Source organism: Pleurodeles waltl, chromosome 4_1 (genome assembly GCF_031143425.1).
Source record: "Pleurodeles waltl isolate 20211129_DDA chromosome 4_1, aPleWal1.hap1.20221129, whole genome shotgun sequence".
Taxonomy (NCBI): domain Eukaryota; kingdom Metazoa; phylum Chordata; class Amphibia; order Caudata; family Salamandridae; genus Pleurodeles; species Pleurodeles waltl.
The window spans coordinates 91,755,048-92,043,405 of record NC_090442.1 but is presented as its reverse complement, the minus strand read 5'-3'; the positions used below and the strand labels follow the sequence as shown (position 1 = coordinate 92,043,405).

The following is a 288,358-nucleotide window of genomic DNA, read 5'->3' as shown; positions in this document are numbered from 1 at the left end:
ATGTGTGTGAGGGTGTCCCTGCACTAGCAGAGGTGCCCCATGAACTACAGTACCATTTTCAAGGACTTTGTGAGTGCTGGGACACCATTTTATATGTGTACTGGACATAGGTCCCTACCTATGTCCAGCTACATAATGGTAACTCCGAACCTAGCCATGTTTGGTATCAAACATATCGGAATCATACCCCATTACTGTTGCCAGTATTGAAAGTTTGATTCCATGCACTCCTTAGAGGACCTCCAGCATTGCTCCTACCAGTCTTCTAGGGTTTTCTGGGCAGCCCAAGCTGCTTCCACCCCTTAGATAGGTTTCTGTCCTCCTGCTGCTTGAACAGTTCAAGCCCAGGAAGGCAGAAAAAATGATTTCCTATGGGAGATGGGGGTAACACCCTCTCCCTTTGGAAATAGGTGTTACATGGCTTGGGAGGGGTAGCCTTCCAAGCCACTGGTATGCTTTGAAGGGTACATTTGGTGCCCTCCATGCATAAAAAAGTCTACACCCATTCAGGGACCTCCAGTCTCTGCTCTGGCATGAAATTGGACAATGGAAGGGGGGTTACCACTCTCCTATCCATCACCACCCCAGGGGTGGCGCCCAGTGCTCCTCCAGAGGATCCCTGGGTTTTGCCATCTTGATTTCAAGGTTGGCAGGGACCTCTGGGAGCATCTGAGTGACCAGGTCAGGCAGATGATGTCAGAGCCCCTTCCTGATAGATGGTCACCTGGATAGGTGACCAATCCCCCTTTCAGGGCCATTTACGGTCTCTCTCTTGGGTGGGTCCTCAGATTCGGCTTGCAAGATTCCAGCGGGACTCCTCCGCAACCTCTATTTCAACTTCTAGCCACTGGAACCGCAACTGGACCCTCCAGGAACTGACAATCTGCCACCACCACGAAGACTCTGCTTGCAACATTGTTTCCACGGCTCCTTTTAGCTTCTGCAACATTTTCCTGGCTGTGCATCCTCTGAGGACAGCAAGTTTTCAGTCTGCATGAGAAGGAATAAGGAATTTGCCTTGTAGTGAAGGAGTCTGGACTGGCTGCATCAATCTCCTCTCATCCTGAGTTGCATAGATCCTGCATCACGGGTGGTAGTCCAGAGTAGTCCTCTCAGTCGTCTCCCAGCTGTCCAACTTTGGTGTAGGTAAGCCCTTGCCTTCCCACGCAGGACAGCAGCCCGTGCACCTCATCTCTTGCAGCTGCTAAGGCTTGTTTGCATTTCCTCCAAAGGATCCCCAGGCTCTGGGTAGCCCCAGCACTCCTTTCTGCAACATACAGCCCTCTGCGTGCTTCTCCTGAGGCGTGGGGCCCTTCTCCAGTAGTGCTGTTAGGGCTCCTATGTGACTCCTGGTTCCTTGTCTAGTGGGTCTCCTGTGGGGACTGCCAATTCTTCTGTGGGCTCTCTGCCTTGCAGAGGGTCCCCCTTGGACTCCCCCCCCTTGGGTTGAGTCCTCCTGGACATTGCTGGTCCCCGGCAGCTCCACTTTTGCTTCACCGCCAACTTCTGCCTTCGACTGCAACCAACCATTCATCTGGCGTGGGACGTCGACTACATCCTCCAGGAACTCTTCACCTGCTCCAAGGCTGCATTCCTGACCATTTTCGTCCTATCGTCGACCAAGTCCTGCAACCACAGCTGGGTGGGTAATAGCTCCTTCTTCCCTGGACTCTTCTGTGACTTCTGGACTTGGTCCCCTTCTTCCACAGGTCTTCCTCTTCAGGAATCCACTGTTGGTTCCTTGCAGTCTTGTGTGGGTGTTGCATTTTCTTCCTTTTGGGTGGTTTGGGGAAAATCTAGTAATTTACTCCTGTGGTACTTACCTTTGGGGTTTCCTAGTACCCCCAGCTCCCCTCTACAAATTCCACTTACCTAGGTGGGGGGTCCTGTGTTCACATTTCATTTTTTTAGTATATGGTTTGGGCTTCCACTAGGGTCACCATTGTCTATCTGCATTTGCACTGTTTTCGATCACTTTTTATGCCTGTTTCTGATAACTAGTGATAACTAGTGTGTATATCTAGTATGTTACTTACCTCCTATTGGAGAGTTGCCTCTCTCGTACTTTTTGCTATTGTGTCACTAAAATAAAGTACCTTATTTTTGTAACACCGAGCGGCATATTTATACTCTGCCCCGAATGTGCGTCAAAACTTTTGACGCACATTCGGTGCAAACCGAGCACCATATTTAAACTTTGACGCCCGAGCCCGTGAATGCCAAAATTACGTTGTGTGCGTCATTTTCTGGATGCGTGAAACCGCCTTGCGATAATGCCATGCAAGGTAGGCGTTCCCATCAAAAAAATGATTTACCACACCCATGTTCCCTGTCTCACCCCACCCTTCTTCAGAGGTCCCTGGAAAGGGAATATGTGTACCCAGATAGTCCCTCCTTTACACAATGTGAATCCAGTGTGCTTCCCTCTTTTGTATGGCATGTCATAGTCATTGTACTTCTGCCAGCATGGACTTCTGGTTAAATAATGCACTGCCTTTTAGTCTGTAGGACCTGTAATCACCTGTACATTGCTTCCCATGTGACAGGTACTGTTGGCCCTTTGAAATTGATTCTCACCTACAAGACTTGTGAGAGACTGAAGCTTCACACACCTGTGAGCACCTCCATGCAGACCTGCCATTTGAACATGCACTGCCCTTGCAGCTTCCTGTAACAGCATAGAAGCTACCATTTTATCTATAACATTGTTATGCATTGCCGTATAAATCAGCTGTGTAACACAGCCCTTGGGTTATTGTGTTACGTTCCAACACACAGGAGAAACACAGTTTTCATTTTCCACTGTGTTGTTCCACCTTTGACTAGTCTCAGTCTGCTCACTGTGTATTTGCCTTGTTAAATTTTGGGATCCTGATTGACCCTGCATCCTGTTAGCCTGACTGGTTCCTGTCTTTGCGTTACCATAAAGGTTCCCTGTGGCTACATTTGTATCATAGTTGCTTTCCAAGCCCTCACTTTCCTCCTGAAGTATTGTGTCCGGTGGGTCTACAATGCATTCTCAAATACATTGTTTAGCAAAATCAGTTTACTTATCGCACCCTGGGGTGAGACTTTTCTCCAAATAGCCTCTTCATGGCCCATCCCTTGTCTGGGTTTCATGTATGCATGAGTGACCAATAGTGACAGTGTACCATGGCTGTATGCATGGATTGGGTATGGTTCCTCCAGCACAACAAACAACGTCAGATAATGTGCATGAAATGTCAACACATGGTAGGACCCTGACAGTCCAGACTCTGATTCACATTGCCCCCCCACATATTGATGGGGCTTGCATGGTGAATAGCTGTGAGATTAATCAGCACAGAGGCACTGAGGTTCCCGGATGCTTGGGAATTTTAGAGGCCAACCTGTGTACAAATGTTGTGAGGAAACCTGCTCCATTAACTTTGCCAGCACACCAAGGTTGTCCTGTTGTTAGTCTCATAACACGTCTGCAGTGTCATAGCTCGACTATCCCCATGTGTGTTCTCAATTCCTCATTGGCTTTCCTTCAATTCAGCTGTGAAGGATACTTTGTAGATGCGGGAAATGGCTCCACAGACTCATGACTAGACCTGCACGTAACTGTGACAACATGGACCCCAATAATGATAGAGGCTAAACATTGGCCCACACACTTGAACCGGACACCTTTGTGCATTTTACCACTGGAAATATGTGAACACGTGCTGCTAGGTCTGCTGGTCCTCCACTGCCACAGGAGAAACATGGCTCTTTTATATGACTCCAACTGTGGCGTGACATGACATTTGTGGATTGTATTTGGGACTCGGTGTCACTAACACGGTACCCACATAGCATAATCCCATGCCTGACTCATGGGGAGTAAACGAACAAATGCCTAGGAAGTAGTATCCAACATTCCAGGACATGTGATGGCTTAGTTTTGGAACATTGCCATGATCTACAGTGTGCTACTGTAGTGTGGTCAGTTTTATGTATCCTTTGCGCGTTAGATTCAGGCGTTAGGCCTTTGTGCACTTTGCCCTGGATGTATTTTATTCCTTTGTACGCAGCTTAGAGCCTCTGGGCACTTTGCTCTAAATGCTTTTTATTCAGCTTCGTACTGTTATTTTTCAAATAGCTAGTTCTACGGTCTTGTTTTATTTTTTATATCACAATGTTTAGCCCACTTCAGCACTGGAGTTCTCAATAACACATTCTTGTTCACTCTGTGCTTCAGTCAAGGATACAGTCTGGTACATTGCCGATAGACGTGGTAGGAGTTTAGTCTTTGGCATTCTTGCGTAGGGACATTTTGTGGTCACACTGACATGTTAGTTATAAAAACACTTCCTTGTCCTAATACACGCAGGAGGGAGATTCCGACCAGGGAACCACAACTAGACGCTGACTGCCTCGTTGCAGATGCTGAACCAGATCACAGGCCTTTGCTCAGGTATGAGGGTTGATGGCTTCACAGGGAATCTGAAAGGCAAGTTAGAAGCTTAACATGCTGTGCTCAAAATAGAACTAAATGAGAGAGAGTAGAATTTATTAACACCATGATAGCGTTATTCTTATGTTTCACTCTCCTCGTAACTATTTCAATCCTACTGTGTTGTATGGTTCTGGTTATTGCGGCTCACGCCTTAATATCTAAAATGCAGTTGTTTTATTAAAACAATCTATAAATCTCAAACTGCCTTTGTCATTTGTATATGAGATCATACTGTAAATGAGAGAGCTGGTTTGGATCTGAGTGACCACGACTTCCCTGAGAAGTTCCAAAAGATGTCATGCGCTCAGCTGCCCAATCATCTCTTCCCCTTGGGAGAGATGAGGCACTGCTAGTTAGGCGGGGCAACACCGGATTTGGGGTGACAGTGGTCCTTCCAAGTGGGTAAGACTTAGTCCCCCACACCAGGAACAATCCTGCTACCTAGAAATCCAGTAGTCTCATTTAGGATAATGAGAGCCCACGCGACATGGCGCCGCCAACGATTGGTCTGGCTCTAATTTTCGCGTCCGGCTGACTCTCTCGGTCTCTTATATATATTGACTCCTCGGTTCCGTTAACGGAGACGTCCGTGGCGCTGAGGATTTCCGCCACCACAATATAGGTACATCCTATTGCTTTGTGGTCGGTTGTTCAAGCTTGAACTTTGAAAGGAAAACCCCAATATTGGTGTGCCTTCTCTGACCTAGTGCTGTTTTTAAAAACAAATGGCGAATCCTAATGTAGTGAATATAGCGCTTAATATGCGCTAACCGCTCACAGGACATCTGATAGCACATGGTCTAATGAACCAGGGGGGTCCGGTCACGTTTGTGGTGGACGCCCATGCAGCTTATAGAACAGAGCTTTTTTATTCTTGGGTCGTATTTCCAGCAGTTGATGGGGGTACACACACTTTTCATGATTACACTATTGCGAATGTTCCTGGACAATACAGGGCATATGCATACTTAGAGATACCTTTATCTTATCAAGAACACCATAATTGGCTTGATGGCACCCTCCCGCACACTGTAGCACAAGTTAGGTTAGGTCCACTGAGTAATGATGGTCCTACCTGGCCTTTATTGGCTAAATACACACCATATCCTGCGGTTGCTAACTTGGCGGTGGCTGAAGTTCGTCGTTTATATCTAGACTTAGCTACTACATATAGAAGACTGGTTCAGTTTGTAATGCAGACTTTAAATACTAACGCAGCGCGTGCTGCTCCAGCGCAACCACATGCGGTGGTTCCGGGTATCAATCCGGCCACTGTACACTCAGTTATGGGCAAAGTACCGGCTAAACGAGAGGAAACTCCATTTTGTCTGGCGCAAACAATTAATATGCTGGAAGCAGTATTTCCCCATACGGGACCTCAGGATAAACATAGAATATTGACGATGTGTTTGCCGTATGGAATGGTTCCTACTGTGGATCATTGTAATACCTGGGGCACGGTGTTTGCCGCGCTCTACACTACAGCACACGGTACACCAACATTGGCTAATCTACCGGAAGTGCTAAAACAAATTCAGGATGAATATGGGGCTGCCCTAGCCTTAGATTTAGGGATGCAGCTGATGGGCAATTTTGCCGCAGTTTCTTCTATTATTTTGAGTAATCTCAAAGGAGAGGCAGTAGCACTAGCGGTGCGTATGCGTCTTCGAGACGTCCCGCAACTTAATCAAGAGCGGGAGCTGCCGAGAATAATAGCAGAAACATATTCGAGTATCGGTCGTGATAGCCTAGGGGCTAGACCGCAAAAACCACAGTTACAGGGTAAGAGTAGTAAGGATACTAATAAACAACAGCAACCTGAGGGTACTAAAAAGTGCTGGGAGAAAAAACAACAAACACCTAAAAAAGACAGGGGACAATCTCCGCAGCCGGAGACCCCACAGATTTGAAGACGCCTGATAGATATCAATATACTGATACACGCCAATCTCGTTCCTTTCAGGACTCATCGGAAAAGAGAAATGAGAGAGGTGGGCGGTCAGAGCGGAGAACAGAGTACGTGAAACCGAGACAGGAATCACAACGCTCAGCGGAGGTTTCTGTCAAGAAAGAAGAGAAACCGATCCAACAAAAGCAGCAATTTAAAAATAAGAAAGTGGCGGCAGTCTCAGTTAGACATGCCACACAAAAAGAGAGTTCTCTTGAAGAACAAGACATGGGCGTTAGCACTGTTAGACAGCGGGGCAGAGGTCACAATAGTTCGCCGGAATCTTCTAGAGCATCTGGAGGTGAAAGCAACTGATGAATTCATACAAGTCGAAACAGCAGATATGCGTGTCTCTGATCCCGATAGAGTTTATACAGTAACTTTACAATTAGAAGGGGACATTGAGCGCACTATAAACGCCATCTTTTGGGATCGTGTGGTCAAATTGTATAACATTCTGCTGGCCGAACAGGATTGGCCCCCAGACTTTGTTTGCGATTGTCCAGTTGGGGAGGAGGTTATTACACCTGCATTCTCACCACTTGTTCCAGGAGAACTCACAGAGTCCTATAGTAATACATGGGCTCTGGCACAAGCACCCGCCTTATATAGAAATCATGTGGGGTGGGATAGGGATTCACCTTATCATGTAATTCCGATAAAGGGCGAACCTCAGCCGCAACCACAACATCCTATAAAATTTGAAGCGAGGGCATCGGTGAGGAAAATACTTACACAATTGGAGTACCAGGGCGTTATTGCACCCTGTGTCTCGCCGATGAATAATCCCTTATTTCCTGTATCTAAACCGGACTATTCTTATAGGATAGTGGTGGATTACAGACATTTAAATGGACATACTCGCACATATGCAATACAAAATTCACACAGCGCAGCGCTCATGAATAATATTGTGCATAAGAAATATAAAACAACTTTAGATATCTCGAATGGATTCTTCTGTCAGAATATAGCGCCAGAAAGTAGGGACTATACGAGCTTTAGTGCGTTTGGCTCTCAGAAAAAGTTTTGTCGTTTGCCTCAGGGGTATAAGAATAGTCCAGGACCATTTTCGGCTCGTGTAACTGAAATTCTGCACGAGTTGGACCCTGAAGCTTTGTCATATGTTGATGATATATATCTGACAGACGATGAGTTACTGCAACATTTAAGGCGGGTAGCGCACATTGTTGTGGGATTTGCTGAAATTGGCTACAAATTTAATTTTAAAAAGTCAAAGATTGCCTTCCTCAGCGTCATTTTCCTGGTATATGAGTTGTCGAATGAGGGCAAGAGCTTAGCGCCACACTTTTTGGAAAAAATGTGCACAGTTGCAACCTCCTAATATGTTTCGGAAACTCCAGTCGTTATTAGGGTTTCTAAATTTTGGCAGAACTTACATTCCTGATTATGCTACACGTATAAAACCATTATATGAGTTGATTCGCCCGAATTTTTCGAGTAGATTTTGGACGAATGAGCATACACATATTCTTCACGATTTGCAAACTGATCTCTTAGCAGTAAAGCATTTACACACTCGGGACAATAAAATGCATCTGGTCATCAGGGTTATACCTGGGGCCGTTGGGTTTACGTATGTCACCTTTAATGAGGGTGAGACAGTCCCGATAGCATACAAGTCCCACTTGTATTCTGCTGCAGAACAACGTTTTGCACAGACTGAGAAAATTCTCACTGCTGTACAGATGGCTGTGATTAAAGAACGACCTCTTTCCCAGGGCCAACGCGTCATTGTCATTTCCCCGATTCCAGCCTTAGAGGCTGTTACAAAAGCGAGTGTTCCTAATTCGAAAGCTTTACACCCGCGATGGATACAATGGGCAACGTCTTTGACAGCCACTGATGTAGATTAAATATTTGACCCTAAACTGCAGACTCAAGAATTTCTTCAATATGAAATGGAGTACCCAGTTCCCGCTGGCACATTGCCTATTGATCAATATCAGGTGGTCATATACACCGATGGCTCTGCGCAACCAGCGGTTGGGACTAAACAACAGTATTCTGCTGCATGTGCGGTGGTGAGCGGCTATATGGAGGGGGAAGAGTTCTGCCCCCAACATACTTATACACAGACCTTGGGAGACTGTACGGCACAGTTGGCTGAGCTGAAAGCTCTGTTGTTAGCATTGGAACATGCGGATCCAGCAATTTATACATTACTGGTTTGTGATTCCTATTACTGTGTTCAGTCTTCCAATTAAAATTTACATTACTGGAGGTTGAATGGGTTCAGAGATTCCAAAAGTAACACCATTAAACACAAATTGCTGTGGGGGAAGGTTGCAGATCTGAAGGAAACGCTTCCTAAAGTCCATGTTGTGCATACACTTGGACACCAGCTCGTTGGAATACACGTTGCTGGTAATACTTTGGCTGATGAAGCCACTGTGGCCGCAGTAACTCGTTCGAGTTCCAAGCCAGACACAGAGATTTTGGCTGCCATAAAAGCTACGGCTGATGGCACGCCATTTCCTAAAGGATTCCCTTCTAAATATAGGTACTGTATGGGTGGTATGCTGAACGCTGTAGTTAAAATCCCAGGCGTTGGTGTACGTGAAATGCCCAATAAAATTGAACGACCTCGATTAAATACTGCAGCACATGAGGGGGCGGCTGCCACCATTTCACTCTTACAGGCTCGTTATTGGTGGCCTGGTCTCTATAAGGAGACAAAGCAGTATGTCCTTTGTTGTGATATCTGCCAACAAATTAAAGTTTCCACTGCTAGACGCCCGCAGCAGACGCCCCTTCTCATATCAAATAAACCTTTACAGTGTGTGTACTTGGATCATTGTGGTCCGCTGACGCCAGATAGTGCATACAAATATATATTGGTTGCTGTAGATTCGTGCTCCAGATTTGTGTGGGTCTGGCCACAGCGCTCGGCTGACGCTCGAACTGTTATTAAAGATTTGCGCATCTTTGTCGATACACATGCAGTTGCGGCTTTTCATTCGGACCAGGGCCCTGCTTTTGCCTCTAAGGCATTCAGGGACACCATGGCTTCGTTGGGGGTCCAGCTCCAGTTCTCGTCTCCATTTCATCCCGAGGGAAATTCTGTCGTGGAGCATTTAAATCGCGATTTAAAGCAATCCTTAACGGCCAGAGTTATAGGTACGGGTCGTAGTTGGCTAGCCCACCTGTATGGAGTACAGAGAGCACTTAATAACTTGCCTATCAGGTCCCTGGGGGGTCGTACTTCATATGAGTGCCTGTTTGGAACACAAATGTATGTTCCTGATCTAGATGGTCCTGGTGTGGAGATGGCAGATACGCCCTTTGACATAAATGATCGTGCCACTGTTTTACAGGATTTACAACAATTCCGTGAAGATAACTCTTCTGCCAGTGCTGCCTCCACAGGAATTAAGGATGAACCAGTAACGCCTACTGGTTGGATTCCCAGAATTGGGGATCTTGTGCGTGAAAAAGTCGCGGTGAAAAAAGAATTTGGCCCTTCCTATCGAGTGCCAGTCCCTGTGCTAGGGATCCACGGCACAAGAACTGTGATTTTGCCACCGCTGCAAGGGGCCAAAGGAAATCGCTTTGTTTCCATTGACAATGTCAAGTTACAACATGTGGCTGATTCTGCACAGCAGACCAAGAGGGACGCCCAGTAGTTCCGGAATCCCTCTCACTGCTGGGGAAGAAGTTCTGCTGCAGGTAATTTGCACCGACGCCATTTCCTCTCCGGGCTTGGGGAGGGTGGAAGCTGATCTTGCGATTGTTCCACTGATGGCGAATAATTTGGAATCTTTTGATCAAGTTGCTGTAAGTTCTTCTGATATTGCTGAACATGTGGTCTACAGCGTGCCAAGGCGAGAGCCACCATCTGCTTCTTTGTTTACGGTTGCACCTTTTGAGAGAACTACCCCCGGCTGCTTTAACACCACTGATGATACCGTGTCGGACTCTTCGTCCTCTTCAACACCAGCCCTGGGTCCACGTAAGCTGCTGTGTTGGCTCAAACATACATATTTTGTTGTTCCTTGGAACTATCTGTGGCTTTTTATGACTGTGATGACTCTTTTCCTATGGCTGGGGTTTGTAGTTACCTTTTTTCTGGTAATACATGGTCATTTTCTTCCTGAACGATCTGAGATTGAGCACGTGGAGAAGGTGTTGAAACCGCATTTTTCATCACATATGGTTCGAAGAGACTTGTCCTTTGTGAACATTTCTGCTGTGCCGATTCCGGATGGGATTGTGTGGGATAGAGTAATGTTTGATATATATGGTCCCACTGAGATAATTCAAATACCGTATGTTCTCAAATTGTCAATGAATGATATCTTTATACCAGGCATTGTTTCTGATGATTGGGATGTAAAGACGGTAGATTCTATGTTGACGGAATTGCAATATTATACTGCCTATGAAAATGAAGATGCTTACCAATTTAGAGATAATTATGGTGACATGTTTTTCTACAATTATTATGGACACCACTTTATTCATAAAGCTAGTAGCCCTAAATCGATATTTGAGTATATGCAATGGGAACATTGCCCGACTCCTCCACAGGGGAGTTCTAAAACCTATTCTGATAAATTTGCATATTTTTCTGGGCATAATCAACAGAGTGCTAAGTCTTACTATTATAAGGTTACTCCGCATACTAATAAGCAAATGTTATTGACTGATACTAAATTGCTGTATTCAAATTTGTTTGTGTCCAAACTTTCAGTTGAGGGGTATGAATACTGGTCTAAAACTGTTGATTTGAAAAGTGTCTGGGGAACGAAGAATTGGCAGATGCGGGTTAGGGACACTTTGTTTAGGGCGTGTATTATTCCTGTCCAAATGATTTTCTTAAATGACCCTGTACAACAGACTAGCTGTTTGGGCTTAGCAACAATTAGAGTCTTGAATTTGCCTATCATACCTGTCCCTTCCAAATTGAAAAATTGGCAGCAATATATTAATGCCACGTTTACTGAGCTTACAGACTGGGTCCAGAATGGTACACCTAACACTTCATTGACGCGTCCGGGCGGGTGGTTATTGTGGCCCATAGACACTAATGGGTGTCATCAACGTTTTGTCACCTCTTTGGGGGGGTTCAGGACTAGTAGGGCAGACCCTCACTACATATCACCAGAACATGCTGATATCATTACTACATATAGCGTGGGGAAACTTTGTGAACAATGGTTAAAGTCATCCTCGCTAGATGCAGTTAAGTCACATCTCACGTTACTGTCTAATGATACTGACTTGCAAGATTTTTTGTCGGGGCCAAGAGTACCCCGGAAGAAAAGTTTTTTGTATGAAGTATATAATGAGATTTGGAAACTTTCACAACAAGAGGCAGCGGCCCGGTTAAGGCAAATTGATCAGGAAAATTTAAAACAAGCATTGTCTGTTGTGGATAATGGGATGCATACCCTATCCGACCGTGTATATACGATTGACAACATTGTTTCCTCTGCTATAGACATTATTAAATCTGATATGTCTTCTTTATATCATGGGCAGAGTCAAACGCGGTCCATCATGCAGACATTAAAGGCAGGTCGCGTCCCGTGGCAGCACATCCGAGCCAGGGAGATATTTATTTCCTTTAATTTGACACGTCAACAACAGCTCATGGCTAAAAAGGAAGCGACATATGTTATGTTAAATATTGAAAAGTTGGAGAAGTTGCCTTTTACTGTGACTGAGATTCCGTCAGCTGAGTGGTTGATTCACTGGGTTATTAATTTGCCTATCTCCACTCTGCAATTCACTTCTTGTTTAAAGCATATTCCGGTGGGCAGATATGAAAAGTTGGGAAACAGTTACATACGTGAGGTGTGGGAGCTTCCCTTTCTATACAGATGTCTTAATGGTATGAGGGAGGTTTTTCTCAGCGGTAGCGAATGCGAAACTTCTGTCAGCCATTCGATTCTCTGTAAGCAGCTGTCTTTGCATGGGGCGTGTAATGCCTCGATTGCAAACTTAGCTTGCTATCTTAAGGGAGTTCCAGTCCCAGTAATTAAAAACACTTTCCAGGTGCTTTCAAACGGCAGCTACGTCCTTCTTAACAGTGAAGCCTGTTGTGGCATGCGTGCCGGAATAGTTTACGAAGTCATTGTCACCAAGGCCGTTACGTGCTGCGGGAATGTGTTGTTTCCCCCCACTCAATTTAGGGAGGTAGCGGACATCTGGCCTCACATTGCTACTTCCAAGGTGAATTTCGACAAGTTGAGTCGACTGAAGGCTCTATTGTTTCAAAAGCATGTGGCCCTTACATCTGCACGCGAGACCTACGCACTTCAGGTGGCGAGGTCATCAGCGGAAATACAGTCCCTATTAAATACTAACTTTCCGAGCCACTTTGGTGAACTCGTGGGACGTATATTTAATGCGTCCAGCACTGCTGGAATTGCAAATTTTTTCAAAGCCGTTGGTGTTGGGTTTGCTCATACCTTCTCTTCCATATTCGGTTTGATACCTTCGGCTATTCATTCTATTTTCGGAAGCATTTTTGGGGGATTTCGGATTACTTTGGCTTTGTTGGCTGGTCTTTTGCTGTTGCTGTTGTTCTTCCGCAATGGCTGTCCCACCGCAACGAGATCCCATATTGGCGCTCCCGTCAGCGCAGCTGTGTCGTGAATGGATGGTGCAGCATTTTGGAGCAACACTCCTAGGACAGTTGGAGTGTGACTGGTCTCTGTCATTCCGACCGGTTTTGGATTGTGTGCAACCCGTGTTTCGGTGCCTTTGGTGCTCGTTTGAACATGCACTGGCTCTCTGTCTCTCACTACAGCACCCCCCGGTGGTTGATACTAATCTGTTGATGTTCCCGATTAGGGCTCATTCCCAGACTTGTGCACTGCGGTTGCGTTTGCTTCGTGAGGCAGTTTATGAGATTCCCTTCCTGGAGGAAGATGGTAATGTCTCATTCATAGGCCCTGCACGGGGTGCCGCCCTGGATGGTTCTGGGGCTTTGGAACACACCTGCTCCATGATAGTTTTTGGCATGGATTTTCCAGTGTTGACATCTGTCGAAGTGGAGGATCTCCTGCTTTCCGTGGCTTCCGTCTAAGAATTGGATTTTTTTACCAATTTAAATTAGTTTTCTGCTTTGATGTCCTCTGGACTTGTCGAAATATATTTGGTATATTTTTTGTATCTGGGGCATATTTCTATATTATTAGAACCACTTGCTACCGACAAGGGGAGGGTGTAGTGTGGTCAGTTTTATGTTTCCTTTGCGCGTTAGCTTCAGGCGTTAGGCCTTTGTGCACTTTGCCCTGGATGTATTTTATTCCTTTGTATGCAGCTTAGAGCCTCTGTGCACTTTGCTCTAAATGCTTTTTATTCAGCTTCGTACTGTTATTTTTCAAATAGCCAGTTCTACGGTCTTGTTTTATTTTTTATATCACACTGTTTAGCCTACTTCAGCACTGGAGTTCTCAATAACACATTCTTGTTCACTCTATGCTTCAGTCAAGGATACAGTCTGGTACATTGCCGATAGACGTGGTAGGAGTTTAGTCTTTGGCATTCTTGCATAGGGACATTTTGTGATCACACTGACATGTTAGTTATAAAAACACTTCCTTGTCCTAATACACGCAGGAGGGAGATTCCGACCAGGGAACCACAACTAGACGCTGACTGCCTCGTTGCAGATGCTGAACCAGATCACAGGCCTTTGCTCAGGTATGAGGGTTGATGGCTTCACAGGGAATCTGAAAGGCAAGTTAGAAGCTTAACATGCTGTGCTCGAAATAGAACTAAATGAGAGAGAGTAGATAGCGTTATTCTTATGTTTCACTCTCCTCGTGACTATTTCAATCCTACTGTGTTGTATGGTTCTGGTTATTGCGGCTCACGCCTTAATATCTAAAATGCAGTTGTTTTATTAAAACAATCTATAAAACTCAAACTGCCTTTGTCATTTGTATATGAGATCATACTGTAAATGAGAGAGCTGGTTTGGATCTGAGTGACCACGACTTCCCTGAGAAGTTCCAAAAGATGTCATGCGCTCGGCTGCCCAATCATCTCTTCCCCTTGGGAGAGATGAGGCACTGCTAGTTAGCCGGAGCAACACCGGATTTGGGGTGACAGTGGTCCTTCCAAGTGGATAAGACTTAGTCCCCCACACCAGGAACAACCCTGCTACCTAGAAATCCAGTAGTCTCATTTAGGATAATGAGAGCCCACGCAACACTGCCTATCCTGTGCATGCTTTGTCATTGGTGGTGCTTATGTTCCAAAAAACCTAGGAAGTGCACACAGCAGTTGTTGCTACGTGTACGACAAACACGTCCTCTCTCATTTCCACACTGAATAGCATCTGAGGGTTGGACACATTGACTCTACATCCATACAAGCAGATTTGAAAAAATGCGTCTTGTGATGTTCACACAGTGTGACAACTACAATAGTAAGATCCAAATCACACACATTGACCCATAGGCATTGAGTTACTGTATTGAGTTGCGTCGCCTTGCTATCCTCTCTTGACGCAAAACATGCCCAAACTGGGTAATACCTAATTGTATTCCACACGTTTGGCCATCTATTGCATCAGTGAAGTGTGCAAATCCGGTACATCTAGTAGAGGATCATGGTCCGCAGTAGTATGATCAGTCACATGTGCCCATACACCGGAATGCACAATGTTGGTGCAATCAGCCTATCTCTGTATTGTCACACCTGTAATGTACTATTACAAATGAGAAATGACACAGCATACGCGTCAAAAAATGATGCATATGCATCGAAATATGACGCACATTGCAATGAAACATCCATTGGCCCTGAGCGGTAATTCCCACACTGTACCCCCTGAAATTGGTTAAGTATGAGACATATTTCAAATATGGATGCAGGGTTATTTCTAAGCATGTGCCTAAAAAAAAAAATGATGCACATACTATATTTGCATTTCCCTGTCCTACTTTCCCTCTATTCTCCTCTGTACCCCTTTATTCTCTTTTTTTGGTGCAAGCATGTTGGGTAAGCCTCATCTTGGCAGGATGGGAGAGGAGGAGCTGGGTGGCTTTATTTGGCTAGTGTGCCACTCCCTGCCATTAATGATTGAAACAGGTGGTCGTGTGATACAGGGCTATCACACAGAGGCAAGGAAGCTCCGGTGGACAAAGGTCCTATACCATCTACAGCGAATCTACAACACACCGCGCAAGGGCAACCAGCTGAAACACCGTTGGGCTGACCTGGTTGCCCGGGAGCAAGACCTGCTGGACCACCTGGGGATTGTGATTGGTGGCCCTGTTGGTGAGTACAAATCAGAGTAATGTGCACTGTAGTGGCAGTAGCTAATTTTTTCATATGCTGCAGGCAATGTTTTTGAACATGTGGAATGCAAGTTGCACATACAGGCCCATATTTCTACTTTATTAGCACTGCATTTGTGTCATTTTTTTAAGCAAAAACGGTGCAAATGTACAAAATACTATTGTATTTTGTAAGTTAGCACCACTTTTGTGTCAAAAAGCAGCATAAATGCGGTGCTAAAAATGTATAAATATGAGCCACAGTTGCTTGTGAGATATACAATAATTCCTACACATTACCGTAATTTGTTGACGCAACAGCTATACTAACTTACGAAACACAACAGGAGCCTGTAAATTAGTGCTGCCTTCACGTCAATTGATGATGCTAATGTGGCTCTAACATATGTTTCATGCATGGTCTGTGAGTGTATCAGGAAATACATGTTTTAAATCCAGATTTTTACAGGAAATATAGGTGGTCATTACAACCCTGGCGGTCGGTGTTAAAGCGGCGGTAAGACCGCCAACAGCCCGGCGGTAAAAAAAATTGCAGTTACGACCGTGGCGGAAACCGCCAACAAAGACAGCCACTTTAACACTCCGACCGCCACGGCGGTACAAACAAACAGCGCGGCGGTCACCGCCAACAGACAGGCGGGAGACAATGTACCGCCCACACTATTATGACAGGCCAATCCGCCACCTTTTCCGGGGCGGATTCACTGTGGATAAAAACACGGTGGAAACAGGAATCACGAAGGAAAAACGCTCACCTCTACACACCCCACGAGGAACGAGGACGCCATGGATCCGGAACTCCAAATTCTCCCTGCAATAGTCTTCCTGCTCCTCTACCAGGAGCACGAACGCCGGCGGTGAAGACCACGGTGAGTACTGCACCTACGACACAGGGGAGGGGGGAGGGAAAAAACAGGGACATACACACGTAACACCCCCACCCTCACCCACTACAACACACACACTATTGCAAATCAATTCATCACAGTTACACCGCCAAATCCCCTGGAAGAATGCAAAGACAATAGTAATAGTAATATACTAAAAGCAAGTAGGCAGAAATATATATATACACCATGTACAAAATATATACCAAGCATAGTAGTCCAGGTAGTGCTCTAAGAAAGTCAGTGGAACACTGGGACCACACGGTATGGGCGAGGCCCACACAAGATCCCCGACCATGACAGAGAGAACACTGCATGGGCATCAGAGAGCAACTAAACAGGCACCTCAGGGGGAGGGAAAGGTGGGGGCACCTTAGCCGCTTGAGTGCACAACGCCAAATCCACGAGGGGGCCACATGCCCACTGTTCCATCCTGGGGAGTGCAAAGCCACAGTCTCTCAAGTCTCTACAGTGGGTGATTTGCCCACTGCCATATCCTGGGGAGTGGAAAGCCACAGTCTCACAAGTCTCTACAGTGGGTGGTTTGCCCACTGCCATATCCTTGGGAGTGCAAAGCCACAGTCTCTAAAGTGGATAATAGTCTCCACTGGTTCTGGAGGGGGCATGGTGCCCAGAGTGCTTCATCCTGCTAAGGACAGAGGTAGTGGATGGATCTCTCCACTGGTTCTGGAGGGGGCATGGTGCCCAGAGTGCTTCATCCTGCTAAGGACAGAGATTGTGGATGACAGTCTCCACTGGTTCTGGAGGGGGCATAGTGCCCAGAGTGCTTCATCCTGCTAAGGACAGAGGTAGTGGATGACTTTCTCCACTGGTTCTGGAGGGGGCTTTGTGCCCAGAGTGCATCATTCACCCCGTGACGGACTCAGTTGCGTCAGTGCCCTTGTTGCTCATGGGCCAGCGGTGCTTGAGACAGCGGTGCCCTGTTCAGCGGTGTTTGAGGTGGCGGTGCCCTGTTCAGCGGAGCTTGAGATGGCGGTGCCCTGTGCAGCGGTGCTTGAGATGGCGGTGCCCTGTGCAGCGGTGCTTGAGATGGCGGTGCCCTGTTCAGCGGTGCTTGAGATGGCGGTGCCCTGTGCAGCGGTGCTTGAGATGGCGGTGCCCTGTTCAGCGGTGCTTGAGATGGCGGTGCGCTGTTCAGTGGTGCGTGAGATGGCGGTGCCCTGTGCAGCGGTGTTTGAGATGCCGGTGCCCTGTTCAGCGGTGCTTGAGGCGGCGGTCTCCATTGCAGGGACTCAGCTACTGGCGGTCCTTCATGGCCCAGCGGGGCTTGTGCTGGCGGTGGCCTCCTGGGCAGGTGGGCTGGTGCTGGCGGGCCCCTCCTGGGTAGGTGGGCTTGTGCTGGCGGCCCTGTCCTCGGCAGCTGGGCTTATGCTGGCGGTCCTGTCCTGGGCAGCTGGGCTTGTGCTGGCGGTCCTGTCCTGGGCAGCTGGGCTTGTGCTGGCGGTCCTGTCCTCGGCAGCTGGGCTTGTGCTGGCGGGCCTGTCCTGGGCAGCTGGGCTTGTGCTGGCGGTCCTGTCCTGGGCAGCTGGTCTTGTGTTGGCGGTCCTGTCCTGGGCAGCTGGCTTTGTGCTGGCGGTCCTGTCCTCGGCAGCTGGGCTTGTGCTGGTGGGCCTGTCCTGGGCAGCTGGGCTTGTGCTGGCGGTCCTGTCCTCGCAGCTGGGCTTGTGCTGGCGGGCCTGTCCTGGGCAGCTGGGCTTGTGCTGGAGGTGGCCTCTTGGCCAGCGGGGATGATGGGGGTCTTCTCCGCTGTGCTGCTCTTTCCAGACTTGCCGGGTTTCTTGAGGCCCTTCCCCACCTTGGAAGGTGTCAAAGCTGACTCCACACTCCCACGGGGACCCCTGGGAACGGCTTTGGTGGCTGGAGTCTTCCCCCTCTCCCGCCGGGCACTGGCCAACTTCTGATGCTTCACAGGTGGGGGACTGTCTGTGCTGTGGCTCCGTGCCACACTGGCTGCCCTAGTGGCCGGTGCACTCCAGATTCCGGTGACTACAGGCACCACTGGTCCCGGAGATGTTGTGGCTGAGGTGCTAGTTCGGGACCTAAGAGACGGACGGGGTGGGGGAGGTGTGGGAAAGAGGTCAAGGTTGGACAGTAAAAGTTTTTTGGACACACTGGGACGGGTAGCTGGAGGGGGTTTGGGAGTGGAGGAAGAGATGGTGGTTGCAGGAGGTGTACGTTTGCTGACTTTGGGTGAAGGTGCATGCGCTGGAGGCTGTCGTGAGGTGGATGGCTGTTGGGTGAGTGTGTGCCTGCGTTTGTGTATCTTGGGAGGGGGCATCACAGACACACTGGGAGAGAACACAGGGGACGTGTGAATGGTAGTGGGGGTGGTGACTGCCCGTGAGCGGGGTGTGCTGGTGGGTGTGCTGGAGAGGGACGTAGTGGCTGTAGAGGTAGTGCATGCAGGTGTGACTGTAGACGAGACTGGGAGGGAGGAGTGAGACGAGGAGGAGGGGGACACAGTGGAGGCAGTGGATGTTGGTGTGTCTGCATGTGTGTGAGGCTTACATGAGTGCCTGTGGGATGTGCGGTGCTTATGTTTGCCTGAGCTTCCCTTGTGTGTTGAGGTGTGTGCATGCTGGTCTGTAGGTGTGCTTAGGATAAGCTGAGGTACAGGGTATGGGGTGGGGTGGAGGAAGTTGCAGGGGGAGGCTAGACACAGGGACAATGGCTGCCATCAGTGCTGAGGCCAGAGTCTGAAAAGCTCGCTGAAGGGCCACCTGATCAGAATGAATGCCCTCCAGGAATGCATTTGTTTGTTGCAACTGCCTCTCTACACCATGGATGGCATTCAAAATGGTAGACTGCCCAACAGTGAGGGACCTGAGGAGGTCAATGGCCTCCTCACTGAGGGCAGCAGGGGTGACTGGGGCAGGGCCTGAGGTGCCTGTGGCGAAGGTGATGCCCACCCTCCCGGGTGAGCGGGCACGGGGTGAAGGCTGAGGGGCTGCTGGGAGGGCGGCGCTGGAAGGGGGTGTGGCGGCTGTACCTGTAGATGGGGGTGGCACAGATGTTGCCGCCACCACAAGGGAGCTCCCATCAGAGGACGAGTCTGTGTCACTGGTGTCAGCTCCTGTCCCCGCCGTGGATCTCTCCTCGCCCTCCGTCCCACTGGTGATGTCCGATTCCGTAGTGTGGCCCTCCATGGCCATGTGGGACGCAGCCCCCTGGTGCTCCTCCGCCTGATGATGCTAATGCACACAAAAACAGGGAGACCACAAAAAGGGGGGGGTGGGGTAACGACAGAAGAAAGACATGTTGAGTGCATGCATTACCACTACCTTTGGCAGACACAACAGACACAGAAGCCCCCTGCACTACGCCGCGCTCTTGGGCTCCAACTCCTGGGAAATGGCCTACAAGGCTATGGACGACATCTGCACACATAGATGACACAGGGGCATGACTAGGTGTAGTTGTCACTCTACAGAGGTGGGGTGCCACATGGCCTGCCTTACGGAGGGGCCTTGCCTACGGAACTCGCCCTGGCCTAGGGAAACCCACAGCCCACCTCCCCCACCCAGACACCTCCACTGCGTGCAAAGTCAGCAGAATGAGAGTGTACTCACCCCTTGTGGCTGCTGTGATGCCCTCAAGCGGCCATCCTACTCCGGGTAGGCCACCGCCAGGATCCTGAACATCAGGGGGGTCATGGTACGACGGGCACCCCTCCCACGTTGGGAGGCCATCCCCAGCTGAGCCTCTGCCGTCTTATTGCTCCAGCGGCAAATGTCCTCCCATCTTTTCCGGCAGTGGGTGCTCCGTCTGTGGTAGACCCCCAGGGTCCGGACGTCCTTGGCGATGGCACGCCAAATATCTTTTTTCTGGTGGGCGCTGACCTACATGAAATGTACAGGGGAAAAAGAGAAGTTATTACCAACTGCACCGTCAATCTGATTGGCCCCCATCCCTAACCTTGCATTCACCATCCTTCATGCACGCAGCACTCTCCCCCCCTTCCTTCTTACATTCAACCCTCTCCACCCAGGCATAGCCCATACAACATGCTCCCTGTACTTACCTGTTTGTCTGGAGGACCGTAGAGTAGCGTGTACTGGGGGAGGACCCCATCCACGAGTTTCTCCAACTCCTCCGATGTGAAGGCAGGGGCCCTTTCCCCAGACACTCGAGCCATTGTCTCTTCCAGACCGAGGTCACAGCAGCACTTGCAGTGTAGGTCCTCTCCTGTCGAAGATCAGGTATCGAGTGATTGAACAGATAGAAAATGGCGGTCACGTCCGCGGCGGTGCGTATCGTCACCGCCAGCGTACATCGTAATTGGCTCCTGGGACCCATAGGGTCCAATGTTAACCAATGCAGCATTGCGCTGCGGTCTTCGACCGCCTACCGCAACGGTGTACAACGCCAGCGCAGTTACCTCACATCCCATTGGCCAACTTTAGAGTCAGGCAGCCGCCATTTCAGGGGCCCACATGGCTTCTTTTTCAACTGCCTCACACATACCTAGGCCTAGACTCAACACACATGCAGGCCACCTTTTGTGTATGAATGGTGTTCTGTGTAAACTGTGGGTACGTACCTCTGAGTTGTTTGACTCTGTGCTCGCTGTTGTCCTTCATAGGCACCATCCGCTGGGACATGTGAGGAGATGGCGGCATCCTCCGGTGTACCAACTGTTGGTAGACCTGTCGACAATGGAGGAGCGACATGTGACTATCACATACAGGCTTGACCGTGCCACAATCCAGGAACTGTGTACCCAGTTGGAGCCAGACCTGATGTCAGCAATCCGCCATCCCACAGGAAACCCCCCCTCAAGTGCAGGTGCTGTCAGTGCTCCATTTCCTTGCAAGTGGGACAACAGTGGCCATAGCATCAGGGATGTCCCAGCCTATGTTTTCCAACGTATTGTCTAGAGTGTTGTCTGCCCTTCTGAAACACATGCAGAGCTACATCGTTTTTCCTCAGGAGGAGGATTTGCCTACAGTGAAAGGTGATTTCTATGCCCTGGGACACATCCCCAACATCATAAGTGCCACTGATGGGACCCATGTGGCTTTGGTACCCCCCCCCCCACAGGAGTGAACAGGTGTACAGAAACCGGAAGAGTTATCATTCGATGAATGTACAGATGGTATGTATGGCAGACTAGTACATCTCCCATGTGAATGCCATGTTCCCTGGCTCAGTGCATGACGCCTACATCCTGCAGAATAGCAGCATCCCTTATGTGACGGGTCAACTCCAGAGGCACTGTGTGTGGCTATTAGGTGAGCACCTGGAAGCAAGACAGTGGGAATGGTTGTCTGGGTCTGGGGATATCCCTCCAGGTTAGTGCGTGTCTAACAGTTGTCCCTCGCCATTTGCAGGGGACTCTGGTTACCCCAACCTACAATGAGGCCCATGGGCGAACTAGGAGGGTGATCGAGCGGACCTTCGGCCTCCTGAAGGCCAGGTTCCAGTGCCTCCATATGACAGGTGGATCCCTATTCTACTCACCAAAGAAGGTGTGCCAGATCATCGTGGCCTGCTGTATGCTTCACAACTTGGCTTTCCGACGACAGGTGCCTTTTCTGCAGGAGGATGGTCCAGATGGCGGTGTTGTGGCAGCTGTGGAGCCTGTGGACAGTGACGATGAGGAAGCAGAGGAAGAAGACATGAACAACAGGGACTCAGTGATCCAGAAATATTTCCAGTGAGACACAGGTAAGAGTACAGACCTGCCTACTACATGTACTTTAACACTACTACCTCTCTACTGTCTGTCGTTTTCACCCAGTGTATGGTCACTGAGTTGTCACTTTCCCTTACGATTTCACAGATGTGGGTCCCACTGTGTGACGTCTCCTTAGATTCCTCATGGACTAGAGCTGTGTGACAACGGTATGTTGACATTACAATTGAAATAGCATTTTGTCACTGTAATTGCTAATACACTATTTTGAAAGCACATACAGACTCCAGATTGTTTTGTGCTTTAAGTGTGTTTATTTAAGTGCTCAATATTGGAGGGGGTAGTAAAATGGTGAGGGGTGATGGCGGAGGAATGTCCATGGCAGAGTCCACTCTATTAGTCTCACAGGTGCATTGCCCATATGGGCATAGGAAGTGGAGCTGGGGCAGTTTAAGTATGGACAGGGTGACAAAGTGGGACAGTAGGATGACAATCAGGGTGGTCTCATTTCTTGGTGGGGGTCTTGGCATCGTGCTCTGTCTTGTTCCTGGATCTCAGGGACCGTTTGCGGGGTGGTTCTCCCTCTGCAGGGGGTGGGGTGCTGGTGTGGTGGTCCTGTGGCGGGGCGTCCTGTCCACTAGCAACGGCAGAGGTGGTGGGCAGTTCATCGTCCATGCTAGTGTCAGGGGCCCCTTGTAGTGGCCACAGTGTCCCTCCTGGTGTTGACGAGTTCCTTCAGCACCCCTATGATGATGCCCAGGGTGGAGCTGATGGTTCTGAGTTCCTCCCTGAAGCCCATATACTGTTCCTCCTGCAGGCGCTGGGTCTCCTGAAACTTGGCCAGTACCGTTGCCATCGTCTCCTGGGAGTGGTGGTAGGCTCCCATGATGGAGGAGAGGGCCTCGTGGAGAGTGTGTTCCCTTGGCCTGTCCACCCCCTGTTGCACAGCAGCCCTCCCAATTCCCCTGTGTTCCTGGGCCTCCGTCCCCAGGACCGTGTGCCCACTACCACTGCCCCCAGGTCCCTGTTGTTGTTGGGGTGGTAGGTTATCCTGGGTTCCCTGTAGTGGTGGACACACAGCTGATTGACGTGCCCTGGGGAAGGAGGTATTAGCCAGCTGGGTGGGTGCTGTGCTGGTGTTTCCAGAGGGGGGAAGGTCTGTGGTGGCCTGTGACTGGGTGAGGGGAACCGACTGTCCTGAGGTCCCCGATGGTCCTGGCTGGTCATCTAGATCCAGTTGGACAGAGCTGCTGTCATCACTGTGGGCCTCTTCTGTTGGTGGTGTGGACATGTGTGGACCCTCCTGTCCGGTGACGTTGGGTAGGGGTCATGAAGGGGTATAAAAGGATGGTTATTACATCTGTGTGTGTCATGGTGTGCAATGGGTCGGTGACCGTGTACCCCAGTGCTTGCATTCCTGTGTGGGACCTTGTGTGATGATGGTTTGGGGGTTGTATGGGTATGTGCAGTGGGCATGCTTTAGTGATGGGTGTCCATGCTTTGTTGTTGCATGCAGGGCTGGGTGTTGGGATGGGTGGTTTGTGATGTTGGGACATATGTGAGGAGTTTGAGTGCTGGGGTGAGGGTGGGGGTATGTGATGGCATGCAGGTAGGGTGGGGGATGAAATAGTTAAGATTTGTCTTACCAGAGTCCATTCCTCCACCTACTCCTGCGAGGCCCTCAGGATGCAGAATCGCCAAGACCTGCTCCTCCCATGTTGTTAGTTGTGGGGGAGGAGGTGGGGGTCCGCCGCCAGTCCGCTGAACCGCCAGGTGGTGTCTTGAGACCACGGAACACACCTTCCCCCATAGGTCGTTCCACCTCTTCCTGATGTCCTCACGATTTCTTGGGTGCTGTCCCACTGTGTTGACCCTGTCCACTATTTGCCATAGCTCCATCTTCCTTGCAATTGAGGTGTGCTGCACCTGTGCTCCGAATAGCTGTGGCTCTACTCGGACGATTTCCTCCACCATGACCCTGAGCTCCTCCTCCGAGAACCTGAGGTGTCTTTGCCGTGCCATGGGGTGGTGTCGGTGATGTGTGGAGTGGAGTGTGTGGTGATACGTGTGCTGATATGTAGTGGTGTGTTGTGTGAGGTGCGTGGAAGTTCTGTGGGTGATGCCGTTGTGTGCCTGTGGATTCTGTTGTTCTTGCTGGTGCTGTCTCTCTCTGGCCTTCTTTCGGAATTTTTGGTAGTAGGGGTTTGTGGGTGATGTGGGTGTGTGTTTTATATTGTAATGTGTGTGTGGGAGTGGTGTGTGTATGTGTATCAGGTGTGTATTTCGAATTGTCCAATGTGGCTGAAGTGTATGTATTTTGAGTAAGGCGGTGCGTACCGCCAATAGAATACCGCGGTTGAAAGACCGCTGCATGGATTTGTGTGTCGTGATATTGTGGGCGTATTTCTGTTGGCGTGACGGTGGAGGTTTTGTTTTCGCCAGTTTATCACTGACCTTTGGTGTGGCGGACTTGTGTGGGTGTCTGAATTTTGGTGGATTCCAAAATGTGGGTCATAATAGCTGTGGCTGAATTCCGTGGCCGCGGCGGTGTGTTGGTGGTCTTCTGCACGACGGTAAGCGGCTTCTACCGCCAATGTTGTAATGACCCCCATAGTGTTCCTCAATGTTTTGTGATACATGTCTGAACTGGATTCTGACACATACGTAACAAGTTATAGCTGACCTCAGGTAACATCTTAGACTGATATTTGGACTTTGTAGTGCCACATTTAAATTAGAGATGGATGCCAAAAGGTATGCATACAAGTTTATATCTCTATGGTTGGTGCAACTTACCATAGCTGTGGCACATCAAATGAAGAAAATGATACAAATTGAGGGCTAACAACTGTCCCTGGCCCTCTTTACATTGTACCTGAGTGTTTTAAATTGGTCTTAGTCATAATAGCTGGGTGACTGGTATTGCAGTCCTCCCGGAAAGTGGCTTGGCATGTCTCTCATGGATACACATGATGAGAGGAATAAACTCCATTAATTAATCTGCTAACTAATGAAGGAGCATGTTTGCCACCACATGATAGTTAGGGTCACTGCATGTGTGCAGATATATGTGTATCACTCACTGGAGTCCCCTGGTCTGTACATGTTTGCAGTGGTATGTAGGATGCAGTATCATCATGTCTGAGAGGCTTGACTTTCTGAGTTGATATTACACATAGTATTTGTATTTGGAAGTGTTGTACAGTGCACAGACATTGAGCACATTTCTCCCTTCCATGCCTTATAGGTAGACCTGCCCCCTACACTATCGGAGAGGTGGCTCAATTTGCGGACCCAGAAATCTCCAGTAAGTGTTGATATTTCTGTTCTGTGTTGTGTTTGCTGATGATGTGTGATTGACTCCTGTGTGTTGGACACATAGCAAGGTGTGATGCGCTGGTCAATGACCGGATATGTTCCTTGAGTGGAGTATCATTTTTTCCCCATCTTTGAGTTGGCCAATCGTTAGCGTATTGTCATAATTTGGGATTTTGGACAATGGTCTGCATTCCCAAACATAAGTGTGGATGGGATTGTCCAAGGTTTGGGTGTATCCTAGTTGGACTTCCGCCTTACCTGTGGTGGGCTGCCCAAACCCATGTACAGCTGTCCAAAGCTTCCTGGGTGACCTTGTTGTTTGAAACTATTTGTTGCTTGTCCACCCCCCCCCCTTCAGACACAGGCATAGGGTTGTGAATAGTGTACCTAAGACTGATGATCCAAGTTTAGTACACAGACATGTAAATCTGTAAGTCACTTGTCCAAACCTAGGATACCCACTCATGATTAGCAACTGCTTTCTATGCAGGCAAGTCCATTTACAACTCGCAGATCTTGTGGCCATTGATTGCCATCAAGAACATAGTAATTAGTTGGCCTGTCAGTGGTGGAGGACTTGCAGCATTATTTTGACCTGACAAATGGCTGACCAATGATGCCAAAGTCATTCAAGTTGTTACCGATCTTTTAGAGTTTTGCTGTGCTGTTTGATGATAGGACATGTGTAGGCTGCCTTGACATGTACTTCCTCAGGGGCAATCAGTGATCTGTATGATGATATGGCCTGTTTCTGGTACATGATATGTATTGTCTGATTTAATTCTGGAGCCATATCACACTATGAAGTACCTAATGTTTGGTTTTGTATTTGTTTTAACAGCTGCCAATATGAATCCCATCCAGATTCTGGAGTTTCAGCACAGGGCGATGCATTACCGCCACATTTTGGATGTGGAGTCAGGGTTCTGCAACATGGCAAGGTGTTATCGCCATGAAAGAGCCACCACAGCCACCACCACCCAGGTGGCACCAACATTAGCAGGCACCTTTGCTGGACCGTCAACATCCACAGCTCCAGGACCAGTCACAGCACAACCTGCACCTCCTCCTACAGACATGGCACTGACAAGGGCACATACTTCCTCCACTGGCACCCAGACCGCCCCTGCTGCCGTCATAGACCCAGCAGCTTTTCTACAGATGCAAAGGAACATGGACCGTATGTTGCGGAAAATGACCAGGCTGCAGCAGGAGGTGGCACAAGTAAATCGGAGGGTGCATGCCATCAAAAAGACCCTTCGGAGGGCCAACTTGTTGACATTATACTCAGCCATGATTCCCTCCCCTCCCTCCTTTTTCCTGGTTCTTTTAATTAGTGGGTTTAGGGGGCTTAGTGTTAGGTTAGTATAGGCTGTTAGTTTAGTTAGTAGTAGTGGGTGGAGGGGTGGGGATATGATCCTTTTTATATCTGTTTTTTAATATGTGTGTGGGTGGGTGGGGGACAATGTTGGGGTTTTGGTGTTTTTCAAAAAAATAAACATAAAAAAAACAAATATATATATATTTTTTAAAATACAAAAAAATATATATTTGTTTAGTATAAGATAGTATGTGTTTAGGTTAGTATATGTTGTCCTCCATGTGTTCCGTCTTATAAGGGGACAGGGGGTTGATGTTTAGATCGTTTCGTTAAATGTGATAAGCAAGTTTAGCTTAGGTTAGTTAGGGCCTGTTGTGGGTAATGTGTAGTTAGAATAGGTAAGGTTAGGTAAGGTGTTTCGCCTGATTTTAGATTCTGTTTTTACTGTTTAATAATTATTTAGGTAACCCTTTACAGTATGTGTCAAATGCTTGTAGATCAGGGCCTTGGCATGAGTGAACAGTATCTCTTTTGTGTCCCATGCTGCAACCAAATCCCAACTGAGCTGTTACATTGGCAGGTGTAGCTAAAGGCTATTTAGCTAAGATTCTGCCATCCATTGCACCCACCACTCACGGTTACTATGGTTCCCAAAGTGTGGTTAATTTGTGATATATGTTTTCAATGTCACATACTTTGCTACCTGATTTGGTATTGAGGACACTGTGTTAAGTCTGCCTGCAGCATGATGTCCAAGAAAATCCTTATAAGGTGAGTGGTAGTATGCTCTCATGTAGTATGGTATACATAACTCACACCTATCATTTGTTACAATGTTCAGCCCAGTGACTTGTTTGTATGGAAACTCATACACATCTATTCATGCTGTACGGTGTGTGTTAGGTAAAAATTGGGGCAACTGCCACATACGTAAGTTTTGGCTTGAAGAAAAAATTGAAGGCCCTATTTTCTGGCTTAGACATCCCTTGAGCAAACGTTATTCTGTCCAACACAGTATTATGGTGTATAGTTTCTATTTTCCTCAGAAATAACCCTCAGGAAGGGCAGATGATAGTACAATCCAGACCACTGTGCATAGTTATCAGCCAACATTCGTTCAGGTCAGGTGTATTGACAATCAATAATCATTGACCTGAGGTAAACATCACTGATGGCCATCACGGTTGATGTGTCACATTACACAGAGACAAAGTTGTTGTGTAAGTGCTATTTATTTGAAAGTGCTGTAGTGCTATATGTACATTGTCCATGATTGTGAGTCATTCCATTGTGATCCTACACAAGTGCAAAAGGACATGTCATTGGACATGCTGGGGTGAAGTGCCAGACAGTGCAGAGGGACAGGATTTGCCAATGAGGCAGTGAGAGACAATCACAGGGCAGGGTGACGAGATAAACAGTGGGCTGAAGAACAGTGCTTGAGTACAGTTGTTGCAAGACAGGCATGTTACAAAGCACAGGACCTTGGTAATAGGTGGCCATGTGGCAGGAACTAGTGCTACCGGGTACTCTTATGGGTGAAGGTGATCTGTTCCACGTCTTCAACTTCTGATGTGTGTGTTGTCTCCTCTGCTCTTGGTGGTGGTAGTTGTGAAGGGGCAACACACACCTCAGTGTTTAAAGACATGGAGTCAGACATCCCGGTAGCTGCCAACTGTGGGGCTATTAAGGGCAGTACTGCAGCAAGGAGGAGCTGCTGGTTCTTAAGAATAGCAGCCACATCAATGTGGTAGGCAGCTAGGTCGGCGCTGAGGGGTTCAATATTGCATTCGTGCACACGTTGACAGGATTGTTGTTGTAGGTGTTGTGTCAACTCTGTTACAGCTGTGCTGATTTCCTTAAACCTTTTTTCAAGTTCCTGCAAGACTGTTGTTCGCCCTTGCATGGCTGCTGCCTGTTCTTCATTTGACATCATGCACGAATGCACCCCCTCAAGGCTGGCTGCCATAGTTTGCATCCCCACCTGCACCTCCTTGGCCAGCTCCCGCTGTACTCCAACTACAGTTCGCTCAAAGCTGGTGCCAGGGTCGTCCAAGTCCTCAGCTGTGTTGGAGCTGGCAGGTCATACAATTGGGGTGGTGGGTGGTTCCTCTGTGATGGCTGCTAGTTCTGTGCTCCTCCTTGTGACTGAAGGTGGGGTCTGGAGGGTTCCAAGGACATAATGGAGGGTATGCTGGCTGATGTTTGTCAGCTTGTCATCCATGTCATCAAGGTAGTCCTGGACAGGCATATCTGCAGGAGAGCCATCGTCCTCTGCAATGAGATATGGTACAATTAGTGTGTCTGTGTTGTGGCATTTGTAATGTGACATATCTGCCTTCCAATTATTTTCACATTGTGATCTTGGTTCCTGTTTATTGTTTCTGTCTTTCATATTAGCATTCTCCCAGGCCTATGCCCCACCTGCATGTCACATGTATTGTGGTCAGTTTGTGGACTTGTCAGCATCACATCCTCTAGGTGTTGGTTCTGGCCAAAGTGTGAATTGCCACCTTCTTGTCCTATTCAACCCTCCGTCTACTTCCATTCTCATGGTGAGGCCTTTCACTGGCTGTGGGTGTTCTGATGGCACTAGCACCACACTTAACATTATGGAACTGTCCCAGTCTCTTATCTTTCACATCCACCTATATGTTGCTGAGATCTAGCATATACTATTTATAGCATTGGTATGGCACAATACGGATGTCAGCATTGGTAATGTGTACTGCTGATGTTGGGGAATGTGTGCTACATTGGATTGCACCGATTGTCCTAGCAGTGTTCCATTTCCTCCTCTGACTGTGCGGGTGTATTTCTGTAACCAGTTACATATGTCCTCCCCCTCAATGAGCAGTATGACATTTGGGATGTCGCATTGTGACCCAGGCACAAGGTGGACCCTGACATATGCAGCATGGGTATGACATTAGTGCTGTTTACCTGCTAATGTTTATGACAATAGCTGATGTTTGTAGCAACTATGGACAATCGCATTTGACAGGATTGGGACATTTGTATTGATTTCAGGGGATTGATAACGTTGTCATCCTGAACCCTCTAATTTGGGTGTATTTGATCCATGGGCACGTTACTGACATTAGCTACTTGACCTGCACACACAGCAGAGATGGTAATGGCAACTATTGTCAATGTTATATTCCACTTGCAGATATGGCCAGAGGTTGTTAATTGGGCCCTAGTTCATGTAGGGAGAATACTGGCTGGTGTGTGACGGGCTGCCAGTTTAACGTTGTACCCTACCCTCCTGGCCTGGCTTTACCTTTCCAACATCCTTGGCATGGCAGCATACCCCCATGCAAAGGTTGTTGGTGTAGTGTTGTACTGTGCCCCGGGTTTCCTCTGTACAGCCAATGCCGCTGTGCCGTGCCCCTTTACCCATACTACTCCCTGAATATCATAACTTACTTGCATTGTGTAGTAGGTATGTCCACCCCGCTTACAGTTAACAATTAGGCATTTTAGTTCCCCATGCCACTTACCCTGCATCTGTGTTGTCTCCTGGTAGTCTGCGCTGTCCTGTCCTTGAATCCCTGTGATGATCTCCTCAGGTATGACGGCTGCCACTATCTCCTCCATGTGGTCCAGGGCCTCCTGCAGTGCTGGACTCCCACCTCCAGTCTGCAGTGCTGCCTTCCTGTTCCTGGCCATCTTTTCCATGGTCCTGCGCTTGCAGTCATGCCAGCATTTCTTGCACTCAATGACTGTTCTCTGTACTTCTGCCACACTGTTGATCTTGTCAACAATTTGTTGCCATATTGCCTCTCTCCAACTAATTGGCAACTTTGAGGTGGCAAACAGTTGGTGCTGGTGTTCCGTCACCTCTTTCACCAGAATTTCCTGCTCCTCTGCACTGAATCGACACTTTCTTTTCTTCTCCCTGTCCCGGGCTTTGTGTGGGTCCTTCTGGCTGGTTCCTAGTCTGTTGTCATCTTCCTGGAGTCTGTGCAAGCATCTGTGATCCATTTTGGCTCTCCTTAGCACATTTTGCTGTGTTTGCGCCGCTTTTTGATGCAATTGTGTCAAAAAAAGGTGCGTATCCGGTTTGTCATGTCGTAAACCGGCTCACAGTCATTTTAGCCGCGTTAACGTAGTTTTTCTTTATGACATGACGCATTGGTTTGAGTGAAAAAAAATGACTCACACCAGTAGTTTGCGCCGCCGTGCATCAAAGTATAAATTTGATGCCCGCATAGCAGAAATAAATGGCGTTAGCCGGCAGTAAAAATTTTTACGTAAAACTGTGTTGGCGCAGTTTTGTGTCAAAAAGTATAAATATGGGCCTGAGTGTTTTCTTTTATATGTCTGAGTGCTGTGTGACGACAGAGGTATTGCATGAGCTTTGCATGTCTCCTAGATAAGCCTTGGCTGCTCATCCACTACATTAATAGGGGATACCTGGATCTGGTATAAGATGTACCTTAGGTACCCACCACACACCAGGTCAACTTCCTTCAAATTAGCACTCCCAGCAACCCCTATAGGGTGCTTCATGTGAATCGCCTTAAACCCTATTATGACAGACCTGATATGACTGTGCTCATGGCAACTGATGAGGGACAGAAAGAAGAGAGTGACCCTCTCCCTGACCTCTTCTCCCACAGTGCAGTTGATAGCTCAGCTGATGAGGTAGAGCTTGCAGACTGCCTCTCAGTCACAAAAAGAAGACTGCAAAAACCTCCTAGGACAGTTCTCTAAACTAGTCTCCCTAACACCTGGTCAGTCCACATGGTGTGAACACACCATTGACACAGGGGACAGCTTGCCTGTTAAGAGCAAAATGTATAGGCAACCTGACCATGTCAGGGAATGCATCAAGTCTGAAGTTCAGAAGATGCTAGACCTAGTAGTCATCGAGCCCTCAGATAGCCCTTGGGCTAGTACTGTAGTGCTGGTACCAAAACCCCACTCCCAGGATGGAAAAAGGGAAATTAGGTTTTGTGTAGAGTACAGAGGTCTCAACACAGATGCTCATTCTATCCCTAGAGCAGATAAGCTTATAGATACACTGGCATCTACCAAGTATCTGAGCACCTTTGATCTGAATGCTGGCTATTGGCAGATCAAGTTTTCAGAGGATGCTAAACCAAAAACAGCATTTTCCACTCTTGGTAGGCACTATCACTTCGCCGTGATGCCCTTTGGGTTAAAAAAAAAATGCAGCTTTCTGCGAGAAAGTAGCCTCTTTGTAGCATGGTTACCCCCATTTTTGACCTGTTTTTCAGTGTGTTTGACTATGTCACTGGGATCCTGCTAACCAGGACCCCAGTGCTTATGCTCTCTCCTCTTTAATTGTGGTTGTTGGATACTGTTAACACCGTATTCCACTCATAATTGGCATACTGGTACCTCCTTATAAGTCCCTAGTATATGGTACTTAGGTACCCAGGGCTTTGGAGTTCCACAGGATCCCGATGGGCTGCAGCATTACTTTTGCCACCCATAGGGAGCCCATGCAAAGGCTTCTACGGGACTGCCATTGCAGCCTGTGTGAAAAGGTGTATACACCATTTCACAGCCGTTTACACTGCTCCAGGTCACTTATAAGTCACCCATAGACCAGGTCTTCCTACCCTGAAGGCTGGGTGCAAAGTACCTGTGTATGAGGGCACCCCTGCACTAGCAGAGGAGCCTCCACGTCATCCAGGACCATTTCCCCAGACTTTGTGAGTGCGGGAATGCCATTTTACACATGCACTGGACATAGGTAATAACCTATGTCCAGCTTCACAATGGTAACTCCGAATATGGCCATGTGAGGTGTCTAACATCTTGGAATTATACCCCAAAGTGGATTCTAACATTGGTTATATAATTTCATGCACTCTTGGGGCTCCACAGTAGACCCCAGTACTGCCATACCAGCCTTCTGAGGTTTTCCAGGCAGCCCCAGTTGCTGCCACCTCACAGACAGGTTTCTGCCCTCCTGTTGCTCAAGCAGCTCGAGCCCAGGAAGGCAGAACAAACATTTCTTTTGTGAGAGGGGTGTTACACCCTCTCCCTTTGGAAATAGATGTTACAGGCATGGTAGCCTCCCAGAGCCTCTGGAAATGCTTTGAAGGGCACAGATGGGGCCCTCCTTGCATAATCCAGTCTACACCAGTTCAGGGACCACCAGTCCCTGCTCTGGCGCGAAACGGGACAAAGGAAAGGTGAGTGATCACTCTCCGGTCCATCACCACCCCAGGGGTGGTGCCCAGAGCTCCTCCCAAGTGTCCCCGTGTTTTGCCATTTTGGGTTCCAAGATGGTGGGGAACTCTTGGAGCATCTGAGTGGGCAGTGCCAGCAGGTGACGTCAGAGCCCTCCCCTGATAGGTGTTTACCTGTGTAGCTGACCAATCCCCCTTTCAGGGCTATTTAGGTTCTCTCCACTGGGTGTTTCCTCAGATTTGGATTGCAAAACTCTAGCAGGAATCCTCTGCATCTTTTACCTCACCTTCTACTGACGAAACTGCATCTGGACCCTCCAGGAACTCTACAAACTGCAACAAAGAAGCAAATATGACTTCTGCAACCTTGTATCTTCAGCTCCTGCCAGCAACTGCAACTGTTGCCAGGTCGTGCATCCTCCGACGACTGCCTTTCTTCAGCCTGCACCAGAAGAACAAAGGAATCTCCCTTGAAGTGAAGGAGTCACTTCCCTGCTTCAGCAGACTCCCGTCTGCAGCGATGGTCGGTGGCGTGGGTCCCCTCTCCTGACGAAGTGCGTGGATCCAGCAACACGGGTGGTGGACTGAAGTGATCCAGATGGTGCTAAGGTCCAGCTGTCTCCGGTGGCCTGGATTCCCTTTGTGTAGTACTGCGTGAGTCTCCATTTGCACCTTCTTTGCCCCCGTGCTGTGGGACTCCTGTGCGTGCTGCCTGGTCTTCTGAGGGCTCTCTGAGTTGCTGAGAGCCCCCTATGTCTTCCTCTACTAGGTAGAGGCCACTAGGTCCCTCCTGGTCCCGGGCAGCGCCATTTTCCGCTAAAAGTGTTTTTTGTGTATGCCAAGGCTTGTTGGCAGAATCCAGCAGCGCAAACCAGACTACAATCATCCATCCAGTGTGGGACATCATCTGTACCAACCAGGAACCCACATCCGTCTTCTTGGGTGCAGTACTGACTGTTCTTCTTCACCAGTGGTTCTTCTTTTGCACCTTCATCCGGGTTAGCAGGGGCTCCTGTTCTCTCTGGACTCTTTAGTGCTTCTTGGACTTGGTCCCCTTCTTCCACAGGTCTTCAGGTCCAGGAATCCATTGTTGATGTCTTGCAGTCTCTTCTGGTTCTTGCGTAATCTTCTATCACATGTTCTTGTGTGTTTGCATGTCTCCTAGATAAGCCTTGGCTGCTGAGCTACAGCTACCCCTAGACAGCCTGGCTTCTAGACACTGACTACATTTCACTAATAAGGGATACCTGGACCTGGTATAATGTGATAACACCATAGGTGCTCACCAAACACTAGGCCAGCCTCCTACAGACTGTACCATGGAGACATCTTGTGGAGGTCTAGCGGCAGATAATGCTCACACTATACCGGCGTCAGGAGTCATCCCTTCTTCTGAAAACACATGCCCAAAGAATTAAAGTTTTGTTTCAGCATTAAATGTGAAACCTGGATCTGTAAGTAATTTACACACTTGTCTGAGAGCTTTATCATTTTCTTTTTTGTGTTGCGCCAAATACCAATATCTCATCACTGTAATTGAAGCTATGCGTAACCGGATGAATAATTCTATGTAACACATTTTGAAATATTTCTGCAGCAGATGCCACTCCAAAGCTCTATCTTTTGTATTTGAACAAGCCAGCATGAGTCCAAAACATGGTAATGTAACTGCAGTTTTCTTCCAGTTCAAGTTGATGGTTCCCTTTGTTCAAGTCAAGACGAGAGAACACTTAGGCTCCATTCAGTTGCATGATCATATCTGCAAAGTGCAAACCAGGGTGCCTTTCTCTCTCAATTGCCTTGTTTGACTGGTGGATATCCATGCAGATGTGCACTGCATCTCCAGTGTCGTTTTTGGGCACTATCACTATGGGCAGCACTCATGGTGTGTTTCAGCAGGGCTTCTAGTTCCTTCTCAACTGCTTCTTCTAGATAAAATGCTAACCTGCGGTGTCGTGGAGCAATAGGCTGGATGTCTTCAATGATATGGAGCTGCACCTTCATCGTCTTGAGCCTTCTTAGGCCATGGAACAGGGATGGGAACTGGTGAACTATGTCAGATTGCATAGTTAGGTTGTAATTGATAGATATCAGTCCCATGTCAGCAGCAGTTGTAAAACTAAGGCCCATATTTATACTTTTTTTGCGCCGCATTTGCAGCATATTTTTACGCAAAAGCGATGCAAACTTACAAAATATAATTGTATTTTTGTTTGCACCATTTTTGCATCAACAATTGATGCAAATGCGGTGCAAAAAAAATATAAATATAGGCCTTAGTAAGCATGCACTAGATGGTGTACCTTGAAGAATGTGGACTGAGACCTGCACAGACTTCTTCTGCTGCAAGGTCACTGTGAATGATCCTTAGCTTCATAAGCTTTGGATGCAGCCCATGTAAACACCTTCATATTTGAAGCTTTGGGATGTGGTACAGGTGTAAAACTGTGAAATTGTTCTACTGCATTATGTTGATCAATGCACCGCTATCAATTACAAAAGGTATGGTTGTTAACTCACTCATGTTTTGTATATGTTTGTCTTATTTGCAAGCAGCAAGGCCCACATGTGCACGTCACTCTTTTTTATTTATGATCATTGCACATTCACCCTCTTCACTGTTGATCAATGGTGACCTCGAGGAACTTGTGTAGGGTGACTGTGATGAAGATCGACTTTGTTTGGTTTCCATCTGTCACAGTTGAGGTTGTTTTTTATCTTTGTGGGTGTGGCAAGAATACTTTCTGGTGCCCGTTTTCTTGTTTTGCCGTGACACACTTATTTTCTCCTTTGCTCTGCAAACTGTTATGAAATGATTCTCCTTTCCACACCCTTTGCACGTTTGTCCGATTGCTGGACATTTATCCTCATCTGTAAATGAAAATCCATATCACAAACACAGTCTTTCTTTCTTTGGAGACGTCAGCTTATGAGTGTCTGCTTGGTGCTCAGGTCTACTCTTCATACCAAATTGTTGTTCCCGCATCCTTGCTGGCAGCTTGTTGATCTGGTTGTTCCACATGATCTGGCAGCTGTCAGTACTTCCTCTAAGCTGAGTCTCTCTCACAACATGTGTCTTCAGATTGACTCTGACAAACAATCCTCAATGACTCTGAGGCCCATGTCTTCCTCATCATTAAATTCACTAAATTTACAGTGTTTGACAAGCACATCCAATTTCTCAACAAACTCATCCATCATCTCACCAACTCGTCTCACTTGACTGAAAATGTACCTTTCATAGTCGACATATGATATTGGATGGAACTTGGGCCCATATTTATACTTTTTAGCACTGCATTTGAGCCGCTTTTTGACGCAAAAGTGGTGCAAACATACAAAATACAGGTGTATTTTGTAAGTTTGCACCACTTTTGCGTCAAAAAGCGGCACAAATGCGGCACTAAAAAAGTATAAATATGGGCCTTAGTTCCTGAAGTTTCTTTGATTTGATGGTATGACATTGTCTTTGTTGCAAAATGGCCCTCTCTGAAATGTCACCCCAAACTTTTTGGCTTCCTCCTCCTCTTTTTCTGACCTCATTTATGTTGGCTTTAGGACCCCGGACACTTTACCACTGCCAACCAGTGCTAAAATGCATGTGCTGTCTCCCTAAAACATGGTAACATACCCAATTGGCATATTTAATTTACTGGTAAGTCCCTAGTAAAGTGTACTACAGGTACCCAGGGCCTGTAAATTAAATGCTACTAGTGGGCCTGCAGCTTTAGTTGTTCCACCCACATAAGTAGCCTCTTAACCACATCTCAGGCCTGACACTGCAAGGCCTGTGTGTGCAGTTTGACAGACACTTCGACTTGGCATTTAAAACGACTTGCCAAGCCTTAAACTCCCCTTTTTCTGCATATAAGTCACTCCTAAGGTAGGCCCTAGGTAGAACATATGGCAGGGTGCTATGTGAGCAAAAGGCACTACATGTACTTATGTGTTTTACATGTTTTGGTAGTGAAACAGTCACAAACTCGTTTTCCACCACTGTGAGGCCTGCTCCTCTTGTAGACCAGCATTAGAACTGCCCTCATATACTTGTAAGTGGTAGATTCTGATCAGGAAGGAGTAGCCCTGTCACGTTTAGTATGGCCAGAATGGTAATAGAAAATTCTGCTTACTGGTTAAGTTGGATTTAATATTAATATTTTGGAATTGCAACTTTTAGAAAGGGAGCATGTCTCTGCATTTACCGCCATCTGTGCCTTACAGTCTGTCTCCAATCCAGTTCTGGTCTGTGCTGGGTGACACCTCTCTTTGTGCAATCCACCCAGACAGCCATAAACACAGGACACTCAGGCACATCTGCATCTATCTGCATACTGAATGGGTCTCCCTGGGCAGGAAGTGTGGAGAGGCTCTCTCTTACATTTCAAAGACCAGTGGCCTGCCCTCACACAAATGACTGATAACCCCCCAACAGGGATCCTAGCAGACATGACTGGGCTGAAAGGGGAACTTGTGCACTTCAAAACCACTCTTTCAAGTCTCCCTCACTTCAAAGGCATTTTTGGGTATACATACTGGGTCCCTGACCCCAGCAAAGCAGACACTTCTGGATCTACACCTGATCTCTGTCAGAAGACCTGCCGGGCTGCCCAAAGGACCCATCCGGACTGCTTTGCTGAGAAGGACTGCTGCCCTGCTGCCATGCTGCCCTGCTGTTGCCCTGCTGCCTGCTGGCCTCTGACTTGTTGGAAGGACTCTGCCTTCCCCAAAAGTGCTCTCCAATGGTTTGGATTGAGCTTGCCTTCTGTTCTGAAGTTTCAGGGGCAGCAAAGACTTAAACTACTGGCTTTTAACTAGTTTTCCTACTTCAGCGGCACCTTGAACGATGCCAGCACCGATACCATAGCCTGCTCCCACTCCGTGGACATCGCTGCTGCAATAACCGCGGCCTGCAACACAAGTTCAATACTGCCGATGTCACACTGGGCCATCGCAACGCTGCAAAGTCGACACATCACGTCTTGACTGACTGGAACCATCGACCTCGCCAGGTCACAAGGAACCAATGCCTCGTCTTCTCCTGTCTTGCAGTGAGGGACTGACGCCTCACCACCCTCGACGCCGTAAGGCACTGACGCCGCACCAGCCCCAGTGACACATCATCTCCCCGACTTCGTACAACATCTTTGCTTCTTCGTTTTCAAAAGGTACTGTACCTGGGGGTCTGTGTGACTCTGTGAACGGCACCGGTGGCGGCGGATTATTGGGAACAACTCTGTCTTCAACACCGTGATAGCCTCAGTTAGAGCTATTGTGTTTCTAAGTGATTTAGTGGGATTTAATCTTTAAAAAATTAAAAATTCTTTAAAAAATCATAACTTTTTTTATTGTTTCAACAGTATTTTATTCAGATAAATATCTTCTATTTTTCTAAACCTGTGTGGTTTATTTTTGTGGTGGTTTCACTGTGCTACTGTATAAGTTCTGCACACATACTTTACATATTGCCTTTTAAGTTAAGCCAGACTGCTCAGTGCGAAGCTACTGAGGGTGGGCACAGGATAATTTGGATTGTGTGGTGACTTACCCTGACTAGGGGTGTGGTCCCTATTTGAACAAGAGTGCATACCCCTGCCAACTAGAGATCCCATTTCTCACAGCCTCATTTTGTGAGTTTCTCTTTAGCACTTCTTTAACTCCATCACCAGTGGAATTATTTAAGTATTTAATAATTTTCTCATCCTTTATTGCTTCTAGAGCATCTGTGAAATCATTGAAGGTCTCAATCCATGTGGTCCATCTGGCTCCAATATTTAGATTTTTGGCAATATTGAATGGCAGCTGAGGTTTTAGATATGTGACTGCTATGTACATTACCTCTCTTTCTGAGGTTGCAGTATGTGCTGTTCGGGCACTGCTTGTTGAGCCCCTGGATCCACACCTTCTAAAAGTACTGGCTTTGTGTCTGAACCAGGGTTGTGGGACTGGCTCAAGGGTTTTGTGGCACCTTCTTCATTTTTGATGGTAAGTACGTTTTCTGTTTCTTGCATGTTCTGGTCTCTTCTTTTGTCTTTCTGTTTTGTTTGAGTAATTTGTTTGTGCTATTTCAGCAGCTTTTACTACTTTTGGCCCAATTTGTGACTTTGATAACGGTGTGCCTTGTGTTTGAGCCACCTTGCTTGAGGCGAGATTTGGAATGTAGCGGACACCACTTGCTACTTTGGACAAATCCTCCTCTCCAGCAGGTCTTAGCCATTATGTCTGGCTGCAGCTGTGACCGGTTGCCTCATTGGGTAGTACCTGTTTATTTCTTGTACCAGGTTGTCGCTGCCTTCTAGCATTATATTTGGTTATCGCTGCCTGTGTAGTACCTGGTTGTCATTGTTTAACAGTGTCTTTGTATGACTGGTGGTTCAGTGTTGTAGCGTAGCACCTTCTTTTTTTTCTCAGCCTGGCCGGCAAGTCGTGGTGGGCTTTTCTAATGGCACTTCTCTGATAGGTTCTTCAGCTTCTCCACGAAGCCTCATATGGGCTGAAGTGGAGCTTACACTCCACACGTCAATTGCAGACTTCTTTACTTCATCTTGGGTGCTTGTGGCACGCACAAGCAGTTTGCTATTTCTTGCAAACTCTCAGGGAGAGCAGTTCTGTATCTTCGGCGCACATATCCCCTACTCCTTGCCAGTTGTTGCGCCCTAACCATCCTGCGAGCATGCACAAGAATTCGGCATACCCGGAGCTTGTATCGAACATCTTTATTCCTCAGCATACAACATTCAACTAACTTCTCAATATCCTCTAACTGTTAAAGACCATACCCTAATAATTCCCAGATTGATTTTGTAATTCCTTTCACTGAGTCCCTCCATAGCCAAGGGGTCTTAATGCTCACAGTCCAAAGTCACTACAAGTATGACACCCGGAAACGCTATTATTGCTCTTCATGACCTCAAAGGCCTAGTGACAGTGGTTACTTTCCTAATGGATATGTTCATTAACGGAAGTCCCAGACTTCACCTCCTTGTTCCTTATGTATGTGACTTCTTACCTCCAGACAGATAACCCAATATTTCAAAGAGGGTTGTTTTCCTTTCTACACAGTGGATATCCTTTCCTACAGTTCTGCACCAACGCACCACATCTCCACTCATGAGAGAGCCCCAATCCCAAACTTAACCTATTCATTCCAAGCTTACCCAAACAACAATCCTGGCTTAGATGCCAGAAGAGGCCGCCGGAAGGAAGCGTGGGCTTGAGTTAGGACTGAGATTGTTGTGTAGCCATTTTAGTTATAGCTTCATACATGTTACTTTAGCAAACTAGGCCTGCCGCTGTGCACTTTAACCTAGATATGTTTTATTCAGCTTTGTTTATTATTTTAACAAAAGCCACATTTGCAGTCTTGTTTTATTTATTTCTATCTAGCTGTTCTTTGCCTAGGTCAGAACTGCGTTCTTAAAAAATACATTTCTTTTACTCTGTGCTTTTCTCAAGACCTCAGTAAGATAGGTTGCCCGTAAACTTGGTAAAGCTTTGTTTCTAGTGTTCATAGAAACATACACATCCTTACGCAGGGACATCTTCTCAGAACATCAGCTGTTTCAATATAAAAACACTTCTCTGTCCTATGCACTCAGGAGGGAGATTCCAGCTAGAGGACCACGACTGTATGCTGATTGCTTCGCTACAGCTTCTTATGTAGACTACGGGCCTCTTGCTCAGGTATGAGGGATGATGTCTTCCCAGGGGAACCTGAAGGGCAGAAATAGAGCTTAACATGCTGTGCTCTAACATAGCCTAGGTAGGAATTATTTAGTGACAATATTTATGCTTTACTCTCCTCTTCACTATTTCAGTCCTGTCATGCTTCATCTTCCTAGTTATTGCAGTATATGCTTTATTATCTAGGATGCAGTTGCTTCATTAAAACCTTATTGAAATATATACTGCCTCTGATTGTCCTCGTATATGTGAGACTAATGTAACTGAGAGAAACAGATGCGATATGAGTGACCACAATTTCCCTGATAAGTCATTTGTTTGATGCGCTCAGCTGCCCAATCATTCCTTGGGTAGAGATGAGGCACTGCCAGTTAGCCGGAGCAAAACCTAGATTGGGGCGACAGGTGTCACCTGTAGTGGGTTCAGACTCAGCCTTCCATGGTGCAAGTGGTTCTCCCGCCCAAATCCAGCAGTCTCACTAGAATAATGAGAGCCTATGCGACAAGACGAGGTTTCCCGAGCCAGCATCCTAACTACAGGTACCCCAAATGACAGGATACAGGAAAGCTGAGATAATGTGCAACAGGAAGCAGAGCAGAACAAAGCACAAGCAAACAGTTTCAACAAGCACTGACACAAGATAAAGAACAACCAGTTAAAAAACAGAAGCCAAGTCCAAATGACAATCTTGAAAATCCTATGTAAAGCCAGCCAAAGAAGGGTGAAGAGCCAAAGCATGAAAATCCCAAAATTCATTACAGACATGGAGCCTGTCATGAACCCCACCTCAAAAAGGAAGCAAGATGAATGTCCTAAGAATAGCAGACAAGGAGTGTAAGAGAAATCCCTATTACAAAGAACTAAGAAGGCAAAATACAGTCAGGCGACAAAGCCATTCCAGTCCAACATGGGAGGACAGGAGAATCCACAAATAGGCTAGAGGCTGGACCTGGAAGACATTGGATGAAATACCGGTTGTACAAACAGGCCTCGGACAAGACATCAGAATCTAGAAAGACAGAAAATGGCACCCTGCAGGCTAGCAAAAACAAAACAAAAAATGCCCAAAAAGAGGCTGCCAACAGAAACGTACATGGGCAGGTCAAGAGAAGAGAGGAACACAGAGGTAGATGTAAAGCATGATACACCAGAGATTGGAAAAGAAAAGGTTACTGATCGTAGCCTGGGTTTCCATCTCCTGATGGTGACAGGAAGAACAGTATAGCTTTAGGGATGGGGCTGTGTTTTGGGAGTGAGAACAGGCATCAGTATAGGAAGGGAAGGGAAGATGTAAAGCTGTTCTTTATCAGTATTTATGAGTACATGCAAGTACTTGCCTCATTCATAAGAGGTGTGTTTACCACTGGTGTCCCAGAGGCACAAACCAGTTGCACTTCCATTGGATAGCCAAGTTACTTCCTTTACGCATTTGACTTTCTTAGAGCAGAGATTAAAAGCAATCAAGGTTTACTCCAAGGGGCTAGAAACTCAGACTCAGCAGGACACATTAAAAAAGCAGTAATATCAATATTTTATTAGTGATTTACTTTAGAAAGGGACTAAATTCATATATAAGGTTAAAACACCATTTAAAATAAAGATACACACAACAAACAGAAATTGCTAGCACATTTCAGGGCCCAAGATACAATCCACAACCTTAATATAACTCACTAACACTACATTTCGGTTAAAATATTCCTCAGGGCCGGTGTTATCCTATGGGCCAGATGGACTAGTGAGCCAGTGCTCGCTATATTGGCACTAAGATATTTTTTCGTTTTTTAGAATCTGACAAGCATCATCAATTTTTTCTGGTGATGGGGTTTCCACAGGAATCACTGGTCCTACTAGAACCAACCTTGACCTGGTCTTTTGGAGCTGAGTACCAATGCTTGACTAATGTGGTTAGCTTTTGTCCTGTGGTACTTTGACATTTTCTGTCAATGCTAAGTTCCTGCAGGGGCTTGGTATTTTGCTGCACCTAAATAAGAATTCACATGATTGCTTGTTTCACAATGGCTCACAATCTTGTGTGGTGTTTTCAAACCTGTAATCCTCCAAACAAACATGGGCCAAGGCACATGGGCAACTGTTGAGGGACATCTGTCAAAAAATTGAAATTCCTTTCTAAAGTCTCAAAAGACAATGACTGCGACAAAGATTGACAAAATGGTAATGCTCTGATTACTTACTGGTAACATTCAAATGAGTCATACTCTTGCGTATCACAGCCCTGCCTGCTATGCCGTATGTCTTAAACCATAGATTGTAGTGCTTGGCTATCACAAACAGAACTTCCAGGCAAGATGTTAGGTAACTATGCAGAAGGAGCTAACATTTTTAAGGGCAAGCACTTTTGTTTGTACCGTGAAGATGATTCACACTCATAATGTAAATACTGTAACCAGAAAGTATAGGATTATCTGCAATTAGAATTATCCTCAAGCAATCAATAAATTTCTTCAGTCCTTGAATGGCTACTTATATAGGGGACAACTGTGAATTGGCAGGGTATTAACTGGTGCCTGCTGTAAACTCACCTGATAAATTGGGTAGCCCACTTGGTGGCGGCTAGTGACATTTGAAAGTGGTGGACGTAAAAGTCTGGGTACGACAATTATTTAGCGAGTGAAGCGAGCAAGCTCAGTGGACAAACGTGGGGTCCAGGGATGGTCCTCCTCCCAAGAAAAAAATTAAGAAAGATTGACAAATGATGCTTTTGAAAGGAAATACATTTAGTGAGAAAGCAAGGTTTATAAAGCAGTGGGAATGTATAGTCTTGAGATATTAAACACATTAAAAACTGCCCCATATCTTACTGCATTAATATGTTCACCTTTTACTTTAATGTGTGAATTGTACACTACATCAACTTCAGGCCCTTTAAAGTGTGTGCCTACCCAGTGTCTTGCACTGCATGCGGCATGAACTTTGGAAGAAAATGCTCTAACCCGGCATCAGGAAGAAACCACAGCTGCTGGCTGCAATCAGTCGTACAAAAATATGTGCAGACAGGTCTTTAAATGGGATGGAAAAAGTGGGGGCGCTCTAAAAGGGAACATGGAAAATATGTTTCTGTGATTTCTATAGTACTCTACCTGGCTTGTATTTTGGTTTCTCTCTGAGACGTTATTGCATCCAGAAATAGAACACAACAACTGACATACACCTAAAACCCGTCAGTACTGATGGCTTTGTCAATGGTTGTTAGCTGGTTAAGATAAATGAGTAGCAACAATGATTAGTTATAAATATTTAACATTGGAAATGTTTCCTTTCTGAAATTGTAAGACTGTGAATTAAATAATATCGAGGCCTAGGGAAGGAGTAGCGCCTTTAGAGATGTCTGTTTTATTGTAGATATGTTGGCCCTTTTTCTCTTCACATCTCATCAATCTCCACATTTTTAACCTCCTCTCTCCTCTTCAGCACCCTCTTTTCACTCTCACCTGAATGCACTCCCTTGCATTTCCCACATTTTACCACCCCAAACATACACTGCACTCATTCACATTTAAGCACCTTATTTCCTTTTGCTTTGGCCCTCTAAGTATTATGACCCGGTGCACCCTCTTCACACACACTTAAGCTGAATATCAATTGTAAATGGAAAACTGGACCATTGTTCTGTGTGCTCTGCAGAGGCACCAACACACTGACAGGCACTTTGCTTTACCTTCATCCTCATCACTCCCAGTCAAAGCCCCTCATAAACACCTGGCACAAGTCAAAGTGTGCACTATGAAAGAGTAATACAATGTATAAAACAAATACAGAAATAGAGCATGATGGAACAGCTCTCTTGGAGAATACAACATTAAGTAAAACGTGAAATAAGAGAGGAACTAAGGGCCTGATTACAACTTTGGAGGACGGTGGTAATCCGTCCCAAATGTGACGGATCTACCACCTACGGTATTACGAGTTCATTATATCCTATGGAACTCGTAATACGGTAGGTGGTATATCCGTCACATTTGGGACGGATTAACACCGTCCTCCAAAGTTGTAATCAGGCCCTAAATCTCTTTTTAACATTCATTGTTTGCATATCAATCCCTGTTTTTGGCATTAATGCTAAGGGTATTTAATCCCACACAGCAGGTAAGTGCCTTTACTTTAAGCACATATTTCTCCCTTTGCGCTTGAGTCTGATACTTGGATCAGTTTCACAAGGGAACAAGAAACCCGATCTCTTTTGGGTTAATTTAATGAAGGAACAAATACAGCAGCTCCACTTCTAAAGGAGCCAGCGATCTGCAGCCAGGGCCTGCGGTGTCACAGTGGTGGAGGTTAGCATGACAAGGGGTCTCAGGATAATAAAAATAACCGAAGCCAAGGCACTAAATCACACATGCTTACATCTACTCCCATTTCATGATGAGTGGGATCTATGCCTGTGAATGACAGATGGCTGCCCTCACGCAGACTCCGATGCCTGAAACCATGACGCAAAAAGCACCCAATGGCCTATAGTGTAGCCTGCTACAGACCACAATGGAAATGGAAGGCTTTGGAGCAGTCAGCCCTGCGTCGTCCGTCACAGTGTAGAAAGTTGATTTACTGCCTGGCTTCCATCTCCTGCTTCGAGGCGAGGAGGGCCAGGCCGCCTGGGACAGACAGCTCAGGCTTAAATGCATCGATTTGTTTAGCGTTATGATCATTACGATCGCATCTCTGAACAAATCCATCTATTATTTTTTGCTATGAATGTGTTGGAAGTTCAGAAGGGCACAGCTCCTCAGCCCTAAAAGAGAAATCGCCCCTGCTTGGTGGTCTCCTTGTAGAAAATGTTTTTGTGTGTTTTCCTTCATTGGCGAAACATGAAAAATTGCGTAGCTCCAGTGAGTAGGGCCTGCTGTGCATAGTCTAATGTTGCGGAGCAGATTTGCCATGCCCTGTGCCATTCCTTGTTCTCATTATCTACAGAGTTTTTTTTTTTTTTAAACAGAGGTGAGCTACGAACAGCAAAATACAGTTCTCAAACTGCCATCAGGTTAAGACTACTGCAATCATAGCTACTACTGCAAAAATAAATTATTTATTAAAGCCTCAGTATTCACAATTAAATGACATGATCTTTGTAACATATAACTATATTTACAAAAAAAACTCCTCACCATGCTCTGCTTATTTCCTCACAGACTGCATCACCATGACATGTTTAAGAACTTCATTTATGACGTTACTGATACCATCTCAAATGACATCATTGATGAAAACACTGGGGGTGGGGAAGACTCTAGTTCTGGTTTGCGCAGTAAACTATAACTGTTGTATTTGTGTTTTTTTTTTTTTTTAATGTTACATTTCACAGTTTTATAAAATGTAAAATGAGATATTATTACCATACTTTACTATAACGTCACTTTAAACTTTCTTAAGTGAATTTCTAGTTTATTATTTTTAACATAATGTCATTTTTTTGTACCACACCCGGTCCAACAAGGGTGACCGACCCACTGCCATGCACAGCCTTTGGCTGTGCGCTGTATGGAGTTGGGCACCGGACATGGCCTTTGGCTGGACCCCGCACAAATCCCCCTCTGCGTACAGCCTTCTGCTGTGCACACAACTGTCCCACAGGGAGTCAACATCCCGTGGACACCCACACACCTTTTTGTTTGTAATTCATTTTCCTGGACCGTCTGGAGTCCTCCAGAACTCCCATAGGATCGCAGTGACACACAATTATCTTTAAAAACTAATTCTGGACCTTTGTAACCTTTCAGGACTTTCCCTAACACACCAAAAGGGCCATGGGCATTATACAGTTCCTACGAATTAGGAGGTCTGTGTATCAGGTCAATATAAACTTCATAATATAGAGACTTAGGGCCATAACTATGAACATGTTTTCCCATACACACAGAATGGGTAAATCCCTTTGATACATCTAGCTGTTAGTACATCCATATGATCAGGAAATGTTGACACAATTCATAGCTAGCTCTCAGTGCCCAATCTGAACCCCATAACTTATCAGAGTAACGGATGGTATTGGCAACCGCGAACATGACTACTCAGATTCCCAAGGAAATCGTGGAAACAGATCTACCCTTTTGTTGTTACTTTGCATGCCAAAGGTAAGACACAAAATGTCTTTTCAAACATTTATAGAAACAGTTGTATTCTTGTATGAAATGCATGAGCTGTGATTATCAGGCAGATGAAACATTATAAGAATGGTAAAAAAGATAAACAATTCAACAATGATAATTTTAGTGACTTGGTACACCTATCTGTTACTACCTACGCTATCGAGAGCATAGTGTAAGTACCCTCTGCCAGATCAATTGGCATAGCCCAATTCCCCCATACCTGAAAAAGACAAACTGGGAAGCCAGATTGCTGTAGAGTAGTCTATCGTCCTTTCCAGGATGGAGGTCAGAGTCAGCAGGCTGCATCTCAGTCACAGTGCACTGTGTTCCAGGATAATCCCAATAGAAGTGCTCCTCTGCCCAATGTAACAGAGGAAGTCTATATAATGAAAGCAATGTTCATATTGCACTGTGTCAGAGGTGCAGAGCTGCTGTTATGAATTGTCTCAAACTTCGGAGCTGTTTCCAGAAGACAACCATGGTACAAGGACATATTGGTTTATGTGCCTAGCCTTGGACGGAGAGTACAGACTGCATGGCAGCAATACATACAAGGAATAGGCTGCATGTACAGTGTCTTCTCAGTGCATTATCGCATGAGTGTATATCCATGTAAAAAAAAGTCACCATCAGAAATAGATGCCAATCTAAAACGTGCAATTTAAATGGAGACCTAGTGTGGGCCCTGTAGGAAACTATCCCCATTTTCGGCCTGTTTTCAGTGTGTTTGACTGTTTTCACTGGATCCCGCGAAACAGGACCCCAGTGATTATGCTCTCTCCCTTCAAACTTGGTTACTTGAATCACATACACCCCACATTTGGCATACTGGTGCCCACATGTAAGTCCCTGGTATATGGTAGCCAGGTACCCAAGGCAGTGGAGTACCAGGGGATCTCCATGGGCTGCAGCATGTATTATGCCACCCAAGGGGAGACCATGTAAAATTTTACTGCAGGCCTGCCATTGCAGCCTGCATGAAAAGGTGCATGCACCTTTTCACTACAGGTCTCTGCATCAGGTCACTTTAAGTCACCCCTATGGTAGGCTCTCCTAACCCAGAGGGCAGGGTGCAAGTACCTGTGTGTGAGGGCACCCCTGCGCTAGCAGAGTTGCCCCCACAGACTCCAGTTCCATTTTCCTGGACTTCATGAGTATGAGGATGCCATTTCGGTTCCCCTTAGAGGTAAGATAGTGGCAAAAAGAGATAATTCTAATGCCATTTTATGCATGTACTGGACATAGGTCACTACCTATGTCCAGCTACATCATGGTAACTCCGAACCTGGGCATGTTTAGTATTAAACATGTCAGAATCATACCCCAATACTGTTGCCAGTATTGGACGTATGATTCCATGCACTCTGGGGGCTACTTAGAAGACCCCCAGCATTGCTCCTACCAGCCTTCTAGGGTTTTCCGGGCAGCCCAAGCTGCTGCCACCCCTCAGACAGTTTGTGCCCTCCTGCTGCTTGATCTAATAAAGCCCAGGAAGGCAGAACAAAGGATTTCCTTTGGGAGAGGGGAGTAACACCCTCTCCCTTTAGAAATAGGTGTTACAAGGCTTGGGAGGGGTAGCCTCCCAAAGCCACTGGTATGCTTTGAAGGGCACATTTGGTGCCCTCTGTGCATAAACCAGTCTACACCGGTTCAGGGACCCTCAGTCCCTGCTCTGGTGCGAAACTGGACAATGGACAGGGGAGAGACCACTCCCTTGTCCATCACCACCCCAGGGGCGGTGCCCAGAGCTCCTCCAGAGGGTCCCTGGATTCTGCCATCTGGGAGCATCTGAGTGGCCAGGTCAGGCAGGTGATGTCAGAGCCTCCTCCTGATAGGTGCTCACCTGGTTAGGTGACCAATCTCCCTTTCAGGGCTATTTAGCGTATCTCTCTTGGGTGGGTCCTCAGATTTGGCTTGCAAGATTCCAGCAGGACTCCTCTGCAACCTCTACTACGACTTCTAGCTACTGGAACTGCGACTGGACCCTCCAGGAACAGACAATTTGCATCCACGATGAAGACTCTGCTTGCAACATTGTTTCCACAGCTCCTTCCAGCTTCTGCAACATTTCTCCAGCTGTGCATCCTCTGAGGGCGGCAAGTCTTCAGTCTGCATGAGAAGGAAGAAAGAATCTCCCTTTGAGTGAAGGAGTCACTCCCCTGCATCCGCAGTCTCCAACTGCAACAACGACCGGCTGCGTGGATCTTCTCTCATCCTTAGCTGCGTGGATCCTGCATCACGCTTGGTGGTCTGGGGTAGTCCTGTTGGTCCTCTCTGCCAGCTGACCAACTTTGGTGGAGGTAAGCCGTTACCTTTCCATGCAGGCAATACCCCCTTGCACCACGTCTATTGCAGCTACCAAGGCCGGTTGGTATCTCCTCCAAGGGTACTTCAGGCTTTTTGTAGCCCCACCCCCCCCAGCACTCTTTCCTGTGGCGCACAGGCCTCTGCGTACTTGTCCTGCAGCGTGGGACCCTTCTCCAGTTGTACTGCATGGGCTGCTCTGCCACTCCTGGTTCCTCTTCCAGTGGGTCTCCTGTGGGGGGCAGCCTTTTCTTCTGTGGACTCTCTGCCTCGCTGTCGGTCCCCCCAGGACTCTCCCTGTGGGTTGAGTCCTCCTGGACCTTGCTGGTCCCCGGAAGCTCCACTTGTGCTTCACCGCCACTTCTGCCTTTGCCAAGGTTTGTTGGTGGCCTTTCCATGCCACTGACTGACTGCAATCTTCCATCCGGTATGGGATGTCGACTACATCCTCCAGGAACTCTTCTCCAGCTCTAGGGCTGCATTGCTGACCGTTCTCGTCCTACTTTCGACTAAATCCTGCAACCACAGACAGGTGGGTAGTGGCTCCTACCACCACCGGACACTTATGTGACTTCTAGACTTGGTCCCCTTCTTCCGCACATCTTCCTCTTCAGGAATCCACTGCTGGTTTCTTGCAGTCCTGTCTGGGTTTTGCATTTTCTTCCTTTTAGTCCTTTTGGGTGGTTTGAGGAAAATCCAGTTACTTATTCCTTTCTTCAGGGGCATTGTGGTACTTACCTTTCGGGTTCCCTAGTTCCCCCAGCTCCCCTCTACACATTCCACTTACCTAGGTGGGGGTCCTGCATTCGCATTCCATTTTTTTTGTATAAGGTTTGGGCTCCCCCTAGGGTCACTATTGTCTATTGTTTTTTGCACTGTTTTCTATTGCTATTTATGCCTATTGCTGGTAACTAGTGTACACATCTAGTGTGTAACTTATCTCCTATTAGAGGGTTGCCTCTTTAGTACTTTTTGGTAATTGCGTCACTAAAATAAAGTAACTTTATTTTTGTAACACAGTGTTTTCTTTCGTGTCTGTGAGTGCTGTGTATACACTCTTGTCCAAGTAGGGACCACAATCCTAGTCAGGGTAAGTCACAACACAATCCAAATTATCCTGTGCCCACCAACTGGTAGCTTGGCACTGAGCAGTCAGGCTTAACTTAGAAGGCAATTTGTAAAGTATTGGTGCATTAAGTTGCAATAACACAGCGAAGAACACCACAAAAACACACCACATGGGTTTAGAAAAATAGATAATATTTATCTGAATAAAATAAGGTCAAAACAACAAAGAGCCAATAAGCACAAGATGAAATATCACTTTTAAAAGGTTTAAAAGAGACCGCAGAGGTGGAGATGCGTGCAAAAATAGGGTGTTGCGTCAGATTTTCTGGTGCGGCACAGACAATGCGTCATTTCTTTCCATGCTACAAGGGGTTGCTTTGTTTTTCAGGCACGCATTCTTGGTTCCTCACTGCGATGCCGGGATATTTTGACACCCAGGGACGATGCCTTGAAAATCCCTTGATGCGCTGGTAGAAGAAGCAGGTGCTGCATCAATCCGGTAGGGGATGCGTTGAATTTTCAGTCACAAGGCAGGCTGTTAATCAAATTCTCCATCGAGAAGTTGGTGCTGCGTCGTTCCGGTCAATTTCCCAGCAGCGATGCAGGATTTGTGTCAATTTCTGCAGGCGTTACATACATGTTTGACGCATAAGGAGTTTCTTTGAAGAGGTGAAGTCTTTGTTGGCCCTGAGACTTCAGAAACAGGAAGAAAGCTTAATCCCAGACCTTGGAGAGAACTTTAGGAGGAAGGCAGAGTCCTTCCAGCAGAGTCAGAAGCCAGCAAGGCAGCAGGTCAGCAGGTCAGCAGGGTAACAAGCAGGGTAGCAGCCCTTCTCAGCAAAGCAGTCCAGATGAGTCATTTGAGCAGCCAGTCTGTCCTTCTGACAGAGTGCAGGTGTAGGTCCAGCAGTGTCTGATCAGGTGGGGTCAGAGACCCAGTTTATATACCCAAAAATGCTTTTGAAGTGGGGGAAACTTCAAAGAGTGGTTCTGAAGTGCACAAGGTGCCATTTCAGCCCAGTCCTGTCTACCATGATCCCTGTGGGCGGTTATGAGTCCTTTGTGTGAGGGTAGGCCACTGGCCTTTGAAATGTAAGTGTGAGCCCCTCCCCAATTCCTGCCCAGGAAGACCCATTCAGTATGCAGATGAATGCAGATGTGACTGAGGCCATGATTTATACTTTTTGAGGCAAACTTGCGCTAACGCAGGTTTGCATCAAAAAGTATAGCGCTGGCTTGCTCCATTCTAGGACGCCAGCCAGGCGCCATATTTTTTGGAATTGCGCAATCCCGCGCAAAGGGTGGGCTAGGGGTAAAAAAAATTACGTTAGCCGGGTGGGGGTGGCGGTATGGGAGATGGGTGTTTAGCACCAAAAATGATGCTAGGCTGGTTAAAATAAAAAAGAATGACTCTAACCTGATTAGTGTAATTTTATGGCGCTAAACTTACCATGCCACATGACTCCTGCCTTAGTAAAGGCAGGAGTCATGCCCACCACCCCAATGGCCAGCACAGGGGACAAAGGATCAACTGGGCATGTCCATTACACCCTATGGCATTTTCCAAAAGAAAGGTAAATACTTACATTACTTACCTGTACTTACCTGGGATGGCATCCTCCGGTGTCCCTCTGGTGTGGGTGGGGGTGTCACTGGGGCCTGGGGAGGGCACCTGTGGACTCATTCCATGGTGTACCACCATGGAAATGAGCCCACAGATCCCCTAACACCTGCCCTGACCCAGGCGTTAAATAATGACGCTAAGCAAGCTTAGTGGTATTATTTAGGCCCGCCTCCCTTCTGTGCACAAGGATAAATAAGGTACACGGGCCTTAGAGTAATTTTTTGCCCGAGAACGCCTTGTAGTTTAGCCATTTTTACTATAGCTTCATGCACGTTAGTTTAACATATTAGGCCGCTGTGCACTTTGCCCTAGATATATTTTATTCAGCTTCGCACCGTTATTTTACAATAACCAGTTTTACAGTCTTGTTTTAATTTCTTCTATCACACTGTTTAGCTTAGTTCAGCACTGTGTTCTCAAATAATGCATTCTTGATCGCCCTGTGCTTCAGTCAAGGCTACAGTCTGGTACATTGCCGGTAAACGTGGTAGAAGTTTAGTCTCCAGTATTCGTAGAAAATACACATCCTTATGTAGGGACATTTCTTAGAACATCAGCGTGTTAGTTATAAAAAACACTTCCTAGTCCTAGTATAGGTCAAGAGGGAGATTCCAGCCCGGGACCGACAACTAGATGCTGAATGCCCCGTTGCAGATGCTGATGCAGATTACAGGCCTTTGCTCAGGTATGAGGGTTGATGTCCTCCCGGGGGAACCTGAAAGGCAGGCTTAGAGCTTCACATGCTGTGCTCCAAATATAACTTAGAAAGAAAATAATCTAGCAGCACTATGATAGCCTTATTCTTGTGCTGCACTCTCATCGTTACTATTTTCATTTTACTGTATTGTATAGTTCTGGTTATTGCAGCTCACGCTTTTCTATCTAGAATGCATTTGTTTTATTAAACCAATGTTTAAAACTTAAACTGCCTTTGTCATGTATATATGAGACAATACTGTGTATGAGAGAACCGGTTGTGACCTGAATGACCACGACTTCCCTGAGAAGTACTAAGATGTCATGTGCTCGGCAGGCCAATTGTCTCTACCATTCAGGAGAGATGAGGCACTGCTAGTTAGCCGGAGCAAAACCCAGACTGAGAGTGACAAGTGTCATCCACCGTGGGTCAGACTTAGTTCCCCACACTGTGAACGATCTTGCCACTCAAAATCCAGTAGTCTCATTAGGATAGTGAGAGCCTACACAACAGCCTACCTTGCATCTCATTGACGCAAGGTAGTTTTCCGCAGGCAAAAAATTACTTTAATTCCAATATTTTGATGCTAGGTGGGTCTAGCATCAAAATATAAATATGGGGTTAAGTTTGCGCTGAAATAGCTTTAAAAAATGACACCATTTCAGCGCAAACAGGGTATAAATTTGCCCCGAGTGTCCTGTGTTTATGGTTATTAGTAATATTAAATCCAACTTCACCAGTAAGCAGGATTTTCTACTACCAGCCTAGCAATACCAACACTTCCATGTCAGAAGCTACCACTTAAGAGTATATGAGGGCAATTCTAATGCTATTCTATGAGAGGAGCAGGCCTCACAGTAGTGGAAAATGAATTTATGTTTTTTTCACTACCAGGACATGTAAAACACCTAAGCACATGTCCTGCCTTTTACCTACATAGCACCCTGCCCTAAGGTTTACCTAGGGCCTACCTTAGGGGTGGCGTATATGTAGAAAAAGGGGAGTTTACGGGTTGGCAAGTAGTTTTAAATGCCAAGTCGAAGTGGCAGTGAAAATGCACACACAGGCCTTACTTACTTTACTTGTGGACATGCAAAGTTCACCCGCATGGATTTTGCTATCTTGAAAATACCTTTTCAATTTATGCAAGAAAAAACAGATAGATGTCGTATTAAAAGCTGCTGTCTATCTATGGAACACTGCAATTAACTAATCAACATGCTTTCTGAGACAAAGGACTTATTATACACAACGTCACAAGTCATAACCTTAGTGCCACAGCTCTGCTTAAAAGGTAAGTTCATGTGATCAGCTACAAAGCAAAAAAACAGAACAGCTTGCCAGACTTGGAGGAGGTGATCATTTTCTATTGAGTGTGCATGCATGCATGCCGATTGCAAATGTGAATATTAAAGGCAGTGTAAGAGGAGTCATAAGAGTGCCTAGGACTTGAAAATTGCAGTCAATAGGGCATATTTACAAGCCCTTTGCGCCGCCCTAGCGTAATTTGTTTTTTTTTTTATACTAAGGAGGCGTTAAGGAGCCCCCACTTTGCCCATATTTACCAAGTGGCACAATGCTTCCATTCCGCCACTTTGTAACCCCTGCGCCACATTATACCTGTGCCAGGTATAATGTATGCCAGCGGAGCATTCCCAAGCAGGAAGGCCCACAAAAATGGAACTGTGAAATTTACAAGATTTCACTGCGCCATTTTTCCATCATTTTTAATGCCAGCTTAGGGCAGGTGTTAAACTGACCCTCCCTAACTAACCTATGGGCCTCCCTGTGCTTTGCTGGACTAGCGGCATCATTTATGGTGCTAATTCAGCTAAGCGCCGCAATAGCGTAATAAATTATGATATTGTGCGCCGTGGGGCGCTTTATAGTAAATAAAGCACTACTATGGTCATGTTAGGGGGACGCAGAGCGACGCAAGAAAAGTGGTGCCTCAGAACTTATGTGCCACTTTCTTGTAAATATGCCCTATATTTCCTAATCCGCATAAAGCAAAGCTGCCATATCACTTTTGTGCATGACACCAGAAACAGAGGTCTAGGTTTATAGGCTTTTGGCGCAGTGCAGCAAATCATCTGGCTGCGCTGCCCTGCTTCAAAATGAAAGGGCAGGAATGCGATGTATCTATGGAATACAGTGCATTCCAGTCCTTTCCAACTGTGCTGGTGCTGTTTTGGCTGCCTATCACCAATACAGGCACCCTTGTACCCAGTGAATGCATTTTACGCAGGATTGGTTTTGTGTAGGAAGGGGCACCTTCCTGACGTAAGCAGTCTTCAGCTTTGGGTTCACTTTTTAAGTATTGCTTTCTGCAACACTACTGTTCAAACTCTACATTTCTTCAGGCTTACTACTAGCAACTATTGCGCCTAATCATGTTGTGATTTTCAAAAATTCTTTATTATTTGAATCTCATGAACAAGCAGCAATTAATATGGTATTCTACCAGAATATCATATTTTAACTATTGTGAAGAAAAGTATATAGAGGTAAGAAACAATTTATTATATTTAACCTTGACTTATATGCCCCCATGTAGAACTGCTCAATGGAATTACATCAAATTTGGCAGGAAGCTAGATTTTGGTTGTGCTTTTTGTGATTTGGTGGAAATCTATTCTGTAGTTTTTGAGAAATTAAGGTCCACAAATAATTGTGTATCTGGATGGTTGGGTCTATGAGAGGTTTGCAAGAGCCTCCGAGAATAGCTAATTTAAGAAGAGTGTTCTGACTGGCTCAGGGAGATTGTTTTCCCTGGGCAATTTCACTCCCGGGGGAACTAGACTTCTGCATGAGCAAACCCTCTGACTGGCTGCCAGCATGAAAAATATTGCTGGCATCTATTACAGGACTTGGGGGAATACTTACTAGAACTGACACATTGTTGGGGTAAGGCAGCGATGCATCAGAAAGGCTTGCGATGTAGTACAACAGTTCTAAGTGCCTTTGAGGATGCATCGTATATATGGTAGACACACCATTGCCTAAGGTCCCATGGTGTATCAAAAAAAATCACGCATCATGGAATGGCTGCTGCAGAGAAAACTGACTCGTGCAGCAAGTCACTCTAGGCTGCTTTGCGGCATGTAAAGCAAGGCAAATCAGCCATGTGTCACATTTGAACGCATCATGTCAAAAATTCAGCAAAAAGTGACTCATTTAAAAAGTGTGAGAGATGGAACAGGCATCAGGCAGCAGCAGCCAGGATGACAACCCCAACAACCCCAGTACCAGCCACGATGCCCAGACAGACCCCCAGAGGAAGAGGAAGAGAAAGTGTAATTTTAGTGAGGAGGAGAATCAAATCCTGATAACACAGGGGTGACAAAAGATGAACATCAACTCTTTGTCACCTCAAAATTGCCATTAGGGAAGAAAGAGGCCATTTGGCAGTCCACAGGGGACAATATCAACAGAATAGGGCAAGTTAAAAGGACTGTGCCAGTGTGCAAGAAGAGCTGGTATGATTACACATGTAGGACCAAGGAGAAACTGGCCAGCAACGGTAGTGAATCCTAGTTTGTTTTAATGGGAAACATGAGTTAGCTTAGCCTTTGGTTTGCAGACTCGTGCCCCCCGTCACTTAGTGACTTTTACCCTACTTAGCTTGCTCTGTTTTAGCAAATTTATTTAATTATATCTTTTAAGGTGGCTGCCTTATTTCTAGTTAGGTCGATGTTTTAGTTTCACATTATCAGTGCCACTGCGCTAAGGCGTCAATATCAAGCGAAAAAGATAAACAAACTGTAGGTGTTCTCATTAGGTACTTTCCTTCTTTATGCCTTCGAGGGAATTGTTTACATAAATTGCTGTCCCAAGCATGTCTTGTTATCTATTGTTAGGGAACAGACCTATGTCAGGGGTAAGAGCAGATCTGTATAAATGCACCTCACTTAGACAGATAGTCAGAGGGATTCTGACCAAATGCCATCGCTATCGATGCTGCACGTCGCCTTGACGCTGACCCAGTCATCGTGTCCCTAGGGAGTCTGAGCTAGAGACCTTATTCTAAGGTAAAGAGGGTTGAGGGGCTCTTCTCATTAAGTTTAACACACCTAGCTTTCTTTAGGTTAGAGATTAGGTTCACATTATCAGGGTATTAGGTCATATTTCACATCTCATGTCATTTTATATCATTGCAAGATGGTGGGGGTCTTTGTATTGATGACTCTTGTTTTTACCATTTTGCTCCTTGCATTATTCATTACCCTAATCATTGCAGCCCATGCAATTTATCGTAGATTGCAGTTTTGTTACATAACACCTATTGAAACCTTACTGCATGTTATTCCTTGCTTGTGTTTTATTGAAACATGTTATTATGAGAAAGGGGTACTCTCCGTTTAAACACTACACTCCTTGAGATGTCACACTCTTTGAGTCCATGTGTAAAAGCTGCCACAAATCACAGTTTACTGTTTGGGTTTTTGGTGAGGTGCTGCTTGTGAGCCGGGAGGGTTGGGGCGATAGTTGCGAATTGTCGTAGGACTGGCATGGTCATACTGCCATCCTCAAATCAGCAGTCTTGCTTAGAGCAAGAATCAAACTACGACACAACCTGAAGGCAGCCGTTCAGACTGGAGGAGGAGGACCTGAGGACCCAGAGGAGCTGATGTCCTTGGAGGAGTAAGTGGCATCAGCCATCACAGGAGAGTTGGTGGAAGGAGTGGAAGGACCTAACAGTGCAGCCTATGAAGACTAACAAGACCTATAGGTTAAGTGGCAACAAGGGACAGCATTACCAAATATGTCATGTTCTGTAGTGCAGCATGCTAAGTTCCTGCTCTGCACTGTGCTGAGTTTAAGGGAAAGGAATGAATTTGTCCACATGTCCAGTCATACATCTTAGAAATGTAATTCAAACTGACCAGTCACATGTTGCACAGCCCAGTCAATCTCCGTTAAATTTGTCCAGTCCATGTGTAATGTGTAGCACCAGTCCTGCTTCACCTTTGTATATTGGGACGCAAACTGACAACATCATCTACTATGAACCTCCACGGGAAGTGGATCCATCCACGAGCAATGCACTGGCTCCTGTGTTTTCACAGACTGCTTCTGGCTACTTCATCAACCTTGATGACTTTTCTTCAACTTCATCTACATCTGAAACTCTTTCAAAGACATGAAAGCTGTACATATGGTTTAAGAATAACTATTTGGTCTATCCATGGTATCATCTTTCGATATTGCTGACATTGGACAAATGTATGTCAGGCACGTTTTGCATCAAGATTAGCCGGCCAGACCCTCACCATATCTCGGGTCAGTACTCTGGTATAGTTCCTACATACAGTGTGGGAAAACTGTGCCAACAATGGTTACGCACTGAAACCTTAGCAGCAGTTAAAGGACATCTTAGTCTTCCATCAAAGAAAGTAGACTTGCAGGATTTCTTGTTAGGTCCAAGAAAACCCCGCTCTAAACAATTTCTGTATGCCATAAACAATGAGATCTGGAAGCTTTCTCAAATGGAAGCGGCTGCATGTGTAAGGCAAGTAGATAAGGAAAATATGGAAAAAGATTTATCTGTTGTCGATAATGGCATGAACACTGTCAGCATAATATATACCCTTAATAATGTTGTGACAACTGCAATTGACATAATTCAGAATGACATGTCGCTTTTACAACATGGACAAAGTCAGCTGCATTCCATCATGCAGTTAGGTTGGACATTGAAGATTCTGACAGATAATGGCTAAAAAGGAAGCAGGTTACACTATGCTTAAGACTGAAAAGTTAGAAAAGCTGCCTTTTACTGTAGCAGAGACACCATCAAGAGTATGGTTAGTACATGGGGTTATAAATCTGCCAATTCACACTTTCGTTTCACAAAATGTTTGAAACATTTTGCTGTCGGCAGATAGGAGCGGCTAGGAAATAGCTATGTTAAGGAAGAGTAGGAGCTGCCGTTCAAGTGTATGAACGGCGAAACAGAGGTCTTTTTGAGCGGAAGCAAATGTGAGACCACTTGTAGTAACATGCTAATGACCATGGAATGGAATGTGGAAGAAAGGTACATTCTTGGATGGACTCATTGGAAGGTTGGGGATCAGAAGTGGACTGGGAAGACTGAGGTGAATGAGCAAGCTGGGAGTTATCTATGCTATACTTAGCTACAATTGCTGGAATAAAGGATCTTAAACCTTCAGCGATTCCGTGTAATTACTATACTACTGCTAGTCATTCAATGATTTGCAAGCAGGTGTACCTTGGCAGGGAATTTCCTACGCAATTTCAGTTTCTCAAATGATAATTTGTTGTGGCCATGTTTTATTCCCCCCTACACAAAAGAGAAGGGTAGCAGACGTGGCCTAACATTGCTACAGCTAATGTAAATTTTGAGAAGCTGAGAAGACTAAAGGTGCTTTTGTTTAAAAAAAAAAAACAAGTGGCGTTGATATTGGCCAAGGAGACGTACAATCTCCAGATAGTGAGATCATCAGCCGAGATACAATCCTTATTATATACCAATTTCCCCAAGCATTTTGGAGAACTGGTCTGCAGGATTTTTAATGCCTCAAACACTGCAGAGATTGTAAAATGTTTTAAGGCAGTCGGTTTTGGATTTGTTTCTACCTTCCAGACTGTCTTCAGAGTCTTTCTTTCAGCTATCCATTCACTCTTTTCGAGTGTGTTTGGAAGATTTCCTATAACTTTGGCACTGACTGGCGGAATACTGCTTCTCTGCAGTGATTATGCTTTCTCAGCAAAGCAGAATGATGGAGCTACCACCAGCCCAGCTGTGTCGTGATCGCATGATGCAGTACTTTGGATCTCCATTGCTGGAAGAACTGGAGCACGATTGGTCATTTTCATTCTGGCCAGTCCTAGGGTGCGTGCAACCTGTCTTTCATTGCATCTGGTGAATGCATGCCAATAGTGTATCGTGATGTACAGCCAGTTCCTCCTGTGGACAAGGAACTGTTAATGTTCCCGATGAGAGTTAATTCACGGTCGTGCCCCATGAGATTGTGGTTGATTCACGAGAACACTTATGAGCCAGATCTTGTGAACTACTTGGCTCCTTCGACGTATGGTACAATGTAAAGTGCCGCCTACAAGGGTGATCCTGCGTCTGAGGCTTCTGTGTACTTTTGCTCCGTGGATCATTCTGCAAATCCTGTGATCGAGTTGACATCTACTATGTGGAGTCCTTCCTGGACGCATTCCTGTTTGATGACTTCAGAGATTTTCTACAGGACCACACATATTGTTAAATTCAACCACTGGCTTGTTTCCAAAATATGAAATTATGATACCAACTTGCCTTATCAATTCTCTTTTGTATGTTTTTAGTTTAGATTTTAACTGGATTTTAGGCTTTTAGTTCAGACCAATTCTAAATTGGACTCATGCACCCATGCTAGTAGATTAGCATCCTTGTACTGGCAACGGGGAGGGTGTGATGAATCAATTTTAGTTCCCCATGGGGCACAGAAGTCAGCTTAGCCATTGGCTTGCACACCTGTTGCCCTTTTGACCTAGTAAACATTTACCCACTTAGCATGCTCTGATTTATCCTATTTATGTCATTATTTCTGTTATCATTTCTGCAGTAGCTTATATTTTTTAAGAAATGTTTTGCATTTTTTTATCAGTGCCATTCTGAGAAGGAGTCATTATCGGTGATGTGGGTAGGTATTGTCATCATGTCCCTTTCACTCTTACGTTTGTCAGGAACATTGTGCGCACTTGTTTATATAATTGCTGTCACAAGTCTGATACATTATCAGTTGTTAGTTACTGTGTCAGAGATCCTACATGAGCTGTATAAATACACCTCACAAGGACAAGGTTATTAGAGGGTTTCTTCCCAGATGCCATCTATGCTGCACGTCAACATGCAGCAGAACTCAGCCTTTGTGTTTTCTGACCTAAAGACCTCATTCCAAGATAATGAGGGATGGGGGCACTTTTCATGGACATGATACCTGCAGATTAGGGTGTATCACACCTAGCTCTTGTTAGGGTAGAGATTAGGCTTTCTTTGTTAGGAATAATGGGGGTCATTCTAACCCTGGCGGTCGGTGATAAAGCGGCGGCCAACCCGCCAACAGGCTGGCGGTCCAAAAAATGGAATTCTGACCCTGGCGGGAACCGCCAACACAGCCCGCCACATTAACACTCCGACCGCCATGGCGGTACAGACAAACAGCGCGGCGGTCACCGCCAACAGGCAGGCAGCAGACAATGTACCGCCCACACTATCACAACTCACCAATCCGCCACCTTTTCCGGGGCGGGAGCCCCGCCGATAAAAACACGGCGGAAACAGACTACGGACGGGAAAACGCTCACCAAAACACACTCCACGAGTACGGAGGACAGCATGGAACCCGAATTAAACATCCTACCTGCACTCGTCTACCTGCTCATCTACCACGAGTACGAACTCCGGCGCAGACGACAACGGTGAGTACTGCACCTACGACACACGGAAGGGGGGAGGAGGAAAGGTTACGGGCACACACATATGCAACCCCCACCCCCCCCCAAACTATGTACACACCAATGCAGAGCAACAATGCACAGTGACACCACCCAAACCCCCCTGAAAAAGGCAAAGACATAATTAAATTGTGAACCAAATTTTTATATAAAAAATAGACTCTGAGACGTATCGGCAACTATGCAAAATATCCATAACAAAATAATACTATACACACTGCCATGGCGAACCGAGGCAATTAGTCCGCTACATCCAAGTCAAATGGAACAGTCCGTGGGCTACAGTGTAGCGACACAAGGGCAAAGCCCACACAGGAGACCTGAGTCCTTTGGAGAGAACACTGCAGGGGCATCTGATGAAAATACTACAGGCACCTCAGGGGGAAGGGAAAGGGGGGGCACCACAGCCACATGAGTCCACGACGCAAGATCCACGAAGGGGCCACCATGCCCACTGTGCCATCCTGGGGAGTGCAAAGCCACAGTCTCTCAAGTCTCTACAGTGGGTGGGTTGCCCACTCTGCCATCCTGGGGAGTGCAAAGCCACAGTCTCTCAAGTCTCTACAGTGGGTGGCTTGCCCACTGGACCATCCTGGGGAGTGCAAAGCCACAGTCTCTCAAGTCTCTACAGTGGGTGGCTTGCCCACTGTACCATCCTGGGGAGTGCAAAGCCACAGTCTCTCAAGTCTCTACAGTGGGTGGGTTGCCCACTCTGCCATCCTGGGGAGTGCAAAGCCACAGTCTCTCAAGTCTCTACAGTGGGTGGGTTGCCCACTCTGCCATCCTGGGGAGTGCAAAGCCACAGTCTCTCAAGTCTCTACAGTGGGTGGGTTGCCCACTCTGCCATCCTGGGGAGTGCAAAGCCACAGTCTCTCAAGTGGATAACAGTCTCCACTGGTCAAGGAGGAGGCATGGTGGGCACAGTGAACCATAAACAGTGCTTGAGATGAAGGGGCCCAGCGGAGCGGTGCTTGAGACGGCGGGGCCCGGCGGGGCCCAGCGGAGCGGTGCTGGAGACGGCGGGGCCCGGCGGGGCCCAGCGGAGCGGTGCTGGAGACGGCGGGGCCCAGCGGAGCGGTGCTGGAGACGGCGGGGCCCAGCGGAGCGGTGCTGGAGACGGCGGGGCCCAGCGGAGCGGTGCTTGAGACGGCGGGGCCCAGCGGAGCGGTGCTGGAGACGGCGGGGCCCAGCGGAGCGGTGCTGGAGACGGCGGGGCCCAGCGGAGCGGTGCTGGAGACGGCGGGGCCCAGCGGAGCGGTGCTTGAGACGAAGGGGCCCAGCGGAGCGGTGCTTGAGACGAAGGGGCCCAGCGGAGCGGTGCTTGAGATGAAGGGGCCCAGCGGAGCGGTGCTGGAGACGGCGGGGCCCAGCGGAGCGGTGCTGGAGACGGCGGGGCCCAGCGGAGCGGTGCTTGACAGGAAGGGCCAAGCGGAGCGGTGCTTGACAGGAAGGGCCCAGCGGAGCGGTGCTCTTCTGCACGGCGGGCCCTGTTCAGCGGTGCCTATCTTCACGGCGGGCCCTGTTCAGCGGTGCTCTTCTGCACGGCGGGCCCTGCTCAGCGGTGCTCTTCTGCACGGCGGGCCCTGCTCAGCGGTGCCTATCTTCACGGCGGGCCCTGTTCAGCGGTGCTCTTCTGCACGGCGGGCCCTGTTCAGCGGTGCTCTTCTGCACGGCGGGCCCTGTTCAGCGGTGCTCTTCTGCACGGCGGGCCCTGTTCAGCGGTGCTCTTCTGCACGGCGGGCCCTGTTCAGCGGTGCTCTTCTGCACGGCGGGCCCTGTTCAGCGGTGCCTATCTTCACGGCGGGCCCTGTTCAGCGGTGCTCTTCTGCACGGCGGGCCCTGTTCAGCGGTGTCTATCTGCACGGCGGGCCCTGTTCAGCGGTGCTCTTCTGCACGGCGGGCCCTGTTCAGCGGTGCACATCCAGTAGGTTCAAGGGAGCCAGACCTGGCCTGGACTCCGTGCTCAGACGCCCTCTGGCCGTGATGTTCCTGGGCCCTTCGGTGACGGAGTCCTGGGCCCTTTGGTGTCCTCCTTTACAACTGGGATGTGGGATGTGGCATGTGGGGCCCACCTGCTCCGCGCTCCTGCTGGCTGACGTCTCCGCCCTGCTGCCCTTACGCTCCTTAGATGGGGCTCTCTGGCCCTTGCCTCCCCTAGACATTGTGGCTGGTGAAGTGGGCGAACTCTGCTCCTTGGGGGCAGCCGTGTCAGTCTTCGCACGGCGGCCCTTGTGTTTCATGGTCCTCTTTCCGGGGGGGGGCTGGATGTGTCCTTGCTGCTGATGGAGTGGCACTGCTGGCAAAGGGTGGGCTCCAGAACCCATGCACAACAGTGACACCCGAAGTTGGGCTGGTGGTGGCTGTGGTGCTCTTGGGACTCTTTGCAGATGGAGGGGGTAGGTCATTGGAGGAGAAGAGGTCAAGATTAGCCAGGAAAAGTTTTTTAGGGCCAAGGTAAAAGGTAGGAGAAGTGGAGATGGAAGTGGAGGAAGAGGATGTGGTTGTAGGAGAGTCAGGTGTGCTGTCATTGGGTGAAGGTGCAGGTGCTGTAGGCTGTTGTGAGGTGGATGTCTGTTGGGTGGGTGTCTGCATGCGTTTGTGTGTCTTGGAAGGGGTGGTGACAGACACAGTGGGAGAGGACACAGGGGACGTGTAAATGGCAGTGGGGGTGGTGACTGCACGCGTGCGGACTGTACAGGAGGGTGTGGTGGTGATGGAAGCACTGGCTGATGTTGGTGTGCATGCAGGTGTGAGTGGAGACGTCACAGGGAGGGAGGAGGGAGACGAGGAGGAGGGGGACACAGGGGTGGTAGTGACTGTTGGGATGTCTGCATCTGTGTGTTGCTTGGGTGAGTGTTTGTGGGATCTGTGGTGCTTGTGTCTGGATGAGCTGCCCGTGGGTGTTGAGGTGTGTGCAGGCTTGTCAGATGGTGTGGATGGGATAGGCTGAGGAACAGGAGACAGAGAAAGGGTGGAGGCAGTCAGAAGAGGGAGGCTGGAAACAGGGACAATGGCTGCCGTCAGTGCTGAGGCCAGAGCATTGAACGATCGTTGATGGGCAGCCTGACCCGAATGAATGCCCTCCAGGTAGGCATTGCTCCGATGCACCTCCCTTTCTACCCCCTGGATGGCATTCAAAAGGGTAGTCTGTCCAACAATGAGTGTCCTGAGGAGATCAATGACCTCCTCACTGAGGGCAGCAGGGGTAACAGGGGCAGGGGCAGGGGCTGAGGTGCCTGGGGCGAAGGAGACGCCCGCCTTCCTGGGTGAGCGGGCACGGAGCGTAGGCTGAGGGGCTGCTGGGAGGGCGGGGCTGGTGCGCTGGGTGGCGGCTGTACCTGTAGAGGCGGGGGGCCCGGATGTTGCCGCCACCGCTAGGGAGCTCCCATCCGAGGACGTGTCGCTGTCGCTGCTCTCACCAGCGGTCCCCGTCGTGGTGCTCCCCTCGCCCTCCGGCTCACTTGGGCCCTCGGTGTCTGTTCCTGTGCCCACCGGGGCCTTGTGGCTTGCAGCTCCCTCGTGCTCCGATGCCAAATCTCCTCCGCCTGATGATGCTAATGCACACATGCACAAGAAGATGAAGAAGAAGGGTGGGGGGAGAAAGAGATAACCTGGTTGAGTGCATGCAATGTCAACACCGTTGGCGGAGAGGACAGACACAGGAGCCGCATGCACTAAGCCGCCCATTCGGGGCACACTACTCAGTACTTCTGACTCGGACAACAGGTCAGGAGACGACAAGCGCGCACATGTGTGAGGCTGGACCATCAATAGCTGGACTTGTCACCCTACGGAGGTGGGGGCCGGGAGCACAGGGCCATGCCTAAGGGAGAGGACTACACTACAGAAAGCGCCCTGGCCTAATGTCACCCCCAACCCTCCTCCCCCACCCAGACGCCTCCACTGCGCAGAAAGATAGCTGAATGTGCTGATACTCACCCCCTTGTGTCTGCTGTGATGCTCTCAAGCGCCCATCCAACTCCGGGTAGGCCACCGCCAGGATCCGGGACATCAGGGGGGTCAGGGTACGACTGGCACCCCTCCTAGGTTGGGAGGCCATCCCCAGCAGTGACTCGGCGGTCTTCCTGGTTCCGCGGCGGATGTCCTCCCACCTCTTGCGGCAGTGGGTGCCCCGTCTAACGTGGACCCCCAGGGCCCGGACTTCCTTGGCGATGGCACGCCAAATCCCGACTTTCTGATGGGCGCTGACCTATGTGACATGTACAGGGTGGGAAGGAAACAATCATCAACTTACTGCATGTTAGATGTGATTGGCCCCCCCTCCCCAACCTTGCAATATAGCACATGCTCTCATCTGTCGTGCGTTGCACTCCTCATTCGCCCCCCACCCCACCAACTTACATCCACCCCACTCCACACAGGCATCGCCCATTCCATGTGCACCCGGTGTACTCACCTGTTGGTCTGGAGGACCGTAGAGTAACGCATACTGGGGGAGGACCCCATCCACGAGCTTCTCCAACTCTTCAGACGTGAAGGCAGGGGCCCTTTCCCCAGTCGCAGCAGCCATTGTCACTTCCAGACCGAGTTCACAGCAGCACTTGCAGTATAGGTCCTCTCCTGTGGATGATCAGGTCTCGAGTGATTAAGCAGATAGAAAATGGCGGTCACGCCCGCGGCGGTGCGTCCCGCGGCGGTGCGTACCGCGACCGCCGGCGCACATCGTCATTGGCTCCTGAAACCCATAGGCTTCAATGTTATCCAATGCGGCTCCGTATAGCGGTCTTCGACCGCCTACCGCCACGGTGTGCTCCGCCAGCGCAGTGACCTCACATCCCATTGTCCCACTTCACAGGTCAGACAGCCGCCATTTCAAGGGCCCACATGGCATAATCTCTACTGCGACACACAGGCCTAGGCCTGGCATTGCCACACATACACGCCTTTCAATACCTAGATAACCGTGTGCCATGCAAGCAGTGGTGAACGTACCAGTGATTATCTTGACTCTGTGCTCCATGTTGTCCTTCCTAGGCACCGTCCGCTGGGATTTGCAAGGAGAAGGATGAATCCTCGCGTGTACCGACCGCTGGTGGACCTGTCGACAATGGAAGAACGCCACATCATACTACGATACCGACTTGACCGTGCCACCATCCATGAACTGTGTGCCCAGCTGGAGCCAGCCCTGATGTCCCCCATCCGCCAACCCACAGGAATTCCCCCTCTGGTGCAGGTGCTGTCAGTCCTCCATTTTCTTGCAAGTGGCTCATTCCAGACAACAGTGGCCATGTCATCTGGAATGTCTCAGCCAATGTTTTCTAAGGTGTTGTCTAGAGTGTTGTCTGCCCTGACGAAACACATGCGGAGTTACATTATATTCCCAGAGCGTAGGTTGATTTGCCCACTGTGAAGGGTGATTTTTATGCCCTTGGACATATTCCCAACATAATTGGTGCCATTGATGGGACCCATGTAGCCTTAGTCCCCCCAAAAGACGATGAGCAGGTGTACAGAAACAGGAAGAGTTACCATTCTATGAACGTCCAGGTGGTCTGTTTGGCTGACCAGTACATCTCCCATGTGAATGCCAAGTTCCCTGGGTCAGTGCATGACGCGTATGTGATGCGTAATAGCAGCATCCCTTTTGTGATGGAACAGCTACAGAGACAACGTGTGTGGCTAATAGGTGACTCTGGTTACCCCAACCTGCCTTGGCTATTGACCCCAGTGAGGAATCCCCGGACCAGGGCTGAGGAACGGTACAATGAGGCCCATGGGTGAACTAGGAGGGTCATTGAAAGAACCTTTGGCCTCCTGAAGGCCAGGTTTAGGTGTCTGCATATGACAGGGGGATCCCTGATGTACTCACCAAAGAAGGTGTGCCAGATCATCGTGGCCTGCTGTATGCTTCACAATCTGGCATTGCGACGTCAGGTGCCTTTCCTGCAGGAGGATGGTCCAGATGGTGGTGTTGAAGCAGCTGTAGAGCCTGTGGAGAGTGAAGAGGAGGAAGACTCAGAGGACGACCCAGACAACAGGGACAGAGTTATCCAACAGTATTTTCAGTAGCACACAGGTAAGAATCACACACGCCATTTTAATTTTCCTGACTGCCTTGTTTTTCTCAACTTTGTCTATGACCCCCCAGTTATTTGAAACTGATGTTTGATTCTCCCTTCCCTTTTCAGTGCTGTATGACCCACTGCGTGACTTCTGCTTGGTTAGCCCATGGACTAATGCTTATTGATCTCGGTATGTGTTCAGCACAAAGTTTACAGAACATAATTGATCGGTAATGTGTTTTACATTTGTAAATAATACAGCCTGACTCCAGCATGATTTCAGTGCATTGAGTGATTTATTTTTTGTGCTAGATAATGGTACATGATATAAACACGGTGATGGGTGGGGGTGGAGTAATGGCCATGGCAGAGTCCAGTTCTCAGTCTCACAGGTGCATTGTCCATATGCCTGTGGAAGGATGGAGCAGGGGCAGTTCAAGGTTGGACAGGGTGGCAATGTGGGACAGTGGGATGACTTCAGGGGGTATCTCATGCTGGCGGGGGTCTTGACATCCTACTCTGTCGATTTTTTTGATCTCAGGCTCCTCTTGCGGGGTGGTTGTTCTTCAGCAGGAGGTGGGGTTCTGGTGGCCTGTCGTTGTGGTGGGGCCTCCTGTCCACTAGCGCCGGCGGAGGTGGTAGGCTGTTCCTGGTCCGGGCTAGTGACAGGGGCCCTGTGTGGTGCCACATGGTCCCGCAACGGGTCTTCTATCCGGTGGAGGGCCTGGACTAGGCTCCCCATGGCGGTAGAGATGTTGGTGAGATGATTGTTGAACCCCATGTAGCGTTCCTCCTGCTGTGCCTGGATCTCCTGGAATCTGGCCAGTACCGTCGCCATCGTCTCTTGTGAGCGGTGGTAGGCTGCCATGATGGTGGTGAGGGCCTCTTGGAGAGTCGGTTCCCTGGGCCTCTCCTCCCCCCCCGTCGCACAGCAGCCCTCCGAGTTGCCCTGTTTCCCCCGGACTCTGTCCCCTGGACGGTGTGCCCACTACCACTGCCCCCAGGTCCCTGTTGTTGTTGGGGTGGTGGGTTAGCCTGGGGGCCCTGTAGTGGCAGACACACCGCTGATTGACCTGTCCTAGAGACAGAGCCATGGGCCCGCTGGGTGGGAGCTGTGCTGTTGTTCCCAGAGGGGGTTGGGTCTGCTGTGGCCTGTGTGTGGGGAACCGACTGTCCAGAGGTCCCCGATGGTCTGGGCTGGTCGTCAGGTTCCAGGTCGACAGAGCTGCTGTCATCACTGGGGGCCTCTTCCGGGGGGGGATGGACATTTCTGGACCCTCCTGGCCGGTGTGTTGGCGTTCGGGTCCTGCATGGGGTAAGAGAGTATGGTTATTGTTTCTGTGTGTGCTATTGTGTGCGATTTATGGGTGCCCTTGTCCCCCAGTGCTGTCATTCCCTTGGGGGAGGTGTTGTGGGGGTGTTGGGGGGGGGGGGGTATGTGCAGTGGTCATGCTTAGGTGATGGGTGTCCATAGTTTGTGGAGGCATGCAGGGGTTGGTGTTGGGTGGGTTGTGCTGGGGAGACATTCTCAGGATGTGTGATGGGGGGTTGGGGGTGAGGGTGGTGGTGGGGGTTGGCATGCTGGGGGGGGGGTGAAGTAGTTGAGATTGTACTTACCAGAGTCCATTCCTCCGTGTACTCCAGCGAGGCCATCAGGATGCAGGATGTTTAGTACCTATTGCTCCCATGCTGTGAATTCGGGTGGTGTGGGTGGGGGTCCCCCGCCAGTCTTCTGCACTGCGATGTTGTGTCGCGAGACCATCGAGCGCACCTTTCCCCGTAAGTCGTTCCAACGTTTGCGGATGTCCTCTCGATTTCTGGGATGCTGTCCCACCGCGTTTACCCTGTCCACGATCCGCTGCCATAGCTCCGCCTTCCTGGCTATAGTGGTGTGCTGCACCTGTGAGCCGAAGAGCTGGGGTTCGACTCTTATGATCTCCTCCACCATGACCCGGAGTTCTTGGTCCGAAAAGCGTGGGTGCCTTTGGGGTGCCATGGGGTGGTGTGGATGAGGTGTGGGGTGGTGTATATGGTGAAGAGTGTGTTGGTGTGTGGTGCTTTGTGCTTCTATGTGGTGTGTGTGATGGTGTAGTGTGCCTCTGTGTGATGTAGCTCTCTATTCTGTGATGTGTCTCTCTCTCCTTCGTCTATGATCTTCGGTCGTAGGGGTTTGTGGGTGATGTGGGTGTGTGTTTTATAGTTGGTTGGATGTGTGGGAGTGTTGTTTGTATGTGTGTCAGGTGTGTGTATTTCAAATTGTCCAATGTGGCTGTGTTTTGGAGCTGTGTGTGTATTTTGACCGCGGCGGTGTGTACCGCCAATGGAATACCGCGGTTGAAAGACCGCCGCGTGGATTCGTGGGTCAGAATGGCATGGGCGTGTTTGTGTTGGCGTGACGGTGGAGGTTTGGTCATCTCCAGTTTTCCGCGGCCCGCTGATGTGGCAGCCTTCCTTGGATGTCGGGATTTTGGCGGTTCCGCCGTTGTGGGTCAGAATGACCGTGGCGGTTTACCGCGGCCGCGGCGGTAGAATGGCGGACTTCTGACCGGCGGTAAGGGCCTTTTACCGCCGAGGTCAGAATGACCCCCAATATATCTTATGCTTATTACAATATAATGGGGCTTTTCATATTCACAACTCATCTTCATAATTTTGCTATTGCTTATTATCTTAATCATTGTGAATTTTACTGTAGATTGCAGTCTTTTCAATAAATACATTGGAAACTCTCCTGCATCTCCTTCATTGCCTATGTGTGTATGAGATTTATTGCTTACGAGAGAAAAGGGTAACTTCCGTTCCACGACGACTATCCCAAGAAGGTGCATCTAGAGTCCATGCGTGAGGCTGCCAAAAATCACCTTTACTGTCTATGTTTGTTGAGGTACTGCTTGTGAGCCGGGAGGTTTGGGCCGACAGTTGTGACTTGTTCTAGGAGTGACCCAGTTGCTTACAAACAGAAGTGCTGTCACCCCTAAACCAGCAGTCTCGCTAAGGAGCGAGAGTTCAACTACAAGAGGTGTGACAGAGCACATTGAACTGCCACTGTGTCTGAATGAGGCCACATTGTATAGCAAGAAGGTGGGAATTGACGTGTGTACTGCAAGGTAGCCTGAGCAATACACATGCACTGCTGTGTCTGATAGTGTCACACTTGTGTTTCAGCTGGGAAGGGATGACATAGAAGAGTGCATAGGTGTACTACATCCTACATATGATGTGGACCTGGGTGAAGATGTAGCACATGTCAAGAGGGAGCCAGAAGGAGAAATGTCTTACCAAGCTACTTATGTCAAAGCAGGAGGATGTCAAACAGGAAATTGTGAAGTGACAGGATGAGCTAGGTTCCCACAACTGGATTCAAGGATGTTTGGAGGGTGTGAAGTATGGGCCTAGTTGTGTGGCAAACTAGGGTAGGTACTGATTATTACAACTACTAGCATGTGAGGTACAGCTTGACACACATCCCTCATGTACAGGCAGCCATGTTGGGCATTTGGAAGTGGTGACATATTGTAGGACTTTGTACACTGACTCTCATGTGATGCCATTTGGATTCCATCAGTGTTTTACAGTAAGTAGAGTCCTTGACCCTGAGGATTGACCTTGACCTTGAATGAGGATTGCCAGAGGAGTCATGTGCATGTACAAGTGAGCAGGGCTGAGTCAAACGATGTGTGATAGTCTGCAGATATCCAACATTGGCAATGATGAAATGGGGTGAGTGTCAATGTTGGCAATCTACCTAGTTTGACTGGGACTATGCCCTCAGAGTTATCCCACACTGGCCACTGTTTCGAGCTATGGAACCAACTGTGTATGTAATGAAATCCCATGAGTACACAAAGCTAGCACAACCATGGTAAGTACATCTCCCTATATATTACCGCAGTGTAGAAAGCTTGCTAGCTGTGTAGAGTAGTGTTGATGCATGACCAATATGAGCCATTGGTGCAGTGTGCTCAGTAATGCTGTCAATAACAGAAAACACATTGTGTATAGCCATTATGAAAGAAAAAAAAAAGCTAATCTTCAAGGCAGATGTGGATCTTACTTTAACTTACCCGCACTTGCAGGTCAGCAAGCTGTGTAACTGTGTTTGAATATGAGGTATGATGCAATCTCCTTTGTCACACAGTGATGTATGAACAATGCACAGAGACTGACATCTGAAAAGCAGCTACAGTGCCACATGGCCTCAATACCTACAAGTCACATAGGTACTAAAGATCAATGTTGAACTGAAAGTGAATGAGGATAAATACTGAGGCCCATATTTATACTTTTTTAGCGCTGCATTTGCGTCGTTTTTTTACGCTAAATCGGCGCAAACTTACAAAATACCTTTGTATTTTGAAAGTTTGCGCTGATTTTGAATAAAAAAACAACGCAAATTCAGCGCTAAAAAAGTATAAATATGGGCCTGAATGTCAGCCAAATTAGTCATGTTAACATCTTGCATAGATCACGATTGACATACCTCCATTTTCTTGCAGAGGGAGCAACTACTCCTACTGACCAGCTGCCAGTCCTCAATGACCAACCTGCTGGCAATGACATCCTGCCCCCCATGGACGAAAACACTTTTCAGGAAACCCAGGACTACTTTGTATCGCCTTCTCTGGCTGTGGGAGGGGCTGACAGTGTTGATGGGTCTCCAGATAAAACTCCTACAATGTGACTTGCCCCATCTGTCAGCCCTGGACTCTGAGGACCCCCTAAGGTGTCTTCCAACAAAAGGAGATGGGATTCCAGCATCAGCTGGTAGGTGAGCCTCAGACAGGGATGGAGACAGTCACGGGCAACCTAGAGGGAGATCATCTGTGCCTCAGTCCCAACAGGCCCTGGCTGACATCACTGGTGTCATGATGCAGAAGCAAGAACAGCCCTGCCGGTGTGACACCAGTAAGGCTGCCATCCAGGTGGGGGCTATACGCCCCACCCTTGAATCTGTGGACTGTAAGCAAGACTCATATACTGCAACAATGGGTGCCTTTCTGTAGGAGACTGGTCTAGTGCGTGGTGCACTCCTATGGTGTTACACCTTATACTGTGTCCAGGCAACCCTTATTAGATAGTGTTACAGTGTCTAGGTAGCCAGGGCTCTCTAATGCTAGCTGTGGTGAGCAACCAAGACTTATCTAGGAGGTGTGTGAAGCACTTGCAATACCACAGTAGTCAAACAGTAAATTATCACTCATGAATGGAACCACACAATGTTGCAAAAATAAAGGTACTTTATTACAGGAATACTAAACTAGATTACTATAGGCAAACCCCCCTTCTGGAGGTAACTACACACAAAACATATACAGGTAAGTATTATGAAATAGCACAAAATAGCACAGGCCCTATGGGGGGGGACGAAACATATACTAAAAAGGTGGAATACGAGAATGGGTCCTCCACCAGAGGATATGGAGTAGTTGGCCAAGGCCTGGGAGAGAGTGGATCCCCAAGAGATGAGTATCTCGAAGAACCCCAGTGACCAGGAGAGCAGAGGTAAGTTACGTGGTTGTCCCATAGGCTAAGATGGGGATTCATAAATGGAATATTGCAAAAGCAGGACCAGGCTAGTGGAACCCAACAGTGGATTCTGGAAAAAGAGGACCTGCAAAAGAAGGGGACAGAGTGCACAGAAGTGTCCAGGTGGGGCAGGAGGCAATGCCCACCCTTCTGTGGGTAAAGATCTTGATCGACAGTGGTGGATGAAGTCCAGCTGCATAGCCCAGGAGCTGCAGAGGAGTCCCTGAAGTCACCAAGGAGCTGTCCCTTGCCAGTCAATGGATTGCAGATGGGTCAGTAGTCAGGAGGACCACCAACAAGCACAAGCAAATAAAACTTGAGCTGTTGGAGATTAGCAGAGCTGAAGAGGACCAGCAAGGTCCTGGGGACTCGACCCTTGGAGAGGAGTCCGGAATCCTCAGAAGACAGGAGAGCCAGCAGAAGCAGTCACGGCCCCAAGAGCAACCCACTGGCAGCAGGCACAGTTAGTTGCAGAGAGGCCCAGGCAGCATACCTGAAGAGGAGTCCAAGGTTGCTAGAGCAGCACAGAGGAGACTGTCCTTACAGCAGCAGCGTGCTGGGGGATGGGGCTACTTGGAGCATGAAGATCCCTCAAAGCAGGAGTCATCAAGCCTTGGTTGCTGCAACAGTCACGGTCCACTGGGGTTCTGTCTTAGAGGAAGAGGCAAAGACTCACCATTTCCCAAGTTGGAGAGAAGGCAGAGGGGACCCCTCAGAACTATCACCTGTGTTGCAGGATCATCACAGGTCCAGAAGACAGCAGATACCAGTAGTCAGACATCATTGCCTGCAGATGCAGGGGAGTGACTCCAGCACTCCAAGGGTGATTCCTTCTTGCTTCTTTGGTGCAGCTGAAGTCTTGCCAACCACAGAGGTTGCACATCCATGGAAATGTTGCAGGTTGCTGACAGGAGCCACGGAAACAATGTTGTAAAGAGAGGGCATCTCGGTGTTGCAGTCTTATTCAATTCCTGTGAAGTCCAACAGCGGTTTTAGTGGCCAGGAGCAGAAGAAGTCTTTGCAGAGGAGTCCTGGTAGAGTCTTGCATGCCGAATCTGGGGACCCACCCGTGAGGGAGTCCCCAAGTAGCCCAAAAAGGGGCCTGGCCACTTTGCAAGGTGACCACCTATCAGAGGGGGTCACTGATGTCATCTGCCTAACCTGACCAGTCAGATGCTCCCAGGGGTCTCTGCCCGTCTTGCCTTCAAGATAGCAGAATCAAGTGGCCGGCTGAAGGAACTCTAGGCACCACTCCTATGATGGTGATGGACAGGGGAGTGGTCACTCCCCTTTCCTTAGTGCAATTACATGCCAGAGCAGGGACCGGGGGTCCTGGACTGGTGCAAACCGGATTATACAAGAGGGGCACCAAAAGTGACCTTCAAAGCAAACCTATGGTGTGGGGAGGCTATCCCTCCCCAGCCCTGTAACACCTATTTCTAAGAGAGAAGAGGTTGTACCCCTCTCCCGCATGAAATCCTTTGTTTCGCCTTCCCCTGCTTGAGCTGGTCAAGCAGCAGGAGGGCAAAATCCTGTCTGAGGGGCTGCAGCAGCATAGGTTGCCTGGAGACCCTGGAAGACTGGTAGGAACAATACTGGGAGGGGGTCCTCTAAGGAGCCCCCAGAGTGCATGGAATCATGCCACCAGTACTGGCATCAGTACTGGGGTATGAGCTCGACATGTTTGATACCAAACATGCCCAGTTTTGGAGTTACCATTACGTTGCTGGACCATAGGTAGTGGCCTATTGCCAGTACATTGCTAAAATGGTTTCCCCACACTCACGAAGTCCAGGGAATTGGAACTGGAGTTTGTAGGGGCACCTCTGCTCTTGCAGGGATGGCCACAAACACAAGGACTCTCACCCTGCACTTAGGGGTTGAAGGGTCTACCATAGGGGTGACTTACATGCCTGGCATGGTGACCAGCAGCGAAAGGGTGCAAGTACCTTTTTATCCAGGCTGCAAATGGCAGACCTGCAGACAGTTTGCATGGGCTCCCATGGGTGGCATAACACATTCTGCAGCCCATGAGCGACCCTTGGTGTACCAATGACTTGGGTACTTAAGTACCATATACTAGGGACTTACAGGGTTACACCAGTATGTCAATTGTGGGGTGCAAAAGGTACCAAGACAACCAAATTTAGAGGCGGGAGCACAATCACTGGGGTACTGGTTAGCAGGATCCAAGTGAAAACAGTCTAAGCACACTGACAACAGGCAAAAAAAAAAAGTGGGGGCACCATGCCAGAAAAAGGGACCTTCTTACGCTTTCACTGCAACATTGTTGCTGTGCTGACAAGCCAGGAGTCCATTCTCAGTGCTGTGCTGCCTTCCTTATTGGCACAGGCAAATGCTGCTGGGGACATGGGAGCCACATCTTCAGCCCCTGATGTGTGTGTGCCTCAGATGTCTCCTGCACAAATACCACCCCTCTCAGGGGAGGCACAACACACATCAGAGGAGCAACATGTGGAGAACTAGCCAATAAAATTTGTCTATGGCTCTTGGACAGTTTCCTATTGGACCTGTGTTGATTATCATGCCATTTCTTCTTGTAATCCGATATGGTCTCCTTTTTGTATGCCCACCTTTTATCTGATCCATTTGTGGACTCTCAATGAGATCTACAGTCCCTCTTGGCAATTTGGGCCTCCTCCTCACTGGAATACTCTTCCACATGTCACATGACATATATCCCCGTGGACTCTGTGTGGACATCCTTTGGCTCTCAATGTTGGAGTTATTGCTACTGTAAATCAGTCCATGAACACACCTGTAAATAAATGCACTAACTTGAACCTGCATGTTGTATGTATGTTGTAGATAGGAATAACTAGACCACAGTGGATGCGCAGACATAAAAGGCAGTTCATAACATCTAAAGGGAATTAGTCCATATCACCTTCTCTTGTTGGATAAGGTCAAGTATCATGGACCTCCCCTGACATGACATTATGGAGCAAATCTCGCAGAACTATTGAATATCATGGTGTGACAATAACCATTGTGTGACAATAACCAATCAATCAAACAAATTTCTTAAGCGCACTACTCACCCGGTAGGGTCTCAAGGCGCTGGGGAGGTGGGGGGGGGGTTACTGCTCAAAAGGCCATGTTTTGAGGTGCTTTCTGAAGGTTAGGAGGTCTTGGGTCTTGCGTAGGTTGGTGGGAAGGGAGTTCCAGGTTTTGGTGGCAAGGTGGGAGAAGGATCTGCCGCCGTAGGTGGTGCGTTGGATGCGGGGGACTGTAGCGAGGGTGAGGTCGGCGGAGCGGAGCTGTCGAGTTGGTTTGTGGAAGTTGATTCGTTTGTTGAGGTAGGCCGGTCTGGTGTCGTGGAGGGCATTGTGAGCGTGGACAAGGATTTTGAAAATGATCCTTTTGTTGATGGGCAGCCAGTGTAGGGATCTGAGGTGGGCGGAGATGTGTTTGTGGCGAGGGAGGTTGAGGATGAGACGTGCAGCTGCGCTGGAGTTTTCTCTGAAGCTTGACTGTGGTCCTTGCATAGAGGGCATTGCCTTAGTTCAGTCTGCTCCTTATGAGGATGTGGGTGACCGTTCTTCTTGTTTCTAAAGGAATCCATTTGAAAGTCTTGCATAGCATGCGAAGGGTGTTGAAGCAGGAGGATGATATGGTGTTGATTTGCTGAGTCATGGAGAGAAATGAGTCCAGTATGATGCCAAGATTGCGTGCGTGGTGGGTGTTGGGGGGTGGTCCAAGGGTGGTGGGCCACCAAGAGTCATTCCATGTTGTCTTGCTGGGACTGAAGATGATGATCTCGTTTTTTTCTGAGTTCAATTTGAGGTGGCTTGCTGTCATCCAGTTAGCGACGGCGAGAAGTCCGGCGTTTAGGTTATTCTTGGTGGTGGATGGGTTCCTTGTGAGGGAGGTGATGAACTGGGTGTCGGCAGCGTATGAAATGATTGTGAGGCCGTGGGGGCGGATGATGTTGGCGAGTGGAGCCATGTAGATATTGAAAAGGTTGGGGCTGAGGCAGGATTGGTACCTTGAGTGCCACACAGTGAATCAGGCCAACTAAGCACAACTGCACAAATTGGGGCCTGTGACACAGGTGGGCCACTAACACACTCACACATCCACAGATATTTAGCTCAGTTATCATGACAATGCCATCATGCATGTATGTCAGCCTCAATGCTTACATAGAAGATATCCTACTACAATAATGCATGCACTGACAATATGCTGATAATAATGGCAGACCCATTCAGTATACCATCATATCTTTGCCACTCAAGGATGTAGAAGCTCTATGCTACACCTTGGATGTAATGAAGCATGAACTGCAACTACTAGGTATTTGTGGTCCTGTGTCAAATAAAAAATTGTGTACCAAGGCGGAGTGGGATACATGGGGGCAATGTGTGCCTTTGCCAATGAGTGCCCTCACATTTACTGAGTGTGAGTGTAACCACACATTACATCAATTGTACTAATAATATTCACATATGACAATATAGAGGAGCCAGACCACAGACCTTGGAAACATACTACACATCCCTAGGCTAAGAGGAAATGCCAGATAATTGTGTATTCAAACTAAGCAAGTAGTTACACTAATTCCCCTGCAGGAAGTGCCACACTTAGCAAGTACTCAATGCCAAGGATGAGTGATGTTTCCAGTTAGATGGGGGACACGTTTATGGTTACAAACCAGCAAACCACAATGAAGTACTAGTACAATGCCTCAAGGGTGAGTTCGTAAGTGCCAGGCACCAGTGTATGTACCAACAGAGGCATTATTTGTACCATGGAGTGACCGCTCAATCCCTCCAGGACATGGAGTTTAAGTTACACACAGTGCTACAGTAGGTGACTATCTGTGTTGGGCTGTGTGTCCAGTCACACAAAGAGGACCATTTTCAATACCCAAAGAATGTTAAAGATTCCCCTTTCAACGTTTACTGACTCTTGTCCATAGTCCTCTCACAGTATGCCAAAAGTATCTCAGAGGATTTACTCCCTTAGGAGGTAAGTAAAATACACAAAATCTACACACAAACCAAAATCAGGTAGGTAAACAGTTAGAAAAGTAGTGCAAACACTGTAGAACACAATAGAATGCAACAGGAGACAACAGGCCTAAGAGCAACACAAACCATATACTCCAAAAGTGGAATGCGAACCACGAATGTAGTGTGTAGAGGGTCGTTGGGAGTGTAAGAAAACACTAAGGGTGTCCAAGATACCCCACCCCAAGACCCTGAAAAGTAGGAGTAAAGTTACCCTACTACCCCAGAAAAACAGTAAAGTCGAGATAGGGGATTCTGCAAAGACAACAACTGACTGTAAAGCACTGAAGACGGATTCCTGGACCTGAGGACCTACAAAGGAAAGGGACCAAGTCCAAGAGTCACGCAAGTGTCCAGGGGGGCAGGAGCCCACTAAACCCCAGATGAAGGTGCAAAAGGGCTGCCTCCAGGTGGAAGAAGTCGAAGATCCTGCAAAAACAGAAGGTGTCAGGAACTTCTCCTTTGGTCAGAAGATGTCCCACGGCGTGCTGGAGGATGCAGAGTTGTTTCCACGCAGAAAGACCGCAAACAAGCCTTGCTAGCTGCAAGAGTTGCGGTTGAAGGTTTTGGGAGCTGCCAGGGCCCAGGAAGGACCAGGAGGTTGCCCTTGGAGGAGGAGACAGAGGGGACACTCAGCAACACAGAGAGCCCACGCAGAAGCAGGTAGCACCCGCAGAAGCACCTGAACAGGCATTCAGAAGATCTGAGCACGGCGGTCATCTCAGCACAACAAATGGGAGTCCCATGAAGTTGGAGTCCAACTCTGCGAGTTGGGCAATACAGGACGGAGTGCTGGGGAGCTGGGCTAGGGTGTGCACAAAGATAGTCTTGCAAAAGTGAACAGAAGCCCTAGCAGCTGCAGTTCACGCAGTACACAGGATTACTATCTGGCGTAGGGAGGCAAGGACTTACCTCCACCAAATTTGGACAGAAGAGCCACTGGACTGTCGGGGACACTTGGATTCAGCTCCTGTGTTGGACCACGCTCGTCAAGATGAGAGGGGACCAAGAGGACCGGTGATGCAGATGTTTGGTGCCTGAGTTAGCAGGGGGAAGATTCCGTCGACCCCCGGGAGATTTCTTCTTGGCCTCCAGTGCAAAGTGAAGGCAGACAGCCCTCAGAGCATGCACCACCAGGAAACAGTTGAGAAAGCCGGCAGGATGAGGTGCTACAATGTTGCTGGTAGTCTTCTTGCTACTTTGTTGCAGTTTTGCAGGCGTCCTGGAGCGGTCAGCGGTCGATCCTTGGCAGAAGTCAAAGAGAGAAGTGCAGAGGAACTCTGGTGAGCTCTTGCATTAGTTATCTGACGAGAAACCCTCAGGAGAGACCCTAAATTGCCTTCAGAGGAGGATTGGCTACAGAGAAAGGGAAGCACCTATCAGGAGGGGTCTCTGACGTCACCTGTTGGCACTGGCCACTCAGAGGTATCCATTGTGCCCTCACACCTCTGCATCCAAGATGGCAGGGGTCTGGGACACACTCGAGGAGCTCTAGGCACCTCCCCTTGGGAGGTGCTGGTCAGGGGAGTGGTCACTCCCCTTTCCTTTATCCAGTTTCGCACGAGAGCAGGGCTGGGGGGATCCCTGAACCAGTGCAGACTGGCTTATGCAAGGAGGGTACCATCTGTGCCCTTCAAAGCATTTTCAGAGGCCAGGAGAGGCTACTCCTCCCAGGCCCTTAACACCTATTTCCAAAGGGAGAGGGTGTAACACCCTCTCTCAGAGGAAATCCTTTGTTCTGCCTTCCTGGGACTGGGCTGTCCAGGCCCCAGGGGGGCAGAAACCTGTCTGAGGGTTGGCAGCAGTGGTAGCTGCAGAGAAAACCCCAGAGAGTTAGTTTGGCAGTACCCGGGCTCTATGTTGGAGCCCCGGGGATGCATGGGATTGTCCCCCCAATACCACAATGGTATTGGGGTGACAAATCCATGATCCTAGAAATGTTACATGGCCATGTTCGGAGTTACCATTGTGACACTACATATAAGTATTGACCTATATGTAGTGCACGCATGTAATGGTGTCCCAGCACTCACAAAGTCCGGGGAATTTGCCCTGAACAATGTGGGGGTACCTTGGCTAGTGCCAGGGTGCCCTCACACTAAGTAACTTTGCACCTAACCTTCACTAAGTGAGGGTTAGACATATAGATGACTTATAAGTTAGTTAAGTGCAGTGTAAAATGGCTGTGAAATAACGTGGACGTTATTTCACTTAGGCTGCAGTGGCAGTCCTGGGTAAGAATTGTCTGAGCTCCCTATGGGTGGCAAAAGAAATGCTGCAGCCCATAGGGATCTCCTGGAACCCCAATACCCTGGGTACCTAGGTACCATATACTAGGGAATCATATGTGTGTTCCAGTGTGCCAACAGAATTGGTAAAATTAGTCACTAGCCTGCAGTGACAATTTTAAAAGCAGAGAGAGCATAAACACTGAGGTTCTGGTTAGCAGCGCCTCAGTGATACAGTTAGGCACCACACAGGGAACACATACAGGGCATACTTTATGAGCACTGGGGTCCTGGCTAGCAGGCTCCCAGTGGCACAGGCAAAAACAAACATACATACAAGTAAAAATGGGGGTAACATGCCAGGCAAGATGGTACTTTCCTACAATGAGCAGTTAGGCTCAACTTAGGAGACAGATGTGTAAAGCATTTAATAACCACAAAACAGTAAATAAACACCAAACACAATAAAAATTCAACACCAATGTATTAATAAAGATTATATTTTTATCTTCAAAATTACACTGAAATGACAAAAATCCAATACAGGGAACGGGAGATCTGACTTTTTAAATACATGTTTTCTAGTGCATAGAAAACAAAAGCGCCAATCTGGACATTTGGTCGCACTCAACCAGGGCAAAGTAAAAACTTGAGGTCAACCATGATGGAGCCCTGCTCGGCTACAGTGAGCGGGAGGCCTCGTTAAAATTTTACCTTTGAACTTAGGTGGTCATTATGACATTGGCCGTCATTTCGAAGACCGCCATGGTGATGGCCGCCAACAGACCCCCGGAGAAGCAGTAATCCACCTGCCAGATTATGACACACAAACAGAAAACCGACAGACCCAAGCCATAACCCCAAGTCTGCCAGACCCAACGAAGTCGAAAAACTGTCGGACCCACTAACCTCACCACTAGGCCAGCAATACACCGCCCTCCAAAATATGAACCACGGATCACCACAGGGGACATTCGACGGCGGTCAGGCATTGGCGGCGCACACCAGCGCAGCAGAAGTGGGCACCAAATACAGCTTCAAGCCAACATTCGCTAGAACAAAAAACACACACCTGACACATATACACACACTACAAACCCACCAACAACACTATAAAGCACCCCCCACATAACCCACAATCCTTTGCAAGCACAAAAAGACTGCTACACCTTGCCAGGCCAATCCCTTAGCGAACTGCTCACACACACACTACATCTACCCATATATCCGTCATGCATCACACACCACACACCCTACCACAACACTGAGCACCCTCTGCACAACACACACAACACACAATAGGCATGTCCCCACAAAAGCACCCCCGTTTCACTGATGAGGAGTTGCGGGTGGTGGTGGAGGAAATCATCAGGGTAGAGCCAAAGCTGTTTGGTGCACAGGTCCAGCAGATCTCCATTTCCAGGAAGATGGAGCTATGGCGGAGGATCATGGACAGGGTGAACTCCGTGGGACAATATCCACGCACAAGGGACGACATCCGAAAGAGGTGGAACGACCTACGGGGGAAGTGCGTTCCATTGCATCAAGGCACCAGGACTCCATCATGACGACTGGCGGTGGACTCCCACCTCCTTCCCCACAGTTGACAGCATGGGAGGAACAAGTCTTGGCAATCCTGCATGCTGAGGCCCTAAGTGGAGTCACTAGAATGCTGGACACTGGCAAGTCACCATGTCAACCCCTCTCCCGGACTCCCTATAACCCACTCCATCCCACACAGTGCACCACCCCAATGTGTACCCATGCATGCCCTACCCACTGCAAGCACATCCCTCCCAGCTCTGCATGTACGCCCACCAGCAATGCATGGACAGCATGTAGAACTACCAATCTCACAATCGATCACCATACACTATCAAAGGGGGGTGACAACACCAAACCCATAGGGGGAGGTAGAAATGCGGAATATGTGATAGAAAATGACCCTAACAAATCACTTACATCCCCACAGGTGCCCCAGCCAATGTCAACAGCGAGCAGGTGCCATGGCAACCCAGTCCTCCACCAGAAAATTCCCTCAGTGATGACAGCAACTCTGGATGCCTCGAGCTGGATGAACTCCCTGGCCCATCTTGGACCAGAGGTCAGTCGGCTCCCGCATCCCACAGTCACTCCACCACAGGGCCCCTCGGCTCCAACACCACAGCAGTCACTCAATGCCCCCAGACCCTGTCCTCTGGGCACGTTGATCAATAGTGTGCCCAACTGTATAGGGACACAAGTCCACACCACACAGGCAAGACGGTGAAAGTCCTGGTTAAGTTAGAGTGGGCGCACCGTTCAGGGGACACAGGCACGGGGACCAGGGACAGTGGGAGGTCAGCTGTGTGCCAGGGGGAGGCCAAGCCCAGGGAACCGACTGCCTAGGAGGCACTTACACATGTCCTGGGGGCATACCAAATATCCCAGGACAGGATGGGCCAGGTGATCACCATCATGCAGGAAAACCAGCAGCTGTAGGGGGTACACCACCAGAAGGTCATGCAGCAGTTGCAGGCCCTAATTGCCAACATGTCCTCCATTGTAGGGGTGATGAATGACATGGCCAACACCATGCAGGAGAACAGAGCACACCAGCAGCCCGCTTCCACTAGCCAGTCCACTCACCAGCCATAAACACCTGCTGCAGCTAGTGGACAGGAGGACCTGCCACATGACCCACAGGCCACCAACACCCCTCCCTCTGCAGCAGAAGAACCATCCTGCAAACATTCCCTGCGACCCAGACAGACACCAGAGACTGTTACCAAGACCAAGACCACCGCCAGGAAATGAGCCCCTCCAGAATGTCCCCCTTGTGTGCCACTGAGTCACATTGTTCACTTTGGACTGCCATTGCTCCTCTTACTATGGCCCTATGGACACTGGACCTGTGTGACAGACCAACGGGGCCACTACACTGAAGTTTTCCTGAACCATCACCCCACTCTTTTGTACCAGTCCTTCATCATTATCACTCTAATAAATACCATTGAACACAACTGGAGTATACATTCTTTATCAGACAGAAATGTGCAATGTATTGAACTGTATTATCCTGTACAAATGTCCTGTAAGGTGTGAATCCATCCAGCAAATGTGTTTAAGCAGTCTGTAGTCATCACATCAGTACACAGTTGTGACCACACCAACATCTGCAAAAAGGGAAGGCATAAGTGACAGTCAATTGAAATGTAAATGCAGTGATTTGCAGAACACAGTTGACACACAGCATTTAACTAAAATAGAGATATGAACAGATCTACAGTCATCCCTAAGTGTCATTGGAACTACTGCTGTATAATATATGTCCTGTTGTCCACATCCTCCTCCTGTTCCTCCTCCTCACTGTTTTCAGTGTCCACTACTTCCACAGGTGAATTGTCTCTCCCTCTTCTTGCAGGTAGGGCACATGGCGTCTGATGGCCAAATTGTGCAGCATGCAGCAAAGCACTACAGTCTGGCAGACATTCTTAGGGGCGTAGCATAGAGACCTACCTGTTAAAAGGAGGCACCTGAACCTGGCTTTCAGTAGACCAAAAGTGGGTTCTACAACCCTGCTGGTACGGCCATGTCCCTCATTGTACTGATTTTCAGTTTCACTTCTCAGATTCCTAACAGGGGTCCACAGCTAGGACAGGTTTGGTTAGCCAGAGTCACCTGGAAGAAGTAAGGGACACACATTACCCATGTACAATGGCATGGAGTACAACTACAGTTGGCATACACTGACATACATTGTGTGAAGACTCATGCTCACCTATGAGCCACATTCTGTGCCTCTGTAGTCGTGCCATCACCTGTGGGACGCTGCTATTCCTTAATACATAGGCATTATGCACAGATCCAGGAAACGTGCCAGTGACGTGGGAGATGTCTTCATTGGCAAGGCACACCATCTGGACATTTAGAGAGTGATAAGCCTTCCTATTCCTGTAGACCTGCTCATATGCCCTGGGAGGGACCAAGGCAATATGGGTCCCGTCAATGGCCCCAATCACATGTGGTATGTGACCCATGGTGTAGAATCCACGGGTGCTTCCCTCCTCCTCCTCATCCTCCGCAGTGGTTGTTATCTAAGTGAGTCAAAATTAAAATGTGTGTGACTACAGGAAGTATGGACACACAATATCACGGTACACCGAGCATGTATGTATGTAGAAGACTGGAATTGTATAGGTGCGTCCAATCTATACCAGTGATGCACAAACAGTGTGTTCAATATGAGTGCTAGTATTAGGAAATGGCAACCACCTGTCCTGTATGCAGGGACAGGTGGAAGTGACCTCACTCTGCCGGCATTTGGCGTCATGGCGGAAGGCAATCTGCACCGCGGTGCAACTTCTCATTAGCTAACATGGAGCTCTATGGAGTACAGGAACCAATGATGATCAACGCAAGCGGTGACGGTGTGCACCACCATGGAAGTGACTGCCATTTCCTCTGTGCCACTTCACTTGATTCCTGACTCTCTACGGTTGAACATCTCCACTATGTGTGCTGCTGTGACCTGTGTCTGGAACATGCGATGGGCCTTGCTACAGCGCAAAGGGTCCCAGCCTTCACATCGAAGGAGTTGGAGAAGCTTGTGGTTGGGATCCTACCCCTGTATGGGCCTCCAAACCAACAGGTGAGTACACCATGGGTACGTTGGATGTGACATGGCCGCATGAAGATGTATGTGTGTGCTATCAGTATGCCATTTGGGGGGGGCTTTGGTTGCATGCATTGTGTACGCAGAGGTAGGGGTCGTGTGTGCTTAATGTGGGTCATATGTAGAATGTAAGCCATTTGTGTAAAAGAATGTATTGTTGAGTTCATGGTGTCCTTCTGTCTGTGTCTCCTCTGCAGGTCAGTGCCTATCAAAGTAAGGGTTGTGGCATGCCATCGCCAAGGACGTGCGGTCCCAGGGAGTCCATAGCCAGCAGAGCACCCACTGCAGGAAACGGTGGGAGGACCTGAGACCCTGGGCGCAGAAGACCGCAGAGGCCCAGCTGGGGACGGCCTCCCAACGAGGGAGGGATGCCCATCGGAGCCTGAACCCCTAATGGCCCGCATACTGCCAGTGGCCAATCCAGAGTTGGATGGGCGCTTGAGGGCAGCACAGCAGCCACACAAAGGTGAGTAGAGAGTGTGTGGTATTTATTTTTTGTTGCCTGGCATGTGGTTGGCTGCAAGGTTCTAGTCAGTGGGTGCCCCAATATGGCCGTTTAGCTTTTCCAGTGTGGTCCTGCTTAGCTATGTAGGGTGGTATGTATATTTGGTATTGGTAAGTAGCTAGCATACCATGGCAGACAGGGCTTAGTGAGTCTCAGTAGGTGTGCAGATGGTAGTTCTTTACTGCTGTTGTACGCAGGTAATGGTTTGTCATACTGGTCCATACTGCACTGTGGTAGTACCAGTGAGTGATTGTGATGTGTATGCCATATGTGCTGTAGTTGTTGTGATTGACTCTGTGGTCCTTTTCTCTCTCTCCCACCATCTCTCCTTTTCTCATCCTGTCCTTGTGTGCATTAGCATCGTCTGCCGAAGGAGCTGGCGAGGGGGGGAAACTACAGCTCACAGAACCCAGTAGGTTGAGAGAGCACAGACACTGAGGGGACCAGTGGGTTGGAGGGAGAGGGGGGCACCATGGAGGAGTCAGGAGGGATGACTACAGACTCGGATTCCTCCTCTAATGGAAGCTCCCTGGTAGTGGCGGACCCCTCTGAGACCACCCCAGCTACTAGATCTTCTGCCACCTCCGTACTAGCACCACCCTCCCAGTAGCCCCCACCCAGCTGGCCGTGCCCGCTTAGCCAGGAGGGTAGGCGTCTCCTTTTCCCCAGGTACCTCAGGCCCTGCCCACATCAGCCCTGCTGCCCTCAGTGAGGAGGCTATTGACCTCCTGAGATCCATCTCTGTAGGGCAGTCAACCATAGTGAATGCCATCCAGGGGCTGGCATCCCAGATGCAGCAATGCAGTGCCTACATTGAGGGCATTCATGGTGGCATGGCTGCCCTACAGAGATGATTTTAGGCTCTGGCCTCCTCTCTGATGGCAGCCAGTGTCCATGGTTTTACCATCCCATCTCCAACTACCTGTTCCCAGTCTCAAAGCCCTCCCCCCAACCCACCCAATGCCTACAATCTGGCAAGCATGCACCCAAAACAACAGACAGGACTTGCACAGACAAACACAGGCACCACACTTCAGTCCACAAGCACACACACAACCAACACACAGATGCACATACTATAACAGCCACTGCCTCCCCCTCCTCTTCCTCCCTCACAGTCTCATCAACACTCACACCTGCATGCACTACCACATCAATCCCCGATCCTGCCACCTGTATAGCCTTGTCCAGTCACCAGTGTCCAGGTGCAGGCCAGGGGTCCAGCTGGGCAGTCCTCCTTCTTCTTGTCTTGTTCCTCTAGGGATCTGAGATGGGGTGCAGCTCTGCCAATATTATCCTTGTTACTGGGGGTGGAAAGCGTGGGGGGGGAGCCCATTCACTGCAATGGGAAATATTTTTTTAAAGCTATTTTTCCCTCCCTAGGGCTTATAAAACATCTTTTATAAAGTCCCCTATCTATCGCAGTCGTAAAGACCCAAAGGCCATTTTGTACAGGCCATTTTCTGCTTTTTTCTATTCTATATCAGTTTTTCTTTCTTTGATAACAATTGTAACTGTCATGTTATAATTTTGGTAGTTTGGGGACATTTATGAGGCAGACTGAACCCCTGACCAGCGCAGATGAGCTGCAACCACTGGTGTTTACCAAGGTGATGGCAGAGGGGCACTGGTAAGGCAAAATGGCAGCACAATGAACTGAAAGTGTTTGTGGACTACCTTGAACTACAGGTAATGCCTGTGGGCAGGCATGATGGGGATATGAAAATACATACGAAAATACGCATCCTATAAGTCTAGCGCTACCAATCAGTCTTCCAGGTCTAGGGCAGACAAGACCTGAGCCACGTTCTCGCCTAGCCTGAGTTGATTGCATGTGACAGTGCCTGGCATGGGGCTGGAGTGGTACCACACCCCTTTTGCAGCCATGAAAGGCACAGAAGGCAGACGGTGATCGAGGGGTCGCTGAGAGGCCCAAGGACTTGGCCATAGCCCGACATTCCTTAAAGCGCTCCTACGCACAGTCTGCCTTCTCGCCAAACAAGTGAGTGCCTTCCATTAGGTTTACTTGGGCATTCTCCAAAAACACAGATGTCCTCAGCGAGGGGTGGCGCCTTAAAGCCACTGTCAACACAACCGCTCTGCATACTGAGTCAGTCATATCTAAGTCACACCTAATGGTGAACTTAGCTACATCCTTCCCACCTTTTATTGCTAGGAGAGTATGGCCCGGGACTCTTCCAGGACCTGAGGCAGCACTTGTGCAACCGTATCATAAATGGTATGCGAGAAACGGCCTAGTAAGCATAAGGTGTTCATCCACCTCAATGCCACGCTGGTGCCATGGGAAGTGGAGGCTGGGACTACCAAGCTCTCACGGTGGGGTGCTGACTAAGAAAGCTAGGATCGGCAGGTGCAAAGCAATAGTGGCAGAAGATCATCCTATTTACAGGAGCCCCTGTGCTGGGCTTGCAACAAGATCCCAGCAGGACATCTTTATGTGCTTTGTTGAAGGGCAGAAGGGGATCGGATGTAGAAGCCCAAGGCTTAACCACTTCCATCAAGATGTTCATCTTGACAGCCACTGAGGGCAGTTCGAGGTCGAGGATCTCCACACTACCAATGCACAGGAAACTCCCTTCTCCATAGCCACAGTGGGGGAAGAGAGCAAGCCAGTATCTGGAGAGGTGTCCAGACCATAAGCCTCTCCTGGCTCCTCTTAACAGTTCAAACTACTCTCCAACTTATGTTCCAAAGGGTCCCGTGCCCCCTCCCAATCTTCTCCCATGCCTGGCTGTGTAAAATAAGGCTCTGGCAATGACCTGGCACCTGTTAGTGGTGAAATCAGTGTTGTGTGATGCCGTTCTTGCTCATCAGGAATCAGAATGGGCCTGACACCACAGAAGTCGGCCTGGGTATGACCAGTGCCAGTCCGGATACAGATTCAGATCCACAAGTCCCCGCAGGAGCAGAGGGGAAAACAACTGGCATGGAACCAGTCGGGGCCTCCTCTGAACCTGCGGGGTCAGCCTGCTCGCATACACGCCGCATGGCTTCATAAAACTCTTTGATCTGAGCGGGTGTTGATACGGTTCCCAGAAAAGGGGGCAGGCGTGGAGACGAACTGGGCAAAGGATCCACAGAACTGCTGGGAACACTGATGTTCCCCGCACGTCTCATCGGCCGATGGACGAGGTGAAGTCAAATACCTCTTGGACTACTTCTTCTTGGACTTGTGGATCTTAGTCTTAGACTTCTTCTTGTGCCTCTTCCTGGAGCGTTCCGAGGACCTCCAATGGGACGAAGAAGACTTGAGACTCATGGTGTGGTCCCGCAACCTCCTTCTCGACTGAGACCTCTTAGGAGTCACCCATGCCGGTATTGCCTCTGCCATGCTGCAAGCATCTTTAGGGACCACTCCCTCAAAGCCTTCTGCGCCATGGCCCGGCAGTCCAAGCATGACTTGAGGCACCAGAGGCAAACATGATGGGGGTCCGTAACCTACATGGTGTTGTGACAGGCCCCACATGGTTTAAACCCAGCCTTTCTTAATGACATCCTCGACACACTCAACAAAATGTAAAAAAAAAGGCCTGTCAAAAAGCGACAAAGAAGTAACTCTCTCAGGATCTGTGCTAACTGGCGCAGAAAGAATAAAATTGACACCAGTGCCTGGGTGCCAAAGTGGTTCTTCAAATGCCCAGAGATCGAGTTCAGTGTGGTCTCACCCATCTTGAACTCTCCTGAGATGCCTTCATCCTCTGCATGCAGGCCCCCTTCTACCACAGGCTTGCGGTGAGAGACAATCCTACACCTCCAGCAAGCAGTGCATCCCTGACCCCTGGCCCCAGCTGAGGTGGGTCATCAGTGCCAACAGCGCCCCCGGCTCCCAAGAGCTTGTGTCCACCCTGAGTCCATCCCTGCCAGACTCCCCGAAGCCTACTGCCTCAACACACAGGACCTGAATCTGTCACCCCTGGGCACAGGAGAAGACCAAAATTGCACCTCCATCTCTGAGCACCTCAAGTCTACTACCTACCTGTTGGCTGTCCCCATCTGGCTTTCCAGGTAGAGCCAGCTTCTTACAACAAAGCAATATCTTTTTGGAGGTGGGTCTATGAACGACTCAAACCAGAAAATCCAGCAGAACCGAACAGCAAAATGTCCCCCTCCACAGTCTTACATGTCCAGACAATAGTGCTTCATGAATGTATGGAAGGACAAATGTCTAGGACAGGGACTCTGTGGGCTAACGCAGTGCTAGCTGCTTTGGCTCTGGTAGAATGAGCGAGCAGTCTTTCCAGAGGCTGCTTTTTAGGCAACTGATGTAAAGCGCCAAAGGTTTGACTCCATTTTATGTAGGCCCTGACTCAATCTTCGATAATTGAGGTCACCATCTTCTCAACCTTAGACGTGGGAAGCTTGCCATGTTCCCTGCTTTATGCAGAATTACTGTCATGTCTGCATTAAATGCAGATGTCGCCTGACCTTAGCTGTCTTAGAACTATGAAAGCCTCAAACCATCCAATTAAAGACAGACAGCGAACTCGAAGCGACATTTGTAGGGTAAAATGTCTACTTTTTATCAGGTCAAGGTTGAATAAGAACAAATACAGACATTTAGGAGAAATAGTGTAGTCTGAATTGACATCCTTATATCTTTTATGTTCATAAGCAACCGTCTGGGACTCACACCTTGATGCACATAACCTATGTCAAACACTCCTAAACATATTTAAAAAAAAATCTAATTTCTGCTAAGATCTAGTAAATAAGGGCTGCCACTTGAACACTTGTCGCGAGAGATCATTCTCCCAGATTATCACGCAAGATTCTGCAAGAAATGGTCAAAACCACTGCCAGCACACTTCCCAGAAGCTACATCTTGCCTGAAACAGTTAAAGCTGTGTCCCTGGGGCAGCATCTGTTTGCCCTTCCTGGGGAACACGGCCTTCACATCTCCACTGATAAAGACAGCTTTTTCTGTCAAGAAAGTAGGCAGTGTATCTCTTCTCATTACGAACCTCTAAACTGCAAGTTGCTCTGCCTTCCATGCTCTCTTAGTGTAGCACATACAAGTAGATGTTAAGGTGTTAGGTTCTAGATGACAGTGTAACCATGTTAGAAATGTTCATTTTATACTTGTTATTTATAACGTGCCTTCTTGCTTGTTTTACTATAATCGGTGTAGTTGTTTTAGACATACTGAGAAACAGACTGTTCCTGTAGTAAATAATACTCTTTATGGAAAAGTGTTCATTCTCCTTAGTATACTGTGTGTGTGATATTATGAATACATTTTTTTTTTTTTTACTGTTACCATAGTGCCCCTGATCCCTTCATGGGGGTTGTTAGTAACCTAAAACCAACATTTCTATTTTGATAAAACATTGAACAGTGTTTTGCAGGGCTACAATAACCTGTTGTTCACAAGCATCATTGGTGCACTGAACCAAGTTCACCTGTGCCCGTGGATGGGAAAGCACACCTTGCTAGAGCTACGCCAAATTTGTAGCTTATGCAACATAACCTGTAACCGATGTTAGTACAGAACACGACCCAGCAGGTGTTTCTCTTCTGTTCTGTCTTGCCTTTTTTTCACCCAGAGAACCCAACAAAGAGCTGACTGTTCACCCAGTGTTCTTTGGCACAATCTATGTAAAAGTTTAGTGCTCTTTTGGGGTCCAAGGGATAGATTATCTCCTCTTCTTTAGAGGAGTGAGGCAGAGCACAGAAAGGTGATGTTCTGAACAATGTGGAATGGCGTCACAACTTAAGGCAATAAAGGTGCTAGTGTCAGCAATATAGGATTGCCTGGGAAGGAAGTGTATGGTGGATTGACACAGAGAGTTTGAAGCTCACTCACACAGCAATGTAATGGTAATGAGGAACACTTTCTTGAGAGTGAGAAGTCATAAAGACTAGCTGTGAAGCACCTCAAAGGGAGTGCCCATCTGGAACTTAAGGACAAAGTTGAGGTACCACTGTGGCATGATGAACTTGTGGGGGGGGGAGGGGGAGGAACAAATGTTGCAACCATTTAAAGAAAAAAAAAATGCATAACAAGATGCTTAACAATGAGGGCTGACCAAGCAACTACAAAAAAAAAATCAAAAAGTGTCCCTTAACTGTGACCACAGCAAAGCCTTGTCAGGGACAAAAAAAATTCAGATAACTATGCCTGGAGGGGGTTCTATCTATTGCTTTCGTAAAAACCCAAAGGCCATTTTGTGCAGGCCATTTTCTGCTTTTTTCTATTCTATATCAGTTTTTCTTTCTTTGATAATAACAATTGTAACTGTCATGTTATAATTTTGGTAGTTTGGGGACATTTAGGAGGCATACTGGGGTAATGGTGTGCAGTCCCTCTTCTATTTTCAGTGAAGGGCAATGGTTATACGGTCCTTTCTCTATTTTGATGATTAGAGAAACTTGGCACTCTAGTTAGAGGCATAGTCCCTCTTCTATTTTGAATGAAGGATGTTTGAAAATTTGGTCCCTCATCTATTTCGGTGACCAAGTAAGATTTAAAATGCCGGTAACAGGGACGCGTCGCATATAGCGGATGCGCGTCTCTCTGTAATGTTACACGGAGGTTGTGATTACGGCGGCAGGTGCCGGGGGAACAACTATTTTATATAAGGTATTGTTTTGGGGTCTTACAGGGGGGGCCGTATTACATAAGAATGAAGTTGCAGATATGACATCAATGATCTTATTTAACAAGACTAGGAAATGGCTTATGATATGTTTGTTTATAGGAAGTGGCTAGCTTTGGAGTCCGTTTTATTGGGGAAGCAGTCCTTTGAAACGCATTGAATGCTGTGGGTTCGCAGTCAGATTAAGTTCACGAAGTTTGTGATACAGTGTTTTTGGAGGTAAAGTGCTAATGGACATATTTAATTGAGCTATTATCTTATGGTTTGTCAGTTATAACGTGACAGTATATAAGAGTTACACTCTATTCTTATTCTTGCTCAATTACATTTCTCTCTTATATTTCAAATTCTTTATAAAAAAAGTTTTGCATGTACACTAGGGTGATTTTGGTAACGTATATAGGGATTGTCACCACTGTGGATGTTTGCACTGATTAATAGGGTGCTTTTCTGAGTTTTGACTGGGAAGTTGGATACTAATTCACTTAACAGACTTTTGATTACTGGATTCCACTATGAATTAATGATATATGTTTTGAGTGATTTAAATATGTTTTGATTAATGGTAATTTTGGTTGTTGATGAATCTTGGCATTTAGATAAGCTATTATAAGAAGCGACTACATTCCAGCCCTGAAGAAGTCAAACGACGAAACACATGTTGGCTGAGAGGTCGTTGTAAGGAATATTGGATATTTTGTTCAAATTTAAGGCCAGAAAAAGATTTGGAGGAACACTCGGCTGAGAGGTTATTGTAAGGAATATTGGATATTTTGTTCAAATTTAAGGCCAGAAAAAGATTTGGAGGAACACTCAAGATCAAACATAATGGACTTTGAAGTTAACATGGATTACTATTTGACTGTTCAGTGAACTTGAAAGAGATTGGACTTTTATAATTCATTTTTTTTTTTATGTTTGAGGGATTGAGCAATTAATTATTAGGGGGAGCATGGATGTATTTGTTTGGAAATTAAAGAACTAGGAAAATTATGATTTATTACTGTTTTTGATCTACTGCTTTTTGTTGAGCCATGTATTGTAAAATATTTGTTGAAACAATCGTTTTATATATATACGAACTTACCATAAAGGTGAAAGCATGCAATTTTGGGACAATTGCACACATGCTCAACGGGTGCCTCAGCATTTTAATTTTCTGCTTGATGACTGGCATGCCTGCCTTTGGCTTACATACTGTCTGCCCTTATCTTTCGAAGAACCTTTGAAAGCGTCAACCAGATGGAGTTCTTGACAAACAGCTAATGCAACATCAGCCTGGGACAAGTTCTCCGTAATGTATATTTTAAAGTCAGACAGAGAATATAACCCAAACAGTGTTGTATGAATTGCTGTACTTTTGTCTTGCTGGTTTAAACTGTTTTGTCCTAAGACTATCATACTGATGTATACCAGTTTGGTCTGAATTAAATGGACAGTTCCCCATGTAGGGTAAAGATCAGTGGTCAATACTATTTAAAAAAGAAAAAAAAAAAAAAAAAAAAAAAAACAGGAAGTGGCCACTGGCTCAGAGAGGTCTTCGCCCCAGATCATTGCATGAGATTCTGACAGACCACTGTTCTGTTCCAGCATCCTTTCGATACTGAGAGATATCATCAAGCCAATTCTGAAAGGAGAGGAGCTGAGTATAGCTGATGTTTGTTTTCCTTTCAAAGGAACAGTCTTTCATGGCCTTCTGATTACAGATTCTTGTTGTAAATAGGTGTGCAATGGGCTGAATCCCCCAAAGCTATAGATTCAAGTTAAGCTATTTCATACTCTCACAGCGTAGCACATAGAAGTAGTCCTTAGGGTTCTAGTTTTACAAATGACATTCCAACCATGTGAGAAATGTTTATACTATTCGTGCTAGTGGCATGCTTTAGTGCAGTTTTAATAATACTCTGTGTATTTATGTGCTAAGCATTAGGATGAACCTTTTGAAATAAACACTTAAGCCACTCAAGGCGGGACGTGTCTCTGAACGAAGAGATGCATTGGAAACTCCAAAACACAGAAATGCTCACATTATGTGTTTCCAGCCGAGGTAATCGGATCAAGCCAAGGTTTCCCCATTTGCAGAAAAGATCTTGTGTCACCTAGGGGTGCAATTTTCAATCAATCAGCTAGGCATCAACTGCTGAGTTAGTCCGCACTGGCATTCAAAGGTTTTCCAGGTGGTTCACCACCAGGAAGATTGCTTAGTTGTTTTTCTTTTCCAGATGCGCAGGGCAGCCTAGCACAGGGTCAGAGTCCCTATCCATCCTGCTTGTTGCAGTACCATATGGTGATGGTGTTGTCTGTGAGCACCTGAACAAGTCCAAGGCTTTCAATGACAAGGTGGCGGTGGCAGATCAAGTGGGAGAAGTGGTGCCTAAACAGTTTTTGGGGTGGCCAAGATGGCGGAGTAAGATTACGCGTTTTCTGGAGCTCCGCCACCCAGGCCAGGAATAGCGGCACAGCTGGCCCGGGCCCTCTCCCTCTGAGCGGTCCCAGGCAGATGAGGGTGCGGATGGTGCCCGGCGGACGGACCCCGAGTTTCTGCAGGGTGGGCCCAGGGGCCGGGCCTGTGCGGGTGGCAGCAGCGGCACATAGGCCACGTGTGGCTGGTGCTGGTGGCCAGGCCTTTGGCCTTGAAGACGGTGAGGGGAGTGGACGGCTGGGCCCAGACCCATCTGTGGCCGCATCCGCGTTTGGACCTCCTGGAGGCGCGGTGAGTGCGGGGCCGCTCCGACATCGGGCAGAGGGGCGGAAGGGGAGGTGCGCATAGACTGTGCATGGCCTGGGCCCCTCTGCCCAGAGAGAGCATGGTGGTTATTGATGGGAGCGGCCCTGTGGGACCCGGAGGGGCCCTCAGACCGGAGCGGGGCTGCTCTACCGCCTCCTGGCGTAGCAGGCTTGTGGCCCTTCAAGCAATGTGAGGATGGTGGCAAAGGGGTAGTCGGCGGGACTGATCGGCGCGTGGTATTGTGAGTTGCTGCGAGGTGGAGGGGGGCGGTGGTGCTGTGCGGTCTGGGCCTCCCAGCCCTGAGAGGACCCGAGGGGCCCAGGAGTGGCCAACGGCGGCCCTGGAGAGCTGGGACGTGGTGATTGGCTCCTCCGGTCCCGGCCTGCAGCTGTGAATGGCGGTCCCGGAGGTGCAGAGTGCGACTCTGTGACTGGCTCGGGGGTTTGGCGGGACGGCTCGGCCCGCGGCGAGGGGATGAGGGTTCTGTGGAGTGTGCTCACCTGCGGTGACCGGAGCAGAGGCCTTGTAGGCATCAAGAGTGTGGTGATGGCATCTACCAAACCTAAAAGGGACCAGTCGGTAAGAGAGATGCTGACGAGATCACACCCGTCGCAGAGCAGGCAGGCTGAGGCCGCAGCTTTGGAGCGGGGGCCCGAAGGCCAGGGTGAGGTAGAGGCTGATGGAGAGTCCCCAGTTACAAAAGGCTTCCTTACTTCCCTGTTCAACTCGCTGAGGGTGGACCTGCAGGAGCGCCAAAGAGATATCTCCCAGGAGATGCGGGAACTACGTTCTGATATCACATCGCTGGGGGAAAGAGTGTCTAGTATGGCGAATAATGAGATCTCCAGAGGGGAGGAAGTCGAACAACTTCAACAGGAAATACCCCGCTTGCGTGAACAGCAGGAACAATTGCAAATTGCAACCGAAGATTTGGAAAACCGCTCTAGGCGCCATAATATACGTATCAGAGGGGTTCCACACAGGGCTGAGGGAGATGACATTAGAGAGTTTGTTACGGCCTTGTTTCGCTCACTCTTATCCCCTGAGAACACGCAAGAGATCACTCTGGATCGGGTCCACCTGATATTTTAGTGTGCATCCATAATTTTACGATCAAAGAAGCTATACTTCAAAGGGCGTGGAATCTTCCTCAGATCCAGTTTCGGGGGCACAGCCTGCAGCTTTATCAAGACCTGTCTGTGCTGACGCTGCAGAGGCGTAGAGAGCTTAAGCCCACGTCCTACACCTTTAGATTGGTATGCCAATGGGGGACCAGACGAGACGAGACAAGTAAATACGCTCCAGGAGGCCTGCCGAGTGCTGGGTCTGTAGGAGACAGAGCAGCGGACAGGGTCCCCCGGAGGGCCCCTGTTGAGTGCCGGCTGGGATGGGGGCGAAAAGAAAAGAAGCGGAGGCCTTCGCGGCCATCGTCAAAGGAACGGGTGCGGGAAAGACAAGCAGCTCTGAATAGTATCACAGCCGGTGCCGGCCCATAGGCCCTGACTGCTGCTGGTAGCCGGGGGAGGTGCCTGTGGACCGTCCTGCGGGAATGGAGTGAACAGGACTGGAGCGGGGCCTGGGTGGCAGGGCTTCTGGATTTCAAGAGTGAGACCCGCGACATGTCCCAGACCTCGGCTTGGAGCTCTACCTCGACGTGGACTTCTCACAGAGGACTAGATTGTTGGTTGTTCTGCACCTGTTGTGCCTTCTTGTCTAGTTATGCTTTACCCCCTCTACAGGAATCTTACTCCCTATCGGAGCTTGCTATAGCACCCCATGTCTGCCTTACCCGGGGTTGTCCCCGCGCCCGGCTCCACTGTAGAGGTCGGTAGTCGCAGCTTTTCGTCCCCCTCCCATGCGTCTGATTTTTAAGTGTATTAGCCTTAATGTCTGAGACCTTAATAACCCTTCGAAGAGGCTGGAAGTTTTATCTTTCTTGGAGCGCTCTGGGAGTCATATTTGCGTGATACAAGAAACGCACGTATTGGCTACTGATACCTATAGCATGCGCTCTAGATGGTTCCCCCTGAAAAATTGGTCCTCAGCTTCCACTAAGCAGGGCAAGGTGGCAATTTTGTTCTCGAGGTCCTTCCCTGGAGAAGTCATTGCTAAGATCCATGAGGTCAAGGGAAGATATCTGGCTCTAAGAGTCCGCATAGGCTCTTTTCATTTCACAATTGCCAATATATACGCACCAAACACTCAACAAGAAAGTTTCATTAAGCAGGCTCTATCACCGGCGTTCACGACCTCGGATAGGGCCATACTTGTAGGTGGGGACTTCAATATTGTTATGGATAACGACTTGGATAGATCAGGCCCGGAGGGAGGCTCTGGAGCGGAGAGTAACAGCGCTGGAGCGCTCTCATAGGCGTATGGGAGCTCCCAGAGTCTGGAGGGAGCTGGAGAAGATGTGTTTGCAATTGAAGAGACTGGACTGGGAGAAGGCGGAATATGCGCTGGCGTGACTTAAGCATAAGTACTACATAGGAGGTGACAGATGTGGGAAACTCCTGGCTCAGAAATTGAGGGCTCAGAGGCACGCCACTGCTGTGCGAATGATGCGTTCCCCTTCTCTGCGGGAGGCACGCACCGACATGCAAATAGCCGAAGCCTTGGCAGATTTCTACAGGGAACTGTATATGGAGGACACGGCTATGGACCGCGACCCCTCTTCCTACCTTTCTGATTGCGTAATCACGACACTCAGGGAGCAAGATGCAGCTCTCCTCGACCAGCCTATTCGGCTGGAGGAGGTGATCTCAGCTGTCTCGCGTCTGAAGGTTGGGAAGTCGCCTGGCATGGATGGTTTTACTCCGCTTTTCTATAAAGCTTTCTGTCCAGAGCTCGCCCCGGTACTCACTTGGTTGTTTAATTCTTTCACAGGGACCAAAACTCTTGCTCCCAGTATGTTCGAAGCCATCATTACGGTCATTCATAAGCCTGGGAAGGATCCGGAGGAGTGTGGGTCATACTGACCCATCTCGCTCCTAAACATAGATGCCAAGTTGTTTACGGGTGTTGGACTTTTGCTTATGCAGGGTCATCCCCAGTCTTTTTGCCTCCTGCCTCCTATTTATTTCTGACCAGTTGCTGTTGGCTTTTCAACTCTGAGCACTTTACCACTGCTAACCAGTGCTAAAGTGCATATGCTCTCCGTGTAAATTGTATGTAATTGGTTTATCCATGATTGGCATATTTGATTTACTAGTAAGTCCCTAGTAAGGTGCACTAGAGGTGCCAGGGCCTGTAAATCAAATGCTACTAGTGGGCCTGCAGCACTGGTTGTGCCACCCACATAAGTAGCTCTGTAATCATGTCTCAGACCTGCCACTGCAGTGTCTGTAAGTGTATTTTTACACTGTAAATTCGACTTGGCAAGTGTACCCACTTGCCAGGCCTAAACCGGCCCTTTTCTTACATGTAAGGCACCCCTAAGGTAGGCCCTAGGTAGCCCCAAGGGCAGGGTGCAGTGTATGGATAAGGTAGGACATATAGTAATGTGGTTTATATGTCCTGACAGTGAAATACTGCCAATTTCGTTTTTCAATGTTGCAAGGCCTGTCTCTCTCATAGGATAATATGGGGGCTACCTTTAAATATGATTAAAGTGTAGATTCCCCTAGAGAGTACATGGACATGTGGAGTTTGGGGTCCCTGAACTCACAATTAAAAAATACATCTTTTAGTAAAGTTGATTTTAAGATTGTGCGTTTGAAAATGCCACTTTTAGAAAGTGAGCATTTTCTTGCTTAAACCATTCTGTGACTCTGCCGTGTTTGTGGATTCCCTGTCTGATTCAGTTTGACAGTTGGGTTGTTTTTCACCTCGCACTAGACAGTGACACAAAGGGGGCTGGGGTGTAACCTGCATTTCCTGATTAGCCATCTCTGCTAGGAGGGAGGGGTGGAGTGGTCACTCTCATCTGAAAGGACTGTGCCTGCCTCTGACAATGCCGGCTCCAACCCCCTGGTGTGTGTCTGAGGCCTTGCCTGGGCAAGGCAGGATTTCACAAGTAGGTGTGAGTCCCCTTTGAAGAAAGGTGACTTCAAAGACTAAAATGGGTATAAGAAGGGCACCCAAATCTACAGACTTGAGAAAACACTTCTGGAACCAAGAGGAACCTCTGCCTGGAGAAGAGCTGATAGCTGAGGAAGAAGTGCTGCCCTGCCTGTGACTGATTTGTGGAGCTTTCCTGCAGTGCTGCTTCTGCCAGAGTAAGAGGGCAAAGACTGGACTTTGTGTGCCTTCCATCTTGTGAAGAAATCTCCAAGGGCTTGAGTTAGAGCTTGCCTCCTGTTGTTTGAAGTCTCAGGGACAGCAAAGACTTCTCTCTGCCAGCACCTGGAGTCTCTGGAGAGACTCCTGCTCTGACAAGTGGTGCCCTATCCAGTCCCTGGGCCCTTGAAAGAAAAGCTGGTGGAAATCCAAGGAAATCGACTTCGGACGACTCCGGACCGACGCCGCTGCTGAATCCGGTAACGCCGCATGCACCGGACGCCGTGACCTTCGCTGGAACGCGACGCTCTTCGCAGGCCCGACTCCGCTGCAGCCCCACTGAAGTCCGTGACTCTGTGGAAGTCACCGCACCACGTCGTGACAGACGCCGCTCGAAGTGCACCGATTCAACGTTTCGCACAGACGCCGCGATCCCCGACTTCGCGCATTGGCTTGTTTTCACTCTTCACCAAAGGTACTGTACTTGGGGGTCTACACGACTCCGTGTCCGGCGCCGCTGGTGTCGGGTTGTTGGGAACGACTCCGTCACGACGCCGTGTTAACATCTCATTGAAGCATTTTTTGTTTCTAAGCGCTATTTTTGAGTTTAATCTTTAAAAATTCATAACTTGACTTGTGTATGTTGGATTTTTGTTGTTTTGGTCTTGTTTTGTTTAGATATATATTTCCTATTTTTCTAAACCGGTGTTGTGTCATTTTGTAGTGTTTTCATTAAGTTACTGTGTGTGTTGGTACAAATACTTTACACCTAGCACTCTGAGGTTAAGCCTACTGCTCTGCCAAGCTACCAAGGGGTGAGCAGGGGTTAGCTGAGGGTGATTTTCTTTTACCCTGACTAGAGTGAGGGTCCTTGAACAGGGGGTAACCTGACTGTCAACCAAAGACCCCATTTCTAACATTGGTGATCAGCGGTTGTGATTTGGACTTGTATTTGTACTTGACATACAGTGATTAAGTGTACACTATTGTTTTGAGTTCAGACCACTACGTGACCACATACTACTTGTCTTGTGATTCTGCTTTTTGTTCTCTGATGTCCTCCTGGAAGTATTGCTAATATTTTTGGACTTTGGTTTTTGGTTGTGAAGCCTTTGCAGAATGGAAGTCAATGTCTGGCACCTATTTATGTATAAAAAGTGGCAGCTTAAAGCATTCTGCATGGAAAGGGGACTGGCTGTGAACAAGAAATCCAGAAGGGAGGATCTTGAGTCAGCCCTGTTTCAGTATGAATGGAAACATTGTCAGGCAACACCACCAAATGAGTCTGAGGAGGATAACTACTCTGAGGAGGAGGACTACTCTGAGGAGGAGGACTACTCTGAGGAGGAGGACTACTCTGAGGAGGAGGGCAGTGGCCCTGAGGAGGGAACAGAAAGAGATGATTGGCTCCTAGCTCGAATCCGGAGTCTGGAAGAGCTAGATGCAGAGCTTGAGAGGGCTGAGGAGAAGAGAGCCTTAGTCCTGGAAAAAGAAAGGATTACAGCTCAAGAGCTGAGCTGTGAAGAGCTGAAGCTGGAGGCCATGAGGGCTGAGTCCAGTTCAGATGGTAGCAGCAAAAATCTTGTATCCAGTACTGCTGAAGAAGTGCACGTGCCCAGAGATGTGGTGCCCTACTTGAAGGAGGGAGTTAACACACGCCAGGAGGTTCAGGGGTATGAGGTAGCTCCAGTGATGCACAGGGTCCCTGAGGTGGATTGGGGAACTGGCATGGGGAGACATATTCCTAATGGTGGGAGGGACACTCTACTGACTCTAGGTGAGAGTGACAGGGAGAGGGGTTCCCCCAAGGTAGAAGTCCTGGTTATGGAGTGTGAAGACATCCCAGAAGAGTGTGGGTTGAGTGTCAGGGACAGTCAGGTACTGTCTCACCAGTCTCAGGAGGGTGATGTGGGGTGCTTTTTCAAAGCAGAGTCACTGCATGATTGGGTGAAGGGTACTTTGGTTAATTCATGTAAGGGGCTGAGTGATGTAATTGCTGGAGAGCATATGTCTAGTCCTTATTTTCCAGAGCTACGCCAACACAAGGTGGAGTGTGAGTTCTCTGACCCCAGGGAGCTTACAATGGAGGCAGACCTCTTGGTGAGTACCAGAGAGTCTGAAGAGGCATTTGGGTGGGCTCCTGAGAGGGGTGGTCTAGGTATTTCCCAACCAGGTGAGGTAGGGAAGGATTGTAGTGTCCCAGGTAGGGCCCAGTGTAGTGGGATGGGTGAGGGACCCCATGTCCAGTCTCTGAGGAGAGGGAATGGGGATGGGCTGAGGTCCAAGGTGCCCGAGATCCGGTCCCAAGTCCTGGAGGGTTCCATGAGAGAACACCAGGAGGTGAGCCTAGCCTGTACCATAGGGCCATCTGTTGAGGGAGATCCCACAGTGTCAGGAGAACTTGGGGGGGGGGGGGGGGGCGGCTGTACCCAGCGTCCCACCAGTTCTGGTGTCTGGCAGTACCACTCCTAGTGAGGGGGTGCAGAAGTCCAGACAGAGGGTTGAGAGGGGGTTGCGGACCCCAGTGGAGAACCTGGAGGGTCAGGGGTCAGCTCTGAGAGCAGAGCCCCCCAGGAATGACCTTGGTGAGACCATTTCTGGGTTGGGGGGGAGTCCAGACTCTGTCAGATGGGCAGAGGTCAGGGGACCTGCGCCAGCCAGACTCTTGTGTGGCCCTTGGGGACAGTGTGTCCCTTGAGGGGGGTAAGTGTGCCCCCCTGGAAGTTCTGGTGTGCCAGGCAGTGGTTCAACCGCAGGGTGGTGACTCTGGGTTGGATGACCAGGTTCAGAGGGTAAACTCTGACTTGGTGGGGGGTAGGTATGCCCCCCAGGAATTCCTGGGTTGCCAGGCAGTGGTCCGGTCTGTGGGTACAGACCCTGGACTGGAGGATCAGGTGCAAGGGATAAACCCTGACCTGAAGGGGTGGGCGGTTTGCCCAATCACCCCCCCTGGTGTGATTTCAAGGGGTACTCTCCCTGAAGGGAGGGTACAGAGCCCCAGAGGGGAGGACCAGGGTCAGGTTATCTTCTCAGACCTGGTTGAAGGGAGAGTGGTCAAAGGGTGTCAGGCACCTGGGGCTACCGCCCCCCATTCTCCACAGTCACAGTGGGTGGAGAGGCCTGAGGTCAGGCTCTCATTCCTGACAGTCATCAGGGGTCACTGTGGCTTGCTGTCCTGGTGGACAGAGTTGCCCCTGGGGGTGGGACGAGAGTCACACCCCAGGGGTGGAGTGGGCAACACCACTGTGTTGGCCCTGGTGGTACTATCTGCCCATTGCAATACATCTGTGAGCAAAGTAAAGTTAGGTGCTGCACAGATGGTGTCTGTAGATGTGGAGAAAGGTTCCCCATGGGTTAGCTTAGTGGGCCCTGAGAGTATGGACAGAGGGATCCAACTGGAGTCAGAAAGGCGTAGAACTGGAACATGCCCCTGCTGTTGTGGGCCTGGGTCCTTGTTCTATCGCCCCAATGAGGGAAGTACATCAAGGTATTGATTGTTCTCCCCTGGCTTTAGGCTGGTAGGGGGTCGTGTTGGACTTTTGCTTATGCAGGGTCATCCCCAGTCTTTTTGCCTCCTGCCTCCTATTTTTTTCTGACCAGTTGCTGTTGGCTTTTCAACTCTGAGCACTTTACCACTGCTAACCAGTGCTAAAGTGCATATGCTCTCCGTGTAAATTGTATGTAATTGGTTTATCCATGATTGGCATATTTGATTTACTAGTAAGTCCCTAGTAAGGTGCACTAGAGGTGCCAGGGCCTGTAAATCAAATGCTACTAGTGGGCCTGCAGCACTGGTTGTGCCACCCAAATCAAATCAAATCATTAGCATTTATAAAGCGCGCTACTCACCCGTGCGGGTCTCAAGGCGCTAGGGGCAAAGGGGGTGGTTATCGCTGCTCGAACAGCCAGGTCTTTAGGAGTCTCCGGAAAGCGGAGTGGTCCTGGGTGGTCCTGAGGCTGGTGGGGAGGGAGTTCCAGGTCTTGGCCGCCAGGAAGGAGAAAGATCTCCCACCCGCCGTGGAGCGTCGGATGCGAGGGACGGCGGCGAGTGCGAGGCCAGAGGAGCGGAGGGGGCGGGTGGGGACGTAGAAGTTGAGGTATTCCGGTCCCTTGTCGTGGAGGGCTTTGTGTGCGTGGGTGAGAAGTCGGAAGGTGATCCTTTTGCTGACTGGGAGCCAATGCAGGTGTCTCAGGTGTGCGGAGATGTGGCTGTTGCGGGGTACGTCGAGGATGAGGCGGGCTGAGGCGTTTTGAATGCGTTGCAGGCGATTTTGGAGTTTGGCGGTGGTCCCAGCGTAGAGGGTGTTGCCGTAGTCCAGGCGGCTCGTGACGAGGGCGTGGGTCACGGTTTTTCTGGTGTCGGCGGGGATCCAGCGGAAGATCTTGCGGAGCATGCGGAGGGTGAGGAAGCAGGCGGAGGACACAGCGTTGACTTGCTTGGTCATGGTGAGAAGGGGGTCCAAGATGAAGCCGAGGTTGCGGGCGGGGGTCGGTGCGGTGCCGAGGGCCGTGGGCCACCAGGAGTCGTCCCAGGCGGACGGGGTGTTGCCGAGGATGAGGACTTCAGTTTTTTCAGAGTTCAGCTTTAGGCGGCTGAGCCTCATCCAATCTGCGACGTCCTTCATACCCTCTTGTAGGTTGGTCTTGGCGCTGGCGGGGTCCTTGGTGAGGGAGAGTATAAGTTGGGTGTCGTCGGCGTAGGAGGTGATGATGATGTCGTGCTTGCGTACGATGTTAGCGAGGGGGCTCATGTAGACATTGAAGAGTGTCGGGCTGAGTGATGAGCCTTGAGGTACGCCGCAGATGATCTCAGTGGGTTCTGAGCGAAACAGAGGGAGGTAGACTCTTTGGGAGCGGTTTACGAGGAAGGAGGCGATCCAGTCCAGGGCCTGGTCTTGGATCCCGGTGGAGCGGAGGCGGGTGATTAGGGTGCGGTGACAGACGGTGTCAAAGGCAGCCGAGAGGTCGAGAAGAATGAGGGCGACTGTTTCACCGTTGTCCATCAGGGTTCTGATGTCATCTGTGACTGAGATGAGGGCAGTTTCAGTTCTGTGGTTGGTTCGGAATCCGGACTGTGAGGGGTCGAGCAGGTTGTTGTCTTCCAGGAAGGTGGTCAGCTGTTTGTTGACGGTCTTCTCTATTACTTTGGCTGGGAAAGGCAGAAGTTGAGATGGGGCAGAAGTTTTTCAGGTCGCTCGGGTCAGCCGTAGGTTTCTTTAGTAGGGCGTTGACTTCGGTGTGTTTCCAGCATTCGGGGAAGGTAGCAGAAGAAAAAGAAGAGTTGATGACGGTCTGGAGGTGCGGGGCGATGATGTTGTCGGCTTTGTTAAAGATGAAGTGCGGGCAGGGGTCCGAAGGGGCGCCGGAGTGGATAGAGTTCATGATGGATTTGGTTTCTTCCGTGCTGATGTGGGTCCAGTTGTTGAGGGTGATGGTCGGGGATGTGGGTTCGGTGGTGTTAGGTTGGGTCTGGTGTCCGAAGCTGTCGTGGAGGTCGCTGATCTTGCGATGGAAGAAAGTGGCGAGGGATTCGCATAGATCCTGTGAGGTCGTGACGGCGTTGGCGTTGGGGTTGGAGAACTCCTTGACGATGCTGAAGAGTTCTCTGCTGTTGTGGCTGTTTTTGTCCAGTCTGTTGGTGAAAAAATTCCTTTTGGCAGTGCGGATCAGGTGGTGGTGTTTGCAGGTAGCGTTCTTGAGGGCGGCCATGTTGTCAGCGGTGCGGTCCTTGCGCCAGGCTTTCTCAAGTGCGCGACAAGTTTTCTTTGATTCTTTGAGGGTGTCAGAGAACCAGAGGGGTTTCTTGGTGTTGTTCTGTCGCTGCGAGCGTTTGAGGGGAGCAAGGTTGTCTGCGCAGTTGGAGATCCAGTTTGTGAGGTTGAGGGCTGCGACGTTGGGGTCGGTGGTGAGGGTGGGTTGGTTGGCGGCGAGTGCGGCGAAGAGTTGCTCTTCAGGGATCTTGTTCCACTGTCGGCGAGGGATGGGTTGAGTGCGGAGGTGGCGGGTCTCGCGACGGAATGTGAAGTGGACGCAGCTGTGGTCGGTCCAATGAAGGGCGGAGGCGTGGCTGAAGAAGACGTGTTTGCTGGCGGAGAAGATAGGGTCGAGTGTGTGTCCGGCGATGTGGGTGGCAGTGTTCACCAGTTGTTTGAGGCCGAGGTTTGGCGAGCAGGGTGGTGGTGTTGGGGTCGTTGTTTTGTTCCAGATGGAAGTTGAGGTCGCCTAGGAGGATGTAGTCCGGTGAGGCGAGGGCGTGCGGGGAGATGAAGTCGGCGATGGTGTCGCTGAAAGGGGCGCGAGGTCCGGGAGGACGGTAGACGAGGGATCCTCTGAGGGTGGTCCTCGGGTCGGTGCGAATCTGAAAATGCAGGTGTTCAGCGGCAAGAGGGGAGTCTTCAGTGGAGGTGGTGACGCTGACGGAGTCTTTGAAGACGATGGCGATGCCTCCTCCTACTTGGTTGGTGCGGTCTTTCCTGGAGATCTTGTAGCCTTCGGGGATGGCGGTGGCGATGTCTGGAGCAGAGGAGGCGTTCATCCAGGTCTCCGTGATGAAGGCGACGTCCGGTGCTGTGGAGTCTAGGAGGTCCCAGAGTTCAACGGCGTGTTTGTGAACGGAGCGAGCGTTGACTAGGATGCACTTGAGGTGGTTGATGGCGCGTGGGCTTGTGGTCGTAGTTGTTGCGTGGTGGAAGATGCGTTTGCAGGAGTTGCAGGCGAAGGGTCCATGGGTGCGTTTGGGGTGAGCTTGGAAGCAGGTGTTGGAGCGTCCTGGGTTGAGGGCATGGAGGGTGGTGGGGTCATAGCGGATCATCTGGGCTTGGGAGCGCTGGGGACCAGGGGTCATGGCGCTGGGCGCGGGCCAGGCGCGGACGGGCGCCATATGAGGTAGGGGGGGGGGAGGGGTCAGCTGGGGGCGAATGGGAGCTGGGGGGCGGGGGCGTGCAGGAGGTCGCGGCGGGAAAGCGCAAGGGAGGGGGGGAACAGGTAGAGTGAGAAGAGCTGGGGGAGGGGGGTTTAAGGGTGGAGGGGGGAGAGTGTTAGGAGGTTTAGGAGATTAGGGAGAAAGATAGGTGTAGGGTTGTGAAGATAGGGGAGGGGGGGTTGTAGAGGTGGGTGAGGGTGAGAGGTAGAGTGAGGGGATAGGAAGATAGGTAATAGAGGGGGTGGCGGGAGGGGGGGAGAGATAGAGAAATAGGTAGAGAGAAAAGGTAGATAGAGAAATCGATAGATAGGGAAAAAGATAGAGAGATAGGAAGATAGGAGGAGGTGGAGAGTGAGGGAGTTGAATAGTGGGATAGAGAGATGGAGAGATAGGTAGATAGGAGGAGTGAGGGAGGTAGAAAGTGAACGGGTTAGATAGGGGAGATAGAGGGGGGGATGCGAGTGGGGGAGGGGGATGAGGCAGGAGCAGGAGGGCAGGCGCGGGGAGAAGAGGACGGAGGAGGCAGAAGAGCCGAAGGCAGAAGACAAGAAGACCAGAAGAAAAGAAGAACAGAAGAGCAGAAGACCAGAAGACCGGAAGAGCAGAAGAGCAGAAGACACACAGAAGAACACAGAAGAACACAGAAGAACACAGAGGAGTACAGAAGAACACAGAGGAGTACAGAAGAACACAGAGGAGTACAGAAGAACACAGAGGAGTACAGAAGAACACAGAGGAGTACAGAAGAACACAGAGGAGTACAGAAGAACACAGAGGGAGACAGAAGAAGACAGAGGAAGACAGAAGAAGACAGAGGAAGACAGAAGAAGACAGAGGAAGACAGAAGAAGACAGAGGAAGACAGAGGAAGACAGAGGAAGACAGAAGAAGACAGAGGAAGACAGAAGAAGACAGAAAAAGACAGAGGAAGACAGAAGAACACAGAAGAACACAGAAGAACACGGAGGGAGATACAAAAAACGAAGAAACAGGGTGCAGAATACCACAGCAGAAGATGAGGAAGAAGAGAGGAGGAGAGAAGACGGGGAGAAGAGGAGTACAGAAGAAGAATACAGACGAGGAGCGAGGAGGAAGAACAGAGAAGAAGGAAAGAGGAAAAGAAGCAGGAGCAGGAGAGAGGGTGAGTAGCGCGGGGCAGAACGAGGGGCTGGGAGGTGGGGGGTACTTACTGTGGGGTGGGTCTCAGGAACTCAGGAACCTGGAGGAGCTGCAGCGGCAGGGGGAGCGACCTACCCTTGGGTCAAGGGTCGCTACCACTGTCGCGCAGCGGCCGCCATATGAGGTAGGAGGGGGGGGAGGGGTCAGCTGGGGGCGAATGGGAGCTGGGGGGCGGGGGCGTGCAGGAGGTCGCGGCGGGAAAGCGCGAGGGAGGGGGGGGACAGGTAGAGTGAGAAGAGCTGGGGGAGGGGGGTTTAAGGGTGGAGGGGGGAGAGTGTTAGGAGGTTTAGGAGATTAGGGAGAAAGATAGGTGTAGGGTTGTGAAGATAGGGGAGGGGGGGTTGTAGAGGTGGGTGAGGGTGAGAGGTAGAGTGAGGGGATAGGAAGATAGGTAATAGAGGGGGTGGCGGGAGGGGGGGGAGAGATAGAGAAATAGGTAGAGAGAAAAGGTAGATAGAGAAATCGATAGATAGGGAAAAAGATAGAGAGATAGGAAGATAGGAGGAGGTGGAGAGTGAGGGAGTTGGATAGTGGGATAGAGAGATGGAGAGATAGGTAGATAGGAGGAGTGAGGGAGGTAGAAAGTGAACGGGTTAGATAGGGGAGATAAAGGGGGGGATGCGAGTGGGGGAGGGGGAGGAGGCAGGAGCAGGAGGGCAGGCGCGGGGAGAAGAGGACGGAGGAGGCAGAAACGCCGAAGGCAGAAGACAAGAAGAAAAGAAGAACAGAAGAGCAGAAGAGCAGAAGACCGGAAGGACTGAAGACCAGAAGGACTGAAGACCGGAAGAGCAGAAGACCGGAAGAGCAGAAGACCGGAAGAGCAGAAGACCGGAAGAGCAGAAGACCGGAAGAGCAGAAGACCGGAAGAGCAGAAGACACACAGAAGAACACAGAAGAACAGAGAAGAATACAGAAGAACACAGAGGAAGACCGAAGAAGACAGAGGAAGACAGAAGAACAGAGAAGAATACAGAAGAACACAGAGGGAGACAGAAGAACACAGAGGGAGACAGAAGAACACCGAGGAAGACAGAAAAACACAGAGGAACACAGAAGAACACGGAGGGAGATACAAAAAACGAAGAAACAGGGTGCAGAATACCACAGCAGAAGATGAGGAAGAAGAGAAGAGGAGAGAAGACGGGGAGAAGAGGAGTACAGAAGAAGAATACAGACGAGGAGCGAGGAGGAAGAACAGAGAAGAAGGAAAGAGGAAAAGAAGCAGGAGCAGGAGAGAGGGTGAGTAGCGCGGGGCAGAACGAGGGGCTGGGAGGTGGGGGGTACTTACTGTGGGGTGGGTCTCAGGAACTCAGGAACCTGGAGGAGCTGCAGCGGCAGGGGGAGCGACCTACCCTTGGGTCAAGGGTCGCTACCACTGTCGCGCAGCGGCCGCCATATGAGGTAGGAGGGGGGGGGGGGTCAGCTGGGGGCGAATGGGAGCTGGGGGGCGGGGCGTGCAGGAGGTCGCGGCGGGAAAGCGCGAGGGGGGGGGGGACAGGTAGAGTGAGAAGAGCTGGGGGAGGGGGGTTTAAGGGTGGAGGGGGGAGAGTGTTAGGAGGTTTAGGAGATTAGGGAGAAAGATAGGTGTAGGGTTGTGAAGATAGGGGAGGGGGGGTTGTAGAGGTGGGTGAGAGGTAGAGTGAGGGGATAGGAAGATAGGTAATAGAGGGGGTGGCGGGAGGGGGGGAGAGATAGAGAAATAGGTAGAGAGAAAAGGTAGATAGAGAAATTGATAGATAGGGAAAAAGATAGAGAGATAGGAGGAGGTGGAGAGTGAGGGAGTTGGATAGTGGGATAGAGAGATGGAGAGATAGGTAGATAGGAGGAGTGAGGGAGGTAGAAAGTGAACGGGTTAGATAGGGGAGATAGAGGGGGGGATGCGAGTGGGGGAGGGGGATGAGGCAGGAGCAGGAGGGCAGGCGCGGGGAGAAGAGGACGGAGGAGGCAGAAGAGCAGAAGACAAGAAGACAAGAAGAAAAGAAGAACAGAAGAGCAGAAGACCGGAAGGACTGAAGACCGGAAGAGCAGAAGACCGGAAGAGCAGAAGACACACAGAAGAACACAGAAGAACAGAGAGGAGTACAGAAGAACAGAGAAGAATACAGAAGAACACAGAAGAAGACAGAGGAAGACAGAAGAACAGAGAAGAATACAGAAGAACACAGAGGGAGACAGAAGAACACCGAGGAAGACAGAAAAACACAGAAGAAGACAGAGGAAGACAGAAGAAGACAGAGGAACACAGAAGAACACGGAAGGAGATACAAAAAACGAAGAAACAGGGTGCAGAATACCACAGCAGAAGATGAGGAAGAAGAGAAGAGGAGAGAAGACGGGGAGAAGAGGAGTACAGAAGAAGAATACAGACGAGGAGCGAGGAGGAAGAACAGAGAAGAAGGAAAGAGGAAAAGAAGCAGGAGCAGGAGAGAGGGTGAGTAGCGCGGGGCAGAACGAGGGGCTGGGAGGTGGGGGGTACTTACTGTGGGGTGGGTCTCAGGAACTCAGGAACCCGGAGGAGCTGCAGCGGCAGGGGGAGCGACCTACCCTTGGGTCAAGGGTCGCTACCACTGTCGCGCAGCGGCTGCCATATGAGGTAGGAGGGGGGGGAGGGGTCAGCTGGGGGCGAATGGGAGCTGGGGCGTGCAGGAGGTCGCGGCGGGAAAGCGCGAGGGAGGGGGGGGACAGGTAGAGTGAGAAGAGCTGGGGGAGGGGGGTTTATGGGTGGAGGGGGGAGAGTGTTAGGAGGTTTAGGAGATTAGGGAGAAAGATAGGTGTAGGGTTGTGAAGATAGGGGAGGGGGGGTTGTAGAGGTGGGTGAGAGGTAGAGTGAGGGGATAGGAAGATAGGTAATAGAGGGGGTGGCGGGAGGGGGGGAGAGATAGAGAAATAGGTAGAGAGAAAAGGTAGATAGAGAAATCGATAGATAGGGAAAAAGAGAGAGATAGGAAGATAGGAGGAGGTGGAGAGTGAGGGAGTTGGATAGTGGGATAGAGAGATGGAGAGATAGGTAGATAGGAGGAGTGAGGGAGGTAGAAAGTGAACGGGTTAGATAGGGGAGATAGAGGGGGGGATGCGAGTGGGGGAGGGGGATGAGGCAGGAGCAGGAGGGCAGGCGCGGGGAGAAGAGGACGGAGGAGGCAGAAGACAAGAAGACAAGAAGACAAGAAGACAAGAAGAACAGAAGAAAAGAAGAACAGAAGAGCAGAAGACCGGAAGGACTGAAGACCGGAAGAGCAGAAGACACACAGAAGAACAGAGAGGAGTACAGAAGAACAGAGAAGAACACAGAAGAAGACAGAGGAAGACAGAAGAAGACAGAGGAAGACAGAAGAACAGAGAAGAATACAGAAGAACACAGAGGGAGACAGAAGAACACCGAGGAAGACAGAAAAACACAGAAGAAGGCAGAAGAAGACACAGGAAGACAGAAGAAGACAGAGGAAGACAGAAGAAGACAGAGGAACACAGAAGAACACAGAAGAACACGGAGGGAGATACAAAAAACGAAGAAACAGGGTGCAGAATACCACAGCAGAAGATGAGGAAGAAGAGAAGAGAAGAGAAGACGGGGAGAAGAGGAGTACAGAAGAAGAATACAGACGAGGAGCGAGGAGGAAGAACAGAGAAGAAGGAAAGAGGAAAAGAAGCAGGAGCAGGAGAGAGGGTGAGTAGCGCGGGGCAGAACGAGGGGCTGGGAGGTGGGGGGTACTTACTGTGGGGTGGGTCTCAGGAACTCAGGAACCTGGAGGAGCTGCAGCGGCAGGGGGAGCGACCTACCCTTGGGTCAAGGGTCTCTCCCCTTGACCCAAGGGTAGTCTGTAATCATGTCTCAGACCTGCCACTGCAGTGTCTGTAAGTGTATTTTTACACTGTAAATTCGACTTGGCAAGTGTACCCACTTGCCAGGCCTAAACCGGCCCTTTTCTTACATGTAAGGCACCCCTAAGATAGGCCCTAGGTAGCCCCAAGGGCAGGGTGCAGTGTATGGATAAGGTAGGACATATAGTAATGTGGTTTATATGTCCTGACAGTGAAATACTGCCAATTTCGTTTTTCACTGTTGCAAGGCCTGTCTCTCTCATAGGATAATATGGGGGCTACCTTTAAATATGATTAAAGTGTAGATTCCCCTAGAGAGTACATGGACATGTGGAGTTTGGGGTCCCTGAACTCACAATTAAAAAATACATCTTTTAGTAAAGTTGATTTTAAGATTGTGCGTTTGAAAATGCCACTTTTAGAAAGTGAGCATTTTCTTGCTTAAACCATTCTGTGACTCTGCCGTGTTTGTGGATTCCCTGTCTGATTCAGTTTGACAGTTGGGTTGTTTTTCACCTCGCACTAGACAGTGACACAAAGGGGGCTGGGGTGTAACCTGCATTTCCTGATTAGCCATCTCTGCTAGGAGGGAGGGGTGGAGTGGTCACTCTCATCTGAAAGGACTGTGCCTGCCTCTGACAATGCCGGCTCCAACCCCCTGGTGTGTGTCTGAGGCCTTGCCTGGGCAAGGCAGGATTTCACAAGTAGGTGTGAGTCCCCTTTGAAGAAAGGTGACTTCAAAGACTAAAATGGGTATAAGAAGGGCACCCAAATCTACAGACTTGAGAAAACACTTCTGGAACCAAGAGGAACCTCTGCCTGGAGAAGAGCTGATAGCTGAGGAAGAAGTGCTGCCCTGCCTGTGACTGATTTGTGGAGCTTTCCTGCAGTGCTGCTTCTGCCAGAGTAAGAGGGCAAAGACTGGACTTTGTGTGCCTTCCATCTTGTGAAGAAATCTCCAATGGGCTTGAGTTAGAGCTTGACCTCCTGTCGTTTGAAGTCTCAGGGACAGCAAAGACTTCTCTCTGCCAGCACCTGGAGTCTCTGGAGAGACTCCTGCTCTGACAAGTGGTGCCCTATCCAGTCCCTGGGCCCTTGAAAGAAAAGCTGGTGGAAATCCAAGGAAATCGACTTCGGACGACTCTGGACCGACGCCGCTGCTGAATCCGGTAACGCCGCCTGCACCTGACGCCGTGACCTTCGCTGGAACGCGACGCTCTTCGCAGGCCCGACTCCGCTGCAGCCCCACTGAAGTCCGTGACTCCGTGGAAGTCACCGCACCACATCGTGACAGACGCCGCTCGAAGTGCACCGATTCAATGTTTCGCACAGACGCGGCGATCCCCGACTTCGCGCATTGGCTTGTTTTCACTCTTCACCAAAGGTACTGTACTTGGGGGTCTACACAACTCCGTGTCCGGCGCCGCTGGTGTCGGCTTGTTGGGAACGACTCCGTCACGACGCCGTGTTAACATCTCATTGAAGCATTTTTTGTTTCTAAGCGCTATTTTTGAGTTTAATCTTTAAAAATTCAGAACTTGACTTGTGTATGTTGGATTTTTGTCGTTTTGGTCTTGTTTTGTTTAGATAAATATTTCCTATTTTTCTAAACCGGTGTTGTGTCATTTTGTAGTGTTTTCATTAAGTTACTGTGTGTGTGTTGGTACAAATACTTTAGACCTAGCACTCTGAGGTTAAGCCTACTGCTCTGCCAAGCTACCAAGGGGGTAAGCAGGGGTTAGCTGAGGGGGATTCTCTTTTACCCTGACTAGAGTGAGGGTCCTTGCTTGAACAGAGGGTAACCTGACTGTCAACTAAAGACCCCATTTCTAACAACGGGCATATTAGCGCAGCGTCTCAACCCATACATGCCCAGGCTCATCGACCCAGATCAGGCAGGTTTCATACCCCACCGACAGTGTGGGGATAATACGAAACGGATTTTACATCTGATAGATAAAACACACAGGTCTCGTAGGGAGGTACTCCTTCTTACTATCGACGCGGAGAAGGCGTTTGATAAGAGTGCATTGGCCTTACCTTTTCCGGATGTTGGAGCATTTCGGGGTGGGGCCAACGCTCCTGACGTGGATCAAATGTGTCTACAGCAGGCCCAGCACGGCAGTCCGCGTTAACGGAACGGTATCGCTGCCGTTTCCGATAAGAAGGGGAATGAGACAGGGGTGCCCCATTTCCCCGCTCCTGTTCGCTCTCTACATAGAGCCCTTGGCACAAAGACTTCGAGCTGATCCTCATATTACAGGTATTAAATTTGGGGGTGACCACCACCTTATCAGTCTTTAAGCTGATGACGTGATTCTTATGCTGGCAGAGCCCATGGTCTCGCTTCCTGCGCTTACAGACGCTTTTCATGCATTTGGTATGGTCTCCGGGTTCAGAGTGAATGCATAGAAATCTCAGATCCTGAACTTCTCGGTCCCTCCGGACCACGAGAAGAAATTGCGCTCTAGATTCCCCTTTATCTGGGCATCGTCACACGTCCCATACCTGGGCATCGTTTTAGAGAAGACGGCTGCAAAGGCATCCCGCATTAATTATGTTGTCCTCTCCAGAGAGGTACTCAGGGACTTAGAGATATGGAGGAAGCATAAATTATCTTGGTTCGGTAGGACTGCAATTAAGATGACCATCTTGCCGCGCATACTCTATCTTCCCCAGACGCCTCCTCTCACTCCGCCGCCTAACGCTATAGCTACGCTTCAGACAGCGATCAAGAAGTTTATCTGGGACCGGAGACCTACATGGATATCCCACCACACTTTATACCGTTCAAAGATAGAGGGGGGGCTGGCAGTGCCCTGTCTGTTAAAATACTACCTGGCAGCTCAGCTGTGTTTTCTAGTAGAGTGGAGTTGCCCGTTGGCAGAGAAGCACTGGTGCTTCATGGACCAGGCAGTCACTGGGTCCCATATTTGGAGGGATGATTGGCTGCAACGTAGGCACAGAGCGACATGGCTTTACTCCTCTCCTATCACTGGCGTGACTCTCGGTGTGTGGGATGCGGTGGCGATCAGATGCGGCCTGACAACTTTCCCTTCCCCCATGACACCGATATGCGCGAACCCGGAGTTTGCCCCTGGTCTGAATTCAGAGGGCTTTCAGCGTCTGCATGATGGGGGTGTAGAAGGGTGGGGAGTCTATTTGACACAGATGGTATTATTCCCTTTGACCAGTTGAGGGAGACCTATGGTTTAACGGAAGCAGATAGACTGAATTACTACCAGGTTCGGCACTGGGTGCTGCAGCTAACAGTTAAGCCCCTAGCAGCCAGAACACTCACTGCGTTTGAGAAATGGCTTATAGGGAAAAAAAGATAAGCGGTTGGTATCAGAAATCTATGCGCATCTCCTCAGGGCCATACCATTCTCCAAGTCAAAGGGGCAGATGTGATGGGAGAGGGAGATTGAGAGAGAACTGACGGAAGAGGAGTGGGAGGGAATATATTTCAGGGCACACCACACAACTCACCATATACCAGGGGTTGAAATGGCCTATAAGATAGCTACTTCCTGGTACTACACCCCCGCGAGGATACGAGAGTGGGACCCCACTAAATCTGGGCTCTGTTGGAGGGGCTGTGGAAACACGGGCACACTCATTCACTTGCTGTGGCACTGTCCGAAGCTGACAAAATATTGGAGCAGCATTCTGGATGAAATAGACAAAGTATTCCACACAGAGATCCCAAGTGTTGTAATATTACTGTAATAAACATATGTCTGTAGCATGGTGTCCAAGTTATGCAGGGCACTATTTATGTAGATGACATAACCAATATATCACAAGACTATTTCCTTACAATTATATATATATATTACTTTTATTAGCAAGGTGGTGCACTCCTAGCCTTACCTCTGGAATGTTGGTCAATGGTATAACCGGGCGTGCACCTTAGAATGTTGACGAAGCGAGTGAGTGGAGATTAAGGCTGTAAGCTGGAGGAGGTGTTATGCAAGGAGTCTGTTCAATAAACTTGTCAACTACTTCTATTGGTTGCGAGTTATTACAGGAGAACTTTGGCGACAAGGATGGGATACTGCGCAGGGGTGGTGAAGACTCCTTGCCCCTGATCTGTTCAGCACCTCAGCAAGATGCCTTGTTCTGCTCATGTATAACCAGGAAGGTACGGTCAAGGTTACGCCTTCAGTGACTGTTCGTGGGGAGATAAGCTGAGAAGGTTAATCAGGACGGACCTAGGTATGTGTACAAGCGTTCCTGTCTGTGGGAACCAGAACATCGCAGTGAGAGTAGCCTTTTTACTATATTGAGATTCTGAGTGGTGAGTGCGGCAGGCACTACAAGGACTGTATTGATATGAGGAAGACACTGTATCTCACACACTGTAAGTAAGGTGTGGTGCGGAAGAATTGAGAAAGGTTGCAGTACATACAGTGGTCGCCTAAGGCAGTACTGTGCGTGGATAGCTGAGTCCAAGTTCTCCTGATTATTAAGTGTGGGGAGAACTGTGTGGAGGCAGTTGGTTCGGTGCGGCGCGTGAGCCGTATCATTGCTGAGTTATTGACTGTATTAGCAAGGCGCAGGAAGTGCTGAGGGAAACTCTCCCTCAGAGCGCCCTCGGTTTGCCTTTAGCCCCAATCCCCGCGGCGCAAAAGACTACCTTATGAGGAGAAGCTCGTTGGTGGAACTTGGCTGAACCAGCACAAGTAGCGCAGCGAGAGCGCAGCAAGGTTCGGTAACGCGCTGAGTTCTCCGAGCGCATTTGACGAGGGGCGTGAAGCGCTGTGGGAAACCCTTCCACACAGTGGAGCTTGTTGGTGGAACTCTTCCAAGCCTGCACAGTCAACGCGGAGAGCGCGCAACAAGGTTCGGTAACGCGCTCAGTTCTCCGAGCGCGTTTATCAAGGTGTGAAGCGCTGTAGAAAACTCTCCCGCACAACGAGTTATAGACCCTAGGGGGAAAATCTGAGGCAATTTCTTCAGCTCAAAGAGCCTACCTGGTGTGGAATCCCGGATCAAGCGGCATAAAGGTGCAATGAGAGCTCACGACGACGAGACAAAACAAGTGTAAAGATTGTCTTGGTATTTCCCCAGCCGGATATCGTTCAAAATAAGAGTCCTGACTGTTGGAACCTGGAACACCTTCAAAATAAGAGTTTTAAAAGTTCCATTGTTTTTTGTATGTGTGTATTGACAGTATTAAAAGGGGTGTTTGGGTTGTGAAAAGTAGGTATTGTATAATTTACAATAACATATGAATGATGGAACTTTGAGCACGTTGATTGCAATTTAGTACAACATAATTAGTAAAATCCTTCCTAAGATTGAATTATTGATGGATATAGTACTCGCTTAAGTAGGAATAGTAACAAATATTGTACATAAAAAAAATATATATATATATATATATATTATATAGTGAAACTATCTTCATAGAGAATGGCAGCAGCAGGAATGTCCCAACCTCCCCCGTTCCTGAATGAAATAGGTGAACCGGTGTTACCCTGGAAAGAGTGGTCTAAATTGTTTGAATCATATTTGATTGCTATTGGGGGGGGAAAAGTTCACAGCGTTAAGGAAACAACATATACTATTACATAATCTAGGAATACAAGTAAGAAAGGTGTTTGAGGGCCTGACTGATGCAGAAGATGAAGATGAGGATGGTGGAGAACATTTTGATGTGTTCCAACAAACACTCATCAAGTTGGAAAGTCATTTTGGTCACAAAGTTAATATTGTCCTAGAAAGGCATAGATTTTTTAGTAGAGTACAGGGCAAGGAAGAGAAGGTAGCCACTTATATTGCCGCTTTGCGGGGGCTGGCCCATACATGTGAATTCGAGGATTTGGAGGATTCATTGATTCGTGACCAATTGGTGAGGTGTACAAATAGTCCACGGGTGCAGGACAAAACTCCTCACACATAACCCCTCTCTTAAAGAAGCCGTGGACATAGCTAAGAGTATTGAGCATACAATGGAGTGTATGAGGGAAATCAAAAACACGCCAGAGGCAGAGGGGGTGAGGGAGATAAAAAGTTGTAATAAACAGGATGAGGGAGTGGTCAACAAGGTTGAGGATTCAGTATTAATAGCCACAGCCATGAGGAAAAATCCAACTGAAGAAATATCAAAGGGAAAGTGTTTCAGATTGAAACCCCAATCACCTTGCTAATAGTCCCCTTTGTCTTGCGCGCAACTGTTTGTGCAGGAAATGTGGAGCCAAGGGGCACTATGCGCGTGTATGTAAAAATGATAGAAACACGAAGAAAAGGGCTAATAAAGTGGAAGAGATCACTGACTTAGGTAGTAAGTTTATTCTGCAAGTCAAGGCAAGTCATGGGATGGAACCCCAGTAACACTTATCCGTTGTGTGACATCAAACTTGACGGTATTTGTGTGAAGGCGTACGCTGATTCATGCTCACCATATACCTTCATGAATTACCAAACCTTTGTTGACAAATTCCAAGCTCAGGGGTACAAATTGAACTCTGCCAATATAAAACCTGGAGGGTACAACAATGATCCTATACCTCTTAAGGGAATGTTAGAACTAGGCATTACATTCAAAGATAGACACACCAAGGGAATGGTATACATCACAGAGAAAGGATCCAACCTATTGGGATGAAAACACCAAAGGGATCTTGGAATCAAACTGGATCCTAATAGCAAGGAACAAGTGTTGTTAGTGGAGTTGCAAGAAATTAGTGAAAGCATATGTGAGGAATTCCCCAATCTGTTTGAGGATAGACTGGGGTGGTTGAAAAATGTCCAACACAAAATTAAACTCAAAGAGGGTGCTACACCAGTCGTACACAAAGTCCGAACTGTACCGTACCTGATGAGGGAACCCCTGAAGGAAGAATTAGATAAACTAGTTAAATCTGGAGTCATAGAACCAATTGAAAGTTCCTTGTGGCTAGCACCCATAGTGGTCACTAGGAAACCTAACGGCAGAGGCATTCGTCTATGTGTGGATTTGAGGGACTTGAATGCTAACATATGGGCAGACAGGTTCCCCTTACCCAAGATAAACGAAATGGTGAGCATGTTAGGTCAGCCAAATATTTTAGCGTAATCGATCTGTCGTCTGCTTACCACCAAGTGGAATTACACCCAACGTCGTGCTCACTTACATCCTTTATCACTCCCTTTGGGGCCTTTAGATATCGCCGGATGCCCATCGGTCTTGCGTCGGCGGCTGCGGTATTCCAAAGAATTATGCAAAGGATATTGCAGGGAATTAAGCAGATTATGTGCTTCCAGGATGATATATTAGTGTATGGAAGTACGGAGTGTGAGCACAATTCCATCTTAAGAGAGGTGTTCAAAGCCCTTGACGATGCTGGCATGACAATTAGGAAGGAAAAGTGCCAACTAGGAGTTGAGTCAGTAGAATATCTGGGGCATAAGATAAGTAAAGATAGGGTAGAACCCAAATCCGATCTTGTAGTGGCTGTGAAGGAAGCCCCAGCCCCAACTAATAAAGAGGAATTGAGATCGTTTTTGGGTTTAGCTGAGTTCATGTCTAAATTTGTTCACAACTTTGCCGTGGTTACTGCCCCCTTGAGAATATTATTAAAGAAGAACGTACCTTTCGAGTGGAATGATGAATGTCAGATTGCATTTGAGCAAGTCAAAGATGCCATAGTTCATTGCCCCACTTCAGGAAATTTTGACCCCACTAGGAAAACATGGCTTACTACGGACGTTAGTGGGAGAGGTCTTGGTGCCACCTTATCTCAGTGTGTAGATGGGCAGGAAAGGATTGTGGCATTTGCATCTAAGTCATTAAGGGAGGCAGAACTCAATTATTCTACAATTGAGAGAGAGGCCTTAGCATGCCTTTGGGCCATCAATCACTTCAAGTTCCTTCTGTGGGGTTTGCCCTTCATGGTCAGAACGGACCACAAGCCCCTCATTTCCTTGTTCACCGTTAAAGGTAAAGACCACGCCACCCCACGTATTGCCAAATGGATCATGGGGCTGGAAGGCTTCAATTTTGATATGCAATATGTTCCAGGTAAAAGAAATATATTAGCAGATTGTCTTTCTAGACTGCCCAGGAAGGAGGGGCAAAATGAGACCGATGAGACCCTTGAACCTGTGCTCTATGTTGAGTTGTCGGGCATCACTAAGGAAGAGTGGGTCACAGCCACTAATGAGGATCGGACTATACAGACTTTGAAAAATAAGATAAGGAATGGTTGGCCTGAAAGACGACAACCGATCGAAGAAGAACTAAAGGGGTATTGGGAGGTGCGTTCTGAGTTACATATAGCCAAGGCTCTAGTTATGAGAGGCGAGCGAATTGTTCCTCCCAAAGTGTTGTGGGAAAAACTTATAGCTCTAGCACACGAGGGACACCTAGGAAGGACTTTAACCAAAAATAAACTTCGAGCTTCATACTGGTTTCCCACCATACACAGGTTAGTTGAAAATACTGTGCGCGAATGTGTCCTTTGCGCATTGAGTGATAAAACTAAGGTTACGCACAAGTCTCCTTTACCTCCCGTCGAGGTTCCCACCAAACCATGGGAGAAGCTAGGGTTGGACATCCTAGGACCTCTTACGTGTATGGGATCGAGAGCAAGGATTATATTTGTTTTAGTTGATTACCACACACACTGGGTGATGACAAAGGCTGTGCACAATGTAACAACACAAGATGTCATGGAATTCCTTAAAGAAGCTTTTACTAGAGAGGGCATTCCCAGCACCATTGTGACAGACAATGGGGTGCAATTCACCTCAGTAGCCATGGTGGAGTTCTTGAGGAACAGTGGGGTCCAACACTTCCGGACGGCATTGTATAACCCAAAGGCCAACGGTCTTGTAGAAAGGGTTAATAGGATGATCAAGGAGTGTTTGCAATTAGATAGCATATCTCGAGAGCCTAGAGAAAGTGCGATTGAGCGAATGTTATGGTCATATCACACCACACCTAACTTGGTCACGGGAATATCCCCTTTCGTATCTCTTAAGGGTAGGCAACCGGGAACCAAGTTAAACCCTAACTGGTTGACAGGGGGGGAACCCTTCTGGGTACAACGCAAAGAGGTAGTGACAAAAGTACGGAAGAATCAGGAAAAGTACCAAGACTGGTATAATGACAAATATGGCACTAGGAATAGACAATGGAACATTGGACAGTGGGTCAGAGTGAAACTTCCAGAACCCTCCCGGAAGGAAGGAAGTAAGTTCTCGAAACCCTTACGCATAACAAAAATACGTAAGAACGTGGTAACCCTGGAGGATGGTCGTGTATGGAGTATGGACCGCATAACTTGCAGCCCAGGCAACAGATCAGATGAGGCGCAGGAGTACAGTGAAGAACTGAGGGATACCTGTATTGGGAGAAACACAATTGAGGGTCCTAGGAGGAAGACTCCTCCAACATGGCACAAAGACTATGTATTACAGAAGTGAAAAACGATGGGATCCATTCTGATTATGTATTGGTGGGGAGGGGGAAGTGTTGTAATATTGTAATATTACTGTTATAAACATATGTCTGTAGCATGGTGTCCAAGTTATGCAGGGCACTATTTATGTAGATGACATAACCAATATATCACAAGACTATTTCCTTATAGTTATATATATATTACTTTTATTAGCAAGGTGGCGCACTCCTAGCCTCACCTCTGGAATGTTGGTCAATGGTATAACCGGGAGTGCACCTTAGAATGTTGACGAAGAGAATGAGTGGAGATTAAGGCTGTAAGCTGGAGGAGGTGTTATGCAAGGAGTCTGTTCAATAAACTTGTCAACTACTTCTATTGGTTGCGAGTTATTACACCAAGGCTCCCGACTTTCATTATTTTGGGTTTATTCAACCCTCCCACCTTCGCCCCTCCGCTCTTTGAGGGGTCGACAGATCGCCCACAATGTGGCACACCAGGTGATTCTTGGTCTATAGGGCACAGACAGGGTTCCAAGCTATACCCCCTGGCTTTATAAGCTCTGGTTTATTTTGGCAATGGAGAAATTAACCTTAGCGGCCAGTCAGAGGGCAGATGAAACAGCCGAACTGTGGAGACCCTTTATTCAGATTCTATTCGCTGAATTTAACAAACTTACCTGCCCCGTATATTTAAAGGTGCTACGGTTGCTTAGCGATGCTTGATCTGGGTGGAGGTAGCCGGGCCTGGGGGAGGGGTCATGTGATGTGGACCCTGGTGGATGGTGGGTAGGGGCTCGGGTGGGCACAGGGGCGGCACATTGCTGAGTATAGCTGTGAGGGGTTATGTTGTTCTATCCTGTTTTTGTTGTATTCGACCTTTCTATTCTTCCTTTTCTTACCGGCTAGTTACCGGACTCTTGTGGTGCTCGCTCTTGTTTGCTGTTACCTGATGCAGGAGAGACAAGAATGTATTAAGCTTGGGCTGCACAGCCTTCTCTACTGGACCCACTTCTTGGGACTATTTGACAGATGATGCTATACGCTGCCGGCCCGGGATGTTGTAGGTGCACAGCTGTGTAACGTGTTTCTTGCATCTTAAACTAATAAACAGATTTGATCCATAAATAGTTGTTGGGCGTGGCTGTGGTCGAAGTTGGACCAGTGCAGACTCGAAGAGTACTATGGGTATCACCTCAGACTGCATTGATGGATTAAGCACCAGCATCGAAGTTCCAGGGATTGCCGTGGATGATGGGTTCATTATCAGACCCGAATGTGTCACGACTGGCTCGGAGGTCCCAACTGGCGGAGAAGGCGAACCTGCCAGAAGTACCCCATATGGAAGTTATATCTGCTCTTTGGGGCCCAAAGCGCATCAGAAGACGTTGGCAAGGATTGGAAGAGCTGAAGCATGACCTCAGATTTCTTCAATCTGTTTTGCAGCGGTAGACAACCCCAGAAACAGGCTGTGGCAAAACTTGTTGCCAAATTGGTTCCGAAGTCGACTGACTCCAGGAGCGAGATGGAGAGCCATGATGCTCTAGGATTAGATATTGATGAAGACTGGCCTCTGGTAAGGCTTCAGTGACTCCTCGAGTGGTAACAGGACCAGGACGGAACCTTCGACTTGGACTGCAACTTACAACAGTCTTACATCGGAGTCTTCTTGAGTTTTATGATAAAAACCTTCACTCCCAGGGGTCCAAGATGGCTAAAGAGTTCATCGATGCGCATCACTGCAGTCCTAGATTCAGGACTCAAACCCAGGTGTCACAGCCACCCCTGATGGTGATCTGTCACAGACATTTATTTGAAACAGTGGCGTAAAACCTGTTTTTGGGGATGACATTCCTTAGGGGTGAATTTTAGGCACCAATTATCAAGATGTGTCTCTGAGAGACAAGAGTGTTCCAGACCCATACTTGTGGCATTGAATGAAAGGAGTGCCACCAATGTAGGTCCCTCACATAATTCCTGGAGTAGAATGGCATCACTGCAGAGCCACATGGTGCTGCTTACACATGCATACAGGTAATGCTGAAAAGTTTCCAAATCCAGACTGATGTCTAGGGAATATTCAGAAGGTGAGGAATCTTCAGCTATCCATACCTATCAGAAATATATTATTGGCAAGTTGAGCATTTGCATATGATATATATATATATATTTTAACTTAAACATATGAATGTCCTAATTTACTCAAAACAAAGAAAATCTGATTAGTGCCATAGACACAGTAACAGATTCAGGACTTTGATGACGTATTCAGGGTTCCCTTCTTTGTGGTCACTACAAGAAGGCATTACTTAGAAATATTTGCTGTGCATTCTGACTCCTGTCAGGTTAGGTTGAATTCCAGTTATAATTGTGCTCTCAATATTTTCTGTGCCAAGTCAAAAAGTTTACTGAATGTGTTGTATTGTTTGAGATCCAGAATTGAAGGAAAACGTCTAGGAAATTTTGATGGCTGTAAAGTCAGGCTCCAAAGCACAAAAAGATGCACAAAGGCTAGAGAACCAATCATATGTAATCAATCCTAAAGTGGTTGTCTCTGCAATTTTGACAAATTATCTTTTTTCAGAGAGAACTCACCCACTTTTAGGTGGCATGCTACATCGTAGGGTCCTGCCTCACACCAGCCACCAAAGTAGCTGGTGTGGGCTACAACTCCTTTCGTGGCTTTTGGGGAGGGAGTGTTTTTAAAAAAAAAAAGAAAATCGGTGATATTAATGGCCCTACGTGAGCTGTGTGGATGAGGTATTCAGAATGCAAAGCGATGATTTTGGAAAATAAAACTACATCTTTGTAGACTGAACAGTAACATTATTCCAGTGTTCCAAAGGGATAGATTGAAAATAAAGGGACAGCAAGACTTCAAACCAAAAATAGTGAGAGGTTACTATCTATGCAGCTCATGCTTCGTATGTCACCTCATGCAACATGAGATTGTCCTAGTACTAACTACTCTATGGGCACTTAAACAACCATACCGACTGCAACACACACAGGAAATTTACCTAATCAAATATCCTTGCAAACTACGTTATGTAGATTTGACAATCTGCAAAGTCAAGACAAGAATAATAGACTTTTCGGGAGAACATGGCGGCCAGCTGATGGGACGGGCACGGAGGGCTCAGCTGGGCTCGGAGCGCGTAACACAATATTAATAATTGCCACTTACCAGGGAGGCAGCGTTACTGTAGTTTTGATGAAAGGGTGATTTTTTACTGTTTTTGAAGGTGGTGGGGGCACGGTGCACTTACAAACAAGAGCGGGCAGTCCCCCTGCTGAGAGCCGGCTTGGAGGTGCTCAGAGGAAGGGAGGCAGCAGCAAGGATGCCTTTCCAGGGGAGGTGTTGCAGAGTCAGCACCAGCAGCATTTGCAGTGGGAAAGGGAAAGACTTAGGAGAAGGTGAGAAGGCGTTTTCAAGAAGTGAACAAGAACGCCGAAGAAGCGTGGGAGGTACTTTTTGTTTTATAAATGTCAGACTGCAAGTAAGGAACAGCATTATTTCCCCGCAATTCCAAGGTTCCATGGTGGATAAGGCAGAGGGGGTGGCTCTGACCCGGGCCAGAAGAGGAGAAGGGAACATAGGAGTTAGGGGTGGCAGAGGTGGGGTAGCTTATTCCCTACGGAATGCGAAAGCGACAACAAAACGGATAGAAGTGGAAATCGGCGAGAATTCTCAGAAGCAGACTACGGGGAGGAGTAAGGAAGAGCAAATTAATAACTTAGGTAAGAGGAAAGGTATTCTAAGTAACTCCGGTTCTGCTACAAATAGGAAAATAAAGGTCACCCCCTCACTAAGAACTTATTTTAGGGTGTTACCTGGAACCCCGAAAATGTCAAGTGCGCAAGAGACAGAGGCAGGATTGCCCGTGTTAGGAAGTGGGGAAATATCTACCTCAACAGTTAATGGGGACCTGATGCATCAAAATATTGCTGGGACCCACTTTGGGGAAGACGGATTTACTGGAGGAGGACAGGGGGTCAGTCAAGCTGACATACAGGCTGGAAGGGTACTCGGTCTTTTGAATGGAGGTGGGGATGTAAATCTACCCAGTGACTCTGTAACAGATATGTTGAAGGCCCTTGCCATGGAATTGAAGGACGGTTTTAAAACATCTAAATCTAATCAGGAGGAGATCAGGAATTTGTGTGAAGGTCTTGGAAAAAGAATAGATGATTTGGCAGGTCGGACAGCTGCTTTGGAGGAAGAGGTTGGCGATTTGAGGGCTGCTGTGGAGGAGAACAAAGAGCAGATAAGAAGTTTAAAATCAGGAGAGGCAGGGGTGTTGGCTAAGCTGGAATCCTTGGAAAACAATCAAAGGAGGAATAAGTTGAGGTTTCTCAGAGTCCCCGAGTGATTGGAGGGAGATGATTTGAAGGGATTTGTGGCAAGATTAATAACTCAGGAAATAACATTTTATAATGCTGGAGTTGATATTGCAAAAGATATTCAGAGGGTACATAGGGTCCCTGCAAAAATGCCCCCCAGTAGGGACAAGCCAAGGAAAATCTTGGTCTACTTTCTTACATAGGGGCTTAAAGAACATATTTTGGAGATGGCATTGAAGAAGGCACTCTCGGTGAATGGTGCTCCATTTGAGATTAGGTCGGACCTTGCTTCTATCACCCTAAATAAGCAGTGGGAGCTGGGGAAAAGAATCATTATATTGAGAAGACTCGGGGCAACAGCCCAATTAAGGTTCCCGGTATCCTTAAGAGCAATGACAAATAATAAGATGTATAATTTCAATGATTGTAATGATGTTGATGACTTGATCAGGAAATTAAAGCAAGATGCTGGTGTAGTACAGGCGTCCTCCTTTAAACATCGGTTGGCTGGTTATGGTGATATGAGGCTCTGAGCCCTGCATGATGACCCTTCATAGGTTGTAATGCCAGTCTATGAAGAAAGGGAGGGTTCTCCTGGGGTTGGGGGGGGATGGAGGTGGGTTGGGGGGAGAGGGGAATGTGAGGGGGGAGTACTGGGTGGAGTGTAGTATAGGGAAAAGGGAAAAAAAGGTCCTGGGTGTTGTGATGGATAGAGAGGGAGGTGGGGAAATACGAGATCTTATAGGGGCGGCGGATCCCTGGAGGGAGGATGTCGAGGATTGATGTGGAGGATTGATGTGAAGTTCCTGTCCTGGAACGTTAATGGCCTCCGGGTGAGGAGTAGACAAAAGAGGATGGTACAATGTTTGAAGGATGCTCAATTTGATGTGCTGATCTTGCAGGAAACCCACCTTTCTAAGGAAGAGTGTGGAGGTTTTTCGACCATGTAGATGGGTGCAGCAGATAGCTAGTTCTAATTGTGTGGAGGGGGGGGGGAGTAATGGGGTAGCCATCTTAATAAAAAATCATGCTAACATCTCTTTTGTTGAGGGTCCGGTGGGCAAGTCTGGGAGATGGGTGGTGGGGAGATTAGCGGTGTATGATTCTGCATTTACTTTAGTGGGGTATTATGGCCCTAATCGGGATGATTTAGCTCCGTTGAGAACTCTCATTTTTTTTGCTTCAATATGGGGACCCTATTAAATGGGTGGGAGACTTTAATGTAGTGCAGAATTATGAACTGGATAGCTCTTCACGGAGTAGGTTAAGAATCAACGAGAAAATGCATGCGCAGGTTAGATTAATGATGTCACAATTTGGCTTATATGATGTTTGGAGAGAAAAGAACGGGCGGGCATGAGGCTATACTTATAACAACAAAAAATATAGACATCAATCTAGGATTGATTATTTTTTAATTGATGAAAGTTTAAAAGAGGCTGTGGAAGAAGTTTTACACATTGGGGCTCATTTTTTAGATCATTCGACAGTGACCTTGAAGCTCAATTGGTTTGGGGATAAAAGAGAGAGAAGGTGGACTCTGGATAGAACGTTATTATTGGATGATGAGGTTGTAGCAGAACTACGGAGAGGGACTGAAGAATTGTTCTACCTTAATAAAGGGTATGCCTCGCATGCAGTAGTTTGGGATGCGTTCAAAGCTTTTTTGAGGGGGAATTTGATAAGTGCACCTGCATATAGAAGGAAAAAGTACTATGAAGAAATAAGCAGGTTAGAAAATGTGATTCGGCAGGTTGAGCAGAGATTGGCTGCTATGAATCTGGAGGAGGAAGAAGTTAACTAGCTACATAAACAAGATCAAGAGGCTCGTTTGGATTTAGCAGCAGTTATAGATAATTGAATCAGAATGAGATGTAAGGCCAACAGGGTGTCTCATTTTGAATACGGTGAGAACAGCGGCAAACTGTTGGCCTGGAAGATTAAAACTGGTATAGTTAGGAACCGGGTGAGAGAGATTCGCGATGATATTTCAGGGGAAGTTAGGAAGAGTAAGAAAGAGGTGGAAGATACCTTTTTAAATTTGTTTAAGGAATTATACAATGAGGATCTACAAATTTCAACAGACTTGGTGAAGGAATTGGATTTGGCATCTATAAGTGAGGAGGAGAATAAGATGATAAATGAGCCAATTGATATGGTAGAGCTTGAGCATGCAATGAACTTGGGTAAGGCAGCAGGGCTTGATAGGTTGCCAGTAGAAGTTTATAGAGCCTTGGGTAGTAGTATTATGTTTTTTTAGAGAACTTTTCAATAATATTTTTGTGACTGATGGGAGACCCCCCCCCCACCTCTTGGAGGGAAGCTATGATTACACTAATTTTAAAACCAGGAAAGGACCCCAGGTGTTGTGAATCTTATTGTCCAATAGCCCTCCTAAATTGTGACTAGAAGATCTTTGCAAAAATCTTGGTAGATATATTAGGGGATGTTTTGAGGAAGCTGATACATATGGATCAGAAAGGGATACATGCAGGATTAGACACATGGGTTGGTAGCTTCGATCGATCTGGCCACCACATATCATTCCCCTCTAGCAGTTGTGATGGTTGATGCAACTAAAGCTTTTGATAGAGTTAACTGGGAATATTTAAAGACTGTATGTGAAGGCTATAATCTTGGAGGGCACTTTATAAGGACATTACAAAAAATTATTTTGATCCCTGTGCAAGAATTTTGGTTAATGGTGATCTCACTTCCTTGTTTAAGATAGGAAAGGGTACCCGTTATCCTCGTTATTGTTTGACTTGTCTATCGAGCCACTTGTTACTAGAATTAGGAGTGATCAGAGAATTCTCCCCTTTGTGAGTGGGAATTTTTCTATGAAAGTGTCTTTGTATGCAGATGACCTGATGATTTATACTTCTAATCTAACTCAGACTAATTTGGTATTGGAAGACCTGATGAGAGATTTTGGGAGTATTTCGGGGTATGCAGTTAATAATCGAAAGACGGAGGTGATGGCTTGGAACATGGATGTTGGTAGTCCTGTAATCAAGAAGGAGGAGGTTAAATATTTAGGGATTACTATTACACAGGATATAAATAAACTCGCAGAAACAGATTTTAGGAAGGTAGTGAGGGAGGTGGATATTCTATTGAAAAGATGGCTAAATTTACCTTTAACTATTATCGGTCGGGTTAATTTAATTAAGATGGTGATTGTCCCCAAGTTTAAGTTTATTTTCAATTCAATACCATTAATGTTTAGTAAGGATTTTTTAAGGAAACTTCAAGGAAAAATTTGCAGTTTTATTTGGGCATCCAAAGGTGTGCGTATTTCTTGGAAAATACTGAGGAGAAAAGAAAAAGGAGGATTGGCCGTGCCTGATATGCAATATTACGCGTGGGCCTTCTTTTTGAAGAATGAGAGAGAGACCTTTAATCACCCACGTCGGTCTGAGCTGGGGCAGGCTCTGAGCACAATGACAGAGAATAATAAGTTACAGACAAGTTTTATGTATAAGTTTGGTGACCCTAAGTACTTCAAGAAAATCAGATTCCAGGTGTTACAAGATGTAGTGAGGATGTGGTATGCGATCAGGAGAGCCATGAAACTGTTGTATTATACTAATAAGGCCCCTATTTGGGACTCCCCAGGGTCACCGGAGTGGACCAAGGATGCATTGGCAACCCCCTTAAAGGCTGCAGGTTTTTTACATTGGGGACAATTTTGTTATAATGGTGAGGTTAGATCATTTGAAAACCTGAATGGGGAGGTGGGGGTAATTTGTCTAAATTCAAGTACCTTCAGATTATCAGCTGGGCGAAGGATTTAAAAAGTGGAGCTGGGTGCCACAAATGAGCTGAAAGATCAATGGCACCTGGAAATCCCGCTGAAGAAGGAGGTGGCCAGATGGTATTTGCTAATTATGGATATTGTGGACAGTGATTTCACCCTGCCAGAGGAGCTGTGGGGAGAGTGCTTGCCGGAGCACCAGCACAAAGAGTTATGGCAAGTATCTACTGCACTTTTATATAATATTGTCAAGCCTGCTGCGTTAAGGAGGAAACATTTGTTTTCAATTCACAGAGTTTTCTGGACACCAGCAAAGCTTATGGATCAGGATAATTTGGTCAGATGCATAAAGTGTGGGACCCTGGCGGTAGACGACGTTCACATGTTCTTGGAATGCCCCAAGCTCAGCAAATTTTGGGTAGAGGTTGGTGATGCTATTAGTGAAATACTTTCTAGAAGCTTCAAGGTAAGCATTTCGCTTGTTTTTTTTTGGATGTTTGATAGGGCCTCAGCGGATAAGTAGGGATGGCTCAATGCTGTTGTTTTATATGATGCTTGTGGCAAGGAGAGCGATTTGTAAAAAGTGGATTGATGCCTCACACATGATGTATAATTTAAAGTTGGACACGAGTACGACCTGTACAAAAAAAAAAACAGATTCTGGAATCAGTTGAAGCAGTGGTGGGGTTTGGGAGAGGAGGGGGGAGGATAAGGGAGCACATTTTGATACGGTATGGTCCAATGATTAAATATGCCTCCAATGTACTACCACTGGCTGTTGTTGGTAAGTGGAGTGGGTATAGTGAGGCCATATTCCTGGGCAGGTAAAGGTTTGGCGGAGTTGGGCAGCGATTGATCATAGCACACTCTATTATTGACCACCCTGCCTTATTTCCTCTCATGGTGAGGAAGGGTGGTTTGAAATGAGGACCAAAAAAGAAGAAGAAAAAAAAAAAAGAATAGATCATCTGAGTACTATAAAATGCTGTGAAACACAAAGATGACAGAACATTCTAATACACAATCATAGTAAGAATGACCAACGTTGGACAGTAATAGACAAACCACACTATTCATCACAGTTACATGATCAGGAAATATTTTTGTTTAAGAAAGAAAAACAATGGATCTTTACATTAAAGAACTATACTTTAAGCTTCCCGGAGGAAGTCCCTTGGATTAGTTTGATATGACTCCAGCACTTTCATGTCACATGAATCTTAAAGGAACCACAAATATTACCCCTCATGAGCAAACAAAAAAAGAAGAAAAACATCACTTACACAAGAAGCATCTGTTTGTGCTTGCAGTACTGTAGATTCACATACTCTGGATACTGTTGCCATTAGTGTTGGGTCCGGTAGGTTGCAAGTTGTTTTTCTTCCAAAAGTCTTTAGTCACGAGGTATACGGACTCCTCCTTATTGGTGATCCTGCACATGGGCATAGACTCCATTGCTAGATTGTTTTCCTGTACACGGGTGAGAATGGAGTGCAGTGTAATAGAAAAGACAGATGTCCATACAAATGAGTGGATGAATAACAGCAACGATACTGCAACGGGCAAACTTGTCCGGGAGAAGAGTGGGCACATGTGAATCTACACTACATGACACAAACAGATGCTTACTAGCTAAGTAACAATTCGAAAATGGATCGAAAATGATGAATACGGTCTCAGCTCTGAAACAGTTTTTCTAATTTTCGACTCCCAAAATTGTTGTTGTTTACTGGAGTCTGAAATGGAGCTTTTAATTGTCTTTGTCGACTCTGAAGTCGTCAGAGGCGTGGCCTTTTTCGGTGCCGAACCCGAGGGTCGATCACGGACAGTCTTTTTTCGGGCCGAGCCATGGCCTTCCGGCAGTGGCATACCCAAGGCCTTCTGTTGTTTATGTGGGGGTGCAAGGGCAGACGTACTCACATGCTGGCCTGCTGTGATGGGTCTGTCCTCCTCGGATTCCTGCTCCGACTGTGTCTCTCAGATAGAGACTGCTGTCTGCATTTGTTCCTCCTCTGTAACGTCAAAGTGTTCTCCACTCTTCAACGCCATTTCCAGCCTTCTTGCTCTTCGGTCCCTCAGAGTCTGCATTGCATTGCAGTTTTCCTCCAGATGGTCTGGAGAAAGTCAGAGGTTGCAAACCAGATGTTGGTCTGCGTATGGGTACTTAGCGTGGCACTGAGGGCAGAATCAGAATGGAGTCTGATCCATGAGGCTCTCCACGCAGTCGGCCTGAATAGGCCAGAGTTGGGCGCACAAAGTTGTTTTCCCGACGGTACTGCTGTTTCGATGGAAGATGAATAACGCGATTCGATAAAAAAAGGTTTTTTAAAGTTATCCGAATCAAAATCTCGGACCGAGAGAAAACACGTCCGAACCCAACGGCAGAAAGAAAACAATTTAACAATGGAGTCGATGACCATGCGCAATGGAACTGAAGAGGAAGAGTCACTCGATCCTGTGACTCTATAAGACTTCTTCGAAGAAAAACAACTTGTAACACTCCAAGCTCAACACTAGATGTCGGAATCGATATGCATAGCATGTGTATCTGCACCTACACATCCCATCAAACATACATATATATATATGGAAAATGTCACTTACCCAGTGTACATCTGTTCGTGGCATGAGACGCTGCAGATTCACATGCTGTGCATATCCCGCCATCTAGTGTTGGGCTCAGAGTGTTACAAGTTGTTTTTCTTCGAAGAAGTCTTTTCGAGTCACGAGATCGAGGGACTCCTCCCATTTCAGCTCCATTGCGCATGGGCGTCGACTCCATCTTAGATTGTTTTCCCCGCAAAGGGTGAGGTAGGAGTTGTGTATATAGTAATAATGCCCATGCAATGGAGTAAGTATGTATGTACATAAGGTGACTAAAAGTGTTATATTTACAAATTTTAAAATGTACAAGTTTAACTTTAATCAACTTATAACGGCTACAGGCTCCCGGGGAGGCGGGAGGGCGCATGTGAATCTGCAGCGTCTCATGCCACGAACAGATGTACGCTGGGTAAGTGACATTTTTCGTTCGATGGCATGTGTAGCTGCAGATACACATGCTGTGCATAGACTAGTAAGCAGTTATCTCCCCAAAAGCGGTGATTTAGCCTGTAGGAGTTGAAGTTGTTTGAAATAATGTTCTTAGTACTGCTTATCCTACTGTGGCTTGTTGTGTTGTTAACACATCCACGCAGTAATGTTTAGTGAATGTATGAGGCTTAGACCATGTGGCTGCCTTACAGATTTCTGTCATTGGTATATTTCCTAGAAAGGCCATTGTGGCGCCTTTCTTTCTAGTGGAGTGTGCCTTTGGTGTAATAGGCAGTTCTCTTTTAGCTTTAACATAACAGGTTTGAATACATTTAACTATCCATCTGGCAATGCCTTGTTTGGATATTGGATTCCCTGTATGAGGTTTTTGGTAAGCTACAAACAATTGTTTTGTTTTGCGAAACTGTTTATTTCTATCAATGTAGTACATTAGAGCTCTTTTTATGTCTAATGTATGTAATGCTCTTTCAGCTACAGAGTCTGGTTGTGGAAAAAACACTGGGAGTTCCACAGTTTGGTTTAAGTGGAACGGTGATATAACTTTTGGCAAAAATCTGGGATTTGTGCGTAGAACCACTTTATGTTTGTGTATTTGTATAAAGGGTTCCTGTATGGTAAAGGCTTGTATTTCACTTACTATTCTGAGGGATGTGATAGCTATTAGGAAGGCTACTTTCCACGTTAAGTATTGCATTTCACAAGAGTGCATGGGTTCGAATGGTGGACCCATGAGTCGTGTTAATACAATATTGAGGTTCCACGAAGGAACTGGTGGTGTTCTTGGTGGAATGATACTTTTTAGACCCTCCATAAATGCTTTTATGACTGGGATTCTAAATAGTGAAGTTGAATGTGTAATTTGCAGATAAGCTGAAATTGCTGTGAGATGGATTTTAATGGACGAAAAAGCTAAGTTAGATTTTTGTAAGTGTAGTAAGTAGCTTACAATGTCTTTTGCGGACGCGTGTAATGGTTGAATTTGATTATTTTGACAGTAATAAACAAATCGTTTCCATTTATTTGCGTAGCAATGTCTTGTAGTAGGTTTTCTAGCCTGTTTGATGACCTCCATACATTCTTGTGTAAGGTCTAGGTGTCTGAATTCAAAGACTTCAGGAGCCAGATCGCTAGATTGAGCGATGCTGGATGCAGGCGTCTGATCTGCTGTTTGTGTTGAGTTAACAGATCTGGTCTGTTTGGTAGTTTGATATGAGGCACTACTGACAGGTCTAGTAATGTTGTGTACCAAGGTTGTCGTGCCCAAGTTGGTGCTATTAGTATTAGTTTGAGTTTGTTTTGACTCAATCTGTTTACAAGATACGGAAGGAGTGGGAGAGGGGGAAAAGCGTAAGCAAATAACCCTGACCAACTCATCTATAACGCATTGCCTTTGGAGTGAGGCTGTGGGTACACCTGGATGCGAAGTTTTGGCATTTTGCGTTTTCTTTTGTTGCGAATAGGTCTATTTGCGGTGTTCCCCACTTTTGGAAGTAGGTTTGCAGTATCTGTGGATGAATCTCCCATTCGTGGATCTGTTGGTTATCTCGACTGAGATTGTCAGCCAATTGGTTTTGAATTCCTGGGATGTATTGCGCTATTAGGCGAATGTGATTGTGAATCGCCCAACGCCAAATCTTCTGTGCTAAGAGACACAGTTGTGATGAGTGTGTGCCTCCCTGTTTAAGTAATACATTGTTGTCATGTTGTCTGTTTTGACAAGAATGTGTTTGTGGGCTAATAGCGGTTGAAATGCTTTCAACGCTAGAAACACTGCTAATAGTTCTAGCTGATTTATGTGAAGTTGTTTCTGCTGAGTGTCCCATTGTCCCTGGATGCTGTGTTGGTTGAGATGTGCTCCCCACCCTACCATGGAAGCATCTGTTGTGATTACGTATTGAGGCACTGGGTCTTGGAAAGGCCGCCCTTGGTTTAAATTTACAGGATTCCACCACTGAAGCGAGGTGTGTGTTTGGCGGTCTATCAACACTAGATCTTGAAGTTGACCCTGTGCTTGTGTCCATTGTGTTGCTAGGCACTGTTGTAAGGGCCGCATGTGTAATTTTGCGTTTGGGACATTGGCTATGCATGAGGACATCATGCCTAGTAGTTTCATCACTAATTTTACCTGATACTTTTGGTTTGGGTGCATGCTTTGTATTACGTTTTGGAATGCTTGTACCCTTTGTGGACTTGGAGTGGCAATCTCTTTTTTTGTGTTGATTGTTGCTCCTAAGCATTGTTGTATTTGACACGGCTGTGTGATTTTTGGTAGTTTAGTGAGAACACTAGTTTGTGAAGGGTTTCTATGACGTATTTTGTGTGTTGAAGACGCTGTTTCTGGGTGCTGGTTTTGATTAACCAATCGTCTAGATACGGGAATACGTGTATGTGCTGTCTTCTGATATGTGCCGCTACTACTGCAAGGCATTTTGTAAATACCCTTGGTGCTGTTGTTATTCAGAATGGTAACACTTTGAACTGGTAATGTACTCCTTGGATTACAAACCTTAAGTATTTCCTGTGTGAAGGATGTATGGGTATATGGAGGTACGCATCTTTGAGATCTAATGTCGTCATGTAGTCTTGTTGTTTGAGCAAGGGGATTATGTCGTGAAGTGTCACCATGTGAAAGTGATCTGATTTGATGTAAAGATTTAGTGTTCTGAGATCTAATATAGGTCTTAGAGTTTTGTCCTTTTTGGGTATGAGAAAGTACAGGGAGTAAACCCCTGTCCTTTTTTGATGGTTGGGTACTAGTTCTATTGCATCTTTTTGTAACAACGCTGGGACTTCTATCTGTAATAGATCCATGTGTTGTTTGGACATGTTGTGTGTTTTTGGAGGCACATTTGGTGGTAATTGTAGGAATTCTATGCAATAGCCATGTTGGATGATGGCTAGGACCAATGAGTCAGTTGTCATTTCCTCCCAATTTTGGTAAAAATCTGTTAGTCTCCCCCCCCACTGGTGTTACATGTTGGGGATTTGTGACACTGAAGTCACTGTTTGTTTTGAGGGGTCTTGGGACTTTGGAACTTCCCTCTAGTCTTAGGGAACTGTCCCCCTCTGTATTGTCCCCGAAAGCCTCCTCTCTGATACTGGCTCTGGTATGTGGGCCTGGTTTGTGAAGTTGAGGGTTCTGTGGTTTGACCCCGAAACCCCCCTCTAAATTGTGTCTTCCTAAAAGTGCCCCTGCTCTGTGGGGAGTAGAGCGCGCCCATGGCCTTGGCCGTATCTGTATCTTTTTTCAACTTCCATATAGCTGTGTCTACTTCTGGCCCAAACAACTGCTGTCCATTAAAAGGCATATTAAGCACAACCGGTTGGATTTCGGGCTTGAATCCTGAGGTGCGCAGCCATGCATGTCTCCGAATTGTCACCGCTGTATTTACAGTTCTTGCAGCTGTGTCTGCTGGGTCCATTGCTGAACGTATCTGGTTATTTGAGATACGTTGGCCCTCTTCTACCACTTGTTGTGCACGTTTTTGGAATTCTTTGGGAAGATGTTCAATAAAGTTTTGCATTTCATCCCAGTGGGCTCTGTCATATCTTGACAGCAAAGCCTGTGAATTTGCAATGCGCCATAGATTGGCTGCTTGTGCTGCCACTCTTTTTCCCGCTGCGTCGAACTAGCGACTTTCTTTGTCGGGTGGTGGTGCATCTCCGGAGGTGTGTGAATTTGCCCTTTTACGTGCTGCGCCAACTACTACTGAGTCCGGTGTCAGTTGCTGCGTAATGAACATAGGGTCTGTTGGTGGAGGCTTGTACTTTTTCTCCACCCTAGGAGTGATGGCCCTGCCTCTAACGGGTTCTTGAAATATTTGCTTTGCGTGTTTCAACATTCCCGGTAGCATTGGAAGAGTCTGGTACTGACTGTGTGGACGACAGAGTATTAAATAAAAAGTCATCTTCGATAGGTTCAGCGTGCAGTGTCACGTTGTGAAAAGCAGCTGCTCTGGACACCACCTGCGTGTAAGCAGTACTGTCTTCAGGTGGTGATGGTCTTGCTGGGTAACAGTCAGGATTGTTATCTGACACAGGCGCATCATCAAGATCCCATGCATCTGGGTCATCTTGGCTTATGCTTGTGTGTGTTGGAGACTGCACCATAGGTGGGCTAGCGATTGGTGATGATTGCGGTGAGCGTTAAGGTGATGGTGGCAGAGTTACTTGTTTTGTCACCTTTGCTTGTGGTGGTTTATCCTTCTCTTGGAAAGCCAGTTTCCTTTTCATCCTTATGGGAGGGAGAGTTCTTATCTTCCATGTCTCCTTTTGGATATGGATCCTTCTCTGTGTATAATCTGTCTCCCCTGCTTCTAGCTCTTGGCCGAATTTATGGCTTTGCATTTGTGTGGAAAGCCCTTGCTCCTCGGTGTAGGAACTTGTTTTCGGCTCCGAAGCCGGATGTTTCGGGATCGAAACCTTTTCCACCGTCTTTTTCGGCTCCGAAGCCACTTTTTTGTGTTTCGGTGTTCCGATCTCTCGGTGCCGAGTCATCTCGGTGCCGGTATCTCGATGTCGAGATTGTTCTGACCTGGTTTCTCGGGCAGAGTCTTTTCCGTCCCGGTAACTCGACCTTTTGGAATCTGCAGCCACTAATGCCACGAACAGATGTACACTGGGTAAGTGACATTTTCCGTTCGATGGCATGTGTAGCTGCAGATACACATGCTGTGCATAGACTAGTAAGCAGTTATCTCCCCAAAAGCGGTAGTTCAGCCTGTAGGAGTTGAAGTAGTTTGAAATAATGTTCTTAGTACAGCTTGATCTACTGTGGCTTGTTGTGCAGTTAACACATCTACACAGTAGTGCTTTGTAAATGTATGAGGCGTAGACCATGTTGCTGCCTTACATATTTCGTTCATTGGAATATTTCCTAGAAAGGCCATGGTAGCACCTTTCTTTCTGGTTGAGTGTGCCTTTGGTGTAATAGGCAGCTCTCTCTTTGCTTTAATATAGCAGGTTTGAATGCATTTAACTATCCATCTAGCAATGCCTTGTTTTGAAATTGGGTTTCCTGTATGAGGTTTTTGAAAGGCAATAAATAGTTGTTTTGTTTTTCGAATTAGTTTTGTTCTGTCAATGTAGTACATTAGTGCTCTTTTTATATCTAATGTATGTAGTGCTCTTTCAGCTACAGAATCTGGCTGTGGGAAGAACACTGGTAATTCTACTGTTTGATTCAAGTGGAACGGTGAGATTACCTTTGGTAAAAATTTTGGATTTGTTCGTAGGACTATTTTATTTTTGTGTATTTGAATAAATGGTTCTTGTATGGTAAAAGCTTGAATTTCACTCACTCTTCTTAGAGACGTGATGGCAATTAAAAATGCAACTTTCCACGTTAAGTATTGCATTTCACAAGAATGCTTGGGTTCAAATGGTGGACCCATGAGTCGTGTCAAGACAATGTTGAGGTTCCATGAAGGAACAGGTGGTGTTCTAGGTGGTATAATTCTCTTTAAGCCTTCCATAAACGCTTTTATGACTGGTATTCTAAATAATGAAGTTGAATGAGTAATTTGCAGGTAAGCTGATATTGCGGTAAGATGTATCTTTATGGAAGAGAAAGCTAGATCTGACTTTTGTAAATGTAGTAAATATAGTACTATATCTTTTGGAGATGCGTGTAATGGCTGAATTTGATTATTATGGCAGTAATAAACAAATCTTTTCCACTTATTTGCATAGCAGTGTCTAGTGGTAGGTTTCCTAGCTTGTCTTATGACCTCCATACATTCTTGTGTGAGGTCTAAGTGTCCGAATTCTAGGATTTCAGGAGCCAAATTGCTAGATTCAGCGATGCTGGATTTGGATGTCTGATCTGTTGTTTGTGTTGTGTTAACAGATCTGGTCTGTTGGGTAGTTTGACATGAGGTACTACTGAAAGGTCTAGTAGTGTTGAGTACCAAGGTTGCCTCGCCCATGTTGGTGCTATTAGTATGAGTTTGAGTTTGTTTTGACTCAACCTGTTTACTAGATATGGAAGGAGCGGGAGAGGGGGAAAAGCGTACGCAAATATCCCTGACCAGTTCATCCATAGAGCATTGCCTTGGGATTGATCCTGTGGGTACCTGGATGCGAAGTTTTGGCATTTTGAGTTGTCCTTTGTTGCAAATAGATCTATTTGAGGTGTTCCCCAAATTTGAAAGTAAGTGTTTAGTATTTGGGGGTGAATCTCCCATTCGTGGATTTGTTGGTGATCCCGAGAGAGATCGTCTGCTAACTGGTTCTGAATTCCTGGAATAAATTGTGCTATTAGGCGAATGTGGTTGTGAATCGCCCAATGCCATATTTTTTTGTGTCAGGAGACAACAGTGTCGAGTGCGTCCCTCCCTGTTTGTTTAAGTAATACATTGTTGTCATGTTGTCTGTTTTGACAAGAATGTATTTGTGGGTTATTATGGGCTGAAATGCTTTCAGCGCTAGGAATACCGCTAACAGTTCCAAGTGATTTATGTGAAACTGTCTTTGATGTATGTCCCATTGTCCTTGGATGCTGTGTTGATTGAGGTGTGCTCCCCACCCTGTCATGGAAGCATCTGTCGTTATAACGTATTGTGGCACTGGGTCTTGGAAAGGCCGCCCTTGGTTTAAATTTATACTGTTCCACCATAGAAGCGAGATGTGTGTTTGGCGGTCTATCAACACCAGATCTAGAAGCTGACCCTGTGCTTGTGACCATTGTGATGCTAGGCACTGTTGTAAGGGCCGCATGTGCAATCTTGCGTTTGGGACAATAGATATGCATGAAGACATCATGCCTAGCAGTTTCATTACCATTTTGACTTGTATCCTTTGTTTTGGATACATGGCCTGTATTACATTGTGAAATGTTTGAACTCTTTGTGGACTTGGAGTGGCAATCCCTTTTGCTGTGTTGATTGTCGCTCCTAAGTATTGCTGTGTTTGACACGGCATAAGGTGTGACTTTGCGTAGTTGATTGTGAAACCTAGTTTGTGGAGGATTTGTATGACATATTTTGTGTGCTGTGAACACTGTTTTAGCGTGTTGGTTTTGATTAACCAGTCGTCTAAGTACGGGAACACATGTATTTGCTGCCTTCTGATATGTGCAGCTACTACTGCCAGGCATTTTGTAAAAACTCTTGGTGCAGTTGTTATTCCGAATGGCAACACTTTGAATTGGTAATGTATTCCTTGGAATACGAACCTTAGATATTTTCTGTGTGAAGGATGTATTGGTATATGGAAGTACGCATCCTTTAGGTCTAGTGTTGTCATGTAGTCTTGTCGTTTGAGCAGTGGGATTACGTCTTGTAATGTAACCATGTGAAAGTGGTCTGATTTGATGTAGGTATTTAATGTTCTGAGATCTAGTATTGGTCTCAGACTCTTGTCTTTTTTGGGTATTAGAAAGTACAGTGAGTAAACTCCTGTGTTTCTCTGTAGTTTTGGTACTAATTCTGTTGCTTCTTTTTGTAGCAATGCTTGAACTTCTAGTCCTAGAAGGTCTATATGTTGTTTTGACATACTGTGTGTTTTTGGTGGGACGTTTGGAGGGAATTAGAGAAATTCTATGCAATAACCATGCTGGATAATTGCTAAGACCCAAGTGTCTGTTGTTATTTCCTCCCAATGTTTGTAAAATTGGCTTAGTCTCCCCCACACAGGTGTTATGTGATGGGGTTGTGTGACTTGTAAGTCACTGCTTATTTTGAGGAGTTTTGGGACTTTGGAACTTTCCCCTGTTTTTTTGGAATTGTCCCCCTCTATATTGCCCCTGAAAACCTCCCCGCTGATATTGGCTCTGGTAAGTGGGCCTTGCTTGTGATGTTGTGGTTTCTGTCAGTTGACCTCGAAACCCTCCCCTAAAAGGTGTTTTGCAAAAAGTGCCTCTGCTCTGCGGGGAGTAGAGTGCGCCCATGGCTTTGGCTGTATCAGTGTCTTTCTTGAGTTTCTCAATAGCAGTGTCGACTTCCGGCCCAAACAACTGCTGTTCATTAAATGGCATATTTAGCACGGCTTGTTGAATTTCCGGCTTGAACCCTGAAGTACGCAGCCATGCGTGCCTTCTTATTGTTAGTGCAGTGTTTACTGTCCTTGCAGCCATATCTGCTGCATCCATTGAAGACCGTATCTGATTATTTGAGATACTTTGTCCTTCTTCCACCACTTGTTGCGTCCTTTTTTGGAACTCTTTGGGTAAGTGTTCTATGAAATGCTGCATTTCATCCCAATGAGCTCTATCATAACGTGCCAAAAGTGCCTGTGAATTGGCAATGCGCCATTGGTTTGCTGCTTGTGCTGCAACTCTTTTGCCTGCAGCATCAAATTTGCGACTCTCCTTGTCTGGAGGTGGTGCGTCCCCTGAGGCATGAGAGTTCGCTCTCTTACGAGCTGCCCCGACAACTACTGAGTCTGGTGTTAATTGCGTTGTAATATAAACTGGATCTGTTGGCGGTGGCTTGTACTTCTTTTCCACCCCTGGAGTTATGGCTCTGCCTTTAACTGGGTCTTGAAAGATTTGTTTTGAATGTTTTAGCATTCCTGGGAGCATAGGTAGGCTTTGGTATTGACTATGGGTGGAGGATAGGGTGTTAAACAAAAAGTCATCCTCAATTGGTTCGGAATGCAAGGTGACGTTGTGAAAAGCAGCTACCCTTGCGACCACCTGTGTGTAAGATGTACTGTCTTCAGGTGGTGACGGCCTTGCAGGGTACGAATCTGGGCTGTTGTCCGATACTGGAGCATCGTAAAGGTCCCATGCATCGGGATCATCCTGACTCATTGTAGTATGAGCTGGGGAGTGCATCAGTGGTGGAGTTGTTACCGGTGATGCGTGCATTGATGGTGGTGGAGACGGTGGTGGAGTTGTTTTCCTTGCCACCTTTGCCTGTGGCTGCTTGTCTTTTTGTTGAAAGGCAAGTTTTCTTTTTATTTTAATTGGGGGAAGAGTGGTTATTTTCCCTGTGTCCTCATGAATGTGAAGCCTTCTCTGTGTATAATCTGGCTCTACAGCTTCAAGTTCCTCTCCGAATCTATGCTTTTGCATTTGGGAGGTTAATCCTTGTTCCTCTGTGTAGGAACCGGTTTTCGGCTCCGAGGCTGGATGTTTCGGAACCGAAATTTTTTCGGATGTCTTTTTAGGCTCCGAAGAAACCTTTTTTATTTTCGGCGTGGTGTCTCGGGCCGAAATTCTTCGGTGCCGCTGTCTCGGTGCCGAATCTTTTCGGAGCCGCTGTCTCGGCTCCGAGGTTGCTGTGTGGCGGTATCTCGATCGGAGTCGGATGACTTCGACACCAGCATGCCCTTTTTCGGTGCCTTGGATCGGTCACCTAATTTTCGGGTTAAGCCATGGCCTGTTGGCGGTGGCGTTCCCTGGGCTTTTGTTGACTTCTCGCGAGTCTTGATTTTCGACGTCTTACTCACGGTTTTCGGCGTTTCTTCGGCGTCGAGCTCTTCAGAGTCCGACTCGTGGATGGAGAAAGCTTCTTCTTCTTCCTCGAAACGCTCTTGTCCTGTCGGCGTGGATGCCATCTGCAGTCTTCTGGCTCTTCGGTCTCTTAATGTTTTCCTCGACCGAAACGCTTGACAGGCTTCACAAGTATCCTCCTTGTGCTCGGGAGACAAGCACAAGTTACAGACCAGATGCTGATCCCTATACGGATACTTGTTATGGCATTTTGGGCAGAAGCGGAATGGGGTCCGTTCCATCAGCCTTGAAGTCGCACGTGGCCGGGCCGACCAGGCCCCGACGGGGGATCGAAAAAACCCCGAAGGGCCACCGGAGCTCTTCAAAATTCGGTGTCGATTTGTTCTAACTAACCCGATACCAAACGCAAACAATACCGATCTTTTTTTCCGAGATTCTAACTAACTTTCCGACCCGAAACACGGAGCGAAAAGGAACACGTCCGAACCCGATGGCGGAAAAAAAACAATCTAAGATGGAGTCGACGCCCATGCGCAATGGAGTCGAAATGGGAGGAGTCCCTCGGTCTCGTGACTCGAAAAGACTTCTTCGAAGAAAAACAACTTGTAACACTCCGAGCCCAACACCAGATGGCGGACTGTGCACAGCATGTGTATCTGCAGCTACACATGCCATCGAACATATATATATATATATATCAGTTCATTTATAACCAGCACTCCAATGGTTTCTCTGGTGATGCTTCACAGGATGGAACCTTGAGTCAAGACCATTCTAATTAAAAGTAAACCATTGCTATAATCTAGACCTGATATTTTAATAACTGTATATTAGAGGAGACCCACCGCAAGAAGAGAGGGAAGAATATAAAAGGATATGGTCACGTTATGGGATGCGCTGAGGTGACAACCCACAAAAGACTGCTAATGGCAGAAATACCAGTGATCTCAGGACAATTGTAGAGTCAGAGGTGAGGCTCTTCAAAAAGGACATTTTTGTCAACAAAAAAGATACCTTTGCCTGTCCATGGCATGAAAGGATAGCAATTGGTTCCAAAAAAAAACAGGACAGCTTATGAATAGCAAGCATGACACAGGGGTTATTGTCATGCCAAATGTCTGTATGCTTACGTACTGATGAGAAACACAAAGAACAAGTAACAGGTTTCAGATTTTAACTATCACCAGTAAAAGAGGAGCGTCGCCGCGCCTGCTGCAAGCGCAACAATAAACCTTAACCAACAATGCATTCATCAATAAAACTGTCATTATCATTTTAATAGGAGAGCTCACACTAAAAGTGCTGAGTGTGCATGTTGGAGTGGCTGACTGTCGAGCGACTGACCGCCCAAGATGGTCACTTCTTCCCGCACCAATCCTGCAGCTGTGTTAGCTGAAGGATTGCAGCCATAGGCCCCCAATCAGAAAAGGAGAGCTGGGCTAGCCTGCTACATCCAATCCTGTAGCTTCACTCATGCTGAAAACAGCACGAGAGAAGCTGCAGGAATGGTTAGGTTCGCATTGGCGTCATCAGTAGAGTGCAGCCTCGGAGGTAGAGCAGCGTGCAGGAGAATGACAATCGTGACCAGTTGGCTGCAGGCTGAAATTTGGGGAATGAAGCCTTCACAGTGCAAGGTAAGACTGAAAACTAAAAGTTAAGTGAAGTTACTGTGTTGTCTGTGTCAATGTATATGCAGCTGGATTGAGTGGTCTGCATTAGTATGTGTGTTATCCCTGCCAGGATGTGTCTACTGTGTTCATCTGCATCTGTCTTGGTTACTTGTTGTCATTATTTCTTCAAGGAATTGAGATCACACCTGTTCCCAACAGCAGCAGGGTATTTATTGTATATGATTTGCCCCCGGGCCCTCACTCTGACAACGCTGGCTGGCTACACCTCTCCTAAGAGGGATTGCGGAGTGGCGAATGGGCAGAGAATGGACACTTTCACCCCACCCTACTACTATGAAATGTCACCATCCACCACTGGACATCTCCATACTAGAAATTATTACCCTGCAGAATTTTAGACAACCAAGGGAAGGAAAGAACTGATACAGAAAAAGTGTTGTTATTATGGAGATCTGTTGCTTGGTATTTAAGTCTGGAGACCATTGCTATGTCCAGACTGCTTTACATAATTATTCTTAGACGTTTGGAAAAATGGGTCTAATATCACCTCAATGATTAATCTATGACCTGCTTTGAGTAGGACCTTTTGCAATTCAATTCATAGTCTAGCAGTGCCAGTTGGAGCATGAGCATAATAATTGCTAAAGACAAAGCAAGTAAAAAATGCTTGATTGAATAAACAGAGAACCTAAAAATAGCAAAACTATAGATAACAGTCAAAAGACACCCCGCTAAGGAGTCAAGAATGGACCAAATTCAGAAGAGAACAAAAAAATCAGGATCGTAAAACAAACATTGATATCCCTCTTGCCCCAGCTTAGAAAAAACTTTGCACTCACATTTGCAGGTTTCATGTTGGGCAATGTTTAAAAAATGCTGCTGTGTAGTTGCAGTATTCTGCATTTTGCCCATCTTCCGCTCACTTTAATTAGCATGAATGACATATCAATATAAATTTTAGATAATCTTGACAGCATACACACCATCGTTCCTATAGCAAAATATGCTCTGCAAGGACTTGTTTTCAATCAGGGTACAATAAAGCCATCTACATCTGAGTTTAGTACTTTAAAAAAAGCAGATATGCCTTTCTTAATGAAACATAATGGACACGAATAATACACGTTTGTGCCACTCTATATTTCTTTTCTTGCTGCAAACTATTGAATAAACATCACAATATTGTGGGAAGGAAAAGGTAGGAATCTGGTGGAAAAGTGCATTTAAAGGGTGCGTAACAAACAGAAAAGCACAATGGAAAAAAACATATGCTAAGAAAAGACAGAGGCAGTGACCGTTCACAAATAAAAAACATAGAAGAGCTTACAGAGTCCCAGGAGCGAAACAGAGGTACAAAGACATGCCGGTATAACAATTCCGAAGGTGTTAATGCCCTCAATGTCTGCATGTATTCCTAATTCTCAGTGATCCTCTTTTCTTTTTTTGCCATTTCCTTTTCTAACAAAACCTCTATTTGTTAATCTTTTACATACCTAGCGGTGACTCCCAGACAATCCCAGGAGAGACACTTCATTAAATCGACCCAGCTATTCAGCTGAGACTTCTGTTGGCATCATGGGTTGACTTCTTAACAGTGAATGGGAGGTCAGTGCTAGTAAGTAAGGAAACATTTTTTGTATTTCATGGGCGTAAGTTAGTCAACAGCTTCCCACTACCATTTAATGGAAATTAGATTAAGTATCAGAAAACTTTTTTCCTTAAAACCGGACGGTACTGTTAGTGTTATTGACTAAGACAGAATAAGTCTCAAAAGTAAGCACCTGACCAGCTCTCATGATACAAACACTTTCAGAACCACTGACTTAAAACTGAATTTGGTAAAACATGAAAAGGCTTAAATCCCTTTCACCCTCAATATTTTATTGAAACTACTATTCTAATGAGAGTCAGGCATTACATAAAGTCAGTAATCCACCCGCATATCTGCGTTCTTAGGGCGAGAAGGCTAAGATTAATCAAAAAAGGAATTTAGGGATGTGTGCCGCATATTTCTTTCTCAGACTTGCAGAAAGACTACCCTTCCTCTGTGGCAATTCATAACAGCCACAAGACTACCCACTTTCCTTTAGCTCATACACACATTCCTCAACAGTAATAAAAAAAATATTTTCAATAATAAATATACTGGATTTATACAGAACAAACTCCTCTCTCCACAACAAAAGAAATATTTACAAGTCAAAGTGCACCAATATGGTTTTTTTCACAACTAATCCAATTTCTTCCTTCAACTATTTTAGAGGGTGGGTCAAAAAAATTACATTAACCCTAATTTACCCTTTGTGTTTGTTATTAAAATTCCCAAACTCAAGATTTCAAGGGAAACAAAAGATAGTGTGTTACCTCCAGTTAGCTACATTCCTGCTGCCTTTCTACCACTACGCAGGTTATTTCCAGTGCATATGCCATACCTAGTGACATTCAACCATGTGATGGGCATAGGTGACTAATCTCAATGGAAACGTTCACCTTTAATTAGAAACCTTCTTGTAAGGTCTTGCTCTGATGCTCCCTCGCAGTCCCTGGCCAATCAACACGGTGAATCCCAGGTGTCTACTTCCTATGGATTTCACCATCAGCAGAAGCATCTCGAAGTGAGGCGGGTGTAGCAATGTGAAAATCAGAAGAGGTTTCCTATGTATCATTCACTGGACAGCAGACTTTCGGACAAGTTACATAGGTTGTTAGCAAACTGTGCACTGGGATCCCTACAGGAAATTCTGAAAAGTATATGCCTTTGTTTCTTGATCTGTCCCCTGGTCGGTCTCCAGTGTTGTTCTCTGGCCAGTATAAGGAGGGTAATGAAAAAGAGGACACTGATTGAGAAGTCCATATGTAACGAAGAAAGACTGGACAAATCATAAATCCACACACAGCTAGATTCCCACATGATATAAACTGGCCTCCCCACCTAGGAACAATAAAGTGCTAAGTTCAATAGCCCAAGAAAGCAAATTCTGGCATCGATTCCCAGAGGCACATATGATTGCTCAGATGGAGTTAGAAAGGACAGGCTTCAACAGAATGCAACTGGTGAATTAAAACAAGAAGTTAAAATATTTCTTGAGTCTGCAGCATTTCTCCAGGGTCCAACTTTTCGTCCTTTTATAGAAAGGTGACCAGAAAATTGATGATTTGAAAAATGGATGCCACAGCCATCGCCTCAGATTAGTTGATCAAGGAGCAATCTCACCAGGAGAATGTTCCTCAACAGGTACAGAAGCCTAGATACTTAATCTGGGCTACACCTGCCCCGTACAAACATCACACTGATTTTCCTCACCTGAAAAAAATAAATACATTTATATTCATAGTCAGCCTTTACCCTCACTTCATCTGGGGCACACTCCTAAAAACATGGAATGGAAATATGCAGGGAGGACCGCAGAGCTGCAAAACGGATCCAAATTTGTCTATGGCAGACATCTCACTGAGTATACTAATGTTTTGTTTTTTATTGGTTTAACTTCTTCCTTGTATTCCTTACATGTTTAACGCAAAGTTTTCACTGTCTGGCTGTAAAGAGCAAGGGAAAATAGTTATTCTGTGTCCTTTAATCTTTTTCTGTTTTTTAAGGTCCAGCAGAGTCGGCAGAATCTTCTATCAAAACCTCTGTTGTGGCACCTAGGATGCCTGTGTTCATTACAAGTCCTTCCATGTTGCTTCCTGACCCCATTAGCATTTTACCGTCATTGGCCAAATTCATTCGGTCCATTGGGCTGCAGTAAACATCACCCGTGCCTGGGAGTAAGGAAAGACCCTGGGAATCAGTGGTAGGTGCAATGGATTCAGGGTTGGAAGCCAGTATATCTGTACTCGTTATGAGGGCCCCTGCATTAGCAGCCAAAGCCTCAGCAATCAGCACTTCTGGGTGGCTCTTGGCCTTGTGAGCCACCACACTGTCCTTCTTTTCAAACTTCTTGCCACAGATGTTGCAGGAGAACTGGTAGAAGGAATCTGCATCATGCTTCTTCATGTGCCAGTTAAGAGACGCTTTCTGTCTGCAAGTAAAACCACATATTTCACACCTGTAGAAGGGGAAAAAAAATAATATGTTAAAGCATACAAATCTAACAAGTTTTTTTACCCCCAAATGTACTTCATAATTAAACCAGATTTCAAAATAAAAACACATCTTCTTCCATAACAAACTGTATACTAAGCAAAATCAAAATAATATTTCTCTTATCTGTCAGAATAAGTATTTCCAGTGAATAAACTTAAAATATAACATGTTTTCACTATACACGAAAGTGAGTGGAAGAATAATAAAGATATTTAAAAAAATAAAAATAAGAATGAATAATGACATTTCTTATGTGCAGCACCTTAAAAGTCCTCTCGGCATCAGTCACAGACATAGTCAAACAGGTTTTCAAAGCTTCTCTGCAATTTTAAAAAACAAGGTGATACTTGTCACACAAAAATTCTGTCAAACTAGATTTGTAGAGCGCAACTAATAACACGTAAGGGTGTCCAGGCGCTGAACCATGCAGCCATCACTAAAAGTGCCTGATATTGAATCCCTTCCTGAATTCTGTGAGAGGATGCTGGTTGGAGGTGGAGGGGAAGGTCGATCCAGGACTTGGCGAGGAAAGACCAGGAGCATCCTCCAGTGTGGCTTCAGCGAATAATGGAGGGGAGAGTGAGTGAGGGAGGCAGACGCAGGCACCTGGAGGGTTGGTGGTAGCTGATGCATGCTAGTCCTTGGTCATCGAGGGCTCTGTAGGAGTGTATAAGCATCTTGAATAGGCATCTTTTCTGGGCTGGCAGTAGAGGGTGGGTTGGGGGGGGGGGGGGTGATGTGGGTTCGTTTTGGGAGGTTGAGGATGGCAGCTGAGTTCTGTGTTGCATGGAGTCTCTTGAGGAGTTGGGTGGTGATTCCTGCATAGAGCGTATTGCTGTAGTTTAGCCAGCTGGTGACTAGGGCATGGGGGACAGTTTTCCTGGTGTTGATGGGGAGCCACCTGAAAATCATTCAAGGCATGGGTGTAGAAGCAAGTGGAGGTAACTGCGTTTATGTGGCGTTTCATGGTGAGTTTGCTATCTAGGATGATAGCAAGTTTGCAGGTGTGGTCTGTCGGTGTGGGTCCCAGTTCGGGAGGCCACCAGGTGGTGTTTCACGGGGAGGTGTGGTTTCCAAAGATCACAACTTCAGGCTTGTTAGTGTTGGGCTTCAGGCAGTTGGTCTACATCCATTCGGCAACGCTCATCATACAGTTGTGGAAGGTGATCATGGTGGTGGAGGCGGTCTACTCAAAGCGAGAGGATGAGCTGGGTGTCGCTGCATAGGAAAAGATGTTGAGGCCATGGGTTCTGACAATGTTGACCAGTGGTGTCATGTAGGTGTTCAACAGGGTGGGGCTAAAGGATGCACTTTGCAGGACACCATAGATGAGGCCCTTGGGTTCCGATATTAAGGGTGGTATGTGGATTCTCGGGTTTTGTCCAGTGAGGAAAGGCGTAATCCATTTGAGGGCATCTCCCTGGATCCTGATGTGGCGAGGTCTCTTGAGTGTGTGTGGTGGGATATGGTGTTGAATGCTGCTGAGAGGTCTAGGAGGATCAGGGTAGTTGTGTCTCCCCAGTCGAGGAGGGTTCTGATGTTGTTGGTGACAGCAATCAGGGCGGTCTAGGTGCTGTGGTGTGGTTGGTGTGGAAGCTGGTCTTGTAGGTGTCCAGCAGGCTGTTGTTCTCCAGGTGTTTAGTGAGTTGTCGGTTAATGGCCTTATCAAGGCGGAATGGGACAGAGTTGGCAGGGAAGAGGAGCAGAGAGATGGGGCAGTAGTTCTTGAAATTGCTGCTTGAGGAGGGTCTGACCTCTGCATGTTTCCTCTGTTCATTGCAGGTGGCTGTTGTGATGGATGCGTTGAGAATGGAAGTGAGTTTTCTGCGGATTTTCTTGCTCCTGATGTTGAAGTGGTGGAGACAGGGGTCTGTGGGTGCTCCAGAGTGGACTGAGTTCAGATGTTCATGGTGCTCTGTGTGTTGAGCTGTTCCCATGCGGTGAGTGAAGGGTTGTAGGTGGCAACAGTTGGCGTGAGGAGGCTGTGGAGGTCTGTAGGTTGCCATTCTACAGTACAGAAGATGGTGGATATTTTGCTGTGGAAGTATTTTGCTAGGATGTTGCAGAGGTCCTGGGAAGAGGGGAATTGTATTCTTGGTGGCTGATGGGCAGGAGAAGAGTTCTTTGTTGTGGTTATGTGCTGGCTTCGATGCAACCTTCCAGGGCGCATTTTGTTTGTGCCTTTTAGGGGTTGATGGTATTTGTCAAGGGCTGATTTGAAGGGTGCTCGGTCTATGGGATCTTTTCTGGTGCGCCATCATGTCTTTAGATGTTTGCAGTTGCGTTTTGTATCAGCTGGTTTGTTTACACGTAAACCTACAAGTTAAAAGCAGCCACTGCAATGACCTACTGGCATGTAAGCAGTAATAATTACATGCAAATTTAGCTCTCCATAAAGAACACTTAACTCACCTCCAATCACATGTGTGAGTCCTAGAATAGTGTTCAAGAGAATCTTGTTCCCTTCCCCACTATCAAAAGGAAGTGGACAGGTAATTTAAAGCTCATATGAGGCATTCAATCACAATGAAGGATTGTTCACCTATATCCACTCTGCTGGCTTCATGTGAGGCAGGTATGTTTTCATTAGGGGTTCACTAAAGATTTCCATGAAAGAGAACTAGGAGTAACAGAACTTTTCCCTCAAGGAATTTTCAATGATATTCTTGACCACCTAAAGGAACTCATCTCCATCCCATCTATCAGTGGAGTGGATGGAAAGTTGGTACAGCTAACAGGCAGCTGCTAGTTAACCAATCAGGTTTTACAAAGACGTTTAACCCTCTTGGGCATCTGTTCTGGAGCCTAAGACTGTGCATTCTAGCCTTGCAAATGTGTGGATACATTTCCTGGTGGCCACTATGCATGTATCAGGAATTGTGATTAATTGGAAGCAAAAAGATCCAGGTGGACTAAACCTGAAAATGTGCCTGTATAAATCATCTTGCTGGAATCACTGTCGCCTTGTCTTGCTCTTTTTTACCATACAATCCTTCAGTGGGACAAGACAGCTGCAGCGGACTAGAGATGTACAAGCCTGGAGACTTACTCAAAGGTAGGACAGAACATACTGCCAAATTTGGCCACCAAGCTAACATCTTTTTTGGGCACTCTTGGCAACTTATTCATCTGGAGGTCGAAAAAATACAACAAAACTTTTGAAGATGTCTAAGTATCTCTTCTTGGCACATCTACTGTTTGATGCATCTAGGGCCTAAGTCGCAGTTCAGTAGTAGGAAACTCTATCCAAACTTTCTTGCTCTAATGTCAGGTAAGCTAGGAATAGGTCTCACAGGTTATCAACATGGCAATTGTCCAGGCGTTGTGCAACCATCTGCTGTTCCTTTCCTCACCCTTCTCCCACATTTCAAGATAAAAAGCAAGAAATTACTTGTCCGAAGCCTTCCTGCAAAAAGGCCCTTCCATACTGTCTTTCCTCCGGAGGGTATTTTATCCCTTATCAAGTAGCTAATTACTGGCACGTGATGGGAGGAAGCCTAGCACAGAAGTAAATTACTGCCCAGGCTGCCACATAGAGAAACCTTTTAAATACATCTCTGCAGTAATTTTAACAAACATTTAAAGCCAGCATCCAATTCGTTTTGAAAAGCACCATAATGGGTTGAAGATAATCTCTACAGCTTCTTCCTAACCAAACATATGAAAAATATAATTTTTATTGACAGACTGGAAAAGGAAACGGCTATGAAGTGAAAAAGAAGTGTTCAGTATTCTTTCACATCAATTAATTATCAATACCAATCTTAGTACACAGGCACTTCTTGCAGGTTCTGTGAATGAATGAAAGGTTCTGCTGCTGAAAGCAAATGCTTTACTAGATCTTGCAGCGTGCTCCACAACCAGCACAGCAGAACAATGTTGATCCTGGTTCTGAAAAAGTACTTCCCCTAAAAGAAATGGTTTTTGAGGTGCCTTTGTTTGTTCTTTACTGTTTCCGATCTAACAGTATCTGAGGGAGATGATCTCCCCTACAGTCAACTCTGGAGGCAGCCACTGCACCGGGTAAAAACAGCATCCAATGGTTTCAAACTTTTACAGTCATTGCATAGAAGCCAATCCAAACGGTGGTCAATCAAAAGGCAAATAAGGACTTGTGCCTCCCACGTTTAGGTCCCCAGTGGTGATAGGATGCATAAAACTTCATCACTGCAGGGATTCCTTTTGAAACAGTTTCACAAATAATATTGACCTTAAGTATGATTATTTCAAACAACTTCAACTCCTACAGGCTGAACCACCGCTTTTGGGGAGATAACTGCTTACTAGTCTATGCACAGCATGTGTATCTGCAGCTACACATGCCAACGAACGGAAAATGTCACTTACCCAGTGTACATCTGTTTGTGGCATGAGACGCTGCAGATTCACATGCGCCCTCCCACCTACCCGGGAGCCTGTAGCCATTTTAAGTTGACAAAAAAAAATAAAAAATTAAACTTATACATTTGTAAATATATCACTTTTAGTCACATTATGTACATACATACTTACTCCATTGCATGGGCACTATTACTATATACACAACTCCTACTTCACCCTCTGCGGGGAAAACAATCTAAGATGGAGTCGACGCCCATGCGCAATGGAGCTGAAAGGGGAGGAGTCCCTCAATCTCGTGACTCGAAAAGACTTATTCAAAGAAAAACAACTTGTAACACTCCGAGCCCAACACTAGATGGCGGGATATGCACAGCATGTGAATCTGCAGAGTCTCATGCCACAAACAGATGTACACTGGGTAAGTGACATTTTCCATATTAATCACCTAGGTGAAACCTATTGCTTTTACCAATGCTCGTTGTGTATGGACTTCACTCGCAACATGGAAATATTGGACTGCCTTTTATTTCCACTGTATATTTGTATTTATTGTTCTCTGTAATATTCGGGTGGCTTGATATACACACATGGACAGTAACCCTCTAACCCAAGAGTGGGGGGGCTGGGCTATAGTCAACAAAATTAGTGTTTACAACATTGAAAAAATAAGTGCAAATACTCATTTTTGGAAGTGTCATCTAGCTTTATACACAATATTATGGATTACATTTAAATCAGTGTTAACAATTTAGGACTGGCGCCTTAGTTTTATATACTCATTTTTGTATTATTTTCATGGAATTAAAACAGCAAAAATGTGCTATTACCCAGTGAAAATGCATTAGCCAATAGTTTCTGAGTATGCCTTCTTTCTCGAGAAATTCCATTAATAAATTCTCCCCAAATCACTCGCCTGCTGAATTCGTAAAACAGGGAGCGCTAATCTCTAGTTAGCCAAAACATTATTGCCAGTCATTTAAGTTGTGTTCGGTGTCAGTGTAGATAATTGTGCAGTGGCCCTTGGTACTTAATATGATAGTTAATGGAATGTGCATATAAAGTATGACACATTAACCATTGCATTCATAACTGTTTTAGTGTCTGTAAGGCGGCAAAGAGAGTGTCAGTTGTTAAGTGTTTTCTCAATCTTCTTTTCGTAGAGGATGTTTTGGACGTTTGTGCAGTGGCGCCGAGTCAGCATTGGCTGACTGTCAGATCCAAAACAAGATTCAGTTTATGCAGATGAGTGGGTAGTTAAGTCTGGTACGACATAAGGGGCAGACTTGTCAGGGAATGAAAGCCGCTGGAGACAAGCACCTACAACACCAGAATCAAAAGAAATGTCTATAGGATTTCCCAGGTAACCCATTATGGGAAGACACCCAATGGAAGTGTGATCCTTTTTTCAATGGTCACAAGAATGATGCTAATGGAGGTAGCAAGAATGCTTTTCAGGCAAAACCCAGTGTTGACTGTGAGGTACCATGCATCATAAAGCTGAGCTAACCTAACTCCCTGCAGCCTGACCTATTTTCAGCCTACTGTTTTATTTTGATGATAGTTGCCTTAGTGGATCATCAAACATAGTGCATGACTAATCCCTCCCAAAAGCCAGGACCTCCTAGAACCTTTCTCCCTGTGGATGATACAAAGTGGGTGCATACAGGAAACACAGTAATGTCCGTAATACTGCTTGTCAAACTGTGGCTTGCTGTGTTGTTAACACATCCACGCAGTAATGCTTGGTAAATATATGAGGCGTAGACCATGTGGCTGCCTTACAGATTTCAGTCATTGGTATGTTTCCCAGAAAGGCCATGGTGGCACCTTTCTTTCTAGTGGAGTGTGCCTTTGGTGTAATAGGCAGTTCTCTTTTTGCTTTTATATATCAGGTTTGAATACATTTAACTATCCATCTGGCAATGCCTTTGTTGGATATTGGATTCCCTGTATGAGGTTTTTGGAAAGCAACAAACAATTATTTTGTTTTGCAAATTTGTTTGGTTCTATCAATGTAGTACATTAGTGCCCTTTTGATGTCTAATGTATGTAATGCTCTCAGCTACAGAATCTGGTTCTGGAAAGAACACTGGGAGTTCCACTGTTTGATTTAAGTGGAACGGTGATATGACTTTAGGTAAGAATTTAGGATTTGTGCATAGAACTACTTTATGTTTGTGTATTTGTATAAAGGGTTCTTGTATGGTAAAGGCTTGTATTTCACTTACTCTTCTGAGAGATGTGATAGCTATTAGAAAGGCTACTTTCCATGTTAAGTACTGCATCTCACATGAGTGCATGGGTTTAAATGGTGGACCCATGAGTCGTGTTAATACGATGTTGATGTTCCACGAAGGAACTGGTGGTGTTCTTGGTGGGATAATCCTTTTCAGACCCTCCATAAATGCTTTTATGACTGGGATTCTGAATAATGAAGTTGAATGCGTAATTTGTAGGTAAGCCGAAATTGCTGTTAGCTTTCTCATCCATTAAAATACATCTAACTTGTATTTTTGTAAGTGTAGTAGGTAGCTTATGATATTTTTTGCTGATGCGTGTAATGGTTGGATTTGATTATTATGGCAGTAATAAACAAACTGTTTCCATTTATTTGCGTAGCAATGTCTTGTAGTAGGTTTTCTAGCCTGTTTGATGACCTCCATACATTCTTGTGTAAGGTCTAGGTGTACGAATTCTAAGACTTCAGGAGCCAGATCCCTAGATTGAGCGATGCTGGATTCGGGTGTCTGATCTGTTGTTTGTGTTGAGTTAACAGATCTGGTCTGTTTGGTAGTTTGATATGAGGCACTACTGACAGGTCTAGTAATGTTGTGTACCAAGGTTGTCGTGCCCAAGTTGGTGCTATTAGTATTAGTTTGAGTTTGTTTTGACTCAACTTGTTTACCAGATACGGAAGGAGTGGGAGAGGGGGAAAAGCATAAGCAAATATCCCTGACCAACTCATCCATAACGCATTGCCTTTGGAGTGAGGCTGTGGGTACCTGGATGCAAAATTTTGGCATTTTGCGTTTTCTTTTTTGCGAATAGGTCTATTTGCGGTGTTCCCCACTTTTGGAAGTAAGTTTGCAGTATCTGGGGATGAATTTCCCATTTGTGGATCTGTTGGTGATCCCGAGAGAGATTGTCGGCTAACTGGTTTTGAATTCCTGGTATGAATTGCGCTATTAGGGGAATGTGGCTGTAAATCGCCCAATACCATATTTTTTGAGCTAAGAGACAATTGTGTCGAGTGTGTGCCTCCCTGTTTGTTCAGATAATACATTGTTGTCATGTTGTCTGTTTTGACAAGAATTTGTTTGTGGGTTAATAGTGGTTGAAATGCTTTCAACGCTAGAAATACTGCTAGTAGTTCTAAGTGATTTATATGAAGTTGTTCCTGTTGAGTGTCCAATTGTCCCAGGATGCTGTGTTGGTTGAGGTGTGCTTCCCACCCTACCATGGAAGCATCTGTTGTGATCACGTATTGAGGCACTGGGTCTTGGAAAGGCCGCCCTTGGTTTAAATTTATAGTATTCCACCATTGAAGCGAGGTGTGTGTTTGGCGGTCTATCAACACTAGATCTTGAAGTTGACCCTGTGCTTGTGACCATTGTGATGCTAGGCACTGCTGTAAGGGCCACATGTGTAATCTTGCGTTTGGGACAATGGCTATGCATGAGGACATCATGCCTAGTAGTTTCATTACTAATTTTACCTGGAATCTTTGGTTTGGTTGCATGGCCTGTATTACGTTTTGGAACGCCTGTACCCTTTGTGGACTTGGAGTGGCAATCCCTTTTTTTGTGTTGATTGTTGCTCCTAAATACTGTTGTATTTGACACGGCTGTAGGTGTGATTTGTTGTAGTTGAATGAGAACCCTAGTTTGTGAAGGGTTTCTATTACATACTTTGTGTGTTGTGAACACCGTTCTTGCGTATTGGTTTTGATTAACCAATCGTCTAGGTACGGGAACACATGTATTTGCTGCCTTCTGATATGGGCTGCTACTACGGCAAGGCATTTTGTAAACTCTTGGCGCTGTTGTTATTCCGAATGGCAACACTTTGAACTGGTAATGTACTCCTTGGATTACAAACCTTAAGTACTTTCTGTGGGAAGGATGTATGGGTATATGGAAATACGCATCCTTGAGGTCTAGAGTGTTCATGTAGTCTTGTTGTTTGAGCAATGGGATCACGTCTTGCAGTGTGCCTATGTGAAAGTGATCTGATTTGATGTAAGTGTTTAATGTTCTGAGATCTAGGGTGGGTCTTAGAGTTTTGTCTTTTTTGGGTATGAGAAAGTACAGGGAGTAAACCCCCGTTCCTTTCTGATGAATTGGTACTAGTTCTATTGCATCTTTTTGCAACAACGCTTGGACCTCCAGTTGTAATAGATCCATGTGTTGTTTCGACATGTGTGTTTTCGGTGGGACATTTGGAGGGAATTGTAGGAATTCTATGCAATAACCATGTTGGATAATGGCTAGGACCCACGTGTCTGTTGTTATTTCCTCCCAGTTTTGGTAATAATTTGTTAGTCTCCCCCCCACTGGTGTTATGTGTTGGGGATTTGTGACACTGAAGTCACTGTTTATTTTGCGGTGTCTTGGGACTTTCAAAACTTCCCTTTAGTTTTAGGGAACTGTCCCCCTCTGTATCGTCCCCGAAAACTTCCCCTCTGATACTGGCTATTGTATATGGGTCTTGTTTGTGAGGTTGAGGGTTCTGTGTTTTGGCCTCGAAACCCCCCTCTAAACTGTGTTTTCTGAAATGTGCCTCTGCTCTGTGGGGAGTAGAGTGCACCCATGGCTTTGGCCGTATCTGTGTCCTTTTTAAGTTTCGACAGCAGTGTACACCTCCGGCCCAAACAACTGCTGTCCGTTAAAAGGCATATTCAGCACCGCTTGTTGAATTTCCGGCTTGAATCCTGAGGTGCGTAGCCATGCGTGTCTCCGTATGGTGACCGCTGTATTTACAGTCCTAGCAGCTGTGTCTGCTGCATCCATTGCCGACGGTATCTGGTTGTTAGAGATACTTTGGCCTTCTTCCACCACTTGTTGTGCCCTCTTTTGGAACTCTTTGGGTAGATGTTCTATGAAATGTTGCATTTCGTCCCAATGAGCTCTATCATATCTAGCCAGCAAGGCCTGTGAATTTGCAATGCGCCATTGGTCGGCTGCTTGTGCCGCGACCCTTTTCCCCGCTGCGTCGAACTTGCGACTTTCCTTGTCGGGTGGTGGTGCATCTCCCGATGTGTTAGAGTTCGCCCTTTTGCGAGCTGCCCCTACTTCCACTGAGTCCGGTGTCAATTGCTGTGTGATATACACATGGTCTGTTGGTGGAGGTTTGTACTTTTTCTCCACCCTTGGAGTGATGGCCCTGCCTTTCACAGGGTCTTGAAACACTTGCTTTGAGTGTTTCAGCATTCCCGGTAACATAGGGAGACTCTGGTACTGGCTATGTGTGGACCACAGAGTATTAAACAAAAAGTCATCTTCAATTGGTTCTGCGTGCAGGGTGACATTGTGAAACGCAGCTGCTCTTGACACCACCTGTGTATAGGCAGTACTGTCCTCAGGTGGTGATGGTCTCGCTGGATAACAGTCGGGACTGTTATCTGATACTGGTGCATCATAAAGATCCCATGCATCAGGATCATCTTGACTAATTCCTGTATGAGTTGGAGACTGCATCATTGGTGGATTGGCTACCGGTGATGGTTGTGGTGAGCGCTGTGGTGATGGTGGCGGAGTTATTTGTTTTGCCACCTTTGCCTGTGGTTGCTTGTCTTTCTCTTGGAAGGCAAGTTTCCTTTTAATTCGGATTGGATGGAGAGTACTGATTTTTCCTGTGTCCTTCTGAATGTGGAGCCTTCTTTGAGTGTAATCTGGCTCCCCTGCCTCTAGCTCCTGTCCGAATCGGTGTCCTTGCATCTGTGAGGACAGGCCCTGTTACTCGGTGTAGGAACTTGGTTTCGGCTCCGAGGCCGGATGTTTCGGTATCGAAACCTTTTCGACCATCTTTTTCGGCTCTGAAGATACTTTTTTGCCTTTTGGTGTTCCGATATCTCGGTGCAGACTCGCTTCGGTGCCGCTCTCTTGATGTCGAGATTGCTCTGACCCGGTGTCTCGGTGTCGAGCCTGTTCTGTGCCGGTATCTCGACCGGAGTCGGATGACTTCGACACGTGCGTGCCCTTTTTCAGTGCCGATGGCCGGTCACCTAATTTTCGGGTTAAGCCATGGCCTGCTGGCGGTGGCGTCCCCTGGGCTTTTATGTACTTTCCGTGAGTTTTGGCCAGGGGTGTTTTACTCACGGTTTTTGGCGTCTGTTCGGTTTCGGCCTCGTTCGAGTCCGAATCCGCAATGGAGAAGGTTTCTTCTTCCTCCAAGTGTTGTTGTCCTGCCAGCGCCGACGCCATTTGAATTCTTCTTGCTCTCTGGTCTCTTAGCGTTTTCCTCAACCGAAACGCTCGACAGGCCTCGCAGGTATCCTCTTTGTGTTCGGGAGACAAACACAAATTACAGACCAGATGCTGATCTGTGTAAGGATACTTGTTGTGGCATTCGGGGCAGAAGCGGAATGGGCTCCGTTCCATTAGCCTTGAAGATGCACAAGGTCGGGCCGACCAGGCCCCGCCGGGGAATCGAAAACCCGAAGGGCCACCGGAGCTCTTCAAAATTCGGTGTCGATCTGTTTTAACTAACCCGATACCGAACGCAAACAATACCATCGAATTTTCCGAGATTTAACTAACTTTCCGAACCGAAACACAGAGCGAAGAGGAACACGTCCGAACCCGATGGCGGAAAGAAAACAATCTCATGCGCAATGGAGCCGAAAGAAGGGGAAAGGGGAGTCCCTCTATCTCGTGACTCGAAAAGACTTCTTCGAAGAAAAACAACTTGTAACACTCCGAGCCCAACACTAGATGGCGGGATATGCACAGCATGTGTATCTGCAGCTACACATGCCATCGAACATATATATATATATATTTTCTTTTCATATTAAGATTTAGCTTGGTGAGCAGCTGCGCAATATTACTGGAACTCCATGAAACCGTTATGACTTTTTTACTGACCGAGCCAATATATTGTGCGGTAACTGGTGGTAATATAACGCGGGGAGATTAGGTAAATGGCGGAAAACAATAAAAAAACATGCAGTGGCCAAGCACGTTTGGTATGCGTGCCATACTTGAGCAAGGTCATGAACTAAACGTGCAAGCTGTGAGTTGCTCTCACCCTGCCTCAAGAAGAGAACTGGAAAAAAAGAGCTAAGAATACAAGACCTACAATTACAGGAGTCAATCTGAGCCTGTTCCAAGGGGGAACACTCTTAATTAGAGTACTGGCAAAAGGAACCGATTCCTAGGAGAAACCATGTGGTTTCCAGTTTTCGGGAACTATAAAAGACATAAATGCTTGCTATGCTATTTATGCATTTGCTGGTGCATGGACTTTGATTATATTTCAGCGGGGCATTCTTTCTTAACCCTGCTTTTTACCGGTGTGGAGAGTGTTGTGCAGGTACTCGTTGCGATTCAATGACTGCACTCCATTCAACAAAGTCTTTTTGAGTGTTAATGGGTCACAATTTGTTGCCATCAATTGTGAGCAGGCAGTGCAAGATGGGGAGTCTGTTGTTTACCACTACAGGTGGATGTGCTGGCAACCCTGTGCTGACCGGTGCAGTGAAATGACACATCTCAGGCGATCCTTTCCACCCAATTACTGCAGCAATCTCCGACTTGGTCCCTGAATGTTGTAATCTAAAAGTTTAATTTTTTAATCCCAGACCTGAAAATTTGGAGTTGGTATTTTTCCTGCCTGGAGGTAATATTCTTACAAGCAATGACTGGTGAGATGATGCAGAACGTATAAGTAATGTGACTAAAGGTGCACTGAATCGTTCATAAAAAGTGGATTTTGTAACTTTTTTTAACCATGCAACTATAACAGTAGCGAGCTGTATCACTTTAGTTTGTAGACTCTGCAGCTATGTAAATGGATATGTGCATTGTGCAATAGAGCTTGCATTGAAATGAGTTAGTCCTTCTTTCTTCCCGGAGAGATGCCTCAAATCGGTGCCCCACGGCGGAAGCTAGAATGGACCTTAAAAGCAGGGTCAGTTTTATGCTATCTGTAACAAACAGCAGCTGATCCTCAACAAGCCAGCGCTTCTGAAGCAGGCGCAGCTGATTTACCATTCAAATCTACTTCATCTCACCTTCCGAGGCGTATTAGTGCTGGTGCTTGGAGGCCTGCCAGAGCTGGGAGTGGACGGCTGTAAGAAGCTGGCCTGGTGTGTGGTGGGTACCTAAGGTACTTACACCTTATACTAGGTCCAGGTATCCCCTCTTAGTAAAGTATAGGTAGTGTCTAGAAGCCAGGTTCTCTAGAGGTAGATGTGGATGAGCAGCCAAGGCTTATCTATGAGACCTGCAAAGCTCATGCAAAACCACTGTAGTCACACACTTACATACATGAAAGCAAACACTGAGTTGTACAAAAATAAAGGTACTGTATTTTGGTTACACAATACCACAAGATACTAGAGGGGCAGCCCTCCAATAGGAGGTAAGTAATGCATTAATTATATACACTACTAAACAGCAATAGGCATAGAAAAGGTTAGACAATAGTGCAGTGCATAGTGACCCTAGGGGGAGCCCAAACCATATACTAAAAAAATGGAACTAAGCTGTAGCTTTTGTGTCAATGACATAAATGCCCATTTCAATTTTAAACCCAGCCTTGTTAACAGTCCACCGCAAAAACTTTCCCAAGAAACCATATAACATATTAAAGAATGTACAAAGTAGGTTAACTCTTGGCAGAAACTAAAGCCACGTTGACTGAAGAAGCATGGACCAATGGAACAGAGATATGCTAAACCCAATCTCATTCACTTGTTTTTCAGACTGGCAAAAACAATCACAGGAACAGTATGCACGGGCATGAGAAGGAAGTATGAGCATTACTCACTGTAAGGGTTTCTCTCCTGTGTGGATCATTCTATGAACAGCTAAATTATGGGAACTCTTGAAGGCGCGGGCACAATATTCACAAATATAATCCCGTTGGTCTGTGCAAAAAAAAAAAAAAAAAAATGAATAATTTAAAAAAATTACAAGGAAAGAATCCCATTAAAATGTAATAACTAGGTCAAATGACAGTAAACATAAATTGCACCAATATGCACAAATATTAAAACTAGCTTTTCCCTGCCAGGAAGGTTACATTAAAACAGTGAATCGCTGAGCTATCTGAATACATTTATTTAACTAACTTATTTGTCATTTCTGGTTCAGACGTTTTAGAGATAAATTATAACTACGGATAGAGGGACCTGTTTAATCAAGGCAGCATGAGTGTTGCCAAACAACAGCAATTAACAATTGATAACGAAATAAAAGGTAGTCCGATGTTCCCATGGGCTGCAAGTTGCACAAGCATCTGTTGTCATTTACAGTACTACTACAGCATTTTCCATTAACTACATTTAGCTGATGGAAATAAAAGCAAAAGTATGAAGAATCAAGACTTTCTGAAACATTTCTTAACTGAAATACTGCTTCATTAACAGTATCTAAATTTAATTCAAAAGAATTTCTCCTGAAACGTAACATATCCTTGAAAACCTTTCTATTATTTATGTGGTTCCTAATATCTGTGGTCATTTTAAGGTAATATCAAAGTGCTTGTTAACCTCCAGGATGTTAAAGAAAAAACTCTCTGTTAAAAGCAAGGATTATTGAGAAAGGATGGAGGTTTTTTACTAAAACGCCAAACCAGTTTTGAGACAAAGAAATGAAGAGTTTTGAAAGCAACCATTTTAAGAAACCTCGTTCAAAGAAAAATAGTATGTTTTTCACCTTTCCAGCAAACAAAACAGAAACGAGAAAAAACATTCTCTATCAAATGTATATTCATTAAATTCATAAATGTTGAATGAACCTGTGCATGGGCCCCCTATCCTGTGGTTATGGCTAGTAATAAAGATTCAATGACAGAGAAGCCAGTCATAAGGGTTACTGGACAGTCATAAGGGTTACTGGAAAGACAATGGAGTTAATGGAGGTGTAGAGGTATTCTCTTCTAAGGCAGATTTTCAGAAAAATCTGTTTCTCTAGGAACTATACGCAGAATAGATTACATTTGAAGGCATACAACATCTTTGCTGCTTTGAGAACTTTGATGCAGTCCTAGGAGGCTTAAACAACCATAATGCAGGGGTTCCTTAAGGAGGCCACCAGGTTCAGCACACAGGTAGAGTCTGCCAATCCTAGAGAGAAGATTCAGCCTGCATGGATTTCACTTGAGTAGATTCCCTAATCAGAAAGGTGGATTTGGAATCCACCACTCGTGCCGACACTGTGGAGTGATGAGAATTATTGTTTTGTGCACTGGTAGGGTTTCATGACGTTTGATAGGAAAAATTGGAGAAATGCATATAGAGCTGTGCCCGATATGTTTCTCCAACAGCTTTTTGTCTGGCTCTGGATAATTGGGTATGAAATAGTGTTTTAAGCACTGCTTGACCAACATTTGCTAGGTGTCGAGAAAACACATCCACACAGTAGTGTTTAGTAAATGTGTGGGGTGTGGACAATGTGGCTGCTTTGCATACGTCTGCCATTGGTATATTTCCCAAGAATGCCATTGAAGCACCTTTCTTTCTAGTAGAATGTGCTTTATGAGCTACTAATAGTTGCCTTTCAGCTTTAAGATAGCAAGTTTGAAAACACTCCACTATCCATCTGGCCAATCCTTGTTTGGAAATAGGATTACCATTATGAGGCTGCTGGAAAGCCATAAAAAGCTATTTAGATTTTTTAAAGTCTTTCAGTCTGTCTACAAAATACATAAGAGCTCTTTTGAGATCAAGAGTGTGGAGAGCTCTTTCAGCAACTGAATGTGGCTGTGGAAAGAAGACTAGCAATTCCACTGACCGATTAATGTGAAATGGTGAAACCACTTTGGGTAAAAATGTTGGATTTGTCCTAAGTACCATTTAGTGTTTGTGTACTTGGAAAAAGGGTTCTTCTGAAGTGAATGCTTGAATTTCACTTACTCTTCTTAAAGAAGTAATTGCTACCAGGAAACCAACGTTCCATGAGAGAAATTGAAGAGCGCAAGAATGCATGGGTTCAAATGGTGGGCCCATAAGTCTTGTGAGCACAATGTTAAGATTTCATGCAGGAGCTGGTGGAGTTGTGTGTGAAATAACTCTTAAGACCTTCCATAAAAGCTTTTATGACAGGAATTCTAACCAGAGAGGTATGTTGTCTGTTTTGGAGGTAGGCTGATATTGCTGTTAAATGAATTTTTATAGATGAATATGCAAGATTTTATTTCTGTAAATGAAGCAAATAACGTGCAATATCCTGTACTGATGCTTTAAGTGGATCAATATTTTTAGGATGGCAGTAATATACAAATCATTTCCACTTATATGCGTAGCACTGCCTGGTTGTAGGTTTACGTGCTTGTTTTAGAATGTCCATACATTCTGATGGAAGCTTTAAATATCCAAATTCTATGAACTCAGAAGCCAAATCGCCAGGTTGAGCATACTGGGATTGGGTGGCCTGATCTGACCCTTGTTTTGAGTCACTAGGTCTGGTCTGTTTGGGAGCTTGTGATGTGGTACTACCGACAGATCCAGTAGGGTTGTGTACCAATGTTGACATGCCCACATGGGAGGTATGAGTATCATAGTGAGGGAAGTGTGACGGATCTTGTTGACCAGAAACGGAATTAACAGGAGAGGGAGAAAAGCATAAGCAAATATCCCCAACCAATTGATACATAGAGCATTGTCCTTGGATTGAGGGTGTGGGTATCTGGACGTGAAGTTTTGGCATTTCGCGTTTTCGCTTACTGTGAAAAGGTCTATGTTTGGGGTTTCCCACATTTGAAAGTAATATTGATTTACTTGTGGGCGAGTCTCCCATTCGTGTATTTGTTGCTGTGTCCTGCTTAAAAGATCAGCTAGCTGGTTGAGTATCCCTGGAATGTATTCCGCTAGCAGGTGAATGTGATTGTGAAAAGGCCCATTACCATATTGTTTGTGCTAGAAGGGACAATTGGGATGAGTGAACCCCCCTGCCCCTCGGTTTTGCAGATAATACATTGTTGTCATGTTATCTGTCCTTATTAAGACTGTTTTGTGTGTAATCTGTGGCTGAAATGCTTTGATAGCTAAGAACACTGCCAGAATTATTATGTGGTAAATTTGCTGGATTGAGTCCCATTCCCTCTTCTATTGTAAGATTGTCGAGATGGGCTCCCCCAACCTATCACTGAGGAATCTTTGGTGATTATGGTCTGTGGCACAGGGTCCTGAAATGGCCACCCTTTTTATAAGTTGGTGTGATTCCACCATTGCAGAGATTTGTAAGTTTGGCGGTTCAACAACACTAGATCTTGTGGTTGACCCTGTGCCTGAGACCATTGTTACGAGAGAGACTGTTGCAGTGGTCTCATGTTTAGACGTGCATTTGGCACTAGTGCTATGCATGATGCCATCATCCCAATAGCCTCATGATAAACTGTGTAAGTTTGGTTGACCTGCAATTGGGATAGGAGTGTGAGAAATGCTTGGATTTGTTGTGGATTATGGTGACTGAGTGTTCACGATTGCTTCTAGAGAAGATTGAATTTCTGCTGACTGAAGGTGAGATTTATAGTAATTGTGAACCCTAATTTGTGTAGGGTATCTATTGATTATGCTGTTGATAATTTCGAATGGTGCTGGCTTTTATTAACCAGTCGTACAGATAAGGGAAGACTAATATGTACAGTCTTCTAAGGTATGCTGCAACTACTGCTAGACATTCTGTGAATACCCTTGGCACTGTTGTTACTCCAAATGATAGTACTTTGAATTGATAGTGCTTGCCTGCTATCACAAATCTTAAATACTTGCGGTGATCTGGATGTATAGCAATGTGGAAGTAGGCGTCCTTTAGGTGTAATGCTGTCATGTAATCTTGTTTTTGTAACAAGGGAATTACATCCTGTAGAGCGACAATGTGGGGAGAAAATGACTAAATCGACATGGCACTCCCCTCAGGGTGCCATGCCAACCTCAAACTGCCTATGACATAGATAAGGCACCCCTCTAGCAGGCCTTACATCCCTAAGGCAGGGTGCACTATACCACAAGTGAGGGCATAGGTGCATGAGCACTATGCCCCTACAGTGTCTAAGCAAAACCTTAGACATTGTAAGTGCAGGGTAGCCATAAGAGTATATGGTCTGGGAGTCTGTCATACACGAACTCCACAGCACCATAATGGCTACACTGAAAAGTGGGAAGTTTGGTATCAAACTTCTCAGCACAATAAATGCACACTGATGCCAGTGTACATTTTATTGTGAAATACACCCAGAGGGCATCTTAGAGATGCCCCCTGAAAACATACCCGACTTCCAGTGTGGGCTGACTAGTTTTAGCAGCCTGACACACACCAGACATGTTGCTGGCCACATGGGGAGTGTCTTTGTCACTCTGTGGCCAGGAACAAAGCCTGTACTGGGTGGAGGTGCTTCTCACCTCCCCCTGCAGGAACTCAAATGCTCACCCCCTTTGTTACAGCGCCACAGGGCATCCCAGCTAGTGGAGATGCCCGCCCCTCCGAGCACTGCCCCCAGTTTTGGCAGCAAGGCCGGAGGAGATAATTAGAAAAACAAGGAGTCACTGGAAAAACAAGGAGTCACTGGCCAGTCAGGACAACCCCTAAGGTGTCCTGAGCTGAGGTGACTCTGACTTTTAGAAATCCTCCATCTTGCAGATGGAGGATTCCCCCAATAGGATTAGGGATATGACCCCCTCCCCACCGGGAGGAGGCACAAAGAGGGTGTAGCCACCCTCAGGGCTAGTAGCCATTGGCTACTAACCTCCCAGACCTAAACACACCCCTAAATTGAGTATTTAGGGCCCCCAGAACCTAAGAAGATAGATTCCTGCAACCTGAAGACGAAGGACTGCTGACCTGAATCGCTGCAGAGAAGATGGAGACACCAACTGCTTTGGCCCCAGCCCTATAGGCCTGTCTCCCCAATTCGATAAAAAAACGGCAACAGCGACGCATCCCCCAGGGTCCAGCGAACTCTGAAGCCTCAGAGGACTACCCTGCCTCTCTAAGGACCTAGAAACTCCAGAGGACAGCGGCTCTGTTCAACCAACTTGCAACTTTGCAACAAAGAAGCAACTTTTAAAGACTACACGTTTCCCGTTGGAAGCGGGAGACTTTCCACACTGCACCAGACGCCCCCGGCTCGACCTGCGGAAAACTAACTCTACAGGGAGGACTCCCCGGCAACTGCGAGCCCGTGAGTAGCCAGAGTTGACCCCTCTGAGCCCCCACAGTGACACCTGCAGAGGGAATCCAGAGGCTCCCCCTGACCGCGACTGCCTGCTTCAAAGAACCCGACACCTGGGAAAAAACACTGCACCTGCAGCCCCCAGGACTTGAAGGATCCGAACTCCAGTGCAGGAGTGACCCCCAGGCGGCCCTCTTACTAGCCCAGGTGGTGGCTACCCCGAGGAGCCCCCCCCCCCGCATCGCTGAAGAGACCCCCGTGTCTCCCCATTGATCTCTATTGCTCCCCTATTTCCATTGAAGCCTATGTGTTTTGGGCACCACTTTGACCTCTGCACCTGACCGGCCCTGAGCTGCTGGTGTGGTAACTTTGGGGTTGCCTTGAACCCCCCAACGGTGGGCTACCTTGGACCCAACTTTGAACCTTGTAAGTGCTTTACTTACCTGTGAACCTAACAAATACTTACCTCCCCCAGGAACTGTTGATTTTTGTACTGTGTCCATTTTTAAAATAGCTTATTGCCATTTTTGCCAAAAGTGTACATGCTATTGTGATGATTCAAGGTTCCTAAGATACCTGAGTGAAATACCTTTCATTTAAAGTATTGTTTGTAAATCTTGAACCTGTGGTTCTTAAAATAAACTAAGAAAATATATTTTTCTATATAAAAACTTATTGGCCTGGAATTGTCTTTTGAGTGTGTGTTCCTCATTTATTGCCTGTGTGTGTACAACAAATGTTTAACACTACCCTCTGATAAGCCTACTGCTCGACCACACTACCATAAAATAGAGCTTTAGAATTATCTACTTTTGCCACTATCTTACTTCTAAGGGGAACCCTTGGACTCTGTGCACACTATTTCTTTCTTTAAAATAGTATAGATAGAGCCAACTTCCTACAAGTACCAAAAAGGTATGGTCTCACCTTCTTCGTGGACCAGACCACAGCAAAGGCCTCCCTCTCAATGGCACTCCAATGCTGCTCCCTAGTGAGTAACCTCCTGCTAATAAAAACAACAGGCTGGCCACAAGGCCATCATCATTTGTTTGGGACAGGACTGCTCCTATCCCATGTTCAGAGGCATCTGTCTGCACAATGAACTGCTTAGAGTAATCTGGAGCTTTCAAAGCTGGTGCTGTACACATTGCTTGCTTAAGGGTGTCAAAGGCCTTTTGACAGTCCAGTTCACTTTCTTGGGCATTGGAGGTAAGTTCTGTGAGGGGTGTCACTATTGATCCGTAACCCTTCACAAACCTCCTATAGTACCCAGTCAAGCCAAGGAATGCCCCGACTTGGGTCTGGGTTTTTGGAGCTACCCAGTCCAGAATAGTCTGGATCTTGGGTTGGAGTGGCTGACCTTGGCACCCACCTACAAGGTGTCCCAAGCAAACCACAGTACTTTGCCCTATCTGACATTTAGATGCATTGATAGAGGGGCCTGCAAAACCTTCCTCAGGTGGACCAGGTGATCCTGCCAGTTGGAGCTAAAGACAGCAATGTCATCAAGATGCGCTGCACTTAATGATTCCAGGCCAGCAAGGACTTTATTCACCAACCTTTGGAAGGTGGCAGGGGCCTTCTTTAAGCCAAAGGTCATTACAGTAAACTGGTAGTACCCATCAGGTGTAGAGAATGCGGTTTTCTCTTTTGCTCCTGGTGCCCTTCTTATTTGCCAGTACCCTGCTGTTAAGTCAAAGGTACTTAAGTATTTGGCAGCACCTAATTTGTCTATGAGCTCATCTGCCCTTGGAATGGGGTGAGCATCTGTCTTGGTGACAGAGTTAAGGCATCTGTAGTCCACACAATACCTCATCTCTCTTTTGCCATATTTTGTGTGAGGTTTGGGGACCAAGAGCACTGGACTAGCCCAGGGACTATCAGAGTGCTCAATCACCCCTAACTCCAGCATTTTGTGGACTTCAACTTTTATGCTTTCTTTAACTTGGTCAGACTGTCTATTTATTTTGTTTTTGACAGGCATGCTGTCTCCTGTGTCCACATCATGGTGTGTCTGACCAGGGGTTAAAGAAAAGATCTCAACAAACTGCTGGAGGACTTGCCTGCAGTCAGCCTGCTGTTGGCCAGAGAGGGTGACTGAATAGATCACTCCATCTACTGTGCCATCCTTAGGGCCAGTGGAGAGGAGATCAGGGAGAGGTTCACTCTCTGCTTCCTGGTCCTCATCTGTAACCATCCACATTTTTACATCGGTCCTATCAAGGAAGAGCTTGAGGTGATTAACATGGATCACCCTCTTGGGTGTCCTGTTAGTGCCTAGGTCCACCAAGTAGGTGACCCGACTTCTTTTCTAGCACTGGGTAAGGGCCACTCCATTTGTCGTGAAGTGCCCTGGAAGCCACAGGCTCCAGAACCCAGACTTTCTGCCCTGGCTGAAATTCAACCATTGCAGCCTTTTGATCATACCACATCTTCTTGAGCTGTTGGCTAGCCTCAAGGTTTTTGCTTGCCTTTTCCATATACTCTGCCATCCTTGAACGTAAGTCTGGTACATAGTCCACTGCATCTTGTTTAGGCTCATGGAGAGGTCTCTCCCAGCCTCCTTTTACAAGAGCTAGTGGTCCCCTAACAGGATGGCCAAACAGAAGTTCAAAGGGGGAAAACCCAACTCCCTTCTGAAGCACCTCTCTGTAGGCGAAAAGCAGGCATGGCAAGAGGACATCCCATCTCCTTTTGAGTTTTTCAGGGAGCCCCATGATCATGCCCTTCAACGTCTGGTTAAATTTCTCAACAAGACCATTGGTTTGTGGATGGTATGGTGTGGTGAATTTGTAAGTCACCCCACACTCATTCCAAATATGTTTCAGGTAAGCTGACATGAAGTTGGTACCTCTGTCAGAAACCACCTCCTTAGGAAATCCCACTCTGGTAAAAATACCAATGAGTGCCTTGGGTACTGCAGGGGAAGTAGTGGGCCAAAGGGGAATTGCTTCAGGGTACCTAGTAGCATGATCCACTAGTACTAGGATATAATTATTCCCGGATGCTGTGGGAGGTCCAAGTGGACCCACTATATCCACTCCCACTTTTTCAAAGGGGACCCCCGCCACTGGAAGTGAAATAAGGGGGGCCTTTGGATGGCCACCTGTCTTACCACTGGATTGACAGGTGACACAGGAGGTGCAAACCTCCTTTACCTTCTGGGACATATTGGGCCAATAGAAATGGTTGACTAACCTCTCCCATGTCTTGGTTTGTCCCAAATGCCCATCAAGGGGAATGTCATGGGCTAAGGTCAGAATTTACTCCCTAAACACTCTCCTAGTGGCACCAGGTTTGGGATCTCTTGCCTCAGTGTAAAGGAGCCCATCTTCCCAATAGACCCTGTGTGTTCCACTGACACTTCCTTTTTCTTGCTCAGCTGCTTGCTGTCTTAGGCCTTCAAGAGAGGGACACGTTTCTTGCCCCTTGCACAGCTATTCCCTTGAGGGTCCTCCTGGGCTCAAGAGCTCAACCTGGTAAGGTCCCAACTCCATGGACTCAGTTCCTTCAGGGAATAGAACATCTTCCTGGGAAGAGAGGTTCTGTTTCTTGTGCTGTGTTGAAGCCCGTTCCCCAGTCTTCTTTCCTTTTCTCTTGGAAGGTTGGGCCATTATTCCAGACTCCAACACTTCTTTTTCACCCTGAGCCCTGCACTGTGCCCTAGTCTTGACACGAGTTTAGGGATACCAAGCATGGCTGCATGGGTTTTGAGTTCTACCTCAGCCCATGTGGAGGACTCCAGATCATTTCCAAGCAGATATTCAACTGGTATAGCAGAAGAGACTACCACCTGTTTCAGGCCAGTGACCCCTCTTTATTCTAAAGTTACTATTGCCATGGGATGGACTTTAGTCTGATTGTCAACATTGGTGACTGGATATGTCTGTCCAGCCAGGTATTGTCCTGGGGAAACCAGTTTGTCTGTCACCATACTGACACTGGCACCTGTATCCCTCAGGGCTTCTACTCTAGTCCCATTGATTAAGAGCTGCTGCCTGTATTTTTGCATGTTAGGCGGCCAGGCAGCAAGTTTGGCTAGGTCCACCCCACCCTCTGAGACTAATGTAGCTACAGTGTGAACTCTGATGTGCTCTGGGCACTGTGTTGATCCCACCTGGAGACTGGCTATTCCATTGCTAACTGGAGTAGTATTTGTGGGACTTTTCTTGGGACAGGCCTTGTCTCCAGTTTGGTGTCCATGCGGAGTACAGATGCGACACCAGGCCTTTTTGGGATCAAAGCTTTTACCCTTGTACCCAAATACGGATTGTGAAGAGGCTTTGGACCCACCCGCCTGAGCAGGTTTTTGGGGTCCTGTAGAAGACTCTTTACTTTTTCCCTTGGATGTCTCAACACCCTTCCCCTCAGGAGGCTTTGTGATCCCTTTCTTTTGGTCACCCCCTGTGGAAGTCTTGGTCACCCTAGTCTTGACCCAATGGTCTGCCTTCTTTCCCAATTCTTGGGGGGGCATTGGACCTAGGTCTACCAGATGCTGATGCAGTTTATCATTGAAACAATTACTAAAAATATGTTTTTTGATAAACATGTTATACAGCCCATCATAATCAATCATTTACACCACTACCAGTTATACAGCCATCTAGTGTTTTGACTGAGAAGTCAACAAAATCAACCCAGGTCTGGCTCGAGGATTTTTGAGCCCCCCTGAACCTAATCCTGTACTCTTCAGTGAAGAATCCAAGGCCCTCAATCAGGGTAGCCTTCATGAGGTCATAGGATTCTACATCCTTACCAGAGAGTGTGAGGAGTCTATCCCTACACTTTCCAGTGAACATTTCCCAAAGGAGAGCACCCCAGTGAGATTTGTTTACTTTTCTGGTTGTACAAGCCCTCTCACAAGCTGTGAACCACTTGATGATATCATCACCATCTTCATATTTTGTTACAATCCCTTTGGGGATTTTTAGCATGTCAGTATTGTCTCTGACCCTATTTATGTTGCTGCCACCGTTGATGGGAGCTAAGCCTATGTCTTGTCTTGTCTTGTCTTTCCCTCTCTATGGCTAGGAGCTGTCTCTCCAAAGCCAATCTTTTGGCCATTCTGGCTAACAGGAGGTCATCTTCATTGAGGCTGCCCTCAATGCTTCCAGAGTTACTGGTGTCCCTGTGGAAGAACCAGTCTCTCTGACTATCACTTGTGGAGTCAGGGTTTGAGGGACCCTGTTCTCCCTAACAAGGACAGGAGGGAGGAAATCATCGTCCTGGTCACTAGCTTCTGTAGGATTATCCTCAGAGAGGTGGTCCTTTGCAAACTCTGCCAAAAGCTCCTGGAGCTTAACTTTGTTAGGGTTGGACCCAGTCTTTATAATTTTTTAGCTTACAGAGAGTCTTTAACTCCGACATCCCTAGATGCTGGTAAGGGGTGAGGTTGAGTTCCACCACCATCTCATCTGTGCTAGACATTATTTCTCTAAACGTTGGGATAACTTTTTAAGAATCTAAAAACTACTTCTAGAACTTAAATCCAAACTTTTACAAACTTTTAAACTCTAAAAGAAATGCTAACAAGAACTTACACAAGGCCCTAGCAGGACTTTTAAAAATTTAGAAAAATAGTTCAAATTGCAAAAATCAGTTTCTAATGACAATTTGTTGAATATAAGCTTGTGATCAGGTATTTGCTGAGTAGTCCAGCAAATGTAAAGTCTTAGACCCCACTGCTGGTCCACCAATGTAGGAAGTTGGCTCTGTATATACTATCTCAAAGTAAGAGATAGTGTGCACAGAGTCCAAGGGTTCCCCTTAGAGGTAAGCTAGTGGCAAAATTAGATAATTCTAATGCTCTATTTTGTCGTAGTGTGGTCAAGCAGTAGGCTTATCAGAGGGTAGTGTTAAGCATTTGTTGTACACACACAGGCAATAAACGAGAACACACACTCCAAGACTTGACTCCAGGCCAACAATTTTTATATATAAAAATATCTTTTCATAATTTATTTTTAGAACCACAAGTTCAAGATTTGAAGTAAATACATAAAATGCAAGGTACTTCACACAGGTAAGTTAGGAACTTTGAATTAAAGCAATATGATATACAGTCTTTGTTAAAATGGCAATAAACTATTTTAAAAGTAGACACTAAGTGCAAAAATCAACAGTTCCTGGGGGAGGTAAGTATTGGTTAGATTGTGAGGTAAGAAAGACACTTATAAGTCTCAGTTCCTGGGCATAGGCAGCCCACCGTTGGGGGTTCAAGACAACCCCAAAGTTACCACACCAGCAGCTCAGGGCCAGTCTGGTGCAGAGGTCAACGAGGTACCCAAAACACACAGGTGCCTATGGAGAACTGGGGTGCTCCGGTTCCAGTCTGGCAGCAGGTAAGTACCCATGTCCTCGGGGGGGGGGGTTTCAGACCAGGGGGGTTTGGGGGTGCAACACGAGTAGGCACACAAAAACACACCCTTAGTGGCACAGGGGCGGCCGGGTGCAGTGTGCAAAGCAGGCATCAGGTTTTGCATTGGTTTCAGTGGAGGGACCCGGGGGTCACTCTAGCGGTGCAGGTAGGTACGGGGGGGGGGGCTAGGTAGAGGGTCGCCTGGGGGTCACACCTGCACGGAGGTTCGGTTCCTTCAGGTCCTGGGGGCAGCGGGTGCAGTGCTTGGTCCAGGCGTCCGGTCCCTTGTTACAGGCAGTGGCAGTCAGGGGGAGCCTCTAGAGTCTCTGTGCAGGCGTCGCTGTGGAAGTCCAGGGGGGTCGCAGTCGCCGGGGAGTCCTCCCTGTGGTGTTTGTTCTCTGGATCTCGAGCGGGGGACGTCGGGTGCAGTGTGTGAAGACTCACGCTTCCGGCTGGAAGAGTGAAGTTCTTTAAAGTTGCAAGAAAGTTTCAAAGTTGACGTTGAGCAGAGCCGAAGCTCACAGGAGTTTCTTGGTCCTTAGGAGACAGGCCGGTAGGGCTGGGGCCAAAGCAGTTGTCGTCGTCCGTTGTCTCTGCAGGCTTGTAAGTCAGCAGTCCTCCTTTGTAGTTCAGGTTGCAGGAATCTGATTTCCTGGGTTCTTGGGTGCCCCTAAATACTAAATTTAGGGGTGTGTTTAGGTCTGGGAGGGCAGTAGCCCGCCCTCCCCTTTGGGGAGGGGGGGAACATTCCTAATCCTATTGGGAGAATCCTCCAAAACTAAGATGGAGGATTTCTAAAGGTAGGGGTCACCTCAGGACACCTTAGGGGCTGTCCTGACTTGAGGGTGACTCATCCTTGTTTTTCTCATTATCTCAGAGTCTTGCTGCCAAAAGTGGGGGTAGTGGCCGGAGGGGCGGGCATCTCCACTAGCTGGGATGCCCTGGGGCGCTGTAACAAAAGGGGTGAGCCTTTGAGGCTCACCACCAGGTGTTACAGTTACTGCAGGGGGAGGTGAGAAGCACCTCCACCCAGTACAGGCTTTGTTCCTGGCCGCAGAGTGACAAAGGCACTCTCTCCATGTTGCCAGCAACTCGTCTGGTTTGTGGCAGGCTGGCAGGAACTTGTCAGCCTAACACTAGTAGTCAGATTGGTATTCAGGGGGCATCTCTAGGATGCCCTCTGGTTGCTTTTTACAATAAATGCCACACTGGCATCAGTGTGCATTTATTGTGATGATACATTTGATACCAAACTTCTCAGATTTCAGTGTAGCCATTATGGAACTGTGGAGTTTGTGTCTGACAAACACCCAGACCATATACTTTTATGGCTACCCTGCACTTACAATGACTAAGGTTTTGCTTAGACACTGTAGGGGTATAGTGCTCATGCACATATGCCCTCACCTGTGGTATAGTGCACCCTGCCTAAGGGCTGTAAGGCTTGCTAGAGGGGTGATTACCTATGCCACAGGCAGTGTGAGGTGGGCATGGCAATCTGAGGGGAGTGCCATGTCGACATAGTCACTTTCTCCCCACCAGCACACACAAGCTGTGAGGCAGTGTGCATGTGCTGAGTGAGGGGTCCCCAAGGGGACATAATGCATGCTGCAGCCCTTAGAGACCTTCCTTGGCAACAGGGCCCTTGGTACCAGGGGTACCAGTTACAAGGGACTTATCTGGGTGCCAGGGCTGTGCTAATTGTGGAAACAAAGGTACAGTTTAGGGAAAGAACACTGGTGCTGGGGCCTGGTTAGCAGGGTCCCAGCACACTTTCAATCACAACTGGCATCAACAGAAGGCAAAAGGTCAGAGGGTAACCATGCCAAGGAGGCATTTCCTTATAGCTTCTCTGAATGAAGGAGTAAAAGGCAAGAGCACCTTTTTTATCCAAAGAGGGTGAGCTGCACTCTCTGTACAGAGGAGTTGAAGCCTTTTTGCTGTAATTAGAAACATCTGGAAGCAGGGGGTACAGCTTCTATCCATCTGTGTAATAATCCTCCTGACTGTGAGGACTAGTAAAGCCCAGCAAGGTCTCGCCCGGCCAAAAAAAAAACAACAAAAAAAAACAGCTCACCATAGCAAGCAGGCAAGACGCATTTTCGAAGCCTGAAGCGCACTTGGAAAACAGAGTCTGACATTTGAACTTGGTCTTTGAATGCACAGCAAACGTGAGGAGGGAAGAACAAGATTTACAGGCCTATTTACAGAGGAGCTAAGAGTGAAAGCATTCATGACAAACTGCTGTTAGATAAATAATTCCTAAAACACATGCTACAGTGGTGACCAGTGTACTGATTTAGTACTTAGTTGCTGCTCTTGGGGACGGCTAAACCCAGGAAGAAGAATGACAAATGCATGCCATGGACAAATGGGGAGAAAGTGACAACGTAACCAACAAATGGCAAGTCTAAACAACATGTCTCAAAGACATAGTGCAAGGGCTGTTCAGCCGAGACCTAACTAGCCCGGTTTTATTACTAGCTTGTAAAAAGGTCATTGCATTCTATGAAATGAGAAGTCTAGATTTATTTCTCTCGATTACAAAGTGTTCCAAAATAACACACACACATATGTTATAATGTTTAGGAAAACTAAAGAAAATCCCAAGACTGAGAACAAATAAACCAATAAGTTGGAATATTTTCGCTCAGGGAAAAAATTGTATGACCAAGCACACATTCAGTGTGTACAATGTTTGCAGCAGTAATTTATTCAATCCTAACAACTTTTCCATCACAGCATTATTTGAGATTCGCCAAACATAAAATGCAATATTCAGACAAGCACTTAGAACTCATAAAAATGTTGCCATTGCAAAATAATGGTTAGTTCTATGCCATGTGCTGAGATTATCAATTACATGTTTAAAAAAAAAAAAAAAGTGGACCTGTTTCCCTATTTGTTAGTTGGACCAGGTACAAAAGGCAGATGTAAACATACATTTTAGAGCTGGTCGGAAATATTAGGATTTATGGACCCTGTTCACAAACCGAACAATTTTATATTTTACACTAACAACTTCTAACAGTCTCACAATTTTCTGTATTTCTTCAGTATGCAAGGATATATTTGTGTTTAATGCAGATTTCTTTACTGTCAGCCACTGTTAAGTTTAAGACCTTGAGTAAACATCTGATTTTGCAAGTAATTCCTTCTGTGTATCTGATAATATTTCTGAAATGTCCTTAAAATAAGTAACTCCTATTATTTAATATGAATAATCTTCTTTCCCCCAGATTAACCTGGCTTTCACAAACTATCCTTCACTGACAAAAACACTGCTCTATGACACCAAATGTCTGTTCTATGCAGACAGAATAAGCTCTTTAGGGTCGAGCACAAAGCGCTCTGTCCCTGATGTAATCGCTCAATGGGCTTGTAACCACGCCCATGTCACTCCTATCAGCTTGGATGGTTCGTGGTCTTGTCTTTTAAAATTTGCTCCATTTCATTAGCGAAAGCGTGCATATGTCATGCCTTTTCCGGTGTTTAGCCCTTCTAGAGCACACCGTCTAACTACTGAGAACATACGAGGCTCGATGTTTTCCGGACTACTTATTCTCTTTATTTTGCAGCGCGATCTCGCAGGGCAGTAGTCGAGTGATTTGCATGACATCGACCCTGTTACTTGGAAAATTGCACTTTTGCAGAAACGTTTCACTGAGACTGAACTTCTGTTTCCTTTTGTGTCTGCTTTGCGCTGATGGCGGCCGTCAGCTCACTTATTTGAAACTTTTCCTTTTCAGTTTATGTAGCAAGAAAAGTCTGATAGTTATGTGAAACTATTTTACTTTTCATTTTCAATTTATGTGGCAAGAAAAGTCCGGGTAGGAGTTTACAATGTTCATAGCTCTAACTCGACCAAACACGAGACCTATTGCACTGCAAATGCTTGTTTCTGTTCTAATCACATTCGACCTTTCAGAAATTTAACACAGTAGATCACCACTATTTGTCTCCTTTCTCTGGGGAATCTCCGATTCTGCTCACAACTGGTTTTCTTCATATAGCTGGATGTTAATTCTTGGTCTAACAGAAGTGTACTCTGTCTCATTCCCGGTTCAGTATGGGGTACCCCACCACTTTGTTACAGGTCCTTTACTTTTTTTCTTTTTTTGTTTTTACTAGAACCACTCCCTCGGTTTTGTAGAAAAACTTTTAGACTCAACAATCATTTCTCAGCAAAGAATCATAAATATTCCCCTAATTTTCATCTTTCTCAACATATTTACGTCAGTGTCTCACTGCAATTAAGGATGACCTTGCAGTTTTTCAATTTCACCATTACAGAGGCTCTGTTCTCTTCATCGCCTGCCTCTTCATCTATTGTTTGCCTCCTAACACAGCTATTTTCTTCATCATCGCCTTCTCCTCAGAATCTTGGCTTTCTCTTTAAATCACCCTTTGTAAATTCCATATAAATAACATTCAGAAACCAAACCTTTTCTATTCCTTCCTGTTTTAAAATAGACCAACTTCATGCTGTTCAAAATACCTGTATTTGCCTTCTTCTCTCCTCCACCTCATATTTCTCCCTATCATATTTGGCACAGCGAACTACCTTTTTCCATACAATGCAAATTTTACTTTTTTGTTTATTTTGTTCACTACCTGGCCTTGTCTCATCCTTGCTCTCGTTTTTATACACGTCAGCCCAATATGTGCATTTGCCTTTGGTTTCTTGTTAAAGATCCATGTTCTTTCAGTGCATCATCTTGCTTTCGCTCTTATGTTTTGTTAGCATTTAAGCTATGAACTAAGTTACTGATTCAAAGTCAATTAGCCTCTTCACTGTCTATCTTTAACAAAAAATGTTCTGTCGTTATGCAATCAGATCAGTGCCTCCTGCTGTTTATACTCGTCCTTGTGTATTCTTTGACTTTTTTTTTTTTTTTTTTTAAAGTGCTTTGTAAAAAGCACCACAACAAATAAACTTAAGTTTGTTTCATCAGGTAGAAATTTGTATGTAACAAGTTCAATACTACATGCTCATCTTCCGAGGAGGAGGCCAAATGATAAACCTATTATATTTAACAACGTGAAGTAATTATTTCTCCTTCTGGCTCCTTGGGAGAGATAATCATTGGTTATACCTACTCCCCACTAGAAACATGCAATCTGCCTTGTACATCAAACGCTCTAGCAATATATTATTAAATACTCAGTCATCAGTATGGAAAAAGTACCTGTATGGTGCTTTGCATGCCGCAACAGCTGCTTTTGAAGTCGAAAAAGCCGCCCACAGGAAGGATGAGGACACACATACTTCTTCTTTAAAAGGTGTTGGTACTTGATGTGGTGCTAGAAAAGACCAGTTTAAAAGATCTTAGATATCTAAAGTAAATTTGACAATGAAAAGTTGAAATACATCAGTTATTTACTACCATAAAGAATATACTTACCTTTAACTATCATCTTCCAGCAGTCGCAGTTTATGCACATTAACAAGCTTGCTTCTCTTGCCATCTTCTGTCTCATCATGGAACAATTGCAGATTTTTATTTTTATTTTTAAACCTCTTGGGGATGCCAGGGGTAAGTACGTAAAATAGTGATCACAAAGCTATAACAAAGGTATCAGTAATTCACTATAAGTTGCCAAACCTTGGGAAAAGTTAAGCATCTTTCCGTTCGTGAGAATGATGGGCAATTTGCCAGTAATATAAATGTAGGGAATCACTGGTGCAAATTAGGTAAGCAGAGGGAATTACCTGTAAAACGTGCTGTCAATTATGTGGTGGCTTCAAGAGGTTTAGCCATGAAGAAGTAGTCCATTTCTAGACTAACAGTATCTTCTATTATCCAATGTCACTAGACATCAAAAAAGTCCCAACATGGAAAACCAAATCTTGGTTCACTAGAGGAAAAGCTGCTTGTACTGCTTTGTTAAGAAACATTTCTATTGCAGAGATATTCAATGTAACCATACGATGGTCTGCTCAAACTTAGCAGACAATAAGGTAGCTGGCATTAAACTGGCTGCATGGAATGCATGCCCAGAGACACCACATTTTTTGAACAGCCTGCTGCCATTCCCATATGCTTTTCCCTTCTTTGGACTGCAATTTAGGATAATCTTTCTAGCGATTAACTTTGTCAAATGTCACAACTTTTCCTCTTCTACTTACTCTACAGCTTTGCCTTGTAATTGCATTTGTATAACGTGAGAGTTCTATGGTTGGTAGCATGCTACTCTGTAGCCCAAGGTTAGTGCTTACTCCAGTGGTTATTGTTGTAGATTTGTTGGTTATTGTAGGAAGCTGGCTCTTTATATAGTGGACCAAAATGAGGTACGTGTGCAAAGAGTCCAAGCAATCCCCAGTGGTATCACGGAGGTACAAGTGACTTCCCAAATGCTCTCTTGCTGGGTAGTATGGTTGAGCAGTTAGGCATATAAAAGAGTGCAGTGCTAAGCATGTAAGGCACACAGATACAGTAAGTGAGACACACTCGAAGAAATCTGACACCAATTTATAAAAATAACACATACTTTTAGATTAATTTAGATACAAAGATCACCGAAATCAGGTGAGTACTTTTCGAGAGAGGAACCTTTACAGTTTTTAAAAGTTGACAGTGCAATTTTTGAGCACAGTAATGTTATGCTATGGGGCAAAAACGTACTGCATTTGGGCACTTAACAGTGACTTACAGGACTGTCGCCAGGACTTATGGTAAGCATGGGGTACGATCCAAGGCCACACCAACAGGTCATCTCGGGAGTCTAGGATGCGTCCGGGTGAAGAGGTGTGTTACAGGATTGAGTGTCCCATTTACTTTAATGTGACACATGTGAGATACATGCGCAAGTGCATGCACTCGAAGGCTGGACCCTAAAAATAGCTTTACAGCTATGTCTAAGAATCGACAAAGGCATATTAGGGGCATATTTACTCATGCATATATGACATCACTGGTTACATAATGCACTATGCCCTAGGGCTGAAAGGCCTGCTGTAGGGGTGACTTACAAATATTACAAGCAGTATTTGAATGGCATGGCACACAAGTGCGTGCCATGTTGTGTTTTGTTTTGAATTATAGGGAGCACCTTGTCACACAAACTGCAATGACCATCTACATGAGGTTAGTGCTGGGTCCCTCAGAGTGGCACAAGCTGTGCTGCAGCTCTTAGGGGCACTCTTCAGTACCGATGCCTTAAGTACCACTGACTAGGGACCTACAGATATGCTGCAGGGCCAGGGCACTTGTAAGTGACTAGGCGTCTAGTTTTGGGGAAGGAACAATGCCACTGGGGAACTAGTTAGCAGGAACCAAGTGCACTTTAGTCAAAGTTGTATCCAAAATCAGGCATAAAGTGAGGTTGGGGGTACGGCAACCAGAACCCAGTTTCCTACAGTTATTGGTTAGTAGTTTACTCCAAGAAAAATGATACATTTCCTCCAATGGTGATTTAATAGGTTAAGAGGAATTAGGTATAATTATTACAGATAATGTAAGTGGAAAAGGGTTAAGGGAATAGGTGAAGGGAATTAGATATTGTGAGAAGGAGAGATTAAACAAAATTAAGCAATTTAAGATTAAGAATTAGGCGAATGATGAATAGATAAGTAAGACAGATTTTGGTGTTGCAGAATGGTTATTCTGAAGATAAGTTTAAAGCTCTGTAAGGAGGGTTACAATTATATTACTCAAACTTATTAGAGAACAAGGCAGTAATAATATGCAATGGTAGGATATGCTCATAGGCAATAAGCATGCAGAGGATGGACTGTAAGGAGAGTATCCTTCTAAGGAAGGCAGGAGAGAGAACAGTCCCTAGCTATAAATCACAGCATTTTCATGTAGGGTGTTTTTTCACAATGTTGAGATGGAATAAACTCTGGGGAAGCACAAAACATTCCTTTAGGGAACGAAATACATGTTGGCTAATTCTCTATGACATGCATCTGTAAGAACTGATTTTTTTTTTTTTTTTTAATGTTTCCATGACATGTATCTCAATTGCCTGATCCACAAGACAAAACCTACAACATTAAGGTGCAAGCTTTTCTCTTGCTGAAGAATTGTTCATGGAACGAACATCATGACATAACTACATGTAATTAATGACATGCTTAAACTCCGCTCCCCATGTGATGAAGAAATTAGTTAATGCAACTTTGTAAAATTTAACTACACACTGATTCATGTGATTAAACTTCAACTGTCTTTGCCCAAATTGTATATATTTATGGGAAAACCTTGTTACCTCGCCTTTATAAACCCCTTGTCCTATATCACAAACAGTAGGGTTTTTTTGTTGTACATTTACACTGCATATCTCCCACCAAACCCATGCTGTATGAACAACATAGCGATGTCCTTTTTTCTCCATGTTTGTGAACATAATTTCTGAGATGACAAACTAAATTCAGTAGTCTAGCACCTTGTGCTCAGAGTTTTGAAAACACCTGATAAGGGCACAGCTGTCATCCTTCATTTAGTTATTGATGTCAGCATTCAAATTTTGGTGGGGCAAATCCCTCAGTTATACGGGAGATTCAGAGCAGAACGTTTTATCATAGGATCAGCATGGGCCTACTATTTCTTTATACTTCAGTTTGCGAAATAGACACTTCATGTCCTAGAAAATATATAAGCATCTGGGGAGTACCAGAATTTTGTTCAATGCTATGCAGCCTATTTGTGATAATAGGACGGTCATCCAGAAAGAAGGGGATATATTTATGCTTTCCAAGACCTTACTTATATTCAGTTGTTATTTTCTTTTCTATGAGTGATAGTAATACCAAAATACTTTATGAACCTGAGCTGCTACAGCTACCCTAATTTTGGCAGGTGGTCTATGATCCATCGAGTCAAACTCCGGCAAAACGAAGAGCATACGTGGCAGGGCACTAACATGGCCTCTTAAACACACTACAGTGTTGCAGTCATGCACTGAAAAAACATAGTCCATTTCAGCGATTCAGAAATACCAGTATGCCATATTTACTCTCTCAAAGTTAACAAGTAATCCCATAGAAAGGGTTAGCAACAGGTCCAATCGCGGGAAATCCTGTCTTATGCCACAGTACTCCCCCACCAAAATCTTCTTGGTGAAGGTGGGTGGGCCGCATGTGAATCCAGAACATCTTCAAGCTGCAAAACTATACTTAAAGGTAAGAAACATTTTGTTTTGGAGCCCGAGTCTTTTTCTGGATGTACATGCTGTGTATTTATATTAAAGCGGTTTCTTCTATTGTGGTGGCTGGGTTAAAGAGGATAATGATTTGAAAATGTTTTAAAATCCTATGTCCCTCCTGAGGTTCTCTGTTCATTTGTATATCAATATAATCTTTCGTAAAGGTGTGCACTGAAACTTTTTGACTCAGTCACACCCACTTTTAGCCTGGTACATGATGCAATTTTGACTGAAGGTGCACTGGGTTCCTGCTAGGCAGGTCCTCAGTAGCAGATCTCATTCCCTAAAACTGTACAATAGTTCCCCAATTGGCATTATCTGCCCCCATAGGTCCCTAGTAAATGATACCCCTGGTACCTAGGGCATGGGTACCAAAGTGGCATGTATTGTGCCACCCTGAGGTACCCCTCACCTAGCACATGCAGACTGCCATTGCAGGCTGCATGTCTTAGAGCAGCTAAAAGTGAAAACACAACATATATCACAGCCTGGGTGTCATGTTCCCCAACACTGGGTGCAATCTATGCAAGTCACCCCAACAGCAGGACTTTCCAGCCCTATGGCATGGTGCATTATATGGCATGTGAGGACATATCTGTACAAGCAGATTTGCCCCTGCTCTATCTTTGCCCATTCTTAAGCAGAGAGCGAATAGGTAAGCCATTTTAAATACATGTGCTGGACCATTGATCACTGCAAGTTCCCCAGCAACAGGATGGCTTCACTAAAATTAGGAATGTTTGGCATCATACCTCTTGTATTATTAAACCCTCATTTTATTAACACATGCACCCAGAGGGCACCTTAGAGGTGCCCCCTGAAAACTTACCAACTACTCGTGTGGGGACTGATTAGTTTTAGCAAGCCGGCCACCACCAGACAAGAGTTGACCTCCTAGGTCGAGAGCCTTTGCTTGAGCGGTCAACCACAAAGACTGCACTGGGAGAGGTTATTATACAGCCCACCCAATCGGATTACCTGCATACCAAGGCCGGGTTTCGGGGGGGGGAGGGGGGCATGGGTTTCAAAGAAGCTCACCACCCTGAATATACAGATCTGGCTCACTCACATGAGAGATGCGGACCTCCTGCCCCAGGGCCCATTTGGCACCCAGACAGGAGAGAAATTTAGTATTCAGGCAGGTGTGTCCATCCCCAGGTCAGCCCCACCACTAAGGTGTGCTGCCTGATGTGAACACAACTTCTAAAAACATCTGCCATCGTGGTGTTGGCAGACTGAAGAACTCTGGAACAGGGTTATGCCTACTTCCCAAAGGAAATGGTCATATAGGGGATGTAGTGATCCCAGGGGTAAGAAGTCCATTGTGTACTACCCTACACTACCCAAAAGGCCCTTAAATGCAGTATTTAGGAGAGGCCCTGGCACCAGGAAATCAGATTCCTGCTGACCTACGAAGGAGGGCACTGAAAAGCTGCAAAAGCAAAGGAAGAAGCACCTGATCTGGACTCAGCCCTGCCAGCCTGTCTGCTGCTTCTTCCAAATTGTGTCAAAGTAGTCTCGTCCTGCAACGGTTGTGTCTCCAAAGCATGGGAGGACAGCCTGCCTTGTAAAAATACCCAGGAACTCCTGTAGAGCAGCAGAGATGCTTCCCTGCATCTTGTAGGCACCCCAAGACTGACTGTGAGGACTCCAGAACACCAGATCCAGACACCCAAGACTAACACTGCACAATGCCAGCGTGGTTCCCCAACCTTCCAGAAATGAAGTCCACCTCAGACTTGACCACTGTGGACCTGCTGGCGTCACCTGCAGCCGATGCCTCACAACACTTCTGCATCTGTCGCCCCCTGACCCATGGAGGATAGGAACAAAGGTGTCCCTATGTCCTCTGACAACCCAAGACTGGAACCCACTTGTTTGGTTCCTACAGACTGGATCCCCAGTCCTCACCTGCGGACTGGACCAGGGGGAAGATCTATCGAGTAACATTGGGCAGACGACAGCATACTACACGTCTGCACCCGGCCATCTCAGTGCCACCCAGTGTGACTTGTTGGTGTGCTCCCGACCCTTGACCAATACTCACCTCAAGTCAAGGAGATTGGCCTCGTAGGTCGCTGTACTGTATCTGTTTTGCTTGCTCGGTTTTTCCTCAATAGGATTACATGGTAGCTTTCAGAAATACCACTGTCTCGACTTTTCAAAACTGTTAAGATTTTTCTTGCAAAAATGTACCTACCTGAACAAACCGATTCTGGATATATGTATGTGTGTGTGTATGTGTGTATATATATATATATATACATATATATGGAAAATGTCACTTACCCAGTGTACATCTGTTCGTGGCATGAGACGCTGCAGATTCACATGCTGTGCATTATCCTGCCATCTAGTGTTGGGCTCGGAGTGTTACAAGTTGTTTTTCTTCGAAGAAGTCTTTTCGAGTAACGAGACCGAGGGACTCCTCCCTTTCGGCTCCATTGCGCATGGGCGTCGACTCCATCTTAGATTGTTTTTCCCGCAGAGGGTGAGGTAGGAGTTGTGTATATAGTAAAGGTGCCCATGCAATGGAGTAAGTATGTATGTACATAATGTGATTGAAAATGATATATATTTACAAATTTACAAGTTTCATCAACATATAATATATAATTTTCATCAACGGCTACAGGCTTCCGGGGAGGCAGGAGGGCGCATGTGAATCTGCAGCGTCTCATGCCACGAACAGATGTACGCTGGGTAAGTGACATTTTCCGTTCAATGGCATGTGTAGCTGCAGATACAGATGCTGTGCATAGACTAGTAAGCAGTTATTCCCCAAAAGCGGTGGCTTAGCCTGTACGAGTCGAAGTTGTTTGAAATAATGTTTGTAATACTGCCTGTCCTACTGTGGCTTGTTGTGTTGTTAACACATCTACACAGTAGTGTTTTGTGAATGTATGAGGCGTAGACCATGTGGCTGCCTTACAGATTTCTGTCATAGGTATATTTCCTAGAAAGGCCAATGTGGTGCCTTTCTTTCTAGTGGAGTGTGCCTTCGTGGTAATAGGCAGGTCTCTCTTTGCTTTAACATAGCAGGTTTGAATACATTTCACTATCCATCTGGCAATGCCTTGTTTGGATATTGGATTTCCTGCATGAGGTTTTTGGAAGGCTACAAACAATTGTTTTGTCTTGCGAAATTGTTTTGTTATATCAATGCAATACATTAGTGCTTTTTTGATGTCTAATGTATGTAAGGCTCTTTCGGCTACTGAGTCTGGTTGTGGAAAAAAGACTGGGAGTTCCACTGTTTGGGTGGAACGGTGATAGAACTATCGGTAAAAATTTGGGATTTGTGCGTAGAACCACTTTATGTTTGTGTATTTGTATAAAGGATTCTTGTATAGTAAATGCTTGTATTTCACTTACTCTTCTAAGAGATGTGATAGCTATTAGGAAGGCTACTTTTCAGGTTAAGTATTGCATCTCACACGAGTGCATGGGTTCAAATGGTGGACTCATGAGTCGTGTTAATACAATATTGAGGTTCCATGAGGGAACTGGTGGTGTTCTTGGGGGTATGATTCTCTTTAGACCCTCCATAAATGCTTTGATGACTGGGATTCTAAAGAGTGATGTTGAATGTGTAATCTGCAGATATTGCTGTGAGATGTATTTTAATGGAAGAAAAAGCTAGATTTTATTTTTTGTAAGTGTAATAAGTAGCTTACAATGTTTTTTGCGGACGCATGTAGTGGTTGAATTTGATTATTATGGTAGTAATAAACAAATCTTTTCCATTTATTTGCGTAACAATGTCTTGTAGTAGGTTTTCTAGCTTGTTTAATGACCTACATAATGTGTAAGGTTCAAATGTCCAAATTCTAAGACTTCAGGAGCCAGATTGCTAGACTGAGCGATGCTGGATTCGGGTGTCTGATCTGTTGTTTGTGTTGAGTTAACAGATCTGGTCTGTTTGGTAGTTTGATATGAGGTACTACTGACAGATCTAGTAGTGTTGTGTACCATGGCTGGCGAGCCCAAGTTGGTGCTTTTAGTATTAGTTTGAGTTTATTTTGACTCAATTTGTTTACTAGATACGGAACGAGTGGGAGAGGGGGAAAAGCGTAAGCAAATATCCCTGACCAACTCATCCATAACGCATTGCCCTTGGAGTGAGGATGTGGATACCTGGATGCAAAGTTTTGGCATTTTGCGTTTTCTTTTGTTGCGAATAGGTCTATTCGTGGTGTTCCCCAGCTTTGAAAGTAAGTTTGTAGTATTTGGGGGATGAATTTCCCATTCGTGGGTTTGTTGGTGATCTCGACTGAGATTATCGGCTAACTGGTTTTGAATTCCTGGGATGTACTGTGCTATTAGGCGAATGTGAATCGCCCAATGCCAAATCTTTTGTGCTAAGAGACACAGCTGTGATGAGTGTGTCCCTCCCTGTTTGTTTAGGTAATACATTGTTGTCTGTTTTGACAAGAATGTGTTTGTGGGCTATTAGTGGTTGAAATGCTTTCAATGCTAGAAACACTGCTAGTAGTTTTAGTTGATTTATATGAAGTTGTCTTTGCTGAGTGTCCCATTGTCCCTGGATGCTGTGTTGGTTGAGGTGTGCTCCCCACCCTACCATGGAAGCATCTGTTGTGATCACGTATTGAGGCACTGGGTCTTGGAAAGGCTGCCCTTGGTTTAAATTTATAGGATTCCACCATTGAAGCGAGGTGTGTGTTTGGCGGTCTATCAACACTAGATCTTGAAGTTGACCCTGTGCTTGTGTCCATTGTGTCGCTAGGCACTGCTGTAAGGGCCGCATGTGTAATCTTGCATTTGGGACAATGGCTATGCATGAATACATCATGCCTAGAAGTTCCTTGGGAAGATGTTCAATAAAATGCTACATTTCATCCCAATGAGCCCTGTCATATCTTGCCAATAAAGCCTGTGAATTGGCAATGCGCCATTGATTGGCTGCCTGTGCTGCAACTCTTTTCCCCGCTGCATCAAACTTTCGACTTTCTTTGTCGGGTGGTGGTTGTAAGGAAATGCCTCCTTGGCATGGTTACCCCCTGACTTTTTGCCTTTGCTGATGCTAAGTTAGGACTTGAAAGTGTGCTGAGGCCTGCTAATCAGGCCCCAGCACCAGTGTTCTTTCCCTAACCTGTACTTTTGTCTCCACAATTGGCACACCCTGGCATCCAGGTAAGTCCCTTGTAAATGGTACCCCCTGGTACCAAGGGCCCTGATGCCAGGGAAGGTCTCTAAAGGCTGCAGCATATCTTATGCCACCCTGGGGACCCCTCACTCAGCACAGACACACTGCTTGCCAGCTTGTGTGTGCTAGTGGGGATAAAACGACTAAGTCGACATGGCACTCCCCTCAGGGTGCCATGCCAACCTCACACTGCCTACAGTTATAGATAAGCCACCCCTCTAGGAGGCCTTACAGCCCTAAGGCAGGGTGCACTATACCATAGGTGATGGTATAAGTGCATAAGCACTGTGCCCCTACAGTGTCTAAGCAAAACCTTAGACATTGTAAGTGCATGGTAGCCATAAGAGTATATGGTCTGGAAGTCTGTCATGCACGAACTCCACAGCACCATAATGGCTACACTGAAAACTGTGAAGTTTGGTACAATGTTCTCCGCCAACATCCTCTCGCCAACATCCACTCGCCCCCACGGGCGCCAACATCCCCTCACCATCATTTCATACGCTGACGACACCCAGCTCACCATCTCCCTCACTAGGAACCCAGCTACAGCCAAGAATAACCTACACGCCGGACTCCTCGTCATCGCCAACTGGATGACAGCAAGCCACCTCAAATTGAACTCAGAAAAAACAGAGATCATCATCTTCGGTCCCAACAAGACAGCTTGGAACGACCCTTGGTGGCCCACCACCCTTGGACCACCCCCAACACCCACGCATGCAATCTTGGCATCATACTGGATTCATCTCTCTCCAGGACTCAGCAAATCAATGCCATATCATCCTTCTGCTTCAACACCCTTCGCATGCTATGCAAGACTTTCAAATGGATTCCTAAGAAACAAGAAAAAGCAGTCACCCACGCCCTCATAAGCTGCAGACTGGACTACGGCAACACCCTCTATGCAGGGACCACAGCCAAGCTTCAGAGAAAACTCCAGCGAATCCAGAACACAGCCGCATGTCTCATCCTCAACCTCCCTCGCCACAAACACATCTCCGCCCACCTCAGATCCCTACACTGGCTGCCCATCAACAAAAGGATCATTTTCAAAATCCTTGTCCATGCTCACAAAGCCCTTCACGACACTGGACCAGCCTACCTCAACAAACTAATCAACTTCCACAAACCAACTCAACAGCTCTGCTCTGCCGACCTAGCCCTCGGTACAGTCCCCCACATCCAACGCACCACCTTCGGCGGCAGATCCTTCTCCCACCTCGCCGCCAAAACCTGGAACACCCTCCACACCAACCTACGCAAGACCCAGGACCTCCTAACCTTCAGAAAGCACCTCAAAACATGGCTTGTCGAGCACCTAGCTGAGGGTATAGCAACAAGAAAAACAGTTTTAAGCACTAAAAACCTTAACGGGCAAGAGTGCATGGGCTCAAAAGGTGACCCCATTAAAAAGGCTAAAACAAGATTTAGGTCCCACTGAGGCACATGAAAAGGAGTGGGAGGAAACTTATTAACTAAACCCTTAAGAAACCTAACCACAATAGGTGATTTAAACAATGAGGGCTGATCCGGAAGGCAAAGAAAGGGTGACAGAGCAGCTAAATAACCCTTATTCGTAGCCAATGCACAACCCTTGCATGCTAAATCTAAAGCAAATAATAATATATCAGAAAGGTGGGCCTTCAAAAGGATCAATTTGTCTTCCTCCACACCAAGCCACAAATTTTGCCCACCTACTGGCATATACAGTCTTACTGGAGTGTTGCCTGGGTGATAAAATAACATCCACTACATCTGGTGGGAGAGAAAGGAAATCAGGTAGCCCCGTTCAATCTCCAGCCATGAAGGTGCAGGCTCTGGAGGTGGGGGTGTAGAACCTGCCCCTGCGAGAGGAGGTCTGCCCTGAGTGGGAGACGCAGCGGAGGGCACAGTGAGAGTTGGAGAAGGTCTGTGTACCACACCCTTCCAGGCCAATCTGGGGCTATTAAAATGACTTGAGCCCGATCTTGGCGAATATTCCTCAAAACCTGAGAAATCAAGGGTATGGGGGGGAAATGCGTAAAGAAACTGGCTGCACCAAGAGATCTAAAACGCATCCAGATAGACACCACTTGTGATCGGCCGAAAGAAGCCAACTGAAAGAGTCCACACGCACGTTGAACACCCCGGCCAGATGATTTGGTATCGAGCAAATCCGATGGTCCTGAAGCCAGAACCAGAGACGCAGAGCTTCTCTGCAGAGAAGATACGACCCTACTCCTCCCTGTTTGTTTACATACCACATCGCGGTAGTGTTATCTGTCAGGACCTGAACAGACTGACCGCAAAGGGACAGGAGGAAGGCCTTGAGAGTCAAACGTATCGCCCGCAATTCTAACAGATTTATGTGAAAAGTCTGTTCCACTGGAGACCAACAACCCTTGATCTCCAGGTCCCCCAGATGAGCTCCCCACCCAAGAGTGGAAGCATCCATCATGACTGTGGCCACTGGAGGTGGCAGTGAAAAAGGCCTTCCCTTAGAAAGGTTGCCGTCCACAGCCCACCTTCGTAACTCTGCTGCAGCATCTCTTGAGATCGTTATATCAACAATACATGATTTTATTTAGTTCATTTACAAAATACATAATACAAAATAGGTAAAACCTAATACAAAAATACTGTAAGACTAGCTCAATCACCCCACATTCACATCATGCCAAGACATCCATAAAATACAATACAAAAAAAACTAATAATCTTAATAAAACAATTCCTGAAAATATAAAGACACTTAATACATATCCTAATAAATATCACTGAAATTTGGTTTATACAAGTCCAATATTAGTAATGCAACAATCTCAGACCGAAATACCTAAGGAACCTATAGCCTACGCGCGTTTCTGTAATCCTCTTTAGTTGAGGTTACCTTCTTCAGGGCAGTTCCCAATCTTCTAGTCCATTATTGATGTGGACCCAACGACCGGACATTCTGACCACTTCATATGCCAAGTTCTTGATGTATGCCACGTGTATAAATGATGTATCCAGTACTGCCCCTATGAACAGGAGGCGTTGAGAGGGCTCCAGGTGAGATTTGGGTACATTTATCAAAAAACCCAGACTGAACAACAACTCAATTGTCATCTGCAAGTGATGCAACACAAGCTCTGGAGACGAGGCTTTGATCAACCATTCGTCCAGATAAGGGAATACCAATATCCCTTTCTTCTGAGACTTGCTGCCACCACTGCCATCACCTTTGTGAAGACTCGAGGTGCTGAAGTAAGAACCAAGGGAAGGACCGCGAACTGTTAGTGTTGCAACCCCACCACAAACCGTAGATACTTCCTGTGCGACTTGAGAATAGGGATGTGAAAGTAAGCATCCTGCAAGTCGACAGACACCATCCAATCCTCTGTTCAATGCCAGCAGTACCTGTGCCAGTCAGCATCTGAATTCTTTCTGTTTGAGGAACAAATTAAAAATCCTCAGGTCTAGAATAGGTCTCAAACGACCGTCTTTCTTGGGGATCAGGAAGTATCTTGAATAACAACCCTGCCCCTTTCCTGCTCTGGAACCAACTCCACCGCACCTTTTGACAATAGAACTAATGAGTCTGATGTACCTAACTCCCACTCTTGGAGAAAAAGACTTAATCTTCCCCCTACAGGAGAAGCATGGTCGATAAAGGGGAGAAAACTAGGGCTGCTTCCTTTGCTGTTGTCCCCTAGAGGAAGAGGATGATGCAGGGTGCTGCTGGGTGGCTTCTCCTGTCCTAACCCTCCCCCGCCCTTAAAGGATCGATATGGGAGCCTGGTAGGCTGCTGGACCGTGGACTGGGGTCTCCCTCGATAAACGGCTCCACGTCCAAACCCCCTGAACCTCCGAAAGGACCTGAAAGGGGTAGCAGAGGAGGCTTGCAGACCCAAAGACTTTGCTGTGGCCTGACTATCTTTAAAGCACTCTAGGGCAGAGTCCGCTTTATCTCCAAACAGCTTTTCCCCATCAAAGGGCAAATCCAAAAAAGTGGTCTGTACATCCGAAGAAAACCCAGAGGACCTCAACCAAGCGTGCCTCCTGGTAAAATGTAAATGTAATGTAATGTAAATGTAAATGTAATGTAAATGTAAATGTAAATTAGCACTTGTATAGCGCACTACTCACCAGTTAGGGTCTCAAGGCGCTGTACTCATACCGCTATGGAACCCCTCCTGGCTTTTCCCTGTGAGGTGCCCACTCCTGAGCACCCCCAGGGTGAAGCCAGGCATCCAAGCGCTGTTGGGGCCGTTGTGGAGATTAAGCAAGCTATTGCCCAGAGTTGCAGAGTGGGACCCATGAATTAGATTAGGCACCGAGGCGAGAATTATCTGGTCAAGGGGAATTGAGCCCAAGACCTGCCGAAGCGGGACTTGAACCCTGGTCTTGAGCCAGATCTCTGCTTCAGGGTCTGCCGCTCTAACCATTGAGCCACACTTCTCCACTAAGTGGTAGCGACAGATGTACCCATTGCCCTGGCCACCAAGTCCGTAGAGTCCAGACCAGACTGGATTATTTGTTTTGCCGCAGCCTGCGCATCAGATAAGAGTTCACCAAATGGTCTCTGTACGTCCTGCGGCAAGTCAGGAACCACAGCCTTTGCAGAGTCCATCAGGGCGTGGACATATCTACCCAGCACACAGGTAGCGTTCGCAGCCTTGAGAGCCATGCTGCAAGATGAGAAAGTCTTCTTTGCAGATTGCTCCATCCGTTTGGACTCCCTGTCTGATGGAATCTCAGGGAAGGAGCCTGGAGCAGATAGTGTAGAGCAAGAGGCCTGAACCACCAGACTCTCCGGGGTAGGATGTTTAGATAAAAACCCCGGATCACCTGGCGCCACTCTGTATCTTTGTTCGGATACAGATCCACTCACAGCAGGCGATGACACAGGCTTCCTCCAAAGCTCTAATATAGCCTCCCTAAGAGCATCGTTGAACGGAAGCAACGGATCCGCAGAAGTCGAAGAAGGATGCAGGACCTCTGTTAAAATGTTTGTCTTAGCCTCCGCAGCAGGCAATGGAAGATCTAAAAAGTCTGCCGCCTTCCTAATCACTGTGTGAAAAGAAGCTGCCTCCTCTGTGAAGTCCCCCAGTGAAGACAAGTCCCATTCCGGAGAAGTGTCAAGCCCACTGGCCGAATCCAGCCCTTGCTAGTCTCTCAAGGGCTCCACAATCTCTCCTTCCTCCAACAACTGCCTTTGATACTCTTCCTTCTCTAGGAGTCTCAAGGCCTTTCTGCGTGACCTCAGTCGTGCCTCCAACCTCGGCGTCGACATAGAATTGGCCGACGTCAAAGACACAGGCTTCAATACCCGACGTGGAACAGGAGAAGGTGGTTGACTTTGGTCGAATTCATCACTCTGATCCGCCGCCGGCACGGATCCTAATGGTGCCGAGGATACTTGCGGTTCCACCATTGGTGCCGGCTGACGGGGTGATGAAATCTGAGCCATAGGCCTGGAAGGAGACGTCATGGAAACCACAGGGCCTCGAGGCGACGTCATCGGCGCCACTCCGACACCCTCAGCCGGATAGAATGGCATAAACGGCGCAGCCTTGTATGGAGCATGGGAGCCCAAAGAAAATGCCAACTGACCCGTGGGGCCATCCAGTGCACCAGCAGGGGCCATCGCATTGAACCTAGAGAGCATGGCATTCAAAAATGCTGCCAGATCCGCTCCCGGAGCCAGGAAGGCATGATACCGCTGATCTCACTGTTGCACTTGTGCTTGCTGAACATCGGACTCACAAGCAGCAGGTGAAAATCGAGGACTGTCCGGAGGTGCCACTACCTCGAAGACGGACTGCGCCGGAAAAGCGTCAGGGCTCTGAGGTTGTGGAGTCACTGTCGGACTCACCTCCCACGTAGCCGACGAGATGGAGACCTTGATCGGCTCCGAGCCGAACGACGCTGAGAGTCATGACGACGACGTTTCTTATGCTTTTTCAAAGAAGCATGGGAAGAGGATCTACGATGGCTCTTATGACCCTTCTTCATGGCCTCTCTTTCCTTCAAAGCCTTTGGATTAATGCTCTGGCAAGAAACACACTCCTCAACATCATGCTCAGAGCTCAGACACCAAAGACAACCGACATGCGACCCCGCACTCACAGCATGGCCTGAAACCGGACTTCCTAGGAGGAAACATTGTACAAAAAAGTCAAATAGCAACAAGATGGAACACCACCAAAAGAAGCAAGAGCTAGCAGAAAACCGTTAGCACCGATGGTACGGAAAAAAGGGAACTGACGTCAGCATGCCGGCGAGGACCTCTTATTGGCACGGTGACGTCAGACAGAGTTGCGTGGAGCAGTGCAATTGTGACGTCCTGGTCGACGTGGAGAGCTGGGAAGAAGATTTTCCATCGGATGCTGGCGCAAGGGTGAATTCATAGGGTGAGGAATCCACAGGTAGTTGTATCCATCAGAATGTACGTTACAGTCAGCCACAGGGAAGTCAGTCCACTGCCACACCACTGCAACAGGGGTCAGTTAGTTGGATAAACACATGGCAACAGCAACCACAAGTAAGGAAGCCAGACCAACAAGGACTAGGGCCACAATAGTGGCATGGAGGAGTAACTGTTTGGTAAAGTAATGCCTTCGCGCAAAGGCAAACCCAAATGCACAGTAAAACGTAATACCCCCAATGCAAAGCATCAATTTCACGCACACCTAAAAAAAAAAATCACTGTACCAAAACTCAGATGAAGGACCAACAAGACAACATTAGAGAGTCAAACTTTTACTTGCGTTTCGGGAAACTCAGAGCTGCTCTACGTGTTCGGTCAATCCTCTCTCGAGTCCGCCCTTCAGGGTGGCGGCTGAAGCCTAGGCCTCATTCTGCTGCACCAAGCATTGCATGGCACAGTGTCAGTAAAGAAAGGCTCTAGCTGGGTTCTTCATTATTTTGACATCTCCCAAAGTCCACAACAGGGATTGCCTTGACTAATATTTTAACAGGTTCCTTAAAGTCGTATAAAAACCAATCCAACTGTTTGACAGTCAACGGTAAGCGAAACCTCTTTGCAACTCTTTCAATGAAATTATGAAATCTTCCAATGTCATCCGGTGGAGAATCCGCCAGTTGTTGTGCCGGCCGAGATGAAATTAGGTAATTAACCCTTTCATTTAATTTAAAAGCTATAGGAGATGGTTTTCAAGCTCATATAGCGGCAGACTTCATATAACCCCTGGGCATGATTAACACTATGCCCGAATTAAAATTATAAAAGAATTTAAGAATCATTTAGCAGCCTCAGAATATTTTAATGAAATATAAACTGAAAGGTCACATATCACCACAAGTGTGACTTATTTCCCACAAAAATGAGGTGAAAAAAACATGGACTATTCTGCTATACCACATGGAGGAAATCCAATTTAGCCAACCTCCTATTTACCCCAAACTTATTACAATTGTAGGGCATATTGTAGTATGCAGTGTGAGACGTCTGCTACTGGTGTACGGTGCATTCTTGAAGGAGTGCAGAACATGCATTTACTGACCTGCAGATAGCGTGGATGAGCAAGTACAGTGCCACAGCCTTCCATTTCACATCGCACATACTGGATAGGAGGTTTCTTTCTACAATCAGAAAAGGCAATTAAGATGATTTGCACATTTAAATAGTTGCCAAAACTAATTATATCTGTAAACAGTTAATCATCCATAAACGTGTTACAAGTATAATCAGTGGCTTAGCATTAGTAGCCTAACCTAACAATTAAGTGAAGAAAAAGATCAGACATCAGATTAATGTCCAAATCAATATTCCTTCATTGACAGAGCACAAGCATGATATATTCTGCAATGATTTTGTAGTAACTATTAGATCAGTGTTTACTGTCCTCTATTCTAAAGAAAATAAAAGGGCATCAATTCTACATGTGCCATCACAAGCAGAATAAGGAATAGTATTTCTTGTAATCCTGGTTCTACACTAAAGGTGCCTCCTTTGAATTCACATCCATTAGAATCTCTTATATTGCAGTATCACAGAAGGAACAGTTCTTTACTTGTAATGCCCAGTTTTCTTACAGAAAAAAAAATTCATCTGCCTGTAAAAACAGCAAATATTAGCCAATTCACTTTATTTACTTTCAAAACTGAAAAACAATTTTTAAATATATGCATGTCAACGGAAAACTGTGCGACAAGCAACACTCTTTCTCTAACCTATGTGAAATTAAACAAAGGGCAAGATAACTAGAACAATGTAGCTCAAAAGGCTGCAGTTATGCCAAGCTCAAAACTGATGTAGCTCCAAGCCCTCCAGTATACCATCATGTCTTTTAGGTAGCAGTTACTGTCGTACTATTTTTAGCCACAGAACACTAATTTATAGCTTCCTGTATCACTTCAACTGAGGAGGAGGATGGTTTGCTTATTATGTGAATGTACAATTCCTTGAAAGAGAAGTACAATTACAGGTAAGAGCCCATTCACTCTCAGGGGATTTACATTGTGCAAGAGGAAAACAGTAATGAAAAATACCCAAAAAGATATCTCATGGAGGCACGACCACCTTCGGCATCTGTTCCTGAACATGAATTGAGACAATAGGGTCTCATAAGGTATGAACATACCTTTCCGTGGCTAATTTACAGATCTCTACCATGGAAACACCTCTTAATATTGTAGCCATGTCTGCTTTACCTCTGGTTGAGTTTGTCTTTAGTTTGCTAGATAATGTGTTTTTTATTTTTTGTAGCATACTAGGAGGCAGAGGACTATTCACTTGATTTGAGACTGTTTAGGAGTGGCTTGTGTGTAAACGACCATGGGTTACAAATAACTGCTCAAATTATCTTATCTCTTGTTTTGCCAAGATAAAATGTAAGACCACTTCTGATATCCAATGTGTGGCTAGCTCTCTCTGGCTTGAAAATACAGCCCCATCCCTAGCCTCTGCAGCTGCCCAAATGTGAGTACCCAGGAAGACTAGTCTGGATGACTAACAAAATGCCTCAAAGTTAACCCGGTCTTCCATCCGTACTTCAGTTTATCTGTCTTCTCCCTCAAAGCTATAGGAATGCAGACACTGCACTTCCACTGTCTGGAAAGCTACCCTGATCTTCATCTTGTCCCATACTAAAAACACAAGCATCCAAATGGATCCCACTTTGCCCGAGAAAGCTTTTTCACATAAATATGTGGTGGAGAAAGGAAGTAAAACCATAAGGGCCTCATCTCTCCATAGCCCGTCACATGTAATTTATTTGTTCTACAGTACCTCTCAAACCAGTGTTGGGTGTCGGAGCACTTTACAGGTCACTACAAGGTGTAGGATTCACATGTATCCACACTGGTAGGCATTTTCTAAGAGTGATGGCCTGGAGAAGCAGACTCAGGATCCAGACACAACACAGTGGTAAGTGTTGACTTTAATAATAAGAATATATTTCTTATTAAGTAAAACCTTTTTTTAGCAGCATATGGAAAAGGAAAGACTGTGGGGAAAAAACAACTTTCTAATATGGGCAATGCATTTTGCATGCAGTCCTTAAAGTTGCTGGATGTACAAGGAATGTTGCAGTGCTTTTAAAACTGCTGCACAAATTAAGTAATAAATATTTTCCTTTGGTACAAGATCTCCAGCAAAGAGGCCCCTTTAAGGGTCCCGTCAAGACAGTGCAGTGCTGGTCTGACGTGGAGCAAGCCCAATGATGAAATATGAGAGCCCCTGCTTCTGAATTTACATGTACCTGAGACACCTGACGTTTTTTGTGTTTTTCTTTCTTTAATTTTGTTCCTTCATTTGGTACAGTGTACCTCACTTTATATATAAACAAGCACATGTTTGTCAGAGGTCCCAGCTGGAGAAGTGCCTTCCTTCCAGCCCAGACTGCGGACCCCCTGGGAATGTGTCACGGACCACTGGGGATCCGCGGACCAAAGGATGGGAACCACTACACTGAGCAATTAAGAATACATTTGCAAAATGTCCTCTGAATCACACGATAGTATGCATAATTCCTAATTCAGAGCTGTACAAATAACCAATATGTCTAAACTGAGTATTTAAGGCACATTTAACAAATACCTAGGTGCCCTTCTTCCTCCTTTTATTCATGACATTTTATCTTATGATTGATGCATGGTTATTCCTACCCTGTAACCATCTGCAGATTCACATGTGCGGCATACTACTGCCACCTAGTTTTGGGTTTGGAAAAAGGATAGATGAATATTCTCAGGGATTGCAGAATCTTTCTTCACCCATTTATAATGAATATGAGTATTTCGAATTACTCCAAAATAGAGTTTGAGAATAGACCAAGAGTTTGGATTTATTCCCAAAGGATACATATTTCGATTTCTTCTATGGTCCCCCCCCACCCCCCAAACACACAAAAAAAAACCAGTCTTCTTCCCAATCTTGCAGTCAGTGACTCATGTCAGCATCTTCCATGACCGAAGTTGTTCTAAAGCTCTTTCTTTCTGTTCATCTAGTCTGCAGCTGCAGTTCTTGATTCAAAGATAACAGTTAACATAGAGGTCCTGTTTTTGTCGGTGGAAAATAAAATCTGAACATAGTGACTATGTACTGGTGCACTGCTGGCCTATGGCAGATGTCATAGTGAGTGGACTGCACAGTATGCAAGCCTACAATAGGTTCATGGTGCAAAATCTATTCTACAATGATATTCTCACAGCTATGTAGGACTAGAGAGAAGACAATTCCATTATTTTGGAAACTGCGCTTCTTATGTCTGTCACAGGCAATAGCTTCCGCCTCCGTCCAGTAAGGAAATACATGGTATGGAGCAAGAGATGAGTGCATATCTGGGGTTCTGCAGACTAACCTTCTTTTGGGCAGCCGAGGGGTTTTGTCATCTTTGCGCCGCCGACCTCTTCTGTTATGAGAATGAGGAGAAAGACAAGTGGGATAAGTGATGTGAGCAAGCATCAACATTACAGTACACTCACCCACAGCATTTTGGAACTATTAAGTAGAAGCACAACATATGAAATAAGGTAAAAGAGTAGACAAACTACTGATAATTACTCACTTTCTGGGAAGATCCTCTACTTCTCTCAGTGCATTTTCCTCCTCTTTTACTTCTATCTCTACTTTGATTTCCTTTTCATCTTTCCCTTTCCCGAATTTCCGCCGGGGTTTGGGAGGATCCCTGCAGGCACACAGACATGCCTCAATCAACACATGAGGTCAAGTGAATATATGAACATAAATGCATTACGATCCATACTCTAGGCAATCAGGTGGTAGGAAATATCACCCCATATTCCTCACATCTTGCCCACATTTGCAGGTTCCAATGTAATGCAAACCTCTCAAGTAAACTTAAGATGGTTGTGAGAAAACAATCCTGTCTGGGCTATTTATTGCTTTATATTCTGTTAGTTGTAGGCTTTCATTTTAAATGGAAAAAGCTAAAACAACAAAGTCAGAGATGGATGCACTCGTGCATGATATCGATAGCAATTTAGGATACCCACTTTCGCCATTTAATCAAGGCTGGACAGAATAGAAGGGATATGAAATTTAAAGTTATCTGCACAAAAAAAGGAACAGGCTTTACAATTGCAGCCACAGGTGGTGGTTGTTCTATAATTTCTTTGCATACAATCTTCAATGTAAACTGTTTTTTATTGAGGCGAGGCATATTAATGTCAATAGATATATGGATTCAGCATTTTTATCATCATGTGATTAGCAATCACATCATATTAGTGTGTTCAAGAGAAACATGGACAAAAGCAATTAAGAATGAAAAGCAAGAAAGAAAAAAAGCATGAAAAAGTGAGGTGAATAACAAACTCAAAGAGTTGAGAAATTTTAACTAAAATATTGTATGGAGGACTCCTCCAGCACAAGAAGTTTTGGTTTTAAAAGCTAAATGAAAATATGGGTTTTACTTGCTTCTTTTGAAGGGATTTAGTGCAAGGAAGATTATTAGATCCCTTAAGGTAAGTGGAAATATAACATTAAATGTTTTTTAAGAGCACTTCAAATACAGCAACAGGTATATTACTTACTCTATTGATGGTTGCACTCTTAACAATGCTTCCTACATCAGAGAGTTGGGGGGGTTATGATGTACAATTCAGTTTAGTTTTTTCACAATACTAAAGCAAACTGGAGTTCACCCATTCCTAGGCACTAGTACTGGTTTGAAACACCCAAGATTTCAAAACCGCATCTTGTGCCTCTTAATCCTGCACTCAACTCAGTCCCTAAAGTCCAACATTGGTGCACTCAGAAAGGGATTAGCTGCACTAGAGCCCCAACCTTTTCTGAAATGGTATGTTCTTAATTTATTTACAATATTTAGTTTGCATGCAGTTTTGAGCACAGCATTGCACTACAAATTCACTCCTTGTATTTCATCACATTCAAAGAAAAAATGTTCTGAAGGACACCCTATTCGAGATTCGTGGCTGAGTTTGTCCACCCTGGCCTTCAGGGAACTCACCAAGTGTTGAACCACCAGGGAAATGCCCTAATGTTGCAACCATGTCCAAGAACACAGGGCCTCTTGACACTGGGGCCACGACCCCACCCCACCCTGTCTGTTGCAGTACAACATGGCTGTGGTGTGGTCCATGAACACCTTCACCAGCCTCTCCTCGATGGAAAGTCTTCAAGGATAGGCAGATCGCCTGCAACTCCAGTAGACGGATATGGAGTCCAGATTACGCCGGAGACCTGAGTCTCTGATCTCCACCTCTCTCAGATGGCTTCCCCATCCCAGGAGTGACTCATCCGTCACTACCTTGAGATCTGGTTGGGGAAAGGGAGAGGGGCCTGCCGCTGACCCAATCGCAGTGCATCAACCATCACTACTGCAGATCTTTCACAGTTCCCTCCAAGATCTGGACTATGTCTGAGAGATTTCCCCGCTGCTGTGTCCATAGGCACTTCAGGTCCCACTGCATAGCCCACATATTCCCATGTGCGTATATCACAAGCACGATGCCATTAGTCCCAGCAGCCTCAGAGTCTGTCTCACCGAAATCGAGGATAGACTGAAACATCAGAATTATAGCCTAAATATCCTAGACTCCCTGCTCAGAAGGATAAGCCCGAAACTGCACTGTGTCCAGAACAGCTACGATGAAAGGTAGCGTCTGAGATAGAATCAGGTGTGACGTTGCCATGTTTATTGTGAACCCTAGCAAATGTAGGAGTTTGCCATAGTCTGGACATGGGAAATGACAGTCTAGAGCAGTGGTGTCCAAACTTTTTAATCAGCGACCGCCCCCCACCATTTGAAAAATAAAAATCATTGGGCCCCCCTCAGAATTTTTCACATTTATTTTATAAAGATGCCAATGTTTAAATATGTCTAGACCTATTTAAACATTGCAGTTAAGTACTGTTACCTTTTTAAAAATGCAATAACTTGCTTCTGCTTAAAACAAAGGCCTTTTATCTGTATAATGCTTCTTTTGGCTACAGTAAGACCCCCCCCCCCCCCCCCACCCCACTTGAGGTCCCCCAGTTTGAAGACCTCTGGTCTACAGTGAGCTCCCCTTCAACAGTCAGTCGTCAAGACAGGGGGAGACTGACACCCCTGGGATCACAGCAAACTGAAAATACTCATGGCCGACCTTGAACCACAGGTAGCGTCTGTGGGCAGGCAGGACAGGAATCTGAAAATATGCGATCTGCAACACGACCATCCAGTGTCCTGGGTCGAGGGCAGACAGAACCTGAACCAAGGTGAGCATTTTGAATTGATCCTTCTTAAGTAAGCAGTTGAGGGGCTGCAAGTCTAGGAGAGGACAAGGACCTCCATCCTTCATCAGCACCAGAAAGTAGCAGGAATAGCAACCACAACCTACTTTTGGTGTCACAAGCCCTTGGCCAAGAGAGCCATGACTTCCTTGTCGAGAGGAGAAAGATGATCCTCCGTCAGCCTGTCTTGAGGTGGTGGCAAGGAGCGGGGAGGAGTAGTCAGGAAGGGGAGGAAGTAGCCCTTTCAGACTATTTGCCCAATGTAATGGACGGTCAGTGGGACAGGTGATGACGTATTCTACCACCAACTAGGTGCTCCTTAATGATATAAGAGGAGGCTGGGAAGCATGCGCCGCACGGGGGCTGGGCAGGAACTGGCCAGTTGGTAGCCCCTCCCATAGGCACTAAAGGGGCGAAAAGCCGAATGGGGATGGCGCAGAGCAGAAGGTGAGACCATGGACTGGGCTGTAACCTGACTGTCCATTAAAATCTCCCAGGCGCTGAGCTCACTGTGTCTCTGAAGAGGCGGGGCCAATAAAAGGCATGTCCAAAGATGATGTGACATCCCCACCAAAAGCTAGTAGTACGTAGCTAGGCGTGGTGCCCAAGGGCCACCGTCAACAAGACCGGTTTGTCCAGCAAGTTGGTCATGCCAAGTCCACCTTGAATTGTAAACTTTGCTGCATCTCTCCCGTCTGCTACAGCTTGAAGTGCACGATCCGGGCCTCCTCCGGGACTGTAGGCAGCACTTGCATAACTGTATCCCCAGAGCCCTAAAAGGCTGCGGTGTTTAGACCGCAATGCCAGGCTGGCATAAGAAAACATTTTCTTCCAAGTGCCTCCAGCCTCTTGGATTCCCTATCGAGAGGAATGGTAGTAAACGTGACAGGACTGACATGGGAGGTGGAAGCCTGGACCACCAGACTCCAAGGGATGGGGTATTGCATCAGGAAACTTGGGTCCACTGGAGAGGGGCTGTGGAGACTGGCAATCGTCATCAACAGGAGCCCCTATGTTGGGATTTGGACCTGGTACCCAAAAGCACATCTGTGAGGGCTATGTTAAAAGAGAGGAGCGGTCCAGATGGGGAGACTCCCAGCTGAAGCACCCATGTCAAGACATTAGCCTTGACCGACACTGAGGGCAACTGGAGGTTGAGGACCTCTGCAGTCCACTGCATTATTATCGCAAAGGATGCTCCCCTCCTCTGTAGCCACAGTAGGGGGAGAAATCATGCCAGCCCCTAAGGAAGTACCCAGACCAAAGGCTTCACCCAGTTCCTCACACCACTTCATGTCACGTTCATAAGACGTGACTTCAGGATCAAGTGACCCCTCGCATTCCTTCCGGAAGCAAAGCCCATAGGACTAGGGCTCAGGATCCAATCTGAGAGGGAAGGCTCCTGATGATGCTGACATCCGTATCAAAGTTGGGGCTCAAAATGGAGATGGCGTTGGTGGTGGTGCTGGAAGCGTTGGCATCTAGAGTGGCACCAGGCAATTTTGAGGTGGCACGGCTGACGTCCGTCAAGATCCTGAAGTGGATCCAGAGGGCCCCTCTGGTGTTGTACCGTCAGCGTGGAACCAGCAGGGGGGCCCTACTGACCCCACGGGATCAGTAGGCACGCTGGAGGGGTCAGGCCGCCAAAATATGGGGCACATTGCGTCATAAAACTCTGTCTTGGGATGGGGTAGCTACAGCTCCAGGAAGTCGGCTTAGGCGCTGGCTCAACTGCTGAGCAAGGCCTAGAATACAGACTCTCCAACGTGTCATCGGCTGAGGAGAGGTCGAAGCAAGCTTCGACTTCTTATGTTTGGATCTAACCGATTGTCCAGAAGATTTTCGAATGAGCCAATGAGCTGACTCCGCGACCAATCCCGGGATCTTCCTCTCAACCAAGACCTCGACCAGTCGCCCAACGGGTCACCAATAGCTTAAGGGAGCACTCCATCAAAGCCTTCGGGTTCAGGGTGTGGCAGTCCGAGCACGACTTCGGGCCATGGTCATGACTGAAGCACCACAGGCAAACAAGGTGAGGGTCCATCACCAACATCAGCAGGTGACAGGCACAGCAGGGTTTGAAGCTGGACTTCCTCGATGACCTACTGCTACACCAGAGGGAAAACCTCAAAAAAGCTTTGTCTAAACACTGAAAAAAAGCTCAGTTAAAAAAGTGACTGAAAGGGTAGCTCTACTGGGATCTGCTCTGGCTGGAGCGGGGGGGGAAAAAAAAAAAAAAAAATGATGTCAGTGCACCTGGGTGGCATCCATATAGGTGCTATGGACGTTACATCCAGTGTGGACACACCATCTAATGGTGTGCAGGGGTACTGTTCAAGAAAAATCGTCCGGATCAGTCCCACACCTGGGAGAACTCTAGGGTAAGAAATCTGCAGCTAAAAGTCTCTAGCAGATAAAAAAAAAAAAAATATATATATATATATATATATATATATATATATATATATATATATATATACACACACACACACACACACACACACACACACACACACACACACACACACACACACACGCGAAACGTCCATGGCAGGGGGAAAAAACGGAAGACAGAGAAACTGGCAGAAATAAACAGGGACAGACAAGCCAGAGAAAGATAGGGAAAGATGGGGAGAGAGAGAGAGAAAGGGATTGCGACATCAAGGTGATGAATGAGAGCAAGAGGTAAAGAACGAGAGAATGCAATAGAGAAAGTGGTCCACGACATTGAAGAAGAGACGGGTGGAAAGATGGACTGACGGAAAGAGAAAAAAAAAAAACAGGACAGACAGAAGTCAAAGTTCGAGAGAGACCTTGAAAGGCAGAGACAACAGAAAGAGACGGAGTGATAAAAAGACAAAGACAGGGAGATCTAGATTAAGAGTCTGCAAGTGAAAGACAAGGAGAGACCGATACAGAGATAAAGAAAAGGAAACAAAGGCAGAGAGAATTATAAAAAGACAAAAAGAGACATGGAAATATGGCAAAAGAGAAAGAAAATCATTTAAATCATTAACTCCCCCAAGATCTGTGTAGTTTGGCTTTCAGTAATAATTCAGAGTATAACATTCAACAGAGCCACACTCTGGCATAGGATATGCAGAAAAGGACAAATTGTAACTGACAATTCAGAAATGCACCATAAAAGACAACATTCTATGAACATAACTTTATACACTTATCGTTGATAAGCTCCATAATATGGCTAAGTTTAAATATGCTACCTTTTGCTCTTGCACTTTTGGTCAATGTATAAAGAAAAGTGTGCCGGAAAATGCACAATTGTATCATATTTTTAAAAACTGTTCTCAGTGAAGAATCCCCTTAATTCCTGTTGGGACAGCTGTCATAGCTCACTATGTTCATACAGACAAATTGAGGATTTCCTCTCATCCCCCGCTATTTTCAAAGGCTGCCAGCCACAACTGTACCTCTTGCTTCCAATAGCTCCCTTGCTAGGACGCTGACCAGATCAACTCTTGGAAATTGGCTGTAAGACTGATTTTGTTGGGCTTAGTAAATCTGAACACTTGAAGGTCATCTACTGTAAACTGCACTGGCTTTCAGTGGAACAGAGAAACGAGTTTCACTTATGTGCACTGTGCCTGGTTAATCAAGCTCCCTTTGTTCAGTCACCCACTTTACACAATGGTTTCTGGACTGTATCACACATTGAGTCTCCGTCCCTAAAGTCTTGAAGACTACTTTTTTCAATATCTGCATCTTGCTCTTTCTTTGAGCACTATACAACCAGCTCCTGCTTTAAGAAGCCCTTGGCTGAACATGCCATTATTCATTTACTAATACATTCATATCTCAAGACGGCAGAAAAGTATTCCAGAGCACCCAGTCATCCAGACACTTAAATTCACCCAGACCAAAAAGCCACCGTTCCAATGTCTAAACAAATTTAAGGCAACCATGGATGATCAGAAAATTGCAAATTGAAGCAACTTTGTCTCAAGGGGGGTGGGGGGGAGCTTGCAAGCAAGCAGTTAGGCAAGCAGTTGGGCAATATCCCCAACAGGCAATCACAAAGGCGTTTAAATCTTTTAAATATGCAAACTAAATAAAAATAATTTTTATACTAAAGTGGTGTATATCTAAGGTGAATGTATAACGCTTGACTGTCGCAAGGGTTTTAGGTATTGCAAGGTCCTTAAATTTAAAACCACATGCAATGTCTCCTGGAGCCAGGCAAGGATTTTACCAAGATATTTGACAGTTTTGATAAACTATAGCCAGAATCTCAATGCTTAAACAGGCAAAGGCATTTTCCATAACTCAATATTTAACAGGCACATATTCACTTACCCTAATTCAATAAAAGAAGAGGGAACTGGCTATACCTTTGAAGATGTGGTTTGTAAGTTTCATCCCTGGGGTCATCTTTGAAAGGGGTTTCTTCTTCACTGATGAGTAACTCTTCTTCATCACTAGTGAAACAGATTGGAGAAAACAACAAATAACTGACAGCCATGAGATGCAATTCCTACAATATGAATTAATGCCAAAACCAATATAAGGCAAATCTTGTCAGGAAGGTATATTATGCTACTGTCGCTGGAGAATGTGCCATCCACTGATATATGTTCTACACCAACCTGCTCAACATGCACAAAGGTGCAATTAAAATGTTCTAGTTAAATATGACACACCATAATGGCCTTTGTTTTCCTTCAGTTAAATATCTAAACCCAACGGAGGACATTCTGGTAGGAGGAAACGGTACCAGATTTTCATGCTTTGCATATGAGAGGTGAGCATGAAGTGTGAGTAGCCGCAAACAAATGTTTGAAAATAATCTACCCACAGTGAGCGCACACTAAAGAAAGCTCCTTGGCCTGCATGAATATTCATACTGTAAACACAGAACACCACAGTTGTCTTACACGCATAAACAAATGATGTTCTCAATGAGGAAATTCGATTTTATCCTACTAAAGAGTGCTTTTTGTTTGACAAATAATAGTCTGTTAGCTATAGAGTAACACGATTGTATGGTTTAAACAATACATCTTGCATTGTTTCCCTTTGTACTAGCCTTTCCAAACTTCTTTAGAGTAAATTAAAAAGTGCTGTGTTTTATGGGTTTAGTCTCATCTGTGTAAAATATAACAGCTTGGTTAAGTTTTTTTCCTCTTCAATTCAGATACCTCATTTGTGTAGGTGGGCCAAGTGCTTCTGACAGGGAAGAGCCAAAAACATGTCGAAATTGAGGGGTGGGAACCAAAGCGGGTCCAAAAGGGCAGTTAGAAAAAAAAAAAAAAAAAATTAGGCATACAAGTGCAGCAGAATTTTTATTGGTATAGATGAGACAATGCTGGGAGGTAGGAATTTTGTGGATCCTGCAGATTCCTGAAGGTTCCATCACAAAAATGTGGGAAAAATGTGTGATCTCGTGCAAAGCTGGAGGTTTGCAGGGCATTGTGGGTAAGAACATGGTGCGGGCTGCATGTGAAACACACCACCCTGGAATCACCCAGGTGTTTAGTTTTCAGATGTGTCTAGATCTTGTGGATTTTTCTACATGGCAGCGTCCCAAAGTCCATAAAGTGCAGCCCTCACCATTCCAAGTGGGATGATTTTGAGATGTAGCCAAGCTCTCATGGCCCAAATGTAAAACCAAAACCCAAAATAATCAAATATCTTCTTGCTTGCTGTGGGTAAGATGTTTTAGAGTGTGGGGGAGAGCTGAAAGACTGTTACCCCCTTCAGTTGGGGTGGAGGCATAACCAGGCCCATACTGGTGGGTAGCCACCACCCCACTATTTTTTTTTCTAATTCCCTGGCGTCTAGTAGACTTTCTGCCTCCCGGGGTGTGGATCAGGGGTAATTGCCCCATCTGCCCACTGGTGGGCAGAACAACTTTGTCCCCACTTATTTGGGGTGGGGGTATGGCCATACCCCACCTGCTTATTTTTTTGGGGAAAAATAAACTTCCCTGGTCTCTGGTGGGCTTTCTGCCCCCCGCCCCCCCTCTGGGGGCAGATGGGCCTTCCAAAAATAGGCCAATCTGATAAGGCCAACCGTAATGTGCCCCCATGGGGAGCAACACTTACCCAAGGGCCTGCCCCCCCCCCCTAAAGAAACACACACAAAAAAAAAAAAAGAAAATCCCTGGCGCCTAGAGGTTTCTGCCCCCCCCCTCCCCCCATGGGGCAAACTGGCCTCATAAAAATAAGCAGAAATGGCCTAAATATAATTTCCCCCCTAGGGGAGCGACCCTACTCTATATATAAAAAAAAAAAAATCCCCTGGCACCTAGTGCTTTCTGCCCCCCCCCGAAGGGGAAGATCGACCTAATAACAATAGGCCTTGAAATAATTGCCTCCCTGGGGAGCGACCCGTATGCCAATTTCACTTGCAAAAATCGGCTTCTGAAATGCTCTGAGAGACTTCAAGGGGAAGGAAATTCATTTCCTTCCCTTTGAAGCCTCTCAGGCCCCCATCACATGCTGAGCATTTCTCTTCCGATCACGATGGGGAAGTGGCCTCTGATTAGGTCAGCGAGCGAATGCGCACTGACATCATCAGACGTCACGGGGGGATGGGAGGAGAGGGTGGGAATCAGGTGTGGAAGGGCTTGTGCGTCGATCCGGTAGGGCTGTGCGTCAAATTTCCGGTCGCAACACAGGTGCTGCGTTGATCTTCTCTCAGGAAGTCGGGCTGCGGCTTTCCGGTTCTGCGATTTTCTTGTTGCAGGGCCAGATGTGCGTCATTTCCAGAAGGCTGTGCATCGATTTTTGGTGCACAAGGAGTTTCCTTGAAGAAGTGAAGTTTTTTTGGCCCCAAGACTTCAGAAAACAGAAGGCAAGCTGAAAGCCCTTGGAGAGCACTTCTCAGCAAAGTCAGAGGCCAGCAAGGCAGCAGTCCTTCACAGCAAAGTAGTCCAGGTGAGTTCTTTGGACAGCCGGCAGTTCCTCTTGACAGGTTGCAGGATCTGGTCCAGAAGTGTCTGTGTTGGTGGGGTCAGAGACCCAGTTTATATACCCAAAAATGCCTTTGAAGTTGAAGTGCACGAGGCCACGTTTCAGTACAGGTCCGTCTGCCAGGGTCCCAGTAGGGGGTTTGGCAGTCCATTGTATGAGGGCAGGCCACCAGCCTTAGAAATGTAAATGTCAGACCCCCCACCCTTCCTGCCCAGGAAGACCCATTCAGTAAGCAGATGAGTGCAGATGTGTCCAAGTGTCCTGTGTTTGAGGTAGTCTGGGTGGAATGCACAAGGGAGCTGTCAACCAGCCCAGCCCAGACGTTGACTGGAGATAGGCTGTAAGGCACAGATGGATTTTAAGTGCAGAGAAATGCTCACTTTTTAAAAGTGGTATTTCAAAAACAGTAATATAAAATCCAACCTCACCAATAAGCAGGGGTTTCTATTACTATTCGGGCCATATTAAACATGACCTGTTTACCCCTTCCTGATCAGAATCTACCACTTAAACAGTATATGAGGGCAGACCTAATGCTAGCCTATGAAAGGAGCAGGCCTCACAGTAGTGGAGAATGAATTTAGGAGTTTTCCACTACTAGGACACACAAAACACACCTGTATATGTTCTGCCTTTTATCTACATAGCACCCTGCCCTATGGGTTACCTAGGGCCTCCTTGGGGGTGACATATGTAGAAAAGGGGATGTTTAAGGCTTGGCATTTACTTTTAAATGCCAAGTTGAAGAGGCAGTGAAACTGCACACACAGGCCTTGCAATGGCAGGCCTGAGACATGGTTATGGGGCGACTTATGTGAGTGGCACCATCAGTGCTGCAGGCCCACTAGTAGTATTTCATTTACAGGCCCTGGGGACATGCAGTGCACTTTACAAGTAAATTAAATATGCCAACTGGGTATGAGCCAAAGCTACCATGTTTAAGGGGGGGTGGCATATGCACTTTAGCACTGGTTAGCAGTGGTAAAGTGCGCAGAGTCTTAAAACCTGCAAAAACAGTGTCAGAAAAGTGGAGGGAGGCAGGCAAAAAGTTGGTGGGGTGACCACCCTAAGGCTGTCAAGTCTAACAGTTTCTATTTTGTGGCATAACATGTTTGTGTTGCCAGTCTGTGATTATCTCTAAGCATCTTTGCAAGAGTTATGGTCATAGCTGGCTTATTAAGCCTTCTGTACTGTCATCAAGCCTGTCGGGGGAGCAACTGCTTGTACTTTGACAACAGGTGCATAGACTATATCAGAACAGAAGGGGGTGAGTATGCAAAGGTCCCTGATCAATGGGCAGACAGTGAATTCACGTACTTGTATGTAATGTTTTGGCATTTTCCGTCTTTGTTGCAACAAATCTGTAGACAGGTGGTCCCTGACCAAAAACGTTGTTAGGCACAATTGACTTAATTCACACTTGTGGGTGTGGTTGTCTGCAGATGGAGTCCACATTAACATGCATTCCACATAGCATACAGAAATTACCATGATTCTGTACAGCCCAGTGCCAAATGGTCAACGATTTTTTACAGTAGCATACTCATTGCTATGCCCTGCTTATTTTGGGAAGCAATTGACATTTTTGTCTGTGAATAAATGAACTGCCTTCCCTCTCACTTGTGTCTGGGCAGCTTTTACAGCAAGCCCTACTGTACTCAGCAGGAAAGACACAGATACGTTGCTGGGTCCCTATTGGAAACCACCCCCTGCCCTTTCCTCCTAGTATATTGAAGTGAGGTCCCATTCTGACAGCAAAACACGTTTCATTATGTTCTCTGGCTCCACAGGCCCCTTATGTTTAGTTTTTTCATGTACTCTCCCAACAATTTGTGGGATGCATCTGTCAAGACAATGACCATAGGAGTTGGTTGTCTAAAAGATCTGCCTAATGTGATGTTCTTGCTGTTCCATCACTGTATTTCCATGTGCACTCTACCACTTTACAACCACTAGATCTTCCCAACTCCCCGTTGTCTGACCAGTGTCTCTGCAGCCATTTCTGGACTGGTCTCATGTGGCCTTTGCAGTAGTGCAGTAAGCGCACCTTTGTTTATCTCTCACTTTGAGGGTTTTAGGTTGCAACTTGGTGCAGACGTCACAGCCCTCTGGCATGTGGTAATGGGTCAAGCACAAGTCACACATTTGACGTATGCCCTTCTAGGCTATCTTAGGTTGACACTTAGGGCAGGACTTGAATGGCATGTGGATCATGTCCTACCAGCATTCTTCAGCCATGAGTTGAAAGGACCTCGTGATCTGCATGATCAAATTCAAAGGTAGATTTAACATGCCTGTGGTGATGTCATGGACGGTGGTGGTGCTGTTGCAGTACTCTGACCGCAGCAAGTCAGTGCAGATGTTTGCCTCAACGTTCATAGGTGTTCTTGAGGGCATTGAGAATGTTCCGAGTGATGTTGACAATGTTTTTGTTTCCTCTCTAAATGGGAGTTTTTTTAGTGAGAGAGGGCCTGGATTCAGAAGAAGGAGCCCTTTCTCTGTTATCCCCTCTTTTCTTCCAGGCACAGGTTTTCAGATTTTCCTCTGAGACGCATGTCCTCAGTCTTTTAGGCTTCTCAGACATAATTTACACTCTTTAACAGAGTGAGAGACAGAATGGCAGGCAGAACACAGACTGAGTCTGATGAAGCCTTTTTACATCCACTTGAAGGGCATTTCACTTAAAGCGAAGGCATCACTTTTGATGAAAAAATGGGTGAAAAATGTAGATTAGCCTCAAAGATGTCGAATGAAGCAAAATAAAACATTTTTCATATGAAAGCTAAGGAATAAAAACTAGGTAAAGTAACCCAGAGAGTATTCGAAGATCCTCTCAACATGACCCAGAAAAAAAAAAAGAACAGCTGTGGAAAACCGCAAGGGCAGTGTGATTCAAACAATTCAGTAAAAAGCTGGCCTGTCATTATTTAAAGGAGGTAAAACAAATTCTATGCACAGTGAGGTGGTCACCTGAATCTAAAGAATGACTTTCAATGTTCGAAAAAAACATGTTCTAGGAACCCTGCAAATGCATGAGAATATTCTTTCTATGCATCAACTATAAGTGAGGATCCTACAATGTATAATTGAGGAGTTATCTGTGTCTATTCATGCCAATATATTGCACGCTCCTGGAAGGAATTGCACACAATTTTTTCACATCTATTGAAGGCTAATCACTTGCTGGGAGAAGCTGGAAAAGTAATAGAAACTAACCTCCAGGAAACTCCTAAAAGCTACTTTTTCTTAATATTTAATAAAAATCTGACTTCACCATTGATTCGGATTTTAATGACTATTAAAAATAGTCATTTTTTGTAGCTGGTCCCATTCCAAAGATACAGTACTGATATAATCTGCACTCAGCTCTTCTACATGGGACAACTGGGCCTCCCTACAAGGAAAATTGTTTCCTTTTGCCATTATAACTGCAGATTAAAAATAAATTTGAGTCTGTAGTGTGGTTGGTTTTATATATCCTTTGCGTGTTAGCTTTAGGCCTTAGGCCTTTGTGCACTTTGCCCTGGATGTATTTTATTCGTTTGCTAGTAGCTTAGAGCCCCTGTGCACTTTGCTCAATATGCTTCTTATTTGGCTTCGTACTGTTATTTTCAGATAGCCAGTTCTACGGTGTTGTTTTTCTATTCATATCACACTGTTTTGCATACTTCAGCACTGATGTTCTCCATAACATATTCACTCTGTGCTTCAGTCAAGGATACAGTCTGGTACATTGCTGATAGACGTGGTTGGAGTTTAGACTTGGCATTTCTGCGTAGGGACATTTTGTGATCACGCTGACATATAGGTTATAAAATAACTTCCTTGTCCCAATACACGCAAGAGGGAGATTCCGACCAGGGAACCACAACTAGATGCTGACTGCCTCGTTGCAGATGCTGAACCAAGATCACAGGCCTTTGCTCAGGTATGAAGGCTGATGTCTCTGCAGTGATACAGACAGGCAAGCTAGACGCTTAACATGCTGTGCTCGAAATAGAACAAAGCGGAGGGAGAGTAGAAACTATAATCTACAATGATTTCTTTATTCTTATGTTTTACTCTCCTGGTAACTATTTCAATCCTACTGTGTTGTATGGTTCTGGTTATCGCGGCTCATGCCTTATTCTCTAAAATACAGTTGTTTTATTAAAGCATTATATAAAACTTATACTGTCTTTGTCATTTGTATATGAGATCATATTGTAAATGAGAGAGCTGTTCTGGATCTGAGTGACCATGACTTCCCTGAGAAGTTCCAAAGATGTCATGCGCTCGGCTGCCCAATCATCTCTTCCCCGTGGGAGAAATGAGGCACTGCTAGTTAGCCGGAGCAAAAACCGGATTTAGGGTGACAGAGTTCCTTACACCTGGGTCAGACTCAGTCCCCCACACCGTTATAGATCCTGCCGCCTAGAAATCCAGTAGTCTCATTTAGGATAATGAGAGCCCACGCGACATGGCGCCGCCAACGTTTGGTCTGGCTCTAATGTTTGGGTCCGGCTGACTCTCTCGATCTCATATATACTTTGACTCCTCAGTTCCGTTAACGGAGACGTCCGTGGGGCTGAGGGTTTCCGCCACCACGATAGTGGTTGGTTGTTCAAGCTTGAACTTTGAAAGGAAAAACCCCGATATTGGTGTGCCTTTTTGGATCTCGGGCTATTTTTAGACAAATGGCGAATCCTATTGTGGTTAATATAACTAACAATATGCGTCACCCGCTCACAGGACACCTGATAGCACATGGACTAACTGTCCAAGGGGGTCCAGTCACTTTTGTGGTGGATGCCCATGCAGCCTATAGAACAGAACTTTTTTATTCTTGGGTCGTGTTTCCAGCAGTTGATGGGGGTACAAATACATTTCACGAATATACAGTTGCGAATGTCCCTGGACAATACAGGGCTTATGCAGATTTAGAGATACTTCTCTCTTATCAAGAACACCATAAGTGGCTTGATGGCGCCCTCCCACACACCGTGGCACAAGTTAGGCTAGGTCCGTTGAGTAATGATGGTCCGACCTGGCCTTTATTGGCCACTTATACACCATATCCTGCGGTTGCTAATTTGGCAGTGGCTGATGTCTGTCGTTAATACATGGACTTAACAAATACATACAGACGGTTAGTTCAGTTTGTAATGCAAAGCTTGAATACAAATGCAGCGCGAGCTGCTCCAGCGCACCCACAAGCGGTGGTTCCGGGTATTAATCCGGCCACTGTGCACTCAGTTATGGGTAAAATACCAGCTAAACGTGAGGAAACTCCATTTTGGTTGGCGCAAAAGATTAATACGCTGGAAGCGGTGTTTCCCCATACGGGCCCTCAGGATAAACATAGAATATTAACGATGTGTTTGCCGTATGGGATGGTTCCTCCGGTGGACCTTTGTAATACCTGGGGCACGGTGTTTGCCGCGCTCTACACAACGGCACATGGTACGCCGACGTTGGCTAATTTACCGGAGGTGCTTAAACAAATTCAAGATGAATATGGAGCTGCACCGGCCTTAGATTTGGGTATGCAGTTATTAGGCAACTTTGCCACAGTTTCTTCTATTATTTTGAGTAATCTCAAGGGAGAGGCTGTAACACTAGCAGTGCGAATGCGTCTTCGGGACGTTCCACAGATTAATCAAGAGCGGGAACTTCCGAGAATAATAGCAGAAACTTATTCTAGTATCGGTCGCGATAGCCTAGGGGCTAGACCGCAAAAACCCCAGTTGTAGGGTAAAAATAATAAAGATAATGCTAAACAACAGCAATCTGAGGGTACAAAAAAGCTCTGGGAAAAGAAACAGCAAACACCTAAACAGAATGAGGGACAGTCTCCGCAACCGGAGACCCCGCAGAATAGGTATAATCTCAGGAATAGGGATAATTTGAAAACGCCTGATAGATATCAATATACTGATACACGCCAATCTCGTTCCTTTCAGGACTCCTCAGAGAAGAGAAGTGAGAGAGGTGGGCGGTCAGAGCGGAGGACGGAGTGCGTGAAACCAAGACAGGATTCACAACGCTCAGCGGAGGTTTCTGTTAAACAAGAAGAGAAACCGCTGCAACAAAAACAGCAGTTTAAAAAGAAGAAGGTGGCAGCAGTCTCGGTTAGACATGCCGCTCAAGAAGAGAGTTCTCTTGATGAACAAGACATGTGTGTTAGCACTGTTGAACAGCGCGGCAGAGGTCACAATAGTTCGCCGGAGTCTTCTAGAGCATCTGGAGGTGAAAGCAACTGATGACTTCATACAAGTCGAAACGGCGGATATGCGAGTCTCTGATCCTGATAGAGTGTATTTAGTGACTCTGCGATTAGAAGGGGACATTGACCGCATTGTACACGCCATTTTTTAGGACCATATGGTAAAATCATATGATGTTCTACTGGCTGAACAGGATTGGCCACCTGACTTTGTTCGCGACTGTTCGGTTGGGGAGGATGTTATTGCACCTTCCTTCTCACCACTTGTTCCGAGAGAACTGGTGGAGTCCTATAGTAAATTGTGGGCTCTGGCACAAGCTCCCGCCTTATATACGTGGGGTGGGATAAACAATCACCTTATCATGTAATTCCAATAAAGGGCGAACCTCAGCCACAGCCACAGTATCCTATCAAATTTGAGGCTAGGGCATCGGTTAGGCAAATTCTTATAGAATTGGAGTACCAGGGTGTAATTGAACCATGTGTCTTGCCGATGAATAATCCCTTATTTCCAGTTTCTAAACCGGACCATTCCTATAGGATAGTGGTGGATTACAGACATTTGAATGGTCATACACGCACATATGCGATACAAAATTCACATAGTGCAGCGCTTATGAACAATATAATGCGTAAAAAATACAAAACAACGTTGGATATCTCGAATGGATTTTTCTGCCAAAGTATAGCGCCCGAAAGTCGGGACTATACCAGTTTCAGTGCGTTTGGCTCCCAGAAAAAAAAATGTCGTTTGCCTCAGGGGTATAAAAACAGCCCAGGACTGTTTTCCGCTCGCGTGACTGAAATACTGCACGAGTTGGACCCTGAAGCGTTATCATATGTTGATGACATATCTGACTGACGATGAGATTCTACAGCATCTAAGGCGTGTATCGCGCATTGTTGTGGGGTTTGCAGATATTGGCTATAAGTTTAATTTTAAAAAATCAAAAATTGCCTTCCTCAGTGTCATTTTCTTGGGATATGAGTTGTCAAGTGAGGGCAAGAGCTTAGCGCCACATTTTCTGGAGAAATGTGCTTTATTGCAGCCTCCAAATACGGTTCGGAAACTCCAGTCATTGTTGGGGTTTCTGAATTTTGGCAGAACGTACATTCCTGAATATGCTACGCGTATAAAACCTTCATACGAATTGATTCGCCCGAATTTTTCAAGTAGATTTTGGACGACTGAGCATACACAGATATTGCGAGAATTACAGACTGATCTCTTATCAGTTAAACACTTACATACACGGGACAATAAGACACATTTAGTCATCAGGGTGATACCTGGGGCTGTTGGGTTTACGTATGTCACTTTTAATGAAGGTGAGACAGTCCCGATTGCATACAAGTCTCACTTGTATTCTTCTGCAGAACAACGATTTGCACAGACTGAGAAAATACTCACTGCAGTACAGATGGCTGTGATTAAAGAAAGACCACTTGCCCAGGGCCAACGCATCATTGTCGTTTCCCCGGTTCCGGCCTTAGAGGCTGTTACTAAAGCGAGTGTTCCTAATTCGAAAGCTTTACACCCGCGATGGATACTATGGGCAACGTCTTTGACAGCCACTGATGTAGATTATGTATTTGACCCTAAACTGCAGACTCAAGAATTTCTACAATATGAAATAGAATACCCAGTCCCTGCTGGCACATTACCTATTGACCAGTACCAGATGGGCATGTATACTGATGGTTCTGCGCAGCCAGCGGTTGGGACTAAACAGCAGTATTCTGCTGCATGTGCGGTGGTGAGTGGCGCGATGAAGGGGGAAGTGTTCTGCCCCCGACATACTTATACTAAAACCTTGGGAGATTGCACGGCGCAGCTAGCTGAGCTCAAAGCTTTATTGTTGGCGTTGGAGCACGCAGATCCGGCGAAGTTGACCTTGTTGGTATGTGACTCCTACTACTGTGTGCAGTCTTTCAATGAATATCTACACTATTGGAAAATGAATGGGTTCAGAGATTCTAAAGGCAACACCATTAAACATAAATTGTTGTGGGGTAAGGTTGCGGATCTAAAGGAGACGCTTCCTAAAGTCCATGTTGTACATACACTTGGGCACCAGCGCATTGGAATACACGTTGCTGGGAATACTATGGCTGATGAAGCCGCGAAATCGGCAGTGGCTGTCGCCACTGTGGCCGTCGCCACTGTGGCCGCAGTAACTCGTTCGAGTTCCAAACCAGACACAGAGATTTCGGCTGCCATAAAGGCTACGGCTGATGGTAAGCCCTTTCCTAAAGGATTTCCTTCTATAGTTACTGCTTGAATAGTGCACTGAACGCTGTTGTTAATATTCCAGGCGTTGGTGTACGTGAAATACCCAATAATATCGAGAGACCTCGATTCATTTCTGCAGCACATGAGGGGGCGGCATCTGCACATGCTGGTGTGGCTGGCACGATTTCACTTTTACAGGCTCGTTACTGGTGGCCTGGTCTCTATAAAGAGACAAAGCAGTATGTCCTTTGTTGTGACGTTTGTCAATAAATTAAAGCTTCGTCGGCTAGATGCCCGCAGCAGACGCCCCTTCTAATTTCAAATAAACCTTTACAGTGTGTGTACTTGGATCATTGTGGTCCACTGACACCAGATAGTGCATACAAATATATTTTAGTTGCTGTAGATTCGTGCTCCAGATTTGTGTGGGTCTGGCCACAACGCTCGGCTGACGCTCGAACTGTTATTAAAGATTTGCGCATCTTTGTCGATACATTTGCAGTTGCGGCTTTTCATTCGGACCAGGGCCCTGCTTTTGCCTCTAAGGCATTCAGGGACGCCATGGCTTCGTTGGGGGTCCAGCTCCAATTCTCGTCTCCATTTCATCCCGCAGGAAATTCTGTCGTGGAGCGATTAAATCGTGATTTAAAGCAGTCCTTGACGGCCAGGGTTATAGGTACGGGTCGTAGTTGGCTAGCCCACCTTTATGGAGTACAGAGAGGACTTAATAACTTGCCTAGATGGTCACTGGGGGGGTCGTACTTCATAGGAGTGCCTGTTTGGAACACAAATGTATGTTCCTGATCTAGATGGTCCTGGTGTGGAGGCGGCAGATACGCCCTTTGACATAAATGATTGTGTCACTGTTTTGCAGGATTTACAACAATTTCGTGAAGATAACTCTTCTGCGAGTGCTGCCTCCTCGGGAATTAAGGACGAGCCAGTAACACCTACTGGTTGGATACCCAGGATTGGGGATCTAGTGCATGAAAAGGTCGCAGTAAAGAAAGAATTTGGTCCTTCTTATCGAGCACCAGTCCCTGTGTTGGGGGTAAGAGGCACAAGAACTGTGCTTTTACCGCCGCTGCGAGGGGCCGAAGGAAATCGCTTTGTTTCTATTGATAATGTCAAGTTACAACATGTGGCCGATTCTGCACAGCAGACCAAAAGGGACACCCTGTAGATCCGGAATCCCTCTCACTACTGGGGAAGAAGTCCCGCTGCAGGTGATTTACACCGATACTGTTTCCTCTCCGTGCTTGGGGAGGGTGGAAGATGATCTTGTGATTGTTCCACAGACGATTAATATGGAATCTTTTGATCAGGTTGCTGTTCGTTCCACTGAGGTTTCTGAACATGTGGTTTATAGCGTGCCTCGGCGAGAGCCTCCATCTGCTTCTATGTTCACAGTTGCACCTTTTGCAAGAACTGCCTCTAGCTGCTTCAACGACACTGATGATGTAGTGTCCGACTCCTCGTCCTCCGTGTCTTCGGTCCGAGGTCCACGTAAGCTGCTGTCTTGGCTTAAACGCACATATTTTGTTTTTCCTTGGAACTATTTGTGGCTTTTTATGGCTGTCATGACTATTTTTTTATGGTTGGGGTTTGGGGTTATTTTTTTTCTAGTAATACATGGTCATTTTCTTCCAGATCGATCTGACATTGAACACGTCGAGACTGTGTTGAAACCACATTTTTCGTCCCATATGGTTCGAAGAGACTTCTCCAATGTAAACATTTCTGCGATACCGATTCCGGATGGGATTGTGTGGGATAAAGTAATGTTTGATATAGATGGTCCCACTGAATTGATTCAAATACCGTATGTCCTCAAGTTATCAATGAATGATAGTTATACCAGGCATTGTCTCTGATGATTGGGATGTGAAGACAGTAGATTCTATGCTATCGGACTTGCAATATTATACTGTTTATGATGATTAAGATGCTTACCAGTTTAGAGATAATCATGGTGACATGTTTTGCTACAACTATTATGGACACCATTTTATTCACAAAGCTAGTAGCCCTAAGTCCATTTTTAATTATGTACAATGGGAACATTGTTCAACTCCTCCACAAGGAAGTTCGAAAACTTATTATGATAAATTTGCATATTTTTCTGGGCATAATCAACGAAATGCTAAGTCTTACTATTTCAAGGTTACTCCGTATTCTAATAAGCAAATGTTATTGACCGATACTAAATTGCTATATTCCAATATGTTTGTTTCTAAACTCTCGGTCGAAGGATATGAATATTGGTTTAAGACTATTGATCTAAAAAGGGTTTGGGGAACGAAAAATTGGCAAATGCAAGGCAGGGACACATTATTTAGGGCGTGTATTATCCCTGTGCAAATGATTTTCCTCAATGACACAGTACAACAGACTAGTTGTTTAGGCTTGGCAACAATTAGAGAATTGAATTTGCCTGGAATACCTGTCCCTTTCAAATTAAATAATTGGCAGCACTATGTGAATTCTACTTTTGGTGAATTTACACATTGGGTCCAGAATGGTACGCTTAACACTTCATTGTTACATCCCGGCGGGTGGTTATTATGGCCTGTAGACACTAATGAGTGTCATCAACGTTTTGTCACCTCTTCAGGGGGGTTCAGGACTAGTAGGGCAGACCCTCGTTATGTATCACCAGAGCATGCTGATATTATAACTACATACAGCGTGGGGAAGCTTTGTCAGCAATGGTTGAAGTCATCCACGCTGGATGCAGTTAAGTCACATCTCACGTTACTGTCTAATGATACTGATTTACAAGATTTTTTGTCAGGTCCCAAGGTACCACGTAAGAAAAGGTTCATAAATGAAGTTTATAATGAGATTTGGAAGCTTTCACAACAGGAGGCTGCAGCCCGATTGCGGCAGATTGATCAGGAAAATCTGATGCGAACTTTGTCTGTTGTTGATAATGGCATGCATACACTTTCTGACCGTGTTTACACGATTGACAGCATTGTTTCCTCTGCTATCGACATTGTTAAATCGGATATGTCTTCTTTATATCATGGGCAGAGTCAGACACGGTCCATCATGCAGTTGGGTTGGACTCTTCAGACCTTGAAGGCGGGTCGCGTTCCATGGCAGCATATTCGCGCCAGAGAGATCTTTGTCTCATTTAATTTGACTCGTCAGCAACAGCCGATGGCTAAAAAGGAAGCGACTTATGTTATGTTAAATATTGAGAAATTGGAGAAACTGCCTTTCACGGTTGCTGAGATTCCGTCAGCTGAGTGGTTGATTCATGGAGTTATCAATATGCCTATTTCCACTCTACAATTTACTTCTTGTCTGAAACACATTCCGGTGGGTAGATATGAACTATTGGGAGACAGTTATATACATGAGGTGTGGGAGCTTCCCTTTCAATACAGATGTGTTAATGGTTTGAGGGAGGTTTTTCTTAGCGGTAGCGAATGCGAAGCTTCTGTCAGCCATTCCATGGTTTGTAAACAGCTGTCCTTGCACGGAGCTTGTAACGCTTCGATTGCTAACTTAGCTTTTTATCTGAAGGGAGTTCCAGTCCCGGTTATTAAAAACACTTTCCAGGTGCTTTCTAACGGCAGTTACATTGTTCTTAACAGCGAGCGCTGCTGTGGCATGCGTGCCGGTAGAGTTTACGTTGTTGTTGTCAGCAAGGCTGTTACGTGCTGCGGGAATGTGTTGTATCCCCCCACTCAAATTAGGGAGGTAGCGGACATCTGGCCTCATATTGCTACTTCCAAGGTTAATTTCGACAAGTTGAGTCGGCTAAAAGCTTTATTGTTTCAAAAGCATGTGGCCCTTACATCTGCTAGTGAGACCTACGCACTTCAAGTGGCAAGGTCATCAGCGGAAATACAGTCCCTTTTGAATACTAACTTTCCGAGTCACTTCGGTGAACTTGTGGGACGTATATTTAATGCATCCAGAACTGCTGGTATTGCACATTTTTTCCAAGCCGTTGGTGTTGGTTTTGCTCACATCTTCTCTTCTATATTCGGTTTGATACCTTCGGCTATACATTCGATTTTCAGAAGCGTTTTTGGGGGTTTCCCAATTACTTTGGCTTTATTGGCTGGAGTTTTGCTGTTGTTGCTCTTTTTTCGCAATGGCTGTCCCGCCGCAACGAGATCCCCTATTGCTGCTCCCATCAGCGCAGCTGTGTCGTGAACGCATGATGCAGCATTTTGGAGCGACACTCCTAGGCTACTTGGAGTGTGACTGGTCTCTGTCATTCAGACCGGTCTTGGACTGTGTGCAACCCGTGTTTCGGTGCCTTTGGTGCTCGTTTGAACATGCACTGGCTCTCTGTCTCTCACTGCGGCGCACTCCGGTGGTCGACCTTGATCTGTTGATGTTCCCGATTAGGGATCATTCCCAGACTTGTGCACTTCGGTTGCGTGTGCTTCGTGAGGCAGTTTATGAGATTCCCTTCCTGGAGGAAGATGGGTTTGTCTCGTTCATTGGCCCTGCACAGGGTGTCGCCCTGAATGATTTTGGGGCTTTGGAACACACCTGCTCCATGGTACTTTGTGGCGTAGATCTTCCGATATTGACATACATCGAAGTGCAGGAACTCCTTCTTTCTATTGCTTCCGGTTGAACAATTGGATTCTTCATCTCCTGCTAAATTGACATTATATTGTATTTGGCTTATTGTCACATGTTAATAAAATGTATGACTTTGTTGTCTTCTAAACTTGTCGAAATGGATCTATATTTTTAATTTTTGCTTACATTAAGGGCATATTGTATTTTTAGAACCACTTGCTACCGACAAGGGGAGGGTGTAGTGTGGTTGGTTTTATATATCCTTTGCGCGTTAGCTTTAGGCCTTAGGCCTTTGTGCACTTTGCCCTGGATGTATTTTATTCGTTTGCTAGTAGCTTAGAGCCCCTGTGCACTTTGCTCTATATGCTTCTTATTTGGCTTCGTACTGTTATTTTCAGATAGCCAGTTCTACGGTGTTGTTTTTCTATTCATATCACACTGTTTTGCATACTTCAGCACTGATGTTGGCCATAACATATTCACTCTGTGCTTCAGTCAAGGATACAGTCCGGTACATTGCCGATAGACGTGGTTGGAGTTTAGACTTGGCATTTCTGCGTAGGGACATTTTGTGATCACGCTGACATATAGGTTATAAAATAACTTCCTTGTCCCAATACACGCAAGAGGGAGATTCCGACCAGGGAACCACAACTAGATGCTGACTGCCTCGTTGCAGATGCTGAACCAAGATCACAGGCCTTTGCTCAGGTATGAAGGCTGATGTCTCCGCAGTGATACAGACAGGCAAGCTAGACGCTTAACATGCTGTGCTCGAAATAGAACAAAGCGGAGGGAGAGAAGAAACTATAATCTACAATGATTGCTTTATTCTTATGTTTTACTCTCCTGGTAACTATTTCAATCCTACTGTGTTGTATGGTTCTGGTTATCGCGGCTCATGCCTTATTCTCTAAAATACAGTTGTTTTATTTAAGCATTATATAAAACTTATACTGTCTTTGTCATTTGTATATGAGATCATATTGTAAATGAGAGAGTTGTTCTGGATCTGAGTGACCACGACTTCCCTGAGAAGTTCCAAAGATGTCATGCGCTCGGCTGCCCAATCATCTCTTCCCCGTGGGAGAAATGAGGCACTGCTAGTTAGCCGGAGCAAAAACCGGATTTAGGGTGACAGAGTTCCTTACAACTGGGTCATACTTAGTCCCCCACACCGTTATAGATCCTGCTGCCTAGAAATCCAGTAGTCTCATTTAGGATAATGAGAGCCCACGCAACAAGTCCAGTCCTGCAAATGTGTCTTGTTCATAAATCTGATAACGCCCATGATGATAATGTTTATTAGGATATTTATCAATTCTATGATTTAATTTTTTGTCAAGAAATTTCCAGGACGGATAGCAAAGGCCCGATAGTTTCTCCCTGAATCACTTCCAGTGGTCTTACCCCACTACAAGGTGTCAAGAATTTGGGTATTACAACTGACCATAATCTAGTTAACTCTGTTGTTAGCACATTATTTTTTCAACTATGTACTGATGTGCCTTTTACCCCTATACTTTTTCCACCACCACAGTACAAATTATTAATGGGTTTTGTTTCCACTAGATTACATGACTGCTATTCATCAAGATTCTCCACAAAAAAAGAGGCACACTGTCGCAGAACTTGGCAGCCAGACTGGTGTTATTTCTGAAGAGGAATAGTTCTGTGATTCAAAATAGGTCTATGCATTATTTACCAAGGCACAAACGGAAGTCACATCTGCCAGCTCTGGTTACAAATACAAAGTTTAAACATAGTTCTCCTGGTGGCAGAGGATTTTCGATGGCAGCAGCCACACAATGGAATTTACTACCATTGTTCCTGCAGACTCATTTCTCGCTAATTAAATTCAGGAAACTGTTCAAATTATGTCTTTCCACAAAATAACTGCAGTGTCTTAACATTACCCCCATCTGACCGAACAGAATTTTATAGCGTAATGGTGCCTTTGGGTGCATGCTAGTGCTCTGTCAATAAAAAGAAAAATTACATAAGCATACAATCAGACTAAAAGCTTGGTTAGAAGAAAGCACTACATTTTAAAGGTGGTGCCTTGTGGCTATATGCTGGCTCTAAAGCCCAGCCCCCCGTTTCCCCTTTGCCAAGAAACTGACACAGCAGTGCAGACTATAAGGCTCTTTTTTGTCACTAACAAAAGACAAACCAAGAAAGGCACAAAGTGCTGATCAATAACCTGAGACCTGTTCAGATGTAAAATAAAGCTCATGCAACAGAACAGGGAGGTGAAAGGGCAGCAAGGAATCTGTAGTTAGATAAAGTATCAACAAGAAAGTGAGTTACCGGAGAAAAGTACCTTGTTCCACTGATAGATACTATGGGAAAGTGCCATCTTTCTAGCATAGTTACTCCCCACTTTTTGCCTGTCATTGTGTTTAGACTGATGTTCACTGGGATCCTGCTAATCAGGACCCCAGTGACTGTGCTCTCTCCCCCAAATTTGGTTGCCGATGAACGTTTTACACCCACAATTGGCATTATGGTGCACGTAACGAAGCCCATAGTATATGGTATCCAGGGCTAATGATAATTAGGTCGAAAAGTCAACTTATCTCTCGGCTTGTAATTTGACTTCCAGCAGATCAAGTTTACTCTCAAATGTTTTTGCTTTTCTCAACCTGATTTTGAGGCAACAACAGATGATTTACTGTGTGATGCTAGGGCAATGTATAAACACCACCCAATAAAGGGCACTGCATCATCTGCACTCAGTTTATTGATCAAATACATAATAAAATGAATGTACATTGCAATATAGCAGCTTTGTATTTTGTTCTGACATTGATTGTAACTGAAACTATGCAAATAACCACAAGACTTGGTGTAGGAAGTTGGCTCTGTATGTGCTATTTCAAAGTAAGGAATAGCATGCACAGAGTCCAAGGGTTCCCCTTAGAGGTAAGATAGTGGCAAAAAGAGATAATACTAATGCTCTATTTTGTGGTAGTGTGGTCGAGCAGTAGGCTTATCAAAGGAGTAGTGTTAAGCATTTGTTGTACATACACACAGGCAATAAATGAGGAACACACACTCAGAGACAAATCCAGCCAATAGGTTTTGTATTAGAAAAATATCTTTTCTTAGTTTAGTTTAAGAACCACAGGTTCAAATTCTACATGTAATATCTCATTTGAAAGGTATTGCAAGTAAGTACTTTAGGAACTTTGAATAATTACAGTAGCATATATACTTTTTACATAAAACACAAATAGCTGTTTTAAAAGTGGACACAGTGCAATTTTCACAGTTCCTGGGGTAGGTAAAGTAATGTTAGTTTTAGCAGGTAAGTAAATCACCTACAGGTTTGAGATTGGGGTCCAAAGTAGCCCACCGTTGGGGGTTCAGAGCAACCCCAAAGTTATCACACCAGCAGCTCAGGGCCGGTCAGGTGCAAAGGTCAAAGAGGTGCCCAAAACACATAGGCTTCAATGGAGAGAAGGGGGTGCCCCGGTTCCAGTCTGCCAACAGGTAAGTACCCGCGTCTTCGGAGGGCAGACCAGGGGGGTTTTGTAGGGCACCGGGGGGGACACGAGTCAGCACAAAAAGTACACCCTCAGCAGCGCGGGGGCGGCCGGGTGCAGTGTGTAAACACGCGTCGGGTTTTCAATAGTTTCCTATGAGAGACCAAGGGGTCTCTTCAGCGATGCAGGCAGGCAAGGGGGGGCTCCTCGGGGTAGCCACCACCTGGGCAAGGGAAAGGGCCTCCTGGGGGTCACTCCTGCACTGGAGTTCCGATCCTTCAGGTGCTGGGGGCTGCGGGTGCAGGGTCTTTTCCAGCCGTCGGGAAATTAGAGTTCAGGCAGTCGCGGTCAGGGGGAGCCTCGGGATTCCCTCTGCAGGCGTCGCTGTGGGGGCTCAGGGGGGACAACTTTGGTTACTCACGGTCTTGGAGTCGCCGGAAGGTCCTCCCTGAGGTGTTGGTTCTCCACCAGTCGAGTCGGGGTCGCCGGGTGCAGTGTTGCAAGTCTCACGCTTCTTGCGGGGAGTTGCAGGGGTCTTTAAATCTGCTCCTTTGAAACAAAGTTGCAGTCTTTTTGGAGCAGGGCCGCTGTCCTCGGGAGTTTCTTGTCTTTCTTGAAGCAGGGCAGTCCTCTGAGGATTCAGAGGTCGCTGGTCCTTCGGAAAGCGTCGTTGGAGCAGGTTTCTTTGGAAGGCAGGAGACAGGCCAGTAGGACTGGGGCCAAAGCAGTTGGTGTCTTCTGTTCTTTTTCTGCAGGGGTTTTTCAGCTCAGCAGTCCTCTTCTTCTTGTAGTTTCAGGAATCTCTATTCTTAGGTTCAGGGAAGCCCTTAAATACTAAATTTAAGGGCGTGTTTAGGTCTGGGGGGTTAGTAGCCAATGGCTACTAGCCCTGAGGGTGAGTACACCCTCTTTGTGCCTCCTCCCAAGGGGAGGGGGTCACATCCCTAATCCTATTGGGGGAATCCTCCATCTGCAAGATGGAGGATTTCTAAAAGTTAGAGTCACTTCAGCTCAGGACACCTTAGGGGCTGTCCTGACTGGCCAGTGACTCCTCCTTGTTGGTCTCAATATTTCCTCCGGCCTTGCCGCCAAAAGTGGGGGCCGTGGCCGGAGGGGGCGGGCAACTCTACTAGCTGGAGTGTCCTGCGGTGCTAGAACAAAGGGGTGAGCCTTTGAGGCTCACCGCCAGGTGTTACAGCTCCTGCCTGGGGGAGGTGTTAGCATCTCCACCCAGTGCAGGCTTTGTTACTGGCCTCAGAGTGACAAAGGCACTCTCCCCATGGGGCCAGCAACATGTCTCTAGTGTGGCAGGCTGCTGGAACCAGTCAGCCTACACAGATAGTTGGATACAGTTTCAGGGGGCACCTCTAAGGTGCCCTCTGGGGTGTGTTTTACAATAAAATGTCAGCCTAACACTAGTAGTCAGATTGGTATTCAGGGGGCATCTCTAGGATGCCCTCTGGTTGCTTTTTACAATAAATGCCACACTGGCATCAGTGTGCATTTATTGTGCTGAGAAGTTGGATACCAAACTTCCCAGTTTTCAGTGTAGCCATTATGGTGCTGTGGAGTTCGTGTTTGACAGACTCCCAGACCATATACTCTTATGGCTACCCTGGACTTACAATGTCTAAGGTTTGGCTTAGACACTGTAGGGGCACAGTGCTCATGCACTGGTGCCCTCACCTATGGTATAGTGCACCCTGCCTTAGGGCTGTAAGGCCTGCTAGAGGGGTGTCTTACCTATACTGCATAGTCAGTGAGAGGCTGGCATGGCACCCTGAGGGGAGTGCCATGTCGACTTACTCATTTTGTTCTCACTAGCACACAAGCTAGTAAGCAGTGTGTCTGTGCTGAGTGAGGGGTCTCCAGGGTGGCATAAGACATGCTGCAGCCCTTAGAGACCTTCCCTGGCATCAGGGCCCTTGGTACCAGGGGTACCAGTTACAAGGGACTTATCTATGTGCCAGGGTGTGCCAATTGTGGATACAAAAGTACAGGTTAGGGAAAGAACACTGGTGCTGGGGCCTGGTTAGCAGGTCTCAGCACACTTTCAATTCAAAACATAGCATCAGCAAAGGCAAAAAGTCAGGGGGTAACCATGCCAAGGAGGCATTTTCTTACACTTGGGCATCAGGTATTATCAGTGATGTACACCTATGAATGAATCCTGCTTGATAGATATGTTAGTGTCATTATTTATCTAAACTACATCATCCTAGCGCAACAATGTCACATAAGCTTCCTCCACCACATCATCTTGTCAATAGCTCTCCACATAACCTCGCTTTTCTCCTATTCGAATCATCAAACCACAGATTTTCAAAATTTAATGGTGGATAGGTGCATCCAGAAAGTACCTCCTGTAAAGACTGCTCTTTTTAGCAGGGACCTCGAGGTAGTCCTCCTCCTCCTCCACTCACTCCATTCCCGGAGGTGTCTACTGCACCACAGCCCTGTCTCCATTTCGCATTTTTCAAAGGATGGTGCTAGGTTTTAAGCTCAGCTTCTTGGCCCAGAAGAACGAGTTACTTACCTTCGGTAACGACTTTTCTGGTGGATACATTAGCTACCTGTGGATTCCTCACCTAATGAATACTCCCATGGCGCCAGCATTCGACGGAAATCTTCTTACTAGTCTCTGCACGTCGACGAGGACGTCACTCTAGCCCACGCGACGCCGTCTGACGTCATACAGGCAATAAGAGGTCCTCGACGACGTGCCGACGTCAGTACCAATCATTTTTTACGTGCATGAGAACAACCAGGCAATGCAATGAAAGAGCAAGGCAACATCCCATAACATTGTAAAAATACACAACATTGCATGAATAACTGTAAATCTTTTATATATATATATATATATAACTCTCTCTTTTTAAAATATATATACACATCAAGTATATACACAAAGATATATACATATATTATATACAACATCTATTGCACCCTCGAAGACCAAGAGGAGCGTACTCAAGGATTACTTGGTAAGACCAGAAAGGCAACGGGGAGGCGGGTGATACCGTGAGGAATCCACAGGTAGCTAATGTATCCACCAGAAAAGTCGTTACCGAAGGTAAGTAACTCGTTCTTCTGATGGATACAACTACCTGTGGATTCCTCACCTAATGAATAGAGTCCCAAAGCAGTACCACGCCCGGCGGTGGGTGCCTAAATGGTCAAACCAAGAAATCCTGCAGCACTGACCGTGCAAAATGGCCGTCCCTTCTAACCTCAGAATCCAAACAGTAATGTTTTGCAAAAGTGTGAAGGGACGACCAAGTTGCGGCCTTGCAGATGTCGACCACAGGAACACCTCTGGCCAAGGCCGAAGTGGCCGACTTAGCTCTGGTGGAATGAGCTCTAATGCCCTCAGGAGGATCCTTCTTTGCCAAAGAGTAACAGATTTTAATGCAAAGAACAACCCACCTGGATAGTGTTCTCTTGTGGACTGCCTTTCCTCTCCTCTTGCCCACGTATCCAATAAACAGCTGATCCTCCAGCCTGAAATCCTTTGTTCTATCAATAAAGAAGCTCAACGCCCTCTTTGGGTCCAGACGGTGCAGTCTTTCTTCCTCTTTGGAAGGATGAGGCGGAGGATAGAACGTGGACAAAGTAATTGCCTGAGCCAAATGGAAAGGTGAAACAACCTTCGGGAGGAAAGCAGCCTTGGTCCTCAACACCACCTTATCCCCATAAAAAGTTGTATAAGGGGGCTTTACTGATAAGGCCTGCAACTCACTCACTCTCCTTCCTGATGTTATAGCTATCAGGAAGACTGTTTTTAAAACCAAATACCTTAAGGGGCAAGAATGCATAGGTTCAAAAGGGGACCCCATAAGGAAAGTCAGGACCAAGGACAAATCCCATTGCGGCATAACGAATGGCTTTGGAGGATATTTATTTAGAAGACCTTTCAAGAATCTGATAACAATAGGGGATTTAAATAAAGATGGTTGGTCTGGAAGACATATGAAGGCTGACAAGGCCGATAAATAACCCTTAATGGTAGCCACTGCACAACCTTTCTGCACTAGAGACAGAGCAAAAGACAAAACGTCCGATAGATGAGCATGCAAAGGATCAATCTGCCTCTCTCCACACCACGCAACAAATTTAAACCATCTATTAGCGTAGATAGATTTAGTGGAGTGTCGCCTGGCCGCTAATATAACATCCACTACCTCAGGCGGGAGAGAGAAGGAACTCAGGTTGCCCCGTTCAATCTCCAGGCATGTAGGTGCAGACTCTGGAGGTTGGGGTGTAAAACCTGCCCCTGCGACTGCGAGAGGAGGTCTGCCCTGAAAGGGAGACGGAGCGGAGGGCACATTGAGAGTTGGAGAAGGTCGGAGTACCATACCCTCCTTGGCCAATCCGGAGCTATTAGGATGACTAGAGCCCGGTCCTGGCGAATCTTCCTCAATACTCGAGGAATCAAGGGTATGGGAGGAAACGCGTAAAGCAACTGGCCGCACCAGGTTATTTGAAACGCGTCCCCCAACGCTCCCTGCATCGGATACTGGAGGCTGCAGAATAACGGACAATGCGCGTTCTCTCGAGTGGCAAACAGATCTACCCGAGGAAACCCCCACCTCTGGAAGATTAAACGGACTTGATCTGGATGGAGACGCCACTCGTGGTCTGCCGAGAATTGGCGACTGAGACTGTCCGCACGCACGTTCAAGACTCCGGCCAGATGGTTTGCTATCAAGCAAATCTGATGGTCCTTTGCCCAGGACCATAGTCGAAGAGCTTCTCTGCAGAGAAGGTACGACCCCACTCCTCCCTGCTTGTTTATGTACCACATCGTGGTAGTATTGTCCGTTAGGACCTGTACCGACTGACCACGAAGGGAAGGGAGGAAGGCCTTGAGAGCCAGACGTACAGCCCGTAACTCTAACAGATTGATGTGAAACATCTGTTCCTCTGGAGACCAAAGGCCTTTGATCTCCAGATCCCCCAGATGAGCTCCCCACCCTAGAGTGGAAGCATCCGTTATGACTGTGGCCACTGGTGGCGACTGCTGGAACGGCTTTCCTTGTGAAAGATTGTTGCTTGCAATCCACCACTTCAAATCCACAGCAGCATCTCTGGAGATCTTGACAGTACTCTCTAGATCCCCTTTGTGTTGAGACCACTGCCTTCGGAGGCACCACTGAAGAGCCCTCATGTGCTAGCGAGCATGCGTGACCAACAGAATGCAGGAGGCAAACAGACCGAGCAGACGAAGGACCTTGAGGACTGGAACTACCGCTCCATTTCGAAACATTGGAACCAAATCCTGAATATCTTGAATCCGCTGAGGCGGAGGAAAGGCCCGACCCAATGTTGTATCCAGTACTGCCCCTATGAACAGGAGGCGCTGAGAGGGCTCTAGGTGAGATTTGGGCTCGTTCACCGAAAAACCCAGGTCGAACAACAACTGGGTTGTTGACTGCAGATGATGCGACACAAGCTCCGGGGACTTGGCTTTGATCAACCAGTCGTCCAAGTAAGGGAATACTGCTATCCCCTTCCTTCTGAGTTCTGCCGCAACCACCGACATCACCTTCGTGAAGACTCGAGGTGCTGAAGTAAGACCAAACGGAAGGACCGCAAACTGATAGTGCTGCGATCCCACCACAAACCGGAGATACTTCCTGTGTGACTTGAGTATCGGGATATGAAAGTAAGCATCCTGCAAGTCGACAGACACCATCGAGTCTTCCTTGTTCAACGCCAAAAGCACCTGTGCTAGGGTCAGCATCTTGAACTTTTCCTGCTTGAGGAACCAATTCAAGATCCTCAGGTCCAGGATTGGTCTCAAACGACCATCCTTCTTGGGAATCAGGAAATACCTTGAGTAACATCCTCGACCCCTTTCCTGCTCTGGGACCAACTCCACCGCGCCCTTTGAAAGGAGGGCTTGTACCTCCTGTTCTAGCAACAGGAGGTGTTCTTCTGAACAATAAGAAGGGCGGGGCGAGAAATCCCGAAAGGGAAGGGTGTAGCCTTTTCACACAATACTGAGAACCCAAGTGTCCGTTGTAACAGTCTTCCATTTGGTGAGAAACTGCTGTAATCTTCCCCCTACAGGAGAGGAGTGAGTGAGAAATGGTGGAAGCCTAAGGCTGCTTTCCCTGCTGCACCCCTCCAGAGGACGAGGAAGAGGCAGAGTGCTGCTGAGAGGCTCCTCTGGTGCAGACCCTACCTCTCCCTCTAAAAGATCTATAGGGATGGGAAGAGGCAGGTTGCTGATATCTTCCCCGAAAGGAAGAGGAGGAAGAGCCACGCCCAAATCCACGAAACCTCCTGAAAAATCTGGAAGAGGCCGTGGAAGAAGGAGCTTGGAGCCCTAACGACTTAGCCGTGGCCCTGCTCTCCTTAAAACGTTCCAAGGCCGAATCAGCCTTGGCTCCAAACAGTTTGTCCCCATCAAACAGGAGATCCAACAATGTGGCCTGTACATCCGCAGAAAAGCCCGAGTTACGGAGCCAGGCCTGCCTCCTTGCCACCACAGTTGTGCCCATTGCTCTGGCTACCGAGTCGGTTGTATCCAGTCCAGTCTGGATAATCTGGGTCGCAGCAGCCTGGGCATTTGAAACAACATCCAAAAGACCCTGGGGAAGCTCTGTAAATGATGAGGAAATGTCATCCATCAGAGCATGAATATACCTCCCCAGGATACAGGTTGCGTTGGTGGCCTTCAACGCCAGACTGCAGGACGAAAAAATCTTCTTGGACTGCGCCTCTAGTTTCTTTGAATCTCTGTCCCCAGGCACCGTCGGGAAAGAACCAGGCGCTGACTTGGATGAACAGGAGGCCTGCACCACCAAGCTCTCCGGCGTAGGATGCCTAGACAGAAAACCAGGGTCAGTCGGAGCCGCCCGATACCTCCTGGCCACGGCTCTGTGAACTGCTGGGGAAGATGCCGGCCTCTTCCACACCTCTAACACCGGATCCAGCAGAGCGTCATTAAATGGCAAAAGAGGCTCCGCCGCAGCTGAGGCCGGATGTAGCACCTCTGTTAGAAGGTTTTGTTTAGCCTCCACCACCGGCAAAGGCAGGTCCAAAAAACTAGCTGCCTTCCGTACCACTGCGTGAAAGGAAGCAGCCTCCTCAGTATATTCTCCCGGGGACGAAAGATCCCACTCAGGGGAAGTGTCCAGCCCACTGGCCGACTCCAGACCACGCAGCCCATCACCCGAGTCCTCTAGCTCTCCTTCCTCCAGGGCTCGTTGGTACTCCTGCTCCTCTAATACACGGAGAGCACGTCTCCTCGAATGAAGCCGTTGTTCAATACGCGGAGTAGACAATGCCTCCGCCGAAGTCGAAGATCGGCGCCGATCTTCAGAAGCCACCGACGCCGCGTCCGGCGTCACAGGTAACTTCGGCGCCGACGAAAGAGCAGTCGAAGCAGATGGACCCACCGGAGTCACAGGCCGAAATCCCGACGTCGACGGGATGGAAATCCCCGGGGCCAATCCCTCTGAAGCCACCGGAGCGGCCACCGGCGCCGACACCAAGCCCACGTTCCCAAAAGGGAGAAAGGGCATAAAGGGTGCCGGCCGAAGAGGCGCAGGATCACCCAATGAAAAGGCCAAAGGCCCAGCCGGAGCACCCCCTGGAGCCATCTGTTGGAAGATGGCATACATCGCATTCAAGAATGCGGAACTATCGGCTCCAGGGGTGGGAAAAGCCGGATACTGGGGTGCCTGTCTCGGAGGCGACCCCGACGCCGGCCTCGACGTCTGCAACGCCGGAGAAAACACCTGAGGCTCCAATACCTCAATCACCGACGCCTGTCCAGGTGAAGTCGGAGACGCCGGAGAGGGCAACGGCGTCGAAGGATGCAGCGTAACCGTGGGACTGATCTCCCATGTCCTTCGGCGCCGATCCGAAGACCTGGAACGAGTCTCCTTTGAATGACGCCGAGATTCTCTACGGCGCCGGGAGTCTCGATGACGCCGATGTCTTGGTGAAGAAGACTTCTTGTGATGCTTCTCCTTCGATTTCGCCATAAACAGCTTCGCCTCACGTTCCTCGAGGGCCTATGGATTCATGTGCTGGCATGAATCACAAGTCGAGACGTCGTGGTCGGAGCTCAAACACCAAAGGCAATCGGAATGAGGATCCGTCACTGACATCTTGCCTCCACACTCACGACAAGGCTTGAATCCAGACTTTCTCTGCGACATTATTACCACAGCGAAAGACTACGCAGCAAAAATACACTGTAACCACAAAAGTAACAGTTGCTCCCTCGAAGATAACCGTTTCGAATGCACAGAAAAAAGGGAACTGACGTGGGCACATCGTCGAGGACCTCTTATTGCCTGTATGACGTCAGACGGCGTCGCGTGGGCTAGAGTGACGTCCTCGTCGACGTGCAGAGACTAGTAAGAAGATTTCCGTCGAATGCTGGCGCCATGGGAGTATTCATTAGGTGAGGAATCCACAGGTAGTTGTATCCATCAGAATATGTCAGCTTCCAGCCTCTTGCTGTACCGATTCTTCTCATCCTCTCCTTGCTTCATTAATTGCCTCAAATAGAACTCGTCTTGGATGAAATCCCTAATGAAGGCACATTCTTGAGCAGCTCCTCATCGTCCGTAGATAGAAATATAGCTCAAGCCTCCTACACAACCACAGCCTGCTGAGTCTCATAAGTTATGGTCATAACAGGTGTGTACGGATCCTCCACTGGGGACATGTAGTAAGCTGACTCTTTTTGTGGTATGTCAATAACTAGATAAACTGTGTAAAGTGAGTCCACTGAGTGGACAGGGCTTGCTATGCAATCCCAAAATGCTCTATTTGTAGGTAGTCTGGTCAAGCAGTCATAGGCTTAACACAGGAGTGCAAGACATCCATAAATACACACAATGGTCAACACATGAGACACCGGACTCAAGAAGGAGATCAGTCTCTCTCTTGTGAGGGAAGCAAGATCTGCATACCAAGGGAGGTGAGCTTCTTTGAAGATCCCCGCCTTAGAATGTAGATTTGGGTTTATCAATATGAGCTGTTTGAATCAAACATCCTATCTTCAGTGAAACCATCAAGTAGCTGGGGAACTCGTATTGACCAGTCCCCAGCCCATGCATTTAAAATGGATTCCATGCCCACTTACCATGTCTGAAAATCAACAAAGACATAGCAGGACCATATCTGCTCTTGCAGATATGCCCTCACACGTAATATAATGCACCCTGCCTTAGGGACTCCAAGGCCTGCTGTAGGGGTGACTTACATATATTGCATGCAGTGCTAGGGGACATGGCACACAGGATGTGTGCCATGTCGTGTTTACACTTGTCTGCAATAATACAGCATTCCTGCCACGGCAGCCTGTCATGTGCTTGGTGAGGGATCCCTAAGGGTGGCACAATTTGTGCTGCAGCCCGTAAGGACCCTCTTTAGTTTCTCAGGCCCAAGGTACCAGGGGTACCATTTATTAGGAACCTACAAAGGGTGCTAAAGGATTTACCAATTGGGAAAACAACTGGACAGTTTTTGGAAAGGGATCTGGCACTGTGGACCTGGTTGGCAAGAACCCAGTGCACTTTAAGTCAAAATCACATCAGGTACTAGGCAAAAAAGTGGGGGTAGCCATGTCAAAAAGAGGCACTTTCCTACAGTACCACTCGACTCAGAAGTGCCAAAGTCTTCTATGCTGGCTTCTAGGTTAGAGTATATCTTTAAGGCTGCGGACTGGACCTTCACAGGTACCTCTGCGACTTCCAGTGAAGAAAGAACATCACATGGCTGAAAGATTCAAATATGGGTTTTTGCATGCTTGTATTGTGGTCTATGGTCTTGCGTTAAAATGGGGACAGTCCGGGTTCTATTGCAAAGAAAATCTGATACTTTAATAACAAGTCGAGTATTATGGCCCACATGAATGTGGATGCATTTGTTCTTGAACATTAATCTTCTTCTCTGCTTATTTATGATTTACTATATGTCAACTACTAGTTATTTTGTTTGGTTTCTGCTTTGCTTTGAACTTTCAAAGATTCTTCTCATGCCTTTGTTCTTGCATGAGACTCCTGATTTGTGTGATCAGCCTGACTCTGCACAGTGCTTTCACTGACTTTCTTAAATTTCATTCTGGATTGACAGCTCCCTGAAGTTACAGAATAAAGAGGCAGTTAACAGAGCTGTAGTCCTACACATGTGGAGTGATGCTACAGTGATGTCACAATATCACTTTTTTTTTATTTCTTTTTTTTAGTTTGAGCGCACAAGCGCTCTGGCCTGTTGTAATCTATCTGTGCACACTACACACCAATCACTATCACTCGTTCACTTGCTTGCCTTTCAAAAATCCTTTATCATCATTAGTAAATGCCTTACATTTCTCCCTTCTTGGGGCAGTTCTGTTACCGCGTTGGCCATCGACCTTGTTACATGGATAATTGCACTTTTGCTGATACGTTTGTGAGCTAACTGCTTTTTCCTTTTAGGTCTCTCCTTCGTGCTCATGGCGGCCATGACATTTTTAATCAGCTTGCTTATGTCACCTGGTTTACTTTTAATTTTTAATAATTTATGTGGCAAGAAAAGTCCAGTTAAGAATTTACAACGTTAATAGCTCTAAGTCAAGCAAACGCGAGACCCACTGCATTGCAAATACTTGTCTTTATAGCTGCTATGAAACAAGTGTTGCTGCTTATAATACGTTTTGCCTTGTCCTTAATAAAGACCAATATCTTCTCAGCAATAACACTTGGAATATCCCCAATGAACACGGTTACTTCCATCAACCTCTTATGCCAAAACCAGTTATACTGACGTCAGGCAAGTTATTAGAATATAGTTTGGAAAATACAATTCTTGGATCGTCTAATTTTCTGCACAGATTCAGGACTGGACATGGGGTCTAGGAAAAGAAATAAGACACGGTTGGGTCAAACTAAGCACATTTTATGGACACTGCTTTTCTAAAGGTCTGTCAGAAGAGCACAGACACAAAATCATGACAGTCATTAGCCGTACGTGGCCTGGGGTTAAATACTATGCAGCCGTCATTTCACTTACTTCTCCTCGTGACCAGATGAAGCTGCTACTGCACCGCCACAAAGTAAGTTTCTTCCTTGTTAAACAGTAGCAGATGTTGAGGTGAGTGGGTTATAGATTTGCTCTTCCCCAAATGTGACGATGGATAACTCACAGGAGCAAGTAGGTATTTCGGGATGTCCTGTTTATTTGATATACAGCCCCACCATGACCGCCTTGCTTCACTCGTTCCGCCTTTCTCAACTGTCTCTCACGGTTTCCCACATTCCAGAATACCCCAGCTCCATCTATCTTGTGACATACGAGACGCATGTACACGAGAACACCACAGATTTCGTTGTAGGAAACAAGGATGTTTGCTCAACTCTACTGAGGCACAGTTACCTCCTTTTCTTGTCTGAGGTACTACTACCTTTGAGGTGAACATTAAGATGCTAATCTCTAATAGAAGTGAGATCTGCAGTAGTGCATTAGGTGTACTTCATACAGTCTCCTTCTAACAATGGTGTGATATTCAAAACAGCCTTGCTTCAGAAGTCTGTCAGTCCTTGACACTAAATATTATAAACATGTGACCTAGATCTGTGCTGGGGGGTTAAGGTTTTTCCAAAAACCTATACTGCATTTACAGTGCTGTGCGAAACCTGTTTGCCTCTGTACCAGAAAAGATTGAGATTTATTTTCACCAGTTTAGGATTTTGGCCCAAGCAGTGATCGCAGGGGACAGAAATGACCAACTTTCCCAGTTGTCAGTAGCATTCAGCTGCACTTCTATCATACATTATCCAAGGTTGATATGGAGTATAGAAGAACTAATGTGCTGGCAGTTTGTGTATCTTATTGTACACAGTTTTGGTGTGTAGAGTAGTAGTGTTTTTATATTTAGCCTGTGATAGTATTGGACTGGTTTCTCTCTTTGATCAAATATGTTGCTGTTGGAAGGGATATTCAGCTGCTCTGTATAGCACTTGCCAACACAGAGCCTTGGAGAAGTTCTTCTCTCTGCTTGTTCCAGCTGCTTCCAAATAATTGTTGAGATGCCCATCCATTACGGCGCAGACTGCTACTGCTGAACTAAAGCCAGTGTGCATGGAGATGCAGAGATGTAAGGACAGGAAATTATGCCTGAGCACTTAAGTCTCCTGTAGGTTGCATTATACTGATATCTAAACACAGTAGTTACTCTCTTTGTAATTTAAAGGGCATGATTTTGTAGTTCTTTTCATGAAATGTCAACTGACATCATTCCTTTAGCCTCTAGTCTTGCCATTCTGTAGTCGTAAAACCTGGAACCAAGGCGTAACCGATTCATCAGTATTGCCTAGTAAGCCCATGCATTAGTGTTTCCTTGAGGAATTTATATGAATATCTTGTAACGTTCAGTTTTTGTGTTCTTGGTGTAGAATCTTTCTTACTCAAGGTTTGACAGTGCGGCATTAACTTGACGCCTATTGTGTTCTCTGATAAACCGCAAAAAAGATGCTTCAGAAATGAGACCGCAAGCACTGTGTACCTACAGTGGTCAGAAATTATTTTGATGCAATTTGTACAACACCCCTGTACTGACTGATGCAAGTCATCCATTTGACCCCCAGATATTGCATGGTAGCACTCTGCAGTTTGGGGACTCCAGCTTACCCCGCCAACATCACTTTGCAGTGCCAACAGCTTCTGGAAAGGACAAGCCACCCTAACTCTTGGGCTTGGCAAAGATAAAGCAAGGCTGTGCGCTCAGAGATCCCATAGCAGAAAAGATCTAGAATCCATCCTGGAGGTGAACTGATGATGTACTGGAGTGTAATCTGTATCTGACTGTGACGCGCGGGTTCTATCTTCCTCTGCTGGAGACACAGAGTAGAAGGTTCTCCCTTTATAAAGCACCTGTAAGCTCCGCCCGCTGAGCCACGCCCCGTCCACCCTCGAAGTAGGTAAAGGAATTCCCGCCTTTTACCAGGATGATGGACAGCTTTCCAAAACGACCCCAATGCATTTACCGCCGATTCCGGTGGTGCGTTGTTGATGCTCATAAGCACGAGGACATCTCCACAAAGACGCACTAGTAACAATAACATTGCCAAAGGCACACAAGGTTGCTGGAGACGTTTACCCCGTGGCCCATCACGTACCCCTAGTGTACAATATAAACAGGGCGTATAAAACATGATAGGTAACGATTACTGACATACTCGTAGAAAATACTCCGGTTGGGTAGGCCACGATGCTCATTTTACAGAAACTAAACCAATAACAATAAAATACACACACACTCTTTTAAACCTGTCTGACTAAGTATTTTTTACCCATGATTCTAATTATGTATTGTATGTGCATATGTGTGTGTATTCATGTGTGTGTGTGTGTATAAATATATATATATGTATGTATGTATGTGTATATGTTGTTTCTGTCTCTGGCATGTTTGTGGATCATTGCATGGGTTGTTATACTAGATATCTATGAATTTCTGCTCTCTTTTTATCACACTTATCTACTCATCACTCTTATGTCATGTCTCTATCAAACTATCCTCCATTCTCACTCGGACTCATCCCAAATCCCTTCGACCACTTTCATCTCCTAAATATCTCTGCCTAAGCTCTTCCCTCCACCTCCACATCTAACTCACCAAACCTCACTCTACCTCTGTGACCTCCCACACAACCCTACTAAATTCTCCTGCATTCATCTCACCCTGCTACTATGCTCTCCCTAACCCTTCCACATCCTCTTTCTCCTCCGCTCCCCTTTTATTCATCTCAAGCCTTTGGATTGAGTAAATGAAGGATAAACTCCCAACTAACACTTCTGGATTTCTTTCCTCCTCCACCCCTCCATTACTCCAGTCAATCTAACTAACAAACTCTCATATCCGCAACTCAAATTAACTCATAATAATACTAAAACTGTACTCCTTATTTAAATTATACTAATCCATCACTAATTCTTGTTGGGTACCGGAGTAGCGTGCTACTCATCGAAAAGCGCTTCAACGCCTCGTCAGGGGTAGTAAGCGCTATATAAATACGATTACAATTACAATTACAATTAGGGTCTAATATGAGCTCTGTAAGCACACTAAAAGGCAAAAGTAACTGTGCAGCTGACAACAGTCGACACTTCATACTGTCTGAAGTCAAATTTAATCTCTGAACATCAATATTAACATTGACACACATACATTTATTTTTTATAAACAAACATGCATCTTACCTAATTCCAATGACAGGCAGATCAGAGTCTTTTACATCTAAAAAACAGAAAACAGCGCCATTAGTGGTTGTTCTCCTGGAAATGGTTCCCTATTTAAAGAAATACAACGCAATATAAAAGTAGACACACTTGGTTGCATCTACGAGAGAAGTAAAAATAAGTTATATTTGCAGAGTGAACAAGCACCAGTTTATTTGTCTGAAAACAAAAAAACAGAAAAGATCTAGCATTAGAGGATAAACAGCCTTTCTTGAATCCTAGGCAGAAGGTTTCTCAATTGAGTTGTAATGCAAGAGTTCCCGATCTTGGTGGTTGCAACAAAAAGCTCTGACAACAGTTCTTACACTTCAAATGATCCACTACAAATCACAGAACAAGATGGGCAGACTTGAGTGCTTAGTAAGGAAAATACAAAGTTGAATTCTGTGGCTACAAAATGTGGATGTGCTAATAAATAGTTCTGTGGACAACTGTACTAGCTATGGGAGAGATATGATCTCCTTTTTGGAGGCATGCAATCAGTTTGGCTTACACATTTCAAACTAGTCGTAAACTAGCAGAATGTAGTGATGTGATCAGTTTCATATGCTTTGCCTAACACCTACATATTTGTCTATTCATATCTGAATATGTATATTATTGCCAGTCATTTAAATCCGAACATGGGTTCTTGCAAATTGTGTCCTAATAAAATGCCTCAACTCTCCATGTACTTACATTACCAGCCATTCTTATACATAACTGGTGAGGCCGGATCATTCACACAGAACACAGAATAACATGATTCAGGACTTGAAAGTAATGCCCTTAGCTCTTTCAGGGATACGTGATGCCACATGAATGAAATGACAAGTACAAACAAAAGACTATGGAGAAATTCTAATATTTTGAATGCTGAACGTGTTGGAGACCAAACATAAAAATGTAAATCAATCAAATTTTATATTTGTTCAGGTGTTTAAAATAATACTAACATTCTGCTATAATGGGTGCTTAATGGCAATGCAAGACATCATGCATACCAAAATGGAAAACAAACAGGATTCTGCAAATTTCAGTACACAAAATCTATGTCCAGCATTAATGGCTATACTTTGAATCTCAGGATAAAAATGAGCAGCTTGTGACATACGAATGACCACCACCTGGTCAAAAAATAGTATTTCCCCAGCAGATGCAAGATCTGCAGATTATCATTATGTCAACTCCGAACATTAATAAGATGCAAGCTTCTTGGAACTCTGTTTTTTCCAACATTCCGATCCACCACCAAATTCAAAATTGCCTTCAAGGCATAGATTAACTACCTATTGCCAAGAATGGTCTTTCTGAAATTCCTAAAACAAATAAAAATAAACACTAGCAAAAGTTAAAAACCTTTCACTTAAAAGTTATTTCACCTGCGGTGTAGGGACAATTTTGAGCACATCTTCTGTTACAAACTAAGCATCCATATTTCTTGTGACTTCCAAGACACACTTTATGCCTAGCAGGTGTAATAAATGCTTCTTAGCAAGTACCAGATTGTTGTTAAGCAATACTTAAATCATCTGTTAATTTCTTGGAGGGTAACCCATGTCATTGTAAATTAGCTCAACATGTGGCTGGTAAGCACAACAAATAAGAAAAACCACAACCACCACATTGAGCATTTCTGTGGCAGTCCGAGAAAGAACAAATGTAAAGCAACCACTCACAGGCTAGAAATTACAAATGTATGTATCACTGAAAAGGTACATGTGGTTGTCTATTTGTTATTAAGATACGATTTTAACAAATAAGAAAAGAAAGCAATGGAAGTGATGAGTTGTTTAAGCCTAGAGGAAGTAGATAAAATGAGATCAAAGTTATTTACAAAAAATACTCTTATCTAGCTTTCAAACATTATTTCTGGGCAAGCTGAGAAAAAAAGGGCGACATTGGAGATGATGAAGCAAATGTAGAACACAGATGTAATAAAATAGTGTTTTATTGCCACTAACCTATTCTGTTTCTATGAATAAAACAAATATGATTTTCCGCTTGTTAGACACATAAACCAAGGTGACAGAAAGAAATCTAGTCCCAAAAAAACATACTAAGTGGTGGAGAAAGGACTTGGGAGACCATCTAAAGCTCCCAAAACATAGGTGCATCGGTCTGTTCCTTCAAGGAAAAGGCATCCATTTAGGGATACAGCAACAATGACTAGGGTAACAGTTTTGATCACAAATTATCTTTGATCCAGGTCATTAACAGTGGCCCAACAAACAAAATATCAGGCAGCCAACAGACATAACAAAACCTTACTACTTCTGAACAGGGCAGCAACAAGCATTTTTATGGCCCTATGATATATATTGTCCTGGTGGTATATATATATATATATATATATATATATATGACTGTCAATATCTCGAAGACCACAAGTGGTAACTTGCATAGAGGAAACTGGAAAATTTAACAATACTGCAGCCTCCTCGCAATCTATCCAAGAACCTACATTTAACTTCTGGCAAAGTCATGAGGTAATAGGAGAGGAGAAAGGTGCTTAGCACTGCTAAACGCAATTAATTGCTTAATCATGAAACAACAGCTTGACTAATAAGCACAACCACTTTACAAGATGGAGGAAGAGTTTCATCCCATACTGCTCTTGTCAGGGTGTAGTACAGCTGCTGCTGGTGACATCTGAAAGCAGTGGGGATGAGTTCCTTGTGGCGAGCGAGCTCAACCGTCATACAGGTGGTTCAGAAGGGTTCTCCTCCCAGCAATATTTTGAAGAGAAAAAAAAAGTGGTGCAAATGGTGCATTTTCAAGCAAATTCGCAAAAGCAAGATTTATAAAGTAATTGTAAAACTGTAGTTATGACCTCAATAAAGACATTTCATACGATAATGTAGGTAACTGCTAATTCAGTATACGAATTGTCATACTGCATTAAAGCCTGTACTGAAGCAATAATGTTTTTTGCCAAAATAAGCCTTGTTGGCAACCAACTTCCACCCCAAAATGATCCTTAAAGGTAACTTGCATGTTTGCAATATCACTTGAATTTAGTACATTATCCTTCCTGAGCCCTTTTTTTGTTTGAAAATAGCCATTATTGAACTCCAGCCTTTACTGTACTTACAGAAACAAATATATCAACTCATCCATATGTTTGTCCCTTCACTACCTTCAATGTAACGTCTATGTTTACAAACAAATTATCTATCAACAAAAAGGTATGCACCGGAAGGTCAAGGCAATGATGTAGGAGGCTGGACTGGCTTGTAGTGAGTACCAAGGGGTACTTGCACCTTGCACCAGGCCCAGTTATCCCTTATTAGTGTATAGGGTGTCTAGCAGCTTAGGCTGATAGATAATGGTAGCTTAGCAGAGCAGCTTAGGCTGAACTAGGAGGCGTGTGAAGCTACTACAGTACCACTTAGTGTCATATGCACAATATCATAAGAAAACACAATACACAGTTATACTAAAAATAAAGGTACTTTATTTTTATGACAATATGCCAAAGTATCTTAGAGTGTACCCTCAGTGAGAGGATAGGAAATATACACAAGATATATATACACAATAGCAAAAATATGCAGTATAGTCTTAGAAAACAGTGCAAACAATGTATAGTTACAATAGGATGCAATGGGGAAACATAGGGATAGGGGCAACACAAACCATATACTCCAAAAGTGGAATGCGAACCACGAATGGACCCCAAACCTATGTGACCTTGTAGAGGGTCGCTGGGACTATTAGAAAATAGTGAGAGTTAGAAAAATAACCCTCCCCAAGACCCTGAAAAGTGAGTGCAAAGTGCACTAAAGTTCCCCTAAGGACAAAAGAGTCGTATTAGAGGAATAATGCAGGAAAGACACAAACCAGCAATGCAACAACTGTGGATTTCCAATCTAGGGTACCTGTGGAACAAGGGGACCAAGTCCAAAAGTCACAAGCAAGTCGGAGATGGGCAGATGCCCAGGAAATGCCAGCTGCGGGTGCAAAGAAGCTTCGACTGGACAGAAGAAGCTGAGGTTTCTGCAGGAACGAAAAGGGCTAGAGACTTCCCCTTTGGTGGACGGATACCTCTCGCCTTGGAGAGTCGTGCAGAAGTGTTTTCCCGCCGGAAGGACGCCAACAAGCCTTGCTACACGCAAATCGTGCGTTTGGCGTTTTTGGACGCTGCTGGGGCCCAGGAGGGACAAGGAGGTCGCAAATTGGACCTGCAGAGAGAGGGGACGTCGAGCAAGACAAAGAGCCCTCACTGAAGCAGGTAGCACCCGGAGAAGTGCCAGAAACCGGCACTACGAGGATGCGTGAAACGGTGCTCGCCGAAGTTGCACAAAGGAGTCCCACGTCGCCGGAGACCAACTTAGAAAGTCGTGCAATGCAGGTTAGAGTGCCGTGGACCCAGGCTTGGCTGTGCACGAAGGATTTCCGCCGGAAGTGCACAGGGGCCGGAGCAGCTGCAAAGTCGCGGTTCCCAGCAATGCAGCCCAGCGAGGTGAGGCAAGGACTTACCTCCACCAAACTTGGGCTGAAGAGTCACTGGACTGTGGGGGTCACTTGGACAGCGTCGCTGGATTCGAGGGACCTCGCTCGTCGTGCTGAGAGGAGACCCAAGGGACCGGTAATGCAGCTTTTTGGTGCCTGCGGTTGCAGGGGGAAGATTCCGTCGACCCACGGGAGATTTCTTCGGAGCTTCTGGTGCAGAGAGGAGGCAGACTACCCCCACAGCATGCACAAGCAGGAAAACAGTCGAGAAGGCGGCAGGATCAGCGTTACAGAGTTGCAGTAGTCGTCTTAGCTACTATGTTGCAGGTTTGCAGGCTTCCAGCGCGGTCAGCGGTCGATTCCTTATCAGAAGGTGAAGAGAGAGATGCAGAGGAACTCGGCTGAGCTCATGCATTCGTTATCTAAAGTTTCCCCAGAGACAGAGACCCTAAATAGCCAGAAAAGAGGGTTTGGCTACCTAGGAGAGAGGAAAGGCTACTAACACCTGAAGGAGCCTATCAGCAGGAGTCTCTGACGTCACCTGGTGGCACTGGCCACTCAGAGCAGACCAGTGTGCCGGCAGCACCTCTGTTTCCAAGATGGCAGAGGTCTGGAGCACACTGGAGGAGCTCTGGACACCTCCCAGGGGAGGTGCAGGTCAGGGGAGTGGTCACTCCCCTTTCCTTTGTCCAGTTTCGCGCCAGAGCAGGGGCTAAGGGGTCCCTGAACCGGTGTAGACTGGCTTATGCAGAATTGGGCACATCTGTGCCCAACAAAGCATTTCCAGAGGCTGGGGGAGGCTACTCCTCCCCTGCCTTCACACCATTTTCCAAAGGGAGAGGGTGTCACACCCTCTCTCAGAGGAAGTTCTTTGTTCTGCCATCCTGGGCCAGGCCTGGCTGGACCCCAGGAGGGCAGCTGCCTGTCTGAGGGGTTGGCAGCAGCAGCAGCTGCAGTGAAACCACAGGAAGGGCAGTCTGGCAGTACCAGGGTCTGTGCTACAGACCACTGGGATCATGGAATTGTACCAACAATGCCAGGATGGCATAGAGGGGGCAATTCCATGATCATAGACATGTTACATGGCCATATTCGGAGTTACCATGGTGAAGCTACACATAGGTAGTGACCTATATGTAGTGCACGCGTGTACTGGTGTCCCCGCACTCACAAAGTTCAGTGAATTGTTTCTGAACAATGTGGGGGCACCTTGGCTAGTGCCAGGGTGCCCTCACACTAAGTAACTTTGCACCTAACCTTTACCAGGTAAAGGTTAGACATATAGGTGACTTATAAGTTACTTAAGTGCAGTGTAAAATGGCTGTGAAATAACGTGGACGTTATTTCACTCAGGCTGCAGTGGCAGGCCTGTGTAAGAATTGTCAGAGCTCCCTATGGGTGGCAAAAGAAATGCTGCAGCCCATAGGGATCTCCTGGAACCCCAATACCCTGGGTACCTCAGTACCATATACTAGGGAATTATAAGGGTGTTCCAGTAAGCCAATGTAAATTGGTAAAAATGGTCACTAGCCTGTCAGTGACAATTTGGAAAGAAATGAGAGAGCATAACCACTGAGGTTCTGATTAGTAGAGCCTCAGTGAGACAGTTAGTCACTACACAGGTAACACATTCAGGCACACTTATGAGCACTAGGGCCCTGGGTTACCAGGGTCCCAGTGACACATACAACTAAAACAACATATATACAGTGAAAAATGGGGGTAACATGCCAGGCAAGATGGTACTTTCCTACAAATGAGTTGCCCATTATTATGGATTTTTGGCATTTCAGCTCTCACGCCAAACTTTCAATCAGAAAATAAGTGTATTCAATGCAAGTTTTCCGATAACTGCAGCATAAGACAGCCACAGGCGCAAAGAAATAAACTGATTCATCGATCCATTACCAAAGAGCATGATTTTAATCGCAGCAGTCAGAAAAAAATATCCACTTCTCTTTCAAAATGAAGCCTGCAATATCAATCAGTAGAGCTTACTCAGCAGGCACAGTAAACCGGTTCTGTACATGCAGCTTCTAAACAGTGTAGGCAAAAAGGAGAATCTGTCAGTGTTTGTTCATCTTAATGATGGACAGCAAGGCTGTTGTACTGACTGAGGTAACACTGCACCCCTTTTTGAATTGACTTCCATTTTCTTTAAACATTTATGTCACAGTGAAGGAACAGGAAAATAACTGAGAGACCTGGCCCAAGAAGGGTCCCATAAACACGTGCATACAAACATGCACGACTGCGCACTTTAAACAGCCAGATTACATAGTCTTGTGGACACCACAGGAGTAGCTACATCAAGAGTGGCATCAAGCTCTGAGCTGCCTAAAGAACCCGAATGATTGCTGTATTTTACTACTCCAACAGCAGCCAAATGGATAATTTTTTTGGTCGAGCGCGCAAGCGCTTTGACCTTTTATAGGTATTCTATCCTTTTAAATACAGCCATCACTTTCACTCATTCGTGGGCTTGCCTTTCAAAAATACCTTGATGTCATGGGTAATTGCTTTATGTTTGTCCCGTGTTGGGGCGGTTTTGTTACCGCTTTGCAGACTGATCCTGTAACATGGATAATTGCATGACTGCCAATATACTTAGGCGTGGGTGAACTATGTTTTTCTTTTCTCTCTCTCCCTTCGTGCTACATGGCAGCCATGGACCTCATAGCACCAACTCGATCAGCGGTATTGGAGCTATGGCCACATTGTTCGCACTGTTACCTAATTAGACATTTCTTTTGGCTCTCCCCTTCACACTCCAAAGCTTTCCCAAATACACTTTTAATTGAAAAATGCTGTACTAAAAAACACAGAAATCCGCAATACAGCTCTTCGGGCATAGCTGGTGGGCAGACACAACAATATTCATTGCACTCGGGAAAAGTCACCCCATAATGCTTTGCAAGCATTCTTTTTCAAAACATTTTTGCCCATAACTCAGCCGGTGGTGGTCCTAGGACAATGGGACCACCACCAAAATGTTCAGCTTGATACACACTTTCTGTTTATGGCATCTCTGGGTCAGCGCACTAGGTTAGCGGGGACCCCAAAGTTATAACCCCTCCCAGCATTCAATCCCTTTTAAAACCGTCTTATGGCTAGAACATTTGTTTTACAGCTTGGAGTAGTTTGTGTTCTAAGGGCCTTAGTATTGCAGTAGGCCTGAAAATGTGTAAGGCACTACGCCCTCTAGGGGCCAAATATATGTTTGTGTGACCATGTTTCTTTAAAATTATATTTTTATTGTGGTGTTCTCTAAGGGCTGTTCTGAGCATTACAAGTCAACATATTACAATATTTGCTGCACTCTGTTGACCCATAATGCTTCGCAGGCATTCTTTTACATATACATTTTGCTCATAACTCAGCCTGTGGTGGTCCTAGGACACATTCAAAACTTTCACTACAATCTGCTCTTTCGGTCTAGATCATTTCTGGGTCCCCAAACTAGGTTGGTGGAGATCCAAAAATAATAACCCCTCCCACCATTCAATGTCTTTTTGACCTCTCTCATGGCTGGAACTTTTGTTTTACAGTTGAGAGTAGCTTGTGCTTTAAGTGTCTTGTTTGTAAAATGACTGCAGTAGGCCTGCTAGCCCTGAAAATGTTTAATGTTCTACACCCTCTAGGGGCTAAATATATAGTTACACTGTAATACATTTAGTCATTTTCTTTTCATGGGCAAACTATATCCCAACATGACCATGTTTCTTACAAATCCTATTCTCATTGTGGTGTCCTCGAGGGGCTGTTCTGAGCATTACAGTCTAATGCCAAACATTTATATCTGACAAGGGTTTTTATTGGGTTTATATGATGGCTGTACATGTTTTATTAATCTCTTGATTGCAATTATGACCCTGATTTACATCCTTATTACGGTATGACTGTCTGAACACTCTTGATATGTATGGGTTACCCTTCTAGTTTATTTCTCTTGTTAGTCCTCTGTGGCTGTCTTGTTTTGGAAACTGAGTTAGCCAGCCACTAACTCTGATGGTGAAAGTGGTATTCTACTGGAATTAGCATGACAGTTTTAAATTAAGATGCTAAATGGCAACATTTTCATTTTTGGCTGCAGATAGAGGAAGAAGGTAAATGAGAGTGCATTAGTTAAATGCAGGGCCACTGAAATTATGTGGCAGGAAAAGACCAAATTATGAGGCAGGGTTGACCAATTTATGTGGCAAGAAAAGTCCAGTTATGAATTTACAACACCATAGGGGCTAACTCAAGCAAATACGAGACCCATTGCATCGAAATGCTTGTCATTGTTCTTGTCCTTTCTATGCGACTGACGCACACCACACGCACATGCATGCGCACTTTAGAGAGCCAGATTAAGTAGCATTGTTCTCCCTCTAAATACCCACACCAGTGATTTCCACTATATGCTTTGACAGAGGGATTAAAATAAAGACAGTTTAGCTGTCTTGGAGACATCTCTGTTAGAAGGTTTCTTATGAACGGTTTCATTCACTTCAGGCATGTAAAAGATGATACCTTGCAATTCCATACACATGCACTGAAGAAATGCAGTAATGGAAATAAAGGATATTCTTCAACTCCTGCAAAGTGTAGGAAACTGAACAGCGTAAGTGGATTACATTTGCTAGGACTGTGATAACTGCCTTCTTATAGGTGAAACCTCCATGACATGATGCACAGTGTCAAGCTGCACTGATAACTAGGGAAAAATGATTGCAGGCAATCCAAGCTCCAATTAGATTCAGATAAGAGCTCACGGGCAACTGAGACCATACTGAGACAGCCTCTGTCTCATATCTCAGCTTCCTGGAGCTCTTGCTGTGTCTAGACACAATTGGTTCACAGAAATGTGATACTTAACTGAACAGCTAGCTAGAGAGTATATTTTCTATTTTTTCAACATTGTATTTCTTAAGGAATATAAACAAAAATCATACCAATTTAAACATAAAAATAATAGGCTTGTTATACAAATTACAAACAGTGCAATACAATTCGCTGGTCAAGTATCTATATAGTTATCATTCTAAGCAAGTCGTTTAAAATATGTTCATAAAATCTATTCAAAATAAAAACAAAATAAACCATGGCACGCTTACTTCGAAGTAATCCTGCAGTGTGCACTGAACTATAAGCAGTTTGCTGGAGACACACTGCCAACATGTTTCATTATAGAGGCATTAATGTGAGTTTCTTGTTTCTAAATCTATTGCAGCAACAAAAATAAATCTGATGAATATTTAATAAGGAGACATATATAGAACGCTCTAGCACACGCCTCATTAGACGAGGAGCAATGGTAAAACACTGGCATTCATTACTGAAATAAATCGGCTCAAACCGAAATATACCTAAACGTAGAATGTAAATAAGCAATGCACGTTTGTTTTGAAACTAACGCTCACACAGTCCAGCGCATCAGTGCCTCTCTGGAGTGTCAATTCAGGTATATATTAATACATTCTCACCTTCGTGTGTCCTGTAATCTTACACGAAGCTCTGTTGCCACTGGAATTTAAAAGTGGTAAAAGACTGCCATTTACTCCCGGAGAAGCCCCAAGGTCCATCATCGGGAGGAGATAGTACTTCTGAATAAGAGTTGAATAATTACTACCGGCTGCCCTAATAAAAACAACCTGACCAAGGGTTTTGCAACACTCATGTTTCATTTTCTCTTCAGAGGATTAACAAATCTGCTTAATTCATCAATTCTGGGCCTCGCCCCTTCCACGAGTGGCTTGCTGTGGAGGAACACTACTGAATTTGAACAGTCCCACCCCGCGACTCCTGGGCCAGTCTAGACACTCCTGTCAGAGAAGCATGATGATTGGCTTGGTCGGGCACTGCCAGCGCTCCTTATTAATCCCCGAGCTCCTAGCAGTGTTGTAAGGTAGACATGGGTTCAAGTGTGCATGTAGGGCTGGGCAGATCAATGCACGCCTCCAACTTGACATGCACACGCCACCCCAAGGAGACCCAGCAGAACCTGTGCCACTCAACTCTAAGCTGGACCCCCTCACACACGTCCGACTCGGTCTGCCTTCCTTGCATACAAAAAACAAGGCAAACTCATTAATGTGAAATAAAAGCAGTGCACAGGCACTGTGGCTTCAACATTTAATATGGGGCAAGGGGCAGCAAGATAATGCAAACGGCTGGGGGCGGGGGCTAAACCCCCACACCCCAATAATGAAACCACCTCTGGTGTAGTAGTGCTTTTGTTTACTAGGAAATAAGCTACATTTCCCTGAGGGTGTTCCTTAGGAGTATGTAGTTTCCCAAAGTAGGAATGTTCACATACATGCATACCTTCCACTATACCACTAAGAAATGTAGATGAAGAAAAAATTAAACTTTTTACTGGCAAACATCAGAATATAAAATCAACCTCTTCTTCTTGAGGGAAAAGGGTTTTCGAACCCCCTTTGCAAACCATCTTCAACTTGCATCTTCTACAGGACTAATCCACCATAGTACTCCATTCTTTATGAAGTTAGAACTGAGTGAGAAATGAGGAAGGAGTGACTGCAGTAGCTGATACATTCTTCTCTAGACAAGTATTACAAGTGACGACTTATTCAGCATGAACATCTATCGGTATAGAATCAAACCACCCCACCCACACAGTTAAAAATGAACATAATCTTAGAAACAAACTGTTCAGTAATAATGCAGTGGCCAAATACTTCTTCAAATGCTAACATTGGAGGAAAAAAGCTTGCCATGGTGTGGTGGTACTTTTGTTTTCTAGGGGTGAAATTGAATTTCCCTGATGGTGTTCCTTAGGAGTATGTAATTTCCCAAAGTAGGAGTGTTTGCGTATGTGCATACCCTCCATTGTACTTCTAAGAAATGTAGATAAAGATAAAATTAAACATTGTACCGGCAGGCAACAGAATATAACATCAACTTCCTCTTCTTTAAGGCAAAGTGTTTTCAAGTCCCCCTTGCAAACTCTACAAGACTATTCCACCATAGTATTCATTCACTATCGAGTTAGACCTGAGTAAGAAATGAGGAAGGAGTGACTGCAGTAGCTAATTCATGCTCCTCCAGACAAGTATTACAAATGACTTCTTACCCAGCATGAAGGTCTATTAGTAGAGATTCAAACCACACCACACACAATGTTAAAAATGAACATAATCTTAAAAACAAACTGCTTGGTAACAATGCAGTGTCCAAATATCCCTTCAAATGCTAACATCGGAGGAAAAATACTGTTTTGATTACTTTAATCTTGACTGGGAAGAGTTCACATGTTTCCTGTCAATACTGTTTTTCATCTATACAGAGAGAAGGGAAAACCTTGAACCGCCTGGCCACTGGGCAACACAATCCGCAGAACCAATCCAACCTTAACAGCCATATTATCTCTTAAATCATTTTACCTTGAAAACTGAAACATGACATAAAATCCAATATTCCTTCACAAAAGATAGATGAGAGAGCTCAACTTTTGTTAACCAGTTGAAGGGTAAAAGTAAACCTATCAACTTAGGAACTAAGGCAAGGGAATTTTACACTGCCATATCAACCTACACCACTATTACGCATTTCCCAGCTGTAAGATCAAGAAATGTAAGTGATCCTCTGTACATCACCAATTTATTCCAAACTCCTGCAAAATCCACAGCTGTTTGAACAGACTTCAATGTACTTTAGTCAATCAACGGTAATCTAGTATACTTAAGACCTGTTATTTAATTAGGTCCATGCTTGTGGAGACCCGGCTAAAGTGGATACAGAGGCATCAACCCACAAAGACTAAAAAAAAAAAAACTAACTTTAAGAAGATGCGTTATTACCTGGGTTATGATGAGAGCCCTTCATTGTAATAAGGTCAACATCTTCTGAGGTCCAATGCACAAGCTCAAGAAACAAATTCTGATCTCAATCCAGAGTAGCAAAGACACAGAGTAGATTGGCTTACCTTAAAGAAAAGGGTGCCTTTAGCCCCATAAGAGTTCTACAAATTGACCCCTGGAGCCCTCTTCTCAGTTCTAGATACAGGTGAGAGCAGGTCCAGATCTTCAGGTCTCTACTAAGGTCGCAGACAGCAGGACCAATGCTGCTTTTGTTCTTTCAAAAGTCTACATTTTTTGATGTGCTCAGGTGCCACTCCTGTAGCATTCAGTAGCCAGTGGGCAGAGTGACTCCTAGATGCTCACTAAACAGGCTTCCCAGGGCAAAATCTCACCATTTCTTCAACACATCGTTTTAGAAGTTCTATCCTCCTCTAACCCACTAAACTGGTTCAGGGGTCAGTTCACCCTTCCTCTGGGTTGGTGCCAAGCGTTCTACAGCTGCCCCAGGAAACAAAGACTTAATTTCTCCACACTTAAGTATAAATGGGCATTCCTTACCCAGCTTCTTTTCAAGCTGGTGAAGTTTATGGGTCCTCCCATGCTGTCCTTCCTGAGCTAAGAGAAGTTACATGCCTCATACCCAGGTCTTGCTGCAAAAGCCCTAAGCCGTTGTTTCCACTCTGGGAATCATTTTCACAACTCATTAAGGGTAAGCATTGACAGGGGACAGCTGCTGGCATGCTAATGTTAAAAAGCATGATGGAGCTTCAGGCAAAGTCGAATTATTTGAAAGTTAGTTTTCCTAAATAGTTATCAAACATCCAACTTCACCATTAACCCCTTTGCTGCCAGGCCTTTTTTTTGGCTATATGGGGCAGTTCGCACTTAGGCCCTCATAACTTTTTGTCCACATAAGCTGCCCACACCAAATCTGCGTCCTTTGTTTTTTCCAACATCCTAGGGATTCTAAGATTCTAAAGGTACCGAAGAAATTAGCCAAAATAAAGCGTACATTTTGTTTTAAAAAAAAAAAAAAAAAAAAAAAAAAAGGGAAAAGGGCTGCAGAAGAAGGCTTGTGGTGTTTTCCCTGAAAATGGAATCAAGAAAGGTTTTTCAGTGCTACAACCACCATCTTCCTCGCTTTTAGGAACAGGCAGACTTGAATCAGAAAACCCAATTTTTCAACACAATTTTGGCATTTTATTGGGACATGCCCCATTTTTACTATATTTTGTGCTTTTAGCCTCCTTCCAGTTAGTGACAGAAATGGTTGTGAAACCAATGCTGGATCCCGGAGAGCTAAACTTTTCTAAAAAGAAGGCAAAATTCTGAATTCAGTAAAGGGTCATTTGTGTAGATCCTACAAGGTTTTTCTACAGAAAAGAACAGCTAAAATAAAAAAATATTGTAATTGAGGTGAAAAAAACTGCAATTTTTCTCCATGTTTTACTCTAACTTTTTCCTGCGATATCAGATTTTGGAAAGCAATATACTGTTACATCTGCTGGATTCTTCTGGTTGCAGGAATATACAGGGCTTGTAGGTTCGTCAAGAACCCTAGGTACCCAAAGCCAATAACTGAACTGCACCTTGCAATGAGTTTTCATTCTATACCGGGTATGCAGCAATTCATTTGCTGAAATATAAAGAGTGAAAAATAGGTACGAAGGAAACCTTTGTATTTCCAAAATGGGTACGAGATAAGGTGCTGAGATGCAGTGGTTATTTGCACATCTCCGAATTCCGGGGTCCCCATTTTAGCATGTGAATTACAGTGCATTTCTCAAATAGGCGTCTTTTTTACACACTGTCTTTTGGAAGGAAGAAATGTAGAGAAAGACCAGGGGAAATAACACTTGTTCTCCTATTCTGTGCTCCCCCAAGTCTCCCGATAAAAATGGTACCTCACTTGTGTGGGTAGGCCTACTGTCTACGACATGAAACAACATGGACACAGCACTTTTTCTTACATTGAAATAGGACTTTTTTTTTTTTTTGCAGAGTGCCTAGCTGTGAATTTGGGCCTCTAGTTCAGCTTGCACCTAGGGAAACCTACCAGACCTCTACATTTTTTTAAAACTAGACACACCTAGGGGAATTCAGGATGGGGTGACTTGTGGGGCTCTCACCAGGTTCTATTACCGACAATCCTTTGCAAACCTCAAAATTTGCCCCCCAAAAAATAAATAAATAAATAAATAAATTAAAAAAATTTGGTGACAGAAGTTCTGGAATCTGAGGAGAGCCACAAATTTCCTTCCACTCAGCGTTCCTGATAAAAATTGTACCTCACTTGTGTGGGTAGGCCTACTGCCCACGAAAGGAAATGCCCCAAAACACTATGTGGACACATCAAAATTCTTAAATACAAAACTACTGTTATTGCTGGGGAAGGTGGAGCTGGGGGTTTCACCTGCATTTTTGGTCCTGGGCTCAGCAGCCATAGAGGGAAACCTACCAAACAATTCTGAAAACTAAACACCTGAGGGAGTCTGGGGAGGTGTGACTTGCGTGGATTCCCCTAGTGTTTTCTTACCCAAAATCCTCAGCAAACCTCAAATTTAGCTATCAAAAAAAAAACAGGGTTTTCTCACATTTCTGTGTGGGATCACCACACTCGGACAGATTTTCTACCACCCAACGTTCCCCCTCAGTCTCCCGATTAAAATGATACCTCACTTGCATAGGTGGGCCAAGTGCCTTGACAGGGAAGAGCCAAAAACATGTTGAAATTGAGGCGGGAACCAAAGCGGGTCCCAAAAGGGCAGTTTGAAGGGAAAAAAATATATTTTAGGCTGACAAGTGGGGCAGAATTATTTATCGGTATAGATGAGACAATGCTGGGTGGTAGGAATTTTGTGGGAAAAATGTGTGATTTCCAGCAAAGTTGGAGGTTTGCAGTGCACTGTGGGTAAGAAAATGGTGCGGGGTGCATGTGAAGCACACTACCCCGGACTCACCCGGATGTTTTGTTTTCAGATGTGTCTAGGTCTTGTGGATTTTTCTACATGGCAGCGTCCCAAAGTCCAAAAAGTGGAACAATTTTGAGAGTTAGACAAGCTCTCATGGCCCAAATGTAAAACCAAAACCCAAATGTCCACTTGCTTGCTGGGGATAACGTGTATTAGTGTGCAGGGGAGAGCTGAAAGACTGTTATCCTTGGGGTGGGGTCATAACCATGCCCACACTGTTTGGTAGCCACCACCATTTTTTATTGTATTTTTTTTTTTTATTCCCTTGCATCTAGTAGGCTTTCTGGGCCCGCCCCCGGGGAGTGGATCAGGGGAAATTGCCCCATCTTCCCACCGGTGGGCAAAACAACTTTGGCCCCATTTATTTGGGGCGACGGTATGGCCATACCCCCAAGCTCTTTTTTTTTTTTTTTTTTTTTTAAAGAAAATAAAATCGTCTCTAGGGGGCTTTCTGCCCCTCTTGGGAGCAGATGGGCCTTCCACAAATAGGCCAGGAAGATATGGCCAATAGTAATGTGCCGCCATGGTGAGCGACCCTTGTCAAAGGGGCTGACCCCCCCAAACAAAACACACACATACACACACACCAATCCCCGGTGCATAAGTGGATTCTGCCCCCTCCCCCCCACCCCCCCAGGGGCAGATCGGCATAAGTAGGAAAGGCCGATCTGCCCCTCCCCACCCCCAAAAATAAATGAGGGATTTTCTCACCCTAACAAAAAGAATATCCACACTTCTGTAGTTTGGAAGAGTGAGGTTCCTAATGAAAGAGCCCTAACTATGCACTGCTTGTTTAATTACTTCCAATTGATTAAAATGCTCTACTTCTCAACAAAACGATTGAAACTTATCTCCTGTCAACAAATGATCTTTCTAAGAAAATACAAGGTGGTTTATGACCAGATTTTGCTGGCTTAATGGCCATACCTAAGGTTTGCAAATACTATGTCCAGATCATGGAAAGTGATGAATGCCCACTGGCAATATTTGATAGCCCTCCCAATCATCTCCTATAAAGCATGTCTTGTAATGCATTTATTAGAAGTTAAAACCAAATTATGCACTACAACTATCCTGCTAGCCATGGGGGTTTAATTAACTTTTCACATCTGGACATGAAGGTCACACATTAAAAACTGATGAGATTTTAATCCTGCTATTCCTTCCCATCACTAAATTGTGAGGACAGCTCGCAAGCCGAATTACTTTCACAGTGCTAATTAGGAAATATGCCAGTACGTTTGCCTCTGAAGGTACAGGCATAACCACAGATATCAAGAATACACAAGGCTTATACTCATAGGAAGAGGGTATCCTATGTATAACTATATCCGTAAACCTCACAATAATCCACTGCTTGCTGTAATTTACGAGGTATTACCCAACTAAAACGTTGCATTCATGCAACTCTTGCATACTTTGATAACATTAGCTGTTGCATGCACACACTAGAACTGAGAGCATTTTAACAAGCATACTATTTTAATCCTATTCTAAAGCAATGACGACTGCACAATAATTAGCTCAATATTTTGATGATCTAATGTATGACTACTTCTAGAGACAAATTCTATTTGTATTGTATTTTATTTTTGTTATGAGCAAGGCTTATAATGCTCGGCAAAGTTTTAAAGTAAACACTTGTGAAATTGATGTGTTTTCAATTACAGCAAAGACAGAGGCTACTGGCCCACAACTAGAAACTCTTAACAAGTCTTACTGTCACACTGGACCCACCGTAATCCAGAGGCTCTGTTTCCGGTTCAGATTTGCAGGTTAGCTGCAATGAGCCAGTCTTGGAACATGAGCTACGCGGACTCTGAGCGTCACAACGACGGGGTAGGGTAGAATTGCGGGAGCTGCAGCGACGGCCGCGTCCAGCCCGTGGCTCTTTCATGAGGGAGGCTTCATGGATTATGAGTGCTGAGACATCTTCCTCCACCTCCCGCTTGGGATCTGCAGCAAAAGAAAAACCCAGAGCGACCGGTGAGGGCAAGCCTAAAGGACAGGAAGCTCTCCTCGTAGGATATGACTATACCTCTCCAAGTGCTAGTAGGCCCTCTGAGAAAGTCTGTGTCTTGGTGTTCCTAGAGATACCATCAGCCGTATGGTGATCTATGCAATAAGATGCTTCTCAAAATAAAAGCTGCTCACACTAATCGTTGGGAATTTGGGTTTCCACTAGGCATTTCTAATGAAGTCATGATAAGTAAAGGATAACAGTCCAGTTGTTTCAGATTCCTGCTTATCCTCTGTCTCTTCAAATACTATTCTAGTCATCAGTTATGCCCCTTTCAGATTTCTGCCATATTTTTATGCTGTCATTTAAATTCCTAATGAATGCCAGTGCTACCCATCACCATTGACTGACACATCAGATTCCTACCATGTGCCCTACGCCCATTTATTCCCAACATCTACTAAAGAACGATTTCAGATGTGACCTTTCAGATTAATGCACAGAGCATGTTCTGATTTCAGGGAATCTCAGCGGGCTTTAGTTATTCCCATATAAACCAGGCAGCCATCATCCTTCTCAGACGATCATTTCTGCACTCACAATTCCTGAAAATAGATGGATGAGTAAATTAAGACTCGCACAATGTTAACATTCAACCTTTGAATGTGCTCTAATTATCAGCAGACACATCCAACTCTGCCATTCAGCAGCTCTGACTATTCAAACTTCTACCACTGATGGATACCATCCAGCATCACAGCCTTCCACTTCATTCTCACCAGAATCCCATATATTGCCCAGCTCCCTACTACATTTATTTTTAGGAGTCAACCACATTAAAAACTTTTACAGCTACCACACCCAGATTTCCTTCTGGTATTACAGCTGCCATTCAGAATTTCACAGTTCTTTATTGGGATCTTCACGGACCTCACTTCGGTCAGATGCCTACTTTGATTTTCGCATGATGTTACTCATCACAATCTGCCGCAAGAAGTAAGGAGTCACATTTGTCTTCTGACTCAGCGTAAACGTTTGCTCCCCTTCAGTCCAAAATTTGTGATTTCTGTTAGGAACCCAAGTTGATACCCTTGATATTTCCATGTGCTATTTGCCAACTGAGAATTCTTCCAGGTGTTGCAGTCTCTATTTCAACTGCCCTGGATTATGCCGCCCAGGAGGAAGCAGTTGGCTAGAAGAGAATCTAGGTTTCCAGTAAGGACAATTGAAGCCCATTTTAATTTACTACAAGCAAGTAATGAAAGTGCAATCTGCTCTAATCTAATAATTTGAATTTTCTCAGACAGTGCATAATTTGTAAAAAGCTAAGTGCCAGGGGCCATCCCAGGAGACCACTGCAACTTGCACCAGCCATTTCCATTTCCAGCAGTACTGAAGACAGTACCAACACAACTACCAGCTACTAGACTGGTCAAGGGGACCCAAAGATATAAGAATCACATGGGTGTCATTTATTTTTAATGTATATTGAAGCAATGTTGTGCTCATCTCAAAAATAGCCACAGAGGGCCACATTGTGGTACTCTGCCTTAACAGTCATTGTTGAGAATGAAGTGTCAGTGCTGAGCACCGGAAACCAAAGGCTCAAATTAAGCACAGCTCGGACATCATTGCCACCCTTTGCAATTCCATTATCTTGTCTCACGGGCTCTCATTACCCTAATGAGGATGCTGGATTTGGGTGGCAGTATCACCTGGATTGGGGGGGAACTGGGTCCAATCCTATCCCATGTGACAACTGCCAGCTTAATCAGTTTCCGGGCCATCTAGCAGCACTTCATCTCTGTCCAAGAGCAGGGATGAGCTGTGGCAACAAGGAGCATGACAAGAACGACTTCTCAGGGAAATTGTGGTGGATCACATCTCATCCTTTTCTCTCAGTTACATTAGTCTCACACATGCAAAGACAAACAGAGGAAGAAGATGGTTCAATAAGATTTATTGAATCAGCTGCTTCTTAGATAAAATGGCATGAAATGCAATAATAAGAATGATGAAACACCCTAAAAGCAAAAACTGTGACAAGAAAAGTGAAACACAGAAACAGTCCCACCATACTGTCAACTAAGAACTATATATGTGGTTCCTATCTAAGCTACGTTGGAGCACAGCATGATAAGCCCTAATACACCCATCAGGATTCCCCCCTGGGAAGACATCATCCCCCATACCAGAGTGTGCCTGTTGTCTAGAGAGACACCATCCCCAAGCAGGCCAGGAAACCGGTGATCTCAGCAAGCAGCTGTAAAAAGGCAATCAGCATGCGGTTGTGGTCACCTGGCTGGAACCTGCCTATAATGTGCATGGGACAAGGAAATGTTTTTATAATAAAACAGCTGGTGTTCTGAGAAAATGTCCTCACGTCAAAATACGTGTGTTTCTGTGTATGTTAGAGACACAGTGTACCCACTGTACTGACAATCCTATTGTGCTGCAGCCTTGAGGAAAGCACAGGGTGAAGTGTTGAGCTAAAAAACGTAATACTTTCCTAGGCGAAAGGACAACTAGATAAAGAAAATAAAACAGCACCACGAATGTGGCAGATTCTAAGATAATAAAAATAAAGTAGAATAAAATGTATCTAGACTAAAAGGGAACAAAGAGCAAGCGTAGATGCTAAAATAATGTGCCCAGAGACATCACTAAAATGGCTATGCAACAATCTCAAAGGTCTGCCATCAAGTTAGAAGACTTCTGGGCCAAATGCCTGCAAAGATACTACCACACTAGTTTTAGCTCACAGTGGGCAAGTCCCACAACTAACATTGGCCAGAAAATGTAGATTTGACAAGCTTGAACTGACAAAAGTAGATGCCGACGAACAGGAAATCTTTGTCTACTCCTGCAACTGACAAACAGAAGTTAAGCCTGCCAAAAGAAAGCCAATAAAAAACAAATAAAAAAGTCTATCTGCAGTGTTCAAACACTGTAATCTTTGCTTTATTGGAGTAAGAGATTTTGGTCTCCATTCTGCTACAGGTGTCTAATGTGTGTGTTTTTTACTGATGTACTTTCAGTTGCATGCCCCAGCTGGTACAAGCAGGGGAAATGTCAGTGGATGCAGAGTAAACTCTCCAAACCCAATCTATGCAAACCAAGAAAAGGTTCCACGCTATCAGAAACATGCAAGAAAGAAACTGACCAAATAACAGTCTAAGGGCACAAGCAAAATTTCATGGGTCAACGTAAACATGTCTATGTGAAAATTAGGTACTTTTCAAGTATAAGGAAGAGTCTAAAAACAGTCCCAGTGATTACAGATCAATGGACCCCTAAACACAACGTGTAACAAGATGCCACAACAGCAAAAGTGATTTCTGCCTTTTGGCTAAGTTGACACTTTCAAAAATATCACACACAGATCACCATTTTCAATGCTGACGATCTACAAATGGAAGAACAACATGGGGTAAACAGACTACAACACAGTGCGCTGCTAAAGCAATATGAAAAACTATGGAAACATCCCATGTCACAATGCTAGGAAGCAACAAAAAAAAATCCACCCAGTTAACACACAAAGCCTCTCTGGCAAGCAAGATCACATGACAAAAATGAAAACATACGTTCAGTGCAAGTGTATGTTTCAACCTGCACAAGATCATAACATGCAACACAACACACACATTGCAGCTAACACAAACTAGCGAGAATGTTAATGGGAAGAGATGTACACTGCAATTCATCATCCAATCTATTCTGTGCAATGCCATAGTGTCAATCCTATGGCTACCACACGAAAACACAGATTAAAATGGGCATCAGGCAGTACATACCAATACCACATTGATGTGGTGACACCACCACTAACAATCGCTTATGACTGCATGTTAAAAAAAAAAAAAGCCAGTGACCTTAGCAGATGAAAAAAGTACAGCAAATGCCTGCAACAAAACGCCCATTAAGCAGATAAGAAATATTCCCCACCTAGAAGCTGAGTACCACAACTTGGTTGGACAGAGATGGCTGCAACGGCACAACAAATGCACATCTGACCCCAACACAGGTGGTAATTTGCCCTCAAGAAAAGCTTTGCCTGTGCCAGTAGACACTTGCAAGGCTTCTAAAGAGGTCAGATTAGAATTAACATTGACCAAGATAACAACTACCAGTCCGAGATCTGAACTACATCCACCCTGCATACCTTCCACATACAGTCTGTCATCATTAAGATTCCTAAAACTCCACACAAAAGCCCTGCCCTAACATCTGCATTCTGGGCAATTTTTCCAAATTCACCAAGGACTATGACCAACTGAGAAAACATTCTGATGACAGGCACTGGGACAGTAGCAATTACTACACTTTAGACAGACAGATCAACAAGGTCAGGCATGAGTTGCCATCAAGTCTTTAATACAAACAATTAGTATGGGCTCAAACAACCAGGGCGTTGGGTGCCCCTTACCCTAATTGAACCCCTCTAATCATGGAAATATCTAGAACAAAAGACTAATGACTTAATAGCTATGGAGGCTTATTTTTCTTTAGATACGTTCTGGATTTGGGCTAGGAAGAGCTGATGGAAGAATGACCAGGAAATACCACCAGGCTAGCAGACGAGCAATTCAAAAGCCAGAAAGACACATATGAAGTACAGTGCCCGGACAATCTCATATCAGCCACACACACCCATGAGTGTTGAATGGCATTCAACTGTACTGTTCTTCACTGGTTCTCTTCCTACCTTCCAATCAACACTAATTAGTGGAGATGGCGGTCTCAAAGTCCACAAAAGAACCCTATCACCTGTGGAGGTCACCAGGGCTCCATGAGGACACCAGTCATCCTCAACTTCTACATGCAGCCACATGGGGCTCAACCCACAGATAACAGCATCAACATTCACCAATATGCACATGATACACAGACCTATTCAAAAGTCTTCCAACAAAGGACCTGGAGAAATAAGATGACATCTCCCCAAACTTGCAGGAACTCCACTGCTACCTTGTCAGCCCAGACCATCTTTAAAATCAGCTGCACCATTGACAAAGCCATCACAACCAGCTCCTGCTCTTATTTTGCAAACAAGTTGAAACCGCATCAGTTTAGAAAAGAGCTGAAGATGCACAACTTTATAGAATACTACATCACAAGGATCAATAGCACACTCCTATTCACAGAAAGCAGCTACCTCTCCTATCACTCATGGTCCACGTGCTTTCCTCTAACTCTATATCACGGATATGTCTTGTGGATAGGGTTACAATCCATATAAATACTATGTACATATTCAAATATACATACACGAACCGGTCAATATCAACCATGATCCACGGCTCTTCAAATATCCCACCTGCAACATGGGACTGTAATCAAATGTCGTACGTCTGGGTATACACTGCAGGAACTCCTTCCAACTCTCCTTGTCAAAGTCCACAATGCCATTGAGGTGATGGGAACAACAACATTGCAAACAGCTGAAGTGTCAGGCCCAGGCAGTGGGTGAAACAAACAAAGACACCACTGCCATTTCAGCAGAAGGCAGAATTCCCACAAACCAAGAGACTGAAGGGCAGGTACAGGAGTGCAGCACAAGTTATAACACAGCCACTGTGGGTTTGAGGCCAAGGCAGAGTTAGAATGTGAGGTGCTAGGGCCTCAATTGGGCCAAGATGTGATGGTCGATGCCCCAGGAAGGGGTCAGTCACTGGATTTGTTTTTCAGGTTATAAGTTCAAACCGCATCTAGCTCCTTGCAGAGGTGCAAAACTGTGTGCCTGCAACCCAGAAAGGAGCCTAACACTGGATTTTTTTATTGAGCTAAAGAAAGGTCATATATGGTCTTGCTCCTCGCTGGTGTCGCAGTAATAATACCACAGCAAGTGGGTGGATTCGTAGGACGAGAACCTTAAATTAATCTCTTGTAACAATGGTAACAGTAATTCCAGCAAAAATACACGACAGATGTAACTTGAACAATATATGTGTTTTATAAAATCACAGACAGTTATTCCAGTACACGCTACTTGCATTTAACCTTTCAGAACTTTTTCCCACAAAAGTTGTCAAGGCCACGTTTATGCCCCCCATCAACCACCATGTTTAGTAGTAGGATGAAAATCATAAAATATAGGTTATTTTTGATGCAAGAGTGCGTACGGCTTTGTTCCCCACCCCCTCCAAAATAAATAATAATTAAAAATATATATATTTATTGCATTAATAAAAAGATTGGCTGTGCAAAGATCACTTTCTTCCCAGATTTCAGGAACGCAATCAAGTGTTTAAATAGTTTTTAAATGTTTCTAAGTGGTAGTTCATTTTTCCTCTGGTTATGTTTACCTTCTTGCAGTTTGTGGTGTAAACCAAAGCCATGGGTAAACATGGAAAGCAATACATTTCCAAAAACTAGACAATTCCAAATCCAGTTAGGTAGATCACTCAAGGTTTTCCCAAATAAACTGACATAAAAAGATAATGAAAATGAAGGTGACAACTTTTTAATTTGCAACTTTTTGACAGAATGGCCAATTTACAAAATTAGTACAATGAAATCAGTAAACCATTCTGGTCTCAGGAATGAATATATAGAGTTTGTTAGTTGTGTTAAAACAGGTAATATCAATAGCCAGCAACCAAGCAGCAGCTTACAATGATTTTTCATTGTGTACTGACCATTCATCAATGTACTGAATTAAACATGGGTATGAAGGACACCTATGTAGCTGTTAAATGTGCCCTAGACACAGAGTTTTTGAATACTGGACATTGTACAACTCTGAATTTGGGGTCAAAAATTGTAATGGTAAAAAAGAAATGTCCATGAAAAAAAACACCCATTTAGGGGATATAGGTAGCTGCAGTATTTGGGTTCACTCAAAGCCTAGGGAAACCTAGACAATTTTGAAAACTAGACACTCAGGTGCATCTCGGGCAATGGGGCTTGCATGGCTCCCACTATGTTTTCTTGCTCAGCATTACCTGCATACTTTCCTTAGATTTCTGTGAAGGAAAGTTTCAGAAGTTGCAGGGCTCCACAAAATCCCCCAATCACACATGTTTCCACACTTTCCCCAATAAAAATGGTGCTCCATTTTTGTAGCTGACCTGAGAGCTTGTGAAAAGGAACTGATGAAAACTGACCCAAAAATAAACACCATGGTGTTCATATGCTTCCAGGACTGGTCTGCCCCACCTTCTTTTTTTCTTATTATCACCATCATTTAGCCCTCATTCTGCCCCCCCCCCCAAACACCCCCCCTGGCACAAATCCCTCAAATCTGGCCCCCTGGACGGCAGAAAGACAGCTGGGGCCATTACTGGCTGGGTGTGGAGGCCTCAGCCAGCGAGGGCAGATTGCATACTGGCAGTAAACCCACTAATCAATATGACCCCTGTGGGCCAGAAACTTTTGCTCTAGTACAGTGGGGTAGCTCAACCCTAAACAAAACCACTGCTGACTGGTGAGCATCTAGGGTCCCCGGGACATATTGGGAGCAAATTATGTCTTACGATAACTGATTAAAGTGAAAGCCGGCAGTGCCTGTTGGCAGTGTCTTTTACTTTGTTTACTGTGATGTTAGGACGCTGAGCATCGCAGCAAGGAAAAAAAACCTCTGGCGCAAGGGAAGCTCTTATTTAAAAAATTTAAAAAAGCTTCTGGTGTTTGGATTTCCTTTTTTTTGTTTAAGCTGTGGATGACCTACTAACACCCACTGCACTATGGAGGATGTCAATGGATCATCAACTGCATTAATAAGGTTAAAAGTGTAAATCAATATATATTATGGCAGAGAACTTTAAAAAGTACATCTCAGAATGGTGAAGTCTCGTCATGTTTTAATAGCCTTGTAAATTGCAGGAGCTGGTCATTAGTGTCCCACTGCCTGATATGGGATGCTTAAGCGAGGAGGGAGAGCCCAAATGTATCAGGGCTAATCTGGTACGAAAGGCCATGATACAGAAGCATTAAGATCACTGTAGGAAGTTGGCTCTGTATGTACTATTTCAAAGTAAGGAATAGTATGCACAGAGTCCAAGGGTTCCCCTTAGAGGTAAGATAGTGGCAAAAAGAGATAATACTAATGCTCTATTTTGTGGTAGTGTGGTCGAGCAGTAGGCTTATCAAAGGAGTAGTGTTAAGCATTTGTTGTACATACACACAGGCAATAAATGAGGAACACACACTCAGAGACAAATCCAGCCAATAGGTTTTGTATTAGAAAAATATATTTTCTTAGTTTATTTTAAGAACCACAGGTTCAAATTCTACATGTAATATCTCATTTGAAAGGTGTAAGGAAATGCCTCCTTGGCATGGTTGCCCCCTGACTTTTTGCCTTTGCTGATGCTATGTTTACAATTGAAAGTGTGCTGAGGCCTGCTAACCAGGCCCCAGCACCAGTGTTCTTTCCCTAACCTGTACTTTTGTATCCACAATTGGCAGACCCTGGCATCCAGATAAGTCCCTTGTAACTGGTACTTCTAGTACCAAGGGCCCTGATGCCAAGGAAGGTCTCTAAGGGCTGCAGCATGTCTTATGCCACCCTGGAGACCTCTCACTCAGCACAGACACACTGCTTGCCAGCTTGTGTGTGCTAGTGAGGACAAAACGAGTAAGTCGACATGGCACTCCCCTCAGGGTGCCATGCCAGCCTCTCACTGCCTATGCAGTATAGGTAAGACACCCCTCTAGCAGGCCTTACAGCCCTAAGGCAGGGTGCACTATACCATAGGTGAGGGTACCAGTGCATGAGCATGGTACCCCTACAGTGTCTAAATAAAACCTTAGACATTGTAAGTGCAGGGTAGCCATAAGAGTATATGGTCTGGGAGTCTGTCAAACACGAACTCCACAGCACCATAATGGCTACACTGAAAACTGGGAAGTTTGGTATCAAACTTCTCAGCACAATAAATGCACACTGATGCCAGTGTACATTTTATTGTAAAATACACCACAGAGGGCACCTTAGAGGTGCCCCCTGAAACTTAACCGACTATCTGTGTAGGCTGACTAGTTTTAGCAGCCTGCCACAAACCGAGACATGTTGCTGGCCCCATGGGGAGAGTGCCTTTGTCACTCTGAGGCCAGTAACAAAGCCTGCACTGGGTGGAGATGCTAACACCTCTCCCAGGCAGGAATTGTCACACCTGGCGGTGAGCCTCAAAGGCTCACCTCCTTTGTGCCAACCCAGCAGGACACTCCAGCTAGTGGAGTTGCCCGCCCCCTCCGGCCAGGCCCCACTTTTGGCGGCAAGGCCGGAGAAAATAATGAGAATAACAAGGAGGAGTCACTGGCCAGTCAGGACAGCCCCTAAGGTGTCCTGAGCTGAGGTGACTAACTTTTAGAAATCCTCCATCTTGCAGATGGAGGATTCCCCCAATAGGGTTAGGATTGTGACCCCCTCCCCTTGGGAGGAGGCACAAAGAGGGTGTACCCACCCTCAGGGCTAGTAGCCATTGGCTACTAACCCCCCAGACCTAAACACGCCCTTAAATTTAGTATTTAAGGGCTACCCTGAACCCTAGAAAATTAGATTCCTGCAACTACAAGAAGAAGGACTGCCTAGCTGAAAACCCCTGCAGCGGAAGACCAGAAGACGACAACTGCCTTGGCTCCAGAAACTCACCGGCCTGTCTCCTGCCTTCCAAAGATCCTGCTCCAGCGACGCCTTCCAAAGGGACCAGCGACCTCGACATCCTCTGAGGACTGCCCCTGCTTCGAAAAGACAAGAAACTCCCGAGGACAGCGGACCTGCTCCAAGAAAAGCTGCAACTTTGTTTCCAGCAGCTTTAAAGATCCCTGCAAGCTCCCCGCAAGAAGCGTGAGACTTGCAACACTGCACCCGGCGACCCCGACTCGGCTGGTGGCGATCCAACACCTCAGGAGGGACCCCAGGACTACTCTGATACTGTGAGTACCAAAACCTGTCCCCCCTGAGCCCCCACAGCGCCGCCTGCAGAGGGAATCCCGAGGCTTCCCCTGACCGCGACTCTTTGAACCTAAAGTCCCGACGCCTGGGAGAGACCCTGCACCCGCAGCCCCCAGGACCTGAAGGACCGGACTTTCACTGGAGAAGTGACCCCCAGGAGTCCCTCGCCCTTGCCCAAGTGGAGGTTTCCCCGAGGAATCCCCCCCTTGCCTGCCTGCAGCGCTGAAGAGATCCCGAGATCTCTCATAGACTAACATTGCGAACCCGACGCTTGTTTCTACACTGCACCCGGCCGCCCCCGCGCTGCTGAGGGTGAAATTTCTGTGTGGACTTGTGTCCCCCCCGGTGCCCTACAAAACCCCCCTGGTCTGCCCTCCGAAGACGCGGGTTCTTACCTGCAAGCAGACCGGAACCGGGGCACCCCCTTCTCTCCATTCTAGCCTATGTGTTTTGGGCACCACTGTGAACTCTGCACCTGACCGGCCCTGAGCTGCTGGTGTGGTGACTTTGGGGTTGCTCTGAACCCCCAGCGGTGGGCTACCTTGGACCAAGAACTAAGCCCTGTAAGTGTCTTACTTACCTGGTTAACCTAACAAATACTTACCTCCCCTAGGAACTGTGAAAATTGCACTAAGTGTCCACTTTTAAAACAGCTATTTGTGAATAACTTGAAAAGTATACATGCAATTTTGATGATTTGAAGTTCCTAAAGTACTTACCTGCAATACCTTTCTAATGAGATATTACATGTAGAATTTGAACCTGTGGTTCTTAAAATAAACTAAGAAAAGATATTTTTCTATACAAAAACCTATTGGCTGGATTTGTCTCTGAGTGTGTGTACCTCATTTATTGTCTATGTGTATGTACAATAAATGCTTAACACTACTCCTTGGATAAGCCTACTGCTCGACCACACTACCACAAAATAGAGCATTAGTATTATCTCTTTTTACCACTATTTTACCTCTAAGGGGAACCCTTGGACTCTGTGCATGCTATTCCTTACTTTGAAATAGCACATACAGAGCCAACTTCCTACAAAAGGTATTGCAGGTAAGTACTTTAGGAACTTTGAATAATTACAGTAGCATATATACTTTTTACATAAAACACATTTAGCTGTTTTAAAAGTGAACACAGTGCAATTTTCACAGTTCCTGGGGGAGGTAAAGTAATGTTAGTTTTAGCAGGTAAGTAAATCACCTACAGGTTTGAGATTGGGGTCCAAAGTAGCCCACCGTTGGGGGTTCAGAGCAACCCCAAAGTTATCACACCAGCAGCTCAGGGCCGGTTAGGTGCAAAGGTCAAAGAGGTGCCCAAAACACATAGGCTTCAATGGAGAGAAGGGGGGTGCCCCGGTTCCAGTCTGCCAGCAGGTAAGTACCCGCTTCTTCGGAGGGCAGACCAGGGGGGTTTTGTAGGGCACCGGGGGGGGGGGGGGGGGGGGGGGGGGGAAGGGGGGACACACAAGTCCACACAAAAAGTACACCCTCAGCAGCGCGGGGGCGGCCGGGTGCAGTGTGCAAACAAGCGTCGGGTTCTCTGTAGGTTTCAATGGGAGACCAAGGGGTCTCTTCAGCGGTGCAGGCAGGCAAGGGGGGGGCTCCTCGGGGTAGCCACCACCTGGGCAAGGGAGAGGGCCTCCTGGGGGTCACTCCTACACAGAAGTTCCGTTCCTTCAGGTGCTGGGGGCTGCGGGTGCAGGGTCTTTTCCAGCCGTCGGGAAATTAGAGATCAGGCAGTCGCGGTCAGGGGGAGCCTCGGGATTCCCTTTGCAGTCGTCGCTGTGGGGGCTCAGATGGGACAACTTTGGTTACTCACGGTCTTGGAGTCGCCGGAGGGTCCTCCCTGAGTTGTTGGTTCTCCACCAGTCGAGTCGGGGTCGCCGGGTGCAGTGTTGCAAGTCTCACGCTTCTTGCGGGGAGTTGCAGGGGTCTTTAAATCTGCTTCTTGAAACAAAGTTGCAGTCTTTTTGGAGCAGGGCCGCTGTCCTCAGGAGTTTCTTGTCTTTCTTGAAGCAGGGCAGTCCTCTGGGGATTCAGAGGTCGCTGGTCCTTTGGAAAGCGTCGCTGGAGCAGGTTTCTTTGGAAGGCAGGAGACGGGCCGGTAGGACTGGGGCCAAAGCAGTTGGTGTCTTCTGTTCTTCCTCTGCAGGGGTTTTTCAGCTCAGCAGTCCCCTTCTTCTTGTAGTGTCAGGAATCTAAATTCTTAGGTTCAGGGAAGCCCTTAAATACTAAATTTAAGGGCGGGTTTAGGTCTGGGGGGTTAGTAGCCAGTGGCTACTAGCCCTGAGGGTGAGTACACCCTCTTTGTGCCTCCTCCCAAGGGGAGGGGGGTCACATCCCTAATCCTATTGGGGGAATCCTCAATCTGCAAGATGGAGGATTTCTAAAAGTTAGAGTCACTTCAGCTCAGGACACCTTAGGGGCTGTCCTGACTGGCCAGTGACTCCTCCTTGTTGTTCTCATTATTTCCTCCGGCCTTGCCGCCAAAAGTGGGGGCCGTGGCCGGAGGGGGCGGGCAACTCCACTAGCTGGAGTGTCCTGCGGTGCTGGAACAAAGGGGTGAGCCTTTGAGGCTCACCGCCAGGTGTTACAGCTCCTGCCTGGGGGAGGTGTTAGCATCTCCACCCAGTGCAGGCTTTGTTACTGGCCTCAGAGTGACAAAGGCACTCTCCCCATGGGGCCAGCAACATGTCTCTAGTGTGGCAGGCTGCTGGAACCAGTCAGCCTACACAAATAGTTGGATACAATTTCAGGGGGCACCTCTAAGGTGCCCTCTGGGGTGTGTTTTACAATAAAATGTACACTGGCATCAGTGTGCATTTATTGTGCTGAGAAGTTTGATACCAAACTACCCAGTTTTCAGTGTAGCCATTATGGTGCTGTGGAGTTCGTGTTTGACAGACTCCCAGACCATATACTCTTATGGCTACCCTGCACTTACAATGTCTAAGGTTTGGCTTAGACACTGTAGGGGCACAGTGCTCATGCACTGGTGCCCTCACCTATGGTATAGTGCACCCTGCCTTAGGGCTGTAAGGCCTGCTAGAGGGGTGTCTTACCTATACTGTATAGGCAGTGAGAGGCTGGCATGGCACCCTGAGGGGAGTGCCATGTCGACTTACTCATTGTGTTCTCACTAGCACACACAAGCTGGTAAGCAGTGTGTCTGTGCTGAGTGAGGGGTCTCCAGGGTGGCATAAGACATGCTGCAGCCCTTAGAGACCTTCCCTGGCATCAGGGCCCTTGGTACCAGGGGTACCAGTTACAAGGGACTTATCTGGATGCCAGGGTGTGCCAATTGTGGATACAAAAGTACAGGTTAGGGAAAGAACACTGGTGCTGGGGCCTGGTTAGCAGGCCTCAGCACACTTTCAATTCAAAACATAGCATCAGCAAAGGCAAAAAGTCAGGGGGTAACCATGCCAAGGAGGCATTTCCTTACAATCACTAAGGACCCCTTCAAGAAACATAGGAAACACAGAAGGTGCTGAAGCAAAGGAAACTATATAACTATTACTTTTCCTGCACCCGCAAGGAGAATCATAAATGTTGGAATCATCCAGAGTGCCCTACAGAGAATGGACCCCACCTTCTGTTAGAAATAAAGCGATATGACACGGCCAGCACTGGCCATGTGAAAGTGCACAACCTTCAAATCTTTTGTCCTGTTGCACAGGAGCATCGCTGCTAGACAACACAGCTAAAATACATTGACAAAGCCAGTAGATCTTGCATGGACAAAATCTAATGGCTTTGCCAATGCCTGTTGCACAAAGCATTAATGCCCGATAAGTGACTTCTGCATTCTGAGATCTACTTTGTAGTTGTAAGTCTGTTGTAACGTACGCTGCTTGCCACTCAAGCATTATGCAGTGGAGTAAAGCTAGAGGTTCAGGAACAAGTAGAACGGCAGGCAGGCTTATTAAATGCAATGTTTTTATTATTGTGTTTATTTTAACTAGGAACTCAGGTGTTACAAGAGGCAGTTATTAACACTGGAATTTAAACACAGACTTAAACTGCTCAATAACAAAACACTATTCAGAAAACAACGAAGCTTCCAACATGCATGTAACGCAGCAGAACAATGTACAACACAAAAAACAGCAGTGCCCTTCAGTCTTACCTCTCTGGGGAGACTCGTCTTTTTCCACATACCTGAAAATGAAAACAAGGTTAGTGTTAAGCCAGGTTACCAAGCCTGCACTAACTTGCTACATGTACTATGCTACTTTTATTAGCCAAACAACAAATGTATCTAATACTGCAGAACAGTAGATGATCATGCCCATCATTTATATATACATGACTTCAGTGTTTCAATTAACTACTTTCTCACCACTTCAAGGACAGACTAAAGAGGAAGATATTTAGAACCAAAAAACAATTACTGGCAAAGCCAATAGGCTTACAGTGAGAGTGTCATGCTATTGTTTTTACCAATACTCACTTCGAAAGCATTGGAAACATTGTAAAAAAAAAGCAAATACACATCTTGAGGTATTTTGAAAATACACACTGAATTTTCAACCTTTGTAAACAGTATGTTCTTCCCCTCCAGATATATTTCATGCAGAAGACACTGAACAGATTTTAAAATAAGACAGTGCTACTGTCTTTTGATCATGATGTACAACATCAGCAAAAACGTTGATGCTGTACAACATAAACAAAAGGTGCAATGTCGTGGGTGCATCATTTTGAAGAATGTGCATGCATCATGATGCGTGCATTTGACAAGGGCACAACTTTTGTTTTATTTATTGATTGATCCAAGATGGAACAGTAAACAGCAGGAAAAAAACAAACAAATCAGCAGTGCAAAAGTGCTATTGTTTAGAAAGCAGAAGTTCCATAAGCAATCTGCTAAGCGGGAGCACGTGGAGAGCACACAAGGGATCCAGCTGGAAAACACAGACACTCATGGAGTGCTCAATCAAAAAGAAAAAAGTAATTATCTGAAAGTGTGCAATGGAATGGAACAAGCAAAGAAACTACGCTCCAGGAGCAGGACCAACACTAGATGGACTAAGCAAGCCATCAAATAATAAACAAGCAAATTAAATTGACAAAGTCAACCAACTGTAAGTAGCAGGCAGGCTTCAGGTCTAATGTTAAATTCTTAGTAAGTTGATAATGGGGTATTTCACAAGAGTTCAGCCCTAAACATTAAGGAAGTGTTAGAATAAAGGAAAAATGCTAGCAAAGACCTAATTTACTTTCCTCGGAACTCAGAACGCAAGCTATTTGATGCTAAGCAGCAGCCCAGTGAGCAGATTTATGGGCCTACCAGACAGCTCCTTTCCGGTCATGCTAAGTACACCTTAAGCCTCACACACCAGCTAAGCGCAATAGACTGCCCCGCCCACACCAGCACAATAACTGCTGCCTTGATGCCAAAGTTTTGCCTTTCATGCAACTTGTGAACAAAGGAGATTAAACAAAATCAACTTGATTATATCTGCTCTATAGTTAAATATGGTCAAAAATATGCTTTTTGTTGTGCTTATATGGAGCAGAGAGAAACATGGAGAATGCAGCAGGCAGACAAGGGGGGGGGGAGCAGCACCTGAGAGAGCAAGAAAACACATGCACTCCCCTGGAATGCTCAAAGAATATGAAAACGCAGTTCCCTAATGTAAGCACTGGAAGGATAAAAGCTATGCTCCAGGTGATGGGACAAGCATTAAGAAGAGGAAGGAAAGCGATTGAAGAAGGGAACAAATGAGACTTACAAAAAGCCAACCATTGAAAAACAATGGACTTAACAAAGCCCACTCTTAAGTCCTGGTAATGTATACAATTGGTCTTAGAAAACAGAAAAACTAACTTTTAAGAAATACATAAAATCGATAAGCAAATTTAGCAAGGACATAGTGACACTGTGTATGTGGGACCAATGTACAAGGACAGGTGCCAAGCCGCTGACGTTTATTGGTGACACACAACTGTTTTGCATTCAATTTGAGTCAGTGGAGCAAATTAATGAAGAGTGAGTAAGGGGCAGTCGATGCCTATTTCAATTAGACACATGCTTGTTCAGAGATAAAATTAGATTAAAATAAGGGGAACAGCTACAGACGCTTGTTTTATGATCAACTAGTCATGCTTTCTGGGCTAAGTTATATGGCATTTCATAATTTGCCGACAAGTATAGTAAGTCTGGCTTTTCTGGATGTTCACCCCAGATTTTTCACTTTTCATGGAGCTAAACGCCTGTGTTCCCCTTTAAACAGGATTACACTGACTTGTTCCTAACTGGCACAATGGGATAGAAAACGTACCCATGGACTGCAAGTTAAATACTACTTATGGACTGCAGCACCTATTTTGCCTCTGGAAAACATGGCTTTAGGCCTACCATGTGTAGCACGACTGCTGCAGTGAAAAACATGCAAAGAGACCTGTCCAAATAACTCTTTTTGACAAAGCAAACATCTCATTAAAATAAGTCACCTCTAAGTAGGCCTTGCAGCCCATAAGTTAGGGTGCATGCTATTTAAAAGTGGGAGATGTAGAAAATTAATGTCACCATGTCCCTGCAGTGACAAGTACCCTAAAGGTATTTTCAAAGTGACAGGCCTGACTGTCCTGAACAGACAAAGTGCAGACTAAAATGTTAATTTTGCTACTTCGGGTTTGAGACCAGCTAAAAGAATAAAGAAACAAGTTGAAATAGTTATTAAAAATCCAAATTAATTTTGAAGTTGGATTTTTAGTAAGTATTAAGGAGAAGTACCTTTAAAACAATTACCGTTATCCTGCCAGAAGCGCACGGAGGCTAATTTGCATTAGTCCTCTGGTAGCTGAACAGCCTGCATTTGACCATTAATGAGGTGCGAAATTCCTTGAAGGAGCCACACCATAGACCACTTTGATTGGCAGGTCACCCTGAATGCGCAGTGAAGACTTCCCTGAGCTGAGCTGTCCCTCCTGTTGAGACAACAGTCTCCAATCCTAGCTGAAAAACCTGTCTGAGCTCCATGTAAAATGGTGAGCCCTTGAAAGGGATCAAACAGGACCTGAAAAAAATTATTGAAATCTTGCGTATTTATTGTTTAGTTGTTGAAGGACCCTGTTTTGTCTTACACGGCTTCTGTCTAATTTTAAGGTTGAGCACATAAGCGCTATGGCCTGTTGTAATCTATCTGTGGGCTTTTAACCACGCCCACCACACATCCATCACTATCACTCGTTCATGTGCTTGCCTTTCAAAATCCTTTGTTATCATTGGTAAATGATTTACGTTTGTCCCTCCTTGGGGTATTTTTGTTACCGCTTTGGCCATCGACCCTGTTACATGGATAATTGTATGTTTGCTGATACGTATGACTGCGGACAAACTTCTTTTTCCTTTTGTGTCTCTCCTGTATGCTCACTGAGGCTGTGGTGCTTTGAATCGGCTCTATTATGTCAACAATTTTGGACAGGGGTTGCAAATTGAAACCTACCTTATGAACACCGATGAGTAGGTCATTTGCGACCCCACCTGGAATTGCAAAGAGTGCGAGTTACACTGTTGTGCATTTGGCTTTGCGACTCACAAATTGCGTCTCGCAAAACTTGCAGTCGTACATCTGGCCCTCAGTAAAAGCAGCTATTCCAGTTATTTGTCTGCCTTAACTCTTAATGTTCTGTATGTAATTAAAGCTTATCTAATTCTGCAATGCTGGATCTGTGCTGAGGAACAAGAAGATTCAACTTATTGCCATCTGTGAAGGAGGGAAGCTTGCTTTGCTCTGGCCATGCTGCAGTTGCCCAAAATATACTGGCTTGTGCTGAGGCTACACTAGCTGCACCTTTACTCTGAAGGAAGGATGCTTGCACTGTTTCTTTCCAAAGTGTAACTGTTCCATTCCGAGGAGTATTTCCAATGCTGTTGCCTCATCTTATAAACGAGGAATAATTCTAATGCCCTTGCATAACATTCAAAGGCCAGTCAGAAATTTTTACTGGACCCAGGACAAAACAAGTTGTGGGAAAGTGTTTCAATAATTTTAATAAAGGATGTTTAGTACCTTAGATTATATCAACGCTCTAAAGTGAAATCATCCAAAGTACATTTTATGTAAAACTTCAAATCCCAGCCATAAATAAGAGACTGTCACCGACATATGCAGACAAGTGTGAAGTCCAGAATGAGCCATGGGCTGTTTCCTTATGCCTCCACAAAACTGCTTTTTCACACAGGAAGCAATACAGATGGGGCTGTGGAGAATTATGGGACCTGACAATCACAGAATCAGTACCCACTGACCTATTGCAACGAGGCAGATAGCGCAGTCTCAAGGTATATGCAATCCTGATGCCCAAAACCACGCAGTTCAGAGTATGGCCTGGCATCATAGGCATGGTACGTTTTATAGTACAGGCTGCGATTACAATGATTTGCCATGGGAAAGATGCTGCATGCTCACAACTTTGCCAATAGCCCGATACTAGACCTGCTGCATCACTCCTTCCTCCTTCTAGGGCAAGAAAACGTGCCCTGTGAAGCAGGGATTGTTTCGGTGTCCCTGCTTTGATACTGTTTACCCGTGGCTCCTAATATCCTGCATTTCTCAGTTTGTGATTAAAGGCAAATACCTTAGTCTACTCAGTTCCTTTTTATCAGGAAGGACTCAGTCTGTTAGATGTGGACAGTTTACTGTTAAACCCTTTCCTTTACCAGGTGGGGTGCCACAGGACTCGCCCCTTTGCCCAGTCTTGTCACATCCTTAGCCAAGCACATTTAGTCTTGGTTTTAGTGTATTATCCTATGCTGATGATACTGAGATCATATGAGGTCCATTTAGTTTCCCAGAACTTTAAGGACTGCATGATGGCTCTCAGTAAGTGGTCAAAGTATTTTTCTTTTTAACTAAATGCTGACAAAACTGAGGTCCTTATCAGTGGACGTCAACACTAACTGGTGGCCATCTGTTTTGGGCCTTCCCTGTCTCAGCCAAGTCGGCTAAAAACTTGGCGATTATATTTGATGAAACCTTGCTTTTGATACCAAAACGGACTGTCTCGTCTTGTTTCAGCATCAGATCTCTGAAGAAAAATGTTCCCTTATTCCCAGCTGTAGCTCAGAAAACAGACATCATAGCACTAACCTCTTCAAGGCTGGACTACTGTAATGCACTATATATATCTTAACATCAATCAAGGTTCTTCAACTAAATTGCAAACAGTATAAAATGCAGATGCTCAACGTATTCTTGACATTCCTTCCCATCGATCAGTATCTAAGGAAACATAAAAAAACTGCACTGGTTACCACTGAGGAAGATAATTTCTTTCAAAGCCATATGCATTGCACACTGAGCTTTACATAAGCAGGGACCACAATTTTGTAGGTCTAAGTTTCACTGGTATCTTCTTACTGGGATTTTGCGTTTGTCGCAGAGCAGATGGTTGATAGCAACTAGATTTCATAGGGCAAGATTGAGAGGTAGGCCCTTTGTCTATGCCACAACCAAACTTTGGAATGCACTTTTGTGACATCTCAGAACTAGAAAATCCTCTTCGATTTAGGGAAAATCTGAAAACAATGTGGCTCTTTTCTTGTTAGTCTGACTTCAGCTATGCTGGCATTTCTGACTTCAGGTTATTCAGCTGGGTGTTTTGGGGTTTATCACCTTGACACCTAATGGTATTTGTAAGCCATCTGTGTTTTTACTTTATAATATTTGATGCGATACCAATATCCCTGGGGAAGATGTCTGAGCCCAAAGTGGCAATACTCAAGCATCAAAACGTGTTGCTGAAAAAGAAGTAGGATCTGTTGCTCAGCCCTCCTGTTTTTAAATCATGTAGTAGCAAGATCAAAGTAAAAAGACATCTATCTCACTCATGGAAATTCACAATATAGGTAGGACAGTTTAACGAAGAGAGTACATAAATGTCAATATAGGTGACAACTTGATTCAAACTAGGGAACCTATAATTAGGAGACTATACATCCAGTGGACATTAGTTCTCTTGAATGCTTCCCAGTGCAAGATATGGAACTCATTGATAAAGCATAACATAATAGGTAGGTGGGAATTCATCATCCAATGTGGATGCAGTAAAGTACGGTAATTCTATAACAGGTTTGACTATTTCTTGCAGGAGTTTTGTAATTCTTGTTTATGGCCGTTTACCAAATTTTACAACAGTCCTTTAAAACCTCTCATTCTGTCTTCAGCACGGTACCTATCTGTGTTGTACCTGTCCAGAATGTACGACAGAATTGTGTGATGTTCTTTCTGCTACTACCTGTCCTTAAGTTTTTTTATCTGTGTTAGGGAAGGTTGCGCTGTGACGTACCTTTATTGTGTAGAAGATAGGTATAAATCTTTCTACTCCACATAAGAAAAAAATCCACATTGCAAATGCCTGTTTCAATTTGTGATGTGAGTAAATCCTCACAAAATATTTGAGCAGAACTTACTTTTTGGTTTTATGCATGAACTAGCAGTTTTTGAAATGGAGTAGGAGACCTTGTAAAATGTTAATGCAAATATGACAAGTGCATCAATGTCATGTATGGCACTTGTAGCCATTGTTGGCATTTTAGCCAACATCACTTTGCATTCTGGAGTTGTGCACCCATAATGATATTATTACAAGAAAAACTAAAAGCCCCACATTTCAGCATGCTGTTTGATTACCAACGTGTGTTTTTTTCATCTATATTATAGTGACAATGCGCATAGTTGGAAAATACAATATACAGTTTAGTTATTAGCTTTCTGTCTTTATGTTAAAGGCAATCAGAGGCTGAAAGGGCGGGGATATCCTTTCCGATGCAAATACCAGATGTGCCTACTAATGGGCTAACATTACCACTTCTGGGACAACCAGCTTGCTAAAATTAACCACTTACCAAAACAATACGAGCATCAGCAAGGTACTTGGGTAAAGTGACACAGAGAAAACTAAAGAGGCCGCCTCTGCTTCCTCCAGCTCAGCTTTTGGGGGGTTTGCGTGATCTAGGTACCACACCCCCCCAACACTGCTGTGATGCACCATGCCTCAAACAAGAGCAAACACATCCTGCAGGTACTGTCCCTCGATGACCGCTAGCATGAGACCCTGATGCTCATGCCCCAAGGGGTCATCCCACACACAAGCCCCTGCTGCACATATCGGAGGAGTACATCGCTCACATGAGCTCCAGGCCACCCCGCTGTTATGCATCATTCCCAAGAGGATGTGCATCTCTCACGAATCCCCCCCTTGGTATACAGACACTGTCCATGACACCAATGCGCAGCACAAGCTGTTCATAACCTTAGTACCCACCAGTCACACACCCACACGAGCTCCTGCTCTTCACATCCCTCATGTGCATCAGACACACAAGTTCTTGCTGTTAATAGCCCTAGTTAACGAGTCCCTCCTGTTCACAGCCCTTATGTGCATCACTTACATCAGCCTCTGGCGCTGCTGGTCCAGGGCATCCTGGGGCATCACTGGACCCTCCTCCTCTTCGTTATCTTCCTGCACCACCAATGCTGCCTGTTCTTCTTCTTCCTCCTCCTCGTCTTCTTCTTCCTCCATGTCAGGCAGCAGGGCCACTTTCCCGGCTCCGCGTCGCCTCCTCCGGGGACACTCGGCCTTCCTGCGGCGAGAGACGGAGCCCCCCGGGGGAGGCAGGGGAGTCCTGCCCCGCCGCAGCACCCTGCAGCGGCCTCCGCCCGTCTCTTCCACCAGCAACTCCTCCCCGCAGTGTTCTCCGCCGGGCCGCGTATCTCGCAGTGACCGCACCGCCTGCGTCGCCCCCGCGCCCCCCGACATCAGCCCCAAACGGTCTCCAGCAGCACCAGGTCCAGGAAGGGTGCGCGTGACGCCGCACGCAGCGCGCTGACGTCGCTTGGCCTATCGGCACGCTGCGGGGTTGCCAGGTTCGAGTGAAAGAAGGCCGATCGGCTGCAGAAACACGCCCTAGAACTGGCCTTAAGAACTGTATGACGTGAACAGAGTACTAAATCGAACAGCGTCGGTACCGTTAATATAAACGACTTGGCGCTCTGCCGGTTCGGACAAGGAGCACAGGTTCGGTTGGTTGTTGCGGGGTCAGGCTGGGTCACAGCCCCTCAAGCATCGGTGGCAGCCCCGTGGCACTGTTTACACAGAGCGTCCCTCATACACTAGCTGTCAAAACGTCACTAGTCCCTCGGGCTAGGTTTTTAACTCACTTTTCTGGCTGGGCAGAGTGTTTTATGCCAACCAGGCAACGCATGCTGTCACGCTTTTCAGAATTTGTCATTTATTCTGGTTAAGAAGATCACTTGCCACCGAGTCAGATCTGAACGGCGACAGACGAGAATCAGGGTCAAATTTACGGCCAAAAGGACAATTTAATAGTGGCCAAGATTTTAGTGTGTCTAATGTGTGACATTTGTAATTTTGTGAGCATGTTGTGCGGCGTTTAGGAGCCTTGCGTGTGAGAACAATAATGTCTAAATAATTAAAAGGGTGTTGAAAATATCAAGCTGAACATAGCAACCAACACCGAATGGATCTGTCGGTGGTTGTTCTTTCTGACCAGCACTAGAGCCCCCAAGTCTCCCAGTTCCGTGGGAGTAGCTCGTCTAGTCCAGGTTTTATCTTTGCTTCCTCGAAGTTGTAGACCGTGGTTTATAATGAGATCAAAGAGGACTAAAAAATGAGATAACCTGGACTGGAGCAGCACGATCCTGGGAAACTTGGCAGCTGTGGAAAATATGTTTTAAAAAAAATTTCCCCGTAAATATACATAACTCATTTCCCATTTTAACAAATACACTAATTAAAAAAAAAATTAATTAGTATATTTGACGTAAATAGGAAATTATTTATGTATTTGAATACTATTTAAATGTAATTGAAGGTTTGTAATTATGGGATTTTTTAACATATATAAGTGGTGTATTTTTAATCAAATAGCACATTATAATTCCTTGATCTCTAGTGAGACAGATGTTTTTATAAATGGTGTTGGTTTTCCATGATGAGTATTAATGTAGGTTTGGTTTGATCTGCCTTAACAAAAATATTGCAGTAGATGAATGAAGCTCAAAAGTGAAAGTGATTTTTTTTTCATTGTGTTTTGTTTCACATCTGGGTCGTTCAACCAGTAACGACCAAGGTTTTTTGTATCTAGGTTCTCCTTGCGCTTTGGGTATTTAAACCTAAATTCCTAAGTGAAAAGTCAAACCGCAAGTCTCAGAATACAATAAAATGTGGATTGAAAAGTAAGAACTGGCTAATTGTGTCACACAAAATACATGACTATTTGCTAGCTAAACCTTGCTAATTCAAAATACATTCTGATTTATACACAACATGTAAGAGAGCAAGAGGCATTTCATTAGCTACAGCTGGAGCAACTGGAAAGGCATTAGCTACTGCTGAATATTATGCATTTCAAGTTGGACTCCAGTTTTTGAAAACTACAATTGTCAGTGATACCAAAGCAATGCAGGATAAAAAGTTTTCTAGCATTCGCAACAAGAATTTTCAATTCTATTAAGGACACCTAGGCGGGTATTATGCTTTTCTTTCTTGTTATTTTTTTCAGCAGCCAGTAAAACAGAACTTTTTTCAAACACTAAATAACCCATGTACACCCCATACTCACACCACTAACCATGGAGCCCCATCCCTATGTAGCCTACATACTGCAATATCGCCTCCTCTTTATTTGATCCAGAATATAGAACAGTTAAACAGTCCATGGCCCTAAAATGATAGACACTTCAAGAGTGGGAAAAAGACAATAGGTGTCAATGGTAACCCCGCTTGAAAAAAACAGGCCCAGAGGTTAAGGCCCTCATTATGACTTTGGCGGTCTTTGTCAAAGCCGCTGATGCCAGAAGACCGCCAGTGCTGGCGGTCTTCTGCCCACCATATTACGAGTACTGCAGGATTTCCGCCACATTTTTGGTGGAAATCATGCAGTAGTCGTGCTGGTGGGTGGAGGCGCACAGACGGTTCCACCACCGGCCCTGCCAGAAGGACTCCACCCGCTGTATTATGAGCAGTAATATGGTGTGGTGGTATCCTGATGGTGGGGCGCTGCCGGTGGTGGAAGCTCCTGTTCCCTATCGGACGACTTCCTCGCCGGACAAGGTAAGTCGGGCGTCCAACAGGGGAGGTTGGTGGGAGGGTGCTGGGTGTTGTGTGTGCGTGTGTGAGTTGTCTGCATGTATAAATGTAAGTGTGTATGCATGTTTGTATGCCTGTGTGTATGTGTGGTTGAATGCATGTGTGTATGTGTGGTTGAATGCGTGTATGTATGTTGAAGTGAATGCGTGTATGTATCTTGAACTGAATGCGTGTATGTATGTTGAAGTGAATGCATGTATGTCAGTGTTGGTGAATGAGTGTATGTGGGGTGCATGTGGGTGTCTGTGTATGTGGGGAGGGGGGTGCTGTACCTGAATGGGCAAGGGGGGCGCTGTACCTGAAGGGGGTGGGGTGTTCTGGTATGGATCGTGGTTCAGGGGTATTGTGCTGGCTGGGGTGGGTGGGGGAGTCGTTTGCCGGTGACAGGGAAGAAATTCCTTGTCACCGGTAGCCTTTCCACCAGAGTTTTCATGGCGGTACTACCGCCGCAAAAAACCCTGGGAGAAAGCCAGCTCAAAATACCACCAGCGGTCTTCATTGGACTGCCGGGTCGGAGATGCTCATCTCTGGCACGGCAGGTCCAACCGCCCTGGCGGTATGAGTGGGGATGTGGCGGGTTGGTAGAGGCCAACCTGCCACACTCACAATGTGGTGGTCCTCATCGCCAGCCTGTTGGCGGTGAAACCTCCACTGTGGCCCTGGCAGTCAGAAGACCACCAGGCTCAAAATGAGGGCCTAAGACTTCTCCTCCATGAAGTAGAGTAGACCCCCCCACTCTGCTTGGTTATGCACCTGCGCCAAGACATAAGGCTTGTAAGGCTGACATGAACCAAATTCATTTGACGTCTTCCTGCAAGGAAATAAGTATTAAAGCCGTACACGCTGTGTTAGAAATTGTGTCTCTAGTTGGCAAAGGTATCCTCCCTTGTCCAAGTAGGGACCACAGTCCTAGCCAGGGTGAGTTACTACACAAGCTAAATTATCCTGGCTCACCCTCTGGTAGCTTGGCACAGAGCAGGCAGGCTTAACTTAGAAGGCAATGAACACACCAGTGAAAACACCACAAAAGTACTCCACACCAGTTGAGGAAAATAGATAACATTTATCGAAATAAAAACAGACCAAAACGACAAAAATCCAGTATGCACAAGCAAAAATATTACTTTTTAAAGGTTTAAATGTGGCTCAATCCTTAAGAATCAGTGGTTGTACCCTTGTATGACACAGTACCTATGATGCATCAAAAATAATGATGCACCGGGCCGCAGAGGAGGAAATGCGTTGAAAAATAAAGCACTGCATCGGATTGTCTCAGGGATGATGCGTTGAAAATCCTTGATGCGCTGGTGAGAAGGAGCGGGCGCTGCATCAATTCGGTAGGTAATGCAGTGATATTTCAACCGCGAGGCAGGAGCTGCATGCTTTCTGCAAGCACTGCATCGATTTTCTGATGCACAGGGATTTTCTTCTGTTTGGTGAAGTCTGTGTGGCCCGAAGACTTCAGAACAGGAGGCAAGCTCAATTCAAGCCCTTGGAGAGAACTTGAGGGGAGGGCAGAGTCCTTCCAGCAGAGGCAGGGGCCAGCAAACAGCAAGGCAACAAGCAGGGTAGCAGTCCTTCCAGCAAAGCAGTCCGGACGGGTTCTTTGGGCAGCAAGGCAGTCTCTCTGACAGAGTCCAATTGAAGATCCAGAAGTGTCTCATTTGGTGGGGTCAGAGACCCAGTATATATACACCTACGAGTGCCTTTGAAGTGGGGGAAACTTCAATGAGTGGTTTTGTAGTGCACACGTTCCCCTTTCAACCCAGGCCTGTCTGCCAGGGGCCCTGTGGGGGGATTACCAGTCCTTTGTGTGAGGGCAGGCCACTGGCCTTTGAAGTGTAAGTGAGAGCCCCTTCACCCTTCCTGCCCAGGGAAACCCACCTGTATGCAGATGAATGCAGATGCAGCTGAGTGTCCTGTGTTTATGGCTTTCTTGGTGGAATGCACAAGGGGAGCTGTCAACCAGTACAGACCAGACATGGATTGGAGACAGGCTGTAAGGCACAGATGGCAGTAAGTGCAGGAAAATGCCTACTTTCTAAAAGTGGAATTTCTGAAATAGTAATGTAAAGTCTAACTGCACCAGTAAGTAGGATTTCTTACTACCATTCCAACCATACCGAATATGACATCTACTCCACGCAGATCAGAATTTACCATTTAAAAGTATGTAAGGGAATTTCCAATGCTGACATATGAGAGAAGCAGACTTCACAATAGGGAAAAACGACTTTAGGAGTTTTCACTAACAGGACATGTCAAAATTATAAGTACATGTCCTGCCTTTTACCTACATAGCACCCTGCCCTTTGGGATACTTAGGGCCTACCTTACGGGTGACTTAAATGTAAGAAAAGGGAAAATTTCAACTTGGCAAGTATTTTTAAATGCCAAATCAAAGTGGCAGTAGAACTGCACAAACAGGCCTTGCAATGACAGGCCGGAGTCATGGTTAAGGGGCTACTTATGTGAATGGCACAATCAGTGCTGGATGCCCACTAGTAGCATTTAAGTTACAGGCCCTGGGCACATCTAAGGCAGTTTACTATGGACTTCTAGGTAAAATAAATATGCCAATTGGGTATGAGCCAATGTTGCCATGTTTAAGGGAGGAGCCCAAGCACTTTAGCAATGGTCAGCAGTGGTAAAATGTGCAGAGTCCTAAAACCATCAAAAATTAGATCAGAAAATTTGAGGGAGGCAAGGAAAAAGTTGGGGGAAGACCACCCCAAGGCTGTCGGGTCATTATACGACAAACATGAGAAACATTTTCATTTCAGGGTGGGTTAACAATTCTATAGTCTGTACAAATATATATCATAAACAACTGTATGTCAATATGTACATACACATACCTGGGTGGGATAATCCTTGCCTCCATGTCCTTAATAGAATTTAAAATTAAAGTTGTGAATGCTAGAAATCCTTTCATTCTATGTCGGGACTTGAGGCTCCAATTCTGCTTTTTTAAAGCAGCACCATCACCACAGAAGCAACATCTACAATGAGTTTGGAATGAAAGGCCTTAAATATAGAGACAGATGACCAGTCTGCTGGTTTTAAAATATCTTCTAGGTGAGACCCTAAAGCAAAAGATTTTGATGCCATTGCTCCTCTGGCGGAATGAGCACCGAAGATAGTAGTGTCAATACCTGCTTCTGCTAGAAGCCATTGCATCCATCTAGCTAAAGTAGCAAATGTTACAGGATGAAATGGTTTCTGCAGGGCAATCAATAGTTCGCCTCCATATCTGTACACAATTCAGCTGTACTTACCTCATACGGTTTCAGGCATTGTATTACGCAAAGTTTTGGGTTATCTGGAAAAGCTGGATAAGATACTGTCATGGAATTACATTTAGTTCATCTGGAAATAGTAAATCAAATACTTGGTGGAGAAAATTTGTCCCGCTAGATCTAATGCCCTCACATTCGACACTCGATCACTGGAAATGAGGCATAACAACATGGTCAGTTTGGCCGATAGCTGCCTTCTAGAAAGATATCGATTATCTGGCCAAGAACCTAACAATCGTAAGACTATATTAACGTCACATAAGACTGAATATTTTGGTTGGGGAGGTCTACCATCCAAATACCTCTTAATAACTTGCACACCTGGGTGCTCTCCCACAGGTCTGCCATCTATTAGGGAGTGACCCACGAAATGGCTGACTGTAGGAGGCTGGCCGGGCTTATAGTGGGTACCTGATGGTACTTACACCTTGTGCCAGGTCCAGTTTTCCCTTATTAGTAGATTATTAGTGTTCTAGCAGCTTAGGCTGATAGAGGTAGCTATAGCAGAGCAGCTTAGGCTGAACTACGAGACATGCAAAGTTCCTACTATACCACTTATATCATATAGGTACTATACCATAAGAAAGACAATACTCAGAGTTACTAAAAATAAAGGTACTTTATTTTAATGAAAATGTGCCAAAAATACCTCAGAAGATATACTCCTTTAGGAGGTAAGTAAAATGCACAAAATATACACACAAACCAAAAATCAGGTAAGTAAAACAGTCAGAAAGTAGTGCAAACACTGTAGAATACAATAGGATGCAATATTCCTAGGGGCAACACAAACCATATACTAAGAAAGTGGAATACAAACCATGATTGGGCCCCTAAGCTAGTGTGGTGTGTAGAGGGTCGCTGGGAGTATAAGAAAACACTAAGAGTGTCCAAGATACCCCACCCTAAGACCCTGAAAAGTAGGAGTAAACTACTACTATTTCCCCAGAAACACACTAAACTCATGATAGAGGATTTTGCAAAGAGCACAACAGACTGCAAAGCACTGAAGACAGATTCCTGGACCTGAGGACCTGCAAAGGAAGGGGACCAAGTCCAATAGTCGTGAAAGTGTCCAAAGGGGGCAGGAACTAAACCCCGGATGAAGGTGTAAAATGGCTGCCTCCGGATGGAAGAAGCTGAAGATTCTGCAACAACGAAAGGAGCTCGGAACTTCTCCTTTGTGCAGAGGATGTCCCACGGAGTGCTGGAGGATGCAGCATTGTTTTTTGGCAAAAGTTGGCAAACAAGCCTTGCTAGCTGCAAGAGTCACAGTTGGAGAGAGCAGACAGAGAGAACCTCAGCAACATAGAGAGCCCATGCACAAGAAGGTAGCACCCACAGAAGCACTTGAACACGGGTACAAGAAGTCTGAACACAGCGGTCATCTCAACACTGCAAAAGAGGGTCCCACGAAGCCAGAGGTCAACTCAGGGAGTTGAGCAATGCAGGACGGAGTGGGGGACCTGGGCTTGGCTCTGCACAAAGGATTCCTTGGAAATGTGCACAGAAGCCCTAGCAGCTGCATTTCACGCGGTGCACAGGATTACTGTCTGGAGAGGGGAGGCAAAGACGTACCGCCTCCAAATTTGGACAGTTTGACCACTGGACAGTCTGGGTCACTTGGGCCCACCACCTGTGTTCCAGGGGCCCTGCTTGTCAGGATGAGAGGGGTCCCAGAGTACCAGTGACGCTAAAGTTTGGTGCCTGCTGGAGCAGGGGGAAGATTCCGTCAACCCACGGGAGATTTCTTTGTGGCTTCCAGTGCAGGATGAAGGCAGGCAGCCCCCAAAGATTGCACCACCAGGAAACAGCAGAGAAAGCCGGGTGGATTAGGCGCTACAATGTCACTGGTAGTCTTCTTGCTACTTTGTTGCAGTTTTGCAGGTGTCCTGGAGCAGTCAGAGGTCGATCCTTGGCAGAAGTCGAAGAGAAAGGTGCAGAGGAACTCTGGTGAATTCTTGCAGGTCGTTATCTGAGGAAAAGCCCACTGGAGAGACCCTAAATAGCCCTCAGAGGAGGAATGGCCACCTAGTCAGGTAAGCACCTATCAGGAGGGGTCTCTGAGGTACCCTACTGGCACTGGCCACTCAGAGGCCTCCAGAGTGCCCTCACACCTCTGGATTCAAGATACCAGAGGTCTGGGACACACCGGAGGAGCTTTGGGCACCACCCCTGGGGTGGTGATGGACAGGGGAGTGGTCACTCCCCTTTCCTTTGTCCAGTTTCGTGCCAGCGCAGGGACTGGGGGTTCTCTAAACCGGTGTAGACTGGCTTATGCAAGGAGGGCACCATCTGTGCCCTTCAAAGCATTTCCAGAGGCTGGGAGAGGCTACCCCTCCTCAGCCTTTAACAGCTATTTCCAAAGGGAGAGGGTGTAACACCCTCTCTCAGAGGAAATCCTTTGTTCTGCCTTCCTGGGACTGGGCTACCCAGACCCCAGGAGGACAGAAACCTGTCTGTGGGGTGGCAGCAGCAGTAGCTGCAGAGAAAACACCAGAGAGCTGGTTTGGCAGTACCCTGGGTCCATAGTGTTCCCCGGGGATGCATGGGATTGGCACCCCAATACCAGATTTGGCATGGGGGGACAATTCCATGATCTTAGACATGTTACATGGCCATATTAGGAGTTACCATTGTGAAGCTACATATAGGTATTGACCTAAATGTAGTGCACGCATGTAATGGTGTCCCCGCACTCACAAAGTCCGGGTAAATGGCCCTGAACTATGTGGGGAAACCTTTGCTAGTGCAAGGGTGCCCTCACACATAGTAACTTTGCACCTAACCTTCAGGTTAGACATAGTGAAGGTTAGACATATAGGTGACTTATAAGTTACTTAAGTGCAGTGAAAATGGCTGTGAAATAACGTGTGCATTATTTCACTCAGGCTGCAGTGGCAGTCCTGTGTAAGATTTGTCTGAGTTCCCTATGGGTGGCAAAAGAAATGCTGCAGCCCATAGGGATCTCCTGGAACCCCAATACCCTGGGTACCTAGGTACAATATACTAGGGATTTATAAGGGTGTTCCAGTGTGCCAATTAGAATTGATAAAAATGGTCACCAGTCTATAGTGACAGTTTTAAAGGCAGAGCGAGCATAAGCACTGAGCTTCTGGTTAGCAGAGCCTCAGTGACACAGTTAGGCACTACACAGGGACACACATTCAGGCCACAAACTATGAGCATGGGGTCCTGGCTAGCAGGGTCCCAGTGAGACTTATAAAACACACTGACAAATAGGGTTTTTACTATGAGCACTGGGGTCCTGGAGCAGGATCCCAGTGAGACAGTAAAAACACTCTGACAAATACTCACTAACAGACCAAAAGTGGGGGTAACAATGCTAGAGAGAGGCTACCTTCCTGCACCCCCCCAAACGAAGGACAATAAGGCTAATCTTGTCCAGTTGAGTCTTTATTATCTAAGTGGTGATAAGTGGAGAGTAGCTCTGCAATAGATTGGTTACTCCCTTTATTATCCACTGTATGGTTACTTCCCTGTGGGGATATGAACCACCCTGTTTGGAGTTTGTTAGCTAACCAACAATGTGAGGTTATATTCTTAAGAGTTCCTATTTGTATGTTTTAGTTTAGAGCAGTGGGATTGGTCCACTGGGACTATATCACGTGAGGAGAATGCCAGACAGGGATGCTGTCTCAATAAAGCCATATCTGGGCAAAAAATGTGTCCATATGGCTCAAAGAGGGAACAGGGTTGCTGTTTCTCTTGCGTTGGAGCAGGGCAGGGCTGTTGTCCTATAAGCTCCACACTAGGGGAGGGATGCTGTCCTAAGTGTTTTGAGGTAGTGCAGGGCTGCTGCACTAAAGTTTCTCTGGGAGGATTGGAGGGATGCTCCATGTTAACTAAAATGGTGCAATTCTTCACATCAAGATTAGTTATCCCACAGAGAGGTACTTTTACCTCAGGGAGTACAGCTGTGGTAGCTGATGGTTCCCTTGGTACCGGTTCCACCCCAGGAAAGGTTTCTCCCACCACAGGACTGGTATCCTTAGTGGTAGGGTGGGTAGGGGATACGTTGATGCCCTTTTTACCTGTTGTTGGCAAAGGATCCTGAGATTCCGGGCCATTTTATCTCCTGTGCTTTTTCATTTCAGCTGAAATGAGAGGAAGCAGTTCCTCAGGGATACCCAGCATGGATGCATGGGTACTAAACTCTACCTCAGCCCAACCCGAGGTCTCTAGGTCATTACCTAATAGACAGTCTACAGGTATTACCACCTGCTTAGGGCCAGTAACTCCACCCCAACTAAACTGAACTATATAGCTAAGGGGAGGAACTGAGAGAAGTTATGGACATCAATAATATTGTACTGTTGTCCAATGAGGTGTTGTACAGGAGACACTAGGTTCTCAGTCACTAAAGTAATACTGGCACCTGTGCCCCTGTAGGCTTGGGCCGCAATACCATTTATTAGAACTGTCTGCCTGTATTTATCCATTGTAAGGGGACAAGCAGCCAGTGTGGCAAGGCCAATGCCACCAGGTGTGACAGAAACTGTCTTGGGACTGACTACCCCAGTTTCTATTATGGACCCAAAAGTGAACCCAACTACACCCTTACTTTGACTGCCAGCAGTCCAACCACTATTGCCACCACTGCTAGGGGCACTAGAGATTGATGTATCAGTGGTGGTGGTAGACTCAGGGGCTTTACCTGGGCAGGACTTATCCCCTGGCCAATGGCCTTTATTTTTAGCACCAAGACTTTTCAGTGTGTGTGGATTCTGAAGAAGAGGAAGAAGATGATTTATCCCCACCCCCTGAAGAGTGTTTAGGATGTGAAGAAGGATCTTTGTTTTTACCTTTATCCCCATGCTTATCCTACGATTTTTCACCATCTTTCTTCTTGCCATCCTTGTCACCACCTGTATGAGCTTTTCTGCTCACTCTTGTTCTGACCCATTTGTCTGCCTTCTTTCCCAATTCTTGGGGAGAGGTCAGATCTGAGTCTACCAAGTACTGGTGCAACAAGTCAGACACACAATTATTCAAAATATGCTCTCTCAAAATAAATAAGATTATACAGGCTTTCATAGTCAGTCACCTTACTGCCATGTAACCATCCCTCCAAGGCCTTCACTGAACAGTCTACAAAGTCTGTCCAGTCTTGAGAGGACTCTTTTCTGGTATCTCTGAACTTTATTCTGTATTGTTCAGTGGTTAAGCCAAATCCATCTAAGAGTGCATCTTTCAAAACTTTGCAGTTGTTGGCATCACTCTCCCTGACAGTAAGGAGTCTATCCCTATCTTTGCCAGTGAAAGATAGCCACAAGATAGCAGCCCACTGCCTTTGATGGGCAAACTGTACCATACAGGCCCTCTCAAGTGCAGAAAACCACTTGTTTATGTCATCATCCTCCTTGTAAGGAGGGGACAATTTTGTGCAGGTTTCTTGAATCTGTTTCCATAGCAGGATGACTATCAAGAACACTGCTGCTGCCACCATGGGGAACTAACTCCAACTTCTGTCTTTCCCTCTCTACATCTAGAGACTCCCTGTCTAAGGTCAACTGCTGCTGTCTCAGCTTCAGTCTGGCCTCTTCCAACCTCAGCTTTCTGAGTTCCCTGTCTAGGGTGTTGTCATCAGGGTGGGAGGCTTGGAAATTCTCTGACACAGAGGTGATGTGGGAATGGGCAGAAGTGGACCTATCTCTAACTGCCTGAACTCTAGTTACCTGGCCCTTTGGAGTGAAAGGTGCCCTACTGATGTGTGACCCCCTCCCACTACCAGCTTCACTAGATGGCCTGTTAGCTGAGAGGTCTTTGGACGTACCCTCCCCAGAGTCCTCAGGGCCCTCTCCTGATTCTACCTGGGCACCCTCCTCCTCTACCTCCTCATCCTGGGATGGGCCAGACTGTTTCTGGTCACTTTCAAGGAAAAGGCTCAGGAGAAGATCTTTGGTAGGGTTCTTACCAGTCCCTAAACCTCTTTCTATGCAGAGACCCCTCAAACCTTTAAAGTTTAAATTGTCTGGACAACTTTGAGTGTGGCCTCTACTACAGATATAGTTGCAAGAAAGAGTTTAGGATAGAGAGAAACAAGTTTATAAACTTTTAAAGAGAAGAGAAAAACTTCTTCAAACTTTTCAAAACTTTTCAGAAAGTTTTTAGAAAGTTTTTAGAAAGAGAGTTAGACTGTTTAGGTTAACTGTGTATATTTCTAAGTATTTAGTATATGGTTTTCTTATAAAAAGCACCAATTACAAAGTGGTAAAGCAGTTACAAGAACTTATCCCACCGCTGCACCACCAATGTAGGAGACTGGCCTGGCTTATAATGGGTACCTGATGGTACTTACACCTTGTGCCAGGTCCAGTTATCCCTTATTAGTAGATTAGTAGTGTTCTAGCAGCTCAGGCTGAACTAGGAGACATGCAAAGCTCCTACTATACCACTTATATCATATAGGTACTATACCATAAGAAAGACAATACTCAGAGTTACTAAAAATAAAGGTACTTTATTTTAGTGACAATGTGCCAAAAATATCTCAGAGGATATACTCCCTTAGGAGGTAAGTAAAGTACACAACATATACACACAAACCAAAATCAGGTAAGTAAAACAGTCAGAAAGTAGTGCAAACACTAGAATACATTAGGATGCAACAGGCGTAGGGGCAACACAAACCATATACTAAGAAAGTGAAATGCGAACCACAACTGGACCCCTAGGCTAGTGTAGTGTGTAGAGGGTCACTGGGAGTGTAAGAAAACACTGAGGGTGTCCAAGATACCCCACCCCAAGACCCTGAAAATTAGGAGTAAACTACTACTATTTCCCCAGAAACACACTAAACTCGTGATAGAGGATTTTGGAAAGACCACAGCAGACTGCAAAGCACTGAAGACGGATTCCTGGACCTGAGGACATGTAAAGGAAGGGGACCAAGTCCAAGAGTCGTGAAAGTGTCCAGGGGGGGCAGGAGCCCACTAAACCCCAGATGAAGGTGCAAAATGGCTGCCTTTGGATGGAAGAAGCAGAAGATTCTGCAACAACAAAAGGTGAAAGGAACTTCT

At 46.1% G+C, this 288,358-nt stretch overlaps 1 protein-coding gene and 1 long non-coding RNA gene across 3 annotated transcripts; one reads left to right on the top strand and one right to left on the bottom strand.

Moving 5' to 3' along the window:
• Positions 1 to 91,448: 91,448 nt before the first annotated feature.
• On the top strand, positions 91,449 to 93,044 carry LOC138288433 (uncharacterized). Its single transcript, XR_011202401.1, has 3 exons — positions 91,449 to 91,571; positions 91,690 to 91,806; positions 92,187 to 93,044. It is a non-coding gene; the product is annotated as an uncharacterized lncRNA (long non-coding RNA).
• Positions 93,045 to 143,142: 50,098 nt separating this feature from the next.
• Positions 143,143 to 275,731, bottom strand: ZFP91 (ZFP91 zinc finger protein, atypical E3 ubiquitin ligase). 2 transcript variants are annotated; one of them, XM_069227826.1, is made up of 11 exons: positions 275,297 to 275,731; positions 268,022 to 268,053; positions 253,764 to 253,982; positions 236,774 to 236,810; positions 203,500 to 203,586; positions 196,461 to 196,580; positions 196,254 to 196,304; positions 192,954 to 193,032; positions 176,336 to 176,450; positions 159,443 to 159,542; positions 143,143 to 146,072 (listed from the first exon to the last, which is right to left on the bottom strand). In XM_069227826.1, the coding sequence occupies exons 1-11, from the start codon at positions 275,662 to 275,664 to the stop codon at positions 145,616 to 145,618; spliced, it is 1,665 nt and encodes a 554-aa protein (XP_069083927.1). In that variant the 5' UTR covers positions 275,665 to 275,731; the 3' UTR covers positions 143,143 to 145,615. The 2 variants fall into 2 exon arrangements, with proteins under 2 accessions (XP_069083927.1, XP_069083928.1); XM_069227827.1 differs by lacking the exon at positions 253,764 to 253,982 and having other exon boundaries at positions 275,297 to 275,730.
• Between the last annotated feature and the right edge of the window lie 12,627 nt (positions 275,732 to 288,358).

Excerpts from the sequence above, each read along its gene's own strand:
- ZFP91 (XM_069227826.1), bottom strand. The coding sequence starts at position 275,664 with ATGTCGGGGGGCGCGGGGGCGACGCAGGCGGTGCGGTCACTGCGAGAT. Across the intron at positions 203,587-236,773 it reads CTGCCTGTCATTGGAATTAG|TGATGAAGAAGAGTTACTCA; the intron begins GTAAGATGCATG and ends CTGTTTCACTAG. Across the intron at positions 196,305-196,460 it reads GTAGAGGATCTTCCCAGAAA|AAGAGGTCGGCGGCGCAAAG; the intron begins GTGAGTAATTAT and ends TTCTCATAACAG.